At 41.0% G+C, this 275,329-nt stretch overlaps 6 protein-coding genes across 21 annotated transcripts; 4 read left to right on the forward strand and 2 right to left on the reverse strand.

The window, feature by feature from the left end:
- The first annotated feature begins 1,421 nt into the window (after nucleotides 1–1,421).
- GHR (growth hormone receptor) lies at nucleotides 1,422–133,546 on the forward strand. Of its 6 annotated transcripts, XM_054810402.1 has the most exons (11): nucleotides 21,115–21,180; nucleotides 21,402–21,578; nucleotides 43,764–43,848; nucleotides 63,794–63,873; nucleotides 116,608–116,737; nucleotides 119,192–119,352; nucleotides 120,368–120,546; nucleotides 125,305–125,476; nucleotides 127,586–127,676; nucleotides 130,416–130,485; nucleotides 130,742–133,546. In XM_054810402.1, the coding sequence occupies exons 4-11, from the start codon at nucleotides 63,804–63,806 to the stop codon at nucleotides 131,699–131,701; spliced, it is 1,833 nt and encodes a 610-aa protein (XP_054666377.1). In that variant the 5' UTR covers nucleotides 21,115–21,180; nucleotides 21,402–21,578; nucleotides 43,764–43,848; nucleotides 63,794–63,803; the 3' UTR covers nucleotides 131,702–133,546. The 6 variants fall into 6 exon arrangements, 5 of the variants coding, with proteins under 5 accessions (XP_054666376.1, XP_054666378.1, XP_054666375.1 ...); XM_054810401.1 differs by lacking the exons at nucleotides 21,115–21,180; nucleotides 21,402–21,578 and adding an exon at nucleotides 1,422–1,584; XM_054810403.1 differs by lacking the exons at nucleotides 21,115–21,180; nucleotides 21,402–21,578 and adding an exon at nucleotides 1,595–1,628.
- Nucleotides 133,547–149,537: 15,991 nt separating this feature from the next.
- On the forward strand, nucleotides 149,538–162,654 carry CCDC152 (coiled-coil domain containing 152). Its single transcript, XM_054809655.1, has 8 exons — nucleotides 149,538–149,624; nucleotides 150,568–150,673; nucleotides 157,628–157,696; nucleotides 158,474–158,538; nucleotides 159,951–160,053; nucleotides 160,763–160,890; nucleotides 161,798–161,884; nucleotides 162,422–162,654. Exons 1-8 carry the CDS (start codon nucleotides 149,538–149,540, stop codon nucleotides 162,542–162,544), a joined length of 768 nt encoding a protein of 255 aa, XP_054665630.1. The 3' UTR covers nucleotides 162,545–162,654.
- SELENOP (selenoprotein P) lies at nucleotides 162,635–171,368 on the reverse strand. Its single transcript, XM_054809654.1, has 5 exons — nucleotides 171,317–171,368; nucleotides 169,675–169,878; nucleotides 167,716–167,928; nucleotides 165,948–166,065; nucleotides 162,635–164,446 (listed from the first exon to the last, which is right to left on the reverse strand). The coding sequence occupies exons 2-5, from the start codon at nucleotides 169,863–169,865 to the stop codon at nucleotides 163,790–163,792; spliced, it is 1,179 nt and encodes a 392-aa protein (XP_054665629.1). The 5' UTR covers nucleotides 169,866–169,878; nucleotides 171,317–171,368; the 3' UTR covers nucleotides 162,635–163,789.
- Nucleotides 171,369–184,577: 13,209 nt separating this feature from the next.
- On the forward strand, nucleotides 184,578–202,591 carry ZNF131 (zinc finger protein 131). Of its 9 annotated transcripts, XM_054810132.1 has the most exons (9): nucleotides 185,197–186,508; nucleotides 187,311–187,500; nucleotides 188,206–188,344; nucleotides 188,715–188,816; nucleotides 189,636–189,780; nucleotides 192,761–193,124; nucleotides 193,227–193,449; nucleotides 197,964–198,094; nucleotides 200,162–202,590. In XM_054810132.1, exons 1-9 carry the CDS (start codon nucleotides 186,504–186,506, stop codon nucleotides 200,822–200,824), a joined length of 1,962 nt encoding a protein of 653 aa, XP_054666107.1. In that variant the 5' UTR covers nucleotides 185,197–186,503; the 3' UTR covers nucleotides 200,825–202,590. The 9 variants fall into 9 exon arrangements, with proteins under 9 accessions (XP_054666111.1, XP_054666112.1, XP_054666107.1 ...); XM_054810137.1 differs by lacking the exon at nucleotides 185,197–186,508 and adding an exon at nucleotides 184,618–184,682 and having other exon boundaries at nucleotides 187,474–187,633; nucleotides 192,761–193,449; nucleotides 200,162–202,589; XM_054810138.1 differs by having other exon boundaries at nucleotides 185,197–185,823; nucleotides 187,474–187,633; nucleotides 192,761–193,449; nucleotides 200,162–202,589.
- Nucleotides 202,592–230,348: 27,757 nt separating this feature from the next.
- Nucleotides 230,349–238,078, forward strand: NIM1K (NIM1 serine/threonine protein kinase). The gene is made up of 3 exons (XM_054808924.1): nucleotides 230,349–230,640; nucleotides 235,012–235,280; nucleotides 237,329–238,078. The coding sequence occupies exons 1-3, from the start codon at nucleotides 230,349–230,351 to the stop codon at nucleotides 238,076–238,078; spliced, it is 1,311 nt and encodes a 436-aa protein (XP_054664899.1).
- Nucleotides 238,079–239,729: 1,651 nt separating this feature from the next.
- On the reverse strand, nucleotides 239,730–251,759 carry HMGCS1 (3-hydroxy-3-methylglutaryl-CoA synthase 1). 3 transcript variants are annotated; one of them, XM_054808917.1, is made up of 10 exons: nucleotides 251,604–251,759; nucleotides 246,130–246,587; nucleotides 245,621–245,746; nucleotides 244,943–245,107; nucleotides 244,046–244,214; nucleotides 243,742–243,912; nucleotides 242,841–242,947; nucleotides 242,377–242,502; nucleotides 241,943–242,106; nucleotides 239,730–241,559 (listed from the first exon to the last, which is right to left on the reverse strand). In XM_054808917.1, exons 2-10 carry the CDS (start codon nucleotides 246,575–246,577, stop codon nucleotides 241,467–241,469), a joined length of 1,569 nt encoding a protein of 522 aa, XP_054664892.1. In that variant the 5' UTR covers nucleotides 246,578–246,587; nucleotides 251,604–251,759; the 3' UTR covers nucleotides 239,730–241,466. The 3 variants fall into 3 exon arrangements, with proteins under 3 accessions (XP_054664892.1, XP_054664891.1, XP_054664893.1); XM_054808916.1 differs by lacking the exon at nucleotides 251,604–251,759 and adding an exon at nucleotides 248,215–248,256; XM_054808918.1 differs by lacking the exon at nucleotides 251,604–251,759 and adding an exon at nucleotides 248,187–248,246.
- Nucleotides 251,760–275,329: the final 23,570 nt, after the last annotated feature.

The raw sequence follows: 275,329 nt of genomic DNA on the forward strand, positions 1-275,329 counted from the left end.
GTGTATTAATGGAAGGGCTATGGTATTGCTTGACACTGTTTAAAGAATATAGAGTTCTGTTTCCATGACTTTTTAAATGAGGAAAAGGCAAGAGATGGTTCTGGTGTAGGAATGAGAAATATGTATCTGTATGCCCTTACTTTAAAACCTCAGTGATACTTCTGGCAGTTATTGAAATGTATGATTACAATTCCTCTAAGCCAATTCAAAATTGATGAGGTCACATCACAGTGCATCTTGCCCCAGCTACATGTTTTTACACACCCACATGTACCCTCCCCCATTTGGTCTGGCACTCATGGTGTGGTCAGAGAGCCAGCCTGGAGTGACAGCCTGGCTGAGGACTGACCACTTACTGTTTGCAGGTCAGTCTTTGAGGCACACTAGCTCCCTGAAGCCAAGCAGCGCCCAGTCACACAGCTCCTGGTGCAAGAATGAGGGAAGGGCAGCATCAACCTGAGCTGCGAAAGGTGCCAGGAACTGCACCGTTCCCGGTCACTGTAACCTAACAACTCCCATGTGGTGGCACCAGCATTCGTGTTTATCGAACCACAGCAGGGAACGTGGGTGAGCTACAATTCTCTTCTGTTCTGGGTTAATTTCAGAGGGGGCTTTGCATCATGGCTTACCAAATGATTGTGAAACTCTTGCAACACTGGCTTTGTGTGGCTCTTGTCCCACCTCCCTTGTACGAGGAAGCCAGATGCTGAGCCAGCATGGGGGGGTGGAGAGGGGCCGCAGAAGGGCCTTAAAGATCAGTATGTCACTGCTGAAGCCACCTTTGCGCGTGTGGATCTCTCTGGTACTTTGTCAACATAGATTATACCTAAATAAAATAAACTAATGGCACTGTACTAATTTTTGACTGTTTTCTTTCCTAATATGTTTCTCAAAAGAGAAATCTTTATTCTTGTAAAAAAAGGTCCAAGCGGTTGTTTTCCCTTTTGCTGTAGGTGATGTCTATACTCACGTTACTTAGCCCCGCATGTGCTCTGCCACACACCTGGTGGAGAAAGGTGCCCATCATTGCACTTTCAACTGTTCAAAACCACTTAATTTCCACCTGGGAGCCCGTGTGTAGCACGCTTACACCCCATTCTCCCTAAAATCGGAATCACCACCTTCTTGAAAACAAACCGGGCGCCAGCCCTGCCCTTGCCGGCACACGCCCGGAGCCGGGAGCCCGGGCTCCCACCCGTCACCAGCGATCGCCGGAGGCTCCGGGGGAATGGGATAGCTCCTGCGCGCAGCCCCCCGCGCCCGCACCGTGGAGCTGGCGTCCCGGGGGCGGCAGTTCTGCCCCCGCGATAAGGAGCATCTGCAGTATCCGCCGCCTTCCCCTAGACGGAGCCTTGGGGCGCCGTAAAAGTGTCGGCGCTCCCGCCGATAGACATGTTTCCCGGGCGCGCTGCCGGCTCCGCTCCCTGACCCCCTTCACCCGCGGCGGACGCAGCCAGCTGCCGAGCGGGGCGCGGCGGACATGGGAAGAGAAAGAGGTGGCGGCCGTCGCCGCTGAGCGCCCCGCGCCCCAGCAGGCAGGGCAAGCGCGGAGAGGGCTGCGGGGCGGCGGCGGCGGCGAGCGAAGTGAGTGCTGCTGCCGCCGCCGCCGACGACGGGGGGGAGCGGAGGTAGGACTGGGTGTGTGGGGAGGGGCGGCGGGCTGCGCTCTCCGCCGTCTCCCGCCCCGATCTGACCTCCCCGCCCGTCCCGTTCCGTCCCGCCCCGCCCCGCTGGAGGGGTGCGGGCTCAGCCCCGCGCCGGGCCGCCGTCGCTCGTCGTTGTCGGTCGTTGCCGCTTCAGACGCTGAGGCTGGCTCCGGGCGGAGGGAGCGCGATGTCCGGCGGTGCCGCCGCCGCGGCGGCCGCTCGCTGAGGCTCTCCCATGGTTGCCGGCGCCCGCCGGGGAGGGCCGTGCCCGCCGTACCGCCGAAACTTGGGGGAAGTTTCTGAGCGAGTCGGTGAGTACCGAGCGGCGGCTCCGCGCCTCTCGCTGGCCGCGTCCCGTGTGGGGCGCCCCAGGGGCAGCTTTGTCGCCCTCGGCTTCGCCTCCCGCCCACCCGCCTGTCGCCTAGGGGTGGCGGGGGGGAGGGGGGGGTTTAAACAGCCCCCAGGGGCCCTGTCGGTGTCGGAGCCCCTCCGGGAGCGGGGGCCCCGGCGTCTCCCGTTGGCGCGGGCAGCGCGGCGCCGGACCCGGGCCGTGGCAGCGGGCGTCAGCTCCGGCCGTGGCAGCGGACACACGGCTGGGACGGCTGGCGGGGGACAGGCGTGGGGGCGAAAAGTTTTGTGACTCCGCGTGCTGTGGGTGATGAGAGGGGATGACGGGGGAGAGGAACACGGCCTTGGAGGTCTGGAGACGATATTCAGAGAAACCTTCTTTTATGTATGGACGTGGATTTAAAAAGCCGAGCGAGAACGGTAGATGAGCTGCCAGCGTCTCAGTCTTCCCTGCTGGACCTAATCGGAGTGTGTCTTATTCTGTGTAGTTTATTCCAGTTTATACAATTCCCCCACCCCCTTTTTTTTGGTGGGTTTGTTTTGGTTTTTTTTTACTTTTCAGACCATCTATGATTGAGTGCATTTCTTAGTGTGTGGTCTGCTATACGTATCGCACAGGGAAAAAACCGAAGAGATGACTTTTAAAAACAAATACTGCAAATACTCTTCAGCAGAAATATACAAAACAGGGAGTTATTGCAGAGGCATAACTAGTGTTTTCTCACAGCAACATCTTTGGTGATATTTGTTGGAAACTCTCATGGGGCTAATTCTAGAGATCAACTGTGTGGATGTGCATTAATTACTCATTTTTTCAGTAGTGTGTATCTTGTTCAGAACCTAGTGTAGCTTACTGTATTTAGTCACAGCTTCACTTTCCTCCTCCTGTAGCAACTGCAAAAGACCCACACCTGGTCATCTTTCTGTTCATGGCTAAATCAGAAATAAGAATGAAGCAATTAAAAAAACTGTAGCCCACTGCTTGAGTTGGATCCCATTTTATAAAGGTTTCAAGCAAGTGTTTACTGATAGGAAAAATTGAAGTTATTTACCAGGTAAAGAGGTGCTTAACTGAAATCTGAAAGACTTTTACCTGTATAGTATAGACTCGTTTGCTCACATCAGTGATGAAAATGTAGTTGGTAATCAACATAAAGAGATTTGGTAAGATTTATTTAAATACCAGTGTTGATTTAAAAGATGCTACTTTAAATATTGAGATTAGAGTAAATTGCAATTGAGATGTTTTGTGGGTCTCAGTGATAAATATAAGTATTCCTGAAAGTTATTCAGACAGCTTGAAACATTTAAATAGGAATGCGGTGTCTTTCATCTCCACCACATCTCAGTCTCACATTACTAAAATTGCTACTTGCCATGTTAATTCAGGACATTAGCATGTTTTAATAATTATAAAAGATTAACAAACAAGACAGCTTGCAGTGCTTCTGAGGAGTAATTTCTAAAATTGCAAGTAAATTGTAGTGGTACTTTTATTAAATATGTGAAAATAACTGCTGATACTTACTTTATAGAGGAGTCATAGATACCCCCAAATATTTTGGAGTCAAATTCCCCAGTATTGTCAAGTATTGTTTTCATTGCCATGGGCTGTTTCATTGTCTGCTGGTGTTGATGTATCTGCACAGCACAGTGCAGCACCATGTAAATATGTAAACCTGGGGGCTCTGTAGAGGTGTTATTTTCTGTAGCACCGTGCAGCGTGACAGCACTGCTCCCAGAGAGCGCTTGGGTGTCTGTGCTACACTGGGTGTGTTGGGGGGATGTACAGAGCTTGATTCTGCATATTTTTGCTAACTGAAGTAGCATGTGCTACCGCATGTGACTTGCTTCCAGTAGGGAAAGCTCAAATCTTTGATGGCAATTCTTCTATTTCTTGCTTGGTACCTTTCTTTTCCATGATCTGGAGGCTGAGGAAGTATAATATATATTGGTCCTTTTAGGGTATAACTTTAACACACAGGGTCTCTTTCCCTTGATTGTATGTACATTTCTGTTAATGTGTATATAAACTAGAGGTAGGCCTTGCTACTGTCAAATGAAGCTTCCTTTTGCTGCAGAAATTCTTTCTAATGAAAGCTGGTATTTATCTTGCGCTACTAATGGGAGCATCAAACTGAATAAATGTAATATTGTGCATCTTATTTGAAATACCAGATTTCCGTGGACAAAGTAGAAACTGTGAATATTTGTAATTGAGAAAGCAACATAGGCAGAGATGCTTTGATATTTTTTTTGTCTGATTTAAAAAAAAAAAAAAATTATCAGACCCAACAGCACTTGCATTCAGCCCAGTTGAAGCTCTTGCAATCTTAAGGTAGGTGTCAAAACATTTTCAAGCATTGCAGAGAAATAAAAATGATAGGAATAACAAGAAGAGGGGATAAAGTTGTTGGGGAAAGGAAGGACAAGGATACTAGCAGTGCAATAATGAGTCTGCTTATGCCACATGGAGTCCCTAAATGATGGGTTTGCTAGAGGGTCGGGTTCCTTTTAACTAAAGGAATTTTTTAATCAAATATTTATCTGATGGAAAAATGAATCTTTGGCCCAGCAGAACTGGGACAGTAATTCTGGGAAGAGGGCAGTGTGAGGAAAGCAGGCAGAGAGGCGGCAGGGCTGCCACTACAGTTGTGGCGAAGGCGAAAGGCTGACGCAACGAGATACTAGCTTGGCAGGAGCAGATTTATGTCAGGACTTGAAGGAACACTTTGTGCTCAAATTGTTTATCACAAGGGAAATCTTTCTTTATTGTATATGAATCCCAGTTAAGTTCTTTGTATGAGGTGGGTGTCTATTTACACATCATTTCAATTTGTGAGAGATGCAACAAGCATCCTTTTACCAAAGAGCTGGTTCTCAGTGCGTGAGAAACAATTTTTCCCAGTGAATTGTAAAGGCTGTTTCCTGATAAAGATAGATGTTGTCCGTACCATGTTTACTGCAGATTATGAAATGAAAATACATTTAAGTGTGATGTTTTATTGACCTTTAGAAAGCAGGTATTCTACTGAAAATAATCACCAGAAACTTCAATTTTTTATTAATAATTTAATACTAACTTCAGAAACGCTTCATAGTAGCAGGGTGGTTTGCAGTAGGATGAGATTTAATGTCTTACCTAAACAAGGTTATGTTCCTCACTGTTTGCTGAGCATTTCAAAGATACAATGTTGTGAGAATGTAAAGGACAATTAAAATTACTTTTAGTGAAGGAATAACTACTGGAAAACAGCCTTGTCCAGTCTTCTGCTTCAAGCAGTAATGGTTACTGATGCATGAATTACTTGTATTAAATGTGTGGATGCACATGCACAGGCACTTGGTTCAGAGTAACCTTTCAGGTGTAAGGTTGTCGCACTTCAGGTTATCAATGTAGTCAGTAGCTGTAGGATTATAGCAGTAATCAAGCATTTATGACCTTTAAAACTCCATCTGTCATGCTATTCATATTTATCATGCTAATCACATTTACGTAAGTCATTTGACTTTCCAAAAAATCCACTGACCACGATGCCGACATCTGTATCTTCTAAATCATGCTCAGTTTTATAACTCTGAGTTAATTAAGATACTCCGACTTGTAGTGATACAGTCTGCAAAATAGTTTTTTGTCCTGCCACGTGTCCGAACTAGTGGTTATGTGTTGTGGAAGGGATCTACTGCATGGGATTGTGGTCCTACGGGGGAAAGTCACACAGGACTGCATGAAGGACACTGAAGATGTGATGGAGACAACGAACTCTGCATGGGGAACACTGATGGGAGGATACGGAGCTCTGGTAAATTTACCAGAAGATTTTAACCCCTCTGCATTAAGAGTGTAAACACTTCCACTGGTGTGGAAGGAGTTACGCTTTCCTGTCTCTGCTCTTCTGTAGCCATTTAGAGAGACACACAGCATTAGGCTGTCACAGTGCTAGACCTGCTAGGCCTGTGGATCAAGCATAGATGACTACCTAGGGTGGGTGCATAATGTGGGAAACTGAACTCAGAATGTGCAAAGAGAAGATGCTTCACCAGCTTTACCCTCATTAAGGTGGAAGATTTCTGTCTCTGATCACTTAATAAGCTTACTGCTTGTAATCCTAGAACAAAGATGATGTATGAAGACATAAATACAAATAATCAGTTGCATTTGGGTACCATTTAAACACCGAACAGTAATAGAGATGGAGATAATTAACATTTAGAAATTTAAAAGCTGTTTAAATACTGTCATAAATCTATTACAGTCTTCAAACTCAGTGTATAGGTAGTCCAAACAAAGTAATATTTCAGATGCTCTACAGAGTAATTTTGCAATACGGGTTTGTCAGGAGCTAACACACAACAGCTCTGAGGAGTAGCTGGGAAGAGTTAGATTATTAACAACAATCATCATGTTGCATCATTCAAGTGCTTAAATTGAATTTTAAGTTTTACTGCCTCAGGAGAAAATGAGATTGGTAAAATTTGGCCCTTCAGTAGGAGAAAAATCAAATCCCAACCCCCCAGGTTGTCGTGGCATTGTGGTCCTGGGCAGCCTGATATAGGCACTCAGTACTCCAGCTTTTGCAGTGGTGCTGGTTCAGGTCTGGTCAGCCTAGAATTTGGGGAGAACAGAAGTATTTTTGCCTGTAGTTCTCCAGGCAGAGACATCCAATGGCTGTTTCTAGCCTTGAAAATCTGCTGCACCTATAAAACGCTGAGTTCATTCAAATCCCAATGTGCTGGCTCCATATTCCACTAGATGCCTAGGATGCATTGATGGTCCCCTGTAGCTAGAAACCGCACCCGTGTTAGTTCTGGAAACAGAGGTCTGTGTTCCTGACCAGTATGCAACAGTTTCGGGTTTTAATCTGTCCATGGTTCATCTCTGCAACCTTACTGATATAGCCAAACAACTCTTTTTGGAGTTTGGGGATTGGGTAGTGATAGTCTCACCACGAAGGAGAGTTTGTAGGCCAGGAGAAACAAACTGAAAGAACCGATGAATTTTATTTCAGCTGTCTCACTTAAATGAGCATGCTTGTCAGTTTTTGCTTCACTTCATGAACTGCATGCCTTATTCCCAGCTGCTGTCAAATGTTCAGCTAGCAGCCTGATTTCTACTACATTTCACTTTTTTTTTTCTTTTTTTGCCTGCCTTTTTCACACACACATAGGAATTTATGTCAGTGTTACCTTGAGAATGAATTGTTGCAGTGGGCTCTCCTTTATCGCATGACTGCAAATACTGTTTGAATTTGGTACTAAATGCTTATTAAATTGTGTTTGTTCAAGAACCATGTTATGAACCTACTTTATAATTATTTTGAGCAATGCCTTGTGTATGGTTTTCATACAAAAAAGCTTGAACTGTTCAGTGTTTTAACTGTTCATGAGCTCACTAGTGGCTTTATCTGATGCTGTAAAAAGTGAATGAAAAGAAAGCAGGAGTCCTTCTAGATGGTGGTTCTTATCCCTTGCTTCACATGAATTGAAGAGGGCTGATTGTGATTACATTTGGGACCAAGCTTTATCTTTTCTGCCTCGAGTAAGGAAGGCTTGGGATGAGGATCAAGAGGAGAAAAACAATTGGAAGCACTGAGCTGCTGTATCTTTAGCTTTGTTTCCTTTTTATGGCTGAGCCTAGTCAGGTATGTCCAGGGAACGCTATGGAACTTTCACTGACAAAGAAACCCCAGGAAAACAATCGCTTTTGTAATGACTGTGACAGTTTGAATTGGGGCACAGAGCAGATCTAAGGACTAAGTCAGATGTTAAGTAAACAGGGCAGAATAGAGCACAGTCAGGACTCCAGCAGCCCATGGGTACTTCACAGCACGTGCAGATCAAGCCCAGTGAGCTGTGCTTACGCTGAAGCTTTGGTCTTCCAGGTTGAACCCTGCCTTTTGTAGCGCACGTGCTAGGGCCATGCTTGCGGCAGTGAGTTGAGCCACCAGAAGGAACGATTTGCAGTGTGCAGTGGGAAACCCTGCTCTTTTTTCTTGAATTCATTTGCAGGTTTTTGCTCATCCACACATGTAAGCGAAACACATGCAGCTAAAGCTTTTCAGACTTGTGCTGAACAGTGACAACCTGCTGGTCCAGTACCTGTGGATGAACTGTTCTTACTTGTGGCCACAATGTTACTGCAGTAGGATCAGAGAGAGGGTGTGAGGTGGCGGTTTAGGCTTTTTAGCCATGATTTCTGACCTTTGGAGAGCAGCAGTGAGTCTCAGGGTCTGCTTGTGCTGGGTGGCAGTAACAAACACTGCACAGGAGAGATGCTTGTTACGTGATACGGTCACTGCTGGCCTCCTGTACACCGGCCAGTTCTGCTGGTGCAGGACAGCGTGTACGGCATGGAGGGACTGCAGCCCGGGATGGGAAGAAATGGCCCCTCCGCCTCCCTCTGAGGAAGGCTATTTTTGTGGAACTGTGTGATGAGCTCTGGTATCTTCCAGCACTAAGGTCCGTTTAATAAGGTGGCTATATCAGTTCAGAAACCATTTCAGAAAACGCAGTCGCTGTTGTAAAGCAGCCTGCGCCTCGTCACTGCTGGTACTTAGTTAAGTATTTTGCCTGAATAGCTAATTTCCTTGAAATAGTAGATAGCTTTGAGAGATTGAATTTCTTTGATTGTAGTGGGTGCAGACACACTTTTTTCAGCGGTGTGTAATTTATCCACCACAAGGCGCACAGTGAATGCTGCTTGATTGTTCTTAAGGCTTTGGCTGACCACAGGGATGCTGGCAGTGACATTAGGGAAGGATGGCATTCACCAGTTTAAGTGGTGTGAGGGGCCTGCCTAACTTCCATCATTATACCTCATTGATTTTTCAGGCTTATTGTGTATAACTGTGTAAAAGCTGTATTCACTGTACAAGGGAAATAAGCAATAAATGTACCCTTGTATCTTTGATCCAGCTTGTGGCATAGATGAGTGCACTTAATGCCATGATGAAAAAGCAATACTGTTTACTGTTGTGCCCATGCATTTGTTGTAGCCTGTTCTATTGCTTTTTTCCAATCATAAAAAAGTTAATGTTTTATTAAAGTAAACGAAAGTATTGTGAAAATCATTGCAGGTCCCTTTTCCTGTCCCATTCTACTACTGCAGGTAGAGGGCTCACTCTGTAAGAGCCCAAGGGAGCTTTATGGATTCAGTGGGAATAAAAAAGTCCATCCGTCAAAAAGAAAGAACATAGGATTTAGGAAGAGAGATTAATCCTAACTAATTGTTCATGTTGACATTGAGCAATGTAATGGAAATCTTCATACAGAAGGTTCTGTAGTCATGTTCCTGTTTCATATGCTGAAGTATGAATTTCAGATATAATTAATTTTTTAAAGAATTCTGGCTTATTGTTTGAATGCTATTTCAAGTCCAAGGAACTCCAGACCCTAGTTATTCACAGGAGATCTCAGAGTAGAAGAGGGAAGAAGTTTTCCACAGTGGATGAACATGTTCTACAGGTGTTTCAGTTTTCTAAGTCATGCAGAAAAGGAGGAGAGGTTCTATGATGTGAGAGATCAAGAGCCAGCGATTGCATACAGATTGTGGATAGTTTCTGAAACAAAATGGAATATGTGTAAGTAGAAAGAACAGGACATGAAAGCATGGGCAACTGTTGGATGGTATTGGAAAGACTCAAGTTATAGACTCTAAACTGTTTGGTTCCACTGTCTTAAGGGGAAAATTGAACATTACGTGACCAGTAATCAGAAAGACATGTTTAAGACTAAGTGTAATGATTTGTTTAAGGATGTTTGAGATGACTGGACTAAAACACAGTAAAAAGCCCAAAACCCTCAAGATTACTTAAAAATTGAAATGTAACCTGAATTGCACCCAGAAGTATATTTTCATAGTAATTTTTTAAAAAAGATTTTATTTTTTTATTATTGTAAAGATTATGCCACTTTGTGGGTAGAGCTGTGGTAGGAGTAGAAATGGTTTTAGTAGTGTAGGACTCATTTTGCCAGAGGCTTGCATTGCTGTGCTTTCCAAATGGTGTATTGGTTGCAGTGTTTTGTTAGGAGCATGTCAGTGCAACAGCTCATAAAAAAAAAAACACAGGGAACAGAAAGATGGTATTTTTACATCGAACAACTGATGTCTTTCACCAGCTCATCTTATATGGAAACAGTTGGTACGCATACTCTTTGTTTGTATTGCAGTTTTTGTGTTATTTACTGATGCTGAAGAGTGGAAAAAAAAAAAAGATGTCAATAAAAAAGACCTGCACCATTTGTTGTTAGGGCTGAGACAGAAGACATATCTCTCACTAGGTATTTATTTTGTCTGGATTTTTAAAAATTATTTTAAAAGGTTCCTCTGAAGGAGCCCGATCTGACAAGAAGCTGTGGCTTGGTAATCCTGTTAGTATGAAGCAGAAGTGTGCCCTTATTGGCAAAAGAAGAATCATCCTTCCCACCCGCTACATCTCAGACGCCTGCACCGACCGGATACCGTGGAAATTGGCACAAGAAGTGTGCTGAGATTGAGCAGTACTACAGAGCAGCAACCTCAGCTGTGGCTTCTGGATCTGCAGGTCTCACAGTTGTCTGCTCTTGGGGTTTTTCGTTTGCTCCATCGGGGGTGGCCAGGCTCCTCGGCTCCGCAAGCCGCATGCCAAAACCTTCACTCGCCTGAGAGCAAGAGTTGAATAGGCTTAGTCAAGTAATTTTTTTTTTATTTAATTTTGAACCCTTAAACACTTTCTAGCAGAGTACAAACCATTTGAGAAATTTCTTCTGTTTATATTACAGTACATATAAACATCCTTTATGCTGTCATTTTTTATAGGCTCTAGGTTAAAAGCCTCTGTAGCCTACTCGGGTGACATTCCTTAGAGTTATTGACACTTAATCTGTGGAGAAGTTACCATGAGCCAGTCTGCCAGAGAGGGTGCAGAGTAACAGATGGAGTGGGGAGGGAGGAACACTCAAACTCTGCTGTGTCAGTGTCAGTACCAGCCATGAGGGAGAAGGCAGCAGATTACTTGCAGAGGCTTTGTAGGATGCTTTCCTATTTTCTTCTGACCATTTTTAAGCAGGCATATTAAATAACTGACAAAGCCAAATAGCAGAATGGTGATCCACAGCTTACTGGACATACAGTCAAATTTCAGCACATCTTTAACAGAGCAATGCATAAAGAAGAATAATGCACCCGGATTATTGAACTCTGTTTTGTATAATCCATGCTGAGCCTGATGTTACTGTTACATTTAATAGCCCTAGCAAAGTTACTTCCTTTGCTTTATTCCAGCTCTTCTGATTGAAAATTGGCTTTCCATTTTGGGTAGGATTTTCTGAATTGTGTGGCTTAGAGAAAGCATGGAAGGACTGACAGAAGCTTCTTTTACAGTACAAATGAGCAATCTTTATGTCTTGCCACATCATTGTGCTTTGGCAGGGTAGCTCTGGTGGGCACTGGCAAAACCCTGTGTTTGTGGTGTTGCTTCATATCCTAGTGGATTTTCCCGATGCTCTGATTACTCCCTGCTTTAACAATACAGATAGGCGCTCTTAAAAAATGTTATTAAAATTCCCAGTCAGAAGCAGTGCAGTTGTTCACAAGCTGTGGCTTGTGGAGCACTTCCAGACAACACGGATTGAAGCCAGCTCAGGGAAATTGCTGAGCTGTGCTCGGCCGGAGGACACAGCAGCCGGGGCTTCAATTGCCCGTTCAGCCGCCTGCGAGCACAGCTGCCTGGGCGCCGTCCCCGTTCCTCTCCAGCCCCTCTCCCTGCGCCACTGCTCAGCACAAATTCAAGTCTGTCTGAGTTTGTGCTCTTGTGTGTGAACTCGGCAATCGTTTTCCTCGGGTAGCAGTATGGGAGAAACAGCCGATGGCAAAGCCCGCATGTTAAGTGTCCCTAAGAGAGGAGAGCTGCAGAAGCTGGTGGAGGTGTGACACTGGTGGAGGTGGAAACTTCCTAATAGAGAGTAGCAGGAAGCCTGAACAACCAACCATATTCATTATGGCAATTACCGGACAGAAATAAGGCATCTTCTGGGGAAAGATGAATGTTAATCTGCATTTTGTTCTGTTGGCGCAGTTTGTAGCACAGCTGGCTGGCAATCATTTGTAGGTGCTATAATCACACTAACAATACCAGAGGAATTCAGACATTTGAAAAGCAGCAATAAAAAAGCACCAAAAAGCACATTGAACAGGCTAGCATTGATTCTTTATCTTGCATAAGCTTTCTGGGATGCATTAGGGGACTCAGACATGAAGAGCAGACAGTAATTCTAACACTGTAGATCAAGGATGGAGGGTATGTACTTCTAAGTGAACAGCACAGACCTTTTTTTAATGTTCTACATTATAAATAGTTGTGTATCGGCAGCTCTGGCTTTAGGCCTTGACTTTTGACCCCTACTGCTTTTACTATTCATTCGTTTCTCTTAGCAGAGCACTTCATTTAGTACAGAAAAGGACTAATGCCATTTATTGTGTTATCATTCAAAACAGTAAAAACAAACAACTGTTCATATTCCCTGGACTTTTTCTTTGCAGACCTGTGTGTGTCTGGTGGGTGAGGGATGATGCTTTCAAAACCATCCCGGTAACTCCTTTCTGAGGAGTGGCATGGGACCTTACTGGGCTATAGGTAGGGAACTTCTGCAGATAGCATTACAAACTTTGGATGTATTTTATGTGGTGTTAGTATTTCTGGCCATGGTTTGGCTCAGAGACGTATCCATGGGCATTAAATGCTGGCTGCTCTTCTTCCCCTTATTACCAGCAAGTCACTGTGTAGAACGCAGTCATCTAATTGTAATAAATTTAAGCAAATGTTGAAATGCCATGTGGACCATTAGAAATAATTATCATGGGATCAGGAAGACGGCCCTACAGTAGTGTTTCATCTTCAGCCATTAATAAAATCAATCACTGAGAAGTTGTGAAGAAAATTCAAAACAATCTCTCCAAATTTTTCCAAGATTACTCAGTGGAATCACTTGTTGCTAGATGCTGATGCTGAATGAGAGGCAGCAGCAGCCACCACTGCGGGGGGGGGATTTGGCTTCTGAAATTACTCAAAGTCAATTATCAGTCCATTTGTTGCAGGGGTTTATTAATACCCTGCGGACTCCCCTACAGTTTGAATGACAAGCAAGCAGGTAGAAATTATATTTATGAGGAAAGTGTTTCTCGCGTATCCTGCTAGCTCTGGGAATGCAAACAGCATCGTTTATTTGGGAGTTTAATGTAGCTGTGAAAAAAGGGATTGTAGGATTGGAGTAAAAGATTTGGTCTGCATTTCTCAAGCAGTAGCTCCTGGAAGCGATATGCAGCTTGTGGCCAGGAACAGGGCCATATCCCCGGCTGCGACTGCAAGGGAGGCTCTGCAGTGAGCTCAGAAAGACCTCAGCCACACATGAGCCTTCAGAGCCTGCGCTCGTGGCACTGGTTTCCAAACCATAGCAGAACCACTACAGCTGTTCTGGTTTTGGTTGGGGTTTTTTGTTTTGTTTTATTTTTTCTCTTAGAACAGGGGAATACTGGGTTGAGTGTTTGGGTGTTGTTTGGAATATATTGTGCTCTTAGTTTTTATGCAGTCCTGGAATTAGTAATAAGCCAGGTGCTGCTTGTATTTCACGGATGATGTATCCAACCCAAGAGTCCAGGGAACCTACAAACAGACTATTCCTTTTCTTCAAGCCGTTCTCTTTGGCAGTAGCATAAGCTGGAAGTTTTACATGAATTAAAGATTCATGGCCGAGTATGAAGTCAGGCCATTAAAGTTATCTGCTGATCAGACCCACTTGAGCAGTTCGTTAATAAAGAAGTGAAAATCTAGCACTATAATGACCAAATATATGTAATTGCTTCAATGGTAGGTGCTGTTGGGAGGAATCTAGCATCCTTTCTGGAGTCTGGTTTGCTGATTATTATATGACCCAGTTGGCAACAAGCCTGTCTTGTGAGGCACTGGACAATACTATCCCGCACAGCTACTTTGCTAAGCAATTGAAATACAGTGCCAGCATTATTTGGGACAGATAACCTATTGCTGCCAAGTTGCATGATAAAAAGAACCACTTTTTTCCATCATAAAACTTTCCTGCATTATTCTCAGCAAGCTGAGCCTGAGGAACTCTACTTCTGTTAAGATTTAAGGGAGAGTGTCTGGTCAAGGTGTCAGTAGGCATGTCCTGTTGCTCACTAGCAAATACACTTACAAGGTTTTCCATACCATACTAGAAATCCAGGCATTTGCTCAAAATTCAGCATACTTTCAGAAAATTCAGATTGGGGTGTCAAATTTATTTGAAAGTTATTTTCATAAATCCAGCAAAACTTAACCAAACAATACCAGTAAGGTATCCTCTTAGATAATCTTAATGTCTAACTCTAGTCTCTGCCCCATGATGATCTATCTGCAGGAAACGAGCACTCCTTTACCAATCTCAGAATGGCTAAAAGCTCGCTCTTTAGCAGAAATGGGAATCTGGCAGGCCCTGAGCGCAAACCGATCTCTTTGTGGAGACTTACCCGCAGGCCCTCTGATACGCTGGTTCTTCCTCTGCAAAGTTAATGCAGGCACCTGGTGTGGTTAGTCTGATCTTCTTTCCTCTCTTTGAATTTCTCTGTTGTCTGAACTCTGCCTGAGAAGTAGATTGGCACATGTTCTCTTATTTTTCAAACTAGTCATGCCAGCTATGCATAAAAGAGCCGGAGCAAAAGCATTCCATGTCCGTTGTTAAGTGTTTTATTTTCCAGACTAAAAACTGAATACTTGCAGCTCACATGTCATTATATGCTTGTCATTCCTAATTACTTTCTGGCATGTTCCTGGGTGTTTTGTAGACAGGAAAATATATTTGATTATTTTTTTTAAAACACACAGCTGAAATGCCTCCGTAACTGGGCTAACAAAACAAATTAGTTCTGTGAGGTGGAAAACTATTAGGAGAAATAAATGTGTGGACATACTAACTTGCTGCTTTCCAAAAGAGTAACTTGCTTTGTCTTTTATTATCAGTAGGCATTTTGTCCTGAAGGAATGAGACTGTTACATTTCATAACTGGAAATTAGTCATCAAACATATTTTGTTGTTTTCAGAGCATGTAAGTGTGTGATTTTTTTTCCCTGCAGGTATTCTATATACTGTGACATGTTTTACCAAACGAAAATGTGGTGCTTGCGTACCAGATTTTATACATGCAAATTCATAAATGCATATGTACACAGAAGCAGATTTGCAGTTCTGACCCTTGAGAAACGCTACCAATGAGCTACAATAACTCTCCTCAGGCTGCTGGTAAATGGAAACTGCATCAGTGAAAAAAACCGAGTTTCCCAGCTGGCAGTCCCTTTGTGTCTCGGGATTTTATTCTCTCTTGACTGTCAGTCGACAACTTGACTACCCTCACAATGTACTGGAGTATCAGAAGCCTGTTGTCTCCCAAAAGAGCTGCGGTTCCTGAGTCGGAAGGCAAATCTTCAGAGTCACCGCAATTAAGAGCGACGCAGCTTTGTGGAGCATGTGTCAATACACAGGCTGCTTAGGATAGATTCAGACGGGAAATCATTTGAAGGCTGTGCCCAGAAATTAAAGGCAAATATATTCTACGTAAGATTGATTAGTTGGGCAGGCTCTTGTTTCTCTGCCGTGGGGGCTGCAGCATACTCCATGGTATAGGGTGCCTGAGCTGCATCTGGCTGGGAGCGGGGTTTTCACTGGGCTGATGCAACTTGTCCCACAGCTTTCCTGCAGGCCCCTTCAGGTACGGGAGGCTGCTCTAAGGTGTCCCCGGAGCCTTCTCTTCTCCAGGCTGAAGAACCCCAACTCTCTCAGCCTGTCCTCATAGGAGAGGTGCTCCAGCCCTCTGATCATCTTTGCGGCCCTCCTCTGGACAGCCACCTCAGTTCAGTGCCTGCTCTTCAATGGAACGTGCAGAATTTCCCTGGTATGTGCTGTCTGCTGTGATCAACAGCAGCAAAGACTCTTGCCTCAGGTGACAATAATTTATTGCTAATACAGTGCCATAGCCATAGTTTGCAATTCAGTCAACTGTGCTAAACAATATGAAGATACCTGCCCTGGAGAACCAGCAGACGGCATTCAGGAATGGCAGGACAATTTATAGTGCCAAACCAAACACATGCAGTCACGTGTGGCTGTGCTGCCTGCTGATTATTTGTGCTTTTAATGTGTTTTTTCTTGGCTGTATGCCTGCTAAAATTGGACATTCCCCAATATTAGTTTCCTTTTTGTGCCTTGCTAAAGTAGCTGTAGGAAAATATTTTTTTCTGAAATCTGAGGTTTTATGGGAATTTTGAATATAGCCTGATGAGGTATGATAGTGAAGGAATCCTTGAATATTTAATTTAGAGTGAAGATAATTAGTCTCTTCTGTGCAATGAAATATATAAGCTTTTCATTATAAACTTGCCTCTGGATGAAATACAGTAGTAATTTTTCTGGAAAAACAAAGTTTTCAAGCAACCAAGCTGGTTAATAATTTTGGGTTGAATTAGACTAATAATTTCATCTCTTAGAAGTAGCTGGGACGATATAATTCATAAATGCTGGACACATTGTAAATAAAAATCAATTTTTCACTCTGAAGCATGATTTTAATGAGTTGAAAACAGCTAAACAAAAGTAATTTCAAATAAATTCAATTTAATATTTGAATGAATTCAAATATTTTCAAGTGTATTCAAGTCAATTATTTATTTTGTATTGCATAAAACAATATGAACTGTCTAGAAATAAAAATTTCATCTCTCCTGTAGAATTATATATCAGTATGAATGGAGCCAACTGAAATTTGTTCATCACACCAAAAGGATCTGTTCCTGAACTGATTTTTTGCTGTTGGGCTAACTGCTGTCAGTTTTCTTTTATGGAGAAGCCAGTGTTTTTATGGTGTTCATGAAGATATTAAAATGCCTTGAAACAGATAGAATTTCACTAAATTATTATTTACTGATACCAGGTATCAATTGTGCAAGACAAAAATCTCAGATGAGGATTACGGTAGACCTAGCGCTGATGATGCTGACACCATGGTAGGCACTGAGCAGACACACCTCCCTGTCCTTGAAGAGTTTGCATCACGGATAGAAAAGCTGTCGCCTCTGGTGCGGACAAGACAGCGGAGCCCCAGAGCACCGCCGAGCAAGCTCCACAGGGTCTGCGGACGCTTTGCAGCACCGCAGGGATGTTTTGTTTTTATTAAGTACCTACCTGGAAAGTTATTAAAAACCACCTTCTTCACCGCATTCGGTGCTTGTGATAGCAGAGCAGCCACAATGAGCCGCCGCCCGCTGCTTCCTCTGCAGCAGCCTCTCCAGGCTGCAAGGCTTTGTGCTTGCCTCCCTCCTCCTGCTCCCCAAAATGTCTTGTGTCTCTTCTGTAAGCCAAATGCCACTCCCTAAACCTTTCTCCGCTGGTTGGGTTTTCTGAACTTCAGATCTTAATTGCCCTCTTCTGCATGCTCTTTGGTTTGGCAACACAATTGGAAAGAAGCAGCAGCCCAAAAGGAAAGTGGTGTTTGGTAGCACCTGGGAGTGGGGCAGCTAACCACCCCTCTTGTGTGTGCTGCTCCCCTTCATGCGTTACAGAATTCCTGGTGCCTGCTTTTTTTGTTTTATGCAAAACTGCTGTCTAGCCTGTTATTCCTTACATTTCTCAGTAATATTTAATCTTGTAATAAGGCACTGAGAAAACTGTCTTGAATCATGGAAAATCCCTAGATGTAATTACTTTGGGGAGTGGGGGTGGGTTTGTTGCTTTATTTTTGTTTAAACATTGCCCAAAATAAATGTGTGTTAGAAGAAGCTTCAGACTGAAAAATGCTTCAATGAAATACACAAAATCCATCTTTATTTCCAGGTTAAGGGTGGGCATAACAGGTTTTGCTGTGGATCTGGACAGGACCCACGACTGCATTAGTGCAACACTGGTCCCCTGCTGCTGGCACTGTCCTTTGTCAGAGCAAACACTCAAAGTCCTGTTTGGTTTTTGGTCAGTAAAGATCCTGGCACTGCTTTTTTCATGGATTAAGGTGGTAACTGTGGTGGTCAAACTAAGCTTCTGATACTATAGTTTCCCCTTTGGCCCTAACTGCTACTTATAAAACTTTGCAAATAAAACTAAGCTGGCAGACTAGTTTTCTTCAGCTAGAGGGTGAGCCCTTATAGGAGCTTTTGCTCTCCCTGAGGTTTATTGCAAAATGAGAATGTTCCCTTTGTCTCTGGCACCAACTCAGGTTTCTAAACTTTGTTAACCAAAGAAATACTGAGTTTATATGCCAAAATACTTGGAATCTGGTTGTTGACTTTTGGGTACACAGGGCTGTTGCTCTCACTCAGCACAGTGTTACCCTTAAACTTCTGTATGATCCCTGTACATATTTTCTTGTTTATTCCCTTTTCTGTCTGAGGGCTCATTCCTGGAAAATCGAACGTGAGCACAGTTTCCAAATTGTGCTGGGGGTGATCGTTCTCTTTTGCTGGGAGAGTGCTTGCTGGGACAGATAGTGGGCATTTTGCACGTTACTGATTTTTTTTACCACTGCAGATAGGAATATTTGAATTACCAGAGATGATGAATGGATGGGGTGCATACCTAGAGAGGGAGATTGGCAGGTAGGATGTGGGTGTGAGGTTTGGATGGGAGTTTCTGCCTGTAGGGCAAGTGGGAAGGGGTGGTAGCTGGGAGGGGTTGTGGCAGGCAATACTGGCCAGTAGTGATCTCCTGACCTTCAGCGACACTCCTTGGCACGGCTTGCCCCCCTGTCCTCCAGCCCATCTCCTTCTCTTGGACATCACAGCTTCTTTCTTCCTTTAAAGTTGACCGCGGCTACACATGTGCTGAAAGGTGAGCTCCTATGGAACAGCCTGCTTGTCTCGGCCAGGGTCCCTATCTGGATTATTTTATCTTTTAATTGTTATATCCTTGGTTTTGGGGGGATAGGACGAACAGAAGGCAGTGCCAGATTATAAGAACTGGTTTATAGAGACAGTATTGAGGAATAATGTTTTTTTCTTTGTACAGCAGTAATCACTCTGCATTCCATTTTCGCTGTGACAGCTCAGATATAATTACTCCACACCACGGGCTACTTAGATGAGTACTGTATCTTCAAGTGAACTTTTTAACCTGCTAAATTAATCACCCAGAGAAAATTAATGCTATTTATATTTAATTAAAAATTTGCAAACCAGGCAGGAGGGAAGAGCGTACACAAAAGCAATGTTACCTTTTATGTTTGAGCTAATTGAGGGAAGCCTGGTGTCTTTTTGAGAGATGGTGAGTATGATCTTCTGCTACAGCCAATTTACTGTAATAAAGGGATTGATTTTTAAAACAGACACTGTCCACTTGAATATTGTGAAGTTCAGTAATGTTGAAAAAATGCCTGACAAGGGGTATAGCCTCCTTTTTCTGGTTGATCCTGCTTATTTCTTGATGACGTCTTCAGAGGGTTGGGGTGGGGGAGGGTGAAAAGAGGTTGAATGCATATAGCAAGGTTCATTCTGTCTGGTTTACTCCCTGTATATCTCCATGCCTGTTTAGTACCTTGCTAGAGGTTTGATCTTGCACATGGTGCTATAAAATGCCTGAAAGCATTTAATTTTTAAAGAGGTGCAGTACGCCTTTCTCTTGCTTTTAATGAAGGTTTATAGCCTTCCTTTTTGCCCACAGGATTTTGCAAATGTGAATCCTAAAGGCTGAGGCCCCAGAAGAAATAAGAAAGCTCATTTTTAAGCACAGTTTTAAGTCAGCCTCATGAATGTTGAATGCCTGTGGTAAGCTTGGCAAGTCAGGTAACTTCTTAATACAATCCCATTCACTGTCTTTAGTGTATGAATGCCTGAGCTACTTAAAACAAAGAGAGTAGAAGCAGCACCTTTCTCTACATCTTCTTTCGCAACCTGTGAGCAAACTGATTTACAGATATACATGCTGTGTGTTAGTTGCTCTCTTTGTGTGGACACTGCTTCAGTCCTGATTCTGCAGTGAGATTTGTAAGCATAAGCCACTGTTAAAATCACTGGTGCAGGATGAGAAGGCATGCATCTCTCTGAAAAGGGCTCGTTTCATGTCTGGGCAGTGCTGAGGGAGAGCAGCAAGGCATGTTTTAGCATGGAAATGTTGGACAGCCCTTTTCAAGTGCAGGGAAGGGACAGGAAGTTCTTAGTAGTAAAACTACTGTGTAGGACTGAGTCATACTTGTTTATATATAAAAATGAGTTTTCTTGTTAAAATAAGCAGCGGTTGTGTTTGCTGGAATTCTCTCAGTTAAATTGTTGTTTCAGGAGAAAGAGTGTGCTTCTGATTAATAGGACATTACTCAAACCTTACCAAAGTACAGGAATTTCAGAGCATTTCAGAGTTAAGCTGCTTTTAAAAGTGAAGAAATCACTTGCCCTCTGCCCTTTCTACTGTTTCGTTATGCAACAGTTAAACTATCCAACTCTCAATGCCACTTATTATTGGGAGAGATACGAACACTGAGCTGCAAAACAGTCTTGCCCTTTGCAATTTATAAGCACCTTCAGGGTGGTGATAAATGTCCTCTGTTAAAAAGGGAGACAATTATGTTTATTGATTGAAGTGGAGGGTTTTTTTTGCATTTTTAATTGTACTGCCTAAGATGTTTTCCTCCTTAAAGACACTGATATATTCATTTTCATGTTTTTTCCATGTCTTAGTGCAAATGTTAACAGCATTCCAGAGCCTTCTCCTCTCACAGGGAATGGTGCCATTTATCTCCTTGTTGCCTATGGCTCATATTATTGCACCCAAACCCAAATCCTTCTTCTCCCAGTTACCCAAAATAGAGGTTTGGCTTCTTACCATGCAGACAGTCAGCATTGGTAGCCAATAGGCTCCCTTTGTGTGTTTGAGTTGAATGCAGCAACAGTGATGCAGTGACATTTCTGTGTGTGTGTAACTTGCATGCTTTGTAATCATCAAAATACCACAAGACAACCTTTTGGAGAGTACATCTGTCTTAACAAATGTGTTTCAGATGTTAGTATCTACTGGAAGAGGCATTTAGAGAAGGGAGGGAAAGAAGTTACTGAGAAAGACAGAAATGACTCATCAGAAATATTTGTCCTCTTTTCGTTCCTGTGTTTGGCTATTTCCATCGTATACTGTGGAGTGATCGATGCCTGCCTGAATACGATTGAGGATGTGAGATAGCTCTCAGAAGGTGAAATATTTTGCAGTTTTTAACCTCCTTCTTTCCGTCGCTACATTTAAATGTGCTGAAGGCTGACAAAGTTTAGTAACTGTGAAGGATGTTTGTCTAGTTTACACTAATTATGTATTTATGATATCCTGCCTTTTTTAAGGAGGAAAAAGAAAAGAAGAAAAATGAACGGTGTTTTGTCTTATTTCTGAATTTGCTAACGTGTGTATATCCCATACTAGATGGTGAAGATGAACTCCCTCGGACTGTTAGAGTTGCTCTCCATTAAGAAATGTGTGTACTACGCGTAATGAAGCAGCATTTAGCTTTACTAACATCGCTTTGGAGCAATACGGAGTTTCTTTTAACATACGAGTGGATTCCCAGAACTCTTGCTTTGTAAATAAGGTCTGTTCCCGGTGAGTCCTAATTGATAATGACAGTTAATGTAATACCTGCTGGCTAGGCCTGGTCTTTACTAAAAGAGTTCTTTGAAACTTATTTATTGATTGCTGCAATCAATTTAGTTTAAAAAACAACAACAAAAGTAACATTAATTTGGCCTCAGTTTTCTGATAATTTTTTTTTCTTTATTTGATGGAGTGAGTGAGATTCAAGTCTCAAAACCCTTGTCTGTCTGTGAAGCATTTGGTGGTTTTGATTTGACACATGATTATGGCCCCAGGAATTATGGTTATGTGGATATTAAATAAATGTAATTTTCTGTCCAGGTTGACCAAAGGCTGTCCAGGAATAGAGACACAGAATTTGCCAAACTTTCTGTATTATCAGTTCTTTATAAACTCATTATTGTTTATTGACCTGTGCAGAACATGGGGTTTAGTTGCAAGGCTGAGATGGCATTTTGCCTCTGTTGTTCTCAGTCATTCGTACTATACATCTGCACGGTGCTGTACAGTCATCAAGTAGTGAACCCGTGTCCCATGATACAAACCTTAGCCAGTTCTGCTGCTGTCTGCAAAAGCGATGGAAGTTGCGCTTTGATCTTTCTTACCTTTAGTATTCTCTTAGAAGTCAGAGTTTTGATTTGATTGCCATTATCAGAGAATGGATAATGTTAGACGTAAGTCATCCAGCGGTGACGCTCACCTCCTGTTTTTCTGTTCGCTGTCTCCCTTTGCATACAATTCAGTAGCTGGATTCTTAGTGCTGAATTACTTAATGATTGGAAAGTAATCAGCTTTTGATAGGGATACCTCTTTTTGTTTTCCCTCTGTGTATTTTTACTTCGGAAGTGATGTAGTTACTTTATACGACTTGTGCTAGACACTGCACGAATGCTTAGTGGAAGATAAGATTTGTTACAAATGACCTGAAAAATAATAGTCCCTAGAAGAATGCATGAAAAAGAATTAATCGTTGATTCTTCGTAAAGATTTAATCAATAAATAATTGGTGGAGATCTAGTTTGAATAGCAGAGGACAGCATTTGAATTTCAGTTTCTTTTACAAAACAAATGTTCTGCTACATTTTGTGACTTTTGAGAGTGCCTGGCTCAATCCTTAAAGAGAGCAAGTAACAGCGAGAAACGAGAACTCTCGCTGCTGCTGACATGCTGTGGGATGGGGGCTTTCTTGCAGCAGCTCCGACGTGGATGTCTGTATGGATAGTCCACTTGACAGTGCACACCATTTAATACTGAGGACCTTCTTTCCTCTAAATCTTTTCTGAGTGGTCACCTGTGGTTTAATTTATAGGTCAGGGATCTAGAGTGGAGGCGTGTGAAGGGAGTGCCAATTTATACTGCCGATGTTGCCCAATCAATGCTGTCAGAGAGTACTCTGAAGAAATGTGGTTTATATTTAGAAACTAGGTAATTGGAATATGCTTGCTAAATGTTCTTATTAATTTTGTGTGTGGTCCTCCCTTTAAATTTGTTTTGTTTTAAACGTTTGCTGTAAGAACTTTCTCTACGTGAAACCTGGATCCAGCTGTCCCTGCTAAGTTTTTTTTTGCTGAATTTAAAAAAATCAGATTAAATACCATGGTCCTTCATTTTACAAATTTTGAAGTTAAGCAGAAATAGGAAAATCTACAGATTTCTAGTGACATCTTGACAGTGAGCAGTTGAACTTGAGAGTTCATGTTTTCCTGGTATCTGTAAGAAGGCATCAAAAAAATTAGCTTTTTGTATATACTGCAAATGTCTGTGTTGAATTTATTTAACTCAGTGTTCAGCGAATCCAGTGATCACCTGCAAGGAATATTTTTTTTTCCCTCCATTGATGTATAATTTGGTTTCTAAAATCTTTTTCATTTGCCTAAACCTGGAGGTGAGCCACAGCTAAACAGTGATACATATGGCATACTGCAGATGCAGATCTGGGTGGCTGTTTGATGTTTCTTGCTCATGTAATTCGTATGGCTTCTGTTACAGCATGTTGTGATTGTCTAGGCATTTTCACCCAATTCCTAATTTCACTTAGTTTTCACCCTGATTTTGCAATTCCTTGATCCTGTCTCCACTCTTCATCTTGATCAAGTTAAAAATTCCAAGTTTATAAAATCCTGCCTAGAGTCCTTTTACAGCAATATCCAGTATCTTGCACTCAAAACATATTTTTCTATAACGCTGAGGCATAGCTCAGTGTGCTTCTACAAAGTATTTACATTTACACAGGACTTGTAAAGAATGTGATTATGATCCAAGAAGTTCCCTTTTTGTAGTAACCTAGAAACTTACCTGCAGTTTTCTAAGTAAGATGTTATAAAACAATTTCATAATCACACAAAACTGCTGGTTTTAATGGCATTCCAATAGAGAGATCACCCAAGGCTTTTATTTTTCTTGTACTTATTATACTGTATAATTGGTTCCTGGTAGTATCAAACCGCTAGGAAATCTCTCTCAGTAACATAATTAATCTCTAAATGTTACAATTCAGTCTTAGCAAGGTCTGCTTTCCCAGAACCTCATATTTAACAATGAGACACTTTGAATCATGTGCACGCTTTGGTGCTGTGCTGTAGTTTTGGCACTCACAGTAACGTCTTCAAATTGGAATACCTAGTGCTTGCATCACTTCAGCTTTTGATTACCAGCACTGTGTCACTGGGCAGTACTTACATCTAGAGTTATAGATCATAATTGGATTCAAAAGCTTATAAATGCATAGCAGCTTCCTCAGAAGATTCGGGGCAGTCCAACTTACATTAAAAATAAAATAGCATCCAAACTAAAGATCTCCGTGCTTGGCTTTAATGGTCCAGGATTCCAGTATGTGAGCTTTTGGGTCTGTAATTGCTTTTATGCATATGTATTAGTTACTACTACTAATAGAATATGCATATGCAGCATATTTATGTGAAAAAACCCTTTGACATACATTGAACATAACAGGATGCTGCTTAAAACAGCATGGCTACATTAAGTATGAGCTGTATTCAGCAGCATGAGTTTGCAGTGGGAAAACAGCTGAAATTAGTCAAGTTTTTGGAGCAGATCTATCAAAGCTCCTTGGAAAATTGCGCAGAAACCTTAGTGGGACTGACATCTGTACATGCTGCGTGTAGGCCACTTGCGGGGGAAGCTGATACGCACTTGATGCCTTCTCTGGCATCTGATGCAAGTGCTATTTGCATGTACTGTCCATGGCTGCAGTGTAGAGAGAGGAGAGATCGCTGTGCGCTGGTGTAGGTGGTGCAACAACTGAATTTTGCTCCTAAGCAATTTGGAGAATGGAGCAATAATAAAGAAACCATGCAGTTCTTGTTGGAGCTACTTGGTTAGCAGAACCCCGGTCTCTATAGATGATGATGGATCTCTGCCTTTCAGTAAGCTCAAGTTGCACAGAAGTTAAATATAAGATATGAAAGCTTTGGATGTATTCATACCGAAGACCCACGCTTAAAGAACAATTCTCCATTTAAGTAGAATGGAGGTTTTGGTGTTTGTTTAGCTCTGTTGAATAGCAAATTAATTTGCGGATTTTTTTAAGTAATGTTTCATTTTTAAAGCTGGCAACTGGCAAGTAATTCACTTTCAAAGCAGGCTGGCCTAAATGGAAAGGACTATCTAAATAAAATAAACTGATTTGTGTTGATATAATATTGAAATAACAGGATTTTTTGAAGGAATACACCTGAAAATAATTATGGCTGATATTAAACCAAAGAATAATAATTTGCATCTCTGTGGAATGCTTTTCATATGCTTTTGAAATACCTGAAATACATGATCTCCGCAAAGAATAAACAGCAGGAGGTTCCTCAAGATTTCGGCTAGAAACAAGCTGAAGAATTCCAAGTGTTGCTCTTGAAAACCACTGATAGTTCCGTGGGCATGAAACCTTTGTCTCCAGAAGCCTGAAAATGTTTGCTTATTATTTGCCAGGCTCTTGAGCTGCACCTAAGTTGTATAATGCATACAACAGTGAGATGTTCTCCTCTTTAATACTATGTATTCTTATTTTTAGCTGAACACTGTCTGAGGAGATTGTGGATCCCTGATATTCTCAATCAGAATAAAATAAGTATGTGACAGACATAGAAGAACAGTAAAAGACAGACTCAATTCACACACTTTATGGCCTGATCCTGTTCATCTTAAACTAATGGAAATTCAGACCTCTGCTTCATCTTAAGGCACTGTGGCTGCTAGTTTCAGCCTTCCGCTTTTTTCATAACTGGAAAAACAAATGCCACTTTCTAAATAAAAGCACAGTGGTTTAATTCTTACAGCAACAGGATAATAGATTATTTCAACCTTACTGAAAGTTCAGTACGGCGATACGATTGCTTAAACATCTATTAATGCAGAAACATAATGTAATATTTGCACTCATTTATATTATCTAATTTGTTTCCAGTGCATAATTTTCTGTCTATGCCTTTGCTGACAAGTCCTAGAAGACACTATGCCTGTGCAGAAGAGTTTAGATTAATAGTGCTATTAACTAGGGATGTTTTTCATGGCCATGCTGATTGTTGGCTTTTTGGTTTTGGTTTTTTGGTGGATTGTTTTTGTTGGGTTTTTTTCATCTGGAATTACAGTCTGATCGCCTTCAAAGCAAGGGCTAGAGAAATATAATCCAGGGGTCTTTGTGTTACACTTTCGATGTGTGTTTTTTACGGCTGCAGTCTGTTAAGCGCCACACGTTCAGTATCAGGAATAGCAAGTCTCGGCACACTCAGGACAGGCAGGACAGACTAGACACAGGAGAAGAGCGAGGTGCAGGTGGTGGGACCGATGGCTCAACGTGACACAAGAGGCCACGGCAGATTCAGTCCATAGATGAGCCAGTGTCCACTCGGGTGAATACCCAGTGTGCTACACTGCTGCAGGCAAGGGAACATTTTCAGTTTGAAACGTATTTCTGATAAGATACTCACAACTCCTGAAACTCAGATAAACGTTGTCAATAACCATGCTGAATTGTTAGTCTGTATTATTTTTTTTTATGTAGAACCATTTTATTCTGTGATTTATCAGACTTTTAAATATATTTTATTACGTGCCAATTCTGATAGCTTCTAAGACAGAACTTGTACTTCTGTAGTTACAGTAGATTTTATAAGCAGTTAAACTCATTTACAGTAAGGTTAAGAAAAGTCATGTGCACCCATGCCAAGTGACAATCTTCATGTTTCTTCCCTGAAGCAGAAGTGCAAGGGTGATGTTCATTTTTTGTTAAGAAAAGGCAAAGCTTATCTTCATCATTACATCTTTTTCTGAATGGTGGAAGTGGTGGTGTTCTTTTCCCATATTGACTTAGTTTATTTAAACTTGACATTCACGTAAACTACTCAAGTATTTATATACTTAAACTTTAGTGAAAATAAGGAAAATTTGCTTGAATTCATTCTTCGCTTGAAGACTGTTGTAGCAAAGCCAGCTAGATTTGTATGATGTTGTATGTCTCCATTATAATTTCAACTGAGTAGGGATTTGGTCACAACACATTTGCCTGCTAGCATAAACCCAACCGTTTTGGACTTCTTGAACAGTTAAAGCCAAATTCAGTATCTTTTGATAATTTGAAAGATAGCGGTACTCTTTAAATGAGTACTGTTTGCGATAATGGTGTTTCAAGTACCTATTTGATTTTCATAGTAAACCAGGCCCCTGTGCTCGCACAGCCATCAGTGCCGGGGAGGGGTTGAAGAGTCTGGCACTGCTCACCTGGGTGTTGGTAACTTCTCATGGCAGTGAGAGGACTCCTCTCAAGTGCTCATAGTTTATTTAATTAGAAGGCAAATTTTTAAGAAATATAGTTCCCACTGCATTTAAGTGGTAGCTAATGGTGATACTGTTGTGAAAATCTTCATTTTACTATACAACACGTTTCTGCAACTGCAGTTGCGTAAGGATTGGTGGTCTGGGGTCTGCCCTTAAGGCTTCAGGCAGATGCAATTTGGGAGTAACAAGAGCAAGCCACAAGGATGGCTGATTGAAATCTCAAGCTCAGAGTAAACAAGTAGCAAATATACCTCTGAGGAATTGGTGTCTCTCCAAGGTCAGAACCACAGTAAAACAAGCCTGATTGTGAAGGAAGGATTTAAGCAGAGAGGGAGGATCTATATACAAGATTCAGCTCACTTTTTACCCACAGCTGTGCAGGTCAGTGCGTAAACACAGCTGATGTCTGCTGGTGGTGTGATGACATTTTAGGGTTCCCCTCACTTAGAAAGGAAAGGATCTGATTTCCCTGAATCATCAACTTTCTTCACTAATACTCTTAAATCTGTGATTCATTAAACATCCAAATTCCTTACTAAAAGTACCAGGTGACCTTGCTCTTTTCTTTATAGTTATTCTGCAGAGTAAATACTGCTGGGCTGCCCACTTGGTGTGATTCATCTTTTATTCCTCAAGGTGATGTATAAATAAAGCTTTCTTCTGCATCCCTCTTGCTGTGTGTAATACCACAGTGCACAGGAGTGAAGTGATGCTTATCATGATGTTCTGCATGCTTCACAACTGCATGTCAGTCATATCTAATTAACTTACTAATGTTGCTGACAACTCTCTCCGCAAAAGTGAATGTAAGAGAAGTATAAGGAAAGATTGACCTTTTAGAGTCCTGGCTGATTCATCACACATGATTACAAAGGGATCTTGCCATAATTCACAATCCTGCCTTGGAAAAGAAGCAGGTATCTGGCTGGTGTTAGCTTTGGCAGAAGGTGTCTTTGTAGCTTAGAGTATTAATTAAAGTATTAAGGGCCTGAGGAATTACTTAAACATCTGTGCAATTATCTTAGTGTTCAGGAATTTTATATGTTTATTTTTAAAGACCTTTCTTCCTGTATTTCTCTTCTAGAACTGGAATGGGAAAGAACGGATTGCCATAAAACTTTCTAAATTATATTTCTGCATTAAGTACTTATTACGATAAAGGACTTTTCACTGGGGCTCAGGTTAGGAATTATACTCAGAATATTGTTGCTATTCCCTGCTGAATTTCTCCATCTGGTAATATTACTGTTTAGGAAGTGATAACATATGCATGTAACAAGTTAATTGTAAAAGCCCAAAGCGGGTAATTTGATTGTGCTACTAAAACAATAGTAGTCACGCACTCCAGTTTGCGGTCGCCAGCTTTAAATTATCATGATTATTGTAAATCGTGCAAGGGGATTGTGGGAAATAGAGCTTTCAGCTTTTCATTACAAATCCCCCATTTTCTGTTCAGCGATCTGAGGGAGAACAACACGCAGCCATCTGTCTAACAGACTGCAGTAGTGCTTTACAGACCATTACTCTCAGCGCTCCAGGGGAATAAGAGTGGGAAGAAGGAACATGCCTGAATATTGCAGTATCTTGGGGATCATAGTGCTTCTTACTACACAGATTCGTAGCTAAGAACTGAGTCTACGTCTCCATGTAAGTGCTGCATACGGGGGCACTGGCATTTTTCCATGTTAGGAGCTGTGCATATGTTATATGTACGCATAATTAGCTAGTCAGCACTGGAAATGGGAAGAGCATTTTATATGTGCTGCTGTTTGCTGTATGAGAGACATTTCTCCTTTTTTACCTTTAAAAAGTCAAATCTAACTCCAGCATACATCAACTAATGTATTCTTTGCCCGTATGTAAGTACACATATGTACCTTCGTCAGTGGGCAGAACAGCAACCCAGAGCTACCTGTATAAACACTTCAGAGAATCAGGAGAGGAAAATGTCACTCTCTAAAGTCTTCAAGCAGTGTGTAGAGGGAAATAAGTGTTAATTTAAAAATGAAGTCTTAATACCTTCCATTTTCAAACTTTTCATTTTGCGTCTTCTGTCATTACCCATGTTGTTGTTATCCGTAGTGCTAATGTGGAGGCTCTTCCCAGGAAGCCTTGCTCCTGTTGTAGATACCCTGCACTTGCTCTACAGTGACTTTGGGGGGTTCACACTGCTTCTTGGGGCTCATCTCTTTCTGGGGTGTTTAACAAAGTGGTGCCAGAAGATAATTAGTTCTTGATTAATGAGTTCTGAGTTAAGAAAAAGGAAGAATGTATTTGGTTAAGTGACTGAATTGCTGACTCAATATGTAGCCCTGCTACGTTGTTTTCCCTATCTAAAAATGATGGAAGCTTATATGAGTAATATCAAAATCACTATTGCAGCAGCTGAAGTGCATGGTATTTGGGTTAGTGTTGCTTGCCAGTTATAAGACATTCCTAATGCTTAACTGTGCTGTGATCCTTCCTGTGCCATTTGTACTACTTGAGCATATCATATGGCCATGATGTGTATGTATGAGAGTTGGGATTTCTGAGATGCCAGTCTCTACATCTGTTGCAAATATGTGAAATGTTCTCAGGTTCCTACTCTCTTGTTTCTGCTTACCACACTTCACTGACTCTACTTTGTACTGTACCCGCTCTTAAAAAAAGATTAAAGATCTTTAAAAAGAAAATCCATATTAAAATGGTACTCTACGGAAATTTACATCTGCCTAAGTACATGGCATGGAAACATGTTCATCTCAGAGGAAAAAATACAGCAGTCATTCTTAGAGTAAATACAATTTATTATGAAAACAAGGCAATTGCAATTTTATATTCATAAATGCATATTTAGAAATAGCTTCCAAAGAAGCCATAACTCAGTTCAGTAAACAGTACAGTAACTGATATGTTTCGATTAATCAGAAGCCACTGTGATTTTGTTCTTAGTGTGAAGAAGGCTAATATCATTTAAAAGCATTAGCTGTTTGTGCTTAATCAAAGTATAAGCAGTGGTGGTGAAATCCCTTCTGGTTGCCCTGACTTACTGTTATTTTGGCATCAAATAAAAGTAACAAAGTAACTTTTCAATAAAGAATTCCTTATTTCAGATAGAGACTTTTCAAATTGATACTGTCTCTAATATGATGCCAACCAAACTTGCCTTGGCATTCTCTTGTGCTGACATGGTAATAAAAAAAAATTACCTATGTGCTTGAGGTGTATGAAATCTTCTGCTAAAAATGAGATCGGTGGCTTATGAACTCTAACTTGAAGACTTTCTGCTTTGTGTAGCTTCAAGAGCTGTTCAAGCAATTTATTTTCTGGCAAGAATTTTCCTTAAAAAAAATTCTGAATTGCTTGAAACATCTAAAAAGGGGGGGTGATTAATTTTAAATTTTCTTTAAATGTTTTTTCTTTCACTTTCAGGTGTCCTTCAGCCTTTTAAAATGAGATTTAGGTCAAATTTTAAATATAAAAAAAAGTCTCTAAGTAAAACACTGCCTTTTTTGTGTAACATTGGAATGGGAAATGTTCAAGGGAAGAAAAAAAAAAGCTTTTTGCAGACATTTTTCTTTCTCAGTTCTGTGAAATTCAATTTGAATTTTACAGTTATTTTCAACTGATCCCAAACTGTATTTTTCAGTGCAACAAGAGAAATGGATTTGGAGTAAGAGGTAGGAAGAGCATCCTCAGCCAGATGATTTTACATATCAGTGAAGCTGGTGTTTCTGGGTGAGATTTCTGAACGGTGATAGGGAAGGAGGGAGAACTGTGAGTGAAGAAGTGAGAAACTCCATGGAAGCAGTCACAGAAAACAAGATTTCAGGAGTTCAGTCAGAAGAGTGAGTGAAGGAGACTGAGAGTGGAATCTGGATTCCGAGCTTTGTCCAAAACCAAATCTCGAGAAACTTTATTGAGGTACAAAAGATGCATCCTTTAGAGTTAGGGGCTCAAACTGGAGGATGAGACCTCCAGTGAGTGAAAGCACTGCGTTTGATGAGTTTGAGGTGGAAATTGTGTAAAGACTCATGATAGTTCTGGACTGAGAGGACAGCAAATGTTGTAAGATGAGAAATACTGAGCACATTTGTAATGGGAAAGGAGAGGCAGAAAATAGGGAAGGTCAGAAGTAAGCCCGAAGGAGAGAAAGAGAGAAGTAGTAGGACAGAGAGCAAGAGGAGGGAGCTGAAGAAGTCAGAGTGGACAAGAAAAAAAAGTGCATCTGCTTAATACTTGAGAGAAATCTTCAGATTGTTTCAGCAGTAATCCATTCCTTTCTTCCTTCCTCAAAAATAAAAGAAAGCAGAGGGAAAAATTCTTAGATTAATTCTTCTGGCTGGTGACCTAGTGGCCACACTGGGACAGTTGCCCGTCTGGAGAAGCTGTTAGGCAGCTCCCTATTGTCTTTTATCTGTGCTGCTCAGAGATCTCTCAGTAAGCGGAAGATTGATGTGGCCTGTAATTACCTTCTGTTAGCTGGGCTCTGCCTTAGAATAGCTTGAATGTTGGGACATAAAGCGAACATCAGGTTCATTCAGTGCTCTGCCCCTGAAGCACTTTTTGGATATGTAGAAAAGAAGCCGGGCCTCTTATGGGCTGGCCTGGCAAAGGAGGTGTCCTTACCTTTTGGCAGAGCAGCACCACCCGTTCTGTCTGAATGATGCTATCGATTATCTTCCCAGGCTGTTTTAGACCTCCACTCTTCATTTTTCTAAAGCATAATGAGTGTCTATTTAGCTCTTTCTTGCAGTGTCACAGCTGAATCCATCTGGGCTCATTCAAGGATGTCCTTATTCATGCACCACTTTCCTACTGACAGGTGTGGTCTTGCAAATGCAGTAGGTCCCTACCCACCAAGTCCTATTTGTCCAGCAGCTGAAAGATGCTTAGGAGCCATTCATCTAGAGTGTGAACTCCTTTTGAAAGACAGGCCTGAGGGGCATGATGTTTAACTGTACCTGCCGATCTTGACATATCCTATAGTCATAGTGGCAGCTGGGACATACTGACGGAGTGTCTGTAGTATGCTTAGGAAAGAAGAGGATGTGCTGTTAGCCTGGTGCTTGAAAATTGCTTGCGATGTAAATTATCAAAGGAATTCAGTTCTTTCTTGAGGTGAAACTCTTCTGATTTCTCCTGATGGTTCTCATTTCAGCTGTACTTACAGGAACTGATTGCTTCTGGCTGGAAAAACTATCACAGGAAAAATCTCATTCTGCTTCAGTATTCTGTGAACTGGCTTTCACAGGTGGATAGGTATAGCTGATTCGATCTCTCTGCTGGGCTCTGTATAGCAGGCTGATACTCAGAAACAACAGATTCATGGCATAGTAACTACAGCTTGCTTTGGTATTTGAGTCTGACTTTATGTGATAATTTTCATGCAAAATTAATGAGCTTGTTTGGAGAAAAGCACTCGCTGCAGTGAGAAACACTCTTGGCTTCTCACACCGCTATTGCAACCCGAGTCGCTGGACACAGTTTCTTTCTTTTTTTAGACCTTTGAGTAATCAGCTACCAAAGTAAGATGTGTTTCATAAAAGGGTAAAATCAGGGATCACTCAAAAGTTACAAGTCATAATATTATCATAATGTTCTGATAACAACATGTAGTCTGAGGACTTAGTGCTACTTTAGAAGGAAACAAAGCACTGCACAGATTGCATAAATCTTAGTTTTTCTATGTAATTTTTTTCAGATCTGTGACCAAATGCTGAAATGATACTTTTATTTTTATTACCATTGTTGTGAGTTTTCAGTCTGTTGTATAATAAGTGCTGCCCTGGCAGTCTAACTGCTGTCCACTGTTCTGATTCATTATTTTTGGCAAGGCAAGGTAACACCAGAGTTATGGAGAACAAGTTGAATTTAAATTTGTTTGAAATATGTTGGGGGGGGTTGGGTTTTTTTAAAGCAGTGTTTCTTTTCAATAGAACTTATTTTTTGTTTATCTGTATAGATCACTTGTTTTCATTCTGATTTCAGTATTTTATTTTTGAAAATCATGTTCAGGTTTTATTTCCAGAAAATTGACTTTATTTTCCTTTATGCCCAGTACAGAACTGCCTAAAGAAATAACTACTTGTCAGTAATCTTTTCAAAGACACACAGTGTAACAAAATGAAACCCTTGATCTCTTAGTCTAGATTCTTAAACACTGACAAGATAAATTAGAGCTTCATTAAATTAATGATTCAATAATTAGAAAGGAGGATTCAGAGGAAAGGCTTAGAAGAATGGATGAAGTATAAATGAACTCTGCATTAAAATTACCATTAAGCGGAAGAACAATGAATCATAAATTGCCCAGGAGCATTCTCTGTAACATCTCCCACTCAGTGACTGTCAGCATCAATTAGTCCATTATGATGAAAACTTCTGAAATTACCTAAGGTTAATAAGAAATGAAAAACCCAAATCTCTTTGCTTTAGGTTGTTCTTTTTTTCCCCCCCCCGTTGTAAATAGTTGAAGCATTGATAATTTGTAGCTCTCTTTTATACAATTAAATTTACAAACACATTGATAAACATACCTTAGAAATGCAAGAAATCTGCAAATCCCTTAATTTTTAAATGATACCATTTGCCATCAAGTTATAAGTGTTTCATAAGGAAGTTATTAGACATTATCTGATTTGGCATACGGTGATGTCTTCAGGGATCCCTTGTGATACCTGCATGCTGAAATGGGAAGAGGAAACACTCCCCATTTCTTTTCATTTAAAGTGTTAAGTGTGTTTATCTGGTTCTCTTTGCAATTACTTAGCATTTCTGTCATGTACAATATAGCCAAACATGAGAGAATTGCTGAGAAATACTTACATTACATAAGTACATATTTCTAAATACGTAAGTACATTTATATTCCTAATATAGTCTCTTAATGGCTACAGGTCTTTAAAGCTGTCTGAATCCTGCCATCAGTGGTGCTCCTGCCAACCCCTGAAAATAGGCCTCTCTGAATTCCTGAGTCTGATTTAAGATTGTTGATTTAATATTTTTAGAAGAGAAAACAAGCCTAAATCAGCGAAGAAATAATTGGCTGAACATGAGAATTGCACAAGATACATGTTCTTACTTGGCACCTCAGGGAAAACACACTCAGGAGGAATTCTTCACCCCACTCCTGTGTTAATTATTATCACCCCACCCCCCAAAAAAAATTCCTGCCACAGATACTTTCTGTTCCCTAGTAAAGAAACCTTAATTTTTGATACTAATGCTCTTACAGTTGGACTCTGTTTTGCATCAGATGGGGAACACGTTGTCTTGCACCTTTCCTGAGATGTATCAAAAAGACTTCAAGCTAAAGAGGCAGTGTGGATGCAAAATATACGTGAAAATCAAAAGCAAGACTTAGAAAGTAAATAACAGCCATGACAGGAACTCACAAAATTAAGAAGATGCATGATACAAAAAAATATTGTATGCATAAATGCTATAATTTAAATGTATACATATATGCAAGCCCATGCAGTCTTACAGAAGATGGACGGAGGAGTAAGGATTAAATGCTTGGATTCTCCATGTGCCTCACTGTGATCGACTTGCAGGGAGGTATTCTGGACCTGTGTTCCTTTTTTTATTGATTTGAGTATTAGCCAAAAGCAAATGGGGACACTGCTTTTAAAATATGACTGAAGGAAAATACAAAAGTGACTATGTAGTGTCATTGCTGTATAGGGGCCAAAATTTGTTACATAGGAAATCTCTTCTGGGTCTCTATTTCCATGGGTGTTGTAGGCCAGTAATCCCATGTATAATCTTCATTGAGATAAGGAGCTGGATTTGAGATCTCCCGACTCTGAAATAAAATGCTGAGTGCCTTCAGCGGAGAACTTTAAAAGATTTTTTTTTCTTTTTTTTTTTCTGATCTAGCAGCTTTTTTCTTGTAGGGTCATTCTTCAGATTTGGATTTTAGAAACTAGAAATATTTGAAAGTATGAAGAAAAGGAATACTGAAATCAACAAGAAATGTTTCTCCTTAATTCATAGAGTTCGGAAAACCACTATTAAAAGTCATATTGTATATGGCTCCCACAGCTTTGTTAAACAGAGAGCTCTCTAACGTTAAGGGTATTTGTTATCCAAAATTGTGGAGGAGAGCCAGAAGAGAGATATAATTAGACTATGAAAATACACAAAGTACACGTATAGCTTGCAGATAATTGATCCCAGAAAACTAACAGAAGGCAATAGAGAAGCTACAGCTAAAATGTAAATCTTAATGACTCTTTTTGCCTCTTATATGAGATTGCATTAGTGATTGTTGATGAACCAAAATAAGTTTAATATTTGATATTAATAAAATGTTTAACATGATTGTTACAGTCACTCATATTCCAGTGGTAGCTGAAGCCACAACTATCTCAGCATATTGCAGGAACAGCTGAGGAGGCTTGGATGCCTAACTTGAGGAACAGCCCATGGCTGGGGATCTACGGCGGATGGAGAGGCCACATTTTAGCCCTTCAGCCCTACGTGCGTACACACCTCCCAGCTGCACTTTTCACTCCTGGCTGACTTTAGCATCTTCCTTCTTACCAAGCTTGTGTAAATCTCTTTATTTAATGCTTAATCTATTCACATGCACTCTTTGTTGATAGCACAGGTCATGCTGACCTTGCAGCTGTATGCTCAGAGGTGTAGGTTTTAGGCATTGCTCTGCATAACCAAGCAATGTCCAGGTTCCCGGACTCTGCAAAAGGGCTGAGGAAGTGCAGTTCAGGACTGCAAAGCTTGGAACCATCTGACTTGAAAAAAGTACAGAAAGAGGAGAAGACCAGCTTGTTTTGCTACATAATTTTGGGTGCTCATGAAGACTTGTATTTTCTTCTTGTGTTGGGGAGATCTGACCCTGGCTAAACTGAAAGTGAACCTATACCATGACAAATGTTAGTTTTTTGGGGAAACAAAGTGACGGAGCATTCAGTGAGCAGTCAGTGAGGCAGGGAATGGAGCAGCTGTTTTGGGATATAACAAAAAAATGGGCTTTTTGGATTTGCTGTTGAGTGAAGAGAAGGTTGAAGAAAGTGGCCACCATCTTAGTTCACAGGTAATGCTTTGTTTGAATGCAAGCCATTTGTGGAACTTGTAAAACCAGTCATTTAAAAATTAAGATCTTTAATAATGCTTAGGATAGCAGCTATAACGTTTAACCACCAAATTAAACTCAAACATAGCAGCGATGGAGATTAGGTAAATTTGCTGCTATCCCCTAACTCTCCCTTATTTGTCCTTGAGAGCACTGTCCTAAGGTGTAGATTACACCATTTCCAAAAGTGGGGAGGATATGAGAGCCAGGAAGGTTTTAACTTTGCCCAAGTTACATACTAAGGCACAAGTAAGCTTAAAATAAAATTTGTATCTCTGAATTTTAAGCCCTGTACTTCAAAGCACTGAACTGTTCGCCCACTGTGCTGGTTAGTCATGAGCTTTTTTATTCCAGTAAATTTTATTTGTATGTTTCTGTATTAACAGTTTGCCAAATCATCCCATTCACTATGTTTTTTTCTTAGAGCAGTGACAATTTTGGCAGCATGCATTTAATAGGTGATTTTTTTAATATTCTGTGTTTCCTTTTGGAAAGATGTTTTCTACCTTTTTACAGTCCTAGTTCCTCGAACTGCAGTTTTTATCCTTGTAGTACTTTTAGTCTTTAGTCAAAATTAACAGCTTTGTTTTCCCATATCTTTTTATATTTTATTTGCATATTTAGAAATGTTTAATGAAAAAGGAGTGGGAGATGTTGATAGGAAAGCGAATCATATTATTCAAAAGCCAGACTTTCCACTTCTGCAGAAAATCGTCTGGAGCCAGCTGATCATGAGGCAACAATGCCATCCTCTTATAAAAAGACAGATATAGTAGGATGTATAAAGCAGAAAGAGAACTACTGGAGGGAGTCCTTTCAGCTTAGCTTCGATAAAGCCTCAGATAGACTGCTATTTCAGACTTGGGCTAACTGAGGAGAGTCTAGATGAAAGCTATGAGAATGATCAGCAATCCAGAAAACTTAGTTGAAAAATGGGCTTTGTTTCATGTAGAGTTTTCAGGTAGGTAAAAGACTATGAAAAAATGGTAGAGAATAACATGGGGGAGGGGGGAAGAAGAGGAATTGAATTACATCAAGACAGACTTGAGGTACATATTAGAATAATCTTCCTAGTAGCAAGGGTAGTCATGCCTTCGGATAGAGTGCATGGCCTGGAAAGGTTTCAAAATCTTTGCAGGTCTTCACTGGTCTTTAGAAAAATTCATTCGACAGAGATGAGAGTCAATCAAGAATTAATTGATTGGGCTGTCAAGAGTGGGAGTGGACCAGATGTTGTCTGGCAGTCCTGCCCAGCCATATTTTCTGTAGTTCTGTCACTAGTTACTTGTACCCAGTAATTTGTTCTGCTTGAAAAGCAAGCTGAAGTGATGGAATTGGGGGGTTTTATTGTTATTCAGCTTCTAGTAAATTCCAGTTTTCACTTTATTTCGGGCTTGTAAAAGATTTTTTTTCCTTATTTCTATTCTAGATTCCTCAGTATCTCTTCTACTTCATTAAAGAGTAATCTAGTGTTTACAGCTTCTTCCACACACGGGTTATTATCAGGTACAACTGAATAATCCATTATGTATTTTTCTCAAATAAACTGAGGCTATTATCTTGATTATAAAAAGATGCCCCAGACCTCAGATAACACTTTTAGGTCCTTGGTCTTTTGAAGTTTGTTGGTCTTTTAAGTGTGGACATGAGAACTGGCTACAAAAATCCAGTAATACATCTTTCTTATCAGCTTATACTTGGTATTTCCCTGTTAATTTATCAAGAAAATTTCCCTTTTAAGTTACTGATATGTCAGCAACAGTTTCAGATAGTAGAGTTCGGGATTTCCAGCTCTCCCACATCTCAAAATACTTTACATAAACATTGACTAAACTGTTCTTCATAACATTCCTCCAGCTCAAGTAGATAATTAACTATAGCTAGGAATATGACATGTTTCACTCATGGAAGACAGCCTGAATTTCTGGATACCACAAAAGCTGTCTTGTATGTCAAGTGAAATTGCTACCTACTTAGAAAGTCTGGACTTGTTGTCTGTTTGCATCCTTTACAATGCTGATGGTTTCTTTTGTAACCCAAAGAGGTGCATTAATTCCTATATTTGGCCTTGGACTGCAGTGCAGACCTCCTGAGCTATCCTGTCCACAGATATACTTGTAAGCATAATGCAGTGGAAAACATAAATTCACCTTTCATCCCTACTGTGAGTGCCAAAACAAATACCAGTTGTTACTCAGCTTAGTGCTGCTAAGAAAATGTTCCAGTTATCGTTATGTCAAAGAGGCAAAGACTGCCAAATCTGCAAGAACAGAAATGTGGTTCAGTGAAGTATTTAAAACATGAAGGGCAAGATTCATTGTTAGACTCCTAAGGATATGAAGAGATTGAGAAGGGGAAAATAAGGCTCTGATTTGGAACCAGAATGTGATCCCTTGTCCAGGGTATGCTGGCGAGGCAAGTTGGAAGGGTTAAAGGAGGAAAACAAGTTAACAGCCTTAGCTGTCTGAATAGAGGAAAAAAGGGAAAGATGATGGAAGGTTCTGATAGGTTTTGTTAGTGTTTCCTTGAAAGAATTTAGGGAATTCCTGTGCAGAGAAAAAAAGTTGATGAGAGAATTTGAGTGAGTTCACAACTGCAAAATGGTGTTCCAGGTGGGGATGTGAAGCCTCATTATACTAGAGAAGTAGAGTTTGAAGATAAGGAGTGTAAACCTAAGAAAGATTGTAGAATATCTCAAGTTGGAAAGGGACCCATCAGGATCATCAAGTCCAACTCCCTGCTCCTCACAGGACCATCTGAAACTAAACCATATGACTAACAGCATTGTCCTTGATCTCTGACAGGCTCAGTGCTGTGACCACTTCCCTGGGAGCCTGTTCCAGGGACCGACCACCCTCGCAGTGAAGAACCTTACCCTAATGTCCAACCTGAACTTGCCCTGGCACAGCTTCATCCCATTTCCTGGTGTCCTGTCGGTGGTCACCAGAGAGGAGATCAGCAGCCCCCTGTGCCGCCCGCCGTGAGGAAGGTGCAGGCTGCCTGAGGCCCCCTCAGCCTTCTCTTCTCCAAGCTGAACAAGCCAAGTGGCCTCAGCCGCTCCCCCGAAGTCCTGCCCTCGAGGCCTTTCACTGCCTTGGTCTCCCTCCTCCAGACACACTGGAATAGTTTGATGTCCTCCTTACAGCGAGGTGCCTAAACCTGCACCCAGCACTCGAGGTGGGGCCGCACCAGTGCAGTGTAGAGTGGGACAGTCACCTCCCTTGCCCGGCTCGCTGTGCTGAGCTCCAGGCACCCCACGGCACAGACGGCCCTTTGGCTGCCAGGGCACACTGGTGACTCGTATTCAACTTGCCACCAAATGGATGGAATGACTTGATTGGAGAAATCTTAAAAATGCATGTGAAGAACCCATTTTTCCTTCTGTTCAAGACAAATATTTTCAAAACAGGTTTAGGAGAAAATAGTTTGGGACTCTCAGCGAGTGCCATGCATCACAATTGATGCAAACTGGAGAGACAAAGAAAATACATATCAGATACAATCAGAATAAAACTCAGGCAAATTGTTTTGTCTTCCTTTGAGCTTAGTTGTAGAGGAGTTGTTTAACTGGAAATGGAAAGAAGTAAAATACAGGAGAAATACAATAAAGAGAAAAGTAGGATTCCTTGGGCCAAATCTTACAAGCACAAACGCTCTGGAAATAGTTTATCACAGATGCCAGAAATCCTCTTATGCGTCTGTTGGTAGTCCAGGCTAATGGAGGGGCAGGACTTCTGAACAATCTGTTAGAACTTGTGAATTGAGGTCATGTGTCTGATTGGAAATAATCCATCCTTCCTCAATGGCCCATGCAATCATAGGGTGTCCATAGTTTACCATCTTTCTTCCAAAGTATGTCATTTATATAATCCTCGTTTTTTTTCTGCTGCCAGCAACTTTTCAGTTCCATATCTAAACATACAGAATCATGGAATCACAGGATCATTGAGGTTGGAAGGGGATCCCTGGAGATCATCTAGTCCAACCCTCCTGCTCAGAGCAGAGTTTCATTAATGCAGTTGCCCTGGGCCATGTCCAGCTGGGGTTTGAGTATTTCCAGACTCCACAACCTCTCTAAGCAACCTGTTTGATCACCTCTTCAGTGAAAAAGGTCATTAAAACAGCATTTAGCCTTGGGCTACTTAACTAGTGAGTTGCCCTCAGCTGGACTTTGTGTCACTGGTTGAAACCCTTTGAGGTGAGCATTTCAGCCAGTTCTCAGTCTGCTTCACTGTCCACTGACCTAGTTTGTACTTTAATCAATTTGTCAAGGAAGATTTCATGTGGGACAGTATCAAAAGCCTTTCAAACTTTTTTTCAGCACTGGGCCTTTGCTTAGATGTTCTTTTGAAGACCAAAAGATCTTTTGGCACATTTGGATCCATCTCATCTTCTCCACTTTATTATTTTTTGGTAGGTTAGCATGGGACATGCTTACAAGATATAATGGGCACAGATCCTCACATCCCAATCAAGGGAGTGATTAGTCTGAGTCTGTTTCTTAAGTTTGTGGAGCAAACTAGTCCTGATGGGCCCTAGTTTAACTCAGTGCTGCAATCCTTTCAGTTACCACATGGGTTAGAATAATCAAATGCATTTCTGAGTGTCATGGTTCATCCCCAGCTGGCAGCTGAGCACCACACATCCACTTGCTCACTTGTTTCCCCCACCCCCAGTGGGATGGGGAGGAGAATCCGAAGAAAAAAGTAAAACTCATGGGTTGGGATAGGGACAGTTTACTGGGACGGCAAAGGGAGAGGGAAATAACAACAGTACTTAGACTATACAAAATGGGTTATACACAATGCAATTTGCTCACCACTTGGAACCCAAAGCCCAGTCCATCCTGAGCAGCGACCCCTCCTCCCTGGCCAGCTCCCCCCTTATAAACTGAGCATGACATCATATGGTATGGCATATGCCTTTGGCTGGTTTGGGTCACCTGTCCTGGCTGTGTCCCCTACCAGCTTCTTGTGAAAATTAATTCTATCCTAGTGGAAAACTGGGACACTGAGAATATATGTGTCTCTGAAAAACCATCACCTGTATAGTTTATTCACACAAATCTATGTTCTCCTTTTGCTGAAGTTGCAGTTTTTCCAAGAATCTTTTAAAAGGTGGCAGCTTGCCATTTAAACATCTAGCTTGCTACCTTTTGTGTAGTAGTGCCTCTTTTTCACACATAATGAAGTGTCAGAGCCAAGTGCAGATATAACTGTCCTCATGTTTGTGTGGCTTGTTCTAAACTGCAATATTGCAAATAAACAGCATCACTGCATGCAGTCTTTGTGCTATCACTGCTTGCTACCAAGAGTGAAACAAAATGTTCTGAGTACAATGAGGTAATGAGAAGTTAGGACATTTCCCTTTTGTCACCCATAAAGTAGCTAAGAGGTCTTCGCTGTTGAGCAGGATTTCAAAAGATTTTGGAAAGACTGCTGGAATAGTTTTCCCTGTCCTGCTGTAGTAGGATTCTGACTTTGTCACATGGAGATCATTTCCACTTGCTAATACCCTACGGAGTGTTTTGAAACAGGAATTTGTCGGTAGTCCTTGGTAGCTCACTTCAGTCAACAGCTGCCTTAGACTTTACAACTTTGTTTCAGTCTAAGCTGTCCCTTTATTTTTGGAAAAGAGAGTTGTGGCTCGCTGGTCAATTATTCTCTCTGAAATCAAGAGTTCTTTTGAAAATCAGCAATTAAATCAACATAAGACTCCTTGCAGAATTATATATAAATGGGTTGCACAATCAGTTAGATTCTCAGCCTGATGAAATGTGAGCAGGCTCTTTCAGAAAAGTGGGATATTAGAACTTGGCTCTGCATATTATGGGGTAGATTAAGTAAAGATTAACCATGTATGGACCTGTCTAGTCCTCTTGTTTCATGATGTGAACCAGGAGAGAACCCTGCTTACAGGTTTCACTTCAGCTAACCACACATCAGATCATTTTTTTTAACCTTGATTGCTATTGCATATTATTCTTGCTTTTGCATGGAAAATGCCTTCTATTATTTTCAAATGTCTGTTTAATTTTCCTCTCTGTTCAGTTCAAGGATTTTCTCTTTCAGTAGTGTGTGTGGGAGTTGTTTTGTTTTCTTTTTGTTAATATAAATACAGACATGACACAGCCTTTTTACACATTGCACTGAAGAAGGATTCCTGAGAAATATGATGAAATTTTCACTCACAATCACATTTTGCTTTCAATTATTTGTTGTTTAGGGATCTATCTATACATTAAAACAACACACATAAAATGAAGAAAATTCTATGAGTACAAATTAAGATTCCTGTTGCTCTTTTTTAAGTCAGTGCTAGTTAGGCAAGGAAAACTCTCTGTTAAAATATTAGTTTCTTCTTGTTAAGTCTAGTGTAGTGTGGCCCTAGGCATTCCATCTGAATGTACACAGCATTTCTTTAGACATTATTTATGGGGTTTTGCAGGCTGCTTTCTTTTCCTTGTTATTTAAAGAGTCCGATACTGTGAAATCGGGTTGTCTTTTCATAGTCCCACCCACTAGAAAACAAATTATTGTGAGTTATTCAATTAATGTGGCCACCGTGGCTGACTTTTTAAAAGGCTTTAAAAAGCTGACTTGCATCCTTGGGAAGAAGTAACATTCCATGTTGAATTAATGTTATTTTTATTTATATACAGAAGTACTACTAATTCAAAACCATTTTAGATACTTCTGCTGTGCCAAATATCATGGGAGTGATAAAGTGCTTAGGAATTCTGAACATAACAAATGACGTACTACTTTTTTTTTTTAACAGCTTGACATCTTTCTGAGACTTACACACTGTTCTTTTAGAGAAAAAGGAAATGTTACTTTCTTAAAATTACCAGTTTATAGGTCACTACACTGTAATTCATTGTCTGAAGTAGTAGCAGCAAGATACTACTCATCTACACCCTCTTCTTGGTGATTCAGAGTTTACTTCCAGTCCAACTGATCTCCACCATGAATGTGCATTGAAAATGAGTCTTGATCAGTCACCCTGACTTCTCTTTGCCATTTAAATCTCTGTTTGTGCATTTTAATGTCAAGGTTAGCGCTGGATCCTGTGGCTTGGCAAGCCCCCAGCGACACAAGGGGTTTCTGGCAGCCACTGCTGTTTGAGTGAGAAGCCCAGGTGCTCGGCTCAGGGCCGCTGTGCAGACCGCCTGGCTGGTGGCCTTTCCTGAGGTGGCCTTCCCCAAGGGACAGCAGTGCCAGGATGCCTGTTCAGAGTTTGTTCTGTTGCCTTCCCCCCACCGGTGACCTTTGCTGTTCCAGAACTCATCTCTTGTCTCTGTTTCCCCTGATTTTGTGTAGGTGCTGGGATGGCTGGAGAAGGTCGCGGTTCACAGTTGAGCTGAGAGAGACGTGAAGCATCATCCATCCCCTGCTGACCTTTGAGGTAGTGTCATAACTTTGGTCTTACCTGCAAGTGACTTTATTATGAATGTTGGCTAAGCAGAGCGATCAATAATATCCTGTAGGGCTCTGCAGATAATCCTCACAGATCCCATGACCCGTTGCTACAGAAGGCAATAATGATAATAGGCAGTATACAGAATTCTGATTGGGATCCTATCATCATATTTTATTACCCCAAACAATAGAGATATTTGAATTAAGGCCATCAGATTCAATCCTTATGTAAAATGATGGCTTCAAGCTCATTTTTACCAATCTGTAGTAGCCAGCATTTGAGACAAAGGGCTTGGTAACTTGTAGAAGTGGTTAAAAGCCATTTTTCCTTGTCAGAGAAAAATTTTTATACTGTATTTTAATAAGCCATTTCTCATCTATAATGTTATTTAAAGTATTAATTGCCTGACTTTAAATGCACAATGTAGAAACAAATAGAGAAAAAAACCAAACAACTGTGTTTTTCCAGGGAGAGAGAATGTGAAAATGCATATCAGAATGTTTTAGATAACATCCAGGTTAAATCACACTTAATTGACATCCAGTTTGAATGTACATATTGGGTCTAATTCATATCTGGAGTGTATTACTGAAAGCTTAATCAGATTACAGTGGGGTAAATTTGAATCAAATATCACAAAAATATACTGTGGTATAAGGGATTTGGACCTATGATTGCTCAGGCCATGGAACTGGAAAGCTGTTATCTGGTGTTAAATGGCTGCATGATAATTTACAGCTGCTATCCGTATACTATAGCAATTTTAGGAGACTTAACTGGCTATTCCTGTCTAAGTGTACACAAATGTAATGTCATTAAATAGAAGAGAAATTCTAGAAATTTTTTGCTTTGATTGCAATAACAATAGGTACTTGCCACCTTATGTCCATGTTTTTAATGTTTCTGAAACCAGATGTAATTCTAGATGGATTCATTGTACCATGGATCTCTGCTTGGGAGATTTGTCTAAGGATATACCAATTCCACTAAGAAAATGAGAAGGTCAGAACAGTGAAAAGTTACTTGTAAAAATACTTGTAAAGTAGGCGTAACTTAGAGTTATTAGGAACCTCCTTGACCAAAGCCGCCTTTGTTGTGGTTACTGTGCCTTCTCATGCAGAGTTAAGCACACCCGAAAAACAATTTACGAATGACTTCTCTCATTTTATAGCTGAAGCATGGCAACACAACCATACAGAGAGCTGCTTCTGTGCTCTGTTTTCTTGGCTTTCTGTGCCTAGTGAGCCGGTCGATCCCTGGCTAAGCTGCCCGTTCTCAATTCCTCTGCAAGCAGTGGTGCGAGAAGCGTACACAGCACTGGGAGCACGCAGCTTGGACCTGGGGTCTGGCCTGGCTGCTGGGCTCCACCACGGGCTCACTCAAGTGTTCCACCACCCTCTGTAGCCTCGTGTGTTTCAGTGTCCTATTTGTAAATGAGGGGTAATAATTCTTAACTTCCAGAAGGGACCAGAGCATCCTGATCCTTAGGAAATGCTGTTACTTGCACAGCACCTGTCAGATTTGATGTGGTATTGACGCTGCGTTACCAGAGGAGAGTTCAAACCTTTTGCATTTAAGTGTGACTCTGAGCTTGGAAATTGATAGTGGATCCCCAGGTGGTAAAAATGAATGAGTTCTGTGGTGCTTTCTTGCTTGGTATTTTCCAGTAGCTAGAGATAAAGAACATTTTGGCACAGGGAAAAGCAACTAACCTAATCTGAGGATAACATGATCATAGAGGAGGGGAGATAATGCTGACAAGGTATCTTGAAAATGACACGTCTGTAATTTGTATTACCTATGCCAGGTTAGTTTTAGATTAAGAACTGGAAATGTGATAACTGTCCCCATGTAGACCAATTAATGGCGTAGCCTTCATATATTTGCCTTTTAGTACAACATTTGGCAATACCAGCCCCAGACTCAGTCATCTGGAGGCAAGTTTACTGTTCAGCTCTTCTGTGAAATTGAGACATCTAATATATTATGCATGGTGGGAAATGTTCATCTGCACATTTTCTAGGCTGCGATTAATAAAGTGTTCTACTCTGAATAAGGTTTTTGTTTATCCTAAATGAATGTGTTGCATTCTTTCCTTAAAAATTAAACAGATGCCTTGTTATTTCAAGTCTGGGATACTGAAAGTGACCCATAGATGTGGCGAGAGTAATTTGTGCCTCTCTGACATTTACAATTCCAATGGAAGATAACACATGAGGCACAGCTTTAAATAGATTTTGACAGCGCTGGTAGTTCTGCTGAATATGCTGGAAAAAAAATTAACATCTGGCCAAAACTAGCAGAGATGCTTGTAAAATACTGCTGTAAAATATTCCAGTAACCGTAATTTCTTTAGCTATTAACACTTACCCAGCTACCAGGTCAGCACACCTCTCTGTCCTTTAACTAAAGCTCTGCTAAGTTGCTTGCTGTGGAATACGACGTGCGGAGTATGGAAACCATTTGTGGTGCTGTGAGAGCCTGAGAAAAGCTAAGAGTATGGAAATAAAATTGACTGTTCCTCCAGTGCGGAAAAAACTTACAGGACTACAGGGCTTCTCCTTTTGAACAGCCTTTTAAGTTCAGGGAAGGACGTGCCTACACTGAAAATGTCGGTAACACAATAAACATATCCATCGGATTAATACCAACATGCTGTAATACTTTTCTCATCAGGCAACTTGTTTGGTGATGATAGGCTGCCACAAACGAGTTATCTACCATGTGTGGGTTATGTCCACTAGTTTGTGACTGGGATCAGATCCAAATCCTTCAATCAATAGTGTTATGAATAGATCAGGCATACATACTTAATTTTAAAAAAACCCCACAAACCCAAACCACTCTTTTTTTTTTCTTTTTTTAGCTTTTTGGCTATTCCTCATACTTCTACTTTATCAGTTCATCATATAATTTGAAGGGTTTGCTTTTTAGCATTTAATGATACAGTCATCAGTAGGACAATTTAATGTGCTGTTAAATAAATTGAGTTAAATTCTGCTGCTGTTGAGTCATATATTACTGCAGATTTGAAATCAAAGTTAAGATTCAGTTTGAACAAGTCTGGTGAAGTCAGAAGTCAGGTATTATGTCCTGGCAAAGGGCTACAGGCAGTCATATTTTATTAACTACTGTGGATAAAGTAGAAAGGAAACTAGGAATGTTACCCTTAAAATATACTGCACAAAGTATTTACTTAATGGTCTTTTTTCTTTTAAAGACAGTACTCTGCACTCATTGGTAGCCATTTTTATTCTGGCTGTTCCTTATGAGTAAAGTGTCTTAGAAATATGCTGTTTGAGAATTATTTGTGAAGAATAGATTTTCCAGACTAAATAAACTACACTGAACCAGTGAGAAGAATCAGATTAGATAAATCTGTGGAAACCTATCCTCCTGTACATGGCTCTCTGTGTGTATTGGGTTTGCGTAGCAAAGTTTTGGTAGCGGGGGGGCTACAGGGGTGGCTTCTGTGAGAAGCTGCTAGAAGCTTCCCCTGTGTCTGATAGAGCCAATGCCAGCTGGCTCCAAGACGCACCCACCACTGGCCAAGCCCAAGCCCATCAGCACCTCTGTGATAACATATTTAAGAAGGAAAAAACAAGTTAGAGTTTTTGCAGCCAGAGAGAGGAGTGAGAAGATGTAAGAAACTCTGCAGACACCAAGGTCAGTGCAGAAGGAGGGGGAGGAGGAGCTCCAGGCGCCGGAGCAGAGATCCCCCTGCAGCCCGTGGTGAAGACCATGGTGAAGCAGGCTGTCCCCCTGCAGCCCATGGAGGAAGGAGGAGGGGGTGTAGAGATTCCACCTACAGCCCTTGGAGGACCCCACGCCAGAGCAGGTGGAGGCACCTGAAGGAGGCTGTGGCCCGTGGGAAGCCCACACTGGAGCAAGCTCCTGGCAGGACCTGTGGACCCATGGAGAGAGGAGCCCACGCCGGAGCAGGTTTGCTGGCAGGACTTGTGACCTCGTGGGGGACCCATGCTGGAGCAGTTCATGAAGAACTGCAGCCCATGGGAAGGACTCATGTTGGAGAAGTTCATGGAGGACTGTCTCCTGTGGGAGGGACTCCATGCTGGAGCAGGGGCAGAGTGTGAGGAGTCCTCCCCCTGAGGAGGAAGGAGCAGCAGAGACAACGTGAGATGAACTGACCACAACCCCCATTCCCCGTCCCCCTGTGCCACTGAGGGGGAGGAGGGAGAGAAATGGGGAGTGAAGTTGAGCCTGGGAAGATGGGAGGGGTTGGGGGAGGTGTTTTAAGATTTGATTTTATTTCTCATTACTCTGTTTTGCTTGGTTATAAATCAGATTAATTTCCTCTCTAAGTTCAGTCTGTTTTGTCCATGACGATAATTAGTGAGTGATCTCTCCCTGTCTTTATCTTGACCCACAAGCGTTTCGTTATACCTTTTCTCCCCTGTTTAGTGAATGAGGGGAGTGATAAAGCAGCTCTGGTGGGCACCTGGCCTCCAGGCAGGGTCAACCTACCACAGTGTGCTTTAAAAATGCACTCCAGCAAATCAGGTCTTACACTGTACGTACCACTGTAGGGTTTATTATGTAAGGGTAAAAATATGTTGATATAGTCCAGTCTTTGCAGTAGTATGTGGGAAGTAAATCTGAATTTTGGAAAGGCTAAGCTCAGTATTCCCACTTAGCTGCAGTGGTCCTGCTGTTAGTCCAGCAACATCAGCCTGTCTCACCCCATCCGCCCTCTTTATCTTACCCCGTCCACCCTCTGTGCCCTCTCCCAGGTTCACCACACTTTGCAAGCAAGTCTCCTCTTCCCATCTCTTTTCCTCATGAAGGCAGTTGCCTTCCTACTTCCATCACTAGCAGGCACCAAGAAATAGGAAAAAGGAAGGGAGAGGAGCAAGGGGCTAGAAAAGCAGCACTCCCCATATCTCCCTGCACGGATGGCAGTGGGTGGAAGCCAAGCCCTCCTTTGGGCTGTGCCTGGCAGAAAAACCTGGGGGGGTTCAGGCAGCCTTCACAGCTTTCATAGCTGTTTCTCATCTTCTCCAGGCAGAAGTGACACAGACTGGATGGCATCATTTCATGGGCTAGATCTGGTTTATGAACCATATGGCATAAATAAAAACCTACTTAAAGAATCCAGTTTTCATTAAAGAAGTGCTAGTCCTCTCTTTCAGATGTTCCTCTGTAAAGCTGTACCACCATCTCTATTAATTTGTGCTATAGCTCTTAGTAACAGATGACTTTCAGCCACACCAGTACATTAAATGTACTATTCCAACAGGACAAATTATTCTTGAAAAAAATAGCTTTTGGGTTATTGCAAATAACATAGTTTCTTAAAAAATTATCCACCGCATGATGCAAGTTTCTTACCTTTTCTGTTGTATTTCAGGCTCAAAACTGTTCTCTAAATGCTTTATCAAACATGTATGTAAGTATACCTAGCAGTAGCTGTAGCAAGATCTAGAACAAGTATCTGTATCAAAAGAATGCACTATTTTAATTAAGACTTAAAATCTTAAAAAAACCCCTTTCCTCTAATATACAACAAAAAGAGGGAAATTAAAATACAACTGCAAGCTCTATATTTTAAGGACTTTCCTACTCTGTAAGGGTACAGCTGTTGGGTACCTCCCTACCATCTGAGCTATTCAGGACAAACCTTGCTGACCCACAGTATGTGCTTTTTCCGTCAGTTTTCTATATCTACCATAAAGCGTGTCTGAGACTGGAAGAAAGCATTCTCTCCTGGGGAGATAAAAACTCAATTCCAGGCCAGCCAAAACCAGACCCTTCTTAGCCAAGAAACTAATTTATAGACCACCGAGTAATCCTGCAATTAATTGTTCTCTGCAGCCCACAGAACAGCAGACATCTGGAATCACTTTCTAAGCTATGAAAGAGCTATAGGCTTTGAGGGGCTTGGGGGGTTTTATATGTGAATGAAGCACCCTGTGTCAATTTATATTCAGAGCTAACTGGTTGGTGTTCTGTCAAAAATCTTTGCAGACTATCGCTTTTAAAAACTCTGAAAGTAGAAACATAAAATATCTTCCTTGAATGAACTATACCAAGTCATTATTCTTTTTAGTGTGAGTCCAGTCACCTTTTATCAAGTCTGATTGCTGAAGAAAAAATTGTATGTGGTAAGTTGTCGTGGGTTGACCCTGGCTGGGGGCCAGGTGCCCACCAGAGCTGCTCTGTTACTCCCCTCACTCACTAGACAGGGAAGAAAAAATACAATGAAAAGCGTATGGGTCGAGATAAGGACAGGGAGAGATCACTCACTAATTATCGTCACGAGCAAAACAGACTGAACTTAGAAAATTCATCTAATGTGTCACTAAGCAAAACAGAGTAGAGGAATGAGAAATAAAATCAAATCTTAAAACACCTCCCCCCACCCCTCCCATCTTCTCAGGCTCAACTTCACTCCTGGCTTCAACCTCCCCCCCCTCAGCGGCACAGGGGGACGGGGAATGGGGGTTGTGATCAGTTCATCACACGGTGTTTCTGCCGCTTCTTCATCCTCAGGGGGAGGACTCCTCTCATTATTCTCCTGTTCCATCATGGAGTCCCTCTCACGGGAGACAGTCCTTCACGAACTTCTCCAATGTGAGTCTCTCCCATGGGCTACAGTCCTTCATGAACTGCTCCAGCGTGGGTCCCTTCCACAGGGTGCAGACCTTCAGGAGCAAACTGCTCCAGCATGGGTCCCCCACGAGGTCACAAGTCCTGCCAGCAAACCTGCTCCGGCATGGGCTCCTCTCTCCATGGGTCCACAGGTCCTGCCAGGAGCTTGCTCTAGTGTGGGCTTCCCACGGGCCACAGCCTCCTTCAGGTGCCTCCACCTGCTCTGGCGTGGGGTCCTCCAAGGGCTGCAGGTGGAATCTCTACACCCCCTCCTCCTTCCTCCATGGGCTGCAGGGGGACAGCCTGCTTCACCATGGTCTTCACCACGGGCTGCAGGGGGATCTCTGCTCTGGCGCCTGGAGCTCCTCCTCCCCCTCCTTCTGCACTGACCTTGGTGTCTGCAGAGTTTCTTACATCTTCTCATTCCTCTCTCCAGCTGCAAAAAGTCTCTCTAGCTTGTTTTTTTTCCTTCTTAAATATGTTATCACAGAGGTGCTGATGGGCTTGGGCTTGGCCAGTGGTGGGTGCGTCTTGGAGCCAGCTGGCATTGGCTCTATCAGACACAGGGGGAGCTTCTAGCAGCTTCTCACAGAAGCCACCCCTGTAGCCCCCCCACTACCAAAACCTTGCCATGCAAACCCAACACATAAGTGAACTAAAAATCTGGACTAATTGATGCATCAGGGCAATTCAAACCTCAAAGCTGTGTCTGCTGTGATATTCCACAGTTTTAGTTATGTTGAGAAAATTATAATCTATGCAGAAGTGATTTATCTAATGCTGCCGTAGACTTTGGAGTAGAACTTAAGAGCAGTCAATCTCCTCATGCTTATTGCGAACATGGTTGCTTACACAGGATTCAAGTGTGATTGCTAAGTGTCATACATATTTTAGGAGCAGATGATATCATTAATGATGCCTTAAAAGAGGAAAGAAAAAGATTTTTTCTATATGGTGAGATTTTTCTAAACATGGAAGCCTTTTATATTTCTAAAAATAAAGTTCCCTGCGATGTTAAAGTTATTCAGTGTAATAACCACAAAAAGGAACAGTCATACTCTTTCCCTTCTATGCTGTCAGTTTCCACACATGGTCACGAGTGAAATCTTTTTAAAGATTGCACTTTAGTCCGCAGGGCCTAGTGTTGAGAGGGATGATTACTGATGCGCTGATTAAAGGGAGACAGCCAGTTGCTGAGACTTTTGCTGTCAGGCTCCTGTGCAAGCAGCCTTGCTCCCTATTTCAGTATAAAAATGCGTACTGAGGCAAGACTGCTGGTCAGGGTTCAGAGGAGTTGGGTGTCGTGCTAGACCAGGAGACCACCGGTAGGGTTTTACAAAACTCTCTGTGGCTACAGTGCAATGTGCTCTGCTTTAATCTGCTCGGTTTTATTGTACTGTGTGTCTAATGTAAGTCCTGAGATCTAGCTTGGTATGGGATTTATTTTTGTGAATAGCCCTCACGAAATGGGTTTGAGTCTGAGCAATACTTGTGGTAGTGGTGGGTGAAGGCTCAGGCTCTCAGCTGCTCCTCAGGGCGGGTATCTTGTAAATTTTGTCTGTAGTCTGTTTTTCCATGCTCCTGTGTAAAATAACAACAGCAATGGAGAAATGTGAATGCACCAGTCTGTTTTAATAAAAAACAGTTGAATCTGCTCCAACGTTTAATTTTCTTAATCAGATAGTTGGAGGACTATCATGATAGAGTTCCTGTGGAGGAGGCTCCTAGCGTTAGTGGAAGCAGACGCACTCTTCATTGGCCAGCCGGCCGCCTTGCACTGAGCAGCCCTGTTGTTTGTAGCACCCGTTGCAGAGTAGCCTTTTTTGAGTTGATTAATTCAGCATTCGTGTATTTTATCTGTGATGTCTAAAAGCAAAGGTTGCAATGCAGCACTGTGATTGTTTTAGTCTCTGACGTTTTAGGAGTGGGAAATGTGGAGGGAGAGGTTTACGTCCGCTACACTGGAGTTGCCATAGGTAAAGAGCATGGTTCATTCCTGTTGTTTGTAAAATAGAGCTATACACTTAGGAAGAAGGTTTTGCTAGGCTTGAGTGTTTCAAATGACTTGGTCTTCCTCTTAAATGCAATTCTTTCTCAATGCAAACAATTTGTTGGTTTGGTTTGGTTTGGTTTGATCCACTACAGCTTTATTTTGTGATGCTAAGATGGCTGCCAATAAATCCACAAGACTTTGTAATGTTCTGTGGTAGGGAAGACATAGGAGAGGGTTGCAATCCATGCCTTAGTCTGCTGCTAGGCTGTGGTGTAAATGCAGGCAAGCCTGTGTCTCCATTTCCCTGTCTGTAAACTGGATAATGCCACTGACCCGCACTGCAGACTGCTTCAGGATTTGCTGATGGAAAACATTGTCTGACAGCATTAAAAGACTTCTTTAGAAACAGATTTGGCAAATCACCTTTAAAATTAATATGGCTGTTTCTATTGCTTATTTTGCAGACACTTCTTAATTTCTTCGTTGGTAAGGTTTTCTCAGAGGAAATGTTGGGCATTGGGACTAAGCTCTATCAGTTTCCAATGTGAATTTCTAATTGCAACCTGGCATCTCCCTTTATCTTGCTTATTCCAGAAGATATCCTTTCTTGTAGTGCTATGCTAGATGCAGGTGCCCACTTAGAAGATTAACCGGGGCGATTTTCATCTTCACTAAACTAGTAACTGTTCAGTAGGTCACTAACTTTACCAGCCATGGCTGTTCAGTTTATTTCCCTTAAAAGTCAGGCTGGCTTGATCACCCGCTTGTGTAATCCACTTGTCTCCACTTCCTTATTAATTATTCATCTCCAACCTGATCTCCAAGCCTGCCTGGATCCCCTGTCACATATCCTCACACCTCTCCAAATGGGAGGAAAAAGGCTTTCCTCAAGGCTTGCCATACTTCTTCCTAATGAGATCTTTTGTCTTCTACCTTGTGCTCACCTGCCTCATGGGGTGGAACCTCCCTCTCTCATGGGGATACAAATTATCAGCTGCATACTGGTAAAGTTACACCTTCATGTTTCAGCAAAATGCCAATATGCGTGTGTGTGTATGTCTGTGGTCACTGCGTGCAAGTGCAGGCGCACAAGGCAAACCCCCCCTTCTGTTCCTTCCTTGTGAAGAATTGTTTCAGGACCTGTGATAATTGAAATGGCTAAAATAATGCCATGATACGATTCAAAATGTGATCTGGAAGAAAAGTTGCTTGAAGTCCTTAAAAAATAAAGCAGTGTACCCAGTATATACATTACATTGACTTTGAATAAATTCAGTTAGTGAAATAAGCTGATTTGTCTCCCTGTATTTGGAAATACTAGACATGCTAACCTTGGAAAAATCTCTGATTAAAATAACTTAACAGCATCCCTCCTATGACTCTTGGCTTAAAAGGTGTTATTAACAGCTGTATCATAAAAATGTGTATCAGAAGTGATTGGTTCAGTATAAAGGTTCTAGAGATCCTGTTTGGATTGAATATAAAAATGCTGATGTGTTTTTAAGCAACTTTGTAAGTGTGGACATTAGACTATCTTTGTATGTGAGAAGCTTCATCAAAACATACTTTGAATTTAAAAGTTGGGTATTTTAATTTCTGGATCTTGCCAATGTAAATGGAGGGAGAAGTTAACTGACTTTCTAAGATTTTATGAAAGGTTTGAACGGACATCAGCTTATCTTCCCAAGTTATTACTTACTTCATGAAAACTTGATTTGGCAGTGCTGCATTTAAAAATACCAAATAATCTTCTCCCCTTACTAGTCTCATTCATTCAGTAGCGCACTCTCAGTCTCTCAGTAAATCAACTTTGCACTGATTTACACAATTAAAGATCTAGCTCAAAGTCTTTGTACATGGCTATACGAAGGGGTTTATGCAGTTGCTGAATGCAGTATGCTACTTTTTGGTAGGTTCCCACAGTTTATATATTCGAATTTGTATGGACTTAAAGCTCCAAATCAGCAGAGAATAGGGCCAGGAGACAATGCTGGTATGATCTTACAGAGGACACATAGAAAGCAGTTTATATCATATTGTTTCTCATTAACAGAGAATTTGTTAAACAGAGAATTTTACTTGCAATTATTTTGAAAAACAGTTGTGCTGAATAGATGTGCTCATATTCTAACTGAACATCAGTTTAAACAAGATTTAAAGTTAGCTTCAATCTGTAAATTACAGATGCAAATTAAATCAATATAAATCATATTTTAAATGGATATGAACTTCAGGACATACAAAATTACATCATTTTAAAATGCACTGTTTACTGTTATATCTTTTGTCAAGATGATTAATCTTTCTTTGTTGACCAAGTGATAGTAAATATGTGAGTACTTGGAGTCATGAGCAGCCATCCAGAAATGCTGCTCAAATCCTTTGTCATTTACCAACTTTCACTTAATCCGCTATTTAAGTTAATGACTTCCTAAATACCATACAGGCTTTGCTATGTAGTCTTTAATCTGATTAGGAGCACGTGAATAATTTAACATGCGATTAAACCATGTAATTAATTTGTCCCATGGTAATGGACTGTTAAGTAGTTCTATTAGTCTAGGATAAATACCAGGGTGTTGAACTTCAATTTTACAGCTTCTTGGAGATGTTTTTGCTGGAGTAAGTGGGGTTTTGTATATATAAATACTACTTAAAATGAAAACCTTGCTCCCCCTGATTTTCTGAAATTGCTCTTTGAGGTCTGAAAGGCATGTTTGGGTTCAAGGTGATTAGAAGAAATTAAGGATGCCTTGTTCAAACCTGCTCAGCTGTAACCAACCCTGCCCCCCGCCCCCCCGCCCCCGCCCCCCCCCCCCCATTTCACCTGAGGTCAGCAGAAGCATCATCTGGTTTGATTTGTATCATTTCTTCATAATTTCTGTGAGGTCCTAAGCACTTTGGCTGTGCTAGGGGAGTTACTGCTTTGCTGTATTGAGGCCACACTGCTGAGTCCTGATGGGATTTAAACTTCAATATTAGCAAGACACTGAAGAGTTTTGGGTTGTTTTTTTACACTGGAACAGAAATGTTTTACAGCACTGGAAATACCATTTAATCTCATATGTTAAGTGTGAATAATTATCTCAGTGAAATGTTTTTCTTTGAGTAAAATCACATTTTTTAGTACAGACTGCTGTGGGGTTGGTTCTAGATACAGACTCAGACTTTTTTTTTTTCCTTTCTTGCCATGATGTTTGACATTAAATTGATGCAATATACTTCAAACAAACTGGAATGTACTTTTTGCTCATACACAGAAATTCTCTCACTTTTCTTGGCAATTGATTGTACAAATATCAAAGCAAAGAGCTGAATTCTGTCTTTTGGATGACTTTTACCTAAGTGTTAATAATAATTTAATAAAAAGAAAGAAGAAAAAGCCTAGGAAAAATTACCACTGTAGTTGAGAGAATCGTTTATAGCCTGAAAAAATTACCTATCTCATAAACAGGCCTGGATCCTCTTCCTTAATGACACAGGTACATGTAAAGCTGAGTATCAGCTCAGCAATTCACATCTGCATGGTAGCAGCTAAATGCTGCAATTTCTTTCCACTGACGTGCATCTGTTTTGCTGCTTTGATGTGTTTTGAGGACTAAAAGTCAAACAAAGCAATTAAGTCTTTTCCAAGTTCAAAATTTTCAATCTATGCAGTAGACAGAAACTGAAGAGTAAAACTTCAATTCTTTTTAGGAATTGTCTTCTGATGGAGATGATCTACTAGTCTTATAGCTAAGATACTCCCTCTGTATACCTAGTCCATTATGTTACTGCTGTCAAAGCATAACAAATTTTATTATAAATAAAGAATTCATACACGATATGCTACAGCCATCCTTGGATCCTTCATAGCCCAGTTCTTGGAGTATGACTTTGTAGGTGGATTAACGTAGAACAGCTTTTCAGTACAAACCCAGAGCAATGTCCAAACTGGATTCACTGAAGAGCTCCTTAACCTCATCCAAGAACTGATAACCATTTGACCTATTACCAGTATAAATGCAATTTAAATCAGAGTAATTAGTTGACACATCTATCCATGGGAAAAAATCAGCCCTGGTAAAAGTATTGAAGGTGTCTATTACAATGGAGATACAAACAAATTTGGTGTTAAAATAAAGCTTTCATATAGTCTCTATTCCAAAATTAAAACTTCGTTTATGAAAAAGTAATTTTTCTAAATCCAAAGTGAGCAATTATTTTAATAGATTCCATTTTCAATTTTAATACTTAAAACTGTTATAAGTAATTTAGCTTACATAGAGCTCTAATTAATAATATAAAATTGCCTCTGTCCCATAGTTTTGGTTTGTAATAATGATGTGTCCTTTAATATCCTCAAATTTGCATTGAACTATGCATAATAAATATGGCTTTATGCCAGAGTCCTTCATTCTGCCTTGGTGAGGCCCCATCTGGAGTTTTGTGTCCAGTTCTGGGCTCCCCAGTTCAAGACAGACAGGGAACTACTGGATAGAGTCCAGCGGAGGGCTACGAGGATGATGAGGGGACTGGAGCATCTCTCATATGAGGAAAGGCTGAGAGAGCTGGGGCTGTTTAGTCTGGAGAAGACTGAGAGGGGATCTGATCAATGCTTACAAATATCTAAAGGGTGGGTGTCCAGAGGAAGGGGCCAGACTCTTTTCAGCGGTGCCCAGCGACAGGACAAGGGGCAACGGGCACAAACTGGAACACAGGAAGTTCCATCTGAACATGAGGAACAACTTCTTCACTTTGAGGGTGACCGAGCACTGGGACAGGCTGCCCAGAGAGGTTGTGGAGTCTCCTTCTCTGGAGATATTCAAAACCTGCCTGGACATGACCCTGTGCAACCTGCTCTAGGTGATCCTGCTTTAGCAGGGGGTTTGGACTAGATGGTCTCCAGAGGTCCCTTCCAACCCCTACCAATCTGGGATTCTGTGATTCTTTTCCAGTGGTGCTGTCTTTTGTTGTTAGTTATTTGGGGTTTTTTCTCTGAAATGTGCCGTTTGTGAGGGTTTTTTTTTTTAATCTGCAGTACATAATTTCTGCTTCCATGGTATTATTCCTTGTTCTTTTCATATCCCAGATAACCGCATGCACTAGGTGAATGGTGTGTTGTTCATATCAACTGTGACAATTTGTTATTTCTGTTTCTTAACACGGCTGAGTGTATAACCCTGACAAGGGTTCTATAAAAACAGGCATTCATCCAAGTGCTGATGATGACTCAATCAAGCTGTAATATCAGCAAGCAAGGGAAGAAGTCTTTAGGTCCGTGGCAGTTTTAGATTGTGTTGATTGGAAGGGCTGTAACTCATTTCATCTGCAGAATGACTCTGTCCTGTTGGCATTTAGGGGAATGAGGGTAAGCAGGCAAAGTGATTTCAGCTATGTGTCATCAGCCAAACCAGCGTGAATGTTTTTATGCAAGCACAGAAAGAAGATTTCCTCTTGGTGTCACTAATCTTGCCGTGAGGTAGCTTGTAAGGCGTATCTGTACTACGAAAAATAAAGGCTATTCAGCCAGACAAATTCTGCATAGGTATGTACGTGTGTATTTGGTGGTTGCATAAACAAGGTTCGGGACAGATCTGGAGAGCCTGGAGTTACGTTCCCTTCTCAGCACTTGTTCTTACCAGGTGGTAGGTGTATTGGTGTGTATTCATGTGCATAGCACGCTCTTGTGTCCTTGCCTGTTTGTGATCTGATGGAATGATGAAACATAGCAATGTATAGAAAATCTCCTCAGATTAATCCTTCACTCAATAATTTTGTGGTTTGGTTTGTAGCACAGAGGCCACCTTGATTCTGGATTAGCTGCACATGTGCTGCTTTGGCAAGCAATCCTAAACTGGAGGAGGTTACAGGGGAAAAAACTCTCTCATATTTGGAGTACAGTGAGTTAATGGAGATTGCAAAAGCAGAAGTCCCTTCATGGACACAGTTTAATGAAATGTAATGTCATTCTCCTTCCTTTAGGTTCTTTCAGGTTCAAGAGCTATCTAAATGTAAAGATCTCACAGTTTTGCTCATAAGCAAAACGCCTTATGGTTTACTCTGAGTGTTAACATTGTTACCTGACCAGAGTAGATGCAAACCACTCGGCATGCTGTGACTGAACTATTTTCTCAGGCAGTTTTAGCCCAGTTTTGCCTGTTTATGCTGACTATCTTCACGTCCCACTGGAGACATGTCGTGTTTAAATTCACTTGTGATTGACCTTACTCCAACATCGATACAGAAAAGGGCCAAGAATTTTTTTTTATCCTTTTTATAACTTTTGGCTCCCTTTCTGTACTGAAGCAATTAGCCTGAGCTGACCTCTAGCCAAATGTTCCTGTGGTCAAGTTTCAGCTGGCTTGAGGACAGTCAGCTGCTGTATTATTTTTTTCTGGTTTTAGCTCTCTTCATTCTTACAAACTGCTGGAGTTGGATAAGATACAGACTATTATTCCTTAGAATAGTGTATATTACAGACACTGAATTTTTGTTTCTGTTAAATAACAGGGACTTTATTAGTAGAATTTGTTTTTCATACACATACAGAGGTAGGTGTTGGGAGGTAGATGTTACTAGATTGTAAAAGGTCAGTTCTCTCTTAAAGCTGACAGAGAAGCTGTCTCTTGCTAGGTTGACACTGCAGCCTCTGAACAATACAGTTCTTGTTGGCAGCGAGCTTGCAGGAGCATCTTAGAGGGACAGCAGTGGGTGGTTGCAAGACAGATTTGTGAGAACTTTCTGCAAGGCAGTAGTTGTCTGATGGTAGGGCAGATAGCAATTCAGAGGACTCTTCTCTCAGAAATTTTATTCTGTGCCACCAAAAGTGGCATCACGGGCAGCTCCTGCTTAGCACCAGATTTTCTCCCATGAAACCGGAGCTGTGTTGGTATAGCTCTACCTCAGCCTCCGATACTTCTAGAAGCTGCAGTCATACCTGCAACCCAGCAGAGCTTTTCGTATGTGTCCTGGACGCAAAGAGGTCATGTGGTCCCCTGATACTTCGCACCCCTTGCAGAGCTCCTGTTGCCTGGGAGAGACCTTGAGTATGTGCCCTGTCCCAAGGGCTCTGGGTTTGGGCTCCAAGGAGCCAGCACAACTTGCCCTTTCCAGAGGTGGTTGTACAAAGTGTGGAGCATGGCCCATCCGTATTTTCAAATGAGAGCAGTTACCATTTTTGAGCTCAGTCCTGTCCGTATTTGGTATGTTCAGACTACACCAGTTGGATTTTTCTCCCACATGCAACTCGTTTGGACAGATAACTTGATGGATGATCCCATGTGGATTTAAGCAGAGCAGAGATGCTGTTGCTTTGACTTGCCAAGATAGTGGCATTTGTGAGAACCCGCAGAAGAAGTATCATTTGTTTCTGTACTGCATTTTAGTAGTGAAAACGCAAGGGATTAAGCAGCAATTTTGATCACCTTTGAGGTTTAGGAATGCAAATTGATCCTGTGCCCTGTATCAGAGCGCTAGATGTTTTAGTCAAGGTCTGTGGCTGAGCAGGGACTTTCCCAATAATTATAGAATTGCTCTTAAACAAGTAGCAGCTGATGCTGAAGGGGTGGCTGTGTCCTCCCCTCCACCCTGGCTGCTCACTCCCATGCCTGTGCTGCCCTGGCTCTGCTCCCAGTGGTGCGTCTTTGTGGAGTCCTGATAAACCTGGTCAGCAAAGAGGTTTGTTACAATAAATGTTTATGAATTAATTTTAACTGGAACAATTTATTGATATAGTTCACTGTCTGCAGGTATGTAAGCAAGTCTGCTAGCGCAAGAGGAAGAGCAGTACTGGAATGGGATTGTCTTCATCTGCAGCAGCAAGACCTTATTGAAGTTCAGCATGATTGTTGACCTCTGGGATGTATTTCCAGGCTCCAGAGTTGGTACTCAGGCTGCTAAACCACTCTTCCTGGGAGGAAACTGAGATGGTCACAGCACAGGGATGGAGGGAATAGCTGTGCTGTGACAGCTGCACGTGGGGGCTTATCCTGGTCCCACCATGGAGTTGTTTTGTGTGGTTATGAAAAATGAAGTGGTGTTCACAGATGCGCTCTGAATGATGGACTCTGTTGATCACATTTGTTCTCACAGGAGAATTCCTGTGAGGGTTTGGGCTTTTCTTGTGGCTGTTGTTAGGCTGGAAGAAGTAGGAGAGCTTGAAGAAGAGTGGTAGGAAGATCAGCAGAGAGTGGTGGACACGGGAGAGCAGGGAAGTGTGAATATGGAGGCAGCATGGGATGCCTGGTTATTGCAACAGGGAGAGAGCAGGAGGCTTTAAATCAAGTGACATTGTGCTCAGTCCTGTGAAAGAGAAAACAAAACTTAAGGGAGAAAGTGGAAAGGCTGAAGAGGGGGTGGGGCTGTTCGACAGGGTAGAAATCATGTAAGCAGAGAGGAATTGGCAAATACAGAGCAGCATTTCTGTAGAAGATTTATTAATAAAAGACAATAGAATTCTTTAAACAAGAGTACAGATAGAGCAGGGGAACAATTGAGCTAGCTGAAAATGTAGCTGATCTTGGATGAACCTCGTGCTGTGCCAGTGTAGCTCCTCTCTGAGAGCAGGAGGATTGTTGGTCTGTGATTTGCTTTATGAACTTTTTCCCAGCCCTACGCACTCCAGCAGCTGCAGCTTTCACTTCTGGTCCTGCTCCCCAGGTTGCCTTACTCTCACAGTGCCCCAAATCCTCACTAACACACCTCCAGCCTCGCTGTACCCTTTCCTTCCTTCCTCCTTGTCCACTTGAGAACAGGGGAGTCACCTTTGGAGATACCCATGTCTGCTTGACCAGAGGAAAGCCCTGCCTGGCAGGTCCCCAGAGCTCCCCCAGCTCCGTGCAGTTGCCCTGTGCCCACAGGGTGCCTGGGTGGTGCAGCTGGCCATCCCCAGGGTGGGGGTGCGGTGGGGAGCATCGCCCAGCTTGCCTTTGCAGGTCTGGGTTAGACTCCGCTAGCCTGGAGCGGTTGGAATAAATGACTCTTGTACTGATCCTGAAACTTGAGAAATATTGAGCAGTTGTGTTCATGAGGGTGTGAGAAATACCTTCTGATTTTCAAGTTTTGTACTAAACAGCATGAGTGAGAAATCTGGAGTTGGTAATAGTTTCATTTTTTTTCTGTAGTGTGATTCAATCTGTTCTCTTGGGGTAAGAAAATTAAGGAGGAAATCTTTTAAATTCAGTGTTACCATAGTTTTACATACTCTGCGTGCTTGTATTTTACAGTTTCTGATTCAAATCAAACTTTGCTAACTCTACTAGGAGATTTTGATACTGAGATTTGACAGCATTGGGTTTTAATCAGTAACATCCACTTAAAAATTCTCATTAGTGGGCTTGGTTGTTTGGACACTTGTGATTTAATCTCCTGTTAGACGAAGAAAGAAAATGTCTAATTGAAAACACTCCAGCGTAGAATCAAGGTTAGTCATATGAATTTACGGTCAGATGTGAAAGTGGAGCTATTTCCCTCCCTCTCTCTCCTCCCGCTGCCTCACTGAGCTGGGTGTCGGTGTATCTTGGCAGTTTTGTGCCACAGAACAAGAAACTGCTGCCTGTTTCTCCGGGTTTTGGCTGGGATAGAGTTAATATCCTTCCAGTAGCCGTGTTTTGGATTTAGAATGAAAATAGTGTTGATAACACACTAATGTTTAGTTGTTGCTAGGCAATGTTTACAATTAAGTCAAGGACTTTTCAGCTTCCCAGGCCCTGCCAGCGAGGAGGCACGAGCCTTCTGCAGGAGGTGCACAAGAAGCTGGTAGGGGACGCAGCCAGGACAGCTGACCCAAACTGGCCAAAGGGATATTCCATACCATATGATGTCATGCCCAGTATATAAGCTGTGGAGAGTTGGGCAGGGAGGGCCGCAGCTCAGGAACTAGCTAGGCATTGGTCAGCGGTTGGTGAGCAATTGTGTTGTGCATCACTTTTGTTTATTATTATTGTTGTTGTTGTCGTTGTTCTCTTCCTTTTCTGTTCTATTATATTGTTTTTATCTCAACCCATAAGTTTCAGGTTTTTTTGATTCTCTCCCCCATCCCACTGGGGGGAGCGAGTGAATGGCTGTGTGGTTGGTTTAGCTGCCTGCTGGGTTAAACCACAACAGTGTTCATTTTAACATTGTAGCTTTGGTTTTCAAGGTCTCCAGGAATCTCTGTGCTCCACTGGCATGGATGTAAATGGCACGTAGTAATCCATCTACTCTACTGCGTATGGAGACCTCATGAGCTTTTGGGGGCATGGTACAATTTTGTGCAGAAGGCTTCACTGCCCATAAGTCCAGTGTATCCCAGCTTTGCTCTTTCCCATTGCTACCAGATGCTGGTGATAATGACAGGAGCAAAGCAGTTGTCCATCAAACAGGATCATGTGATGGGGTTGTAGGCTGTGTGTGTGTGGCAGAGGTGAATTAGAGAGAAGGAGGAATGTACTTTTTCGGGAGGTTGTAAAGGCTTGTTGGGTTATGCTTGGGTTGTAAAGGCTTGTATGCTTGGAGGCTGTAAAGGCTTGTGTGGATGTGCTCGCGTCCATCGGAAGGTGCCTTCTCAGAGCTGACGCAGCTAGCAGCTTCCAGCGTGAGAGAGCTTCCATGGCAGACCCGGAGAGCGGTGCGACAGAGCAGGGGCACAGAGACAGGTGCTCAGGGTTGTGCAGGGTGCTGGTAGGGATCAGACCATAGAATTAGCCTGGGTTACTCATTCTTGCAGCCCCACAGCTACTGCTGCCCTCTCCACCCCTGGCGTGCTGCCTGCCACAGGCAGCAGCCATAGGTGCTAAGCCTGTGTTTCTCTGCTATCAGCCATTTGGCTTTCTGGTGTGAGAGCTGGCTTATTAAACTGCATCACTCCTCTCAGCTTTACTGCAGGTAGTCCTAGACCCAGGAAGGGTTATACCTGGCATGCAGAGATGAATACAGCTTCAGAGGAGCATGAACTGGAAAGGGGATCATCTCTTTGTTTCCTGAACGAGATACTGTCCTTTTCCTACTTTCATATTTAACCTAAGCTAGTCATTGGGATCCATCCCCCAAAGGCTGCTGTGGGGTGAGTATGGCTACTTGCTGGAAGCAGGCTAGAGATTGACAATGCTTGATTATTATCCCCCCCCCCTCCACAATATAAAATGAACTAGAAACCCATAAGCTAGTTCTCTTGTAAAAATAGTATTTACTCTCTCAGACTGCAAGATGATGTATGACTTTGAGGCAATAAACTGTAAACTAAATACACTTCTGGTTTAAATCCAATCAGAAATTCAATAAAACTAGATAATGGTTTAAATGTCATGTCATATGAGTTAGTAATATTGGTTTACAAAGAAACTCTCTTATTGTCTTTTGTTATTGCAGAACTAGCAGTATGGATCTTTGGCATCTGCTGTTTACTTTGGCACTGGTTCGTGCAAATGACTCACTTTCTGCAAGTGATGGTAAGTTTTATGATACCTTTCTGTGCCTTTGTGTGTGTACGTATGTGTGTGTATATATATATAGCTTTTATATAAAGAGTATTTTTATATTATAAATGTCAGGACTGTACAAGTCCCTTGATTGCAATAACCTGGATACATAATGTAAAAAATACATCAGTTAATCTTGTTGAAAGATAGTGGATGAGATTGAGACATATTGCAGAATAAAGGTGAATTTCATAGACAGCGTTAGATGTGTGATGTGTAAACAGGCTGGATCAATGTTGGTGTTAGATGTCTGGATTTTCTTTGCTCAGGTACTGAAGTTATGAAAGAATTGTATGGGGTTAATTTTTTTATAGAAACTGGTCGTTTTTCTGCTTAAAAAGTCTTTTTAGCATATTCATATGTTAAGTGTAGAACTATTTGGAAGTACAGAGGAAGCATTTTAAGACTGTACACCTCAGGTCTGAGGCCAATATGAACAAGTTTCATAAGAAATGCACTTGGAAATTCTTGAGTAGAGGTTATAAAAGGGATTTGAAAAGAACATGTACCCTCAACCAGCCAGCTGGCTGTGGGTAGCCAGCAGAAGCCTCTTTAGTGAGAAGAAGCTCTGAATGCCCATCCTGTGGTGTTCGTGATTCAACAGATCTGCCCACGGTTCGTATCCTCTGAGTGTACCTCTGGCTTTCCACAGTTGTTCTTCCCATCCTTATTCACCTCAGTTCTTCCATCTTCTGAATTAAATGCCAGGCTGGAAAGTACTTGGTCCAGCTGAGCTTTTTCTTGTTGCATCCAGCGATGATTTAGAACAATTTCTGTATCACCCGGAGGTCTGTCCTGACTCTGGTGGGTCCTCTGGGACTGGTCTTTTACTCATTTAGAACAAAAAATTCCCATTAACTCCAGTGGGAGTTTTATGTTGTGTCAGACAGATCTGCTTATGCTGGTTATGATCTGACCCTGTAAACAAATGCAACTTAATCTGGTCTGCTCTGTCTTGTTCTGGCCTTTGGAGAGAGCAGTAACAGTTTTCCATAATTACTAATTTTATGCAAATTTTTCACCGCTTCTCACAGAGCTATGGAGCAGCTGCAAAAGGGTGGCTCCTTAAGCAGGTGTCCCTCCTGACCTCCTAGCCAAAATCAGTGTTAGCAGAGAAAGTCAGAGAGGGCAGTTTGACAAGTAATTTTGGAAAAAATAGGGTGGAAATAGCTTCCACAATGAACTGTAAATAAACTGCTAAAATTTTCAATGAAAATTTCTGACGTGTCTCAATTTTTTTTTCTTTAGCTTCATACTTAGGTGTTACTGAATGCAAATTAAATACCCGTAGAGTTGCAAATCATGTGTCATTAGCTGGTCTAGTGTTAGTTTTCTAATATGGTACTAAACCAAAGGGCTGTGGCATAGTTGCCTGTGGTCATAACTGTCCTACAGTTTAAAGGTATAATCATCCTCCTTTGCCCTGATACAGCTCTGTATTTTCTTGGAGTTGCATACTTGAAACTTCTAGATATCCATATTTGCAGAAGCCCTGGAGAGATATAACGGATATGACTTCGTTGTTAATGGAGACATTAAGCTGAAGTAAGATATAATTAGAACTCAAATGACCAGTTTTCAGAGAATTCTTCCATAAAGTTCATTTTGTTTATTAAAAAAGGGGGTTGGATAGGGAAAACACAAGTTTCTGTTTATTTACTTCTATATGTGTGGCTCAGACACTTGTCCTCTGTGATATCAAGAAGATAATCTATAAGATTCTCTTCTCCCTTGCTAGTTAAGGCTTTTTCTTTAACATTTACCAAATTTGGTTTGAGTTCCTAGTGTATCTGACCATTGAAGGTGATGAATGAATCAAGTTTTCACTTTTGTTCCCTACTTTCATTTCCTACTTAGAGCAATACTTTCATTCTGCTACCTACACGTCCCATGAGAAATGAGTGCGCCTATTTAAGAAGTGTGTAAGGAAGCATGGGGCAGTGAAGTATTTATTTTCATACTATAATTGAGCTGAAACAATGTGGGGCTTTAATGTGTTTTGAATCCTTCTCTGTCTTCTGATTTGGTTAAAAGAAGAGGAATTTTCTGATAGGAATTTGCAGAATAAAGCTATATACTCATTTCCCCCCCTTTGTGTACCAATCTGTTTAGTTAGACCTATGAACTGAAATAAAATTTGCAAATGGCTCCTTGGTTCTGCTGAAATGTGGGAAGTCAGTATTTCATAGTGAAATATGATACATGTACCAGCTTCTATTCATTGCCTTGTACAGAATGGTCAGTAGAACAAAAATGAACGTGTCCTGACTTGATCCTTCCCCCTGCAGTGTCTGCATTTTACAGTACATTCATTCACTAGACAAAAATAATCCTGCCCAGATGCAGTCTACTGGATGAATTGATTTCTCTCTCAAGGTTTAAGAGCACATGAGGGTTTTTTGATCCTTGACAGATGAGGTGTGGTCCAGATGTCCGAAGTTCTGTAAAAATCTGTGTTAGAAATAAAACTTAACTACATCACCTTTGTGTGACTATGTACTGATGAAATAGTAACTTCCATGAGCTTACCTTCAGAATCTAAAAATGAACATTTTAATTGTGTTCCTGTGCTCAAATCCAAGAAAAAATACTAAATATATATGTCCTGATTTGCTGCATTATTAAAGAATTTGTGTGAAGGGAACAGAGCTTTGTTGTTCCTAGAATAAATTTCTAACTGCTAAACTGCTTCTAATGCTGCATCACAGGTATTCTGAGTAGGGGAAATGCTCAGCTGAGAAAGTCAGATAAGAAAGTGTAAGTCGAACAGGAATATTTGAGATTACAGTATGAGAGAACATCCATTTGCCGTTCTTGCATGATTTAGGACAGAGTACTAGATGAGATCTGTTTATTAGCAGCTTTGCTCTTTTTCCCCCCCCGTGTGAATGTGCTTGTACTTGCAAAAGTTCTCGTGAGCATCCAGCCCCACTCGGGTGATGAATCCTGACAATATTACAGACCTCTGCCCAGCACAGTCTTTCTGAAGCCTTCCTATAAACTTAATTAAATGTGCTCCATACCTGTACCATATCTGATATGTTGCCCGAGGGACTGGATCTCTGGTGTCACGGTTCCCTAAAAAATCCACTTCAGTAATTGTATTTCTCCTGGCAGCACATTAAAAAATTACACGTACTTGCTAATCTTGCACCGAAGCATGTTACTGAGACAGTGTAATATTGACATGTACATGGAAGCTTTTAACGTCTTGAGAGTAAGCGAAGCTTACATTCAGCCTCAAAAGGGCCTGTGCTTGGAGCTGGCTCCGTGCCGTGGGGCCGGATCCACCCTTGGCACACGGTGAAATCCCATACGTGTTTCCTCCTGGCAGGGGAGAGGCTGTGAGGCCAGCAGTTGGCCAGGCAACTGCACAGCCTTCGACACCAGATATTGGACATCTAGTCACCTATTTGCTGTCTCCAGGCTGCTGCCAAGTTCTGCTGGAGGATTTCCATTGATTTAGCTCGTTTTCGTGCTCTACTTTTGCAAAGAGCTTGGCTTGCCAGCTCCTTAAACTGAGGCTGTGGCTAGCGTGAAGTGACAGGGCACCCACCATCTCTGAGGCGGCGATGCTAAATGTGACCAAAGATGTCTGCTGCACCAGGTCTTCGAGGGTAATTCAGAGCTGAGCAGGTCTGGGACTTGCAGCCTCCTGCCAGGGGACACTGACCCTGGTGGTAAGGGCAGAACAGAGGCAGTGGTAGAAAGAAAGTGTAAAGGCCACAATAACGGGAAGGTGATTTCTAATAGGTCTGTAATTATTGTGGGTAAATGGGTTTTGTGTCCTAGGACTGGAAAATGTAAGGCCGTTTTCACAGCTAATGAAGACATTTTCGTTAACTCAACAGAACTTATGGTTCTAAGAGTTTAGGTTGCTTCAAAGATGGGGAATTGTATGATTTTGAAAATTTTGTTTAATTTAATTAATTAGATACATGAACAAGAAAGAATACTGCTTCATGAGTAGATCACCTACATCCGCATAATACTAACTGTCGTTCAAGAAAAAAATAAGAGCTTATATTTAAGTGCACATATACAATTTGTGTTTGAGATATTTACTTTAATGTAACTGTGGTGTTTCAAATACATATCCAGCATACACCTAGGTATTTTGGCTTATTATACCTGCTGACGTCAGAAGTCGTTGAGGGAAATTGCTCCAGACACAGATTGCAAAATATTTAGGAAGCAAGATAAATTTTGTCTGCTTGTTCCTTGTCTACAACTTATGAGTGTAGGTCACATAAGGACATAGAGGAATAAACTGGGAATTAGTCCCAGTTAATAATACATAAGCTCAAGCAGTTCCAAAACTAATTTCTTCCCAGTGAAAAGAAGTGGGAAATGTCTTTTATCATTTTTTTTGTACGGATCAAAGTTTGTTCCAGAGTATTATGGTTATGTTAATTCATCCTCTGAAGCAGGTTTAGGGGCATTCATATTTACTAATAGCACAACAAAAATATTTTTAGTGGACTTTTTTTGTACAATGATAATTTCCAGAGCTACGAGCCTGAATTTGTTATTAATTTTATCTAATCTTATTTTAGAAATTTTTTTTTTCATCACAACCTTTTTCAAATATTGTGTAGAGCTGTTAGGCTCAAATGCTCTCTTTTCCTTACTTTTGCGTAAGAAGTAGGATTAGTTATTTTCCCTTCTGAAACGTATCAAATCTAATTGTTACTTCCATCAAAATGTCCTTTTGTTATGCTGATATTTGTTCACTTACTGTACTTGGATGCTTTGTGTGCATTACATATCCAGATTAAACCATCTAAGTATAGGTGTGCACCGGATACCAAAGCTCCCAATCATAGAGCTGGAGACTGAATCCATAAGCCATGCACAGGGCTTTAGTGTCATTAAAGACACCCCTGCGCACCCGAGACATCTGCATGGGACTCACAGCGATGACACAGGACCTGCAAGATATCTACGTCATTCTGGAATGGCCAGAAGCTTAAAGAGCTCTGTAAAAAGCATAAGGCAAGGCATCTCATATGTACCTGAACATCTGTTTTCAGGCAATTAAATCAACTCTATCAGCTGTTCTCTAGGACGGTATTGACTAGCTCTCCATTGGCTATTGGGAGCTTGGACTCCTAAGAATTGAGTTTCATCCATGTATGAATCATGTAGGTACCCAAAAAATCTGCATTAGACTTGTAGATAGGGTATATGACCTATAGGAGATTCGTGCCTTTTGAAGCAGAGGCTGGAAGGCAGGCAGAATACCCTAGGCAGTCTGAGATAGCTACAGATGTTTAGGCAACTGGATTTTGCCCTACCGTGCATAAAGAGAGCTAAATATAGGTGTCTTCATTTTGAACTGAGCCTCACCCTTACAGCTGCCTTGTTTGGGCGTGCATAATTCTGCGTGCTTCCTTCTGGGTGGTGCCCTAGCTGCTCAGCCACACGCTGCAGATCATCTGCTACAGCCAAGGTGAGGGGTTGTCTGGATTGACAGGATAGCAGTTAGGTTCTTGCTGTCACCCTGAAGTTAAGCAGCAGACGGATGTTGTCTGAAGGCATGGATTTGACTTCTGTGACACGCAGAGGAATTCTCAGTCTAAGCGGGAGAGTGCCTTTGAATTGCAGCATATTCTCTGCTGAAAATGGGAGATTTGTTCATCTGTTCATGGAGTCAGGAGGTATTGGGGACTTCGTTGCTTGGCTTGAAATATTCAGAAAAAAAGATCAATAGCTGTGTGGGGTGTTGGCTGAAAACATGTTTTGTGATTTAGGTGAACTCAAATTTTATAGGTTGCAGTCAGTGTAGTGAAGCCACTTCTCACACATGAAGGGTATGCTTTTATTTTTAACATCTTTTTTAGATGATCAGGAAAATTAGACATATTTGCATATATAACAATCCTAATCTTGTTAGGAAATGAGAAAAGATAATGAAAAAGGGCAGAGTCTTCCGTAGCTTAAGCTGCAAACTCCCTCGCCTCCTCTTGGAAAATAGTAGTGCCACAATATAGTTGGTAGTCATTTGTTCATTGTGGTCATTTTCTCTTCTTAATTCTTCTAATTGGTGTGTCTGTGCCGTGGCCTTTCTCTGTGTTACCTGCTTTCTCAATTATATGCAGCTAAGTACAGCACACAAGCCCAAGCAGAGCTGGTGGTAAAACCTGAAAAGCTCAAAACTGATCAGCTTAGGGTATCCTGCTTTACGTGGACAGCGGCAGAACTGTCGAGAATGCAGATTTAAAATGTTTACCTGCGGACAAAGCCTTTAGAATAGTTGCTTTATTTCCAGAAATTTAAGTGTTTCTGAGGAAGAAATATGTTCCATTATGTAGAAGAAATTGCTATAGAGCCGTTCCAGGAGCCAGGATCAGAAAGCTTGGCACAGGGAAGCATTAAGTTATACCACTATGATCTGGCTGAGCCATTTTGGCTGGAGGGAAGATTCATTTTGGCAGAGAGCGAAGTAGTATTTCCATCATCACTTTCCATTGCGATTAGGCATGGCTTTGATGGCTAGCAGGAAGGCCTTGAGTCTGTGCACTTCTGAGTTACTTTTACTGCTCGTGCTTCCTAGCCAGTAATATATATTTCAGATAAGCCATTTGTCTGGGCCAGTGTGACAGTATCTATGCTCTCACATGGCAGAGAAAGGATTTCACCTTGTCTTTCTTCTGTGTTGGGAGCATACATGGTATTTTAACAGGAAGGAATTTGGGATTTCTAGGACTGGAAAACACATCCTGGAAATGAATTGTAGGTAGGCCTATATTTTGTAAGAAAACACAGAAAATAAAAACATAGTGCTGAAATTTTCAGGTAGAGCAGCCTTATTATGCCCCTAAAAATCCGTGTTTAGGCTTGCAACTAAGTAGATCCAGTGGTTCAAATGCTAACCTGGGTTGCCAGAGACTTGTCTCCTTTGTCCTTTCCTCCATACCACATCAGTGACTCCAGCATTTACTGAAGACTTTCAAGACTTTGGGTATCTTCACCCACAAGCATGCCAAAACAACTTCATGAACAATCAGCTTCAGTCAGATACCCTGCAAAATAACGTACATGCCATAGTTATCCCATCCAGTTATCTCTGTTATCTGTAACATTCCTGCTATCATGTATATTTCCTTCATTGCTCTTTACTTGCCAGGGTGTTGTCTTCTTTTTGAACATAAACTCACCAATTTGCTGTCCTCCAACTGCTGGGTTTTGAGGTTGTTTGCAAGAATGAGCCACCCCTCTGTAGTTAGCGGCCAGCTGTAGTCAGAAGGGGAAGTCAGTCTTTCTGCCTCTCAGCTGCAAAGCTTGTAATCCCAGCGCACGTCTTCGCTCTCCCAAGGAGACCTGTAGACTGCAGCCAAGCCACCAACACACATGCTGGTCCTCCTGTGAACCAGAATTGTTCCTCCTTTACTGGGGTTGCGCTGCACCCAAAACTGCTGGGGAGCGGTGGCCACTTGTGGCTTGCTTTTGGAGGAAAAGCAGTCTGAAACATGAACTTTTGCCTCCACGTGCAATTAAGTCCATGTATTTAAAGAGGAAGATCAGATGATGATGATGCAAAAACGTGCACAACAGTTCGTTACCACTATCTAAGAAGCTAACCAGTCAGAAATTCCTAGTTATCATTTTCACTTTAACTCCTGTTTGACATTTTAAATGTAGTTGTATATTTCATGTGAATTATTTAAACAGTTTGTGCTGCACTAGCCAAATTAACTCAGTTAATAAACTGACTGTGCATCAGGGGAAGGAAAAATAGCTCAAGCAAATAAACTAATCCATATTATTATAAAAGCATATTGCATGAGTTACAATGAATCATTCCATGCAGTGGAGAACACATAGAACAAATTGCTTTCAATACCACCCATCTGTAACAGGAAAAAGAATAAGAAACCCTTGCTACTGCACATTCATAGCATACAATGAAATGACCATGGGAGGGGGTAACATTTTTTCATTAATTTAAACAATGATGCAGTTATTATGCAGTAGCTTGCACTGCCTGATTTAAAATACAAGAGATTTTTAGAACTAAGAGTCTGTCTGCAATGTTGCACCTTTTTTTTCCACACTGTGCTCTTCCAAAGTGACAGATCTGACTGGAAACAGAATGAAAGTGCGACTGGAAGTCTGAGAGATGTTGTTGAACAGACCTTGTCCCTACTAGTATAAATGAGGGAGCATTGTGCACGTCAGCAATATTTTGGCACACCTGGATGTTCTCTTCAGCTGTTCCAAGGGATCAGAAGTGAAAGAAAAACATTTTAGGGTAGGGGTTTACGAGATGCCATCCTTGAATCACACAGAGCAACTCTGAAAGCTTTGTGCTGGTTACAACGCTCAGCAAAACCAGATGATTCTCGGGGTTGCAGCAGCACTTCCAGCACAGTTGGGTCCTTTGGGAACTGGAGCCATCATTTGGAGGATGACTAGGTCCAGCCTTGCAGAATTCTTGGTCAGTTTGGCTCCAGAGAGTCCCCCTGTTTCTTGTTTCCAACTTTGGCTGCTCCCTGTCTTCCCTGTTACACTCCAGCAGAGTACTGGTACCCAGGTGATTATCTGCTTCTGAGGATGATGGAAGGGGGAACGGGAATGAGATAGTGATGGGGAACTTGGCCATTGTGTGGCCCTCCACGACAAGGCTCTGACAAGGTTCCCCTTGGGGAATAAAAATACTTGGCCTAGGCTGTTTCCCTTCTATGCTACTGGAGAGGTGCTCAGAATGAACTATGGAAGAAGAACAGCCTGGGAATGATGCTGTAGGTGAGAGGCAGAGCTACAGACTACCAGTAAGGACTCTCTAGCTTCTGAATCTGGAATAAGTCCTGGTACTTAACAAGTTTTCTCTGCTTTGCTTTCTCTTCTGGCCCATTGTAGAAGCATGCTGTAAAATTAAGTAGTAACAGCAATGGTTAGTTTTTTGCAGAACTTCTAGAAAACTGTGACCCTGCTAGGGATTTTGAATTTTTCTTGCATAATGCAGTGAAGACTTTCTTTTTCCTGAAGTACAGGATTTTTTTTTTTTACAGGTAATTAAAAGTCTTTTACAAAGTAGGCAATTCCATGCTAAGGGGTGTAGAATAGGCATAAGGTTGGCTGATAGAGCTGGTATATTATCTAAAGAGCCATGCATAATGGCAGTTCAGTCCCATGCTTCATTCTCATTAAGCTGGTCAAGGAGACTTTCCTGGGACTTTCAAAGAACGCAACAGGAAACTGTTAAATGTTGTGTAGTTGGGAATTTATCACTTGTATCAGCCTTGGCACCAATGAAAGGTGAACCTTACACCAATTTTAGAAAATGACTCAAGGAAATTGCACATCAAAAGGTTTGTCCTCTGGGCAAGGCAAGTTGGAAGAAACTTGAAAAAAGCATACATTGGTAAATGCATCGATAAATATATATTTGGGTCTGTGTAAGTCATGTTTCTTTCAAAAGACACTTAGTGTCTGTTACCCATAACTACTGACTCAAAAAAAGATTTCAACATGCACACATGAAATGGTTGTTCAGTCCCTATAATGTGGATTTTCAGAGAGCCTTTGATACAATGCTCCAGCAAAGGTTCCTTAAAAAAAGGTCAGGGGATAAAATAGAAGGATTTCCATGGATTAAAAATTAATCAAAAGGGGAAACAAAGGAACAAATTAACAGCTCCCACAGCAGAAATATCCAAGGATGTTTGCCTTGTACAGGCCATACAAACAGAATTTAAATTGACAAGATCTCTTCTGCTTGGAAGGCTCCATGGCAGGACAGGACAGAAACCAGTGCAGTCCTGCATGGTGCCAAGGGAGTGAAAGAGAAGGATGTGAGTAGGCAGGAGCCCTCCGGGGGCTGCTGGAGCCCCGCGTCTGTGCGTGCAAACACTCGGCACTGCACTGCTGGAGTGATGGACTGCGGTCTGGCAGGGGAAATGAGAATGATCCACCCAGACTGAGAAGTGTGTCTTTTATGGGTTATCCCTAACTGTTACCCAGAACATATTCAGAGAAACATGCTGAAAGGAAACATGTTTATTCTGTATTTGGTCTGGGATTTTGTTTGTTTGTTATTCCCCTAGCTATGTGTAATCTTGGCCATAGGACTGACACAGAAACTTTAGAAGCAAATTTGAAAACTTACTTGGACCAAGAGTTTGCCCTTGAATCCGCATCTGCTAGAACCCCCTGTTTTTTACTTTGTAAAGACAAAAATACCAGAACAATTACATGCCTAGCTGGCAAACACCACGTGCATCATGTTTCTTTTAAAAGTCACTTAGTGTTTGCCACCCATGCCTACTGTAAAACAGGAAAAGCTTTTAACATTTAATAAATATTAAATCTTAAGAACATGCACAAAGTAAAATAGTCTCATTATGCCCTTTCAGTTTGTGTTCTGTCTCTTCATCACTGAAGCACAAAACAAAGAATAATGTGATAATTTGACTTTGAACAGGAAATTACAAGTGTTAGGTAAGCAAATGTAGGTAATAACTATAAATGTTAACATGGTATATTTATTATTTGCTGTTAAAGATCAAATAATAAATACTCTATAATTACTTAAATGAAAATGTGATGTCAACTATAGTTACTGTTGTATAGGATTTAATTCAAACCATCTGTTTTAATCCACTTGTATATATCCTGGGTTGATCTTTGCTTGCAATGAAGTGTTTTTCTGGAAGTTAGAAGCAATTATTAAAGGAATGGAAATTATTAGTGGCTCATGGTTTGGCAGGGAAAAGAAATGCCTTTTTAAGTTCTTAGTGTCTATTTTAGAGGGCTTCTACACCAGAAATTGTTGAGGGTGGAGTATAAGGCCAAAGTGTTTTCTGTCATAGGCTACATGTTGATATTTGGGGTTCATCCCAGAGAGGTGTTTGGAAGTATAAGTTACTTGCCTGATTATTCTCCACCACTTAATGAAGTCCATTTATTTCATTGGGAAAAGGAAGTATGAAACACTAGTGAACAATGTGGAAAAATGCTGGTGTGTGTACATAAACAACATAATTTATTTTCTAGTGAACCAGTTCATTCTCCAGTGTATTCTTCACTGGATTTGTAGGGGATGTTTGGTCTTGCTAACTAGTTTAGTTAGCTTTGCCTTGTCTGTTTTAGTCAGAAATTGCCCTGTTATCCAAGGATACCTCCACTTGGCTCCAGAGCTCAGCTCTTCATGCTGTGAAGATCTATCAAGCCACTTCACAGGAAAAACACTTGCATCTAGGGCAGCTCCACAAGTAATGAAATGGATGTGAGATCAATAACTTATCATCTTTCCTTTCTGACTCCGTAGCATTTGCACAATAGGAAGCTGTAAAAAGTTAATCAGAAAAACCCGAGGTATCTACTGTTACTCCTGGCACATACCTTTTGATGCACCTAGGGCCTTTCAGAACTAAAGTCCTGGCTGGATTATGCCATACTTTGTAGAGGTAGAAGGCAAGACTTTATTCTCGAAAGGATGCACTGGGAGCTCTTCAGGGTCTCCAGCTGTAACAGCTGAGACTGTTTAACTTCCAATTCCTGGCCAAGCCAGTTGAGTTATATCCCTGTCTACAAAAATACTTGCAATAATATTGCAGAACCCTCCTGAATGAGACTTCATGTTAAGAGAGGCAACAAAGACAAAACCAACAGAATTTAATGTGGTTGCCCAAAGTATCCAGCTGCTATTATCTATTTTTCCAAGGCCATGACCACTGCTCATTGCTTGAAGTAGGTTTTAGTCTGGATTGCCCTTTCTTTCCTCCCCAAGTCAAGAAACATTTGTTTTTTACCAGGAGGAACATGCGTTACAGAATCTGGCACGTTTACATGTGGTGCAATCTTGTGAATGTTTTGTTGAGATAAGTGAGTGACAGCTTCCAGTTGATGTTCTGCAGGAGGTGAGGGTTTCTTTCCAGAAGTGCTGACCATCTCAAAATAACTATATTCTCCTTGTAGAGATCTCAGTCTGACATGTTACCTTATCCCCCCAGTACAGCAGGCTTGGTATTCTGCTACACCAGTTTATCTAGCTAATAGACTTAAGTAGCAGTTCTAGTTACAGGAAGGACTGTGCAAGGATTACATCTATCAGAGTTAGCGTTGGGTCTGTGTTGTCCAACTTTATAACAGAAGACTTGATTGTAGATTATTGTTAAATGTTGTTTTTCAGTTATGAGATCTTGTTACCACTGGAATTCAACATGTTTTTTCTTCAAATTTGTTAAGCTAAAAGTGCAATTTTTCTTAAGAGAATGATGCTCTGTTTTCTTCTTGTTTAGAGAAGTGTCAACAGTTAAAAGTCTTGCTATTTAATTTCATTATATCCCCTTGCGATCCCTTAAGAAACATGAGTTATGACCATGACAGTGCTTTGCACTTCATGGGTTTTACATCTCAGCAACTTGCAAAGATGTGTGAGATACAATTAAGATTTCCAGTAATCCCAAGGTACCTGTATATATGCACTGGCTTTCTAGAAACAGCATTATTTTTCCCAAAGTCATAGCCATCCCTAAAGGAAATAGAATATTAGACTTAGTATGTGGCTTTTAACCCTCTTTAAGAACAGAAGTGGAGACCAGTAAAAATAATATGTGGCTTACATTGGTAGTACTCCTGGATTTGAAGAGAAATGGTCTCTCTATGTTGCTCTGCTTGCCTGTGGGAATCCCATCATGCATTCAGTTGTGGTTTATGAAAAGCTGCTGTAGTCTTCTAACAAATTACTTTTAGAACTAAAACCCCTGAATCCATCATATCTGTCCTTTACTAGAGCTAAGCTGCCCTGACTTCTTGTATAGTTGGGGAAGTCCCACAGCATTTTCTGGTTGTTAACATAATACACCTTAGCCTTTAAATACAACATGTGAGCAAGACATGATTTTTACAAAAATGTGTAAGAAGAAATCCTCCTTCCTTTAAAGCAAGGCTTCAGTCACAAAAATTGTTCCATATTTGGGATGGCTACAGGATGGACTTGTCCCTAGGAGGAACAGACCTGGCATACTCAAATCCTTGCATCCCAACGTATGGGACGTGTCTGGAGAGCAGCTGTGAGGAGCACTTAGGCTGTCCCGAGTGTTTATTTCAGTAGTAAGATGTGAGTGAAATTTGTTTTACTGATTAAGCCTGTTTTGCTTGTTGGGTTTTTTTATTAGTAGATGGCTCCCACACGATGGGTGTGAAATTACCTTTTTCATTTTTTTTATTGTTTCCTGGAGGAAATGTGCCCCAGTTACCTGAGTTGTCACTAGCAGCCGTACCAGTCACGGGTGTCAGCAGAAAGGCAAAGGGGTGGCAATAACCTGAGCCCTTCAGATGTGGCTGAGGCATGTTGACAGGCAGGGGTGAGCTTCCAAAGCCACTTACTTGTCCTAAAGTAGACAAAATCCCCGTGACTCCAGTTCTGTAATAACGACATTGGTCTGAAACAAGCTTTCAGTGTCTGGCTGTGCCACGGAAATTCCTCTGTGTCCTTGGAAAATTGATTAATATCTGTGCCCCAGCTGTAAAGTGAGAAGGCACTTTAACGATAAACTCCTTAATCGCTTTGAGTCGATCAGATATTTTGGTGATGAAGTTGCTGAGGTTGTGCAATATCCTGTCAACAGCATTGCATTTATTGTACAGAGCAAAATGATAGAAAAATATATCTCTTCTTGCAGCGCTCGTGAAGCTGGCAGCCTGCCCCTCCACCAAGGCAGGGGAGGGTGGCTGTGTGCTTGTCAGGAGGTAGCAGGCACCACCAGCAAGCAGAGAGAGCACTGAAGTATCCTCCAGCGCATATTTGTTTTCTGCATAAATCTGCATACTTGCAGAAACTGTGCTTTTCTTCCAGCAGGCAAGGACTTGTACTAATGTGGGCCCGTAACTAATTGTTGCCATGGGAAACTCTGAAATGGCCACCCACACTTTTATATCTGAATGGAGCTTCTGTTTAGACATACTCTTCAATCTGTGTGTCAACATGTGCACATAGCGTGTATATATGTTTCTTCCCTGGTGTAGCACGGTGAAGCTGAGATATGAAAGGTTGCTTTTAATGTTAAAGATTTTGGCAGCATCAGCAGCACCTGGAACACGGTGTCTATGGGGCTGTTCAAGTAGCTGAGATGCCCAGAGTACCGCGGGGTGTTGCGTCAATTCATTGATGTGCTCTGAGCATATGGAAAGGCACAGCCAGTCCTGAAAAATTTTCACCTTTCTTTATTTGTTGCCCACCTGACCCTGCAGCCCTTCTCCCCGCAGAGTAACATGACCCAAACATAAAAATGAAATGCTGGAGCTTTTTAAAGAACAAAAGTATTTTGTGTTGAATTATGAACCTATTTTCCCATTTTCTTGAAAATACAGAAAAAACTGTATTATCTTGTGTGACATCTTCTAAAATATTTCTGTCATGAGACATACACCTGATTTAGAAAATCTCAGCTCAGATGACTGAAGTTTGGAGAAGCTGGAAGCGACCCAGCCGCCCACAGTGGCAGGTAGTGACCGAGGTATCTGCTGGGGCAGGAGAAGGGGTGCCACCGGTCCATGGTTTCTGCTAACCAGCAGGTGCTTCCGCAAGGTGCTTGTACAAGCAGGTGCTTGTATCATTTCTAAACACATTCTTTGACAGGTTAAATTTGACTTATTTTTAAGCTGCATAGTTTCTGAAAGCTTTTAGATGTGCTACTGAAGCCAACCTGCTTGCTAGCAAGCTGCATTAGAAAATCACGAGGGTCGAGAAATGTCATTATTTCGCTGTTAGTGCATCAGCAGAGCAAGGACTTCTCTAAGCATAGCTGCACCACCGTCCTTTCAGAGAGAATCTGAAGCACGTTAAAACACACTGATGAAATGTTGTGGAAAACGCTGTGTTGTCACTGGCTGAGCTGCTTCGGACTGTGAATTTGGCACCATTCAGTGAGACGAAAGAAACACCAGCACCAGTGTACAATGCTTGGCTTCCTCCCTGCCTTCAAAACAATCTAACCTGCCAATTCGTTCTGTGTACCCAAATACTGACTGCTTTAATGTAAATGTCAACTACAACATCATTTAGGACAGCAAGCAAACACTTGTTCCTGTCTGGCACTTCTGTGGTGTCCATGAGCACCTTTCGCACCAGCAGGCCCTTTCCTAAATAAAGGACAAGCCATGGGTGTCACAAGACCATGGTCCTTAGTGATCCCTCAACTGTGTGGCTTTGTGTCTTTTATTTAGGTTGTTTCCCTGCTCTCCTTCCTTTTTTGTTTTGAGGGCTTTTTTTAAGTCTGAAAAGATGGAGACTGAACATATTAATCTAATTTGATTACGATGGATGTACTAATGTAGACTTGGATTTTCAAGGATGAGATGACTACAGGTGACTAGATACTTAGTAGGAGTTTGAGAAGTGATAGACTTCTAATTGTCATACTGTTTGTATGCTTGTATTTCCTTAAATTACAATTTTAATTTACACTAGGAGATCTCACATCCAACTAAAATTCTTTACCTATCATTGTGAAAGTAACAACTAACAATACTGAAAGTGAAAGTTACAAATTAAACATCTCCTTATGTAGCTGCCTGTTACTCATTACCTCACTTTCCTCCTCTCAGTAATTTACTAATGAAGAAAAGATATTAATAAAAGCATATGAATATAAAACATATTTATAAAAGTTTTACTCTTTTTAAATGGTCTTAAAGAATTTTAAGAATTAGTTAAACTAAATTGCTTAGATGCAGGTAGAAGATGGTTCAAGCTACAAAAGATTTTAATGATCATAGGAAGTATCTTTCTCAGTGAAATATCAATATTGCAGATTTAAAAGAATAATTTTAATTGATTTTCCACCCTCAAGGTAGTTTGTCTGTTATCTGTATTTTTGATGAGTTCCCTTAATATTTAGTATGTGCTATGTGGGCCACTTAAAATGTTTTTCTTTTTATAGATCTCTAAGTAGATAAGTCTCTGGTTTAAATTCCTTGAAATTACATAAAAGTATCCAGATATTTGTCATATTATAGTTGCAGTTGTAGAACCACGGGCACAATGGGTGTTTCTAATTGACTGCATTTTTCTTTCACTTCATAAAATACCTTACTGAAGAAGATGGATTCTTAGGAGCATGGTTGACTTTAAAGCATGAAATGTAATATATAAGAACATATTCTAGATGTCATATTTAATCCTTTTGCCCAACTTATCTTTTGAAACATGAAGAAAAATTTGTAATAAAAGTCTTTTTTAAAATCAGAGAAAATTTCATAGTTGTGTTTTCAACAACAAAATTTGCTATTTAAAGGGTTTGCAAGACAGTTGGTTTGAATTTTTTTGTTGTAGCTTGTACTGATTTTTTTGTCATCCATTACTGTGAACTTTAATTGCGTTGAGCTTATCCCAAAGTTTTCCTGTGTTCCAGCTTTTTAAGCTGCCTAACCTGTGTAAATACATTAGGGCAGCTCTAAACCATTAAAAACAAGAGGAGATGGATGTGTGCAAAGTTCAAATGTGTTCGGCTGGCTTTTATCATCAGTGTGAATCATGTGGCAATTTAGATGCTTAAAATAGTTTGTTGTTCATAAAACGCAGCAAAATAGAGCAAATGAAATCTCTCTAGAGGAGACAGAAATATATATTGGGCATTTCGGTTTGGTCTTGTGGGAGGTTTCTTACTGGAAGGGGCTAGGTTTTTTTTTCATTTGTGTGTACTCATTTTTATTTAATTTAATTTCTGGTGCACTTGAAATGGTGTGTGTTGAAAGCTGTGGAAACTGAAATCCTTGTTTTGTCCTCAAAAATGAAATGGTATGGGAAGTTTAAAATACATCCTTCCAGGACAGGGTTAGATTACAACTATTTCACGAAACAGGATTTAGACTTCCTTCTGAATTAGTTTCTCACCTCTCTTGTTATTTCACAAGACCTCCAGCTTAATTTCACAGTGCATGCAGCATCAGTGAATAGAAGTGTTTAGAAAACTTATAGAGCCCAAAAAATTACATTTCTTGGGACAGATACAGAGCCTCCTCTCTGGATGGTGGCTGACAGCTCTTCCTTAAACCCAGCAGGCCCAGTGCGCCAAACCAGCAAATCTGTGTGGGACAGTACAACAATTCAGCAAAGTATATAAAATTTAGTCGATTGATTGCGATTAATTGGATATTTTTTTTTCCATCTTGAACTATCATTAGTGTGCAGACATAAAACAGTAGATACTTAAGAAGCAAACATATTAAGAGAGAATCCATCCAAGTCTGTGTAAGGAAAAGTTAATGCATCAGAGGTACAAGGGAGGGAGTACTTGCATAGACAAGCGGGCTAGGACACGAGTCAGTGAGGGGAGGTGGCATCAGTGCTGGGACCGGTTCTTTTCTACATCTTCATAAACAACTCTGCAAAGGAGGCGAACGCTGAAGTTTGCAAAACAAGAAGTTTCCCAATGCTCCGCTAAACCGTGAAGGGCCAGCTGAAGAGCTGCAGAAAGTCCTTACAAGGCAGGTGCCTGGGTGATAAATCAACAAATGATACTCAGTGTAGACAAATGTAGAACGATGCTTGTAAGCAAAATACAACCCTAATGTGGCACGTTAATTCACAGGCTCCAAACATTATGACTCAGAGCTGGGATTTTGCTGTATTGGCAGGCTGTCCCCTGAGGTCAGCTCACCACTCGTCACAGCTCTGCTCGTGCCCACCTCAATAACATGCGGCAGAACTGGAAAAATGCAGAAATGGCCAACAAGGATGAGCAAAGCTCTGGAACAGATTCTGCGGAGGTCTTCCTCTGTGTGGCCTTCCCCAAGCTGTTGTTCTTCAGATGCCTCTAAAATTAATGTCCTGAAATGAAGAACCAACAGCCTCAACAGCAAAGGTGTCTCTTGTGCGCGCTCTCGCAGGCTGCAGCTGGGATGCTGGGTGCAGATACCACTGATGGCCGCGCACAGGTTGCATCAAGCCATACCCTGGAGGGAAGAAGCCCGCTGGTGTAGCTAATTTTATACTGTGTCGCAGTGTGTGCAGAATAGTGAAAGTAATTCTTGTTGGGTCTAGCATGCTTTATACTGATTATTGCATTCTGGAGTAACATGGTCAAAAATAGTGTTAATTGAGACAAATACTACACAGCCAATTTTTTAAAAGAAAGTAATAAAAGAGTAAGTATCTCAAAAGTCTTACTTTTCCATGGATGTTTCCTTTGTCTGCCAACCTTATGCTAGCGTTTGAAGACATTATGCCCAAATGAAAGTTCAGTTATTCAGCGGGAGTAATAGAAACACAGTGCAGAATTAGGGCAGCTCCTGTGTTGGTATGTCCTCCTGCATTCTGGTATTTGTGCTATTTCCACAGAAAATACTGGAAATAGTCAAGTCTCTAGTCAGCTTGAGGGAGTCCTTGGCTCCTTTTCTGCTTTTGGTATGAAATGAGTACCATTCCAGTTAGAGAAAAAAAAAAAAAAAAAAAACAAACAAAAAGAACCCAAAATACCCCAAACAGGGGAAAAAAACACCAGAAGAAAAACTTCAGAACATTTCAGAACAAGGATGGGCAGCACTCAGCGTCTCCTCTGGTAGTTCCTTCTGCACGCAGGTTTTTCCAGCTGGGGAGGCTTTATCCCTCCTCGGGAACTGCAGCCACGTCCAAGAACACAGGCTCTTGGCAGCGAGCTGGTGCCGTCTGATGTAGCTGGAGAACTGAAAATAACTCTTCCAAGGGAAAAACTTCATACGTAAAAGGCTTTAGGAATGGCTATCTACTGTTGTTAGTTTTTAGTGTATTTTGTGTGATTAGAGAATTGGAGGTTAAGGGTGGGGTTTTGTGTTGGTTTTTTTCTTTCTTCTCAAAACTAAACAGATGAACAGTTTACCCACAAAGATAATACAGGACATAGTGGATTGTATCAAACCTGCTGTCACTTGTGAGATTTAAATTCTCTCTCTGCCTTTTTGAATTATGTGGAAAAAATTCAGTCACTGAAATCAATGTTCAATCTTTGTTTTATACTCTTTTGTAAGTGCAGTTGGCTGATTTTCCAATTTCTTCATTTATGTTAAAGGCAAAGTTGTACAGGTAACCATAACATTGGATAAATAGTTAGCAATAAAACCTTAGCACATTTGGTGAAAAAAAAAAAAAATTGTGGGGTTTGGGTCACCACATTGTTTTAACGGGTCAAGCTGCTTTCAAATAATTGTTTGCAGTGCCCGTTAATGCAAAGCAATCTCACCAGCTTCAGCTGTGGAAGCGTTATGACCTGGTCACCCATTCAAGGCAAAATACAATGCAATTTAAAAACAAAAAATCACTAGCCTAGACTAGTGTTACAATTTGATTTAAAATAAGTGAAATAGTTTAGTAGTAGTAGTAGTAGTATAACATGGTACAATAAATGGTCCTTAGGAAGCTCTTGGTGTCTTCATATACGGTGCAGACTTGGTAGCAGAACCATATATAAAGATAAGAATGACCACAGTGTATGCTTCTTATAGAGGAGCTTTTATTTGAGAATATCAAAATACTTAATATAGATTTAATATAGAATCTCAACATGTTTCACGAATATTATTTTTGTTTAACTGCTGAGGGAAACAGAGATACAGAAAACAGTAATTTTCCAAAATCTTAAGGGGAATGCGATTGCTGAGAATGTGGTGGCTTGACAGAGAAAAAACATAAAATCCTAATAGACAGGTTTCTCATTTTACTGGGTTTTGCATTTTTCCATTATATTAGTAATAAAGGTGATGTTTTTAAAGCATGCACTGTACTGATGGATTATGATCCAATAATACTGTGAACAACATTTTTTGACTTTTCAGTTACTGGAAGGGAAGATCAATAGATCCTTGTGTACACAAGTCAAATCTGGTGTTTTGGGAAGTGGTAAAAGAAAATTTCTCTTGTGTTTGTTTTTGCTTTGTTTTACTTCAGATACTATTTCCCTCATTGAAAGCATGAAGTAGAGAGATTTTGTTTGTAATGCTGCTATCACTCTTCAGATTTTATTAGCTCTTAGTACGCTGAGATAAAAAATTCCTGGCAAGTAACATCTTGACAGTTTCAATTATTTACCATTTATAATTTATGAGAATACTTTGGCTTTTCTGAAACAGAGAGATATGTTTATGCAATGATATGAAGGATGTCTGAAACCTGAAAAAATATGCAAAATGTGCAAAGCAAAAAGTTTTACGGTACGGATCATGCTGTTCAACAATGGTGAATTCATGAAGGTGTTCTCTGGACAGATCCTCACACCAGGGTGCTTCTTGAAAGATTGTTCAGTGCCACATGACGGAGGAGAAAACAGAAAAGGAGAAGAGGTGGATGGTGATGGGTGAGATTAAAGTCTAGCCACACAGTGGACCACACTGTCAAAAGCATTGCAAGCACGTCAGTGGAGGAGATCATTCCCCTCTGTTCCATGCTGGTGTGTTGTGTCTGGTTTTCTTATGGTATGGGACATCCCAGCAGAAGACATAACAACAAACCAGGATCCAGTTGATGGCCACTACATGGATGGAGGGCTGGAGCACTTGGTGTACAGGAGGCTAAATAAACAGAGCTGCTTTAACCTGAAAAAGGCAGGCAGGCAGGTTTCTGTTTTCTGTGATCATCAGTACAGCAAGGGTAGTTTAGTGTAAGGTGGAGCCAGTTTCCTCTTGGAAGTACACGCAGAAGAACAAGGGGCAGTGGTCACAAGCTGCAACAGCAAACATCCACTTGGCCATCAGGAGAATATTCTTCCCCAGCAAGTAGTTGAGCACTGGAGCGTGCTAGAGAAGCTGCAGGAACCCTGTCTTTGAAGATACTCAGTGTGGGCTTGGCCAAGGGCCTTAGCAGCCTGATCTAACTTTGAAGTTGGCCTTGCTTTGAAGGTGAACTAGATAGCCACCAAAGAGACCTCCCATTTAAATTATTCTGTGCTTGTGTTATCCCAGATTGGCTGAGGTGGTGGGTGGTCAGAAGTGACTTCTGTTGAGGACCTGATACCCAACCATTTCATAAACAGAGAGCAAGCCATCTGTATAAGGTGGAGTTGTATGTAGGTATGTCCACACAGGTTGTAATAGTGTTTTAGTAATTGTAATGACAATTACATTATCAGAACTTGGGGTGTTGATTGATGAGAAGCTCAACATGACCCGTCAATGTGCGCTTGCAGCCCAGAAAGCCAACCGTGTCCTGGGCTGCATCAAAACCAGCATGACCAGCAGGTTGAGGGAGGTGATTCTGCCCCTCTACTCTGCTCTCGTGAGACCTCACCTGGAGTGGCATGTCCAGCTCTGGGGCCCTCAGCATAAGAAGGACATGGAGCTGTTGGAGCAAGTCCAGAGGAGGGCCACAAAGATGATGAGAGGGCTGGAGCACCTCTCCTATGAGGACAGGCTGAGAGAGTTGGGGTTGTCCAGCCTGGAGAAGAGAAGGCTCTGGGAAGACCTTATTGCAGCCTTCCAGTACCTGAAGGGGCCTCCAGGCAAGCTGGAGTGATAAGATGAGGGCTAATAGCCTTAAGCTGAAGGAGGGGAGATTTAGATCAGATATAAGGATGAAGTTCTTTACTGTGAGGGTGGTGAGGCACTGGCACAGGTTGCCCAGAGAAGCTGTGGATGCCCCCTCCCTGGAAGTGTTCAAGGCCAGGTTGGATGGGGCTTTGGGCAACATGGTCTATTGGAGGGTGTCCCTGCCCATGGCAGGGGGGTTGGAACTAGGTGGTTTTTGAGGTCCCTTCCAACCCAAACCATTCTATGATTCTATGATCATCTGATATGTATTAAATTCAAAGGTAGGAACAGCATAACTGTATTCTGAATGAACTACATTCAGAGTTTACCAATTTTCAGTTGCATCAGTATTTAAATACTTGTGGGAGCAAATTTTTACAAGTGCTCTATATTGCAGTTTACAGTCCTATAAAGGTAATTTATTAATCTCTGACAGAACATTTACATTTCAAAGGATTAAGTAGGCCCTAATTTCATTCTATAAGGAGCTGAGAACCCTTTGCACCCAACAACACTCAAAATTAAAGGCTCCTCCTGTTTTGTTTTTTTTACTGCTTGGGGAAAAATTGCCAGGATTGTTAAGTGGTTCAGGGAAGCTAACACTAGAAAATGGTAAGCTGTGCTGAAGGACATCAATTCTGCCAGAGCCATGGCTCTGAGTGCTCACTGCGCAAAACATGGAAATGCAAATAAAGAAAATACTGGGAGACCAGAGCAATTAAAAAAGGTAAACTGAGTATGAAACTTTTCTGGAAAAAGGAGGGATAAATGAAGAAGACTGATACTGCTTTTCCCTGCATATTAATGCAAAATGGGTTCCAGGAAAAAGTATTTTAGCTTTTTCTTTGAAAAAAGGAATTTTTAACATAAAACAACATGACAACAAGGCAGGAAGTATTTTTAGTTGATGAACATCCAAAGCTGTATGTATGAACTCTATACGTACCACAGTCAGCACAGGAACCCATTCCTATGTTTTTGAAATTTGGGTTGCAAGGCATAAAATGTATTAATGCTTTGAGTTAGGTTGCCTCCAGAAGCAAGCACAAAACTCTGTTCAGGTTTAGGAAATACTAAGTTTCTTGGCACACTGAGTGTGTGATTTGACCTTTCTATCTGCAGTCACGAGCTAGACAGTCTTGTTTACGCTCTGGAGAATGATTAAAGATCTTTATTAAGATCATTCGCTAAAAAGTAGACATATTCCACTCTGAAAACAAATGATGGCTTAAGTCCATCAGGCTTATGATGCCTTGACATGATTTTATGAGGAGACACAACTAGAATCTACATGTAGTATTGTCATGGAAATTGGAGATGTTTGTTTCTATGCAGAATGGTGAGCCCTAACTTTGCCTGTTGTAACTAATTGTTGATTTATAACGTTCGTCCTGGATGTGATAAGCTGTTGCACTTTTCAACAGGACTTAAGAGTTCTCATAATAACGACATTCACTTTTTAATGAGTGGCACCATTTTTTACTGACAGAGGCACAAGCATTTAAAATAATTTTTTCCAGATTTGTTTTCTTTTGTGAGGAATAGTAAGAGCTTCCAGGGAGACAGTAAGATTTACTGTTGGAAACACTCTTGGTGGGTTTAAAGATGTGCAACTATCATTTTCCTAGTCTTGCCGCCAAAAGTCTTAAGAAGCCTGTTTCCAAATGTTATTATGGTGAAAAACCTGCTGTGAATCAGCAGAATTTCGTATGTTGTTCTACAAATATCCATTTTCTAGCTCTGTTGTGAATTGTGTAAACCCCTTTGGAATAAGACAAAAAGAAGTCTAGTGTATGGAAGATTAGGAAAAATTAAACATCATTTGGCCACTAGGTGGAAACAGAAGCAGCAAATGTGTATGTGTGTGCACTAACTATATGTTTTTGCATATTCACTTGACCATTTTAATCTCTTGTCTCTTCACATGAATATATAGAGAGTAAATAAAGTAATTTTAATATTGCAGTTCAAGTCAAGAATGAACTGGACAGCAGAGTATGGCTGGAGTAGACTAAAAATGCATAAAAGAGGGCTGAAGTAAGAAGGGGAAGGGTAAGAATAACAATACAAGGGAAATCAATCTTAGGGAAGCTCTAAAAAATGCTGTGTACCATGAAAGCTGCATAATGCTGGCTCATCAAGAGGGGCAGAGTCTGTAAGATAGTCTTCTCTGTTTTTTTTCTTTAGAGTTTACCAATTTTGTGTTCCTTTGCAGCAGCAGGGAAGAAACCATCTTGGGTCTTTAATGTGTCAGGAGTGATTTTCTGTGAGGAAGCTTCTGAAAAGCCCTAGAAGTTCTTACCACATCTCCAGATATTACTATTTTCATCCAAAGTTGAATCTCTGAACCTTGTATTATTAAACTGAGGAACCACAGCCTGCTTAGTTAAGCAGATGTTCTGCGTGGTCCCTATTGAGTCATGGAATCACTCGGTCACAGAATAATTTAAGTCAGAAGAAAACTCTTCAGGTCTCTAGTCCAACCGCCTGCTGAAAGCAGCGCTGATTTTGAAGTTAGATGAGGTTGCTCAGGGCTTTGTCAAGTTTTGAATGTCTCCAACAGTGGAGATTCCACAAACTGTCTGGCAAAATTATTGTTGTCCTTGACCATCCTCACTGTGGGGAAAAAAACAATCTTTATGTCTAACCCAAATTTCCCTTACAGCAACTTCTTTTGCCTCCACCAGTGCTGAACCTCTGATGGTCCCCACAGCTGAAGCTGCCATAGATCTTCCCTACCAGCTCTTCCGTAATTGCAGGTCCTGCAAAGCATTTCCTTCAGTTGGCCTGCCCAGTGTCTGCAGTAAAAAATTGTCACTGAAGAACTCAAATCACTTGGATTTTGAAAATAAATCTGCCTTATGTAACATTTCTGGGGAAATTTTAGACATCTGTAGCTAGAGATGCTTTAGAAGATAGATTGACAGTAACACAAGAATGACGGGCATGCTTCAACCATGACTCAGCTCATCTTAAAGTAGATGTCCATAAAATGTTATGTGAATTGCATCTATTTCTCTCCACTGATTGTAAAGGCTGCTGACTGTACTCTGTACATCATGGATATCTAAAATTGAATTAAATTAATCTCACCTTTGCTGACTGTTACATAGATGACCACATCTTTCTGCTGCTTGTGGATATTGAAATCCGTTTTGCAAGTCAGGGTGCAAACTTACTGAATATGACAGATGCTATATTTTGAAGTACCTATCCTTTAGGGGAATGTTGTTGTAGCATTAATAGGACCATATTTACTGATTTAACATTCACAAGAATGTACTTTCATTTAGCGCAACACTTTTATTGGCACTAAATATCCTGTTCTTTTGCTCTGAAAAGTTTTCAAAGCCGTTTAAATTAATGTGGGCTGTAAGGGCTTTCTCATCTATTGTGCGCATTTGCTGACGTGTTGATAACTTTGTCTGCTGCCTCTGTTCCACAGTGACATACTACAATTTTTGGCTGGATTAGGCAGTATGAATTTGTTGTTCAGTCTGTGCAAGCCTAGACAGAGTTTTAACAACTGTTGATAGAAAAGGTCCGTCATGGATAGGTATGTGGAAGAATGCCAATCTGACTGTAAGTTCAAAGGAAAGCAAAAGAAATCACTTTCCAGCATCTTGGGAAGAAACCCAAGTCTGCTTGCACAGATGTGCTGGCCTTCTGGAGAAGGTTCTTTTCCTTCTGTTTCGGTGTGTATAAAAATTAATAGAAATGGAGTGAAAAGGTGTTTTTAACTTGCAGGCTTCCTTTCCCTGCCGAAGAGCCTCATTCTCAAACCAGGCTAAATATCTCTCCCTAATTAGTAGCAGATGCAGCAGTACGTGCACAAGTGTGTGTCAAGAGGACATTTGGAAATCATAGCAGAAGGTACTGTGCCAGATAGAAAAGGAGTATGTGAAGCTGAAGCAGGGAGTTGTTAGGGGAGTTCAACAGTTGGTTTTTAAAGATAGGGAGGGAAAGGGGGCAGCTGCTACAGGTTTTTAGGTAACACTGCAAATCAAGCCACATGACCCCCGCTCCTCTTCAGCAACAGTCTTCATCTGTTATTTAGATATGTCAGAAATGCATAGGAGTTCAGAGAGACACCTCCATAACTGATCTTCAAAAATATGTTTAAACCATTTACAAATTTTCCTCCTGTCCCCAAATCCAGAAGCTCTTTAGCTGTGTAATGTCCACATTTTCATTTTCCGTTTTTTTCTCTATCTCGTTGTGTAAAAGAGGCAGACCAGCTGCAAAGATATTAATGACTGTACCAAGACAGACAGTAAAACTTCCTGCTACAAAGAACAGAGGCAGACAGAAAAAGAAAATATTTTTCTCTCACCTCTTTTAGCAATGCTGCTACTATACTGTTATTATTTTGATTACTTCTACTGATGTTAAAAATACAGTAATAGATAGTATATGTTTAACTGAAATCATTATTGGGCCCTTGAATGTACTTGCACCAATCTTGACATACTTAGCCCTTCATTTTCAAATGCATCATAATGCTAATTGTCATAAGTATTTTTTGGTTTGGTGGTTTTTATTATTATTTTAGAATAGTACCACCAATAAATATTTGCAGTTACATTGCAAGGTTTCTGTCAGTCTTGCTCAACACCATGAATACCATCCTTTCTGTACCAGATAGACTGTGATTTACAAATACGGATGTTTTCAGTGCATTTTTTTTACTAGCCTTTGTAGCCTAATCCAAAATAGTTTAACTTTATTACCTGAAAAAGAGATTTAAAGTATATTTTTAAATATAATTGGAGAAGTAGGATCAATCATATGGATCATGAATGAACAATAGTGTAGAGCCTTCAGTGGGCACTTCACCCACAACAGCATGGCCAAGTGGGTAGAGTGGCATCTCTGGTGTCATATGGATAAGTAGCATCAAGCAGTATTGATGCAGCTCTTCTGCCTGCTTCCCCTTCTGAAGTGCTCTGTGGAGGAAGGAAGTTTCCAGCAAACCTGGCCTTGCATTTCCCCAAAGCCACTAACATAGTTTTTGGTGTTGGGAATGTGGGAATGCAGTTGGCAGCCCTGCTACTTGCAATGGCAAGCATTGTCAGAGATACATCATTTTTATTCTCCTTTGGCAATATCATTAACTGCTGCCACATGGTCCCCACTTTCCCCATTGTTTCTCTGCATAATGAAAAGAGAGGAGACAGGCTTCACAAGGGCAAGGAGAACTCAACTGTGGGTTGAGAAATCCATAAAACCCTGTGTGAGGGCTACAGAATAATGACATAGGATAAGGTAACTGCCCTCGCTGTGCTCATCAGTTGCTGTTTCCCAAGGCGGGGTTGGGTATTTTGGAGACTTCTCTGTAGACACAAGTTCAAACAAACTGACCAGCATTCAGTCAGAAGGAGTGTTTCCAAGTGTGGGAAGTGATTAATGAGGCTTTCTTTTTTGAAATATTTTTCAGAAGCACATCAAAATCATCTCAGTTCACAGAAATATGCGGCTGTGCTGTAAGTGGAATATTCTAACAGAAAGGAATTGCAACTGAAAATTGGTAGCCTTTACATACACCAAATGTGCTTTCAGTTATTTCTTTGTAGAGTTACCAAACTCCTCAGCACATTTTCTACCTAATATTGGTATTCTTATATAAGCTTTATTTTTAACCTTATTGTAGAACATGCCTGCAGAAACTGCCGCATGCTCTGCTGTAATTACTGTCCGTATCTACTACTTTGCTAGCAATGATTTTCTTTAATGAACCATGAAAGATCTGTAAAATGTATTCATAATATTTATTTTACTGTTGTTAAGTCAGTGTGTTTTTGTGGGATTATGCAATCTGGAGAGCTTTATACTTAGAAATATTGCTGACAAGCTGGAGGCAGTCCAGTGGAGGGCCACTAGGATGGGCAGAGGGTGGGAGCACGCGATCTGTAAGGGGAAGCTGAAGAAACTGGGTTTGTTTGCCATTGCCTACAGGAGCTGTTATGGACAAGCCAGTTTCTTCTGAGAGGTACACGCAAAATAGCAAGGGGCAATGGTCACAAACTGCAACAGAAGATGTCCCCTTTGAGCATAAGGAAAAAATTCTTCCCCTGCGAGTGGAGCAGGTTTTGCCGAAGAGGCCACAGGATCTCTGTCTTTGGTGGTACTCGAAGCAGGACAGGGCAAGGCTCTCGGCAGCCTGATCTAACTTCAAAAATGGCTTTGCTTTGACTATGAGGTTGGACTAGATGACCCCCATAGGTCGCTCCTAACCTAAATTATTCTGTTGTTCTCATAAATAAATGTGTCATAAAGAAGCACAACTTTGTGTGCTCCTCTGCACTTCCAAGCTCACTGATGACAGAATGACTGTAGGCAGTGTTGCTAACATTCTGTGATTACTATTGCCTAAGTTTTCCTGCTGAAATGTTCCCAGTTGCCTGTAGCTCGCCAGGGAATTGTCTTTTATTGTGTTTGTGAAAATGTGCTCAGATTTCAATACTCCCGCAAGAATTCTCAGTTTTGTGTGTGTGTGCTCAGTAGAAACTTGCTTGCACTTAGTAACTGAAATCTCCAAAGACCCTGACATCACAGTTTGCTTAGGCTCTCCTAGCAATTAGCGCTGACAAGCCTGCGTGTGCTGCCGATGAGGATGTCTGAGCACGCTCTGTCCCAGGGCTGCAGAGACGAAGCAGTTTCTCTTAGCGGCCACAGCCAGCTGCTGCGGGCTGGGACGGGGCCAAGCCCTGGAAACGAGAGCAGGAAGCCTGTGTCTTGTGTGCGTTCAGTGACCCCCTTGTTGGTGCCAAGGCAGTGTGGAGGAGGGAATAGGTTCAAATTTAGTGGGGACAAGTACTAAACTGGGGAAAAGGGATATGGGCAAGGGTTTTATTTATGCAGCTGTGTAGATGTGAGCTGAAGGAGTCTCAGTGGCCCCACAGATGCCTTTCTGCTTTAATTACCTGCTTGCATGCCTTTGTGGCTCCTTCCTGGAGTGACCCTCTCCATATTCCAGGAGAAGCTTCCTGAAAGTATTGACATTTTGTTTGGGTAGTCCTTTAGAATAATCTTACCTGTGGTGCAGTTGGATCCAGCTCTCTGTACAACCTCTACCTGTGTAATCTGCTGCTGAGTTGTTAACATCATGTAAATACTCCCTCACAGTGATCTGGCATTGAGTAACTTCAGGGCAGATGAGATAAGAAGCAGCCAGGGTCCGCGTTTGGCTGACCAGAAGAGACATGCAGTCCTGCATCCAAGGGCATGCTGCACTGCAGGACAGCAGGTGTGATGGATATGCAGACGGAGCTAGGCTGGACTGGTTTAGACGGGGTGGAAGAGAAGGCACCTGCTACAACAGCTTGCTGTGTGTTGGAGGACCACTGTGGCAAGCAAAGATCAGACTGGGGTTATCTGAATGGAAAAAGCGGGAGTGAGGACAAGAGCTTGAAGACTGGATCCTGTGGTAAGGACAAGAAGTCAGAAGCAAATGGCAGGTTTGTGATACTGAGACATGAGGGATTGCACTGGCAAAGAAATGCACAGAAAAGCTCTGCGTAAGCCCTACAGCCTACTTTCTTCCAGAGCCTGAATTAGAACTGAATTTGTCTCCTCAGTCTGCTGCTTCATACCAGAGAGATGCAAATCTCGGTGGCAAAGCACATGTCTGAGCCAGCTATGGAGCGCCAGCAATTAGGCCTTTCCCATCCAGGCAGTGTTGTTGCAACTGGCATTCAGGAAGGTTGGCTCGTATTTATTACATATTTTCCTCCTATGTACATACGTCTTTTTTCCACTGTGCTCTAGAGCTGCAGAAAGAAGCATAAATCTGCTGGTGGCTGAGATTCATCTAGGCAGTGCACCAGAAGTGCACCAGTTTGGTCTCATTAGAAGCAACAAATTGGCATTTTAAGGCATTAAAAAGGGAACATTTTATTACATTTCTTTTCTCAATGTGATCTGAACAGGCCTGTAGTACATTTTGCAAAAGGGTCCCAAGGGGAAATTGTCTAGGTACACCCTGTTCAGCATTAGTAAGCATGGTAGAGCCAGTCCCACCCTCTGTTCATTTCATAATTAATTTGTGTCTTTTTTGGTACAAGTGATAGGACTTAAATTGCTCAGAAGTCCCTATGATCCCAGCATTTTTAACTTATAAGCTAGATTTCTAAAAAGCTGTTGAAATGTTAATGTCTATTCAAGGTATCTTTGATGTGAACTTAAAAGATGATTTTCATAGAAGAAATTGCCATCGTCTGTGTCAACAAGAGGTTTCTTACCAGGATGCCTGTGGCAAAAAGTAAATCCATTTATAAATTCTGTAACAAATGGCTAAGTGATGCAACAGCTGCATTATACAAGGCTTTTAGAAAGGATGACAAGGATTCTGTGGCAGCAGTCTGGAGGGAGCTTTGCAGTATTTTAGGGACTTGATACCTTTTTGTTTGCAATAGGTTTATTTGTGTGGTTTATTTGATGTGTTTATTGTTGCAGTCTTTAAACATGCTTTATTAAGTGCTCATGGTCACATAGCAGAGCTGTAGTTCTCATGGGTCCTCCTGGACTTCAAATTGCAAAACAGAATTCACACAAATGTTCACCAAAATGTATTTTCTGACTTTTTAGGTAGTTGAGTTCTGTTATCTTGATAGCAAAAGCTTAGTGTTCCCTGTGGAGCAGACAGCACAATTGTTGGATGCACCCTAATCGTACTACTTCAAGATGCCAAGGTAGATCCCTTTGTAAATCTTTTTTTTCTTTTTTTTTTTTTTCCCCCTGGATTGAGCTGAACCAGCCTGTTTCCAGCCTCCCACATCAGGAGGTTTGCTGGGAATTTTTGGCCCCAAACAGAAAACAGACCTGTGCCTTGGGTCTGTCCCTCAGCAGCAGCCTGGTCCTCTGGGCATTCAGCAACGGTGCATCGCACGTTCCCACATTCACCCATCAGGGGCAATGTTGAAAATGAACTCAGAATTGCAGTCAAGAAGTGTGGGACATCAAAGAAAAAAGGAAAGAAAACAAGGGTAGAGGGAAAGGACCTGGAGGAGAGAGGCAGGGAATTCATCGGTGGAAGCAAAGACCTCAGGGAGGGAAAGAGAGAACAAAAAAAGACAAAAAGGAGAAAATGGAAAGTGCAAAAGGATTTCTGTCACTAGGTTAAGTGATAAAATCTGAGATCCTCAGTGCTCTGAAACAACATGAAAGGGAATTGTTCTCTGATCTTGCCATCACGTGAATGTTAGTTACTCTCTTTTTGCAAACTGGGCTTAAAAAATCCCAATGTTCCCTTTCCTTTGACTCTCACCTTCCTAGGAGCCTAGCACCATGTGTGCTCAGTTTCCACTGAAATGTGTGAAAGTTAATTGTGCAATTGGATTAGATTATTCCACTAATCACGTTTTCTTACTAGCGCATTCTCAGCCCTGCTGCACTATCACACATGGCTCAAACAATACCATGCATTTGATTATTCAGAGCTTGAAAATGAGTGGTATTTTTTGCTTTTCTCACAGTTTAAAGACTTACAAGCCATGGTGGCCCCTTCCCTTTGTTGAGCCCTCCTATTCATCTCTCAAACTGATTGTGATATATCATCAGTGACTGGATCCCAAAAGCTATGCATCCTCTGCCTTATCTTCATGTGTAGTGTGGAAGTCACAGAAAGAGTTAATGCTGCATGAACTCCACAAGATTTACAAGGGGAGTGGAGAGGAAAAACCGTAACCTTCAATATATAAATCTTTTTTCTGTCCCTGGTACAATCATCTCAGCAGCACATGGCAAAAGTTCAGGAAATACTCCGTTTCTTCAAGTCACTGTTGTTTTTCACAGCTCTGTCTGGGGACCAAGCTAAAAACCACCATGAATGCTGTATGCATTCTGGTAACTGAGAAATCAGTAAGGGTTTTTTTCACAAGGTCAGGAATATCAATCTTATTGGTGCTAAATGACTACATGTTGAAGGCTTTATTAAGCTGCCTTTCCTTACAGTTTGGTATATCCTCCCTTACGACATTCTGCCTTCTCTTATAAAAAAAAAAAGTAACGAAACTACTTTGCCCATGGACTAAGCAGGGGAAATAGCTTACACGGCCCCATGCTTGGCTACACTCCCAGACCGGTGCTTATATAGTAACTTGTAAGCAAGCCTGAGAGGTGTCATTTACAGGCAGGGTAGAGTTCAAGAGAAGAGGACAGGACTTTACACCTTTCTAAACCATGAATTTCATGCTATCCTTGCCATACTCCTCTTTCTGAGCTCTCCGTATGTATGTTATATGTAACTCAGGTTTCTTTGCGGCAGTAAAATGGAATAGCATGTTTTGGCACAGAGCTATGAACTGACATGAGCTTGCCCAGTATTTTTTGACTAAAAGTAGAAGAGAAAGTTTGTATCATGTTTGTATTACATAGCAAGCCTTACTGAGTTTGTCACTTACTGACCAGGGATGACAAAACTAGGCTGACTGATCAAATAAAGTCTCATTTATTTTGCAGTAGAAAAAATATTTTAAACCACCATTGGGTGATATTCATGTCTATCTTCCTTGCAGCCTTCTCTTTTCAAAAGTGTTATAAAACAGTAATAGCTGTGCCAAGGAAGTCCTAAAATTCCTTTAGTCCTGTATCCTATCTCCTGTATCTCCAATGGCTGCTACCAAATGCACAGTGAAAAGCAGAAGAAAGGAGCAAGCACCAAACCTTCTGCCTTCGCCCAGTGATGTGTGCCTTGGTGGTGGTTGGAGCCAGAGGTGGTGCCTTAGCATTTATTACCTTTGAATATTTTTTCCTGTAAAGTTGACAATTGTCCTCTTGAATATAGAGATGTGTAAAATTTTAGGATACTAAATGCCATGTAATAAGGACTTTCACAACTCAACTGCAAATCGAGTGGAGAAATGTGTCCTTTTGTTCCTTTGAACCTGCCAATTACTGGTTGCATTAGCTGCCCTCCCTTTTTTTCTCTGTTTCAAGAGGCAGTGAGTAATCCATCCCAGGTCATCTCTTCTGTCCTTTCTAGTTTTGTAAATCTCCCTACTAATCTGTCTTTTCTAGGCTGGAAAGTCTTAGCTTATTTAATCATAAAAAAATCTGTTCTTTAGCTTTTTTTTGATAACCTTGTCTGAAAACAGTTTAGAATAGGAAATAATTTTCCTTTCCAACTCTGCTGAAAGGGAATAAGAGATGTGTGTGTGTGTGTGCACGTGTGCATACGAACACTCCTGCCCGCCGCACCACGGTGGTTTCATCCTTGGAGGTTAACTCCGCTGTAGGACTCACACAGTGCAACTGGGTGAGGGCAAACCGGAGCACGGAGAGTCCCATCGTGCAAATCCACCGCTGTCAAACACGATGGCAGCTGTTTGAAAGAAGTTTACGTGCTTTCTGCAGTGATAATGGGTAATGGCTCTTTGACTCACCTTCTGCAAGGCAGCATTAGAGATACTCCTTTGTACTGCTGCTCCTCTAGATGCTTAAGCAACTGATACTTTAATCTGCTCCTCTGTTAACATGGTTTGAAAAGGGCTTGGCACTTTTATGAGAAAAAGGATCCTGATTTGAGCTCAAAATATTTGCTGAGTGATTTCTAAAAGAAGAAAACTTGTAAAAACATATTTGATTTATAGTTTGGTGAGACATACTAGGCATGTTCATGGGCCAGGTGTAGATTAATCTGTCAGCATTTTGCCACTGTCGTAGGAATTTCCAACATGTGCCACCATGTTCTGTGCCCTCAGGACTCAAAAGGGATCACTCCTGGGTTTGGTTTCCCAGCTCAGATAACAGCACAAACATCTTGCCAACAGACCGAGACCTACACTGACCTACAATTGCATTATATAAGCATTCACTTTGATAAAAGCAATAGGTCTGTCTGTGCCTCATGTGATGAAATTGTGCCACATGCCAGGGGCCAGTGCAAATTTAGGCACGGTATGAAGCCCTCAGTATGGTAGATAATGGAGTTGAGGCAGATTTCCACAAGATGATGTATTCCTAACTGAAAAGCTATTTTCAAAATTGAGAACACCAGAGTCCTTAGCATGAGCAAACTGCTTTCTCTAACCTGTTTAGGAATAGCTGAAGTACCAGCCATATCCTGGGCTGCATCAAAACCAGCATGACCAGCAGGTCGAGGGAGGTGATCCTGCCCCTCCACTCTCATGAGACCTCACCTGCAGTACTGCGTCCAGCTCTGGGGTCCCTGGTACAAGAAAGACACGGAGCTGTTGGAGAGGGTCCAGAGGAGGGCCACATAGACGATGAGAAGGCTGGAGCACCTCTCCTATGAGGACAGGCTGAGAGAGCTGGGATTGTCCAGTCTGCAGAAGAGAAGGCTCTGGGAAGACCTTATTGCAGCCTTCCAGTACCTGAAGGGGCCTCCAGGCAAGCTGGAGTGATGAGGGCTAATGGCCTTAAGCTGAAGGAGGGGAGATTTAGATTAGATATAAGGATGAAGTTCTTTACTGTGAGGGTGGTGAGGCACTGGCACAGGTTGCCCAGAGAAGCTGTGGATGCCCCCTCCCTGGAAGTGTTCAAGGCCAGGTTGGATGGGGCTTTGGGCAACCTGATCTCGTGGAGGGTGTCCCTGCCCATGGCAGGGGGGTTGGAACTAGGTGGTTTTTGAGGTCTCTTCCAACTCAAACCATTGTATGAGTCTATGAACTGTTTTGGATGGAGATTTCCATAAAAGACAGGTGTCTGATACCAAGATTGTCACCTGTCCTGGTTTCAGCTGAGAGGGTTAATTTTCTTCATAGTAGCTAGTATGGGGCTATGTTTTGGATTTGTGCTGGAAACAGTGTTGATAATATAGAGATGTTTTTGTTATATGGACCTGTTGTTGTTGAGCGGTGCTTACACAGAGCCAAGGCCTTTTCTGCTTCTCGCACTGCCCTGCCAGTGGGATGGCTGGGGGTGCACAGGGAGTTGGGAGGGGACACAGACAGGACAGGTGACCCAAACTGACCAAAGGGATATTGCATACCATGTGACATCATGCTCAGTATAAAAGGGGGGCTAGTCAGGGAGGGGCAGCAGCAGCTCCAGGACACGTGGCTCGGGGACAGTCCGGCTTCAGGACGGGTCTGAGCGTGCGGTCTGAGTTGTACGGTCCTTGGGTGAGAAACTGCATTGTGTATCACGAGTTTTGCAGATTCTGTTAAGTACTGGGGTGTTTTGGTTTGTTTTTTTCCCCTCTCCCTTTGCTGTCACAGTAAACTGTCCTTATCCCAGCCCACGAGGTTTTGCCTTTTCCTTCCCATTCTCCCCATCCCACCACGGGGGGGAGGGGGCAAGAGGGAGGGGGGAGTGAGCTGCATTGTCCTCAGCTGCTGGCTGGGGCTAAACCACAACATCACCTCAAATGAATAAATAATAGCAAATTGAATACCAGATTTTGCAGTGGGATGTGTAAGGAAGACTTAGCAGATGGCATTGTTAGCTCTGCTACTGATATATATTTCATTTCAACATGTTTCTGGCATCTTATATCTCTCTCTGTCATGTGAATGCTTTGTTTACCCACTGTACTTTCACTACTCTGCCCATCCTCCAAAAATTTTTCTCTCTTACGCTAAGATACGGTCCAAAAATATTAAAATTTTTGAGTTTTGTTTTACAGTTATAACTGCAATCTCTTGACTACTACAGTTTTTCCTTTCTTCTCCTTTGAAATGTTGTGATTTAATTTGGATGCTTACCTCAAGCTTAATCATGTAGAAATTAACCTGTAAATTTTATAAGGTGTACATTGGTATTTCCCGTGTTCTTTGGTTCCTGGTTTTGTTGGAACAATTTATACTTTGAAATTCATCTTTTTAATGATAATTTGACATTTCCATTTATTCTTCCTGGTAGAACTAAAATGTATAGTTAAAGAATAAATTAAAAAAAAAAGAAACAGGGTGAAAAAAATACTTTCAGTTTTTCAAATTTCAAACAAAGCAAAGCTGGGTAGTAAGCTTATATAAAACTATGCTATTGTTATTTCCTAAACTGACTTGCTTATTCCTCATTAATATGCACATATCTCAGATTTGTTGGAGGCAGAATTGCTGGACCTGGTTATACTGTCAACACAGAGATGTTATCCAAAATTTCGGATTCATTTAATCAATATAAATTACTCTCCATAAGTCCATGCATGGCGAGTGCAAACCATACAAGCCGATTTGTCTTCTATGCTCATTCCTGCTGCTGCAGTCACACCACAACTCAGGACAAGGGACTGAATGGATTTCTGCTTGAGCCTCTTACACCACCCCATGTGCCCCCGCATCATTTTTAAGCTGTGCAGAATCACTGGCACTCAGCTTCAGGCACCTCATAAAGAGCAAGGCTGGTTTTTTGTTTTGTTTTTTCCCCGAAATAAGTGCTGCATTGCCAGTGAAAGAATTGGGCTCATCTGTGCCTGGCTGCTCATTCCCAAACCTTCACTGGTGCCTCGCACGTGCTGGCACAAGCTTTTTTGCAGTCACACAGGAAGGTGGTTTGAGGAACCAATTTGGCTGGAAAATGCTGCTTTTCCACCCAAAGTGTTAGCTGTCAGCAGCTTCCCTTCCCTGGTCCAGCATATCACCTGGTTGTACGGGCTCCTGGAGCACGAGAGAGCAAGTGTCCCAGCAGCCTCCTGCTTCCCGTGGCACGGCCAGCTGTGCCTGCTGCAGGAGTTGACTGAACTCCAGTCAAGAAGGAGAGATCAGTATCTTCATATGGCAGGTCAGAGCACCTCAGCTCATTCCTTAGGGGCATCAATTAAGCTCTTTGAAGTCAGAAGGCAAGAATCCATGTCTTTGCACCCAGAAAGCATGCCAAGGACCCCAGGGAGAAGAAAAGTGGTAGAGCCCACCCAGAACAAGGAAGGTTTTGGCAACACTAGTGGCACGTGTCCATAGCATCCTGGAAAGTGTTCAGTGGGGGGGAGTTTTGCCAGCACTGTGCTGGGATTGTTAAAGAAGAGATGCGAGGCTTGTTTGTAGAGATCAGACACAAGAGATTGCAGCACGGAAAGATTCCCTGCACTTCCTTGGTTTGATACTAGCAGGGAACCCACAAAGAGGTTATCCAGCCTGTAGCTATTGTATATACTATCCCTCCCGCTTAATCCAAATATGTTATTTTAGGACGGGATTTGATTTACTGTTTAGGTTTCTTAACTGTGTCTTGGTATGTTTAAGGAAATCCCTGATAGCATCGGATCCTTCATGGGCAGCTAAGGGACCAAACTGAGCAAGGTCAGTGTAAATTAGGTTCTTGGGAGCCTGATGTAATGATAAAACTGCATCAGACAGTTGTATCAAAACTCATTGCTCGTCCTTTAAGTGTGAAGAAGGGCTTTGTGAGTTGTGGGCTGTAATTGCACCGTTAATTTTATGTTTGCATTGCCCAAGAGCAGCAGCGTGTACTCAGAAATCCCTTGCAGAGCCGATCCTGGCCACGTGCGCTGCAGCATGAGGAATGTGGCTGTGAGCACTGTCAGGATCACGACCTTTCACAGCTCAGTTGTCCTCTCTTCTCACAACTGTTGCCATTTCTCTTGTGCTGTAACATCTGGAGATTTTCACCCAGATGAAGGATAGGAAGAGTGTGTCTGTACGTCTCTTTTCTCCAAGTCCTGAAGCTGTAGCATCTTTTGGCTGGCTGCTGAGAAAGGAAGCAGAGAAAGAAGTTCTCAAAGAGAGAATTTACTGTGTCACCAGTGGGGCCTCTGTCTCTGTGACAGTCCCTCTTGTTTATTATATTACTCTTCTATCTCAGGGAAGAAGGGTGAGCTTAGATATTATAAGCTAAAGGACCATTACTGGATACATCTACTTGGAGGGGGTTTTTTTGGTTGTTGGTTGGGGTTTTTTTGTTTTTGTTTTTGTTTTTTTTGTAAACTAGGCTGATACGTATTTCAGCTTCCTGTTGTTTCAGTAAAGATTAATTTCTTAAAGAGATCTATGTGATTGCCTGGACACTGTCAGATGTGATCCATGTTATTGCTTACCTTCTCAAAAGAAACAGCTCCAAGAGCAGCTGGAGAAAGAAAGATTTTCATGCTTCTTAAATTACCAACAGTTTTTTTCCTATTTTGAAATTAAAATAGTTAGTATAATTTGTATTTTTATTGTCTTGGTCCTGACTCTGTGCTGTGCTAGGTCTACATGCAGTAGCTAATGATACATCCTAATACCATATCCTGTGCAGACATAGCAGAAGTTGTTTGCATTTTATTTCTGGAGTAACCATCAGAATATGATGGCTTATGTCCTTCAGTATAGTGTTATCTTGGTCACTGACAAAAGTAAAGCAGAAACACTGAAGTTTGCCATAAACTCAAAATCTTGTAGATTTCAGTGCTGACATGAGCTGTAAAGGGCCCCTGTGCAGTTTGCATATTCCCTCTGGAGACTGCCCTTTATGTGCGGTGCAGTGCTGAGTGTTTCAGAGTAGGTGGAAGCAATCAGGATAGCCTCTCTAGGCATAATTATTTTTTCCAAAGCATAACTGCATTCCCTGTTCTAGCATTACTTTTAGCCCAGCTATAAAAGAAGGGTGTTGGAAGTCACAGGAGGGACCTTGCTCAGGGCCTTCCAACTCAGCTTTGCAGGACATGGGGCAAACCCCTAACACGTGCCTCCCTAAAGCCAACAGGATTGCAAGCTGAGGAAGAATTTGTCTCTAAGGCAAAGAAGCATCCAAGCTTGAAGTGCGGAGCTCAGCTTTCCTGAGGTTAGTCCAGCACAGTGACCAGCATTCAGCGTTAATGAATGTCTGCTGAGGAAGGGCTTTTTAGTGGAAATAGTGTTGTTCTTTTGGTAGACCCTTTACTGCGCTGTTTTAGGAGACAAAGCCATGTTTTCACAGCCTGTAAGGTTCAACATTAATGGTTGATGTAAACACGTCTGACTGTTCAGAATTGTTCTGGCCTCAAAATCAATGATGAAGAGAAAACATTATCGGCTTTTATTGATGAGTTCACTTCTTAGACATGCCAGTAAGTGCAAGTAGGTCTGAAACGTTGCAACATGCTCTACAGACTGCCTGTTTGCTTTTACCATCTAGTCTTTTTCCTCTGTGGTGAGCTTATTGAGATGTAATCTTTTGCTGTAGCTTCTGCCTTTCTGTTATGTTTCTTGAATGTCAACCTTCCACAGAAAGATTTTGCTCTTTCTTTTTATCTGTTTTCATTAAAAAGTAATTTTTTGTAGCTACCTGGAATAGCAAAGATTTAATCTTCTGAAGGTACCAGCATTTCTTTCAGATGAGGGTTCTTTTGTCTATTACTGACAGCCTGTGCGTAAGCCTAGGCTGGTTCTTAAGGCAAACACCCATTTGTGCAGGTTTTCATTTCTGACTTTTGGAAAACCAGAATAAATATTACTCATGGCTGTAATACAGAAGGATTGGTGTCACTTATTTCACTTGAATAACCGCATGTGTGTATTCACGCATGGGCTTTCTGTTCATAAGCAGGTGTACGTCGCTGAAATCTTACCTTCTGATCGTCTTACATAGAATTGTTTAGCCAATCTCCTGCTATAGCTTCTGGCCTCTCTGTCAATCAGTCAAGCACTCAGCCAAGTGTTCGTTTCACCAAGTAAGGCAGCAGGGACCGCTGGCCTCACTCACACTGTCGAGTTTGCGTGAGGCTGTCTCCCGCTGTCCAGACTTGGAAACGGCTTCGAAATCCCCCACCCTTGAGATCAGCTTGGCACCGAGCAGCCATTCCTCACTGGCTTGGAAGCATCCCTTCGCCCCGCTCTGCAGCTCTGCGTGGTGTCAGACGGCAGCAGCCGCGGCGCAGAGCTGCGGCAGGGTGTCCAGGGGCAGGCGGCGTCTGTCCAAAGTGGGGGGGACGGGGCGACTCCCCGCCTGCGTGGGAAATCAAACACCCTTCTCCTGTGGGGATGGCCAGCTCAGACTCACGGTCAGGCAAAAACAAACCTCTCGTTGCAAGCACAGCTCTTTGGGATGCAAAGAGTCACAAAATTTAGGTTAATTTTTAGTATCTGTTTAGCAGTTGCTTTCTATAGCATGTATTTAAAAAGAAGCAGCTTCCAAGTATAGGTGTCGTTAGGATTTATACTTTGCAGCTTTGTTTTTTTGCCTTCGTTCTGCATGCATTTTTTCCTCTGCCTTTTCCACCTACTTATTCTGGGCTGCTTGTAGCTCAACATAACATCTGAAGTGACTGAAAATACAGAGATATTTAAAGGTTAGATGAGACGTTCAGCACTATAAATCTCAGGGTAAAGATTCTGCAACCATCTCTCACAAATTCTGTTGAAACATGGGACATAATGTATAATTCATCTCACCTTTCCAAACTTTCAGTGGCCCTTCAGGGCCATCAAGATTTAGCGTTTGCTTAAATAAACTGAGACAATATGATTTAGTGTGTAATCAAGAACTGGATCTAAGTAAAAGCATGACATTTCACAAGGTCACTCTTGTTGCTGTAACAAAAGCAGCTGTCTGTATGGCAAAAGAATGGGAATAATTAAGAAGACTTTTTGAACCCAATTATAATTGCAGTCAAGAAACATAGTATACTGTGGGAGATATGCTAGGTTAATCATCATAAACGTTAGTTTTTCCCTCTTCAGATATTACTTTATTGTTAAAATCTGATCAAGCATGTAATTCATCTTCTATTTCAGCAGATTTTGTTTTATTTAAGTACACTGTGAGTGTCTCGGACTTCTGTGAGCAATAAAAAAAATTACAGTTGATATGTGTCCATAGGTATTAGGATCTAACAGTTTGTACCATGGGAAACTCCACACATAATATAATGGTGAAAACTTGGATTTCAAAAATGCAGGAAAATTTAAAGATCCTTCAGAAATGGTATGATAAGAATGAATATACACTTATTGTATGTTATTAAAATTTTACGCTTTAAAAAACTGGAAAATATTGCTATCAAAGTCTTCCTTTTGAAAAAGAAGGTAACATCCCTCTGTATTGAGTTCCACTGTATCTGGACCTACCAGGACTAATGCGAAAGACCTGTGACTAACATCTATGAGACCTCCTTAAAGATACGTTCCAGGGCAATTTCTTAGAGAAATTTAAATATTCTGAGCAAAACTGGTAAACCACATGGGATGTGAAACAAGGCTGCCAATATTAAATGTAGTAGGAAATTATAGAATAACTTTCCACCCAAAACTAAACTGGGTCTCAGTTTTGTCTCTCTCTCTTACACTTCTGTAAATCTATTTTATCTCCTGATGTTGATTCATACAATAGTAAAACCAACACCAGTTACAGAGGAATTTTTCACTGAAGCAGAACAATTTCCTGAAGTAAAACATAATATCATCTCTCAGGGACATTCTCAGGTGAATTATCCTCATAGCTATTTCTATTTATGGTTTCAAATACAAGACTAACCCTCTTGCACTCATCATGTTTTTCTGCTCACCTGTAGAGAGGGTGAATGAATCACTTGATCCCATGTGCCTCAGTGTGCCAAAAATGTAGTTTCGGTCATTTTGTATAATTACATCTTGCGGTTGTTACTGAGGAAATGGCGTGATTATAACTTTATTCTTAAGACTCGAGTAGCAAACTTTTTCTCTTACTGTGCAGGGGTGTAGATGGAATCACAGTTGCTGAGACTGAGGTCAAGATACAGAAATCTGGCTAAATGCACACAAGGGATCTATGGGCTGTTGCAAGCTGAATTTTCTCTTACTAAGGCATTGGAGCAAAATCAACAGAACGACTGCCGGGTTAAATGGTGTGTTTGTTGACACTTACAGATTAGCAGAGGGATACTGAGAGAAAAATGAAGAGAACAAGGAAAGCTCGGTCAAAACTGAGGTGACACGATTGCTGTGGGAGATGTTCTGTAGTACCTGCCTTCAGGCTTTCCAAAGCTACAGGGTCTTCAGAGCAGGAAAAGCATATCTCATAGTAATACCTAGTGTCAATTTATAGCACCTATATCAGTGATTAATACCTGCATGTAGAAACCTGAATGCAAATGGAGCTTCCTAACTGACTGGCAATGCAGTGTCTGACACATTAAAGCAAGTTGGTGGTGCCAAGATTTTCTTAAGTAATCATTTGGCCTTGGCAACTGTTCTTCCTTCCCACTTTCTAAGCTCAGTTGGGGTTAATATAATGAACCTCTCCTCTTCTCCTGTTTTCCCACTGCAAAAAGCAGAGAAATACATATGTCACAATAAATTTAGGGAGATTATATGTGATTGATTGAATGATAGCTTGAATGAGGGCATGTACAAAGCTCTTAAGGCAGTATGTGTTGAATGTCCAGAACCTGCTGACTTTAGGCATGTATTGGAAAGCTTATAGAAGTACTATTATAGATGGTATGTAAGAGCTACGTTTCTTTGATTGTTTTAAAGAATCATTAGGTGTACACTTACTGGCAGTGCCTATTAATCTTTTGTTAATCTAAATAAACTATGAAAACTGTATTGCTTCTGCATGAATGTCACTCAGGGGAATGAGCCCCTCCGTATCCTTAAAGTCCATGCTTTTGCCAGAAGTGGAGTCTTCTTAGGCATGCTAAAGACTAATACAACAGTAATTGTAGAGACCTAGGCTGGTCTTTAGTTAACTTGAATGTTTGCTCTTTGTTTTGTCCAGTCAGGAAATGGCTGTGTTTTCAAATGGAAAAAATCAGGGCTTCCCTCTAAACTCCTCCTATGGTTATTTGAAAAGGCTAGTTGTGAAACGACATTGGAGGAATATGTGAAAGAAGCCAAGTGATAAAGGCCCGTTTTGTAATAGTGATCAAACTTCAAATGTATCTCTGGAGCCTATGTTTCAACTACTGAGAAGAAAAGACCCCCTCCCACCCCATCTGTGATTTTTCCCTAACTAAACTCTGAAGCCCAGGACTGACAGCACTGGGTTCTCCCAAAGAGGGAACGGGTGTAAAAAGAAAGTCAAGTTCAACAGAGGATACATAAAACTTAAATCACTTCTGGCAGTCTGTCACAAAAACAAAAGAGATTTCCTTTATAAATCTGTCCACTATGCTTTTGAATATGATTGTTTTGCCCAAATGTCCTCTGCAATAGTAAAATAAGAATGAGGCTTACTTCAGGCCGCTCAGGACCATACAGATGATCAGAAGATTCTTTTAGGCTTGTAGCCAGATCACAGAAATAAGAGTTGAAGGAAAATATGTATTATTCTGTCAAGCTCAACTCCCTTCTGAGTCATGAGTGCTCCCTGTTTGCATGTTCTCTAGTGCTTTGTTCATCCTAGCACTGAATACCCAATACTTCTGGCGGGGGGGGGGGGGGAGTTGTTTTTCCACTGCTAACTTAATTCCATCACTCTAATATCATTGGCATGATTTCTCCCTCGTTTGGTATTTACATCATCCTGAATTTCAGAATAAGTTAAAATGTATCCAGCTCAGCAACTTTCCCGTTTTGGGAAGAACGTCAGATACTCCGTCTGTAACTTTAAATGTGTCACGTACATTTCCTTTCATGTGCAAGCGTCCAGCTGGGACCCAAAGCATGTATGCAAGTCATGGCCTTGAGAACTGCTTGGTACTCTGGCTGGTTGGTGGTTTTTTCCAAAGAAAACTAGTTTGTAAATTAAGCAGGATTTTTACATGATATTATCACAATATTGGCTTCATTTCTGACAATGAAGAGTGGAGATTGTTGGTTTATAAATAATATTAAAAGAACAATCCTGGTAGGTTTACAAGAACTCCATGTAAGCAGAGGACAGAACTGTTGTCACAGTCATTTTCCTTTCAAAACACACTAGCAAGGATGCTCTTACAAGAATACTGCAAAACTGAAGACTCAGGTACTCGCTAAGTTTGAGGATAAATAGAGTGGAAAACAATACATTTATTCTTCTCTAGTTTGTTTTTAAAATTTCACTGGATCTTCTTGGAAGCTGGTAACTCATAGGTCATGATTCATTGCAATAATAAAGCTCTGAATTACTGAACAAGTAAACATCCTGGCTACAGTAATAAAACAGACAGTCTAGAAAGCCCAGGAGAAATACTGCGTGCCAGAATGTTCTAAAATACTCAAATCAATTCAGTCTTCTTTGGGACCGAAGAAAAGATATTATGGTCTAGGTGTGCAAAAAAGACCAAAAGTACTGTATAAGCCCCTCTATACTTCACAGTCTCTGTAAAAATAAAATTGTGTGGTCCTCATCATGAACGATTGCGAAGAATCAGCATGACTTTCAGTCTTCGGGTATCAAAACCACATATAATTTTCAGTCGTCACTGATCAGAGTACGGGAAGTAACTCCTCAGATTGCTTTGAGGGCTCAACTTTTGTTGGGTGCACATGCCCTTGTTGTGTCAGGTGGATCTTGTAGCAGGACTTCTCAGAGGAGTCTCTAAATGACAGGTCAGTAATGTCCCTTGGCGTTTTGCTCCAGGTGTAGAAGGTAAGAAGTGATCCTCCTAGTAACAGCCTCTGGAGGGTTTTTTTCTCCTTAGTTTTCATGTTGATATATGGTGACTGTAACTTCCCTCTGGACTGAAGAACAAGATTGCTGCTGACTTTTAGGAGGTTTCCTTCAATGACATTCAGATAGTTACTCTGTGGATAGAACTGACATTTTTCCTTCACTTACTTCACTTGACTAAAAACCACACCAAATCCTACTACTTCAAATTTCAGATGGAGACTGATGATTTGTACTCCATGAAGATCTCTGTAGAGTACAGGGTAGGATTCTTCTGTCATGTGTGCAAGAGTTATTGCATATAAATCAGGCAGTCACTATATTGAAACATGGTTAAAATCTGCAGAAGCCAGAAGTAACTTGAAAGTTCAACAATGGGGAAGTCCCAGAATTTACAGCTTGACTCTGCTTGACGTCTAGAACAAGGCCAGACTGAGGGCCAGTATCTTCATGAGTTACTTCATTCAAATGAAACGAGGGTGTGGAGGGGGAATGAATAACAGGAAACATCAGGATGCATTTGTGCATAACCAGCACTGTTTCGATGATGAAATACAGAGTTTGGGACATAGTGTCATTGGTAATTGATAATACACAGCTGTGTCTGTCTAATGAAACCTGGTAAAATCATGGCCCTGCTTTTATGGAGGACTGATTGTAGTGGACCTAATGATTGAAATCTTGTTAGATTGTGAGGAAGGCCTCAGTCTTTCTGTTGCGCTGTCATTATTCTGCAGATGTCCTTAAATAGAGATGCACTGCATCATTGCTTCTTGTTTCTTTTCACACTGTCCTTACAGCCACCTGCTTTATCTGCCAGTCTCTTACCTCAGTATCTCTTTAGGGTGATCCCGGATACATGCAATTTCTTCACTGCGCTATCAGGATATGTATGTGCTGGACCAAGAAATTGTCATCTTCACTATTTAAACTGAGTGACAGCGTGATTGCAGGTTTTCATTAGCTCCCATGTTTCATTTGCAGTTTGTCAATATTATGTTTCTTCTGCCATTACCTCAAGTCTTTTGCTCCCCTTTTCTGTCTTCCTCTCATACACACTTACATGTCCTCTTGTGCTTTTCTTTCCAAATATGTCATGGTCTTTTCTCATCCTTTTTCCCTCCTATGTCTTTGTCCTTCTTTATCTTGTGCTCCCTGCTTTTGCTCCCTTTGTCCACCCCCACTGCAGCTGTTAGCTGTGCTGTAACTTTTCCTTTGTAAAAACACTCTCCATGTTGTTCTCACGTTGGCACTTCTGTTGTTTGCTTTCCTCCCGCCGCTGTGCGGCCGTTTGCTGCCACCTGACGCAGCAGTGCGCTCACTGCAACGCCATGCCCGCCGCGGGGCCCCGCTCCCCCCACGGCTGCCTCTGCCTGGCTCTGGCCCTGGAGGCTTGGACCCCCCCGCCTCCCGGTCAGACCAAAGCATGGTTATGCTGTGCGAGTGCTCGCTGCGGTGCTGTCAGGTGCCCCCTCTGCACAGCTTCTTGTTTACAGGAAATGAGCTAATGTTAAAACAAGGGAGGCAAGTTGTCCTGGCAAATTTAGCCAGGACCATCAAGATGTGCCCTAGCACGCCTTTTCCATGAAGGTAATCGTAAAGTTGCAGGTTTTAATCTAGGTTCACTCATAAGAGTCTTACTCCCCAGATTCTCCAAGTATTTTCCTCTTAGAGTTCGGGGAGATGAGCATCAGCTTGGAGTCCAGTTTGAGGATGCTGGATTATACTTCAGCTTGTCTTTCTGGAAAAAAGGTCAGTCCTAGTTCTGAGCACCTCTCTCTGGTGAGAAGCTGGCAGCTTCAGAGAGGCTGTGTCTCAGCTAGGACATCCCCCTCACCACTGTGTGGTGGCTTTATTGTGCTGCATGATGGTGAGCAATGGGTTTGCTTTTAGACAGCTATTAACTTTGAACTGGGCTTCAGACTGGAAATTGCTAGTACGGGTGCAGGAGAAAGAAGGATGGAGATTTTTGTCAGTACTGTAGAATTTGTTTGCTCTGAGAAGGGCATGGAAGACCTTTTGTCATGTTTGCTTATTGCACTTACTGTTTACCAATGGGGCCTCATTTCTGCTTCCATATTTCCTCATATGCCCTACCACATGATGTTAGTCAATACCAAACATCTACAGCAACAATCATAACAGATTAAAGCATTATTCGTTATTATTTTTGTATATTTTTGTATATACTTTCTTGAAAATGTAATTTCAGTTTGAGTTACAGCTAACCAGTTAAGAGATACTTGGGTTTGTTACATTAACTGCTGTTCATTTACAAATACTGTGACCTCACACTCTGTTTCCCTTTATGTTATATATGTAGGCAGGCCAGTTGATACAGCTTGCCTGTCACAGAAGCCATGTGATTCCACTACTGCACATGGGAGGGCATGATTTAGAAAGCACATGCCAAAGGCCATGGAACGTGGCACATGTCCACACCCTCACTCATCCCTGTACTATCTCATGGGCAATAGTACTGAGTAATTCTGCATGATTATTTCCCCCCCAGTTCTGAGCTTTATTTACTTAATTTTTGTGCGTACCCTTACCGACACAACGTCAGTGAGCCACATTGGTCTCTGTTCTGTGGACGCTCATTAGCACAGAGAGTGTGGGAAACCAGCACAGCCATTGAACTTTGATGCTGTGGAAAAGCTCACTTCTGCAAGGCTTTTATTCTTTTAAACTATATCAATCTGACTCGACACAAAAAGGGGGAAGTTTGCTCTGAAAGAGAACAATCTGAAAAAGAAGAGCCATTGCCTCTTCATTCAGTGTTACCAAGCTCCAGATTTTTTTTTTATTTATTTTTTTGTTCATTGATTGCATTGTGGACTTGCTAAAAAAATCCTCCTGGCACTCCCCAAAACGCTATGCAAACCCACCCATCTGTTATGCAGGGATGCCTACATATGACTGCTCAAAGTAGCAGTCACCAACTTAGTCTTGAATGCAGAGGTGAAAATATATTCCTCTTTCATATTCCTCAGCAAAACACCCATATTTATCAATAACTATTACAATATTTAGACTTACTCCATAGGAAAAATATTCTTGTGCAGCATTTCCCTTCAGTTTTCACGGTGGTATAGCATCTTAGAGTTACTGAACTTTGCTTTGTTTCTGTTGAGTACTTTATGGAAAAGGATCTTATTTATTACTGATATGAAAGAATTTTTTTTTTTTCCCAAAAAAATTGTTCCAGAACTTTACTCTTGGCCCTTCGTGGACAGGTTGTTCCTAGAGCAAAAGCTGTGTCAGATTAGCAAGCAGCCTGTTGAGGAAGTGATCTGGTTGTTGACTCCGCTTACTGCATCCTGCTCTCCGTATATGTGATGTCTGACAGTTGATTAGTACTAGACTGTACCTATTTAAAATATCATCCACTGACAGCAAATGTTGCTCGTTTTGCTGCTCAATTTGAATGAATCAGAATTTCCTGGTACCAGAGAAATCAACCTGCCCTTATTAAAGTAAATTGCCAAACATTGTTGAGCTTGGTGGATTCAGGAGCAGAACCTAATTGATAGAGCATTCACTTTCAATGTACAAATTTGAGCTACAGTAAAGAACACTCCAGGTCTTCATAATCATTTCCAATTTTAAATGTAGTTAATTCCCCTGTTTACTTTTCCATTTCCATCCTTCTCTCTTATGCTCTAGCAATGACACATACTGTATGCTTTGAGAGTGGATTATGTGAAGACGTATACTGTTGCATAAGGTTTCTTCTATCATTGATTTATATATTGGAACATGTTATTCTTCTGTAAGTTTAAGTTTGCTCTAGTGATGATAGGTATCATGAGTTCTGATAACTGATAATTCTACGTAAACCTTCTAGAATTACCACAACCAGAAATACTTGCTTTTGTTCAGCAACAATATATCCTTTGTTTTCATTTCCTGTTTAGTTAGCTTAATTATTTTATCATTCATTTCCTCATTATCATTTCACCTACCTAAGTCCCATATTAGCAAAAGCCATTTCTGTGCAACTTGCATACTGCTCCGCCATTGCTCCCACAAAAGTACGACAGCTGTAGTGGCAGCAGGGCTTTCCCCAAGATGATGATAACCTATTTCGTTACACCTCAGTTATAAACTTCAGTTTCTTGCTCTTCCACGCTCAAGGCTAGCTCCCTTAAAAGTTAAATTTTATTAGGGGGACTTTGAAGCAAAAAAAAACTAAGGGAACTTAATCTCTAAAGGAATTAGCCTTCTGGCACCTCTAGATTTTATGATATTTTGTTTGTTTTAAAGTCCCTCTCTATGTAACTTCCAGTAAGTTTACTGGAAGAGTTACAGTACCATATTTTCTTTTTAAAGATTACAGAATATATAGCATTGAAACGATGCTAAATGGAAAACTGTAGGCTGGTGACCCACAAACATCTGTAAGCAGCAGAGATGGCACATCTGCATTCCTGATTCTTTCCGTAAACCGCACTATTGTTTTAGCTACTGTTTTGGCACAGTTTCTTCTGGCTGAGCCAGAGTTTAGACCGTGGCTAATCTGTGGTCATAACATAATGAGAGCCGAATGCGAAGAGGTTTTACTCTTTTGCAACACGGTTGTGGCAGCTGAACGTTGACCTTCAGCTAAACCCAGGGGCAGGACTAGGAACTTGTCTACCAAACTTTCTTAGTAGTCGCGGTGGAAACCACAGATTTACCAAGTCTTTTCCATGTTTTCTACTGTTGAATCTGCATATTCAGACAAGCCATTATCTTGAATGAAATGAGAGGTTTTGTTCATGACAACTTGACCAGAACTTACTGGATCAGGTAGGAAAAGAGCAAATGTGTATCCATCTTTTGTTTTGCTTTTCTAGTCTATTTAAAATCTGTTTGACAGCGTTTACTTTCAGTACCCTGCTGGCTTTATGCCTAAATGCATTCAGCTGAGCTATTGTGTTCATTTATCACATTCTGGTACAGTTTGTTCAAGAGATGGAGCTCACACAGGGTCCTGTACAATGTTGATAATTGACTTGCGTGGGAAACAAGGAATTCAGGAGATCTACCCCAAGAGTGCCAGGCTTTATACAAGTCAATATGACAAAGTTTCCTCCAGTCAGTTACAAAAGCCTGTGGTTTTGAAGGCTGGAAACTTGACACAGAAACTGCAAACGATCAATCAGAAGATAATTTTTCTTACAAATGGAATTGGTCATTATATATATATAAAATATATAAAATAGAAAATTATATTTATATATAAAAGATATAAAAGCTGGTAAACCAAGAGTATATGAATCCCAAACAAAACTGCTCCCCACTCAAAAATTCTTGTGCCTGTTGAAGGAAAACCTGTGAGACAATTAAGAGCCCTGTCATGAGGAAGTGGAAAAGAAAATGGGACCTCAGGGATACGTTCCTCTGAAGTTAGGCTGTGAGAGACCAAGTTTTAATCTGTATTCTGTGTGCATTGCTGATTCTCTCCATTGTATCTGATGCTACTTCTGGCTGCGTTATGATCCATTTTCCTAGCAGAGTTTGTACATCTTACAGCCCCTAATTTAGATTATATATAAAGCTGGTGAATTCAACAGAATTCATTATTAAGACATTATAGACCCTATATCTAAGATCCTGCTGGACCTCTCAAAATGTAAGTGAAGTTTGATTCCATTCAGTTCATTTCATCATGTTAAGAAATGACAGTGTGACTTTATTTACCCCTGGAGATGAGGACATCGTCTGCGTAGGCTTTAAATATTGTATGTTCTAGCTATAAATATGGTGCAGGTATCAACAGAAATACTCTAATTTAGGAAGGGTTTCCAGTATATCATTTTCTCAAATTTTTAACCTGTTTCAGTATAAATAGCTATATTTGTTCTTGATGCATGTAGCTGAGGATAGAAACAGGAAAATCTGTAACATGTACTTTCTTGCGCACTGTTTATAGAAAAAGGGAGAGACTCATGTCTTGTTGATTGTAGGTATTATGCAATTGAGGCAATTTTACTCCTGTCTTTGAAGTAAAGGCATAAAGTTTCATTTATTTTTCTTTGTTTTGTTTTTAAACAAAATTCAATTAAATAGAAAAGAAAATTCAATTTTGAAAGCTGGAACATTCACACATTTAAAAAGTTATAATACTCTTCTTGACTCTTTTATTCTGTTTTATTTTGGATCTGTGTTATGACAGTTTCTAATTTCATAATCATGTGCTGTTTTCAACAAAGATTTCTACCACATAAAAATTATTTGATAAATGATGTGAAAATGATGTAAAAATGATGTAAAAATGTGTAAAAGCTCATGTCAAGGTCAATCAAAAGCATTTTGGGGTTTAGGCCAAAGCTGTCAAATTTTGAATACCATACCAAACAAAATCAGGCACAACAGTCAAAATGTTTTGTTTCAATATTTTCTGAAAAAGAAGTGTGATTTTTTTTCCATTTGCTGCAACAGTTCATTTCAAAATTTGTTTCAGTTTTTAAAACAAATTTACTTGAAGTTCAGTGAAATGGAACATACTGACTAAGAAGGAGGAAAAAACCTTTCTGATTAAATCTTTCCAATGAAACATCAGGTTTTTTAGGTTGGCAAGAAGAATTCTAGATGCTTTGGGGGACTGGGGGATGGGGGCTATAAGCCACACAGCTTATGAAATCTTTTATTTACATACATATGTTCAGGCCTTGTTCAATGTCCAAGGTGTGAAATGAGGCAATGATATGGGACAAGCAAAACAGAAATTCGTAATATTCATGTATTACTTACTGCCTGATGTGGATGCTTGATAGTGTATGATATAAAGCACACAGTTTGAACCATTAAGCTCCAGAAATACAAATTGCTCTGGCATTGAGTGGCTGTGTCTAAGCCATAAATAAAGGAGTCAACACGCAGGAAGGCTACAAAATCCTCATGCATAGGAGGAAGCATCTGGTGCATGTGGATGTCTGTACCTTAGTACTTTTTCTGACTTTGAGTGTAAATATTTTGTACCAAATATTATCATAGAGTCATAGAATGGTTTGGATTGGAAGGGACCTGTAAAGGTCATCCAGTCCAACCCCCCTGCAATCAGCAGGGACATCTTCAACTAGATCAGGCTGCTCAGAGCCCCATCCAACCTGACCTTGAATGTTTCCAGGGATGGGGCATCTACCACCTCTCTGGGTAACCTGTTCCTGTGTTTTACCACCCTCATTGTAAAAAATTTCTTCCTTATATCTAGTCTGAAATTCTGATATTCACAGTTGTGATACCGCAAAAATATTTGCAAAGAACTTCACATGCAGAGTCCAGTAACATCACGTCATTCCATGGCCAATGATCATTTCACCAATCATAAACACCTGACTAATATCTACATTTTAAGTGCCTTATGGAGAAATTGTCTTAAATAAATGATCATATATGCCAGATAGTCAGTGAAGAGAGATACACACTTCCATGTGCACATGATCTCCCTCTGGAAAGCTTTCCAGGCCAAATAGGAAACATTGGCATTAGACCCTTAAAAATCAGGAAAAGGTTAAGTACTTACTTTGAAAGCAGACAGTCGTACCCTCAACTTTTGTTTTTATCTTTCTCACAAGGTTTGATGAGGCTGACTAATTGTATCAGTCATTTGTAGCATGGCCCTACATCATTTCAGTTTTGACAAAGAAATTATGGATATAGAAGCAGCATGTGGCAGAACAGGCACATGCTTAGAGCTGTCCTTATCTCTCTCAGAGCAAGGTTATATCTACACAATGTTGTATACACAAATCTGAACTCAGTTCAAGGTACCTACTCTAATGACTAGACATACTGCAAAACTGCTCAGTTAGGTAAATACTAAGCTGTGGTTAGTCTAATATTGAGCTCTGCAGTACCACGCTTTCTTTAAAGCAAGTGCAGGGCAAATTCAGATATAACTGTACTGAACTAGTCAAACACAGCAAAAACAGAGGTGATTATCCCGCTGTATTCAGCGTTGGTGTGGCCTCACCTTGAGTACTGTGTGCAGTGCTGGGCCCCACCGTTGAAGAAGGACGTGAAGGTCCTTGAATGCATCCAGAGGAGGGCAACAAAGCTGGTGAGAGGGCTGGAAGGCACATCCTGTGAGGAGTGGCTGAGGGCTCTGGGCTTGTATAGTTTGGAGACAAGGAGGCTGAGGGGCGACCGCATGGCTCTCCGCAGCTCCCTGAGGAGGGGAAGTGGAGAGGGAGGTGCTGGGCTCTTCTCCCTGGGATCCAGTGATAGGGCGCGTGGGAGTGGTTCAAAGCTGCGCCAGGGGAGGTTCAGATGGGACGTTAGGAAGCATTTCTTTACCGAGAGGCTGGTCAAACAGTGGTGGAACAGGCTTCCTAGAGAGGTAGTCGGTGCCCCGAGCCTGTCAGTGTTTAAGAAGCATTTGGACAATGCCCTTAATAACATGCTTTAACCTTTGGCCAGCCCTGAAGTGGTCTGGCAGTTGGACTAGATGATCATTGTAGGCCCCTTCCAACTGAAATAGTCTATTCTTCTCTTCTCTTCTCTTCTCTTCTCTTCTCTTCTCTTCTCTTCTCTTCTCTTCTCTTCTCTTCTCTTCTCTTCTCTTCTCTTCTCTTTTCTCTCTCTTTTCTCTTCCACTACAGCTGTAGGGTTGGCAGATCCCCATACTGTGTGTCAAGCTGTGATACTGGCACTTCCACACTGCACAAAAGAGACCTTGACCCATCTTTCAAATTGGTCTTCCAATATGAAAGTCATCTACATACATACACATAAGAAGAATTTAAATCTTGCCTCATTGTACATCAGGAATTGGAAGAAAAGTTGATTATTCATTAAAAATGCTGAATTTCCTTTTAACAGCATATTAGTCTGGCTTATGGAATTGTTTAATGTATCTCCTTCTATCCTTGCCATTTTTCCTGACAGACCTTTTGCGGTGGCCACAAATCAGCAAGTGCAGATCACCTGAACTGGAGACATTTTCATGTTATTGGACTGATGGAAATTTTTATAACCTCACTGCTCCAGGAACAATACAACTATTGTACATGAAAAGGTAATATGGAAAGAGCAAAAGAAAGAGGAAAAGAAAGAGAAGTCATATTTTGCTATGCCTGTTAGCATGGTGCTGTTAGTTTTTTGCTATGATATGAGCCATACTGTTTTTAAGGGCATAAATCTGTATTTTAAGTGCATATTTTTCAATGTCAGAATTTAATGTTAATTATTAAGTAATTTGCAGCAACAAGCGTTACTTGGCAGATAATTAAGAACACATTCTCATTAAATTAGGTCCAGGTTGCAGAATCCAACACTGAACACTGTATGGCTTGAGAAGGGAGTTTTTAATAGGGAACTTCAGTTTATTCCTTATCAACCTAACTTGCAACTGTGAAATTTGTTATGTATTTGCACAGATGTGGAGTTTGGATACAAGCCCCTTGCAAATTTTTATTAAAGTTTCATAGATCTCCCATTAATCAGTTGCTAGGTTGAAGTGTGAATGCGCAGGTCCAGGTGAAAAGGCTGCTTTGAGATTGGGGATTACATTTCACTGAGCCGTGTTCAATTCTGATTCACATTCCGTTTAAGCTCTTGTAATTTTCAGGTTGTTATGACGATTAGCCTCAAAGAGGGCATAGACATTACCAGTAATGGCTGTTAAGGAAAACAGGCCTTTTGATCATATGAATAGGAGAATGTGAGTTTCTGTTCCATCTAATGTACTGGGTTTCAACCTTTTTGACCTACAGACACTTTGTACGGGTGATGATACGTTTGCTTAGCAAACTTAAGCCTAATGGCAAGGCTGGCTGGCTTACTTACTCTTCTGAGACCTCTCAGAAATACAGGGATCCTAGTTAAAACCACTATTTAAGTGTAAATGTTTAGCTGACAGTTGTCAGTGGCATGTCCCATGAGGACACAAACTTTAAAAATTAATTAAACTCTACAATAAAGCAGATCACATATTTCATCTTTGTGCTAGAAATTAGAATACTGCAATAATAGATGTGAACTGAGCATCCACAATAAAAATGTTTCAATGTGCAAGCAACATTTATGACTCAGGGCTAAACTCTGTAATCTAACCCGGTCTCCTACTTAACACAAGCCATAGTATCTAATAGCATACACCTTTAACAAGTCCTGACTCTGGCAGAGCTACAGCATTTCCTTTAAAAATGTGTCTGGTCTCATCAGCTAAGCACAAGACCAGTGCTTAGTGACAGAAATGCTTCTTAATTTATGCAGCATCTGCCTTTTTACTTCTTAAGCACCCACTCCAGTATTGAAGGCTGCACTTGGCATAATTGATTTAGCTTAATCCTCCTTCTGTACAGCTTCAATAACTCATAGTAAGAAAAGGCATTTACGATATATTTTTAACAAACCAGGACTAATTTTTTAAAAGACCCCTGTTCAGTCTATATTTGGGCTGAGAGATTGTATCAAGATAAAGAACAGCAACAGCAGATCTGTTCACTGTGAGATTTGTTTTTCTAAAGTGACTTCAGAAATACTGAATAAATGCCTGTCACTTTTCCCATAGATTATTTCTAAAAATATGGTAGTTCCCATTTTGCATTAACTGAAGACTTTTTTGGTTTTGAACCAGCTGAGTAGTTTCAGCCTGGCCATATGAAAATGAGCCTACACAAGTACCAGTGTTTGTCAGTCTGAGAGTTCATGCCACTCCTCATAACTCTGCTGTTTGTCTTTTTTAATAGATGAAATGAATGTGATATTTCCTGCTGCAATTCTTTTATTTACAAAGAATATTTATGAATTTTTGAACAAAGTCAGAGTAGAAAAACATAAGAGGTTTCTTGCTCATAGTTCCAAGCCTGTGTTGTAGAAGGATGTATCCCAAGGAATTTAGCCCTTCCTTACTCACAGTGGTGTATTTCTCTTCCCTTTGTTCATCCTGCAGTCCTGGGTTGGTTTGTGCCAGGTCTCCTGCAGCGTCCACCCTTGGGCACTTTCCCATGTGAGCAGATCAATGCTCCAGTGCCTACATCCCAATTCAGGTCCCCAGGAACACGCACTCCCCTGTCCTTGGCTTTGCAGGTGGTGCAGTACTGATCTGCCATGAGGACTGGCTTTCAGTGTTTCAGACCCCATTATGTAGATGGGCATCTCACTGCAATTTAACTTTGCCTGAACAGCAGTTGCTTAAATGCGTATCAAATTTACCTAAGTTTGTGATTGCTGGTAGTCATTAGCACCTACCAGCATAACAAGATGTGCTCTCTGACCGTTCTTTTGGAAGCAGCATCCAAAGCATAGAAATGCCACTAACAGTACGTGAGAACCTAAACTCATTTATGCAGGTTGCTTGGATAGTGGGTGGGTTTCACTGTAAATCACAATCAATATTGACATGTTTTTCTCACTTCCATAAAAGTTACGATTTATCAATAATATGTCTTGTAACATCTATAATTTATACTTTGTAAGATCTATAAATCTCTCTCTCATGTATATTACATTTTTGTTGTCATTCTAGGAATGATGAAGACTGGAAAGAATGCCCTGATTATATCACTGCAGGAGAAAATAGCTGTTATTTCAACACGTCCTACACCTCTATTTGGATACCATATTGTGTTAAACTTGCCAATAAAGATGAAGTATTTGATGAAAAATGTTTCAGCGTTGATGAAATAGGTATGCTTCCATTATGCATTGTGCCTCTATATTTTTATATCACAATAGGGGTGATGCTTTAAGCTTTTGTATTACTCATACTGTATTTAATTTTTCCCTCTCAGAAAGGTTAGTTTCTTAAAAATATAATATATAGGAAGGGATTTGGTTTTGTAACATATGTAATGTGATCCACATCAGAAAATATTGCCCAGATTGGAAGAAAGCTAAAAGGATAAAAGCACATATGTGGTTTCTCTTTCTGAATACCGGTGGTCTCTCAAATGTGTGCAGATGAGCTTGCCTTTGCCGTCGCTCTGAGCCCTTTCCAATGGATGCTTCATACCCTTGTTCAGTGTGAGCAAGGATGGTGTTAAAATCTTGAGTCTGCGAAGTTCTGGAACCAAAGAGTTTTCTCAACACTAATCTGCAGAATCCAGATGTTTAGCATTTCTAAGCTAGAACTTAAATTTATTACAATATGGATTGTGACTGTCTGGGACTTTGCAGATGTTATGGCTTGTTCAGAGCAGTGGTGTATGTATATGCAATTAATTTATTCCTGCAAGTGACTAGTATACCCACTGCTCTCTTTTCTTCACCTGAGCAAAATTAGATTAATTTTTCAGATACTATAGTTTTTCAGTGTACTTCTATAGTAGTTACTAAACATTTAATTTATCTTTTTTTATTTCTAGTAAGAACTCTAAATTTACATTTTGATGGAGAATTCTTTATGTCACAGTGCTTTATAAGCTGCTATTGGGAAATGTAGTTTAACAGGAAATACATTCTTAGTCTTCTTTATTAGTCTCAGGTGAGATTTATGCAGACTGTGTCTACCGCCAATGGCAGGGTGCCTTCTTGTTATCAAACTTGTAGTGACTTTGTCATTGACTCATAGGTTCAAAATTTAATTAGCAAATATGTGGTTAATATGCTTTTTCAGTCCTGAAATCATTTCACAGTGTGTAGTAAGAATGATCATTTCACTTTGAAAACTGGCTGTTTTATTCCAAATGCTCTGTTTAAACAGTACTACCAGATCCCCCTGTCCACCTTAACTGGACTCTGCTAAATACTAGTCAGACTGGGATCCATGGGGATATTCAAGTAAGATGGGATCCGCCACCAACAGCAGATGTTCAGAAGGGATGGATTACTCTGGAGTATGAGTTGCAGTACAAAGAAGTTAATGAGACAAAATGGAAGGAGGTATGAACCAAATATTTATTATACAATAGTCACAGTACAGTGCAGGCTTGTTCTGTCCCTAACACTCTTGTACTACTATGAAAAGCAACAGGTTTGTAATTGCTAATTAGATGATACCTTAAGTCTTAAACAATGTACCTATATTCTTCTGAAGTTTTATAGCAATCATTGTAACTTTATGGGTCAAGATAGTTGGCACACAGGATAATAATAACAAATCCTGAAATTGTTAGATTAGAAAGTATCGCAATAGTCAGATAAAATATTTCTCTATTGTTTTCTTAAACCTCAGCTATTTGAAACAGTGCATGGTATTTTTAGTAGTTGGAACAGGAATATTTTGCTTGGAAAATGTCACCTTGCCAGTCCAGATTCTTCAGGATACCTGTAAAGTTCTAATATTTATAATTATCATTTCAGTAGATTAAAAAAAAAAAGCACACAATATTTGAGTTATAAATTGAAAATTTGATACAATAAGCAAATAAAAATAGTGCAACATAGATAAGACATACAGATTTCATACCAGACAGCAATGGGATATTTGTGAGTAATGGATAGTCCATGAAAATATAAAATATGTATAACTCAAATCTTTGAAGTTTTCTTTTTGAAAATCACTTAACTTTTCCTGTAGTTAGTTTTCCTATTACAGGGAAGAAATTGTACCCAGCTTACCTGAATGCATAGGCTAAGTGCCAATGTGTCATGGCATATTTGTATATGGAGAACTATTCCTGAATAGTAGTTCAATGCAATAAGAACATCATTTCACAGCAGAACCCTTCCTTTGCCTTCTTATTAATATGAACGGAGTTAACTGACAGAAGGAAAGCAGATAATGCTGTTGTGAATTTGTCTTAATCTACAAAAGGGAAATTTACCAACTGAAACAAACTGGTTTGCTTGCCTTCATCTGTGAAAGATCTTGGACCCCTCCTCACCTCTGATCTTTCTCAATGCTAGCATTTTCTGTTTATCCAACTCCTTATTAGTAAGTCTACAGCCAAACAGGCCTATAATGTCTATAACTTTTTCCTAATACTTGTCTGAATTTCTCTCTCTATACTGGTTTAAGCTATACTTACTGTACAGCCTGTATATTTTAAAGCCTACAAAATGAGTTAAGTTCAGGCAGTAAATCAATACTCCTTAAAGAACTTGAAAATCTGCAGAGTATTTATGGGATTTGCAAAAGCAGGTGGCAGTACAGATACTTCTTTAAAAATGCACATTTTTTTAATTTTTTTTATAAGCCTTTAGATATCAATCTTATAAATACCCTAATAAAGCTTTGTTCTTGTTCCATACCATCAATAATTCCAGCATGCCTTGAGAATAGTTCTTCTCAGGAGAGCAAAGGTTTGAAGATCAGTGTTTCTTCTTTCAAAAAACAGACAAGAAATTGCTGAATACTATATTTGCCTCAAGAAAAATAGTACTATAGATTATGTTGTACTGCAGCTTTATATATTGTATGTTATTGTGCCTTTCAGCTTAAATACACAAACATGGCATAATTACCTCAGACACTATCAGACCACAAAAGAGAAATTTCTGAACAAAACCTTGGCCAGACAAATATACCATAATGGATTGTACATGTAACTGATACAAAAAAAGATACAAAAATTAATTTATAGTACTTAAATTGTACTAAGTCTCCCCCTTACTGAGACTTGTTTGTAATTTTTTTAGATGTTTTGGGATGAACCAGTTTGATTTTTCATGTATAACATTTTTTTAATCTATTTACTAATTGAAAATAGGTAACTTATGAATTGAAAGAGGGCTAAAACATTAATTAGTAAAGTGTTATAACAGTAAGTTATAGTGATGAGAGGATCAAAATTATTTTCTGAGAAGCTTCCTAAAAACAGTAGAATCGCCACTTTCATATAGCGGGTGTTCATGAGACAGAGACAAATCTAATCTGGCTCACAGTTTGAAAAAATTTTATCATTATTAGTAGTTCCTTGCTGGGTATCTTTCTAAAATTCTACCCTCTTATCTTGAAGCTAAGATTCACTAGAATAAAATTCTGTCCCCTCTTATGTCTATCCAAGTATAGTAGTCTTGACTAGCAATAGCTATACAGACCCTGTGAGGCTGCTGTGTTTTCTAAACAAGGTGTGAAAACACATCATCTGAGCAATAATGAAGAACGATGACTTCATAGTGACGTGTCTGTCTATGAAGTGCCTAAAAATGTATGTATGATAGGGAATCTTAAAAGTTTAATTTTTCTTTAGTTACTTATCATATCTTAGATTGGCCTGATCTTTTGACTCATTAAAAAACCCCAAAAGAACACAAACAAACAAAAGCCAAACCACCCCCCAAACAACCAACCCAGGCCCAGATCCACCTCATATGGGATGAAATTGGTGATCACAGCTCAGTCCCCAGTGAAGAATGCCGGACCAGGGAGGGCTCTGCTGGCTCTCATTGTCTTGTTGAATTTTTGCTGGAAAAGGTCCATTGCACACTGCAGTGAAGTGCGCTTAGGGCAGGGAAGCATGGAGCACGCACTCCAGAGCTGAACACCATCGTTGTGTCCATACAGCACTGTGGCTGAGATACAGGGCTTACCAGTTTGAGGGATGCAGAACTCATCTCCCTGCACTGCTTTGGGTATAGAGCCTAATACCTCCATGTGTTGAATGGGTGCCCGACCCTGTGCTGTGCCTACCCAGGGTTCCCCATACTGCCCGTCTCCCACTTTTCACCATTTTTCTCTTAAAGTTGGTGAAAGCCATTGCCTTGGTTGCTGTGTTGCCTGCTGTGCCTGGGCGAGCCTCTGCTTCTGGTGCCCCCATCCCAGTAGGCTCTCAGTGTCCCAGGGGCTCCAGCTGACTAGCGACAAACAGTTGCTCCGCCGCCAGTGTTAACCCCCTCTTACAGTGCCAGACTCATGCAGGCAGCACAGTCACACAGCTCAGCGTGACAGCAGGTTTGTCACACGTTTCTTCAGTACAGCAATCACAAGCACCACTCTCTGTATGCTGACTGAACAGCCTGCAGTAAGTGCAGCAACCCAGCAGTCTGGTTCCAAGCTCCCCTTCACATACTGTAAATGAGTTTGCTATATGCTGCCGTGCATTTTTGTTAGTTATCTTTTATCATGTCTCTCTCATATGGCTTTTAATTGATTTAATCCATAAGACAAATGCTATTCATCTATTCAGTTCATGCTGAACCTTTCTCTGTTTTGCTCCATCCAAGTGTCTTACATAAAGTTTTGTTAGTTCATTGATAAACTAGAGACATCTTGCCTGTTAATCAGGGGGATGATCAAACTCTTGCAATTTCAGGTACACAGTTGCTGTAATTTCACCTCATATTTTTCAGGGCTCCAATTTAGCCTGCGTACTACTTTTTCAAAGTGCCACCATTATGTGGGCTACATAAAATTTTGTGTGGTCCAGCATCCCTAATAATCTTCACTAAATGTCTCAGAAAAAAAGAAGAAAAAAAAAACCAACTAAAAACCCAACCAAACAAAAAGAAACCAAATAACCTACTTGTAAAACTTCAGTGTACTATTTCTTTTGTGGCTTCACAGCACAAAATAAGTAAACTGGACTAGCATATATTGTATTCCCTTCCCAACACTTTCCAACTGGATAGTCTTCATATGTTAAAAACCTTTGTGGTGTAGAGCAATGGTTCTCCATGATCTTGTGCTCAACCACTAGCAGAGAAAAGCAGTCTCTCTGGGATTACTGCCTCCTCCAAAATCTGACTGGTTGGTTCTTGAAACACTTGAGTCGAGCCACCAGGGATCAGAGAACTCCACAGATCGTGGCTACCAACAGAACACGTCTCAAGTTTAGATTATGCATCTACAGTGATTATAGGATTGTATCGTTGAAGCTTCCCTCACATCCCGAATGGCTGCTGTTTTCCAGGTGTTTTAATTCTTAGCCCATGATGAGTTTTGCCAGTACCATCATTGATTCTGAAGTAAAATATAACATCTGCCACATTGATTTCTATTTTGAGCACATTTTCCTTATTTTTATATACTTGTGCTGGGCTCTTGGAGCTAAAATACATATTCTTAGAGGACTGCTAGAAGAAGAGAGAGATTTCACATACTAAAAGACCTCAAATGTGACTTTCTACATAGTTTGATATGCAGCAGTATCTGAGTATGTTGCAGATAATATAGAAGTCCCAAGACTGACAATCTGATGCCAGCTCTCACAGAGTCTCCATTATCACATTTTATATATAGTTGAAGATTTGGGGAGCTATGCAGTGTTCCCCAAATAAATACATTTGTAAGATGCAATACATCTGGTTAGAAGGCCTTTAATTCATTTTTCTTCTTAAAATTAATTCTGTAGTGGAGATTGCACTAGTTTTAAGACTCCTATGTAATTCTAACAAGGTTTTTGGCAGTGTGAAATCAGTAATGTTGTGCTATAAGAGTAAAAAGGACATACAACTTGAAAGATCAGTGGGAGATATTCACACCACCTACATATGGCATGTAACTGGGGGCAGCTGTCTTTCTTCACTGACCATATTTACAGAGAGCTTGGATTCTCTGCTTTTGGTCCCCTGAATCACAGCAAAGCCCGATGGCTAGGAAGTCAAAAGTAAATGGTGTGAATCTTCTCAGAACTCATGATATCCTTACAGTTCCAAGTAGCAAAACCACCTTCAAATGTTTATTTCTGAAATCAAAAAGCAGAGTAAAATTGCCAGTACAGCTCAAACAAATAAATCACAGTCCTTCTGTCTTTACAGTTAGAACCCAGGCTCTCAACAATGGTTCCACTGTACTCTCTGAAGATGGGAAGAGATTATGAGATACGAGTCCGATCAAGACAACGTACCTCTGAAAAATTTGGGGAGTTCAGTGAAATCCTTTATGTATCTTTTTCTCAAACAGGCTTTGAATTTGTTCATTGTGATGAAGGTAAATAAGCGAAGTGCAACAAAGTGTTTTTATAACCATGCTTTTTGTCTTTTCATTGCTATTGGGGTTTTTTTTTTGTAATTACCGTTGATGTTGTATGCTTGAATAGATTGATAATGCAGCCTACTACATGAAAATCATTTGGTGAGATTGAGAATGTGCAAGTTTCATATACAAGTTCAGAAGTAAACTCAGGCTGTTTCACAGTTCATCAGAGAGAAAAAATACAGATAGCTTTAAGAATCAAAAATAGTAACTGCAGTTGCACATCTTATAGAGCCTAAAATACAGTTAAATCTCATACTTCATCATCTAAAATGAGCTCTCTGGTAATGAAGAGAAGAGTTGTCACTTCTATTAAAGTGTTATACTGCTGGCTGAGTTCATTATCAGAATGATGTGGTTTTCTCGTCTGCCTGATACTATCAAGGACAGTGAATGTTTTTCTGATTCTTGCTTCTGTCTTGTGCTTGTTTTTGAAGTGCTATTAAAGACAAAAGAAGAAACAGGCATTGAGCACCACATTTTTTTATTAAACAAACGACACAATGCCTTTTTATAAAGCATGCTCAGATCTGAGCTACTCTTCAAAATATGAGCTTTTCAACAAGTTATTTTAACAAGCTGCTTCACTTCATTTTCCAGTGTATTAGTGAAGGTGTTAAATAAAACCACCCATGTTATTTTTCAAAATCTTGCAACATTCCCCTTTTTAACTTTTTGTATTACTAGTTGTTATTCATAATTTATATGAACAGCTAATGTTCTCGACATGTGGCATTATTTTATTAACCCCAGCGGCATTAAGTTGTCAAGGTTTTTATATGAACAAAATTAAAATACTATGAAAGTCTAAGGCCATCCTACAAGCACAGTTTTCTTCAGTCACTACTACCCAAGTTCTACAAGTTGATCCATGTCCATACGTCTCACACAGCAGCAGTGATCTGATTTGATTGAGAATTTATTCTTGCTCGTTTATGTATCACCTTTAGGAACTTATAATTAAAATTTAAATTTTGTATGTGTTAAAAATTTAAAGTATTTAAATTCAGATGCAATATTGTAACTTCTTGAAGCAGCTGGACATTTGCAGGTCTCACTGACATGACAAGGAATTACTGGTTCTCCATTAAAATGGAGACCTGTCTAACACAGACATATCCAGATAGGACTTTACTCATGCCTGAAAACATGTCCAGTCAAAATCTAAGCTGGGAGCACAGAGCTAAAACTGGTACCTGAATTTTATTTTTTTTTCCCCAAAAAGAATGTATATTTATGTTTATGTATAGAATTCTAAAGCTTTCTGTCCAATAATCCTTAACCCAAAAAATGATTGATGTTTGTATGGAAAACTTAAAATTGGGAACAAATGAGAAGAATCTAAGACTACAGCCAGAAGAAATTTCTCTATACTTTATACGCTACAGTGTCAGCTTAAGTATAATGGAGTTATCAGTATTTAAAAGATAAAACATTTCATTTATCAGCATTGCTCTTCATTCCTACCAAATTGCATTTCTCAATGACCTAAATTCTTTGTAGCCACCTGCAAGGTAAATAAAAGGGAGAATTAATTTTTTTTCAGTTGATGTTTCACAACATAATTAATGTTAAGCCTTTAGAAAGAGTAGTATGCTTTTTGACACCACCATATTTTGGTTTCTGTGAGACAATAATAGTTTGCCTGTGATTTAGTATCCTATTAATAATGTTCGCTCAGCTTGGGCGAACGAGCAGTAACATGGTCTGCAGCAGTATATGCCATCAGAACTACTGGTAGCATGTTCCAAGCAGGCAGAATGTTCCACATGGCTGGTTTTGCTACATATATTGTCTGTGCTAAGATCATGTTTATATTTAAAAACTCAGTCTGTTTTTTTGTAATGAGTCTCAGTGGACTTACAAAAGCAGCATGGAAACTATTGAGACCAAAAGGGTATTTTTATTTCTACTTAACACAGAACTTTCACGTTTAAGTAACGAAAAATTCTCCTGTCAGTTTTTACCATTTTGGAATCCTCAGGCAGTAGGAAAGAAGGTTGAAATTAAAGATGCAACAGAGATGCAGATTCCTGCTAACATGTTTTTGTTCTGTTGTTTCAGAAATTGAGTTTCCATGGTTCTTAGTTGTTATCTTCGGAGCATGTGGGCTGGCTGTAACAGTGATCTTAATCCTGCTGGCTAAACAACCAAGGTAGAGAGGGGGTTTTGTCAGATTTTATGTACTTGTAGCTTAAAAAATAGAGTGCTTCAATTGTTTCAAATCTGAGGGACTAGAAACTATTTTGAGGATTGTTGTCCATTCTCATAAGCTACATGGATGCTGGCATATGTACATACTGGGCCTTCAGCAGTGGGAATCTGATTATGTTGACAGCTCCTCTTCCTTCTGGATTGCAGAACATTTTATTCTACAGTATTTACATAGTTAATTTACTTTGGCTTTGAAGGGGATTGGTTTTTTTAGTTCATTCAAATTTTGTAAATACTGTTCTTGCCCACATACTGTTCAAAAGTTTCACACAAACATATATCTATATATTTGGGTTTGTTCTTAAACTATTCCACTAATCTCTGATTATTTCTCCATTGAGCCAAGGGAAAGAGCTTGAGTCATAAGGGAGTATCTGGTCTCTGTGGATAGACTGCAGCTCCTATAAATAACAGGAATAAAATAAAACAAAGCACAGGATTGTGTCATTTATAAAAATGAAACAATGACACATATATAAAATGACAAAATGGTCTCAGAGTGAATTCATCCCCTAATATGTGTATTCAGAGTTAGGTTTTGGCAGAACAATTCAGCTTGGATACAAGTACTGTTCTAGACTATGGACCAACACCAGGGTCAAGCCCCAGTGCACACATGCATGTTGTCAGTGGTCTTCCATATACACTTCAAAAATGAGCACTGAGGTGTTTTGCATATACCAGCATAAGGACAAGTCACTGAAATGAAAACAAGATGGTGCAGTTGGAGCAGGTCTAAAAAAATAATTTAGGAAAGCAGTGCTATGCTTTAGCAGAGCTTAATTTCAGGAAGCCACTCCTGAATATAGCATCCTGCAATAGCATCCTGGTCCCAGAGTTAAGAGCAAGGCTCTGATTACAATGCATGGCACAAGCTTGATGTGTCAGAATGGGGCAAGAACAAGTCACACGTGGGACCAGGAGCTCACTAAGGTCAGCACACTGAGCAAGGAGTGGCTTGGTCACAGAAGATCCTGAGGGTTGAAGCATGTCTCTGATCAGAGCTTGTTAATATCTTCCATGGTAATCATGATTGCTGGAGGAGGCTTTTCTCCACTGAGGACCCTTCACCTGAAAAGTTTTTCTGGACCAGTGGGCCAGCACCCTATCATTCAAAATGGTGTACATGCTGGTGGGAGTTGCAGTGGCTTCTGCAGAAGAGCAGGCTGCACAGATTTCCTATAATGCAAAATATCCAGGCTCAGTTTCTTCTTGTATCTGAAAAGACACCAAATCATATTTTCCTCAATTCTGATCTCACAAGATCTGAACCAGGCTCCCTAGGACAGATGCCATAGGGTTAGGCTATACTCTTTTAGAGCTGAGAGATGCGGGCTTGAATTATGCAAGGCTAAGAAAGGAGCAGAGCATAGTTCTCCTTCCTGAATGATTTCTCCAGGCGGCGAGTGGTAAAATCCTTTGTGTGTTTTGTTAGAAGCAGTGCCCAGTACTGTCAGAATAGCTAATTTGTGGATTCAACTGTAAGTGCAAGTCTTAAATGGCTACACCGAGAGCCTAGCCAGTGCACAGCTAACACCACCCCTCCAGGGATTAGGTGGAAAATTACTGAATTTCTGGCTCTCACTGAGGCTTACTGGGCAGAACTTTGAGGGTCTGCCAAAAACAAAAACAGCTGGAGAATTTGGGCCTTCCACAGTGAAGCAGAAGGTGCGTAAATTTCTCTCTAGTACTCCTTAAGGCTCCTCTGATCCCTTCTGGACCTCACCAAGGTCGCTAACAATGCAGCAAAACTAATATTTGGATTTGGATCTACCATTGCCACAGTTTACATTGTAAAATAGGCAAGTAACTCAGTATAAAGAGAATATTGAATTTTCCTTTTGGGAAATACAGTTTGTCTGTTTGCAAAAGAAGTAGGGAGGTAAAATGGAGATAGGCATGATCTGCTTGTTGGATTATTATTAATGGAAAGTTATCCTTCTATTTGGGGTTTTTTGTTTTGGGGTTGGTTTTTTTTTTTGGTCCCCTCAAACAATTAGAAATTCACTTTATGAAGGATTAGAATAATATGTGTGTCCACAGTATGTGCATGCATAAGCAAGTTACTAGTCCTTTCTCTACAAGGGTAAAACCTTGTCATTATTATATGTTACTTGTTACATTAATAATTCAGAAAAAAGAAGTGTCATAGAGATGGCAGAATACTAGCCTAGATTTTTTCAGTTGTATTTCTGTATATTTATTAGTTATAAAGTAACTCACTCTTTTCACCAACTCCCTTTTTCTGTTACCCTTTGTAAATTTATTGGGCTTATGCAAGACTACCTTGTCCCTGAAAAAAAAAATTTGGGAAAGTCACTCTGCACACTGAGAACCTCTATCAGGTTCCTTTGAAAATTATGTAAAACGGAAACTATTGACAAGAGCTCTACGAATTTACTTTCTTTCTATAGAGCATTAAATTGGTAATTGGTAATTAATCCAAAATGGATTCCCATATAAATGTATGTGATTTCAACAAGAAAGGCTGCAGAAAACTTGTTTTTTTATTTGCAGTGAGAGAAAACAATCATTCTTTTCCTTAGGACTATTTGAAATTGAATTTTCAAACATTTCCATTTTGAAGTAATTAAGTATAAATGCAGTGTAAGACTCTCTTCTTTCTAACTTCCTCAGAAAGAACCACTGTCAATTAAAAGCCATCATTTATTTTTTCCAGGTTAAAAATGCTGATTTTTCCTCCTGTGCCAGTTCCAAAGATTAAAGGGATTGACACAGATCTCTTGAAGGTAATATTGTGCTCTAAAATCTACATTGGGAATCATTGCAGTAGTAACAGGTGACTATTGTTCCAGGCAGAGAAATTTTGTAGGGAAGAAATTATGACATGGGGGCAGTTACCACAGAATTAGTTTTCATAAAGTAATAAAAAACGCCTTGCAATTACTATATCAGCTACAGTTACCTTTACTTAAAATAACATCATAAAAAGGACAAGCATTTTTATTATTTCCTTTATAACATTCATTCTTTCTTGCTGTGTAGAAAGGAAAGCTAGATGAAGTGAACTCCATCTTAGCCAGCCATGACAACTACAAGACACAGCTATACAGTGATGATTTGTGGGTTGAGTTTATCGAGTTGGACATAGAAGACCCTGATGAAAAGAACAGAGCCTCAGATACTGACAGGCTTCTGAGTGAAGATCACCTGAAATCACACAATTGCTTGGGATCGAAGGATGATGATTCTGGACGGGCCAGTTGTTGTGAACCAGATATTCCAGAGACAGACTTCACTGCAAGCGACACATGTGATGCCATCTCTGATACTGAGCAATTCAAAAAGGCAACTGAAAAAGAAGAGGACCTCTTGTGTCTTGATAGAAAAGATAACGAGTCACTTCCAAGCTTTGCCAACACAGACACCCAACAGCCACATACAAGTTATCAGTCTGAAAATAGCGAGCTGTGGGCACCTTTTGCAGACAACATTGACTCAGCTAGACCATCAGTCCATACCCAGCTAAGCAACCAGAATTCTCTGACAAATACTGACTTTTACACGCAAGTGAGTGATATTACTCCAGCAGGCAGTGTTGTACTTTCACCAGGGCAGAAAACCAAGATGGGGACAGCACAGTGTGAAGGCTGCACAGAACAAAACTTCACCATGGACAACACCTACTTCTGTGAGGCAGATGTGAAAAACTGTATTGCTGTGACTTCCCATGAAGAGGATGAGCCGCATGTCCAGGAGCAAAGCTGGAACGAGGATGCTTACTTCACCACGGAGAGCTTTACCACTACCGCTATCAATCTTGGAGCTTCAACAGCAGAAACCCCAAGTTCAGAGATGCCTGTCCCAGACTATACGTCTATCCATATCGTTCACTCTCCACAAGGCCTTGTGCTCAATGCAACTGCACTGCCTGCGCCAGACAAGGAATTCAACATGTCTTGTGGCTATGTGAGCACAGACCAGCTGAACAAAATGATGCCGTAGCACTTCTTTGACTAGGTGTGTGCAGTATTTCACAGCAGAGAGTCAGCTCAGGCTCATATGCTGAAACCAAAATGAAGTCTAAAAGTTTCTCATGGTTCTTATAATTCTATCTGAAATGTTGCAACATGAAATATTCATCAAAATATTCCTATTGTGTTCTGTAAATATTATCTATGATTTTGTCTTGAGACCGTTTTACTAAATGTGACTGTCTTGTTCATGTGGGTGTTGATTTTTGTGATACTAAACATTGAAATGACTATGTTTAATGTACAGTAAATTGTGCATTTTGATAAAGCTAAAAATCAGGTGGTTTAAAGTACAAGAATTTATTAAAAAATGTACTGTTGGCAGAGATCTTTATAGCAAAAATTAGGAACTAAACATATAGGTGAAAAAACAAAAGTAGCTTGAATAAATACATCTATTTTGATTTATACAAATTAATAAAATATATTTTAATATTTTAGCCATAAAAACATACACATTTTCTATTACACTACACACTGTAGTTCAATTATGATGACCCATCTAAGGAATGTAATTGCTGCAATCTTAAAGAGTTTTCTGTTTTATAAAAGTTTTGTTTGCAGCAAAAAGGAAAAATAGATTTTTACAGAGCCATTTTATACCTCCAGAGAAACCTGTAGAGAAGCTTTGAAATACTGTAGGAACTTAAAGTACCTGATACCTGATACTACTACTTTCTTATGGTAACTAATATAGAAATATGCATTCAATTTAAAGTTTTGTAGAAAACTTTAAAATATACAAAATATTTGGCCAAATTATTCTCTTCTTCATTGGATTCTGGTTAATGCTAATAATACACTTTTTTATAAGCAAAATTTTGTTGACCGCAGTATTAAACAGTGTGCAACTATACTTTCACTGAAAATTTTTGAGAACACATGAATAAGCTCTGGTGACTTAGCAGCATAATCTCTTCACATTTGACCAGCTTCTGGAGCCCTCCTACAGCCAAAGATATCACTACATTTATTAATTTGTGCCACATAAAGTCTTGATTAAAAAAATAAGGACTTCAGGAATTAGCCAGCAGTTAATTTTTAAAGATAGCAGGATTAAAAGACTTCAGTGGAACAAGAGAATTGAATATAGTGTTGTTCAAAAGTGTTTCTCATTTTTGCAGCCTAACAGCTTCTCCTCTGACCATGTTAGGCAGACTTTCAGAAAAAGAGAAAACTGAAATTCAGCAGGAAAGCTCTCTTTGTTCTTACGTATATTAAGAGCTTGAAGGAGCTTTGCAATGAACTATTATTGCTTCAGAAGTTACCTTCCCAGGCCATGGTTTCATCATAGCAGGGTTCTTTTTAGAAGGCAAATAGGAACATTCAAATAGGGACGTTCATTTATTTTCTCTGACCTGAACAGAAGTGTATGAAGTGCAGCGAATGCAGGTCTCCCACTGAACTCACTGATGCTCTCTTTGCGACCAAGGGCTACAGGACTGGGCCCAACCATTGGGTGGGATTTTTAAGTTTAGCACGTACTTTATGGTAAATGTGCATTAGATATTCTGCTAATTTGCTGCTATATTTTTCTAACAGCTACATTATTTAGTTTCATATAAAATTTCATAGATGATAGACACTAATGCAAGTAATGCCTATGTGTGTGTTTGGAAGAAGTTTCTTACTCTGTTTCTATTGCCAAAAATAGTTAAATACCTCAATCAAATTCAGAATGTCATTTTGGTACTTTACTGGTCACACAAGCCATTATATGCCGGTCAGAAGATGTGTCTTTCAGTTTCTATTTAACTTTCCTTATGTCAGTGTTTTGTTTGTTTTTCTCAAAGTTTAATAAATGTATTGTCTTTGATCTGTCCTGACACAATGTGTTTTATTGCAGTAACTAAATTTTTTTATGGAGAATAGAGATTTTATTAGGAGAAATCAAGTATTTCTCATTTAATAAAGTAGAATGCAGCTTTTCTTAGAACAGAAGCAATGCCTAATGAGATCAGCGTTTTCCCTGATTGATATGTATACAGTTAAAAATAGAATCATGGACCTAAATTTATGGATGGAGATAGGACATGCTGTACCCAGAACACAAGACGTGTTACTGATTTAGCAGACCAGTTTACCTTTGGCTGGAACAGCCTGTGGTTGCAAATAAATAAGCTGCTGTAGTTCAAGATTTACACGAACAATGGAATCTACAAATCAGATATTCTGACAAACCCTGATAGTTACTTGTAGTCATAGTTAAAACCTAGCAGTACATGAACTCTTGAATGTCAGAAATGTCAGATAATCTGTCTCTATGGAAAATGCCGTATATTGAATGTGTCCCAGTGTGTAGTAATGTACTACTGCCTCTCTCCTCTCTCTAGAGGTAGGGAGGGAGCTGTTGGAGGAATCCAACTAGACAAGAGTAAACCCTTTCCTCCCAAGGGAATTGGGGTGTGATTCAGTTCCTCTGCACAGACATCCAGTGCCATTTACAGTAGGTAATCAGGCTTCCAGGTGCTGGTCCAGAACAGCACAGGCCTTGTGTAGATTCTGTCTTATCTAAAAGCCTGAATGATGGTAGATGCCTATGTTTTGGCAGTTGAATTGATCCCCAGTGGAAGAAAACAGCTCCAGGAATGTAAACATCTTTGTGTCAGATAGATCTAAGTTACCATGATAGCTAATAGTCTGAAGAGCTGCTTAGCTGACCACATTTAGGTGTCTGCTTTAGGTGAGCTGATTAGGGCTCCCCACTCTTCAGACTAGAGCAGGAGCATGGACATCTTGCTCTCATTCAGACACTAAATATATTTGTTAATTAAGGCATCTTGATGTGAATTTCACCTCAGCCAAAGCGTTGGACAACCTAAGCCAGAGAGCGGCATTGGTGTTCTCTTATGGATTATACTGTTTGTAGAAACAACTTTGTCTATGGAACTCAATGCAAGTGAGCTATCATGATGAGTAAACATGCTTGCTTATACCTCCTGCTTGAAGAAGTAATCTTCAGAAGGCTTAAGCCTTTTATAAGGCTCTAAAAATACCTGAGCTCTCATGATGATTCACAGCTAGACTTCAAGAACCGGCAGTGAAGACAGTAGTTCACCACTGCCGTGTGGGGAACTCCAGCTCCCACTACTCACATGTGCCAGTTCCACTGCTGTCTGCCAGTGCCCTTCCATGAGCTGATCCAGCTTTCTAAAACCTGAGAAAATCATGAAAGCAAAGTATCAGAAGTTACCTTCTGTTGATTAATAAGTTAAACTGATTAAGCAAAGTCCCTGTCATGGTTCAGCCCCAGCTGGCAGCTAAGCACCATACAACTGCTGGCTCATCTCTCCCCCAGTGGGATGGGCCAGAGAACGGGAAAACAAAGGCAAAACCTCGTGGGTGTGGATAAGGACAGTTTACTGGGACAACAAAGGGAGAGGGAAACAACAGTGCTTAGAATATACACAAAGGGTGATAACACAAGGCAATTTACCGACCCAACAACCAACTGGACACTCAGCCCACACTCAGTCCCAGAGCCACACCAAGGCACCCCTCCCCAACTAGCCCCATTTTATGGTGAGCATGATGTCACATGGTATGGAATAGAATCATAGAATCTTAAGGTTGGAAAAGACCTCTAAGATCATCAAGTCCAACCGTCAACCCAACACCACCATGTCTACTAAACCATGTCCCGAAGTGCCATGTCTACCCATTTTTTGAACACCTCCAGGGATGGTGACTCCACCACTTCCCTGGGCAGCCTGTTTCAATGCCTGACCACTCTTTCAGTGAAGAAATTTCTCCTGATATCTAATCTAAATCTCCACTGGCACAGCTTGAGGCCATTTGCTCTTGTCCTTTCACTACTTACTTGGGAGAAGAGACCAACACCCATCTCACTACAACCTCCTTTCAGGTAGTTGTAGAGAGCAATAAGGTCTCCCCTCAGCCTCTTCTTCTCCAGGCTAAACAACCCCAGTTCCCTCAGCTGCTCCTCATAAGACTTGTGCTCTAGACCCTTCACCAGCTTCGTTGCCCTTCTCTGGACACGCTCCAGCACCTCAATGTCTTTCTTGTAGTGAGGGGCCCAAAACTGAACACAGTATTTGAGGTGCGGCCTCACCAGTGCCAAGTAAAGGGGCACAATCGCTTCCCTAGTCCTTCTGGCCACACTATTCCTCATACAGGCTGGGATGTTGTTGGCCTTCTTGGCCACCTGGGCACACTGCTGCCTCATGTTCAGCCAGTTGTCGACCAGCACCGCCAGGACCTTTTCCGCCAGGCAACTTTCCAGCCACTCCTCCCCAAGCCTGTAGCGTTGCATGGGGTTGTTGTGACCCAAGTGCAGGACCCGGCACTCAGACTTGTAATAGAATAGCCCCTTGGCCAGCTTGGCTCACCTGTCCTGACTCCTTGCGAAAATTAACTCTATCCTAGCCAAAACCAGGACAGTTCCCAATGAGCACCAGTGAAGAAAGGCAGGACCACATGGCCAAGAGAAAGGAGGGAGGAGCTAGAGTGATCTTCCCAGGAATATCTTCTTTGTGATAACAGCTCCCTCATGCAGCTCACTCATGCAGACAAGAAACAGGAGGAATACACAGCTCAAGGTAGGTGTGTGTTTGCAGGCATATACTGCAATGACCTCTCTTGGTGGTAACTATCACCTAGGTCAGCTTAAAGGACTATGAAAAGCCAGCTTGAGCTCCTTGCCACCTCCAGCAGCAATGCAGCTCAAGTAATCACATGCCTAATGACTGCAGCCAGTGTACAGTTCACATGTGGGTTTTAGAAGACAAATCCAAGTGTCAGACTTGTGATTGTCTCTGCACTTTACATTTTATACTGGAAATCCACTGTTTTCCTACAGAACACAGCAACCTATTATTTCAAGGTATGATGCGCTTGCCAGATACAGAAAAGCTTATATTACACAGTTGCAAAGCAACCTATTTATTTGCTTTCGCCTTTTATTTGAAGTGGGGCAAAATATATCTGTGCTCTACAGAAAGACCCTCTGGACCAGTAACTTTTTATCTTCTCTCTTATTCACATGGAGAAAAAGTGCTACATATTGTCCCAATGCCAGACATATGAGTCAATGCAAAAATGACAGAATTCATATTTTAGAAATGCCTACTAAAATTGTACTTTCCAAGTTTAATCAATGGCTAAAATGTACAAGGTGGAAAGAAACAGACATCACAGATGGACACTGTAAGCAAGGAATATTTTAGTGGAAACCCCAGTAACTTTCACTGCATTGAAGTTTTTGGCATGTAAACTGGCTGCACTTGTTACCATTCTTGGAATGACATTTTACTCATATATTGCCTAGCAGAGGCTAGTCTATATTAATGTGTGTATTTGGAAACCTTATTTCTCCAAAAGCAAGAAGGACTCAAGTTGTTCTGCTGGCTATCTTTTGGTGTCATCAAGAAGCACACCTCCATTTGGAAGGGTTGGGTTTTGAGCCTCTTTTCTCCATCAAAGACAATGTGCTTTTCCAAGGCTTCAAGTTACTGTTACAAGAGACTGAAACAGCACCATCTATATTAGTTTCCATTAAGATAGGAAATAATTTTGTCAAACACAATGACTTACACTTCTTTACTACTTGAGTTGAAATATTTTTCCTGACTTATGATACAGGAGGTGAGATCAGGAGATTACGAGAGCTGTTCGCTCTTTCTGAATGAAAATTAACATTATCAAAAGGTATGGTTTGTATTTCAAAATAGTAGGAGTATTAAAGAAGAGATGAGTGTTCTTTAGACTTGCCATGTTTTTAGAAATGCTTCAAGTTAATGATGGCAATCTATGTTGGGAAGACTACTGTCATTCACAGCTTACTATATACAACTACGTATGCATCAGCACAGTTGTAAGAATGGAAAATAATGCTCTGGTTCAAAGAGAAACTTAAAACTGTATGACATGTAACCACAGGCAACCTTTATTTTCCCAGCACTGAGATGTGCTGTCTCAGGGGATCGTTACCAGACACCCTATAAAAAGGAGTGCCTGACTCATATTGCCTGATTGGAGAGGAAAAGGGAGAAAAAGTTTAGAGCATGCTGTTATTTTTATTAAAGAAGAAATGCAAACTTGGGGGGTGGGCAAAGAGGTAAACACTGTGGAATATTGCTTTTTCATTACAGATTTTTCAGATATAATTCAAAATATGCTAGTTCACCAAGGCAGTGGAACTGGCAAGAATTTAACTAGCTTTTATAGCCAATTGACTTTGAGGAGATGCCAGTGGATGTATTTCTCTCTTGGAATTCCCTCTGTTTAAAAGTAATTTTACAGTACAAATTATTCTTTCTGACTAATCATTAATTGCATGCACAGTCAGTGCTTTAACCACCATAGAAAGCATGCCTTCAGGCCACACAGAAGCAGATGTAGCCCAAATCCATTTCCATGATTTGTGTATTACTTAAACACTGGCATAACTGTATTGAGCAAGCATTTCCTCACCTTCTGTAATAAGGGCCATCAGAGAGAGTAGGCAACATTCAGGAACAGATGGCAGAGAACAGAAACAGTAACAGTGGCATCAGAGAACCAAGAGCGATGGAGCAGCTGCCAGGAGTCAGCAACACACGGGATAATTAGCTGTAGGTGGAGCTGTAAGAGGGGACAACAACTGGAGTCAGTAGTTGTAATGAAAAGCAGATGCAGCTATTAAAATCGATGCACCTAGTAAATTGACACAAATGTTTGACAGACTTAATTTGTGTTTCTACAGGCTTTGGTATTTCTTTTGCATAATATGAGCTTTATCCTAATATATGAAATTTAGCTGACTGATGATATATTAGCTTCCTGAAAATAGTCTAAGAACGCAGAGGATTCTTCCACATCATGTTGCAAATTGTGAGAGAACATAGTTGAATTCTCCTTCTCCAAACTGGAAGGAATAAAAATCTGCAGAAGGCTTAGTGGGAGTAAAAGCAAAGTTGAAGAGCTGACAACTTTCTGTTCTGCTTCCCATCACACATACTATAAATGATGCTTCCACTACTGTCCCTGGTCTGCTTTTGAGCTCATGCTGAAGGCAATAAAATCTGTTCCATAAGAGACACCTGAGGCCTAGACATGCCAGGAAACTGATTCCTCACACTTTTTTCTTCGGTAGTAAAAGTAACAGAACATATATTTTACATATTTTTTCACTTGCATATGAAACCTTATGATATTATACCAGAAAGACATAAAGCATAGAACCATACAATCTCAGGTCACTTTCTCATACTAAGAAAGAAGTTAAATTTTCTGACCTATTTCACAGTAGCTATCTGTGTAACACATACAGTGCTACAATCTCGAGTTACAAAGGAAATACCAGCCTTGCCCTTTGGAAAGGAAAACTTCTTCAGGAACTAATTCTGTGAGCCAACTAAATCTACTTTCGTTGGAAGAGTAAGGCACAAGCTTGGAAAGTTACCAAAGACAACATAATTCTTAGTGAAACTGTGCTACCAAATGAGTGGGTCCAACCCTTCTTCAACAGCCATCTGAGCGCCGCATGCTTGTTACCCAGAGATGTTACCATCATTATGAGCACCCTGTCCTCCATATGTCACCTAGCTGTACGAGATTCTTTAAACTAAGTTTTTACCTCTGTGATAGAATTCTTTCTTTGTTGTGGCATAGTTTTTGATGAAATCAGAAAGTTTTGCTAGTGTCTTGAAATGCCATGAAAACCTTAAGTGAAATTTCCTGAGCTGAGCTGCTGATGGAAGAATGTGCAACTCTGGGCAAGGACCTGTGCAAACTGCAAATAGATTTGTAAACCTACAATATTTTAAAATGCAAAATTTTACTCAAATGTCGTCCATATAATTTGTAGTGGCAGTGACACTACAAGAACAGACTAGCCATAGAATGTACTATTTTATGAAAAGCTCTAGGGACATAAAGTCTCTTGCTTTTATAGTGTAAATAATGGCAGTTGTGTCACTTTCTTCAGAATGTGATTAGTATTAACTAACTGATTTCTACCAATCACCAATCAATCAATTATAGGAACCTTCTGAATTTACTTCAATGAGGAATGCATTAAATTACTGTTTAGGAGCAAAATGGATACTTTTAGCCTAGCACTGATATTTGAGCAGTGTCACAAAGAGAATTACAAGAAAATAGAAGGATATGTGTCTTTACAAGTTGTCTTCCTCCTTCCATAGTGTAGGAAATGATGCTTCAGATGCAAGCATTCCTTTTTCACAAGACTACCCCCAAATGTTTAACTTCCATAGAAGAAGGGCTAGTATTCAGTGGAGAGAAAAGTAAGAAACAAAAGAAAACAAACAAAATATTGTCCAAATGGACTCCTTCAAATATGATAATCAGACAAGATTGGATAATCTCTGGAAAATGTAGTCCTTAACAAAGCAGTATGTTATTACTGTGTACTAGATGTAGTACAAAAAGAAAATATGTTCCTTGGCAATCTGACATACATTTGTGTGGTTCAAACACTCACTACCACCTTGATTTTTTTAAGAGTACAAGCAAACTAGGTCAGAATTTCAGCATTACTTTAAAAGTACAAGAGATCCAGAATTACCAATAATTATAAGAATATAATTGTTCTAATTGTGCTTAAAATTGAAATTATACAGTCTGACTCATCAGCATGGCAACAGAAAGATAAATCTGATGTAAATAGAAAAGCAAAGCAATGCAGGCTAAGTTACTTAGGAAGCCAGTGGAAGCAATACAATTACTTCTCTTGACTTTGTCCTTCTTTGTCTAGTGCTCTTCATCCTCAAGATTCATCAGCATTTTTGCCATATCCTATTTTAACTGGTACAATATCTATCTGTTAAAAGCTTCCAAGCAAAGAATGGTTTTTTGTAGGCTCATACTGTGGCTTGCAGGACAGAGCTTTGGCATGGTTGGAATGCTGACATGGCTGCAATATAAAAAATAAATAGTAATTAATAAAGTGAAAATATTTTGAGGAGAAAATTATTCTAGTGACTTCAAGTTTTACAGAAGCAAATCATCAAAATCAAAAATCTATTTTTGCATAATTATGTTCTCTTTGAAATTGACTCCAAGTGATGATATTGATACACTCTAATGAAGAATACTTGACTACTGAAGAATTCAAGTCATAAGAATATCTGAATCCGCCTGTGTGGAGATAGACACTTTCTTCCCTGTAGCATAGATTAAACTTTTGAATTAATATAGTTAAATTATTTAATCTAGGCATGTGATTTCTATTTAGGCATGGGTATGTATGTAATAACAAGGTCAACATTAATCAGTGTCTGTGTCAGACAAAGACTAAACAAGCTGTGGTACAAATTCATGTTTTTACTTGAGTGATGGTTGAGACTTTTAAAACAAAAACATTGTTCTGACAAGCTAAATGACTGCAAAGGTCTCTTAGGTTCTAATGACATATGAGGGGCCTTTTTCCTCTTGGAAATTGCATGTACCAGTCTGTCTATGCAACAAAGTGCTGGAACACACTGCCTACCTTCAATACCGTATGGCTAGTTTATTAAAAGTTATGCTGCAGATGAATACAGGCTATTCCAGACAAAGGCTTGTAGACAGCATGACAGAGTGAGCTGGTTTTCTATCTGTAGTAATTTAGAAAGTTATTTCAGAAGGCAAACCAAAGCCATTTTAAGACAAGCATGTGGTGCAGCTAGCACAGAAGATTGTGTGATTTTTAGATCTGACCCAAACAACTCTTTCTGGAGATTACAAAATCCAGGTTTTCAGGCTGATACACATTTTAGGAGATTTCATTTCCAATTTACCAAGTGTTTACCTTCCTTTTTTTTTTTTTCATCCTGCATCACAGAACACTGCTGTTGAGATTACAAGAATATGGAATTCATATAAGCAACATCAGAAATTTACTGCCTACCAAAATAACAGCTCAAGCATATGCTGAAACTAAGTGGCCTTTTATGTTGTCCGATGGCTCCAATTATGAGGATAAAGTCACAAAAGTAGTCTTTTTCTTTTTTTTTTCCCCCTCAGAGGCACAGGGGGACGGGGAGTGGGGGTTACGGTCAGTTCATCTCACGGTGTTTCTGCCGCTTCTTCATCCTCAGGGGGAGGACTCCTCTCATCGTTCCCCTGCTCCAGCATGGAGTCCCTCTCACGGGGTGCAGACCTTCAGGAGCAAACTGCTCCAGCGTGGGGTCCCCCACGGGGTCACAAGTCCTGCCAGCAAACCTGCCCTGGCGTGGGCTCCCCTCTCCACAGGTCCACCGGTCCAGCCAGGAACTTGCTCCAGCGTGGGCTTCCCACAGGCCACAGCCTCCTTCAGGTCCACCTGCTCCGGTGTGGGGTCCTCCACGGGCTGCAGGTGGAATCTCTACACCCCCTCATCCTTCCTCCATGGGCTGCAGGGGACAGCCTGCTTCACCATGGCCTTCACCACGGGCTGCAGGGGGATCTCTGCTCTGGCACCTGGAGCACCTCCTCCCCCTCCTTCTGCACTGACCTTGGTGTCTGCAGAGTTTCTTACATCTTCTCACTCCTCTCTCCGGCTGCAAAAGCTCTCTCTCTCTAAGTGTTTTTCTTCTTCTTAAATATGTTATCACAGAGGCGCTGATTGGCTTGGCCTTGGCCTGTGGTGGGTCCATCTTGGAGCCAGCTGGCATTGGCTCTATCAGACACAGGGGGAGCTTCTAGCAACTTCTCACAGAAGCCACCCCTGTAGCCCCCCCGCTACCAAAACCTTGCCACGCAAACCCAACACATATATTAACCTACTTTAAAACCATGTATTTATATGTATTTCTGTATATTTGTAGTTTTCATCCTTTGGACAAATATACAACATTTTGGAGAACGCAACAGAAATGGGTGCTTCTATACCAAAAATTCCTCCTGACAGACAGCTTTCATCTCCTAAACCAGAAAAATAAATCCTTTTAGCAAGAGGAATACAACATAGCAAAGAGTATGCTGGTGCCCAGGATGCATGATAGTACAATTTATCCCCCCACCTTACCGAGCCACTCTGCAGCCTGACATTTTGGTATTGTAAACACTGTGATGAGTGCTCAGGGAGTCTCAAGTAGGTTAGAACTTTTGCTCTTCCTTCTATGTGCTCTTCAGAATAAGAGGAAAACAAACATTTTGCAAACTGAGTTGAATCTTGCAAACTTTAACTCTGTAAATGCAGCTGACACATTCCTCTGATATGGCTGGGGTTGTAAGGAAGGGTATTAAAGACCATCAAACTGTAATAATAACATGAAGATCAGTCAAAAATTACTCAAGCCTATGCCTAACCATGAGATTTTAAATGTACACAGATTATGCTGTTTGTGAGAAATAGAATAGAAAACATGGCTGGGACTGCCATGTCATAGGTGTTTGGCACAGAAGTTTCTCTTACAGGGATGCTTGTAATGGCAATTTCTGTTAGAAACCCTCTGTAGGTTGCACTGTATTAATACAGCATCACCCAGCTACCTGCTGGTCACTTCCAGAAAAGATGTCCCTACTTGCCTAATGCACAGTGGATGTCAGACATTTTTTCAGTGACCACTAGACTCTTGAGCTGTATTGCCAGAGAAGTTACTACCCTATAAAAAGGCAAAAAAATAGAATGCACTCTAAATAAACTATAGAAAAACTCTCATATTTTAGAAGTTTGTAGTACTAAAATGCTTACTAGTTTAGCAGCAATATTTTAAAAGCTAAAACAAAAGAATATTTGCTGACTGCTAAACCTATTATAAGTTAAATGTTCTATCCCTGTCTTATAGGTTTTTGTTCCATGTATTTCTGTGTCAAAATCTGTCATACATTTTTCCCTCAAAGTTTTTTTTTCTGCATTTTTTCCCTGACTGCTCATAGTAATCACCTTCCCAGTGGTTAAATGACATATTTACATATGGGTGATTTAGTATAGCATTACTGCAAATATAGTATGTGGCCACAGGGTAACATTTTTGCCTAATCATGAAAATTGGATTTCAGCCTTCATTCCCTGTCTTCCTGTGAATGTAGTCTATAAAATAGAACCACCACTAAATAATTAACACAGAAAACCAGTCTGTGCAATACACTGTGGTTTACTGTGCATTAAAATCCTCACCACTCAGAGTTTGTGGGGGTATTTTTATCTTTATAGCAATCAGTAGTGATTGTGCACCTTTTCCCGAGTCTAACAAGAACTTCTTGCTGTGACATTTCACTTAATCTAGTGATCTAGTCTTCTCTAACAAATAACTTTATTAAACTTGGAATTTTTTTCTTTAAGTACCAAACATTTTGAACAGGTGTTTTGGCGTGCTGCAGTTTACAAGAACAAATGAAAGTGTGTAACAGATTTGTAAAAATTGGTCAATGAAGCGGGGAAAGTGAGTTAGAAAACACAAAAAGCATGTACCAAGTTCCCTGGGACATGACAGGAGTACCCCTTTCTCTATTAGAATCTGTCATCATGACACACTTGGCAGTGTGTCTTTTCCCCACTTGTATCTCAGCTGCAGATCCATCCACAAAAATTATTTTCATCACTTTGTCTATGTCGATGTCCAGGTGGACACCAATCCTCAGACATTCTGATAAAGCAGTTGCCTGCAAACAGCATTTGGTAGGTTGTTATTTCTCTGGATGCTCTCAGGCATGAAGGGTCCTGCATGCTCCCATGGCTTCTCATCTGCATGTCAGGCAGTGCTGCTCTTGAGGACAGCATCAACAAGCATTCAAGATGTAACCTCTTCCCTCTCTGTTACAAACAAAACCAGACCATCTGAGAATGCTACAGCATATTTAGCATTTCTGAGAACAAGTCCATTTATTCTTGCATGCAGATGTGACTCTAGGAATGTAATTTTACAGCCTGTTTCTAAAAAAATCTATGCTCATAAAGCAAATTAACGGTTGTTTCTGTCTAAGTCCAAGCCTGTAAAACTTTTCCTCTTCAGATTATACCATAAACCAGTCTTTTCCTTGAAGATATTCCAAACTCAACTTAACAAGGCCATGAGCAGCCCATTATAGCTTTGAAGCTGGCCCTGCCTGGAGAAGGGGTTTGAACCACGCAAGCTCCTGAAGTCCCTTCCAAACCAAATTATTTGGTGATTCCCTTAAGTATGGCAAATAGTCACTCACCCAGCACTACTAACCCCAAAACCTAGTTATGATCATTTAAATGACAAAATGGCTAATGTTTTCCTGTGAAGTTTTCAGCAAGGGTATCTAGCTAAGAAGCCTATTCTACAGTTACAACACAACTGCCGAAGAGTCCCCACTGCCTCAGCACAGTTTCCATGGTAAGGCAGGACATTAAACCTTACATTAGACACTCCTAGTAGGATTAAAGAGAGGTTGATATGTCTTGGTCATTGACTCAGCTGTAGCCTAGAAAAGAAGCAATTTATACCTAATAAGTTAGGAAGAATCCACAGGAAGATGAATTGTTCTGCTTTCCTGTGGGACCACAGGGCTTGGTTGCCTCTGATTTCACAGGGATGTTATTCAGCAACCCAATGGGTCCCCCACCAGTCCTACATGTCTACTTTTTAAAAAAAAAAAAAAACAAAAACTGGCAGGATACTAAATATATTAGGACAAGACAATCTTAACAGGACTTGCTTATTAAATTTCAGTAACAGAAAAAAAAATAAATAAATACATAACTCGCTCCTTTTCATATTTAGGCAGAAGATCAATTTCCCAGCCTACCCAAAGCAGCAGCAAAACCCTCAGTCACCACCAGCACCGCAGCAGCACCTACGTACACTGCCCACAGGAGCAGCCTGCCTACAGAGCAGGCAGCCTCCCACTTGTAGTACTGACCTCCACCTCAGCAGCCTCAGGGTGCACGCCCACACTGAGATGGACTCGTCTTCGCAATTTTCTCAGATGCCCTTTGTCGTAATTTCCTAATTTCCCTCAGAAAAAGGAGTGAAAGGCAGCGGAGTATCACTGCTTGGTAGCCATAGTTGCATGCACACTATAAATACTGAGAAACCAGAGACAAAGGGAATCAAAAGAAGTGCTCCCATCCAATATCTATCTGCTGCTGTTCAAAGGAACATTCGTTTGCACATGGAGTCCCCCCTCAGCTGATGTTAATGTTGATGTGAGGAGCCATTTCACACAGAATCCCAGAATGGTATGGGTTGTAAGTGATCTCTGGACATCATCTAGTCCAACCCCCTGCTAAAGCAGGATCACCTAGGATAGGTTGCACAGGATCACATCCAGGCGGGTTTTGAATATCTCCAGAGAAGGAGACTCCACAACCTCTCTGGGCAGCCTGTTCCAGTGCTCTGTCATCCTCAAAGTAAAGACATTTTTCCTCATATTCAGATGGAATGTCCAGTGTCCAGCTTGTGCCCAATGCCCCTGGTCCTGTCACTGGGCACCATAGAAAAGAGTCTGGCCCCATCCTCTAGACGTCCACCCTTTAGATATTTATAAGTATTGATCAGACAGACCCCTCTCAGTCTTTTCTTCTCCAGACTAAACTTTCCTCACATGAGAGATGCTCCAGTCCCCTCATCATCCTTGTAGCCCTCCGCTGGACTATCTCCAGTAGTTCCCTGTCTGTCTTGAACTGAGGAGCCCAGAGCTGAACACAGAACTCCAGATGTGGCCTCACCAGGGCAGAATAGAGGGGGAGGATAACCTCCCTCGACCTACTGGCCATTTTATTTGATAAAATAATTCATATACTATACAGAGAAGTGAAACCAGGACCTCAACAGGTGCTCTGCTGATGTGTTCAGGTTTTGTTTGGGTTTTTTGGTGAGGCAGCAAGTGGTGGCACTGCAGTTGGGATTATGCCAAGACAGCATTGGGCTGCACTGCCCCCAATTCCCTTGTCACCCTTACCCCAAGGAGATGGTTATCTCGTGGAGACTTTGTGAGAGGCGCCGACAGATCACCACCGACCCCAGCTCCCGCCGCCCCGCACGCTGTCCCCTCAGCACAGTCCCTCAGCCCCGCCGGGCGAGAAGACGGCCTCGAGCGCCTCAAACAACACGGCCCAACGGCCTGCATGCGGTCGAGCCCACTAGCGGGCCGGCGTGGAGGGGGAAGAAGTGACCCCCACAGGGTCGGCAGTGGTACGCCCCGCCGGCGCAGCGTGGTTCCCGCCTTCAGGTGCGCGCGCACCGGTTCTTCTCAGCTGGCTGTGGGGGAGTGGGGCAGTGTGAGGGCGGCCCATCTTGTCGCCTGTATCGGGAGCGCTATCGCCCTGCTCCGTATATCGGCTGTGCCCCCGCACTGAGGAGTAAAAGGCAGTACTTTGAGTGTCCTGTGCACCTGAGACTGTGAAAGGGTCTGTCTTTTACTCAGGGCACTTTGTGTAGACGAACTGCAGAGGTGGGAGAGGGAAAAGGAGGGTCGCTGGATCTCGGTGGGCGTCGTCGGTGGGGTTTGCAGTGATGCAGCTGGTGCCTCTGTCCTGTTGCGGTTGTCTGTAAAATCGGATGAGGGGATGGGATTCACCCCACGTGTGGGTGCCACGTGGGTGGCTATAATTTTGATCCGCAAACCATGTTTTAAATGTGCTCAGGGTCTTCAAAGAGTGAGTAATTAAAGTAAGGTTATAGTCAATGCAAATGACAGGTGCCTATCTTAAAGAAGGATGGCATTCAGAAAAATGATGAGAGTATTTGAAGTGTGTATTATTGAATAATGACTATATTCATTGGAGATATGCAGTTAAAAATTAATATCTACTTGTCTTATTTTGGTTATAAACACAGGCTTCGCTGTTACATGAAGCAAAAATGAAACGTTAAACTCCAAAATCATCATCAGCTACAATACTTAGAATACTGAGAGAGCATGGATGGCAAAGAGTTAGAGAAATTAAATAAAGGTGTCAGCTTTAGGACCTTCAAAAATATATTTTAAGTCTTTAATTTTCCCCCTAGTGAAATAAATATCATAGTTCAAAACAAGTGGGAGGCTTTACAAAAGTGCTTTTGGAAGATATAACATACATATTACTAATATACACAAAAATAAAAGTGATGAGTTTTCCTGCTGGAAAAATACAACATCAATAATACAACATATTATTTTTAATTTACTCTTTCAGTTCAGCAGGAGTTTTATTCCCAGTGGCAGTCTTGCCTAATGCTGCCAAGTGCTGAGCACATCCGGTCTTCTGAGAAAAAAAATGATGCCATAGACTAAGGAAACACGCAAATGAAACAGCACACAACACAGCAGCCCCCTGAACTCCCATCCTCAGTTAAAATTTAGAGGGTAAAACACAGTTTTAAGAGCATGATGACAAGAAATAGTGATTGACAAACAGATAAGATACTGCCTATGATAAGGACTGGGAAGATCAGGGCTTGTCATTCATAGTGTACATTTAGATTATCAACTAATAGAATATTAAGATATGTCATTGTTTTACAAAATTGAATGTCCTGAATAAATACTTTAAACTCCATTTTAACAAATCATTGCATTGTAATAACAGTTAGAGGTCATTAAGATTGCTAACTTAAAAAAATCACCGATTTAACCTAGAAGCATTAGTTCTTTCATGTTACATATATTCTTAAAAATTGTTGATTTTAAAAAAACCCCAAAGTTACTTAGCTTTAGCTAATGAATTCGTTTTAGTGGATGCAGGAGAAAAATGAGTGTTAAACACACAGAACCAGTATCTTTATCTTACTGCTTTGGTAAAGAAGTTACATATATGTAAAGACTTGTAAATATTAAATGACTGAGGAAATAACTGAGTTATGCGATCGTGGTTCCTGCTTAGTAGTTGTTCACTTACGAACCTATTTCCACCTAACTTTACTGCAAGTATTTCTATCTAGAAACCCATTCAGTTTCTGAGTAGTGCGCGCATTCTAACTTTTGGTTCATCTCTCTCATTGCAATTTTTTGTTATTTGTAAAAAGATGGTTCATATATTACCACATAGAATTGATGATTACATGGTTTATCTGGTATTGGAATTTTGTTTCATGGACCCTAATGTTCAGACATAGTTTCAATATTTTTAGATGCACTCATATTGTGTATTTCAGATCCATCTTGCAAATGTGTGTTGAAGATTCTGTAAGTAGAATTTCTGCTAAAAATTCTGTGTTAATAATTTGTAATTATATGGGTGCTTTTCCAAATACTGTCATTTTACTGATGTGGTAAGGTTTATGTGCTGCAGTGTCTTATCACTGATATTAATGAAAATTATTTATACGGAAATGTGTAAGTAAGTGACTTAAAGCCTGAGCAGTTAAGTATTAGAGCATCTACACAGGTAAAAGGTCTAGATTCTGCATTACTGTGTACCTAGTAAAATCTCATTTACTTAAGTAACATTTTTTTGAAGTTAATCAAACTTAATGAAATTTCATCTGTTGCTTCTAAAATGTGCACAGTAGAGAAGGAGTGATTGTTTCAATTGATTGGATTTCCTATTCTTTAAAGCGAGGACAGGAAGATCGGTCTGGTTTAGCAACATATCTAAAGAGAAATTGGTCATGTATTTTAAAAACATCCTATGTGCAGACCACTAATATATTTAGGTAAAATTGCATGATTGTGTCTATGGAAGTGGATTCAGGTTTATTTTTTAATTGCAGCAAAAAATTGCAATTCAACTATTTAACCTAACCATTTGATAGATTTTGCTTGGGTGCTCTGACATTTATTGTGTTTCATAGAGATGCAAGATCTTAGGTTGGTTGAAGTTTAGCTTCACATGAAAAAATAGTTTTAATTTAAAAAAAAATAAGGTGTTGTTTTTGCTGCTGGCATTTGTGCATATGAAATCTTTTAACATAGTACAAATGAGAAATACATGAATTCATAGATCTATCTTTTTATATATACAGTGATCAGTGGATTTTATTGTCCGTCAATAAATGAATCACAGCCATGAACAAACAATGAAGAAAATCAGTGTGGTAAACCTTGATAAACTTTTAGATAACTTCTCAGAGATAGAAAAAGTAAGTGAAGAAGGTAAAAAATGTTGAAACTGCTATCTATAACTATTTTGTGACATTTTAACAAACTTTTCAAGTGAAAATTTCTTCGAAGTGGTATCAGCTTATTCTTATTAATATGCCTTGTAATACCAACTTTGGAAAGTGTTTGTATTGACTGTATCTCAGAGTGATATGAGTGACTTCTGTGGAGTCTGAGAAGCCTTTGTTTCTGTGCTAGAGTTTTAATGGTGCAGAGGCCAATTTTGGCTTTTCAGGAGAAGCATGGAAGTATCAGAAGCTGGCATTGGAGATAACAGTATTACACAGCTTTGCTTGGACTATCCTTTCAGAAATTGTTCTTTGTTCTAGAAAAATGCCATTGCTGCTGCGGGAGCATCTGTTCTTATATTCCATATGCATTGAGATCTCTTTATTTTATGTATATGTCAGTTCCTAAAAGATTGATTTTCTGAGGAAAATCGGTACTGTATTTCTTGTTAGACTCACATTGGCCAGCTCTCTAGTGGTTTCCTTATCAGTAAATCCATACTAGAGATGATATAAAAGGGGCACCTGAAATAAATTTAACATTTCTTATGGAAAAAACCATACTATACCAATTCTTATTCACACCCATTACTCATGTTGGTGCTCAGCGAGGGCATTGACAGCCTCGTATGCAAAGCAATAAAAAGAACCTTGCTGAGGATTGATCCAGACTGTGGACTACAGAATTTAGAAGAAACCAGTTCATAACTAGTATGTCAGCATTCTTAGTTCTATTGGAGTAAACTCACAATAGCACAAGCTCTTGAGTTTAGCATTGTTCTCCTCTATAAAGGAATTTCCAGAATGGCAAATGATACAGGTTTGTGACTGCAGTGTTGTGAAATTGTTAAATTTTACATTAATTTAAAACTTAAAATATATTAATGTAACTTCAGGGTTTTTTCCAATTTTCTAGAAAATATCAGAAATTAATGAAGCAAATAACATACTGGTTCTTCAGCTGGAAAAATGCAACAGGTTGTTAACATTAAGCCAGTCAAAGGAGGAATCAGTAAAAGAAGGTAAGTTATTTTTTAACAAATGGTGTGGGTTTTGCATATATTCAGGAAGTTCTGAGGAAATATTTCCATTATTTTCAGTCATATAAAATACAAAAATAAAATAGAAAGGATCTAAAATACTGTGGGAAAAATAGTAATGCTTATTAGGGGCTCATATAATAGAATCCATCTCATTTGCATAAACCGGATAACTTTAATCTACAAAGATATCTTGAGAACTGCATTAAAGTAATTATTTTCCATTTGATGTTAATATCCATCCACTTTAAGAGATTTTTGAGTGCATGCAGTACCTATGAAAGAAAAACTTTCCTTTTGTATTTTCTTTCATTTTTTCCTCTTCATCTTTTTTCTTTTGTGTTATCTCCTTTTCCACGGAAACAATGTGTTGGCAGGGAAAGAGAGAGAGGCTCAGATGACTTTGATACAGCTGATGATGTTATTGTGTCCAAATGTTTACCTTTCCCATCCATACAGGCCTCTTGAGCTTTTAGTGAACTGCCACAGTTTACAAAGCCAGCACTTTTAAGCAAACTAACATCGGTAGTTTTACTTAAAGTGCTAACCTGTGACTTTTGTTAATCCATAAGCAGCTCAGATGTCTGTGTAGAACAACAGGGTCAACATTTGGGAATAGTAAGGTCAGCCCTAACAGCTATCATGCCCCCAGCTGAGCTGTTCCATTAGGATCAATATGACAAATGATATGTTTCACCTGGTCACCAGAAACATTTTGCCCAATGAGAAGTGAGCCAGATGTATTCTTGAATGCATATTTTGCTGCATTCTGAAGTGTCAAAGCTTGCCTGTATTTGGAGATGGCACGCACACTGGTGGGACTGGTCCTCCAAGGTAACCTTGCTGCTTACTCTTCTGTAGTTTGTAGAGTTGCTGAAAGGTGCACCTTTTTGTAGAATTTTGGTCTCTGACAAGTCAACTTGCTAAAAGTGAGGAAGAAAGGTAGGAATAAGCTTAGTTTCACACTGGAGTGACAGTGGCAGTTGGTTTCACTTAGATCTTCAGTGGTACTTAAATAATTTAGCATAATCAGAAATGAATTGTTAAGGCTATTGAGTGAGTTAAGTTTGCTTAATGATGCTAATCTATGCAACTATACCAGGAATCTCATGATACAGAATGGCAAGTGATAAAAAGGAAGGATGAAAACCAGTAGCAGTGCACATGGCACGCATTTTATGTCAACAGTGGTTGGCTGTAGTTGGCTACTTCTCAGGAAAGAGATCTTGGTATCCTGCTGGACAATTCTCTGAAGATATCAGTGGTCAAAGAAGCAAACACAGTGATAAGCATGTGATAGGATTATGGAAGAAATAAAGAAGCAAACATCATGTCTCTGTGATTTTCATGTAACATTCTGGTCTGCACGTTTCAAAACAGACATACAAGAAGTAGGAAAGATAACAGAGAAGGTGGCAAGGCTTGGTATTGTCAGGGAGGAGCAAGGGACAGGGAATCAGGACCCAATTGTGTAACAAGGCCCACAGAGGCAGGGGCTTCACCAGTCAAGGCTCACTCCCACTGTACCCATACAGGGCTGGCCCAGTGAGGGCTGCCAGGGTCAGCCAAAAGTCCACGTTACCAAACAAATACATAATGATGGCGCAGGTTCAAGGTCAAGATAGGAGGTTGAGTCAGGATCAGGTCCAGAAACGATAACAAGGGCCAGGCATGGTCTAGGGATCACTAGCAGGTCTGTAGTGATGAGGCAGGTCTGAAATCAAGCCAGGAAGTCTCTTCCTAGGTCATGATCAGGGTCTGGATATACATAGTATGTGACTGCAACACAGCTGCAGTGTAGCTCAAGGTAGGCCAAGAGCAAAAGCCTCAACTTAAAAGCAGCTCCAAAGGGAAGGAGGGGCAACCATTTCTGAGGAGTCTTCCAGCTTTATTCAAACAGCTTTTCTCAAGGTCACCAGCTGTACTCTAAGTTGTCCTTGAGCACAGCCAAACACCCAGAAGATGGGTGGGGGAGAATGCACTTGGCACCCTTACAGATTTGATCACAATCTTGGAACATCTGAAGAAAGATGTAAGTTGACTGGAAACTTTTCAGCCTGAAGAGAAAGAATAGAGCTGATATCACTCATAGCTGTAAAATTATGAATGACATAGGGAAAGTGACTAGGGAATGAATATTCACCATTTAATATAATAAGAGAACTAGACAGAAATCGAACTTGTTGAATTATTTAAAGCAAGCAAAAGGAGGAACTTTTCCATACATTACAAAATAAAGTTGTTAAATCAATTCCATAGAAGCTTGTGGATAACAGAAATATAGATTAGTCAAAAAAGATTAGAAAAGATCATGTAACAAAATTAACACATTTGTTAAACACAAATACAATACCTCTCACTCAGGTCTTGTGTTTTGGAAGCTAAGAAGATATATTAAGGGTAGTGTTTATCCAGCTTTTTTTCTTCTTTCCTGATGTATCTTCTACTGGGTATTGTGAAGTAGGATAGTGAACTATATGGAACTTTGGTCTGACTCATTAGAGCCTTTTGTTTCTCTGTTAAGCACAAAAGACAATGCAAGACAGTCATTCAGAAACAGATCAACAGGCTTCACTATTTACAAGAATGGAGAGGACGGGGTTTATACAAATAGATTTTAAAAAGGGGAAGGAAAAATAAGAAATTAATCTTACCATAAAACCAATGGGATAAAAGATAGCAGAAAAAGTAGAAGAGACAAAACAGGAAACTGGAGCAGCTGGGATGACTGCAATGAGGACTGTGGAAGTAGAATGGACTGAAAATAGACAAAAGTCAGAAGAGAGATTTGAGCTTTGTAAGTAATAGTGCCTCACTTTGATAAGAGTGAAATTATTTGAAGAAATAGTTATGCTGATATAACTGAAGAGGATGACCTATGGAGCTGTTTTGAAACATATGGCGGGAAAAAAATGTGGATAGCAGAAGTCCAAGTAAAAATACCAGAGCAATCAGCATGAAATATGAACTAAAGTTTGAGCAGCAGGGTTAGTCAGGAAAAAACAAATCTCAATAATATTGAAGTCATAGTAGTTGTACAAATTAGTACGGATATGGATAGGAGGCAGAATTGCTGGAAGCTAAGGATTCTGGTCAATAAGTAAGAGAGATTGCAGAGCTGTTTGTAGCAGTAACGAAAAAAGTGAAAAGTAGGAACTTGGAATAATATGGGACATCTAAGAGGTGTTTTTGAAAGCTACTTAATGATAAGGAAGTAAAAGGTAAATGAGAGATGCCAAAGTGATAGGATGTATTTCAAACAGTTATCATGGCTGTTCTGTTAGGTTAACGTGCTTACCAATAAGGTAAACACTTCAACTATCATGGCATGAAGTGCTTATAAGTTTATATTTTTGAACTGTATTCATTAATAGTGATCAGACAGCACAGTTTCACAAACTATCTTGGGCAGCAAATTGCCATAATCTGAAGCAGATGCTGTCAGAAGAATCTTCAGGTAAACAGTTACCATGTTACTGGAGATCAGCAGTGACTGTAACATTAAATGCATTTCAAAAGGAGATTATGGTTGGTGTAGTGATTATAAATTATAGTAAGTATATAATATTTCTAAAGCATTTTGCTTTTTTCTTTTTGAAATGTATAGAAATGGTCTTTGCACCTTTATCAAATTCACCTGCAACACTGACCCTTCAGAAGGAATTAATAGTACACTGTGTATTCAGAATCAGAGCGCTAAAAGTGTTGCATCTAATAGTTTGATTCTTTGTAAAACCTTTTTGAAAGTCAAAGCACTGTGATGTTAAAAAACCCACTCTTTATTATTGGTGGAGTTATAGAGGGATCCTGTGCAGAACTGGAAAAGATATAAGGGACGAAATGTAGTATTGATACTTCCATTCTTACTCTGACAACAGTTATTCCAACATATTGTAGTTATAAGAATGGCTTTTATATAGGGATATTGCCAGCTGTGGCTTGGAAAAGAAGATTTCTTATAGCCTTATGTCCTAAGCTGCTTCCCAGAATCCAGCTTGGCCACATTTCCTGAAAGTATAATTTGAAGACTTGGTCCAAAGGCAACAAAATTGCTGCGTTTGGACAGCTGCATTAATTTCTTGATGAACAATGTCAACACACAGTCTTAATGTATGTACATGCTGAAGGTGAAGAGCATTCTCAAGTTCATCCTATTACAAATTCATCACAAGGGCAAGTGAATTTACAGGATAGGTAAACAACTCAGCCTTAGAATGTAAGGCTTAGCAGTGGACAACAAAACAATTCACAGAACAGCTAAGGAAAAAACATGAGAGACCACATGCTGGTGAATGATTCACATATAATTCCAAATAAACATGCTGCTTACAGTAGAGGAGCAGAGAGAAGGAGCACTATGGAAGGGAAGGCTGTTGTTCTGCCTACCCTGAAGGGTTTGTGGCTACTAGTGGTGGTAGGGTGGAGGAAGTGGAACTTTATCTTGGCTGAAGAACTCTTTGTCAGTATGAGAAACAGAAAGAGGAATAGCATTTCATGCTCCAAGAAATCTCCAACAAGTATAAGTGAGAACCTGAGGGCTCCTGGATATCATCGATTGCCAGAAGTCTCCCTCTAGAGCTGTTTAAGGTAAAAGAAAACTGGGAATTCTGAAGGAAATGCAAAGGAAGAAAGAAAATTTATAAAATTCAAGGGAGAGGGGAGACTGAAAACACTTGAACCAAAGATAAGGTGGGAAAAGATGAGCAACTGGACTAGTGTATACATGTTCTGAAAGGTCATAATTGAGCTGTGTTTTGTCTTGATAGTTCTAAACAAAGGTGAGATTCAGGACCAGAGTTTTTGTTTAGAATACATCATTGCAGATCCATTTAAGACAGACACAAGTATGGCAAGTATGGCATTCTTGTTTTCTGCTCCTAAATGTTTTCTGTGGTGACTAAATGGACTTTTGTGGTGGAGGCTACAATTCTGAACTAAAATCTAATATAGTTTTTAAAAAGAAAGCAATCACATTATCATCTACGGAACACTTAAGGTGGCTCTATTTTGAATTAATTAGTGCTTTGTTTTATTTTTTTGCAAATAATTACTTCACTGTCTTTAAATATTTCTTGTAGGAATTGCTTTGTAGCAGTAGATAATGCTTCCAAGTAACCAAGGTGGGACAGATGTATTGAATGCTGTATTTTCATAGCATCTTCAGGATTGCATACTTGTTGACTTAGTGTTTCCAATGTGTTAAAGGAAAAAGTGGTTGATGTTAATTGCCCTGTTAAAAAAGCCAATAGCTTTGATTGTAATTGCAGATGGAAGAAACTGCAATAAATTATAGATATTAAACATGGAAAAAGAGCACTTAGGCTGTTCAGTCTTCCCATGTAGGGAGTATCCTTTACAGGAAAGGAACTACACAGAATCCATAACAGATGCAATGCCAGTCATCCACAAAGCTGCAACCATTTAGCAAAATTTTGATTTTTTTTTTTTTTCTTAATGTAGGCAAGCAAAACTTGTGGGTTCCCAGTATTTTTTTCCAGTTACAATGTAATTACATAAAGGATTTACCAAGATGCATGCTTTAAATATAAGAAAGATAATCAAATTTCCTTGGGACTGAACAAAAGAATGGCTTGCACTTAAGTAGCTGTGATTCATTGTAAGGCTACCTACTGTCCTATTGTTTATTCAAATGCATAGATGTTTTTCCAATTTTTGCATGAATTACAAGCATTTGGGTTTACTACCATACATTTTCAAATGGGAGAAAATTTGTAGTAGAACTAGTTGGTACAAATGGGCATGCTAACCCAATGCTTCCAATTTTAAATAGTCTTTTTCCACAAATGCTTCTGATCCGGTACAGGAACTGAGGGCAGGCAATGTTTCTGTGCTGTTCGTGCTCCCTCTACTGTTTTCTGGGAAGCGTGGAACGGGAGGATGTAGCTGGTTAACATACTCGGTTCATGAAAAGCAGACTTGGTGGAAGAATAAAGGTCAAAAAGATAGAGTGGAAAACTGAATCTGACCTGGGATCTTAATTTATCTCCCTGAGTCCATTATTTGTAATGTAGTCTTTAATTATATGATCTACAATTTTCAACAGAGTTTTGGTCCTCTGAGATGAGTAACTGTTATTTAATGTACTTTATCTGTTGCAGAAATTAGAAGTCACTTAAAAAATGCAGTGGTACTCTGGAAATAGAAAGAAAGGTTTTAAGAGTAAAGCAACCTCAGTTTTAGTGTCCCCAGTCTTCCCAGTCTTTGAATGTTTTGTAACTTTACTGATAAGGTTACAAGGAACATACGGGATAAAATAGTATTTAATGAAAACCAAATGTGATATTACAGGCCGTCCATATGGTGTTCAATATTAAAAACACAATTAAAAAAACATTATGAAATATAAGCATGTAAACTGATAACAAGTTGCATATACATACACACACATAATTATTTTGTTGAAAGTTAAATAATGGGGATATAGTAGGATATTCTGAATCTCTCCAAGTTTATGCTGAGCTACAAGATGAATGTTAATATACACTAAAAAGTGGGGGGAGAGAGTTCAATGAGTGGATAAAGTTGGTCTTGTTAAAAAAGAATCTTGGTAAAAATGCTGTCAGGAAAGTAAGCTTCAATTTCATTAAGTACATCAAATTGCTGGAATGCTGATATGAAAAATTTCCATTATTGCCCAGAGAACAATAACATCCTTATTTTCTGGCTAGAAACAAAAATATAATAGTTTGATGAAATTGTTCATATTTCTTGATGGAATAGTTTTTATTCTATCATCAAACCAAAAGATAAAATTAACCAGTAATAATTACCTGAGTTATTTGTATAGTCAGTAAGAAGACAGATTAATATTTAATCAAGATGATTATAAAATATTTCAGAAAAGTTTATAAACAAAAGAAAATTAAAACGGTGAAGAAATTTTTCAAAAACACTGGATTTTTTTACTTCTTGTAGAATGTACTACTCTACAGAATGTGATAAAGGGTCTAACACAAGCTATTGAAAACCAGTGTCATGTGAAAGGTAAAAGCAAAAATGTTCCTATATATACCGTATTGTATTTAAAATAAGCAGGCATTTACATTTTTTTGTTTATATTTACTAGTTCTTTCAGAGAGAGAAACTCACCGGCAGCCAAACAGAAAGGAAAAAATACATATCTAAAATCAATCCTGTGCAGATTTTGGTCATCTATATGCTTAATAAATGTCTATTGCTATTATCCTACTTAGAATCCACATGTAAAAGAAGTTCTGCCTCAGTGAGGTTTCTTTTAATCAATAGTTGGGCTTTAAATTTATTTCAGCATAGCACAGGCAATTTTAGAAAAGGTAAGAAAGTATCCTTCATCTTTTGGACTGTAATCTATTACTTTTGGACTGTAATCTAAAGCATTTATGCATATTTTTATCACTTTGTTAAAACAAAGAGTCTTAATCCTCAATGTAATATTGTTAAAATTTAGCTGTTATCCATAAATACTTGAAAATTACTCATTGCTATTTTAAAATAAAATATATACATATTTGCTATATCTTTATACCACCATTTAGCTGTAGACTTTGTAGTTAATTTTATACCCACTGTCTGTTCAAGGCATATTAGCATAAATATTAATAAACCTCTAAAAATTGGAAGTGTATGGCTGCTTTTAGTACTCAGAGTGACTTTTAATAATAAAAAAAAAGTTAAAGTTCAGACAAGTCAAAAAATGAAAGTCATCTCCTTATTCTGCTTTCATGCTAATAATACCATCAAAATGTACTTTTTAGTGTATCATATAGTTTTTTATTTACGTAGATGAAAATGATAGACTGAAGGGTACTGTTCACATCTTGGAAGAGAAATTAAAGGCTTGTGAACAGGTACGTCACAAATGATCATTCTTTAGGTACAGGAATAATCTTTTATATCTGTTGTAGCACTTCATATATCTTTATATTGGGTTTGCTACTGATACCCATGAGAAGAGTTGTTCTCATGACAGTATCGATATAAGAATGTGTTAGAGGGACTAAGAGATCAAAACTACTAAGTGCTGAGAACTCTGGCTCAATCTAAGATGCACTTATTTTTTCTTAGCTGTATTTAGCTTTAAATTCAACTTTACATTCTAAAATCTAATCCCTTGCATTAAATATATTTTTTGTGTGGGAATATGGTTTTGATATTCATGATGTCTGCTGTACTGCCAGAGAATCCAGAACTGTCTGAATTTTGTCTGTAGTTTCTTTGGGAGTAAATGCTACAAAGATAATAAGTGTCTGCTTTTTATCTGTGTCTCATAATAAATTCCATTTACCGTCTCTCTACTTTTTATGTATGCCACTCATTTTTGGAAAGGTGGTAACACCAGCAGGGCTGGTCACAAGTTGCATTAGTTCTCTGTGCTAAGATTGCAGATCTGTTACCTGTGTAGGATTAGGAATCTCACTGATGATTTTCTTTGCCTGTGTTTGTACTAACTGTGAGTTAAAATAAATTTTTTATACCAATAGACAGTTTGAGAATAAAATAAGTAATGCCTTCTGAAAGGCATGAGAAAACTATGATTCTATACATTATATACATGTATGGGCATGGTGGAACTTCCTAGTGTTGTTCTGAAGGCACTTACCTGACTATGCCCCTATATACTATTACCACCAAGCAGTAACTGCCTTTGTGCCTCCAAGCATTGCTCTGGTGAATGGCTACCTACCTTGTCAGAAGGCAGCTACAGTCAATCCCTTGATAATATTGTGGAGTAGTTATTGGAACAAACTTACAATAGGCATGCTCAAACTCTTCACTTGAGTATCAGTGCCACCAGCATCACTACTGCTGCTATCACTGATGTTTCTACTGCTGCCAGTATGAAGTTGCAGAATCTTTAGTATAAGCAATGCTAACAAAATTCATACTATAAATGTGAGTCTTATTATACAATCTTACAGTCAAAAATTCACAAAAGTAAAACTGTAGTCACCTAACTAACTGCAGCATTGTATCAGATCCTGGATTGGGGGAAAGAATATTACCTCTTCATTTGCCTGTTCTCCTAATAAATAAAATTTCTTATTTTATATTATCTGATAGCTGTAGTACAATGAAATCTGTTACATTTTTCATCTGTGGATTTCAGCCACATTGTGTAAGAAGTAATTGGGCATTTTGAATTTACTAGATCAAGGGTAAAACAAGTACTGAATTATAGAGTACTGTATATTTTTACATTAATGTTATGCTTTGCAGAAGAGTAAAAGCAAGATTTTTATGAAGATTTTTACATTCACAGGAATATAAAGATCAGATTGAGAAACTTATGGTAGAAATTAGAAACAAAGAGGAAGACCACAAATTAGAAATAGCACAGATGAATTGCGATATAAGAAAAAAATGTAAGTTCTTTGAAGACTGAATGCTATAGCACTGGGTAAAACACACTGTAACCTGTAGGAGCTATACCTCATTTTGGATATGTACAAGTTCCACTTCTTAGTGGAAGCATATGAAAGCTAGAAGTGGACAGTGTTTAATTGAGTTTTATCTTTGCTCAAGAGAGTAGAAAGTGGCAATGAGGCAATAGTACAGCAACAGAGGATGAGCAGAAATTCCAAACAGGTAGAACAGACACTGGGAACTTGGACCTAAAAATCTGAAGGAACGAAATTTTGGGTTAAGTGTTGATTGTAAAATTGCATTGAACTATAAGCTAGACTGCTGTTAGAGTGTTCCAGCTATGTTCTAGAGAGCAGGGCATTCTTTTCACAAATAAATAATACTGCAATGAGAAAAAGCTGGTTTCAATCTTAAGTTTTTTCATTGCTGGCATAGCCTTGAAGAGTAGGACTTTTTGGTCATCCACTTACCTGAAAAAAGTCAAACTCTTTGTAAAATATGATGTTGGTTTAAAGAAACTCCATCTTACTGGGATGGGACAGGGTGGTTTACACATAGTTTTAAAGTACATTTTTGGCTTGAATGAAATTGTTTTCCTGTGAAATATTGACCTGCTTTTCAAAAAACTTTTAATATTTAGGAAATTATGTTATTTTTCCATCTAAACGTTTTCTATAATCATCATATTTGGTGTTACTGTGTTACTAGTTGAAATAAAAGAAGTGGAGTATAGAGAACAGAGAGAGAAAAAAGAACTGGAAATATTAGAGCTAACTAGACAGCTGAAAATTCAAAATGAAGAAAAACAGAATGAAATAATTAAACTGCAGATAGAGGTATGCCTTGCAAAGCTGAGTTGAAGATCAGTTGGGCATTGGGTAAACTTAGAAGGGACTGCGTAGTGAAAAATATTAATTAGTACTTAACAAAGTAGTATGATAGAATCTAGGAAACTTAAACAACTATTGTCTTTACAAACATGAGTGGCATGTGCTCCCTTCCATGATGGTATCCGAGTTGCTTCTGCTCAGGAATCAAGTTCTAGCCACTCTATAGGGAGACTGAATTTGCTGTGTTCTTATTTTAAATTATTTTGAAATTTTTGCTAGTTTTTTAGCTATTAAAAAATAAACATTGTTTTTATTTTTATTCTTTTTAATCTCTGAATGCTGGGAAGATATATTTTTTTATAAACTTTGAAGACCTTAAAGTCTTCAGTCCTGCAGAGATGCAAGTCACAGAATTCAACGCGTATTTCATAGCTCAGGTTTTAAGCCACTCTCATTACAGGAAAAATTAAGGAAATACTTCACACTTTTCATCTATTAAAAAAGAAATTAGGTGTGAAAGTGTTTGGGCTGAGTTATCCTTGGAACATCAGGGAAGGGTGATGCTTTCAGAGGCTTTTAACATCCCCTGCATTTTTTCCTCCTGCAGATACATAGCTGTGGAACCTTCAAATTTTTTTTAGTAGTTGTCTTGTCTAAATGTATTTGGATTATAATATTTGTGCTATGTACTTTTGCAATATTTTGAGGCATTTTTTAAAGAAACATAACTTGTAATTGCACTCTTTTTAACATAAGTAGCTTCAGTATCCTAGGATTAAATATTAGATAAGCTTGCTAGTACTACTTTCAGGTACAAAATACATTTTTAAAAAAGTGAAAATTATACTCGTGTTATTTAAAATACTTTTTTTTCCTGTTGGGTTCTTAATGTGTCTTTTCCTGATTCTTTCAGTTCAATGCTAAATTAGCTAGAGTTCAGAATAAAACAACAAAATCATTTTCAGATGCTTCTGTCTTGCCACAAAGTATCTATCGAAGGGTATGTGCTTTAATAGCCTGTAGTCTGCAGATACCAAATACTGTTACAGCCTATTTCAAACAGCAGTTCCCTGGTGTTTTACTGTGTGTGTTCTGCAACAAAACTAGGGGGAAGGGGAGGTGGGAGATGGGGTGGAGTTTCATGCCTTATAGGTCCATCTCACTCTCCCACACATCCCACCCACCTCTAGACAACTAATTTCATGTCTCTTTGCACAGAAGTTGATATAGCTTGGGTTCAACAACAAAAGCCCACATGCGAAGTGGTTTTAGGGCAGAATTGTTAACCTGGGAACTTAAGATAGAACTGACCTAAGTGACTGTGATATAAATTATATACATGCATTATTGTTTTTGTAGGCTTGGGACTTTGGGATGTCACAAAAATAGGATTCTGGGCAAGTCATCTTTGTAATTTTGTGATACAACATACTGAGAAAAATATTCTTATTAGAATATTTCTCAGTAACAGCATATTGTATTGTTATGTAATCCTATGTGGTATTTACCAACAAAGCCTTTGCTTGCATTTTTACAGAAGCTGCAGCATCTCCAGGAGGAGAAAAACAAGGAGATTGAAATTCTCCAAAACACCATAAGAGACTTAGAGCAACGTCTCAATAAAGGCCAAAACCTGCACTTCAAACGGAAGCAATTTTGAGTAAATAACATGAAGTATTTCAGTAGTACCTACAATGAGAAACAGAAACAGTATATTTCAAACTGTGTACCTGAAAGTAAAAACAAAATATGAAGAAATACTGAATATTTTTTATTGAAAACATTCTTGTCAAATATTCCAGAGGCATGCATTCTGTGTATATTCAGGACTACTTTCTTGCTAATCAGTATTCACAATAAAAAGATTCAGGTTTTGTAGGAGTAATAATTTCCCTATTAAACCATCATTAATTATGGTGTACACTTCAAAGCCGTTTTCCTTTCTTGAAATTTCTCTTCTTCACCCAGGAACCCTTCGAACCATATTTTTACTTCAATTCAGTTAATGAAAGGTTAGAAATGATAAGCTACAGAGAAGTTATACAAGTTTAAGTGGTATGTTACCTTACTAATCAATACAGATTTATCAAATTCAGCACTGTTACAAACAAAGATAAACATTAAACCAAGATTAAATTTGTTCTGCCCCTCCCTCTTTTTTGATACCGATACTGATTCTGTATGAAGAGGTGTTAACACTGCTTCTCACTTTAGGCACAATCTTACTGATTTAGTGAATTTTATAAGCTGTAGTACTATGTATAATAGACCTTGATACTGTATGTAAGCCACAAAAGTTAAGCACATCAATCTGTTACTTTAAAATAATGCAATTGCTGCTTGTATCTTACATTTGAGAAAAATAGTTATTTTGGCACGTTGCTTAAGAATAAGCTTTTCTTGTACATAATTGTTATTCCTAGGTTACAAAAAAAAAAACCCAAAACCAAAACAACCTTTTGAATATGTCCCATCTTCTTAATAAAAAATGATTAAAATATCTGTTTCAGTTATCTTCTATTCTTGATTGCAAAACATCAGAAAGGAGCCCCTAGGTCATAGTTTATGCTCCTGTCCTCACAAATGCAAGCAGAATGTTAGAAGAGAAAGAAGACAGACAACTTAATCGAGAATGCAGACACCTTCTCAGTGTAACTGAAAAACAAACTGCGGGTTGATTAAATTCCTTTAAATTATGAAGCTTTTGACTGATGGAATTTGACAGGTATTGTATAATCTTAAGAGCTCTGCTCTAAAGTCTACTTCTTTGCAATATTTCACCTCTATACACCTGTCTTAGTATAATTTTTAATTGAGGACAATAAAAACACTTAATCTGTTAATTTTTCCACTCTCGTAACTATATGAATTTAGGTAGTAGGATTCCTTTGCATTTTTAAGGTGCTTAGTTTGTTTTTCAGGCTCAGTTTCTTGCCTTTTCCTGTCACTCTCAGGTGTCACTAGCTTCACTTGTTCCTGCTGCTGGTGACTGTCAGGCAGCAGTGAGCAGACGTCACTGTCAAGATTCAGTGATGTCCTCTGCTAACAGCTGGCCATGTCACCTGCAAGAATTTGGAAGTGCTCCACGACACTGTCAAGTGACAGAATTTCCTAGCTCTTCAAACAAAAGGTGTCGACAATGACAGCATCAGCTACTAGAAGTTGAGTCTGATGCTGTCTGCCAATTTCAAGTTAACTGGTTTTTACAGCTGTTTTTCCCTTTTTTTCATAGCTTTCTATCTTGTGTGATTTCCACACTTTCTCCTGGAGGAGCAGTGTCTACCTGTTCATGACTACCTGTGTGATCATGTCTGTTATGGCCAAAAACTCTATGATGCTGACCGCTGTGAGGATGATGTCTTTGAGTTTCGGAAGGAGTCTGATGGTTCTCATTTTTGGAATGACGACCACCCTCACGGTGGTGGTGGTGGTGGTGGTGGTGTCTATGTCTGTGCAGACTGTGGTGATGTGAATGTTGACCCGTTGGTTTGGGTTCTATCTCTGATAGCTTTTCATCTGTTTTTTTAGTGATGTTTTCACATATAACATCAATATCAGGTTCCTGCAAAACAGAAGCTTGCATTAAATACAAGGCATTATATTTAATTAAACTAGTTGTAAAATATTAATTATCTTAACATTTTTGCAGATCTTGAAACCCAATTTTTAATTATTTGTGCTACTTTGCTGAGGAAAGATATGAATGTATCAAAAAGAACCGTGTTTTACAACACCACTGATAACTGGACTGGGCTCTTAATGTAAACTTTTGGGAATTATAATTCAAGTAATTGCTAATAAGTACTCTTTTTCTAGGATCCCACATCTGACCTGCCTGAGGCCTACACTTAGCTGGAAACCTGTATGACGGGATCGAAAATGATTCTTCTCATTGAACTTTCACAACTAGGTATGTACAGTTCTTGATAATCCTTAAAGTAGTTCTGACCTTTAGCTATATATAAAACAAAACTACCCTTCTTTTATAATGGTAACAATAATTTGTCACCTTATATTATCACTTTTGAAAAGTAACTTTTGTATATTGTGCTTAAATGTAAACTAAAATGAATAGTAACTCAAACCACCTCAGATTTGATTCCCAGGTTTTTAAAAAAAAATTACTGTTTAAGTACCTACCCGTCCTCAAAAACTAGAGTAGCTAATTGCTCACTAGCTGTATGTAACTCCAGAAACAGAATTAGATTGCATGTAGATTTCTGAAAATAATTTGCATTTCTATCAAGGGCAGGAATTCAGATAATCAGTCTATTATAAATAGATCTAATTCACTTTGAAACATGTTTAAAAGCTCTCTGTCAAGACAGATGAAATGTGTAAATTCTAAATCATGTCTTTTTGCATTAATCATACTGAAATACTTTCTTTTTAAGTACCAATCAAATCCAGTTTCCTTTCCTAGTTGTGCTGGCTTAGGCTGGGATAGAGTTAGTTTTCTTCACAGTAGCTGGTATGTAGCTAGTATGTGGCTCTGTTCTGGATTTGTGCGGAAAACAGTGTTGATAACACAGAGATGTTTTCGTTACTGCTCAGCAGTGCTTACACAGAGCCAAGGCCTTTGCTGCTTCTCACCAGCAAGTGGGCAGGGGGTGCCTAAGGAGTTGGGAGGGGACACAGCCGGGACAGCTGACCCCAACTGACCAAAGGGATATTCCATAGCATATGGCATCATGCTCAGCATATTAGGGGCTGGGGGGAGAGGAAGGAGGCAGGGGGACACATTCGGAGTCGGATGGCGTTTGTCTTCCCAAGTCGCCATTAGGCGTGATGGAGCCCTGCTTTCCTGGAGATGGCTGAACACCCGCCTGCCCATGGTGAATGAATGCCTTGTTTTGGTTTGCCTGCATGCACTGCTTTTGCTTTACCTGTTAAACCGTCTTTATCTCAACCCACGAGTTTTCTCATTCTTACTCTTACGAGTCTCTCCCCCATCCCACCGGTGGGGGGAGTGAGCGAGCTGCTGTGTGGGGCTGAGCTGCTGGCTGGGGTTAAACCACGACACTAGTAGATACATATATATGTATAACGAAACAAGAAAATACCGTGTAAGAGCAGTTTCCACACTTATTTTCACAGTATGCAATCTTAATAGATTCTTCTACGTATTGGAAAGACAAGAAGGAATAGGGCAGACCCAGATGATATACTAGACGGCCGCACCTAAGGAGAGAAAGAACTTTGTGGTTACATACACATATAATGTGTACCTAAAATTAAATGTCTCTTCTTATTATACATTATTCATGTCCATCTACCCACACTGTACAGTCCCAAGGAGAGTGTTTCTGTCTAGGGAGTTTACAGGCAAAATCAGTACCTGCCTTACAAACGTTTGCATCAGTCAGTAGTGTGAAGCATGATTTCTGGCTGATGCAATAACTCTACTGGCAGAAGCCTCTAGTTTGGTGGTATTTAGACAGGCAAAGGTACCCTCACTGCAAACTTATCTTGCTAATGAGGAGAGCTGTTTGCATAGTAGTACAAATTGCCACATGGATGTTGTATCCTTACAAAGAATGCTTTTATGCAACATAACGTATTTTGATTGGAATGTGCATTGCGGTACATCTGCATTACTGATTTAGTGTGCATGAGAGGATTCTTATGGTGCCTATTTGCCCCATATCTGTACTTGAGTGTTCTGGTATGCAGCTGACTACACAAATGGTACATTTCAGGAAGCTGGAGTACATGTAGAACTTGTGTACAAGGGGCCCTTGTGAAGTACCCCACCTGCAATGTCAACATGCAATCCTCCAGCCTCCGCTCCCTACACGTCTGCAGTGTGCGCCTAGGACCAGCCACAGGCAAAGGTTTTGTTGCCAATAACAGCACAATAAAGACATACATTCCTAGAACCATAATGGATCATGGCCAAACTAGTGACAAACCAATTCATGGTGTGGGTGTATCCTATGTGTCAACAGCACAAAACCGTTCAGCCTTTCAAATGCCGTGGGCCAGGCATCAGCTTTGGGGCCCTTCCACAGACTACATACAGCTTTGTTCTCTTGTCTGTCATATGACAGCAACCTTCCATACTTAGGCACATTTGCTGCTATAACATGAAATCACTTTCTAAAGATCATTCCAGTGCTAGTTTCAACCCACAAACCTAATTTAGCTAATTCATGCAATTTCATCACATTACTAAAAAAAAGTTAAGTAACATTCTAATTCTTTATTAGACTTAATTATGCTTCAGTATAAACTGAGAATGTTTGTTACAGTAACATAACAGTAATTAGGATGGACATGTTAGAAGTGCAGGACTTATCGAATAATTTCCATTACATCAAAACTGAAGAATCAGGATTTCAATTAAAGAGTTATTAGTGGTTCTGCCAAAAGATACATGTCCCAGATTCCAATGATCAAAAAGATGTTTCCTTTGCAAGTTTTAAGTTTCACCTAAAGACTAATTTTTCCATATGGCTACATGACATTTTCAACATCTCTGGTCAAAAAGTTTTCATGGGAGGTAATGAAGTTGTCTGAGAATAAAAACAGTTTAAGACCAGAATCATGCTATCAAATTCTACACTCAGTTATATTAATCTAAATACACAGTGATTATAAAGAAAACATTTTTTATCCCAAAGTTACTTAAGCGAAAGAAGACATTTCTTTTGTAGCTTCCTTTTTCCAGTAAAAGTATAAGTGCTTTACTTAGTGCATCTTAGAAGTTGATTATGATGTCTTTGTTGTGAGGTAATCAGGGTTTTTGGAAATCAATTAAATATAGAGGTTTACAAAGCATTACTCCAAATACATGCAAATATTCTCCTGTGTTCCCCTCTAAACACAGACCTGTCATAGATGAGAAAGTCATCTTTGTTTCCATTTAAGGTAGTCCAGACATCATCTTGCTGTTCATCTTGCTGGTAGACAGTAATATATTCTGAAACTCTTTCTTTCAATAGGTGAAATTTCTTCTGGGAATAAGTTCCCTGATGGTTGACAACCACATATGAGATATTGAAGAGTCCTTTATTCTCTAATTTCACTCGCAGGTCCTCCAATCTAGGGGAGAATGTGAAGAAGCAAGACCATAAATCATCAGAGAACTGTAAGATTTGCCACATTCGACAAAAGTTAATATGCTCCATCTTGCTTTTATTACAGTGAATGTTATTTTCTCCCAGTTTTAATGGCAACAATCTAACACTATTAAAACACTCTTGCCATTTGCCATGACTATCTACTGCCGCCAAAGCAGACTCTACAATAGCTAATATGCCATGGTTCCTGTCCTTCTAAGTAGTATGCAGACATCTGTTTTCACATGGAATTCAGTGTTATTTGTATTTCAGTTCTTTCACGCTCTTCATGGTCTAACACTGTTAGTTTATCTGTTGTCTTTATTTAAATGCCGAGGGTTTGGTTATAGAATTGGTTAAAGAATGCATACCATAAATACAGCAGGAAGATGAATAATCAAGAAAGCAAACCTGCAGTAAAAGGCCGATAGCTGTCCTACTCATCTTGACATGGCTGTTTTCTATAATAGCCAGAAAAGGGGTATTACAGCAACTGGTCAAAAGGATGGCTATAGAACATGTGCATGACCTGGCTGGCAGTTATTAGTCTTTCCTTTGGCATCCCAGCCCAAAAGTCTTTCTTTGCTCTGTAAACAGAAAGCTGCTTTTTTGCTGTACAATGGGGGGAGTGGGGGGGTGGGGGGTGGGTTCCCTTTTAATTTGTATCCTTCCTATTGAATTGGTCTAGAAAATTCGTTTATTTTTTTCAGCTTCAGGAAATACTCTAGAGCTTGAAAGATTCTTTAAAACCTTTCTAAAACATACAGAATCAAATCCAACTACCTTGAAAGCCAACCACAAAGACCACTTTTGACTTTGATGGAGACAGAGATTTACCACCACTTTTTCAAATCTAGTTCTTAAAAAGCTTGCAAAGACTATTATAATATGAAGTTATGCAGCCTTGAGGGGAAACTAAGATGTTATTACAGTGATTAAAATCAAGCTTTGAAACTGATACTATGAATTTTTAAACCAGAATGATTTCTCAATCACTAAATGAATCCAAGATAAGGGCTCTATGCAATTCCTGTTTCAGTCAGCTCAAAATTAGTTTCTAGCTGCTGTTACTGTCATGATACCTAATTATTTGCACAGAAGTAGGTTCTAAAAACCAGAGCACCAACATCCCAGGTCTCATATGAAAATATAACACTGATGATTCCCTTGAATGCTTAGTCTATCTTTCAAAAGGCCAGTCTTTACCTTCTGGAAATTTTTTTATATCTAGGACCTCTGAACAGGGGCTGGGAAAGCACACCTTTTGATTTGCCTTTTCGCCCACACATATTACATAAGAAACAAGCGATCACAGATCTCTGTTTCAGGTGTTCTAACCATGGCAAAGAAATACAATGTTTCTTAGCTTCGGCATCTTTGCTACATTAATCATCTGTTGCTAACTGAAGCACAGGCTTAAGGAACTGTTTCTATTGGGTGCCATTAATGTCCAGTTGATCACACTTCTATGTTGTAAATACAATGTGGAGAAGATGATCTGTCAGGACTAAGTCAAGAGATAATGAATCTGAGCCACTGGCACAGAACGTTCCTGCTGAGAGTTAACCTGGTCAGCAGGTCCCACATGCCAGCTGGGATAGCGGCATTTGAGGAAGCTAGACTTGACTGAGTGCATCAGTAGCTAGGCACAGGTATTATCCTCAGATAGCATTAAAAAATTGGCCAGCCATGTTTTAATAAAAAATGGAAGAGGGAGAGTTACGCTTACCTGGAAGCCTGCAGCAGGCACAAGTATCAGCTAGCTTGGAGGAGAGCCACCACCGTGACTGAGCCCCTAGCGTTCAGCATCGGGTTCTCCTCCCCAATACGCCATTCTGGGGGCTCCTTGCAATTCTGGATCTCTGTCCCTCCTCCTGGGAGGAGACAGAGAGCCAGAACTAGCCCCAGCCCTGCCCACATAGCTGGGCTTTATCTGAAAAGAGAGAAAATAAACAAAATGAGATACATGCCTAAACAAAGTTCAGACTCTGAAATTCCCATAAAAAAACACAGCAGCATATTGGCTCCATTCAGTTTAAAAAACAGCTCTAAGACTAAATTTGAGCTACTGTGTTTATTGCTTGATCATATTTCTTTCATTTTGCAGTGGAGTTCCCCTATAATAAATGGGTGGTGGTTTTTTTATTGTATGTAAACAGCTGAAAAGTAAGTGTTCAGAATAACTGGATTTTCTTTTAATGCTATGAATCAGGCTATGTTGTTTCTTTCTCTTTGTAATTTCTTCTTGACTGTTTTTAACATTTCAGTGATTTTAAAGTGGCCTCATTTCTTGTGTTTTGAAATCAGTTATGCTGAGCCAGTTTACACCAGTAAGAATCTAGGCCAGTTCACTCCAGATTCCAGAGTAATTCCACTGACTTAGAAGTACTTGCACCAGGAGTGTAGTTTGGTTCACAGCAAGTATTACAGAACCTGGCAGAAATAATAAGTAAAAAAAGACAGAGATTTCTACAAGTCAGTCTGTAGTATTTGGATCCCATTGAGAAAATCTCATAAGAACACTAGCACTAGAAACAATTTTGCAAAAACAGGAAATGAAAACTGAGTTTCAGGATTCCTCAGATCTTACAAAATCTCCTACTCACACTTTGTCCATTTCATGTTTATGAAAATGAAAGCATATGAGAAATTCTGTAATTATCTTTTCTTTGTATTCCATTAACATAATAATTTTGGCTTAATATGCTCAGAAAACACACATTATAGAGAAATATATAAAATCATAAAACTGCTCCTCAACACGTCCTAGGTTGTGGAATTGTATAATTTCATCTTTGGTGTCAGTCTGAGAGTAAACACAGAATGTTTTGCAAACACTAGCTTCTGATAAACAACACACATTTCATCAATCTTGTCATAGTCTAAAAACACCATTTTAATAATTGATCTTTTAAAACAAGAGCGAGCTGCTGCAAAGCCAACATCATTTGTGAAATTTGTCTGTTTCTTTCCTGCAGCTCTACCAAAAGCATTTTAGGTACAGTACTTTGAAGATTAAACTGTGGTTCAATCGATATCAACAGGGCCAGTTTTTTACTCTTTCCATGCATTTGGACAGCTGCCCACCTTTATACTTATTATAACCACATGAAACTCCTGTGATATCTTGAGATCCTTCTATGCCTTTATCGCCTTCTGCAGCACTGGCATACAGCACCCAGCAACAGCTGTTTCGCCCTGTGACCTAGAGAAGAGCTATGTTCTGAATTATACTTCTCCTCACATTTCAACTTTCTAGTTGGTTTCCAATGGAAATTTCCACAGTCAGCCTTTTCAGCCAAAGAAACAAGCAGACACTCTGCCAAATCTTAAGTCATGAAGCTCTCTCATAGCAAAACCAGCATACTTACCCTTCCCTCCTCCCCTCCTCCTTGGCAGCTCTGCTTAACTCCACTGCAGAAGAAAACAGTGTGGGGAAAAGGGCTGTGGTATTTATACAGCTCTTGTTTATCTCACTTCGCAGATACGGTTCAAAGTTCAGGGAGCTCATTCTGAACGACCTTGCAAGCAAAGCAAACCCCTTTAGCAAAAGTAGCCAAAATATTTCTCCATTAACTAATTCCAAGTGGAAACCATGTATCATGCAGAATGGCAAGGTATTTTTCATATAATGACTTTGAATACCAGGTTATGCAGTTTGTCAGTCACCCCACTTGGCTGGAGGTAGTGGTACAGTCAGACGAGGAGGGTGGGCCAAAGAATCATTATTGTCTGAACACAGTGGTAACCACAGCGAGAGGGGGAAGGTACTTCCCTGTTTATAAAAATGCTGAGCTAACAAGTTTTTGTCTCATATGCTTTATCTGATATTTGCCTTAGAGAATGGTGTACCCTGTCTGACGGCATGCGCAGTACAGAGCTCCTTTTGCCCAGCTGCTCTCGATTACATCACTTGGCTTTAAAACTTACTTCAGTAGAACCTGCCAGTTTATGAACTTCTGTAAAGGCTAGAGTGCAGATCTTCAGCCATTTAAATCTCTGTAGCTATATGAAAGCCATGAAGTTCTACCATCTGGCAATAGCCACTTAACTCTGTATTACTCTGCTATGTTTTCTTAACACCATCACTGACATATCTGTGGACATTCAGGTTAAACTGTTTCTTTACTCTCTTTCCTCAGTGAGAGAATTGTTTATGCATGGTGTGTTTTATTTCGACAGCAGTTTTCTTGAGTCTGATTTCCTTCAATATACATGTTATGTGTGTTTATGGAGAAATAAATATTTAAAAACTTGGTGTGCCCTCAGAGTTTAAGGTGGTGAGATGTATATTGCTTAGTTCTATGGCCTGAGACTTGGTCTCCTGCACAGATGAGCTTTATGCTTCTGGCTGGGTGTGAGAAATGGAACTGCCAGCCCTGGGGTTTATACTGTAGAAGTCCTATGCTCAAGTTGATGGAAAGAAGGACAAAGATCTGAAGTTTTATTCAATAATTTTGGAGGACACAATGCAGAAAACAGACAGACATCAGACCGGAACTGAATTTTTTTAGAAGGTGGAATGTAGTCACATTCCTTAGATTGTTAGGGAAATATTTCCTTGTATTCTTTGCCAGGTTGGGACCAAGACCTCATAACTGTGATGATGTCTTTTGCTATTCCAAACGATAGATTATTTGCTGGGCCTCCTGCCTCAGGATAGGGTGTTGATTTTCAGTGCTACTAAAGCCCTGCAAGATTGTCTGGAAGTAAGTATTTGGTGTGCATCATATCTGTCAATTCCTAAATGAGCACTGAAGCAGCCGAAAAGAAATGAAGCAGCTACAGATCTGTTAAGAGGGAGAGGAATAAAATGCAGCTCAGTAGACAGAGACAGTTGGTCTCTTGCCAGTTATTGCAACACAGGTGGAGGTACTATCAAACAAAGAGCAATATTCCATTTCCATTTCTTTTTCAGCTTTGTAGAGAGGGATGTGCCTGAGGCTTGATTAACAAGTGCTGAGCCTATGATCTACATTTAATACCAGTGAGTGCTGCTGAGACTAGCAGCTCACAAGTACTGAAGAATAAAGGGTCCAGACAGAGTAAACTGAGCTGAAGCAGCTAACTTATAAAACATCTACTTTGCTATGGTAGCTTGAGGATGGAAATGTACAGTGGTCACTACTGAAAAATTAGTATTTCCTCCCATATAGTATGCAGAGACACCTGCAGACCCTCAGTTCCCTTACAGAAAGATGAGAAGCAGTTGTGGTTAGCAATTATCACTGTGCCAATAAATACTATTTGTTATATTATTACATTAAATTTATTATAACCTTTATAATATTAAGGAGAGCTTAACTACATTCATAGTGATAAGCCATAAGCATCTTGCTTTACAACATTCACCTTAACTGAGATCATTTGCTTCAAGATTTATTGAGGAATAAAGTTCCTCTGTCTTAAAGCAAGTGGTAGGGAATATTATAATGTTGGCTGTGGTTTTAGATAGATCTAATTCAGTCATTTTAGAAATGTATAAGCCCTAAGTATGTTTAAACTTCAGTCTGAAGCATTACCCTTTCTGAGTGCAAAAAAACCCCACTTCCACATTTTTTTACAAACAGTAGAATAAAGATGTTAATAATTGCGCTCAACTTACAGTCTAAAAGTCTGACTATTCCATTTCTTATATTAATCCCTATTTAATTTGTAGGCTCCTGTTGCCCTTTGTCCATAGTTTCTAAAGAAATAATTGTCTAAAATCTTAATTTTGCTTTCCACTGCAAGTATTTTCTTTAGTTGTTGAGTGTGTTCCAATCTCACTGCAGGAGGCAGTTATGCACTCTGATTTCGACAAGGCTTCAGTTTCAAACAATAATTTTTATAATTATTATCTTGTTTCTACTCTCTTTCTTATTTGAGAGGGAATAATGGTCCTGGTGGAAATTGCAGCCCCTACCTTCTTATAGAACATAAACATAATCCCCTTTTTTTTTACATGTTTCAAACTTTTCAAAGCATCAAACCGCAGAAATATCAGTGTCTTTGGAAATTAACTTATGTTTCTTATTTCTGTTATCTAGACTGGTAACATATAAATTTCTTTAAAAAAATCTCAAATGGACATGGAATTATGAAGCTGTCAGTAATTATATTCTGGTAAAGTCTACTATAGTGATCTGTAACATGCAAATAATGAAAGGACAGGGGCAGAACATGGATCCAGCACAAATTCTATCATGAGACCTTAGGACTTCAGTGTCTGTTTTGCTTTTGTGACTGGAGGATGTCACGAACAGGGAATTCAAAGTTCACTGGCAGATCATAAGTCTCTACTGATTCCTCTCACGTCTTCTCATTTTATAATGGTGTAACTGTGTCAAGTCAGTGGAGTTACTCATACTTTATAGTGGAATAAATTGCAACAAAACCAGGGTGTTGAGGTTTACTTAATGCTTACGTAAACAAATTTCTGTTTGTTTATGAGGCCTTAAACTCTTGGTTAAATGCTATAAATAAAGGGTAATTTAAGTGAAGGCTGAGAAGATCTATTCAAGTAAAGTAAATTCAGCAATATAATTAGAACCACAAGTTTATTAGTTAAAGTAACTCCAGAAAGAAGGATAGTGGTGCAATATTGGTCTTGTGCTCCTGTCATGTGAGATCCAGAGCATCGTAAGATAACCAGTTGTATACTTCTCAGATTTCAGAGGAAGCAACAAAAGCTGACATCCTCCGATACAGGCCTGGAGATTGTTTCAGTGAATGAAGGAATAGCTGATACATGCAAATGTCTACTTGAAAACAAAATGAGACTGAAAGGAGCTCTGATCTTGTAGATAAATGTTTTGTTTGACTGCTAGGAAATGCCATTATAATAATGAAGTATTTTTCTCTACTTGAACCTATCTGTAGCACACTGTAATTAGCAAGGAAAATCTTTTTTTCGTCAGACATATCCTAAGTCATAATCATTGCACAGATTACAAATGCAAACTGAGCCTAGTTGCTGAATATCTACATGTATTCTGAGTTCCTTATTGGCTCTGTTTACTTTCTGCATTTATTCTGCAGTAATTCTATCAGTCTGCAAGTTCCACATGTCACCTCAGTGGGCCTAAACCCAATGGTTCTCTTATAATTTGATGGATGGACAAATTACCTGATGATATCCAAGAGGTGGTTAAGAAGATCATACCTGTACAATATCATCTGTATTTTTGTATTTAGTAATACTTGGCAGTCCTGTTATCTACAGAAGAAAACTGAAAATTCCTTCAGTTTGGTGTTATTCTGCTTAGGCTCCTGGCATTGAGGACAGTAAATCAAGAAGATGCAAATATAATCATGCAATGCCTAAAGCAGGGTATCTGTACAGACCTCCTATATGGATGCCATATCCCATACAGTCATCAGTGATCCCTCTTTCTACAGGAATGATGCTGTTGCACCAGCAATTCAGCAGGCAGCTTTAGGCTTTCCAGTACAGTGCACTGAGTCAATGTATAATTAAAGTGATTAAGGATCTAGACCAATGAATACGAAGAAAGTTAAAGAGAACCTCTGATTTTTCTGTATTCAGACATTTCTCTTTACATTAACAGATCAGGTCTTAAAGAGGGTGTAACCATAATCGTAACTTCAGAAGTATCATCAGCAATACATATAATTCCCATTAAATCTTCATACCCAATAACTGTCCTTGGGAGATGTGGAGGACAATGATTCATCAGCTGAATCCACAGCAGTTCATTCCAGGTGACTTTAAAGGCTTCTCACCAGAAATACCTGTACAAGCAAGTTCTTGTTAATGATTTACAACAGGTCATCCAAGCATAGTTCACTGCACTGAACCCTAGCCAGACAATGGAAGTTAGGACAGCACAGTACTTGGAATTCAGTGACAATATACAGTGAACCTTAAAGGAAGGTGAAGTCTGTTCTTTACTTATCTGTTGTAAAATACATGAAAACTGAATTGAAAACCAGGTCCAGCTCATGAATAAGAGGGATTTGTATGAAAAAGCTCTCTTTCAAGAACTGTTGAATTGTGATTTAAAAATGGCTGACATATTTTTGGTTACATTTCTTTTTGTGGCTCTACATGGCTTTATTTTCCTGAGAGTACAACAACAGCTGCAAACATCATGGTCTGCAAGAGATGTTAAGAACCCTTAGGGACAAATTCAGAGAGCTGAGTGCAAGATGGAGATGGTTTTACGTGAAATGGAGTCTGAAAAATTAAAATACTTACAGTTTCAAATACATTATATTGAAGGTTGATTGCTGATGATACTTCTTTTCAGGTAGCATAATCCTGGAATGCTGAACTGTAAAAAAATCTTGTGCATCCTTCTTAGGGCAAAAGTATGTGAATGTACCACCAGCACCAGTAATGAAGGTATAACTGGCTAAATAAACCATTTTCTGTCCATCTTGGAAATTCAAAAGCAGCTGTCATTTCAGCATCAAAGCACTCTCAGTAGCAAATTGTTTGTGAACTGCTGAAACAATTTGCAGATGAAATACAAAAGCAGATTGGTCTAAGTGCATTTTTCACTTAACAAAATACACTTTGCTGCTGCAGCACACAGGAAGCTGAGATTGATATCCATCTACTCCCACCTTGACTAAAAACTGTTTTCAGAAAAAAGGGGCCTCCTAGTACCATAATGAACTCCAAACATAAGTACCTCAAGTGGTCTCTGTAGATAAATATTGTAATGCAATACTGACCTTCTGAGGACTGGTGGAAGAACTGAACTGTTCATTAAATGTCTTCTAGATAAAAGCAGAGGGAGAGCTGTGCTCATACATCTGCTTGCAACAATCAAATGCTGAACAGACTGACTGCCTCCCTCTGTTCTCTGAATGATGATGGAAGTCTGGAAGAGTCAGATCTTCATCTGACTTATATCAGGAAACATCATTTGATATGTGAGGAGGACTTACAGCAGCTATCTTACAATAATACCTTTGCTGTTGTTGTCAGTGCCATTATTTAAAGAGTCAGCAATAGTGATGAGCAATCAGCCCCTGCCTAAATTTGATTTCTGTTAGTGAAGCTATACTGGCTTACAAGTTGTGCCTTCATCAGACCGTACTTTGTAAAACATTCAGCAACTACAGTATCAGTTATTGACATATAGCTACTCGGTATCTGCAACCCACACTCAGAATCTAATGGTTATGCCTATAGTCAGCTGGATAACTGCACACCTGAAAATGCTAAATGCTTATTGATTGAATAGACTGGAATAGCCTTAATATTAGACTACATCACGTAGCTGTCATAAATTCATACTAACTAGTGAAAAAAAAAAGCTAAACTATTACTAGCTTCAGGTTTCCTATTCTCCTGAAGAGTTCATATTTTTGCTGAAAATTATAATTATTAACTAACATACATTTCTTTTTGTGTGTTTTGGATGAAATATGAATAACAGAAGTCTCCAGTCTTCTAATATTACAGTCCTATATTTTATTTTCCACAGATGCAGTTCTTGATAACAATGAAGGCAAAGTAAAATTTTCAATACAGAATATTATTTCTATATTATGCTGACAATGGGCCAGCAAAGATTGGAGACCATTATATCAGACAAACATATTAGCCCTACCTTGACACTGGCAATCTTCCTATTTTTCCTATGGCTTTGGTCTCCTAGGGTTTGGCTGGTTGAGGGAAAAGTCAAAATCAGAGTAGTAGAACTGTAATAGTACTCCAGAACAAAGGGTGCAGAATGCAACACAGAGGAAATAACTCAGTGTTTGAAAGAAAGAAAAGTGAGAGTATAGAAGATATGATGACATCTTGTCTGAGGACACCTTTGGAACTCACCTGCACAAGCCATCACACTACTCCACATCACTGCAAATAGCAAAGACATGAAAAAATCTGCTCTGCAAAATTCAAGCAGCCACTATTGCTTGCTTCTGTGAAATTGCCATTATTTCACATGTTCACATGTGTTTGGATGGACCTCTTGGCTTGTCTGAGAATTCACGCTGAACAGGCTTCATATCATGTTTTCCAATTACAGGCAATAACAGCAATACCCACTTTTGAGTCTCCTTGTCCCATTCCAAAATCACTGGCTCAACTTGTGGAACTTGAAAAGTGAGTGAGTCCTGGTGCTGACAAGAAATAGTCATCACACCATGCATCAACATCTCTCCAGTCAATAGAGGTTTGCATGGCTACTCATTTGCACAGACTTTTATAGAACTACAGGAGAGAGAGATGGGTCCCGGGTTTGCATTTACTTTGGTAAATCTTCATCTCTAGCTGACGTCTATTTTCATCTTTTACTGGCTGTCTCTTGGCAGGAAGACATTCAAAAATATTACTCATGTATGTCTTACATTATTTACTAGTTATTATTTACATATCAGGCATATAACAGTCTTAAGAATTGAATTTAAGGAGGTGGTAGTATCCCCAGCAGTGCCCAGAGTCAGTGTCTCATGGTGGAACAGCTGAGCAGCTCCCACACCTGTCTTTGACCCCCAGCATTTTATCCAGCCCTCTAAACTGCAAGCTAAGTTTTTCTGAACTTTTTCTTGTCAGCAAAAAAAAAAGAAAAAAGAAGAAAAACAAAGTAGAGATTTGTGCTGATCCTGCATCACAATCATTGCCAGATTTCCTGTAAGAGCTCAAGAAGAGGAAACAAAACATGAATGTGAAGTAAAAAAGCTGGTAGCACTTTAAAAATCATGGCAATAAAGCTGCAGAACATTCTCTCCAACACAGCTAGCAGGCATTCAGAAGGACAGACAGACCAGAAAACTAAATGCATAAGTGATCCCATGACTGTAATAACAGTAATAATTAACAATAAATGCTTTTTAATTATATTTCCCTTTTTGCAAAGACTTAATGATGTCTTGCTTGTAAATGTTTTAAGTTAATGATAAAATTTTTTGTTGATGCTTTAACACAGACATGTGCCCGGGGTACGTTACCAAACATATCATTAAAGGATTTCAGATATCTAGTTCTCCTGAAGCCAAATGTAGGACTTCATTCTCCATTGTTCAGGCAAATCATTGTGCAGTCAGCGGCTCAGGCACTGTTTGAGGCTTACAGCGTGGATTGTGCATGAGGCTGGTCTTAAGAACTTGAATGACAGAACAGACAGAGGCCAGGTGCTCTTTCAGTAGCACATGTGCTTTGGTAGCTGCTCCATCTGCATGTCTGCAAAGAGACTACTTAAGTTGCTGTTATAATCATCGTGGTTACAGTCAATGTGCCACATAGCACACATGGTCTTGCATGGATGGAAGATGCACTTGATGGATGGAAGGATGTGCTTGAAAGAAAAAAGTTCTTGAAGGAAAAAATCTTCCCCTACATTCTGGGAAGATTTCTAGGTTGTCCGCTTTCCTACTTTTTATTGCTCTTAACATTATCTTAATTGCATGTGGAATGTTTCCCTGGTTGTCTCCAGACTCTGAAGTAAACTTTCATCTATAGTGAACATTTTATGAACCTATCAGTCAGACATAATTTCTCCCAGCAATAATATGGTCCATAGGTCTACGGTTTTCCAGGAAGATTACATGGCCTGAAAGGAGGAGTAATCTAAAACTATCTATTAATATTTCTGCATGTATAATACTTGGAACTGCAGCACTGATAGTAGGATAGATCAAAAAACTTTTTCTGCCAATTTAGCTTTAATCCCTTGCAGACTCTGTAGATTTCTATGGATTATAAAAGAGAACTAGAAAAACCTCCACATTTCATTGTTGGAGCGAGTCCAGAGGAGGGCCATGAAGCTGATCAGAGGGCTGGAGCACCTCTCCTATGAGGACAGGCTGAGAGAGTTGGGGTTGTTCAGCCTGGAGAAGAGAAGGCTCCGGGGAGATCTAATTGCGGCTTAGCAGTACCTGAAGGGGCCTACAGGAAAGCTGGTGAGGGACTGTTTAAAAGGGCATGGAGTGACAGGACAAGGGGTAATGGGTTTAAGCTAAGAGAGGGTCGATTTAGATTAGATTTAAGGAAGCAATTCTTTACTGTGAGGGTGGTGAGACACTGGCACAGGCTGCCCAGAGAAACTGTGGATGTCCCCTCCCTGGAAGTGTTCAAGGCCAGGTTGGATGGGGCTTTGGGCAACGTGGTCTAGTGGGGTGTGTCCCTGCCCATGGCAGGGGGGTTGGAACTAGATGATCTTTAATGTCCCTTCCAACCCAAACCATTCTGTGATTCTATGATTCTATGTCCTGATGTGCTATGTTCACTATGTTCACTGCTGCTTATCAAAAAAAACACAAATCAAAAGGTTTTCGCAAATCAGGTTGCAGAATATTTGCTTGTGAAAATCTGGGTTACCTCTGAAGAGGTAATATCTACATATAGAGAATCTTTATAAACAATGTGAATGTATGTATTTTATTTCTACTCATGATGCACCATGCATACCCATACAAAAATGGCACTGTATACATGTTATTTTGACAATTAACACAGGTAAGTTTTTAACAGAGGCATTCCTTAAGAGGTTTCCCAGACAAGTACTGACCTAGCCAAGGCCTGCTGAATTTATACTGGGAACTGGACTAGATGATCTTTAAAGGACTCTTCCAACCCAACCCATTCCACGATTCTATAATTCTATGATTCTATATTCTGGGATAAAAGGAAAAAAAATAGCAAAGTACTTAACACCTACTGTTATTTAAGCACTAAGCCACTATCCAATTCTTTTAGGCATGCTTCTCATAATTCTGCAGCATTCAAGTCACTATGGTTTATGAAACTGATAGACACAAAGTTCTTAGACTTGCTGCTTCTTCCAGATATTTTAAATAATAGAGAATATGTGGAAAAGAACGCTAGAATTCAACCACCCTCTCCTGCAGTGCTCACCAGACACAGATCTCCCTGATGTCACTAGTCAGCTGATCTTCATGGGGTCACAAAAATATGAAACTTGCACACAGTAGATAAGACTTGGTATGGAGCTTGAAGGACAATAGATAATGCTGACTAGATATAAACACACATCCTGTCCTAGCTGTGCGTTTCCCCTGAAAATATAAAGATAACAAAGGAACAAGCTGACATCTTTGTGTCACAAATGCAAGGTTTAAGGATTTTTAATATCAATTCACAATTCAGCACATTAGAGTTTTCAAGCATTGCATTTTACTGTTACCACTATCATTTTGACTTTCATTAACTCCTTAAATCTTCCCTTCCTTCTTGAAAGAGTAGAGAGTAGGAGGATTAACAGCTCTGTCAGAGGCACAACCCACACGTATTTTCCTTTAAAACTTTATAAACACTCAGTTACATTGTTTCACCAGGCATACCTATCAAAGGGGCTCTACAGAAATGTTTTTCTCTTGCATAATAGCACACATCTGGCTCGCTCTAGGTATGACAACTAAAGCCCTTTCACGCGCAGAACAAGTCATTGTGCAATGGATACATGCCGAGTCATCCGATACAGAGAAGATTTCTTGCAAATGATTGATATCACTACAGGAACGACGAGGTGATTTCGTAAGACTTGTTTTAACAGAACAGACCAGAAAAGGCCACAATTGTATCTACCTGAATTCTACACCTCCCTGGGTGAATCATTTGGTCCTGATGGGGGACAGTGTGGTGGGAGATCTGGGTGTGTGTGAGTGCCATGAGCAGCTTTCAAAACTATTTGGGGAGCCAGTCAGAACTCTCCAGCAAGCTGGGTGTAGGTCACAGGCTGCTAGGTGAATACCCTTGCACTAAATAAGATAATGGTCCCTTTGGATCTTCATTTATAATCTGAATCAACTGCTTTTGAAACGTAGTTATCTACTCAACCCTACACTTAAGCACACCTTCTGAATTCACATCTGCAGTTTATTAATTCCTTCATTTCTCCAGATAAGAGGGGTTTTCTTTAGTAAAGAAGGGAAATGTTTGATTCACGCTTTTCTATGATTAGTTTAGTATTCATTTTTGTGCACTTGCTACTTCACAGCTCTCCCCAGGAGAGGCAACCAACACTCAGCCTGGCTGGATGTCCTCTGCCTTCTTCAACACTGCCATGAGAAGCCCAGAGCTGGAAGAGAACATCTACACTTTGGTATTATTCCCAAACTCAGCTGAATGTTGTGTCCAGAAGGCTTATCAGGTTATGTTAATGAATATAGATTTCTCCAGAGTGTCACTGACGTGATTCTGGAAAAGGAAAAAAACATAGGGAATTTTTAGCCATACAACTGGCTAAATAAGGGTTGAACTAGACATATGGATACAGATAACTTGGATGTTTGCTTAACATTTTTTTTCCTCGTGTAAATAAACCAGGTTATTTTGAGACTTACAACTAAATTGTATTGGTTTGTAACATAACTCTCAGAAATCCTAGAGGTAGTGCTGGGAAATGCCACACCCATCTTGAAGAGAGGTAAAGGAGAACCTGAAAAGTTATAACTCAATCAGCCTAATTTTATGTTTGAAAAGCTATTAGGACAAATTATGAACCATTCATTTAAAAGCTCCCATCTAATCTGACAGAACAACTAGAAGGATGAAGCCACGGGAAAAAAGTAAAAAAAGAAACATATGGAAAATGCCATAGAAAAAAAAGCAAATGGTCAAAAAAACCCATAAAATAATGAAAAACAAGCAAACCACCAATCTTGTCTGGAAGGTAGAAGGTGCTGGAAGGGAAATTTTTAATTCTTGTGTTGTATTTTGGTCCTATAGCAGTAACTTTACCTATATTTCAATTTGAATTACAAGCTATTGGAGATACAGTTATTCAACTAAAAATTAGATCTATAATGGTTTAAAGCAAACCATATTTTTTAAATGCAGGAGGCATCAACATTCCTAAGGTACTGCTGTGTACCAGAAAACAAGAATGGGTGTGGCAGACAACACCTAGATTGAGAACAATTGTCCGAGCAGAACTACTAACAAGAACAATATTATTACATTAGCAAGGCCATTAAGCAATAACCTGAAGAAATAAAAGGGACATAAATTCGATTTCAAAGTTTTTTATATTACCTTACAAACCATTGGCATTGATAAAACATTATTGTATTACTGTATTATAAAACACTACAGAGTCTTAGGAGTTTATGTATTAAAGAGTATATGAAAATTAATTTGAACTTGACTGGATGTCTACTATTCATGTTTTGTTTGATGTTGTAGGATTTGTATGCTGAACCGCTGCCTTACCTTCGTAGACTTTTACCCTTTTAGTGGAGGATGAACATGGCAAAAGTAATCACGTGGATCTGGCACCAGGGAAAAGAGCTGGAAAAGTTGATAAACAAGTTCATTCACAGGAATGGTGTGGAACACATAGCCACTCCATGCAGCAGCTCTTCTGTTGTCCTGATTGACATAAAGGCTCTCAAAGGGATGATCACTGTGTCTGTTTTGACAAGTTAAATTATTATACTGGTTAATTTGGATGATTATGTTTTCACACACGAAGCCTGGCTGACTAGGGATGCCCCTGAAGACTCTGGCCTAGAAGAGAAACCCACATTTCAGGATAGCAGAAGCAGTGGTTGCAGCCAGTGCCACTCATTATCTTCTCCTAAGGCGCCTCAGCCAAACAACCTAGCAGCTCTGTTGGCGCTGCTTGGCCATTTTCTTCTTCAGCTGCAGCAACTTGGAGCTAGAGGGGCAGAGGTGGGCACCACGGAAAGGCAAGGCAAGGCAAGGCAACGCAAGGCAAGGCAGCCTTGCTGGGCAGTATTTCAGTGCACCTTTTGACACCACTTCAGGATACTCAAGAGTACCACTCAATTGACATTACAAAAGAACACCATGGTCCGCACGCCTTGCATGTAAGAGTGGTTGTGTAAGGGAGCAGAGAGCAGCAGAGAATCCTCTGCCGGGGGCTGGGGGTGGACGTGCTCCCGACCCCGCCACCGCCTGGCTTCCAGACCACGGCCAGGAAGAGTCACTTGCCCGAGACACGGCAACGGAACGGCAACGCGCCTCTAGAAAAGGAGACACACGCGTTTTCTTTCAGCGCTCCGAAGGCCCCCATGAATTAGTCTGATCTCGCAGTAAGAGCAGTCAAACAGTGCCGGCACTGTTCTGGCGGTCACTTGCACGGACTTGTTGGTTCACGCCTGAAACCGGTGAACGCGCCGACTCGACAGCTGGGAACAACAACGGCGTTTAATCTTATCTCAATGGTGTATTTAATTGCATTTTCCTTTCATCGTCAGAAACCAGCCGTGTCTCTCCCAGGGGCGGAACAGCCGATGCCGCCTCCCCGCCGCCACAACGCCCTCCAGCGGGCGCCAGCCGGCGGCGACAGCCACTCCCCCTGCTCACCCTCCCACCGGGCGGGGTGGCCGCCCGACCCCGCCGGCTCTGCCGGTGTTGCTCCGGCCCGGGCCGGCACAAAGTGACCGCCAGAGCCGCCGCTTCCCGCGGGAGCCCCACCCCAGCACTGCCTGCACCTCGGCAGCACGGGGGATACCAGCCCTGGAGGCGGCAGACGCGCGCCTCCGCCCCCCCCCCGCAACTGACCGCAGCTCCCGCAGCGGCAGCACCACCCGCACCCAACAACCGCTGCCCCTCAGGGACAGACACACACGCAGACTATAAATCCCAGAATGCACCGGGCCGCCGAGCCCCGCCCCCCGTCGCGTGCGCGCCCTGTCGTGTGAAAGGTGACCCTGCCGTCACTTCCTCCGCGCGGTGCAGGCCGGGAATGCGAGTCGCGATTGGCCGGCACCCGCCCCGCTTTCCAGCGTGCTGGGGAGCAGGAAGCGGTAACAGCGGAGCGGGCGCGGCGGGGCGAGGGGCTCCTCGCGGTGAGTACCTAGCGGAACCGCCTTCCCACCCCGCGGGGCGCCGCGCCGCTGGGGCGCGACCCGGCCGGGAATTGAAAAGGGATCGATTTAATGCGCGCTTTGATGACGTAATAAGGACTACCGAGACGGCGGTGCTGCCGAGCGCACGGCTCGGTCGGCACCGGCGGAGGCCACTCCTCGGGGGCGCCTCCGTGGGATACTCGCGCCCGCCGGCCGCCGCCCGCACCGCTCTCGGAGCGCCCGTGCCCGGCGGGCACTCGGCGCTGGCTAGGCCTTCCGCCTTCTCCCGCTCCTGGGACTCGGCGGGCGCTCATTGGCTCCTCCGCCTGGGGCGGGCTCTGCCGCCCCCTTGCGATTGGCGGGGATCGCGCTGACTGCCATCAGCGCCCGCCAATGGGTCTGCCGCTAGCGTGCGGGAGGCCGTGGCTGGCCACGGGGCGCAAGGGCTGAAGCCCGGGGGAGCCGCGCGCGGGGGCTGGGGGCTCGGCGGGGCCGGGGCCTGCGGGAGCTCGGCGGGGCCCTGGGCCGGCGGGGCCCTGGGCCAGCGGAGCCCTGGGCCGGCGCGGCGTGGGGTGGTGGTGCCGTCTCGCGACCGCTGTGGTCGGTGAGAGGCTTCTCCTGCCTCTTGGCAGTGCGGCCCCCGGCGTGTGGCTGGGCCGCCTCGGCGGGAGCGAGGCCTTGTCTGTGGCTGAGGGGACGGCTCTCATCCTTGCTCTGCCGTTGTTATTTTTGAGGAAAAACACGCAGCAGAGTGCGCAAGAAGTTCTCGTTTCTGTGTTACCTGGAAGCAACCACTGCTGTTGCCCACCAAACACCCCTCAAGATTCCCCTTTTCTGAGGTGGCTACAGCGAGATGGCGGTAGTTTGGCCAGTGCTAGGACTGGTCCTCTGGGTCATCTGAGGTGCCGTAACATTGCTTTGCCAGCCTGCATTCATGTGTGACCCATGTAGGCAAAGAAAACAAATGCTTAAAATACAAGGAGTTCCCGTTGTAGTCCAGGGGGATAGTAATAAGATGTCTTCATTGAGGTAGATGTATAAAAACAAATCTGCGAATTGTATGCATATCATGTGATGCATCTGGTGTTACAAGCTGGTAGGGTTAAGTCAGTAGTTGACAGCGTCTTCTAAGAAAATGAAGGTAAACTGAAATAGTCCAGTTTTCATCACTTGTCTATGAGCCTACTCATAAGTGGCAACTTGGATCACTTCTGCCTGCCTTCCTTGTTTTCTTGGTTTTCTCGACTGTATCTTTCACTCTGTCCTCCAAAGCAGTCATGCTCTTATTGAATATATGTTGTTCTGTTGGGCTTTTTTCTGCAATATCACCGAGTTTTTAAAATTAGAATGCTAAATGAATGCTGCAGCTGCACTTAGATATGCAATAAATTCACATTTTTTACTAGTGCTGTGTTAATTCCTGACAATAAACTAGCAATCATAAGTTGCATGTTTTCTCATTCATGTTCTTTAAGTGTTCTGAGAAAGACAGGAACTTCTTAAAAATTCTTAGATTTGGTAGGGGGGATGTTATTGTTTGGAGGGGTTTTTTTGTAAGATATCTCTGCAAACATTCAATTTGTAAGAAAATTGCAGTTGAGTAAGTGGAAATCGTGAGAGTTGGGGTCAAGATTTTATTTAAGGAATTATGCTTTTAACTGCAAGTCATCTGTCCTTTTACGGTGTGTCATAAGTGGGCAAGAAGAATTAAACAGTGAAGTAAATGGCTGACAACTTCCCACGTGAGACTTTATGTGGCATACCAGATAACAGAAGAAAGGCAGGAGCTACTGGTCATCTGTCTTAGACCCAGCATTACAGATGAGGTGAAGTGAAGGCAGCAGCATCCGCTCCCTTCCACCTCACCTTCCCCCACGCCCTCACAGGCTGGTTTCCTCTGTCCCTTTTAAGACCCCGATAGGTATTTCAGCATCTGCTTGGCAAAGCAGTGATAGCAGGTAGAGCTAGACTTCCATAAATGGTTGCTTCTACTCTTCTTTTTGTGTGCTCTTGGCAAAATGATTTCTCCATGGGCTAATTTTTCTGAGATGTGAGAAAGTGTGTTTTGTGGTGAAAATAGGAATTCTACAATTTCTTTTCCTTGATGTCTGTTAGTCATAAGAAAATAACTTTGCTTTTACCATAACTGGGTAATTCTCCTTCAGTTGAACCCCATATACAAGTATGTGTGTTTGTTGTAAGTGAGGTAGAATTTGCACAGCTGCGAAGGGGAGTTAGCAAGTGTGGTGCCATCCGCTCAGATGTGGTTAATACACGCAAGGAACAGTTTTGGGCTCAGGACTTAGCAATTTCAATCATAGACAAAAACAATCTGCACCAGAAGTCAGGAAGCACTTTCTTCTAGCACTCTGAAGAAAACTGCTTCTTTGCCACACCAGAAATTTCCATTTCTGTATTCAATGATTGGTTTGATGCTAGCTGCTCTCCTGACTTTCTTTTGCCCATACTAAGTATAACAGTATAGTGAAGGATATGTCTCAAATTCCTTTAAGACTCATTCAAGCTTAGTCAGGAACCACATGATCTTCAGTTAGACTGTGAAAAGAAACAATGTTTCTGTGCTAATGTGACTTTGAAATATCTTTGCTTTTTCTGTGGTGTTCTCAGTGTGAGCCACATGAATGTGGAAGTTGAAGATGGGTGCTGCTGCACGGATCTGAAGTCGTTTTGCCTGGAGTTAATTTGCGAAATGCTTTCATTGAAGTGCTTGGACTCTCTTCCAAGGTTCTTTTGCATAAGCAGCAGACTAACATCTGCATCTTGTCCACAGGCACAGAGTTCTGCTAAACCTCTTCAGGTTTGAGAACCTCTGCAGCTTCCACCCCCAGCTATGTTTATTGTATAAGGGAGGAAGAGCCATCAGATTACAAGCATATGTGTCTCTTTCAAAAGGTTGACAAAGAGTATTTCACCTTGCAGGGGGGAGAAGTGTAAGTAGGCTGGGTGAATAAGATGTTCTTTGCTCTTGGGCGTGACCGCATTAAATCCATGGCAACTCCTATGTACTCAGAAGCTGAAAAGGGCTGCTTTGTTACATTCTTGCACCTTGTGTTCACTAGGTGCAAAATGTGACTTAAATATGAAAATTTTAAGAACTGTTTTTCCACCAAGTGGATTGGTGGAATTGCAAGAAGTAACTGTATAAAGATTCTGACATCATGCTGCTGAGGTGTTGCTGAATAGTTAGCTGTGGAGATGTTACATCCCTGCAGTATTTGCTTTGAGGGAGGCAGGTCCCTGCTGAATCTGTAGAATAAAGAAATACATTTACCCACTTTGGCTGCTTTTTCGTGTGTATAAATAAGGCAGTATTCCACATCATTAACCCTACCATTTTCTACCTGTTAGCTAAAATCAGGTAAACCTGTTGCCAAGACAGTTTAGAATTTCTATTGGGTTTGTAGTGCCTGAAAAGTGCTAGTTAGTTCATGCTTGTATACTAACTTGACTGTGCAAGCTGTGTACCGAGTGGCACAGTAGTCTTATACCACATCTTTTGCAGACCAGTCCTTTTGCCATGGAAGCCGAAGAAGCAATGGAATGTATCCAGGAATTCCCTGAACACTATAAAGTTATTTTGGATCGACTGAATGAACAACGTGAGCAAGACCAGTTTACAGATATCACTCTGATTGTCGATGGTACGTACAGGTTTCAGAACCAGTTGGTATACAGAGAATTCTGAAAGCTGTGCTGGGTAGCTATTGAGTTTGTCACAGGTCAGCTGTCAAACTGGGCTGCTAACCAATTCTTGGTTCTGTACTGGTGTGTGAATTGCTTGCAGAGTTCCATTTCAAAACTCAGGGTGAACAGAGTCTCCAGCCCTAATTAATAATTTTGCTTCTCTTTTCCAAATAAGGGGCTAAATAATTTCAGATAGAAGCCCATTTTGAAACTGCTGTGCTATATTTAACATGTTTTATAAGGATTTCCTGCATTTAACATTTCTGCATCTGCACTATGAGTAAGGAAGGTGTTATCCTAAACCACAATTTTTGTATCTCTTTGTAGGTCACCATTTCAAAGCTCATAAGGCTGTTCTTGCTGCCTGTAGCCAATTCTTCTACAAATTCTTTCAAGATTTCACTCAGGAGCCCTTGGTGGAGATTGAAGGTAATCTTGATTTATGCAAATAGAAACCTTCAGAGTTGTGTGCCCAAGCTGGAAATGAATGTTGTATCCTTGGTACAGGCTTACATACATGCTTGGTCATATCAGTAGCTTTCTAGTAGCTGCTCTGAAGCAGCTATCACGACTGGAAAAGAACTTCCCCAGAAGAAAAATTAAAAAGAAAAGTCTTGAATTAAAACTTTTGGAAGGGAAAGCGTGAGGTTTGGTTCTGTGGGTGGTTTGGTTTTTGGTTTCCTTTTTATTTTTCTTCCCCCTGATACATGGCTAATGGAGGTCAGGCAGACCCTGTACGTTTTTAGGACTAGCAGTGTGACATATAGTCTTTTCCCTGACAACAGCCATTCTGGTCAGGTGAAAAGGGCTGCCAGTGATGGTCAATGGCAGATGCCTTGGCTGGGGTGCAAGAGCAGGACAGACATGGAGCAATACTTGCTTGGTAGTCAGGGAGCAAATTCCTGGAGCAATATTTCAGCCTCCAGTAACTTGCTGCTCAGAGGTCTCTTGAGAGAGGGAGATTAGATTTAAATACGAAAATACATACTTCTTGTTATTCAAACAGCTTTTTGTCCATTTTATCCTTCCTTTGTTGTGGCATAACTCTGTAGTTGTTGCAGATTAACTGTATGTTTCTATAGTAGACTTTTTATTCCAACATGAGCCTTTTAAGGGTGTCATCTTTATGAAACTGGCAGCTACGGTGCTGTGAGCAAAGTGGTGAGCAGGCAAGTATGCAAGATTCATCAGATAGGTGAGACTGAGGAACTGCTAAAAGAAACTGGTTTTCTTCTTGCTGGTATACAGGTGTAAGTAACATGGCATTTCGTCACTTAATTGAGTTCACCTATACAGCAAAGCTAATGGTCCAAGGTGAGGAAGAAGCAAATGATGTTTGGAAAGCCGCTGAGTATCTACAGATGTTAGAAGCAATCAAAGCACTTGAAATCAGGTAAGCATATAAGCTTTTTTTCTTCCCAGCACTGAAATGTAGAGTCACAAGAATCCTTTTACAAGGGCTAGCTGCCGGTATTTTGCAGTGCTGTTCCTTATCATGCAACTCTCTGAACTTGTGTGGGACTATATAGTCTTCTGCTATAAGATATGGGTCAGAATTATACACGCTAAAAACAAATGTCACGTTCTCTGGGCTGGAACTCGATGACAAGTGACATGGCTGATAAATGTTGCAGACATTGTAGGGCTGTGACTTTGTGGTAATTAATACCAAGTCTCTGTGCTGACTGCCCACACCTGATTGACAGCAGGGTGTGCAGTGATGATGTGCCTCAGGTAATTAGACCACATTAACAAGCTTGTGCTGATGTTTTGATTTCATGCAGCTTTCTGCTATTTCTGAGAGACTAAGCAGTGGTCTTAAAACTTCTTGCTGCAAAATTAACCTCTCAAGGGTCTTGAATGAATGTAACGGTTATAATCAGTTTTATATGGGATCAGTACTTGATCAAATGTTGGTGTGGCACCAAAAACTCCAGTAGCAGGAACTCCACTCCATTGCCACACTTCAGCCTGAGAAAAGCGGGTGCCAGTCCCATCATGGTGTTTTTCTTCCCCTTCCTTCCCTTTCACTTTGTGAAAGTGCTGTCATGTTTTTGTTCCTTCTGCATGCTACGCTGTTCTGATGGCATGAAACAAAAGGAGGGGCAGTAAGTGCTCCCAGCATTATGGTTGTTCTTGCTTTCTCTTCTAGACCTGCTGAAAGGTCTTAGCATTCAGGCTGAGAAAGACTGTTGTTTCCTTTTTATCTCCCTATAGACATGTTAGCCAAGGAGAGTGGCATTGCCCCAAGTTCCTCTAGTAGCCAGCTAACATTTTGTTTTAAAAAACCTCCATGACATGATACACTGGATATTTCATTTTCAACATCAGCATTTACTTCCAAATTAACTTATTCTGTGTTTATTCTGTGGATTGGCAGTAGACTTGAAAAGTAGGACATTTTTTTTTAAATAGGAAAGATATGGGATTATGCATTTGTAGTCCTATCCTGCAACGCCACGAACATCTTTTTTTTTTTTGAGATTATTAAGATTAAGCATGATACCATCAAACGAGGTTGGGTTTTTTTTTTCTAATTCAGGAGAAGATGCAGATGTTAGCTGTCTGCTTGAGGAATTTAAAAGAAACTTGAAACTGGAAGAGTATGTTCTAATCAGTATCACTTTGAGGCAGTATACACCAGTAGAGCTGTTGAACCAGGTTTCAGATCCATCCATCAAGCTAAACTGTCCAGCCTGCATTTCCCACTATTGTATGATGTTATGCAGCTTGATGATTATGCATCGCTAGTAAACACTGTAATTTTTATGTTATAAGGAAACAAATGTTTTGCTTAATGAACACACATGCAAGCCAGTCTATTCTTAAGATTATTTCCATTGTTCATAGATTTTGAAAAGTTCTTTGTGTGGGTTGGTTTGATTTGGTTTAGGTTTGGGGGTTTTTTTGTTAGAAAGACAAACTGGAGTACCGCTGTCAGTCTTTCTCCTCCACAGTAAGAAGGGGAAGAATTGCAATACAGTGCCTCAGTCAGAGCTTTGACTAGAAGGGGTAAGCTTCAGAAACTTCAGCTGAAGTAGAGATAATTAGAACTATTTCTATAATGCATTGAAGAGTTGCACAACACATAATCTAGACTAGAAAAAAACAAAACAGCCAGCTGTTATTCCTTAAAGTGCAGTTGTGTTGTATGTATCCCTATTAAGTTTCACACAATGTGTTGAAGGATGGTAGTCTCCTCCTTGAGCGGATTATTCTTTTGGTACATGATCCTGGAGCTCCTTGCTGTAATGTGCAAAGTCACCTTCTAGACACCAGAAATCCAGGCTAGATGAAACTGTAAGTTTAGCTGCTCTGTCTTCCTGTGTCTCAATAGAGTAAGGGGCAATTTAATAAGCTGTATCCTGCATTAGATCATTAGCCACACATCTCTGACATGACTTACCGATACTGGGCAAAGCCTTACCTCTCCTATTACTAGAAAACATGAAAGTGATAGGGAGTAGGTTATGTGAAAAGTGATAGGGAGTAGATTATGTGAAAGGATTCATCAGGCTGCAAAGGAAGGTAAAAGCACAGCTTACTCCTGTCAGTCTTACTTGAGGGGAGATAGCCACTCATTTTCAAAACTGATAATCAGTAGTAAAACCTCCAGCACATAAGCGCTGCAGATGATCTTAGGGGTGTGACTTGAAAACATTGGCCCACTCAGCTCTGTGTTTGAGATGGCATGCTATCCCTGACATCTTGGAGGAGGAGGGTGTGTATGATGCAGGGAGAACTGGAACAGAGCTGGGAGTTGTGTTTAAGCACAGAAAATTAAACTAGAATACTCTTTCCTCATCCCAGGGGCTTTTATTTTTACTTCAGCTGTTAGCTGTGTGCTTTCCTGAAGTATGTTTTAATAATCGTGTGAAGTCACAGCTGTAGTGTTTTCTTACAAGCTGTAAGCGCTGCAGGCAGTTGTACACACTCTAGAGCTTAAGAGGTGAATAGCGTAGGAAGGACTTGAATCTTACTTCTGAGTAGGCAGGCCAAAGAACTCCTTCCTTCAGGGAAGTTTTCTTGCCAAGTACAGAATTTCACAAGTTTCTTAGATAAACCTGTGTCATTAGGTTAACTGGCCTTTCTTCTTCATAGGTGCTTTGTATCATTCAAGCAGAGCTATTTAAAACACTTTAGTAGCCTTACGTCCAAGGCTCTGCAGCTTTAACCATGCTATTTTACAGCTCTAAGGAGAATAGATTAAGGACAAATTAGCTTCTGACATGCACACAGATTATGTGGTCATTCATCATTCAGCTTCTTTGAGAAACAGCTAGAGAGTGTTGGATACAGAAGCTCAGTATCAGGCAGCAACTGTTATGTAAATGGTTATGGATCTTAAACATATTTATGCAAATGCTTTACAGGAACAAAGAAAATTCATCACCCTTAGAATCAAATCAAGCACAAGATAAAAATAAACCAAAAAAGAGGAAGATAGCTGAAACCTCTAATGTTATCACAGAAACACTGCCATCTGCAGAGTCGGAGCCTGTTGAAATTGAGGTTGAGATTGCTGAAGGGACAATTGAAGTGGAAGATGACAGCATCGAAACACTTGAAGAAGTAGCTTCTGCAGAGCAGTCCATAAAGTACATACAGACAACGGGTACTTCGGATGAATCGGCTTTGGCTCTTTTGGCAGATATCACCAGCAAGTATCGTCAGGGAGAGAGAAAATGCCAGATCCAAGAAGGAAGTGATAGTGCAACTGATCCCTCGTGCAAACAGGTAGAAGGTATTGAAATTGTGGAACTTCAGCTGTCACACGTGAACAATTTATTCCACTGTGAGAAATGTAACCGTTCGTTTAAATTGTTTTACCATTTTAAGGAACACATGAAAACACATTCTACTGAGAGTTACAAGTGTGACATATGCAATAAAACATACCTACGAGAGAGTGCTTTGAAACAGCACCTCACCTGTTACCACCTTGATGAAGGTGGTGCCAGCAAGAAGCAAAGACCTGGCAAAAAAATACATATATGCCAGTACTGTGATAAGCAGTTTGACCACTTTGGACATTTTAAAGAGCACCTCCGGAAGCACACAGGTAAGAGTACTGCTACAGTCGTGTCCTTGTGGCCTTGGCTGTAGCATTTTGGATTTTTGGATGTTTTTGGGCGAAATAGAGAATATGCTGAAGAGATAGTGAATCTTGAGTACTAGAAATGCTTGGCTTCTAGTTACAACTAAAATGCTGGTGTGTCTTTTTGTTCATTTTTCATTTGTTTTGTTTTTCCACAGATGTAAACTTTTGAGGGATTGAGGTGGTTAAAAATAGGCACCTAAAACCAGAAAGCACTAATGAAGCTTCTCTCTCAAGTCTATTAAATCTTAAAGATTTTTTTCATAATAATTCCTTAAGGCATGTTTCCTTCTTCAGTAGTACCAAACTGAGGAGCTACCTGTATTTTCCCAGTTCTACTAGTAAATGTTTCTGTTGAAATATGATCTGAACTGGGAGCTTCTCAGTGGAATACAATTTAGAGGGTTTCTTTATCTGACAGAATGTCTGAGCAAATGCGTATTAATGCATTAGGCATAAAATACCCCCTAACAATTCTTTCTTGTACCATCTTGTTTGGAAAGTTTCACCCTTGCTCTTGGCATCTCATCTATGATTTGATTTTTCTTTTTAATTAACACAGGAAAACATTTCTAGTTACTATAGTACACTTCTTTTACTGTGAAATCTGTCTCCCTGAAATCTGGATAGCATCTTTTGAGTACAAAATGATGTGTGCTCCTTCTTTCTTCTGTATAATATGGAGGTTAAGATGCTACTTCATCTCACTGAAAAGTCTACTATCTGAACAGATACTGAGTGTTATACAGATAACTCTGAATGTAAAATATATGTGGTCCTGATCGTCCAGATGTTTTTGTTTAATATGTCAGTTATGAGTTATCACTAAGAATTTAATGGATGGTAGCAGCCCTATTTCTTTTGCAGCTTCTTGTCATTGTTGTTAAAGCCTTTTAATTAGAATTTCTTTGTCTCTGTGTATGGGACTGCTGAGTATTGATATGACACTGTGTCCAGTCTATTCCCATTAGCCCCTTAAAAGTTCCATTTATAAACAGTCTTTGGCAAATCCTTGTCCCCTGTGAAGGAGGGAGTGTTTCTCCATTATGAGCAATCCAAATACAAGCTACTTAACAAAAGTATTTTCAGAGGAAAGTTTGTGGCAGATTAACAGAGTAAGCCAAATATCACAATATGTTGGTTGCTGTTGCAACGAAGGATTTTGGGGGCAAAGCAATTTGATGCATCACAGGAGGCACAGAGTACGTTCTAAATATATATTGATACAATACATGAAATCTAATTACTTCTGGTTTAGCATTTTCAAAAGCCTTAAGCTTAAAATCAAAACAGATACTACCATTTAACTGTGGTCCTCTAAGGTCAGTGGAAGAAATCCTGTGCAGCTAAAAGGTTTCTAAGTTCTGAATTCTGTATAGCACTGGTTGAATGCTAAAATGAAATTAAAAGGCCTGGGAGAAAAATGTCGTACAAAGTGATTAAGCAGCAACAGGATCAAATACAACACCAGTAATAACATAAAAATAGCAATTGGGGCAGAAATAGACACCTTATCGGTGTTGGTAATTCTTTTTGATGCAGTAATTTGACATTTGCCAATGGCCGTTTTCTTTGTCTTAAAGGAAGGAGATCCATGGAGTTTGTCTCACTCATGCATACAGTACCTTAAGCAGCTTCTGAATCTCTGAAAACATACCTCAAAAAATGTCTTGCATATCATGTAACTCTGAAAATATTAACAAAGTCATCTCCAGAACTTAGGGAGGGGTTTTGGTCTTATGTAAGCGTTATCTTTTTTTCCCCTTTATGACTATGGATCAGATCTCACTTGCCAATCGTAAGTAATGCCCGGGACAGAAATTCTGCAATGCTGCACTTAGGTAACGTATATCTGTTGAGTTCAATAGCTCTAATTTATCTTGTACAAGAAAAGCAATTTCCTCATACAGAAATCAATCTTGGAATGAAGCTGCTGCTCACAGTATGCTGCTCTAATCCTGGTATTTTGCAAAGCTTATATTTCCTAGCAGAAAGAAACACTGAACAGCTTTGACTCCTTTTGATTTTACTGGAAATTTTGACTGCTGAATATTTCTCAAAGTTAGGCCCTCTTGATTTTTTTTCTCTTTTTTTCATTTTATGGAGTGTGTGTGTGTGCTCACATGAGTGAAGGTGGAAGTGAAGGAGTTGTGATGTGCTCCAAGCAGCTAAATTAATCTGCCCTTGTCTGAAAACCCTGTAACCGAAGTAATTTGTATACCAACTTCTTAAGAAAAATTAATTTAGGTATTTGTCATGCTTGGTAAATCTAAAATAAGTTTTACAGAAAGTGTAATTTGAACTGGAAATAACATCTTCCATAGGGATGAATAAATGGACTCTATTTACGTACCTTGGAATAAATGATCCCCAGAAGTTCATTTGATAAATGTCTGAAATGCCTGCCTTTGGTGTGTTTGTGGAAAAAAAAAAAACCCCAACAATCTAGGTTTAGTATTTCTCTCTAAACCAAATCTAAATAATGATATGGTAGCTCTGTGGTGACGGTTGAATTCCCTGGTATTTCTTACATATTAGGCAAATAAAAGTCACTGTGTTAGTTACGAATTTCTTTGGGTTAAAAAATATTTATTTGGGGCAGTCTCCTTCCTGTGACTGTCAAAGTATAAAAGACCAGCACAGTATTGGACTGTCTCCAGTCAGAATTTCTGTCCTGTGAGTTACAATTGGCAAGTGAAATCTCATCCATTCTCATAAGGGAGAAAAAAAAAATCATTAGATACCTCCCTCTTTGTAAAATCTCACTTAGATGAGACTAGACTTATAGTTGGATGACACACAAGGGAGGAGAAGCAAGTTGTCACCTTTAGCTGAGGAGTTTAGCCCCCAGCTTCCCAGTGTGTTTCTTGGAGAGGAAAGAGGAGAGAAGACAGCTGGCATGCTCTCTGTGTTTTCCATCACTGCTGTGACTGGTGCAGCTCAGGTCACAGCATTGATTTGCACTGTGCAAGGAGTCACACAAGGTCTTTTGGCCTTTGGATATTGCCACCATTATCTTTGAATTGTCACTTTCAGACATTTTTGGCAGAATATGTTGGAGATTACTGAAGAATTGGAGTAAGAACAGAATAAATCTGTCCCTGACTGGTGCCTTGCTCCAAGTAACTATTTAAATGTGACCAGGTCATGGGGCAGGTGAAGGTCTGTGGTATCCATTAGTTGCTCGGGCAAAGGCTGTGATTTTTGACCTGCAAGTTTGATGGCAGTTCAGCATCCTCTGCATTACCAGTACAACAGTCTCCAAAACCAGCATTTTGTAACCATTACGGTGAATGCTCTATGAATGTTCCCACCATTTAACATTTTGCTGTAGCATTTAGGTGTATAAGTGAGAATTACAGGCTACTTGTGGATTTCTTTTGAAAAGCTAATTAGGAACTTCTGAATATCTTTATTTCTGAAAATACAGGTTTATTGGTTTTCCATCTCAACAGTCAGTAACTACTGCGTTCCTGAAAATGCAGGCTTTTAAACTAGCTAGGATAGATTCTTATGTTATTCACTAAAGCATCTCAGCCTCTTTTGGAGTTCATTAAGCCATTTGTTTCAGTTGTGATGTTGGTGTCAGTACCTCCACAGATTAATTATCAGACTTTCAGAAGAAACATACTGCTCCTGATTTTTTGTACTTTGATTTCCTTGAATTTCATTGTGTTTGTGTATGGTGAAATTAGTAACCAGAGACGCCAGTTGTTCTTTGTCACTACTTGATGACAGTCATAACAATATACTACTTTGGATGAAAAAGAGAAAACGACCTGTTTTCAGCCTCCCCTGCTGTTGTCCTTAGCTGGCTTCTATGTTTGGTACCAGGTTTGAAATGAAATGGCTAAACTGAAAAGAATTTTTATCTTGCTTGTGCCCATTTGTGTCCCTCTGTGCTTTCTCTTCACTGTATTTTTGAGGGGAGGGAGTGTTGTTTGTTTAGTGTTACTTGGTGGTCATTCCCTGCCAACTTCTTTTTCTGGAGCTCAGTTTCAGCTCTCAAGCATAAGCTGTTATTTTTCTTGAAAACAAAACTTTGTATTATTTATATACTTCGTTCTTTGATGTGTCATTTTGTATATTTACTAATGTTGATTTTTTTAACTGTAAATATTATCAGATGAAAAGAGAGAAATAGCTGCTATTTCTTTAAGATATTTTGTCAGTAATCTAATTTCCATAAAAACCTAAACGTACCTTAAATGGCACTGGTAATTGTGACATTGTTTTTTATCTAAATAAGAGTTACGACTCCACGTTAGATTTTTACCCTTTTATTTACATAAATGAAGTTTACATAGAATGTCTTTCTCTCCTTCTGTAGAATAATCCAGTTGACCACATCTTTACAGCGTATTTATCACAATTTATTGTGTTATATATAAACACAAAAGGGAGAGAATGGAAGAAGAGAGATGACAGAAAACTGGCTGGGTTTATGCACTTACAAATCCCTGTATCTGTCTTAACAGGTGAAAAACCATTTGAATGTCCAAACTGCCATGAACGTTTTGCTAGGAATAGCACGCTGAAATGTCACCTGACGGCCTGTCAGTCTGGAGCTGGAGCTAAAAAGGGAAGAAAGAAGCTGTATGAATGTCAGGTGGGTAATGGAAGTAGCAGAGCGTGAGGCTAGATACCTCCTTCCTGTGCTGAGGGAGTGTGGGAGTACTGAGCAGGAAAGGCAACGAGAGTGGGCTTATGTCTCCAAGAACTTATTTTAGTAAAATAAATACAAGGATTGCATTCAACCACAACATGCAGATAAATTCTTAGATATAAGTAGATCTATTTAAAATATGGAATTACTGATATGGAGCCTCATAATGCTTACAATCAGTGAGATTCTATCTCTCTCTCTCCCTCTCCCAGTCTATTTTTTCCCTTTAGGTTTTCACCTTATTCAGTTCACAGGATGGCTGTGGTTTGAGGTTAAATTGCATTGTGTAGTCAGTAAAACTGCTGGATATCAGCTTTATTTGTTCCAAAAGTGGGAGTGATCTTAGTCACAGAAAACATTGAATACTGCAGGAGATTAATTTTGTGTTGCTAATCAAATCATTTCATTGGAAGTTTCACTGATGCTGTTGCATCATTTAGTTGTTATACTAATCTGCGGTTAATTCTTGGGAGCATACCTTCGTCTTAAAGATAAGCTTGTTCCAAATGTGAGAATTACTGTATAAGACGAAGTTGTACCTCATAGCTTCATTGAACATACTGTTTTGTCTTTGTGACCCTTTGGTCTAATTCCTTTGTGTCATAGCTTTCTCTTTCTAAATTGATACCACATCCTCTCACAGATGTTGTGAATGTGGATTAGCAGCCTACGGAAACTGCAGCAATTCTTGGATAAATTTTTCTTGAATTTTTCTCTTTTGAACTAAATTGGAATAGTGTTCAATAAATCAATCTTGGCTCACTGAACAAAGAGGAGAAAACAAAATTGTTCTTCCTTGATGAGCACTTTTCATCCTCTTCCGTGTATGCCTTGAGTACTGAAATAGGCTCCATGTGGCAAGAACAATTATTATGTGCTTGGGCATTACCAATAGTCATTACCTTTATGTACGGCTAAGTAATTTTGAGTGCTTATCTATAAGATGAGTATTTTAAGAAGTGTACGTGCAACTTCTTTCTAAAGCATGAGGCTGGGAGGAAAAAGCATGGCACTACGCAACACAAACTGGTTTTAACAGACTTCAGCAGCAAAATGGAGATATTTAGCTCCACTACACAGTCCTGATCTTGAGTTAATCCCTGTCAGATATTCCATCCTCCTTCTGTCTGTTGCTGAAAATTGAGCAGGTGGAACATTGTGTTTCAAAACTATTTGCCATCAGTGAAGGGGTGTTGAAACGTGTGTTCTTTCTGCAGCCAAGAACACTTGCATGGACAGATTCCTGAGCCTGTTTCTTTACTCCAAGCCTGACCTTACCCCACTCTTCTCTCTCTCTCTCCTACCCTGGCACCTCATTCATTTCTGCAGTCTGTGTGGTGTTTTCAGGTACTCAGTGCCAGCTGAAGGGAAGGAATTGTGCTCATGTGCTTTGTGAAAACAGTATGTCTGCAGTTCAGGCAGTACTTTTATCTGGAAAAGAATTAAAGGGATGGAGTTTTAAAAAAGTTTATTTGCTGAAATCACCCAAGTGTATCTTTGAAATGGCAAAATGGGCAAGTTCAGTCTAGCCAGTTAAACCTTACAATGCCATGAGCAAATGAAAGCTGATAAGGAAAAGTCAGCTAGTAGTACTGCATCTAGAAGGTCAGTAAAAGGACAGTTTGTGTTACACTTTCATTGTACAGTATTATTACATAAATAGCTTTCAACCCAACACTCTAGCATCAGACATTTATTGGGGCATGATACTGTATGTGAATTTCACATAAGGTTAAAATAAGAAAACTTTCAAATGCTGTACTGACTCATAAATTTAAGTATCCTGTGTATGCACAACTCAAAGTAGCTCACTTTCTTAAGAAAGAAATAAATAAATACCAGGTCTTCTGTTCATCTGAAGCTGACTTCTCAGCTTTTACCTCTAACATATATGGGTTTTTATTCCAAGTAGCAAGAAGCTACACTATGTGAAGCCATGATTTGAAATAAGCACTATACTTTGTTATATTTCTGTTGGCGCTCTTTAATACACTTTATCTTTTGTTTCAGGTTTGTAACAGTGTGTTTAACAGCTGGGATCAATTCAAAGATCACTTAGTAATACACACCGGTGACAAACCCAACCACTGTACCTTATGTGATGTGTGGTTTATGCAAGGCAGTGAGCTGAGAAGGCATCTCAAGGAAATGCACAATATTTCTGAACGAATAGTGACAGAAGAGGTTCTTCCAGTGGAAGCTGTCGAAGCTGAACCAGTAACATCAATGACTATAATAGAACAAGTGGAGCAAGTCCATGTCCTACCAGTAATTCAGGTACAAGTGGATCCTGCACAAGTAACTGTGGAACAGATGCACCAGGATCTCATACAGGACAATCAAGCAAAAGGCACGCAGATGGAGGAACTGCAAGAACAGGTGCAAATTAGTTACTTGGAAGTTGAACACATTCAGACTGAACAAGGCGCTGAAGTTCATGTGGAGCAGTTACATGTTGAGCACGTAAATCAAATACAGATGGAAGAAGTACAGGCAGAACTTATAGATGGAACACACCTGGAACAAGTAGAATATGAAAGTGTTGATCAAGGAGAAGCAGAAGAAAAGGAACCTAATCAAGTAGATGATGCAGATAAGGAAGATCATGAACAAGCTGAAGACTTAAAAACTCAACAGTTAGTGGACACACAGAATGAAAAGGTGCATGACTAGGACAAATAAACACACTGCACAGGTTTAGGAATGAAATACCAAATTATTTTTGTTAACTTTTACATTGTTTTTGAACCATCGGTGGTCACCTTTCCAATGTGCTGTCCATAGGAAGCTGGACAAGTGGACCAAAATTAGTTTTCTTCATGTACAACTAAACTTCTCTCATATGTGAAAAATCTTTCCCATTCATGTAATACCATGGAACAGAAACTACCACAGACACGGACAGCTTTGTGAGGATTTTAATAATGAATAGTTTGTATTGTTGTTACACCATCCCTGGGTATATGTAAGAGTAACTTCACCTCTTTTCCTCTTGCAGCTGGAGCAAACTCTTGCTGTAGATTTGCAGGGTGTCTGTGGCAGAAGAATCAGTAAAATCTGGTGGGTTCTATTGTAAGTGGTAATTGCCTACCTGTGATTTTCAGAACAGACTGTTTGCTGTATCCTAACAGCAGTCCCTAGCTTTCAAGCTGGAGAAAAAACATTGTTGCTGAAGGTCTCTGAGCACAAAAATCCTGTGCCTTTTCAACACTGACTGGTTAAATGTCCACAAAGTTCCTAGAGTGTTCAAGAACCTAGTTCAGCAAAAGGCAATGTAGATAATGTTATAGCGCTTTATATTTTTGCTTAAAATTGTCGGCTACTGATTTTTTTTTTCTTTTTGTGTTAAATTTAGAGGCAGGGGGCCTGAGGGAGGAAACTGATTCCATGTGAAGGCAGCAAGACATTTTAAAAGGGACACTTTAAAATAGGAAAAGCTCAGTAGAGTCTGTGGTAAACATGAGCTGGAAGAAGGCTACCAGCAGACTCTTCTTTTATAAATTGTAATTTTTTTTTTTAATGAATATGTTTAAACATAAATACAGAGGAGACTTGTCTATATGGTATCAGGTTCCTGTTTTTTTGAAATGAAATGAAATTCTGACACTTGACACAAAGATGTGCTAAACATAAAAGTAAAAGCCATAGGTATGAGTGCTAAACAGTGGGATTGAAAAGTAGGAGTGTAAATAATTTAATCAATATTAGACAATAAAACAATACCAACCATGAAATGTTGCATTATTTGTTTCATCCAATAAATTAGGAACAACTGAGTGACTGGCAGTTACAGTGCCAGCTCCCAGTGGTAAGAATCAATCTCATTTTTAATAAGATTAATAGGTCTTTACTGTAAAGTTAGATTTGTTTAGAAAATACTTGTCTAGCTCTCTGTTCAAGGATGCTAAGGACTTCTAATTCTCAATTATTGCCTTGAGATTAGAGGTGCTCCACACTTCTGAAAAACTTTCTTTTCAAAGCCTTAACTGAAGGGAGGAATTTTTGCAAGGACATTCCCTAATGCTCTTGGTAATCCTGTAGATCTTACTTAAAATCAGGCTTTTCTATTCAGTCTTCTCCAAATGCAGAATTATTTCCTGGGATTTGTGCTTTTATTTAGTCTTGTTCAGAATGGTTCTTGTGTTTCATCATAGCCTTTGAGAAACTGTTGCAGAACAAACATGGATCTTAATTAAAATTTCAAACAAGTTGATTAACTTGCATTCCTTTTTTATGATGTTTTCTGTTTAGCAAGGTGCAAGTAATATGTGATGAGATTCTGCGCAGAAGGAAGAATTTGGCCCAATGTTAATTATGAAAATAAAAGTTGGCTATTGTATTTATACCTGACTTCTGTTAAGAAGCCTATCTTTTGATAACACAGAGAGGACAGGGCTGCTTGCTTAGTTGCATAACTCTAATTTTTTAGGTATTTGTGCATATAGACAAAATGTCTGAATCTGTGTAATTAAACAATCTGACTGTGTGTCTGATTACCTAACTTTTAAGTAATTTAAGTCCAATGTGAATTCAGCTGCTACATGGTATCGGTAGCAGGGACGTGGTTTGGCAAGCACAATTGGGTATTTCCTTTATCTGTTTGATCTCCCCTTTCCAACAACAGTTCATTAATTTGGTAGGAGAGAAACAATACTCTGTTGCTGCACCCAGTGCTGCCCCATCAGCCTGGGTGGGAGCATGGTGGGACCATGAGCAATCCCCTCCTCACCCTGAGGTGCAGGATGAAAGGCTCTCCTCAGGTGCTCAGGCCACACTGCCCAGGTCACAGAAGGCAAAGGCAGGGACTGGGAGAATGAAGAACTGCCCACTGTAGGAGAAGATCAGGTTTGAGAATATCTAAGGAACCTGAAGGTGCACAAGTCCATGGGACCTGACGAGATGCATCTGTGGGTCCTGAGGGAACTGGTGGATGAAGTGGCCAAGCCACTCTCCATCATATTTGAGAAGTCCTGGCAATCCGGCAAAGTTCCCACTGACTGGAAAAGGGGGTAAATATAACTGCCATTTTTAGAAAGGGAACAAAAGGAAGACCCCGGGAACCACAGGCCACTCAGTCTCACCTTCATGCCTAGCAAGATCATGGAGCAGATCCTCCTGGAAATTGTGCTTGGGCACATGGAAAAGGAGGAGGTGATTGGTGAGAGCCAACACAGCTTCACTAAGGGCAAATCGTGCCTGACAAATTTGGTGGCCTTCTATGATGGGGTTACAGCGTTGGTGGATAAGGGAAGAGTGACTGACATCATCTACCTGGACTTGTGCAAAGCATTTGACACTGTCCTACACAACACCCTTGTCTCTAAATTGGAGAGACGTGGTTTTGATGGACGGACCACTTGGTGGATAAGGAATTGGCTGGATGGTTGCACTCAAAGAGTTGTGGTCAATGGCTCAATGTCCAAGTGAAAAGCAGGGATGAGTGCCGTTCCTCAGGGGTTGGTACTGGGACCAGTACCCTTTAGCATCTTTGTTGGTGATATGGACAGTGGATCGAGTGCACCCTCAGGAAGTTTGCTAATGACACCAAGCTGTGTGGTGTGGTCAACACACTGGAGGGAGGGGATGCCATCCAGAGGGACCTTGACAGGCCTGAGAGGTGGGCCCGTGCACACCTCATGAAGTTCAACAACGCCAAGTGCAAGGTCCTGCACATAGGTCAGGGCAACCCCAAGCATAACTACAGGCTGGGTGGAGAATGGATTGAAAGCAGCCTTGAGGAGAAGGACTTGGGGGTGTTGATTGATGAGAAGCTCAACATGAACCAGCAGTGTGCGCTTGCAGCCTAGAAAACCAACCGTGTCCTGGGCTGCATCAAAAGAGGCGTGACCAGCAGGTTGAGGGAGGTGATCCTGCCCCTCTACTCTGCTCTTGTGAGACCCCACCTGCAGTACTGCGTCCACCTCTGGGGTCCCCAGTACAAGAAAGACATGGAGCTGTTGGAGCGAGTCCAGAGGAGGGCCATGAAGCTGATCAGAGGGCTGGAGCACCTCTCCTGTGAGGACAGGCTGAGAGAGTTGGGGTTGTTCAGCCTGGAGAAGAGAAGGTTCTGGGGAGATCTAATTGCGGCCTTCCAGTACCTGAAGGGGCCTACAGGAAAGCTGGTGAGGGACTGTTTATCAGGGAGTGTAGTGACAGGACAAGGAGGAATGGATTTAAACAAAAAGAGGGTCAATTTAGATTAGATTTAAGGAAGCAATTCTTTACTGTTAGAGTGGTGAGGCACTGGAACAGATTGTCCAGAGAGGTTGTGGAGGCCCCCTCCCTGGAAGTGTTCAAGGCCAGGTTGGATGGGGCTTTGGGCAACGTGGTCTAGTGGAGGGTGTCCCTGCCCATGGCAGGGGGGTTGGAACTAGATGATCTTTGAGGTCCCTTCCAACCCAAACCATTCTATAAGTCTATTCTATGATTCTAAGTAATAACCACTGGAGAGCCTTTCCCTTTTTCCTTCCCAAACATCTGAAGCCCAAATTGCTCCCACTGATGGGGTCCCTTATGCCTCCTTATTGCGACAGCTGATACTCTGGGAGGGAAGGTTGATAGAGGAGTCAGTACCTCTGGCTGCCCTCTGGAATGGCCACCTTGCTATTCTCTTTCTGCCCCAGATGTCTGTAAAGACCCAACTACATTTTCTATGCACCACTGGATGAGGTCTTCCCTCTAAATACATACATACTGCTGGTCCCTGGAGCCCTCTGTGTGCAGGTACTGGCCTGTAGCTTGCAATGGGGTGGCACACGGGGTGATTGTTTGAATTTATGCCAAATGAAACCAAAAGCTAAAGCAGTGGGGTCTAGGCAGTGAGAAATGGAAAAGTGGGAATGAACAAAAACCTGTGAGGTGTGTCTGGAGGTAAAATAAAATTCAACATTAAATTGAGACCAAGGTTAGAGGTAGACTTTTAGATTTGTATGTGATATTCATGGAAGGCCATAAGCTACTTCTGAAAGTAGAGCAGGGAAAGGGAGCTCATTGGTAGTTTGAGAAATGCTGAGTTATTTGGGCAATATAAGAAAGGACTAGCTGCTTTTTTTTGGGTTTTGGTTTTTTTGGTTTTTTTTTTTTTTTTAAAAAACGGTCTTCCTGAGCCAAAGCATGTTTCTTCCACGGGATATGAGGATGAGATTGGATGTCAGTCCTGTGTGAAACGGTCACTAGAGGAGGATCATGCAGCCTCTCCTTTGTTTCACCTGCCTGCAGTGATGCTAATTAAAATTAGCTGATGGTGCAGAATATGATACTGTCTTACACAAAATATATAACTCATTATTTCCAATGAGAAAACATTTATAAGATGTTCAATTTGGTTGTTTATGTTTAAGGGTTGAAGTATCTCTTCTACAGGGACTACAATGAGAATGTAATGTGCAGTTAGATTTTATTGTTATTGCTGTTTCCAACACCTCTATTCTTAAACTGTAGTGTTTGCTGCTAGCAAGTGACTTAAAAATGAAAGCAACCTGTTGATAATGAAAAAACAAATAATTCGTAGTTTGTCAAACAACTGTGACAGCTCAGGCAGGTACAGCAGAATCTGGAGCCCTTTCCTGACTCGCCAGCTCCCATCTAGTCCAGCTTCAGCCACGGTTGGGCTTGACTTTGTGAGTGTGTCCGTGTTCATGTCCTTGCCCGGGCTTTGCGCTCAGGGTGACAGATGCTTGCACAGCTCCCTGGTGCTTCCTGCCTGCCGGATTTCTCTTCGGACCGGAGCCTTGACATCTGTAACTGTCGCTACCGGGGCTTGTTTCCCGGGGCTTTCCCGTTCCTTTAGATGAGGGCTGGCGGCCTTTTGAGGAAAAAATTCGTACCGTTAAGAGACCTGAAGCTAGGAAGGGGGATGCAGGCAGTCGCTCCTAGGGTGCGGGTCTGAAACGGGAGGACAGGAGTACCTGGAGGGTGTAAGGGACCGCTGGCGGCTGTGCCGGCTGCCGAGGAGGGGAGCGCAGCCCTCCGCCGGAGCTGTCCAAGGTTTGGCGGCAAAGGTGGCGGCCCCTCAGCTCGGGCTGCCGGCAGCGCCCTCAGCCCGGAGAGCCATCGCCTTCAGCCGGGGGCTGCCGGCCCCCTCAGCCAGCTGGCCGGGAGCCGCGCGGCCCCCCCGCCTCTCCCGGGGGAAGGGCGCGGTGGGGCAGGAAGGTCTGTCCCCGCCGCGGGAAGGGAGGGACGGCGGGCAAATGGCGGGCAGCCCGACAGGAGCAAATGGCGGGTCGGGGCTGTGGGGTTACGGCGGCGCTGAGGCCCGCCATCCGGGGCTGCTCTGCTGGGCGGCGGGGAGGGGCGGCGAGGCCCTGCGGAGCCGGGCTGGGGGCGGCGGGGGGGAGCCGGCTTTCGCGTACCGGCTCGTCCGGCGCAGCCTCTGCCAGGGAGCTGAGCGCTCGTTCCTCTGCCTTCCGGCGCTCTAACCGGGGGGGCGGCGGGGGGACTTCCGCCGATGTGGCCGAGCCTTCCTCTCGAGCCTCTGCCGCCGGAGGAGTTTTAATAATTTCGGTAGCACTTTGTCGCTGTTGCTTTAATTTGTGTGTCAATTTGCCTAGAGGAAGTATGCTGGCTAAAAGGAATTTTTATTTTTTTTTCCTCGGTAAAGTTACTGGTATAACATCCCACATTTTTCTAAGTCTGACCTTTCTTCAAAATAACTCTAAACAAAATAAAGCGTTTTCAGCTGTGTGCGACAGCCTGTGCCAGGCCGTGGGGCAGGGGCCGAGACACCCACCTGGGCCGCCCGCAGAACTTCAGATTATTTGAGGGACACATGTGCGAGACACAAAATATCTTCAGTTTAAGAAACCCCATGTTGTGTTTAACATACAAAATATATGGCTAATTCCATGGAAGGAGCCAGGACATGCTTCATTGTTTTCTGGGCTGGGGTATTATTCCTTATACAGTGTAATTTGTTCATGTAGCTTTAGAGTGGCTGGCACAGTTACTGTTAAACATGTAACAGCGGGTGTTGCAAGAAATTTGTAGTTTTGGGACGTTCTCCTTTAAGAATGTAGGGTGACATGTCAGTTGATTCACACCAAATAGATTTGTTGATGTCGTAGGTGCACATGTGTCCCAGTGTGCTTAGATTGTCCCCCGATATGGTTCAGGAGGAAAACTAAAAAATAGTACTCATTTTCAGGGAGAGAGGGGTGTTGTGCATATGTGTGTAACAAACTGAATTAAAAAAATATCATTCTATCCAAAAAAGGTCCTAAATTACATATATAGTGGTTTTTCTTGCACTGGGTAATTTCTTTTAAAATATTTCCTCAGACTTAGAGCAGTTCCAGGGGCTGAGCAATGCCATGTCTGTAAATGAGCAAATAATTTGGTTGAGTTTATTTTTCCTGACCACTTAAATATTGTCTTCTAACAACTTTAATTCAACTGATACTTCTTTTCTAAATAGTATCTTATACCACAAATAGATGCAAGGACCTCAGGATTTTAGTTAGTTCTAGACAGTTGTTCTGTTTGGGAATTAGGAACTAAGATACCTGATTATGCTGGTTTTACTATTCTTACAGTTATTTGCTAGGGATATTTTGAGAGTGTCATTTTAAAATTTGCAGCTTCTGGGGTATTTCAGAAATGTCCAGTTGTGGGGTCCTTAGCTTTGTCATACGAAAATACCCAAAATTATTTTGTAAACTAACACGAGTCCTGCGCTATTACAAATATGAATAATGTAGTATAATAAATTCTAATGGCTGTCAGTACTGGGACTGGTACTGTTTAACATCTTTGTCAGTGACATGGACAGCAGGATCGAGTTGCACCCTCAGCAAGTTTGCCAACAACACCAAGTTGTGTGGTGTGGTCGACACGCTGGAGGGAAGGGATGCCATCCAGAGGGACCTTGACAGGCTGGAGAGGTGGGCCCATGCACACCTCATGAAGTTCAACAATGCCAAGTGCAAGGTCCTGCACATGGGTCAGGGCAACCCCAAGCACAACTACAGGCTGGGTGGAGAATGGATTGAGACCAGCCCTGAGGAGAAGGACTTGGGCGTGATGATTGACGAGAAGTTCGACATGAGCCGGCAATGGGCACTTGCAGCCCAGAAAGCCAACCGTGTCCTGGGCTGCATCAAAAGAGGCGTGACCAGCAGGTCGAGGGAGCTGACACAAGTGACAGAGATGGTTGTAAGATATATGTTCAAAAGGTGCTCCTTGCAGGGGGATTTGGGGGTTTTGCTCTTTTTTTTTTGGAGGCAAAGTTACACTGGGGTGGGGAACATGACAAATAAGAGCACATGAATTTGAACCATACTGACAAGAGATGGGATTAGCCTCTTACAGCTGGAAAACACCACATGACTTTTGCATGGGAAGAAACTTGGGTTGGGCCTCTAGAAGGTAAGAGGGCCCAAGAGAGCTGGTCAATAGTGAAGCAGCACTTCGTCTGAGCTCAAGATTGGTGCATCCCAAAGAATAGGAAGACAAGCAAAGGAGGCAGGAGACCTGCATGGATAAGCAAAGAGCTCCTGGAAAAATGCAAAGGGAAGAAGGAAGTTTACCAAATGTGGAAAAAGAGACTGGCCACTTGGGAGGAATACAGGAATGTTGTCAGAGTTGCAGGGATGCAACGAGGAAGACTAAGGCCCATTTGGAACGAAATCTGGCAAGGGATGTCAAGGACAACAAGAAGGGCTTCTTCAAGTACATCAGCAGCAAAAGGAAGACTAGGGAGAATGTGGGCCCGCTGCTGAATGAGGTGGGTGCCCTGGTGATGGAGGATACAGAGAAGGCAGAGTTACTGACTGCTGCCTTTGCTTCAGTCTTCACTGCTAAGGTCGGCCCTCAGGAAACTCAGACCCTGGAGGTAAGAGAGAAAGTCTGGAGAAAGGAAGACTCTCTCTTGGTCGAGGAGGATCAGGTTAGAGATCATTTTGGCAAACTCGATGCCCACAGATTTATGGGCCCTGATGGGACACACCACGAGTGTTCAGGGAGCTGGCAGATGTTATTGCTAAGCCACTCTCCATCATCTTTGAAAGGCCATGGAGAACAGGAGAGGTGCCTGAGGACTGGAGGAAAGCCAGTGTCACTCCAGTCTTCCAAAAGGGCAAGAAGGAGGACCCAGGAGACTATAGGCCTGTCAGCCTCACTTCCATCCCTGGAAAGGTGAGGGAATGGCTCATTCTGGGGGTCATCAATAAGCATGTGGAGGAGAAGAAGGTTATTGGGAGTGGTCATCATGAATACACCACGGGGAAATCATGCCTGACCAATCTGATAGCCTTCTATGATGGCATGACTGGCTGGATGGATGAGGGGAGAGCAGTGAATGTTGTCTACCTTGACTTCAGCAGGGCTTTTGACACTCCCTCCCATAACATCCTCACAGGCAAGCTTAGGAAGTGTGGGTTAGATTGAGTGGACAGTGAGGTGGATTGAGAACTGGCTGAATGTCAGGGCTCAGAAGGTTGTGATAAGTGGCACAGAGTCTAGATGGAGGCCTGCAGCTAGTGGTGTGCCCCAAGGGTCAGTACTGGGTCCAGTCTTGTTCAACATATTCATCAGTGACCTGGACGAGGGGACAGAGTGAACCATCAGCAAGTTTGCTGACAATACAAAACTGGAAGGAGTGGTTGACACACCAGAAGGCTGCACTGCCATTCAGCAGGATCTGGACAGACTGGAGAGTTGGGCAGAGATGAGCCATATGAAATTCAATAAAGGCAAGTGTAGGGTCCTGCACCTAGGGAAGAACCACACCAGGCACCAGTGCAGGTTAGGGGCTGACCTGCTGGGAAGCAGCACTGCAGAGAAGGACCTGGGAGTCCTGGTGGACAACAAGCTCTCCATGAGCCAGCAATGTGCCCTTGTGGCCAAGAAGGCCAATGGTATCCTGGGGGGCATTAAGAAGAGCGTGGCCAGCAGGTCAAGGGAGGTTATCCTCCCCCTCTGCTCTGCCCTGGTGAGGCCACATCCGGAATATTGTGTCCAGCTCTGGGCTCCCAAGTCCAGTGGAGGGCTATGAGGATGATGAAGGGACTGGAACATCTCTCATATGAGGAAAGGCTGAGAGAGCTGCGGCTGTTTAGTCTGGAGAAGAGAAGACTGAGAGGGGATCTGATCAACGCTTATAACTATCTAAAGGGTGGATGTCTAGGGGAAGGGGCCAGACTCTTTTCAGTGGTGCCCAGCGACAGGACAAGGGGCAATGGGCACAAACTGGAACACAGGAAGTTCCATCTGAATATGAGGAAAAACTTCTTTACTTTGAGGATGACCGAGCACTGGGACAGGTTGCCCAGAGAGGTTGTGGAGTCTCCTTCTCTGAAGATATTCAAAACCCGCCTGGACGTGATCCTGTGCAACCTGCTCTAGGTGATCCTGCTGTAGCAGGGGGTGGGACTAGATGGTCTCCAGAGGTCCCTGCCAACCCCTACCAATCTGTGAATCTGGAAATGGCCAGTCTTGGCCTCTGGTGTTATTCCGGAGCCCTAGAAGTCGGGAGTGTTTGCTTCTCTTTCTGATTTTTATTGTGATGCAGGGAGTAAATTTTAGCCTTTGAAACTCTTGGCTAACACTGAGAAAATCTCCAGCATGGCTCTTCTGTGTATTTGGAAAAAGGTAGTCCTTCATGCATAGACAGCTTTCTTTTAGGACACTTGGCAAATATTAATTGGCTGAGTCTCTGACTGTTCCTATAAAGTAAGTAAATGGCTTTTATTTTCCTTTTTTTTAAAAAAAAAATTCTGTACTTTATTATGGTTACATGAATTAAATAATTCTGCAAGCAGACAGCAGTGGAACTGAAAACACTGTTCAATTTCCTGACTTTCTTTCCTGAAGCATAAAATCAAAGACTTTTCTCCTCATAGCAAGGAAAACAAGTTATTGAGAAAGATAACTCCAAAATAGAAATCAGTGTCTCTCTTGCTTGAAATATGAGAGGACTCTACCTAATGTAGGAAGCATAGGGTAATAGTCACTTTATTATGTTTACAAAATAAATACATATTTGCACACTCAGTACCCTAGAAAATTAATTGGAAAACACTAATATTTTCTAAGAATTATACATTTCAGATAACATCCAAGGAGGTTTCATTGCTGCTGGCATTCATTCAAAAGATGAGCCTCTCTTTCTTTCCAGTTGTGAACTGGTATTTTAAGCTGCAGAGAGAGTTAGAGATTATACCAATCTAGATATCTGCAATGAAATCGCTGTAAGTATGTCTGTGCTAGTGATAAATCTTGTTAATGTTGCACGGAGACAGATCTGCTCAGACAGGATTAGTCAGATACATTTTCTGCTGGTTGTCATGACAACCATAAATCCATGCAGCTGTACAGTGGTGTGTTAATCTGTGCGGTTTAATCTGGTTTCCAAATTAGATCATCAATATTGAGCTGCTAGATAACAGCTGGTTTAAATGCTCTCCCTTTCCTTCCCTTAAAATAGCACCTGGAGCCCAACCGATGCACCTCCAGTCTTCTAGGAAAGACACAGCATTACACCCTGAAGCAATCTGTTGCTGTAATAGCAGTGTATGACTTGGCTCAGTGTCCCAAGCCTGATATTTTTGAGGTGTTTATAGTAAGTCACTGTTGATCTGTATTTATGTTTTAGCGATTGTATTAAAAGTTTCAGTACTCTTTAGTACCTTGTTAAGATCTGGTTGTTACACTGTGCAAGAATGTGTGCTGATATTATCATGACTTTTAAAGTTTTTTTTCCAAAATGAGCAAGTATTTAATCTGGCAGGAAGTTGGAAAATGTGAATATTACTTGCAAGGTTATTGGACCATGCTTGAAAACTTGTCTGGCCCTGAACAATTCAGGAGAACTGCTCCTGCTTTGAATTGATCCCCAGTTATAGATCCCTCTTTTATTATTTTGCAATTACTATGTTATTATTTCCATAGTTTTTCCTACAGTTTGCTGAGATGTACTCGTGAACTTCAGTGTTGGCAAAAGCTTTCATGAAGTCAAGGTAACCAGTCCCAGCTCACGAGTGCAAGGTGGCCTCTCTGAGACACGGCATTTGTGTAAAATGACAGCCCCCTCCTCCACAACAGGCCCATATATAATGCTGTTTTCTGTACAGCACAGTTGAAAGAATCGGCTTTTCCAAGTCCTGCAGGAAGTGATTACGCTGGTGGTTGTCCTCTCTGCCGTGCAAGGCCACTGTGAGTTGAGTTAATTCTGGGCTGAGAGGGACAGCATGAAACTGCACTGTAGTTACAGAGGGAGAGTCCAGCAGTGCTTCCCATTTTTGGTTTCATTTTTATACACAACAGAGGTGTGTAAGTTGTTTTTTCTTATTGGTTACAGGTTCCATAGAATCTTCATTTAGAAAACTGTTTTTGCAGAAGTCAAGTTGAAGACTGTCTGTCAGCTCATGCCCACGTCTAGTCCGATATTCAAAAGGTACAAAAATTACACTGTAGAATTGAGCCTGGGGCTCTGCTTTTAAATAACATTCCACTTCTCTGGCCAAGCATGGCATAATTGCACCAAAGGAGAGCTGATCACTTACCACCATCAATAAATGTAACATTTAAAATGAGTAGTCGGTGTTTAAATCCCAGTGGCTTGCTTTCATTAGCATTTAATTGGGAAGCCTTGCTTTTCCAAATGCGGTGAAACAAATAAGAGGAGCAGGAGTGAACATTAGGAAACAGTTTATGTGCTTGCTGCCCCTAAAAGTCCTTTCTCTTCCCCTGCTCTGCACCTTGCCTGGGTGCCACGCTGCAGCGTGTACTGGCAGTGGTGGGCTGCTCCCCGCCAGGCTCCTGAGGCTGCCTCTGCAGGCACCTCTTCGCACGGTGTCTGCCTATGCTGTGTTTGCTTCACCTACAAAGCATGCGGATGTCACTGATCTCATATTAATTTTAGTAATTCAGTAACAATTAATTTATTATTAAATGTAAATTATTTTTATTAATTGTTATATTGTTGACCTTAAGAATAAGAAAACGTCTTTGATGAAGTACCTGATAGAGACCTGTAAACTGCAAAAAACCTTCTGCTGTCAGCTGTTAGTGTCAGGTTTTCATCTGTAACTTACTCTTGCAGATGATTTTTTGTCCTTATAGTTTGAAAGGTCACAGCCTGGAGGCCTGAATTTATAATCACAGGTTTGCTTTATTGTAACATATTTAGAAATATCTATTCTTTAGGCAACTATTTGTCACCCAGTTAAAGTGGCACTTCTCTTGGAGGACAGTATTTATTGATGATTTAGTTACTTTTTATATTTTCAAAGTGGTGGTATTCTTTACATACATTGTGATTGCATTCATGTTTTTCTTCTATATAATTGGTATTTAACATTTGGAAATACCCTGAGATGTGTGCTACTGTAAGTGATTGGCCCTACCCCAGCTTAAGTCTTAGAGTGAAGTGCAGGGTGGGAAACAATGAGATTGTGCAATGTTTTTTCTTAAATTCTGGTTTCTAGATTTAAAATATCTTAGATTTTTCTTTCTAAGAAGGAAGTGGAAGGAGAAAACACTTCTCAAACAATTGTTTTAATCCTCTGCAGTAGTTCTGACATGGGAATTTCTAACATGTCTTACTAGAGAGTAGTTTTGGGACCAAAAGTGAAAAGAGTATTTAAAAGGTTCTAATGGTCTGGAAGGTATAAATGTTGATTTGTGAACACAGTATCAGCTGCTGTTTCATATTTTCCACTTTAGTAGCTTCTCATTGGTGTCACCTTCATAAAGACCATCATTATCAAGACAACAAAGTGCAAGACTGTAGGTGCTAGCAATGTCTGTAGGTTGTCTGGATAGGGCTAAAGCTTCAGAGTGAATGGCATCTGCCATGCTTGATTCTTGTTTAGGCCTCTACTGTACAACTCTATCTCCTCTTGAAAAGCACAACCTTAGGATAAGCCAGGCAGTAAAACTCCTGAGTGTTAGTACTTGCTCTCAGCAATGCACAAGGCTGTTTGATCTACTAAAGAGCATGCCACAGGGGCACGGGGATTTGAGTTTTCCAGGAATGACCAGCCACTGTGAGTGCCACGCTTTCCACACTCATGAAGAGCTGCCTGGAAAAGCTGTAAGGCATTTACAGACAACTTGCCCCTGGTCTCATAGTCCATAGCTTGTTTATGTGTGGGTGCATTGCACAGCTACACCACCACATTAAACACGAACATTGCAGACCTTTATAGCTTTGTGTATGGTACCCTTCTGCTTGGAAGCAATCAAATTCAGTGCAGGCTTCCTTCATCCATGCTGCTGCAGCGAGGGGAGAGGGCAGCCACACTTTCATCCTTAAGGACTTGTAATTGTACCTGTCACTGGAACTGTATTTCTGCAGGTGTTATCTAAAGGCTGGGGGTGCACATGGAAAATCTTGAAAAATGCTCAGATTCTAGCAGGATCAGATTTTTAAAATAACATCAAAGAAAAGCATTTCAGAAGTAGTACTAATGCAAAGTGTCAGCTCTTCTGCAGCATATCAATGACTGATTTTTATCTTAATTTGAAGTGTAATCAGCTCCTTTTGGTGGAGGAAATTACTCTTGACAGCAGTTCAGTTGTAATTAACTGAAAACTTCTTGCATCAGTAATGAAGATTTTTTAAAAGTATTTTATTTTAAAGCCTTCTTCCTTATTCTTCCTTGGTTTGGGAGCTGGGGGAAGGGGGGGCGGGGGGAGAGGGCAGTTAATCCCATGTGCTTTTTTCTGTCCCTGACCCCTTTTGGCTGCTTGATACCACTTGAAACAGCTGATATCTTGCTAAGTAGAAAAAAAAGATGCAGGTTTTCCTTCAGAATCAAAGTGCTGGAGCATCAGTAAGAGCTGGGTTTGGCCTTTTTCCCAGATGGGGATTATATCATCCTCTTTGCTGCTCATGGTCTCTGGTGACCCAGGATTTGATGACCTTCTGAGTAGGTGTTTGGCAGAAAAATGAAATCTTGAACTTAAGAGATACCTAGAAACTAGCCTTACACTTCACATGAAAATGTAGTCATCAAGCCAAATATATTGAGTATATATGGGAATACAGATCGGAGTTGCCAAAACTTCTATACTCAATGGGCAGAACAAACACATTGTAACTGAAGCTTAATTCTTGATAAACATCACATTACTTCATTTGGGTATCTTGCAAACTATTTTTTTTATTTTTCTTCATGTGAAGGGGTAATAGTCTGATACATAAATTTTATGTATAAATTGCTATACGGGTTTGCATCACAGTCAGTGAATTGCCCTCCCCCCACTCCTCTAGAAACTTGCTTTAATGGTGCTCACGGTTTTCAAGGCATGCCTGTAGGATAGTTGAGCAGTGACAGCGTTCTCCTGAGTCATTGTCCTGGTTCTGGCAAGGATAGAGTTAATTTCACGCAGACTCAGCAACGATCTTGATGTTGTGACTGGTGGTCTGCACAAAATGGTGCTACTGAAGAGCCTGTTTTCTGACTGCTACAGCATGACAATGAGAATCGATTCCTTGCTCATAGAGTCTTTTTCCACCAGGGACCTGAGGTTCAGCTGGTAGATACTGAGATGACAATTAGTTGCAATACAGTTCCACAGAAATTTTAGCTTTCAGAAGGCCTTTGTGAAGGCTCCCTAAATTTGGCAGCTTTAGCACTGGGAGTTCACTTTTGGGTTTGGTCTCTGCTAGTCCTCCCAGCAGTAAATACAACATGGTATATATAAGGGATTTCAATGCTGCGAACAGGTGCTGTCTGCCAAGGCCTCCTGAACTTTAAAGATGATTTGGATTCTGATTCTGTTTGCATTTGTAAGCAAGTTTTACATCTGCTACAATAATTTTCACACGTGTAAGACATTCTGCTAAAAGAGGGATTAACAAACGTGTTTCATTTGATATGGAGATGCTCAAAAGATGTCTCTGTTTTATCTGAATCTTGGAGTGCAAACACTAGGTCATCTGGTGAAAGCATTTGAAGAAGGATGAAAAAATGTTTCTATTTACATCTTTTTTTTTTTCCTTCCTTGAATTAGTATGTCAGAAATTAGAATTTAAAAAAATCTAAGTTACTCCGAAATAATTGAAAGAAAATTTTGTTAGAACTGGGATTCTCATATGGGCTGAAAGAAGAGAACTCATCTTCATCAGGCCATATTAGAAGTCCCAGGATAAATGTTTTTAATCTGCTTCAATAGCATTGCAGAACTTTTCAAAGAAATCTCAGAATTCTGTCTGAAATTTAGTGTTGTAAGACAAGAAGTTCAGAATTAGCAAATGTATTGCCAAGACGCCTTTACATGACAAGAAATTCCATGTTGGTAATAAAATAGAAAAGGTGAACAGATTCCATCTTCATTGGAAATGAGACTCCATCATTTGCATCTCAGCCATCAGACTAGCAGCCTGGTTCCTCCAGCAATCTTCCAAGTTCAATTCCCGCAGTCTCTGAACCTTTGTGGTCATCTGTGTGTGTGTGTCTTAGACATACACTAACAACTGACTAAACCTGTTGGCTTAACCTGTTTACTTCTCCAAAGTGAACTGTACATATGAGCAGTAATTTTGTGCATTTGTTTGGTAGAATGGAAAAATATGAAAAACAGCTTAAAGGAATATCATCATCAAGGGTAGTAACCAGGAACTGTGACATTGTCTAGAGTGAACAGTAAGTTAGTCTATGTGCACATCTAGTTTTATTTTCATGAACAAGAGAGCGCAGCATGTAAGGAGAGGTTGTCTTTTTACTTTGCTTTTGATTTAACAATGCCTACAAATGGTGTATATGTTCAGTTCTGTATCATGCCTATGAAAAATTCTAGAGTTCTATATGGAGAGTGCAGGGGGTGCAGGATATAGGCTTGATGCTGGCTTGGAGACGGGAGCAGGCTTTCAGAGTAACAGTTCTCTGGTTTTTATGTTGAGTACTACCATGATAACTGTGATAAATTACTATATCTTTGCCTTTTGAGTTGTTAGTGGTACCCCCAGGTTTAAAAATGAGAGACAAAAATGGATTAACTTCTTTCTTCCAGTAACTAGTGATGAGAAAATGTTCATTCATAACAGCGCTATGATTTAGAGGTTAGGAGAAAAATCTCTTTCCAGTCCTGCTGAGCTCTGCATGTTGTCACCAGATTAAGTGGTGTGATTAGCTGGGTTTAAATGCTAATTTTATGAAGAGGATGCAAGACACATGCATTTTCTTCCTTTTTCTCTGTCACTTAGTGCTGAGTCACTGAGAAATGCTGCTGCGGTAGAGAGACAGGAGAGTAAATATTGCTGATGAAGGTTCAGTCAGAGACCAAGCTTTGGAGGAGCAAGAAGAATCTGTTAATCTTTACATTAGAGGCTGAAAAGCTTAGTGCCAGCAAAGCAGGCAGTTCTAGCTCAAGGCAGCGTTGACTGCATTTACATGTGGTACATCATCAGACAAAACTAAAGATAGTGTCGTGTCTAGTCTGAGTTGCCTGTTGGGGAATTGCTTCCAATACACCCCTTTAGGAGCTGATTGTGAGTCTACTTCCTGAGAGGTTTCAGACCCTTAATGGAACATGGTTTCTAGATTGAGGGTATAGGAGATCAAACAAAAAAGTCCCCTCTTAGCTGTAAATATAGCTATCTGTTACTGCAAGTTTGGGGGTTTTTCCTACTCTTCAGGATGCACCAATCTTGAGTTAGGAGGACGTGATGCTTGAATACTGACCAGCTCTCTTGGACCCCCTTACCTTCTAGAGCCCTAACCCATGGGATTCTACCAAGCAGGTCTTTGAAGAGGCCAAAGTTAGCTCCAGGGCTGTAATCCTACTTATTGCTCTGCTCCATCCACACAGGATCCTGAATTCCACCGTCTCATGGTCACTGCAGCCAAGGCTGTGCCCAACCTTCACATCCTAAACAGTCCTTCTTTGTTTGTTAGTACAAGGTCCAGCAGCACCCCTCTCCTTGTAAGCTCCTCCACTACCTGTATCAAAAAGATATCATCAGTGCTCTGCCGGAACCTCCTGGACTGTGCATGCCTAGCTCTGTTGTCTTTACAGCAAATATCAGGGTGGTTGAAGTCCCCCATGGGAACCAGGGCCTGTGATTGTGAGGCTACTTCCAGCTGTCTGTAGAAGGCGTCATCGGCTTTCTCTTCCTGATCTCTGCTACTCTTACATACTGCAACTCTTTGCATGTTTTCATTTCCAGACCTGTTTTCTGCCATTGCTCTGTAGTGCTAAAACGACATGTCATTTGCAAACTGCTGTGAGGAATAAAAGGCTTTGGTCTTGAGTTTACAGTTGTTCACCATGCATTTTTTTTAATAATCAGGATGGTGGAAGGGTGCTCTTCTCAAGAAAAGAGTTGCCATCATGCCTTTGAGCTCAGGGGTGATGTATCCCTCACATGGGAACTTGGCCTTTTACTGCCAGAGACTCTGGCTGTGCCCAGGCTGCCATCCTGTCAAGCACCTGATCAAGTCACAGAGTTTGTCCTGTGACTTTCTGGATTGCCAGCTGCACTTCGTTCAGATTTCAGGGCAACATTAAGCATTTCTCATCTCATTTTGTCTTGCTCGTGGTGTTAGCCTGCTCAGTTTGGAAAATCTGAACAGGCTGTTCTTCTGTATCTCTTGTTCCCATTTTCCTCTATTCCCAAAAGCTATCCTAGAAACCGTAGCAGGTCTTATAACTATATTTTTAAATGTGCATTCATTTGAACTGCAAATGACACTGTGATGTGTTTGCCTTTACTATTATACAAAAATATCATTACGGTTTTAAAGTCAGCTTTTTTTTTCTCAGTATGCTTTCCTGCGAGCATACAATTTCATGTGCATTCCACTTCAACAGCAGTTTCATTCTTAAGTGTCTTGACAAAAACCCCACCCAACAGATTTTCTACTTTAATTATAATTATAAATGGAAAAAAAATCTGTTCTGCTAAAGCAATTATCACCATTAAAGCAGTACATATTTTGACTCTCTACATTTTCTTTCTCTTTCCTTTCTTTTTTTTTTAAACACTAATTATGATCTACTTCCACTGATTGTTTTCATGTTGATTTTTTCACACTTTACAAAGTAAAATGAAACTAGAGAGTTTTTTTCCCTTTCATTGAGTTTTGCTGCACTCAGGCATCTGCCTTTTCTTATGTTGATAGAAGGCTGCTAGAAAGGGGTAGAGCGTTAAGCAATTCCAGGATAGATTAGTCAGTGAATGAAATGCTAGAAGCATTATATTGTCATCTATTTAAAAATAGATTGCTATTTCAGAACTTTAGTCTAATAGGAATAGCTTATAAACTCTTCTGCGTGTCTCTATTCTCAGATGCATTTTTGGATCATAATCTGAAATTCTGCAGATTTCTTCAAGGAGGAAATTCAGGGAAGGTGAGGAACTGGAGTATCTTACCTATAGACTTTTACATAAACTTGGGATTTTGGGTTGTGTGATGTGGATGGTGGTTCTGAAAGTATAGATGCCATGTAACTCTGCATCAGGGGGAGTGGATGCTTGCAGGGAAGATTATGTTTTAAATATGTTCTAAAATTGGTTTATGCTCTACTTTTGTGTATCTTGGCTTTTTGCTTCATTAGTGAACCTATGCTTCTGGAAACCATGGAATATAATTCATATCTGTGTAATACCGTAGAGTTGGACTTATTCTTAATTTCCATTTTTTTCAAGTTTCTCAAAATCTGGTCCCCAAACTTGAACATTGAATGTATTATTTTGTTAAAATGTTAAGGAGTAGCATCTGTCTTAGCTTTTGAGATGTTTTGTGGTCTTCTGTGTGGTAAATTTTATGATCTTTTGTATGATGGTTCAAATGCCACATGATATATATTTAGCAGTTCCAAAAATCTTTGGAACAACAGTTCCTTTTCCAGTGGATTTAATTAGAAAAATTAAATTGAAAGAACACTGACTCCTTTCCTAATGCTGCTGGATACTCAGATTTGCACTATTGTTTCCAATGGAACACAGTTTATGTAGGTCTTCAGTTTGACAAAAATAATAGTAGTAGTCTGTGTTCCAGGATAGATACTAGACAAATCTCACTAAGATGAGCTAATGAAATTAAATACTAGCCAAATTTATTAACATTAATATTAATTCAAGTCAGGAAAGCTTTTGCTGTTCAACTGTGATATGAAAAGCAGGGTGGTTTTAGGGATTTGGGATGTAGCAACTTTTTAGCATGATCCTGACTTTCAATGGATCAGTAGAAAGCTGTGTATTGCTCAGACCTCAGAGGTGTTCCCAGCCAGAGCAGTATTGGTCTGTGCCTGCACTCAAACACTGGCAGCCTTCCCTGTCCTCAAACCCTGGCTTCCTTGCTGATCCTTGCAGCAGGACAGGGCAGTTGCCTAAATGTGTTGGGGAACAGGCTCCTCAGCACACTGCATATGTGGTTTGAGAGACAATATTATGAACTTTTCAGGGCTCCAAACCCAGACAAGTTTAAGGAAAAAAAAAAAGGCTTATTTTAGTAGGATGCATGTCAAAGCATTTAGCTGCAATACTGAGGCCAAGGTTATGAAAGAAGAGTAAAATCTAGAGTAAAATCAAGATGGGTCAATCTTGTTTGGGTTAATATCCCTCACTTAGGATACTTAATGTGTGCCAGCTGAAACTGAGAGAACAGTTCAATTTGCAGTAGGCTGTCTTAAATATTGCTTGCTGCCATTATACTGTTTCTCTAGATCCCAGTTTCAAAAATACCCGCCTGTCATGGTTTAACCTCATGGTTCATTTGTCCCATGGTGGGATGGGGGAGAGAATTGGAAGAGTACTCGCTGGTGGAGTAGTGTGAGAAACAGAAAAGGCATTAGCTCTGTGCAAGCACTGCTCAGCAGTAACAAAAACATCTCTGTGTTATCAACACTGTTTTCAGCACAAATACAAAGCACAGCCCCATACCAGCTACTGTGAAGAAAATTAACTCTATCCCAGCCAAAACCAGCACAACATCCTAATTTCACTTGTGTTCTCACTCCAGTGGAAGCAGAGTCTTTAATGGGCAACATTTCTTTGATATGCAGAGATTAGTAACTTATGACCTGTAGGATGTCAAATAAGATTGGATCGCTTCCTGCTAAGCTTCTTGCCAAGTCTGGAAGACTTACTATGCATTAAGCAGTTTCCAGAGGTTAGCTGAAGCTTCAGCAATTCTGGCAAGCTTGTGCTTATTCCGATGCATGGCTCTGTGCCTGCAAAGGTCAGGGAGGACATAAGGTGGCAAACCTGGTAGCAGGGCATTGCCCAGTGCAGAGGTTTCCCAGAATGTGGTATCCGAATACAGGTTCAGAGGCAGGACTCGGTGTGAGGATGGGTGGTCAGCATAGTGAGAGGACCACATCGGTCTGAGAAGGTGGCATGCTCATATATTGCTAGAAAAATACAGCCAGGACTGTTTTCCATTTCAGTGTTATTTTCTGATGGGTGCTAGAGGTTTCCAATCTAATTGTCAATTAGATAAAAAGTACAAGTATCTTTCTATTTAGATTTTTTCTCTAAATGTTTTAAAAGTTCTCAGTACTGTAGTCATTTTGGGACATTCAAAATTGGCAAGACAGAACAGTTGCAATGACACTTTCAGGTGATAATTCTTCGGCATTTGTAAAACTAAGCAATCTTTATGGTGTTGCTCTGTTTCTGCATGGCTCCTGCTGCTTTTATGTGGGTATTGTACATCTACGCCTCCTTTTAGTCAGGCTCAGTAATATAATTAGTGTAATGCACTGGCATGTTAATGCCAAATCAGGATAAATCTTGAGTGTCTCAGGGATTAAAACTGGAAATGCTAGGCAGTATAAAGTACATTTCATAGAATCATAGACTCACAGAATGGTTCGGGTTGGAAGGGACCTCAAAGATCATCTACTTCCAACCCCCCTGCTGCGGGCAGGGACACCCTCCATGAGACCACGTTGCCCAAAGCCCCATCCAGCCTGGCCGTGAACACTTCCAGGGATGGGGCCTCCACAGCTTCTCTGGGCAACCTGTTCCAGTGCCTCACCACCCTCACAGGGAAGAATTTCTTCCTAATATGTAATCTAAATAAACCCTCTTTTAGTTTAAACTAATTCCCCCCTTGTCCTGTCACTCCATGCCCTTGTAAACAGTCCCTCACCAGCTTTCCTGTAGGCCCCTTCAGGTACTGGAAGGTCGCAATTAGATCTCCCCAGAGCCTTCTCTTCTCCAGGCTGAAGAACCCCAACTCTCTCAGCCTGTCCTCACAGGAGAGGTGCTCCAGCCCTCTGATCAGCTTCATGGCCCTCCTCTGGACTCGCTCCAACAGCTCCATGTCTTTCTTGTACTGGGGCCCCCAGAGCTGGATGCAGTACTGCAGGTGGGGTCTCACCAGAGCAGAGTAGAGGGGCAGGATCACCTCCCTCGACCTGCTGGTCACACTGCTTTTGATGCAGCCGGAAGTTTCAAAGTGCAGTGCAGGATTTATAGCTTTCCAAGTACCTCCCTGGAAAATAATAGCAACTGCTTATCTTCTGTCCAGATCCATTTAAAATTTACTTTATGAATACTTAACCTTTTACAACTTGGTACTTTTGAGGAGTTCATATATATTGATGCAACTAAACTGGATTACCTTATAAGAGATAACCAGAGTTATTCGTATTTGCTAGGGCCCATCTAATAAGTGGGAAATAGTGAAAGAAAACGGTGACAGACAATATAAACCAGAACATTTTCTGTTTTCCTTTGTATGGAAACACATTTTAGGTTTCTGTTTCCTGCAAATAACGGCAGGGTGATTTTATTGCAGGCCATCTGCTTAGCCATGCATATCTGCCTAAATATACAGTAATTTTCTTGAAATAAGTAAAGACTGATTTCCTCAGTGATTTCAGTGGGACTCAAAGTATTGCCTGCTTTTTACTTCTTGTACCATAGCTTGCTTTTGTCCAGAGAATTTATTTTCATTGAAAGCATATGAGTCAAATTAATTTTTAGTGAAGTTATTGAATTACATGTAAATTTTGTCCTGCTATTTAAAAGGCTAATAAAGACTTAGTTGCACCTCTGTTGCCTCAGAATATGTGTTTAATGGAAACTGATTCTACCTAGGAAGAACAATTCTGTGGCAAATTGACCAATTTGCATTATACCTTGTGGAAAGAAATAAAAGATACTTGCCAGGTTAAAGTTTTGAGAGGGTAAATTTTATTTCAAAATACAGTCAGACTTCAAATTAATCCCTCCCATGTATTTCAAAGACCTGGGAAATCAATGGGGTCTACTAATAGTTTGGGGGTTTTTTTGTCTTTGCTTTTAATGCAGGTTTCTGTGCAATTCAAAGACTAATTAATTCTCTGTCTAGCTGTTGTTATCATGCAATGCTGCAAAAGGATGAAAGCGGGTTTGTTTTTTTTTTTCCCCATATTTAGTTTCTACTTCACAGGTGTTAGCACAAACTATACTAAGCTAATACATTATGTTGATTTTTGTGCATTTATTTTCTTTTCAACTTACCCCATACAGTCTGCAGATGGTGTATTTGATGTTAGGCTCCACCAATTAGCTCAGCTGGGACTGGGGGGTTACATCTCAAAGCTGAGGGCTCTGTGCAGCCTGTCTTCCTTGATGCTGTCATCCAAGAGCTTACTCTAGCCCATCAGCAGATAACACTTGGGGAGGTGGAAAGGTGAGTCTGTGCTGCACCCCAATACCAGTATTACATGAACGGCCTGTCAGTAGCCCTGCAGGGCTCCTCTGAGCTGCTGCTGTCATGCAGATGCCAGTACAGGTATTGCCTGGCAGATCAGTGTGCTTATGCTGGTCCAGCCTGATGGTCCACCTGCTAGGTGCCTCTCTGTGGGCCAGGCTGTAGCACTCCCTGGACACAGCCAGTGACTACCTATTAGAGATCATGGTGAGATCTTTTAGGGGTGGATCGCAGATTAGGGCACAGCTGTGGGGTTTTCCTCTATTTCTTCTCTCTGTTCTTGGCAAGAAGGAAGTTGGACTAAATAAATGTGGGATCTTGCTATAATCTTCCCCCACAGTGACCTGTGCTGAGTGGTGCTCTCCGTGATCCCACCTGTCTCCAGTCACTGGCTTTGGGAGCGGGCGGGTCAGGTAAGATCCTCAGGTTCCATCAGGGAAATATCCATGTTTATCTTTAGGGGTCCATCCCAGAATGAATGTGGGTTCAACCCAAAAGATGAGGATTTCAGCCTTTCTGATGAGGTTGTGGGAGCAGTTGATCAAGGATCCACCTGTATTCTGTTTCAGTATGCAGGGCTCAGGCTTATTAAACTTCTAAATAGGTTGCAAAGTCCGTTGTCTTCTCCTCTTAGGTACGGTTGTAGAATAAGTTATGGACTAGAGTTAGTGTGTTCCAAGGTGGGTTTGTTTTGGTTGGCTTTTTTCTATTTTTTTTACACCAGGATGTCTCCCTTTCTTGCTTTGGCATCAGCACGTGGAATAAGCCTTTTGCTGTGGTGAAGGATTCAGTGCAATACAACCATTTGTTATGTCCTCCTGCTTCCCTTCTTGGTGCTGTGGCAAAACCACAGCACGCAAGCTGTTGAAGGTGTTTGTGTTGTTTCACCAAGTAACGTGCAGCAGAAAAAATAATAGAGTCCATGATCTTTAATATTATTATATTATTTTTTTCTTAGCCTTCTCTTGGTCATCTTGAAGGTAGTCTTGCATCTGTGGTCTAAGATGTGCATAGAGGACAGCAGAGTGCTTTGACTTGACTCTAGTTGATGTGCTGGCACAGCTTGCCACTAGTGACTGGAGTTACCCTGCATCCGCACATTGCTGTGTGGCAGCACTGGGAGGTTTGTGGAAGAGGTGAAGGTGGCTGCCCTCGAGGTACTGTGGCAGACCGTCAGAAGGTCTGCTGTTACAGTGTGACCCATATGTAGTCACTTACATGTTGCCTTACATTGTGCCTTGTCACAACCTAAAATGTGCTAAATGAGGTGATGGAAGCAGTGAACGCTGTAACTCACTACAATGCGTGTTACAGTCATTCTCGTACAATATTGTGGCATATATCTTGTATTAAACAAACAGGCTTTCATTTAAGTAAAAAAGTAAATAGATCTTATGCATAGCCTGTTGTGCAGGGCCCGTATCCCATTTCACTGTCCTAAATGATTCTTATTTCCATTTGGTACAACACTAGGTGGTTATAAAACCAATGGTTATAAAAGTGTGCACAGTATTGTTTTATATTGCCTTGGCCAGGGCTGCTGCATATGTTAATGTTCCATGTGAGGAAAAACAATGTCTTGTCTTAGGGAAGGATATTTATAAGGTTAAGAATGATGCTGATCATGTCTGGTTTTCATCAAACAATAATTGGCAAACTGAATGCTATGCAAACTAACGGTAGTAATTCTGGGATGTACTGAAATGGTTGGCATGTGGGCCTGGGCAGAGCGAGCAAGTTGTTTCTGGAGGCTCTCCACAGTCAATGCACTGTTCATATTTCCTTGTACCTGAGCTGGGAACATACAGGTCTGCGTTCTGTCTATAACTGTGCAATATTGTATGTTTTATATCTTGGGGTTTTTTTTAACAACTCATAGGAAGCTCCGGGGTGCATATTTTATATAGTCACTGTTTTCTGGCATTCACAGAAATAACACTGAGAGTGCTTCTTACTCAAATCCAAAAAATGTGCTCAGGGCAAACTTTGAACAAACATTGATTTCCTTTGGCCACAACAGCCATGTACTGAACCAATATTATTTGAGCAAAAGTACAAAGGCGGAGCTATTACTTTCCCTCTGTTGGTGAATGTGGTGTGTGGCTGCACAGCCCTTTTGTGTCGTGGTCTGTGGTACAGGTTTTGTGGACTGTTCTGCTGGACTTTCATCTTTTATAATAAAATATAGGTCTTCTAAACATAGTAATATACTAGGTTGTCGGTATTTTCTTGCAGTAAGTGAACTTTCAAAGCCACAGTTAAAAAAAAGGGTGTCAATATTTTTCTTATGGATGACTTAAAAAAAAATCCCTACTACTTTAAATTCAGGTTGGTTCCACAGTTGGCTTGCAATGCATATAATGTACTAAACAGGAGACAAGCTGTTTTTCAAGGAAAGTCAAAGAAATCGAGCTAATCTCCTGCCCTAGGTAAATACCTCCAAAATCCTGCTCTCCTCAGGCTAGACAGCAGAGGGGCTGAAAAGGGGACTCTAGTGAATGTGTTGCAATATCCAGTGGCATCCTCATAAACAAAACACCTGTTACTCTGAGGATTTGAGTGGTAGGAGACCATCCAGTGTGACTTCTTTCGTGTTCACTGGAATAGGGGCTGCAGCAGTTTAAGCACACTAAGCTGAATTTTTTTTGCCTCTCCGAAAGACAGGCTTAATAAGAGACCAAGTTGCAAAACAGTGCTTGGAGCTCTGATCTAGCTGCTTCTATGTGCTCCTTTCAAAGCTTCTTAAAACCAGGTCACTTTTATTTACCTGCCAAGATGAGATTTTAGGAACCAAAGTGTGTATATCCAGTTATCTCTTTTTTTGGTTTGATCTTTTTTCTTTTCATTCTAAATTTCCTTAGAGCTGTGATGCAGGGTTTAAACTGAGCCTGCAGCTGAAGCCTTGAGGGTATTTAACACTTCTTAGAATTGGACCAGAACATCAGTATCTGGAAATATTTAAAAACCAACTCTAAGCGAGAGCTGTGTTGTGTTGGCATGGGTCTTAAAGGATTGATACCTTTATTTACTCTGTCTTGTGTTCCTTTTTGTAGTGTGGGGTTTGGTTTTTTTTTTTTCCTTTTGCTTGTTTATTTTGTTTTTTAAAGTAATCATTTGGGCAGATAAATTCTCTTGAGGTTTTTCAGGTCACTAGCCAGCCAGATTGGGGGGGAAAAGAAAAAATTGTCCTTCATTGTATTTGGATGGCTTCTGATTTCCTTGTTTCTTGTTTCTCTCTTAGAATTATTTTCTTTTGCAGTCAGTGCCCTTTTGTGTGATATCAGGGAGGATTTTACTGGTTTAGATTACAGGAAGGAACGCAGGCCATAAATAGATGGTATATGTTCTGCTAGCACCAGGAATACTGAAATAGCTCATCTTAAAAGACAGGGGAAACCTAGCCAGTTGGCAAAGTGCCAGGAGATTGCAGGGTTGACAATTAGTGGGAAGCCTGAAAGGGAGATTAATGGTAGGCTGTGCTCTAAAGATGAGCATGTTGAGCCTAGGAGAAATTTGGCAGGGGCAAATTCTGGAAGAGCCATGTGCTGATGCCTTAATGCAGTTTTGCCCTTCTCTTGACACCCCTGTTCCCTAAAGGTCTTGGCATTCCCATGTGATGTGTTCATGATACTGAATTTCACATAGACTGGGCTGGCTGCCTTCTCTGCCTTTACTGAATGTATTCAGGAGGGGTTTGTATAGCTCTTTTTGAAGGAAATCCTTCTTACGCAGTCAGCGCTTTCTGTACAGCCAGTTAACTGCAAAGGCCCTGATTATTTTTGCAGAAGATGGTCTTTAGATGGGTAACTTCTAGTCCTGAATAGAGTGGCATTCATAAGACTCAGCTATCTGGAGCATCCTGGGTTTTTTTGGTTTGTTTTGGTTTTTTCCTTCTGTAGTAGTTTTGTGTTTCTCCTTCTGCAAGAGCAGAATTGCCCATACGTGTCCTTCTGGAGTGCTCAGGCTATAGCCATAAGCTACAGCTGTTCTTTGGTAGGGTGATGAAGATGTCACTGCCTATCCAAAGACAGTTAAATAATAGTTTGTAGCTTGTACGTGGCACCTCTGACATTGCTCACAGCGTTTTCCAGACCTTTTGTATGGACAGCCAGAGCTGCTGTGGTTTTCCTCAAGATCAAACAGCAGAATGGGAACAGAGTTTGGCCTCTCTAATATCTGAATCACTGTGGTGGTTTACAGAGGACAAGTGGCTTCTAAAAGCCTTGCTCTGCCAGAGTGCCATCCACTGTTAAAGCTGTGAAATGTAGTTGAGTTTCATATATGAAGTTTTTGGTTAACTAAAATACTCTTAAAATCGTGGTGCGAAACAATTTAAAACAGAAAGCAACTATGGGCCAGAATTCAAGCAATCCTGCAAGAAATCATCCTTTCCCCAGATGAGGAAGAACAAATAGAGAATGTAAGGTTTGGGTTTGTTTGGGGAGGGAGTGTCCTTCCACATAATTTTTTGTTCCTTGGTATCAAATAATAAAGTTAGAGGGAACATTTGGTTGGTGCTAAATGAAGCTGGTTTGATGGAAGAATGCTGAAGACACTGTTCAGCTGCCACTCAGTCTCTCCCCTACTAACAATTCCAGGATTTGGCCAATAGTTGTTGCACACATACAGTATTGGTCAGGGTTTTGACTCTATTCAGAGAATAACATATTATTATTAATATTATTATTATTATTTATACTTTTTCTGTCAGCCATGAAGACAGCCCTTTTCTTCAAACAGGAGTAAAACAAAAAGAGTAACGAGAGTTCAAAGGCATCATGGAACAAGTACATTCTCCCTCCATTCCAGTTATAAACTCTGTCAGCCTACGTTTGCACCACATGCAATGAGAAGCATCCTTGGCTCAGAGAAGTGACAGGGAGAAGTGACAGACCCTCCTGTGCCTTAGGGTGAGGAGAAGCCAAGGTCTCTGCCTCTGTCCCTGGGAAGAGCTGTTGGCCACCTGGCCACAGCACGGAGAGATGAACCGACTTGCAAACCCACTCACATGCATCTCAGAGCAAAGAGCAACTTCCCAGAGGCTGGGTCTGTCACCTAGGCTTCTCTGTAGAAGCAGCAGAGAGCTTCTGTGCCACTCCAATTCCCATTTAATGAAATCGTGGCCAGCTGCCTTTTCTTTGCCCTTCTGTGGTGCCTTTGGCCTCTCCTCCTCTTGCTCATGCAGGAGATTGGGGTTTAGAGGGCAGCTCCACCTGGCAGTGTCACATGCTCTCTTCTAGCATGGCACCTTAGGTGACCGTCTACCTTCCCTAAGCTCCAGGCATTGAGTTACTGGTCTAATTCTCTCCCTCTCAGTGTGGTGAATCTGTACACGACAGCAGCGAGGTGTCTCCAACATTCGTCAGTCAGGTGGTGCTGCAGGCTGAGAGCAGGGGAGGTGAGCATTGCCACCGCCTGCGCTATCTCAGAGCTTTCCGTGCCCAGCTCACCACCCTCAGGCACGCGGCTGCATGATTAGCAGTTGCTGATCAACTCCTATTTTTAAAGGTTAAAGAAGAAAGGTAAAGAAGAAAAAAAATGGTGTACTGCTTTAAAGGTAAGTGATTGCGTGTGCATTTAGAATAAGGACTTCTTCATCTATGCTGCCAAGCAAACAGTTAAATTGGTGAAGTCGTATGTGGTGTGCTGTCATTTAGTGAAGCGTATGGCTGTTATGTAAAGGTTTTAATGACTTTCTTCATCTGTCTGCTTAGGCACACCATGCGTCTGGCAAAATTTTGAGAAGGCTCAAGGCGTTAAAGAAAGCTCATCTAAATAAAGGAGGGTTAACGTGACATTGCAGTTACTTAATCCTGTATTGTCCTGCCATGTGACTGCAGGGATACTGAGGCGCAGCATTTCTTTTGCCTGGTGCACAGATTATGCTTTTCCTGTCATTTTCCAGGATCAGTTGCTTTGTTAAACCTGCCATGGGAAGGAAACAGAGGGGCAACAAACTTTTTACAGCAAGTCTTCAAGGCACAGTGACATTTCCAAGGCACTGTGACAAGCTCATAGGCTGAAGAATGAATCAAAGTGAAACCCTACGTTCAGCTCTTGGACTGGTGCCAGATTCAAGGAGAACTACGCTCTTAAGGTCAGCTATTCAAAACGAACTGGAATCATCTGGATTTATTCAAAGCAGTTAATCAGCTATTTGTTTGACCTTTATCTATCAAGTTAGTTTTCAAAGCGGCAAGCCAAAGCCTGAAAATCTGTGTCAAATGTTTTGCATGTGTCAAATGTACTGCACAGACAGTGAGCAACTCGCCGCTTTCTTGCATGAAGTTTACAGTTTTAATTGCAAAGCCTCTTTTACCTTGTAGATGAAGATCCTGACATGCTAAATCAGTTAGTGAGAGATGGATGTAAACAGCTTCCATTTTTATCTCTGATTTTGAACAAAACTGCAATATGTAGATATGCCAGATGTGTTTTTTGAAGTAATTTCCAAACTAATCCTTGGACTTTCAGTAAGCTGCTTTTTTTGCTGAGTTTATCATGGAGTGCAGTATGTGCAGGAGTATATATTCATACAGAATTCTGTCATTTGAACTCCTTACCAGGACATCTTGTTCAATGGGGAAGTGATTACCCTATAGACTATGACAACAGGATATGTGAATGGAGGAAGTCTTGGAAAACACCGCTATTCCAGGTGGCATCGTGAGGACAGTGGAGAAGATGATGGACACCCAGAGTGCTATGGAGGAGATGAAGAGGGCAGGCAGCACAGGCTGACCCCATTTGAGAAACTAATGCAGGATATGTCCCAGAATGAAAAAGTGGTGAAAGAATTAACCTTGGGAAAGAGAATTGGCTTCTATCGAGTCAGAGGAGAAATAGGAAGTGGGAATTTCTCGCAAGTGAAGCTTGGAATTCATTCCCTAACCAAAGGTAGGCACCACTGTGTGGGTTATCTGCAAGCTGAGCGCCTCAGTTCTGCACATGCACAAATGGACCTCTTTGGGAAGAAAGGTGCTGTGTGAACCTTAAATACACACATAGTTTGTATGTGTCTTTTTTTGTTGTTGAGTGAATCTATAGGCAGAGTCACAGATAAATGCTTTAAAGGAACTAGAAACATTTTCTCTAGATCGCAGCTATTACAAGAAAAAATCATCTCCGCACTTCATGGAGTTAACACATTTCGTCCCATGGCTCAAACATGCCACACTTTGAAGCATGGTGTTGTGCCTCCCCTCCTACAACTCGTCCTGTCCATCTGCCCTTTTCCCTGCCCCAGCTCATGGACTGCAGGGCTGTAGGTGGTAAACCCCTGGGGCAGCCTGGCTAGGCATGCTCCTGCCCGCAGAGTGAGCAAGGCTTCCTTTGTTTCATTGCAAGTTTTACTAGTATGGATAAGGCTTTTATCTGGTCACAGTAATTTTGGTGAGAAATTTTATGCCTGCTTTACTGATTCATTTTCAGGTGGTTCATTACTGTAAAAAGCTGGGACAGGGCTAGAGGTGTGCGCTGAGCAGGTGCAAGGAAATGAGCTCTGGTACAGCCAACCCGGGGTTTGTGTTGAGTTGTCCATTATTTTTAAGTACAGAAAAAGCACCCTATATGCTCCTTCTAGGAAGAACTAGAAAGGCTGGGTAACTGCAGCAAACACTTCAGTTATAAGTATAACTAAGAACTGTCCTGTTTCTTCTGCCTCTAAGTGACTGACAATAATAGAAACTGTTCTTGTTTTCCCTCAGGGATGACTAGTTTTCCCCACATTTTTGTACACTACTATCATCTTGTTTATTTCTCATAGTCTTTCCTTTCCAATTTGATTGACTCTCCTTCCCTCCATCATCTTACAGGGGAGAGAATGAGATACGCCCCAAAGCCTTCATGCCATATTATCTGTTATCATTTTCTCTAACCACCTCTTTTAGCCCAGACCGCAGAGGTGTGAAAGCTTGCATTTATCCCTTGTGTGCAGCAGTTGTTGCACTGGAAATCAAAGTGGGGAACTGAAGGTATTTATTTTTTTCCAAATTTAAGCCTGCCTATGCCTAATGGTTCCTTTAACTTAGTGTGGATTTTTGCTTGTTTCAGAAAAGCATCTGTTCTATTTGACCCACAGCAAGTTATTTCCTCTTCTGTTCTTTGATTTTTTTCCTTCCAGAGAAAACTGTCTTGTGCTTACTGTTGGAGGAAATGCTGTTCCTGTACTGCGAACAGGAGGAATGTTAATGAAATGAAGTTATAAATTTGATCTGGATGAACCTTTTACCTGTTGAACTTACTTAGGAGACAAGTTACTTTAGCATTTGAATAGAGGTGATTGAAAAATTTTGAACTTCAGTGAATACAGTAAACTTGGACAAACTACATACCAAAACCATAATTTTTTTTCTTGAAAAGGTTGTTTTTCACCAGAAATTTCTTAAGTTATTTTTCCTTGGTTTGTTAGTAGCTTTTTTGGTTAAAATGTTCACTGGGCAAGGAGTTCTTTTCTCAGTACTAAGTTTGCCACTGTCATAAACATCTTCTGACTCATCTCTGCCTGTGAGCTTGTCAGTCCCCATAAAATACGGTATGTGGATAGGAGAATAGGAACATGCACATGTGTGCACACACATGCGCACAGGCATGCATGCATACACACACACCACCGCCCACAAAGAGGATTCTGTTTTTTCCAGTAGATGCACATCATTGTGTTGGTATTGAAGTGATATTCCTGCACAGTACTAATGAGTACATGTCTCTTTTTTGCTGATTATATAAATACAAAGGCTTCATTATTCATGGTGTTCGGGTCCCTGTGGTAGGGGGAAGTGTATGTGTCAGGGGGCTGTTCAGCTCTTCAGTTACTGTCATAGTGTTAAGTTCTAAGTATGGTCTTCCTCCTTACATGTCACCCTATATTAAAAAAAGAAAACAATCTTGTCCTTTACTAAGATAAGCTTCTGTGACAATTACATGTGTGTGCTCTTCTGTAGCCTTTGTGATCTGTTGCAACAGGATACATGAAAAAAGTTTTCTACAGGGAGAAACAAAAACCTGCAGGATCACACTGGATGAAGAACCTTGTCTTGGTTGCTTAGAGGATGCAGGAAAATTTTTGGTGCTATGATGTGTATTTGGTTATTCAGGAGCATTACCCACTTTATTAACCTGAATTTTGGCAGAGATTTTCTCCAGAGACCTGCAGAGTTCCTTGCTAAGGACTACTAGGTTCCTAAGCTCTGTGTAACCTTTATTTTACATACCTTCCACCTGACAAATGTACTGTGAGAGCACAGAAGAATAGATGCAATTAAGAGCAGCCAAAATTTACAGCTAGTAAAAAGCCAGCCTAATGTGAAACATCAATTGCAAAGGCAGGAATATCCAGGCATCTAGTTTGCTTTTTTTAAAGCAATATTAACGTGGGTTCTGTTTGTATTTTGTTTCCTTTTGCCATCGTAGCATGCACCACTTCTTCCCGAATTTATTTCTTAACCTTTTCCTAACTTATTTAGATTTCAGCTAGCTCTTCAAACCTCAACATACACTGTGTAGAGTCAATCAAAACTTCTTGCTGCTCAGTTTTAGTATTTTGGTAAATTTTTGCCTGCTAAAATGTCCTTCTGTTCAGCACTGCTGCCAAGCAAGGATAATACAAGATTTGTAAACCAAACATTTTTCGGAAGCAGAGAGAACAAGTTCAAAAAAGACAAGGAAGGTGTAGGGTTTTTTACACTTTAGGTGTGCTGCTTTTCTTTGCATATCATGCATATGCAACTGCAATAATGTAGATTTAAAGGGGCTTGGTCCTGATTTATGGTGGTGTGTGACAAGGATCAGGCCCTTCAGTTCTAAACCTTTTTTTTTTTTTTTTTCTTTTTTCCCTTTCCTTTCAAAACTTTGCAAGGAAAACTGTCCAGGAGGAATAGTACATTCCAGCAAAAGGAAAGGGAAGGAATTTAACCTTGAAGATTTTTTTTTTTAAAGCCCAAATGCCCCCAACTTTTATAAATCAAGATGTGATGATGCAATTACATAGTTAAGATTGTAAGAATTGTTATCCCTGTAGTATCCAAGCATTTAGTTGTGCAAATGTTACCTACTGCGAGCTGATGCTCTTTTCTCTTCGTTTAGGTGATCAATGTGCTACCAATGTGACCAGGGCTTTAGTCTTTCACCCCTAGATCAGCAGTCAGAGCTCTGCCAGGATCAGTGTCGTGTGCTGTTACCATCCAATAGCCGCGTTTCCTCCCGATTCACCACGCCACCATCAACACCAGGCAGGAGTAGGTACCTGCTTTCCTAAGGGGCTCACTAGAAAGCACGGAACAGGTCAGAGAGGAGCAGCATGGGGAAGACTGCCCTATGCTCAGCATTCATAGGGCTCCTTCTGAAAATAGGCACGTCAAGGGATAATTCAGCACCTTTCAGAGGAATCGCATTTGCTGCACTTGAGTAGGGGGATCAATTTATGCATGTATGTTACTAAGACAGGTAAATATACCAAACATGGAGTTTTCTTGATCTGTACAGATATGTGCATATGTATCCTTAACACTTCCTTTAGATACGTTGAAATACTAAACTTAAGTAACTTTACAATATTAAGTAAAAACATTACTTTTCCTGTATTCTGTACAGTACCAAGAACTACTCATGCGTGAACGTGGTGGAAAAACTGACACGGCTCTCCTGAGAAAGACAAACCTCTACAACACTGATTTTGGTCACTGAGAATTTGTGGAGATATGGGAAAGAAGTTAGGGAAGAGTTCTATAAGTCGCACCCACTTTGAAACACCTGTCCATTATAAACTTGCAGGGTTATAGCCAGAGGCCCTAAATTATCCCCAAATTCGTCTGTCTGCTCCGAAACAAAACACCTAAATTTGACACCACCATTAGTCTGCAAGTACCAGGCTCAGGCCTAGCTCACCTGAAGAGCACCAGGCTAACAATGCAAGAGAAAGGGCACGCTTTACCAGCATGAGACACCGAAAGTAGATGCTGTAACTGCGGCCATCAGACACGTGCTAGCCTGACAGCAGCAGAGCACACTATAACAGCAGATGATTTGATTAGTCGTTGCAATGCTCTACCAGCCTTCAGCCACCTCAGCAGGGAGCAGGATGCTGTAAGACAGAAAGGAGCATGGGTGTGCGTGAAAGATTGCAGGGCTTAGCAGGCCTCTGCAGCTTAATTTATACTGATCAGAGGTGAAATCTTATTGCACTTCTATAACCAATCATTGTTGTAAGTAAAGAGTATTACCATTTGTACCTATTGTGTTAACAACATGGAAACCCATTTTTCTTTTCAGAGAAAGTTGCAATTAAAATTTTGGACAAGACAAAACTAGACCGGAAGACTCAACGTTTGCTATCCCGTGAGATATCTAGCATGGAAAAACTGCACCACCCAAATATCATCAGACTGTATGAAGTGGTGGAGACGCTTTCAAAACTGCACCTGGTGATGGAGTATGCAGGAGGTGGAGAGCTCTTCACTAAAATCAGTACAGAAGGGAAGCTGCTAGAAACAGAGTGTAAAATAATCTTCTCCCAGATTGTGTCTGCTGTCAAACACATGGTAAGTTCCTCTTCTTCCACAGGCACGTTGCCCCTCACTACTCTAGCAGATTTTGTGGATGTATCTTTTGGTTTTCAACTAGTAGGTTTACTGTTACTGAGATTTCAGGCCCACACTTCTGAAGAGCAAAACACCTAGGGAAGACCTGTCTTAAAGGTATCTGAGAGAGCTTTCACATCCAACTCAAGTTAGTGCCTCTCTTTTTGGCAGGAGACTGAACTGGGAACACCTGGTGGGTGGAACCATCCCTTTAGCAACAGTGTTCTCCTAATCTGCTTTAAGTTGCCACAGACACCAGCTAACAAAGCTTCATTTCTTCCCTCCAGCTATTTCAAAACATAGGATCAATCACTCTTCTGCTAGAAGAAAGTGTTTCAGAGGAGAGGCTTGTTAGTTCTTGCAAACATCCAGCTTGCTTAATAATGAATGTGGGAGACTGGCACTTATGACAGTTAATTCCTGGTCCTTGCTTTGGCACAAATCTGTGAAGTTAACACCCAGCAAGTCCCTTCCCCTTGCTGGTCTTCAGTATTGCAACTGGATTTAGGATGATGCTATTTGTGTAGAGCCCAAAGCATCTTCTAAAGGCAGAAAAGGAGCAATTACCTACTTCAGTACCATCTCCTCTGAACTTTGCATAGTAACTATAGCTACTTCAAACAACAGCATAAAATCATGGAAAGACTGTTCTGCAAGTTTGAGAAGCAATATTTTTTGTTAAACTTGGTTCAGGGTGCCCTCCGGTGGCTCATAGTCTCCTGCCTCAGGCAGTCAAAAGCAAGGATGTTCCCAAGTCAGACATCTAGGAACTGCATTGCAAACTGCTCGTGGCACATATAAAGAATATGCATTTTTCATGTATTTTGACAAAATGATCCTATGTCCTGTAAGTGGTGGATTAGCTTCAATGCCTTTTCCACAGGACAGGTACTCAGCAGCTACTGGAACTTACTTGACATTTCAAGATCGCATCTATTTATTAGCATTAAACTCAGACTACCAAGCTGGCCAACCTCTTCACTTGTACGCACAGACTTCTGCAAAACATTTCACTTTTGCTAAGCCATCAAATCCAGGCTACTTAAATCCCATCTCACTGCTGCCTGTCCACATGAGGACATAAGGTCCCTGCTTGTTATCAATGACAGTTTAAAAGTCTTACAGTGCTGAAGTCCTTATCACCTCCAGACACATACACCTTGTTTTGTCAAACGGTAGGGCAGAGAGTGCTCAAACACACCCATTCCTCCTAGTTACTTCAAAGATGACTCTAAATCCTTACCTAATCAAGACAGGTATATTGCCACTAAGCAGAGCAAACTCAGTTTGAGTCCTTGGCTACTACTGCCATTTCCGAGGGAAAAAGTACAAGTGACTATGTATTTATTTTAGATTTCTAAAACTAGAGGACACCACTGAACTTGCTGTCCTGCAACAACATGAAATATCAGTCACAAGGCTGTGATCTTTTTTTCCTGCCACCACCAGTTCCTCGTAGGACATTAGGTCACACAACAGAATTGTTGCAACTTACTTTATCTATGATTACATTCACTTGGTGAACTAAATGCTTTCATGTCGTAAGTCCACAAGCTTACAATATAAACTAAAATAGAATTAGTTAAAAAGAAATTATTTTGTGTTACTTACATCACTACAGAAACTGCAAAAGCAAGCATTCTGACAAAAATGCAGATTTTGCACGTGCAGATACCAAGTCTTGTAGGATTAGCTGTAATGCCAAATCTGCATTCATGTAAAAATCTGCTTTAGTAAATAGTTGATATTAGTTAGCAAGACACTGCTATTCTTAAAAAAACCTGGCATCCTTCTTCCCAGCTTCTCCACCTATTGTTTTTGTATCAGTAGAGAATTAAGTTAAATTTGTTTAAATACTTTAACTTTTCAATTCCATTGCAATGCTTTTTTTTTTTTCTACTTTGTCCAAGATACTCCCTTTCTCTTGTGTGTTAATTGATGACAACAGCTAGACACTTGAGAACTTTCCTGTGAACAAGCTAATACCAAATTTTCCTCTTATTCTACAGCATGAGAATAATATCATTCATCGGGACTTGAAAGCGGAAAACGTGTTCTACACCAGTAACACCTGTGTTAAGGTGGGAGACTTTGGATTCAGCACAATAAGTAAACGAGATGAAACTTTAAATACTTTCTGTGGCTCTCCTCCTTATGCTGCCCCTGAACTCTTCCGAGATGAAAACTATGTTGGCATTTACGTGGACATCTGGGCGCTGGGAATCCTGTTATACTTTATGACGACAGGTATCATGCCATTTCGGGCAGATACAGTGGCCAAACTGAAAAAGTGCATTCTTGAAGGGACATACAGTTTGCCTCCCTGCCTCTCAGAAACTTGCCAGAAACTGATAAAAGGAGTCCTTCAGCCAGTACCCACCGAACGATATTCTGTCAAACTTATTATGAACAGTGAATGGATGCAAGGAATACAGTACCCCAAACCTCTACATCCGTTTAAACTGGATCCAAAGTATTTATCAGAGATCAGTACACTGAAAGAGGAAGAAATTGAGGTGAAAAATATTCTGGAAGATCTGGGAATCACAGAAGAGCACATTCAAAATAACCGAGGAAGAGACGCACGCAGTTCAATAACAGGGGTCTACAGAATTGTTTTGCACAAAGTACAGAAGAAAAGGGCAGTTGAATGTGTTCCTATCATGTCCCATCCAGACCCCAAAGAGCAAGACTTGAGGAGAGGAATCAGTTCTTACAGTGGGATGAAGCATACATCCAAGCTGTGTTCTATTTTATAAATTGCACTGCAGGATTTATACTCAGCACACTTAGAGTTTTATTAACTTTTCACAAGTTCTGGTGTGACAATTTTTGTAATTTTTGAATAAACCAAAAATGCCTCATCTCCTTTGTATTTCTCAAGTTGCAATGAAGCGCTCAAATACGGAGTTTGCATGCACTTGTTTGTCCCTCGCTCCAGAGACATGGCATGGCCAGTGCAAGAGCCCCAGTAATTGAAACAAGTAAGGTGACCTTTAAAGATCAAATAGTATTGCATTTAACACGCTTAGGATATTCTCAGTACAGGTATATAACAGCTAACTGCTTGAAAAGTTTTACCTTAGCTTGACAGAACTTTATCACTGCAAACCAGGACTAAGTTTAAGCAGAAACCAGACCATAATCTAAACAACTGCAAATTCTTCTTTAAAACTTCTTCAGCAAATTAAATATGATAAAATGTACATCAGAGCTTTTTTTAATTATTATTTTTATTTAAAGAACCAGCAATGCTGTTGTCGACCAACATTCCTGATTTGTCACAATTCAGAAAGGCAAGTTAGGATATGATGCTTTAACCCTGCAGGTGTGGTTGCAATTCCCAGTGCGTAGCTGGTTGGGCTACCATCTCCTAACCTCCCGACACCTTCCACTACTTGTACAATTCTGACAGTCTAGAACTGCTTGGATTTCAGTTGCACTCCAATAAAGAAAGATTTAAATGTACTCCAAAACTCATGTAGTTTCAAATTGCTTTAGCACTAGGTATCAGTAAGCTGAATGCAACCAATAATAAAAATCCGATTATATATTGAGCATTACAGGCTTGTAGTAACTCCTGCCACGCTACTTTGGCAACAAAGGCTGGTAAAAAGGTGATTTTGATACTCTTGACCACTGCAAGTTAAAAGTTGGATAGCCTGACAACTCCAATTGTTCTGAGCATCACCAAGATGTGGATACTCCTACCTTCAGCTTTAACTGCTTATTTTGTACTTTAATCTTCAACACCATCACGTCCAATGCAAATGGTAGAAAAGTACAGTAGCTGTCCTTCTCTGAGCAGACACAGTGGACATGCCTAAGCTGACAGGTAGAGCCTATATGATTTAGATAAGGCAAGTAAACTAATATAGGGTTTAGAGAGGTACACCTGGTACTTTCAAATTTAAGGGCAGGATGCCTTATCTATTACAGGGACTGATGAGATGATCAGTTGACTTTAAAAGGACTAATATAAATGAGCAACAAGAATGACTCTGAAAAGCCACCCATGGTAAACTGGACTCAGTGAGGCTCAGGTAAGTCCAAAGCAAGAAACAATCCCCCTTCAGTTTTTCTGAGGGGGATAAAACAATGCCATCTTTCCTAAGACAGTAATAAAGATTAATTGTATTTCATAAGCTGGGAATGAATTCCTCCACTATAAACAGTTTCCATATGAACAGATTTAAGTTATCTTGAAACACAGCCCTGAAATAATTGTTTTGCACCAGCCTAAGCTACCCTTTCTTTCCACTCTTGGAATAGAATTAAAGATTCAGAAGGTCCACACAGCTTGTGAACCCACAACTTCGGGTTTTCACAGGGCTACTTTCCTCTTTCTTTCCTGTTAAAGAAAAAAAAATGCACCCTGAAAACCCAACAAGTCAGCACTACTCCAACAAGTTTCAAATATCTCAAACTTTATTTTAATAAAGGATCAGCCTCACAGACCGTGAGTTCCCTGTGGTTAACTTTGTGCCAGTAGCTCACTTCTTGGCTTGTCCACTGCCAGCAGTGGACTTTGTTCCATGGCAATTTGTTTTTCTGGTGCCAAGATAAGTTTCCCAAGGGCAACCTAAACCAAAATACTTGCAAACACTATCATCATGCATCATTGCTCCATCATTTTCAGCAGAACAAAGAGATTAGTATGCATCAATTTATAATAAACAACTGTTTTACCAAGGCTTGACTGTACAAATACAGCAAGTTATCAAATCCTAGAGAGTGACAGATAATACAAACACTTCATTACACACAAAAAAGTTGTAATTTAACAGACAAATCAGGTTTTGCTACTTTATATTAAATAATGTAGCTTTGTAGAATTAGCAAAGGAACAAAATTCAACAAAACTTCATTCTGTACATTAGCTCAATTTAAATATATATTACAAGCTTACAAGGCTCATGTCATAGTTCATTTCCAATCTGGGCTTTAAAAATTCACCAGAATGGACTCCCCATTAGCATTGTATATCTACCACCTGCAAAATGGATAGCTTTCAGCTTGCATACTGGGGGGGGTGGGGGGGTGGAAACAACACGGGGGGGGGGGGTGGCAGGGGAGGGGAGAGGCAGGAAAGAAATAAAAGACCCCATGCCTACAGTATTACGAACAGTGGAAAGGACTTCAAAGTACAAAGCCAAATTCAAAGTTAGAAATAGTCTTTTAGAAATGTATTATATAAAGAATAGAGGCCAGAGCTCCAGACAAAGTAAGCTTCCTCCCTTCGTTTGCCAATTAAAACAGCTCCATAATAGCTAGAAGTTTAATTTGAAAATTCTACTGCCTTAAATACTTCTACTAAACAATCCTAAAAAGGTGCCAAATCAACAAACCCAAGAATTATACCCTTTATGGTCTTTAGAAGAAAAAAAAATTACTACCTCCCTTCTTTTTCCTCTTTCCTCCCAGGCTGCTGTGACTTATAATGCATGTATAAAACACATAATATAATGTTAGGAGGAACTACATAGTAACTAACACAGTAGGTCAGAGTTTCTTAGAAGAAAACCAAAACCTGTCAGTCTAGCTGTTCTTGATCCAGTCATTTTAACAGGAGAGAGATATTCTATTCCAGCAATGAGTGTTCCTTGATTCTATACCCTTCACAAAGCAATGGGGTGATGGGAGGTAGACTGGGAGAAGAAAGGGAAGGCAATAAAGGGAAAGAGAAGTGCAGTATTCAGAAGATTGACTGGTTACTGTCAAGGCACTGAGAACCCTAACATTAAAAGCGTGGAGTATTCTACCACACACTTGAGTATAAGAAGAACTTAACAGTTTAGCTTTCAAGTCATTTTACATGGGAAGAGCAAGCAGAAGATTCTGCATACAAAACCCTTGTAATAAGACTACAGCTACTACTCAGCAATTAAAAAAATTCAGACATGTTAAGGAATCCACGCAGCCCCTGGCAAGTCCCTCCATCTCCAGTATATTCATGATTTTAGTGTTCTGAAAATACTATAAATATCAGCACGCCACATTATGACAAATCTTTTCAAGAAGCTTAAACAGTTTTTCCATGCTCCAATGAAGTACTACTGTACACTGAAACTTCTGCACTACTGCAATCCTTTTTCTCTCTCACCCTACCCTCACACCTTGTTTCATTCCCCACCTCACAGAGGTATCTTAATGCTCCCCATTGGAAATGGCAACAGTAACGCCTTCAGGTTCTGTTGTTGCAGGGATTCTTGGCACTTTCTTAGCAGGGCTTGGGATGTGCTAAGAAGAAGGGAAAAAAACCATTAAATACAATTTTCTAGTTCACAGACATTCATACTTTATGGCTAGTCCAACTCTCAAACAACACTCATGCCATGCTGGACAGCTTGGTCTGAAGTCAATCAAATCGGTCATGCTTCATGCAAACTGATTATGTGAAAAGTGCCGGTTTGTTCTTGTTTCATTCTTGTTATGATGAAATGTACTTTTTAAAATCCCATGTTCAGTTTTTTACTTTTGGCTTGTATGTTACACATGTTAACAAAGTATTTAATATAACTTGTTAAACCACTTCCTCTTTTAACATACATGCACATGCTAAGACAAACACATAAACTGTTCCACCATTTGTATCAAACTTTAAAAGAGTGCTGAGTGTTCACCTCATGAACAGCGCCTGGGTGGACAACTTCAACTCCTGCCTCCAGAGGCCCATCACCCACGAGTGGGCGCCGCGCATAAGTTCTCCTGTGTTTTTCATCCACACGCACAAGGTACCATGTTCCCTCGAAGAGATCTTCTACTGAACACTGTGGAATATAGTTGGCTGTAAAAAAGCCAGTAACACGCTATTAGTCGGTTTCTGGTGAGAGCGTTACACAATGCAGACCTTTGCAGTTTGGATGTAGAAAAACATTAAAAAAGCAGCCTACATTTTCATTTCGGCTACACTGGGCCAATGTACACTGGTTACGCAGAAGTTGAAAGGGTTGGACATTTCCTTCATTATACACCCTAATCATTAAAAGTCACATGAATTAAGTGATAAGCATTTTGCTGTAAGACTAGAAATTATTTATATTCATGAATTTCTTACCCAAATGATGCGTTTCCTGCCTAATCTTCATGTTTTCAGCAAAGATGTCAGGTGCAACACATTTTCTTGAGTCAAGTCTTGTTCTGAGATCAGAGAGGCTGGCAGTTATTTTGTCCAGTGCAGAACCTACAATATAAAACCATCATGTAAGGTAGCACCAGTGCTGAGAACTGCACACTAGCATGTTAGCATTTCAAGCCCATTCAAAATATTTTGCATTACAGAGGCTGAACTTTTAGTAATTTAAAAAAATTCCCAACTACTCAATCAAAACATTAGCAGAGTTTGAAGAATATTATTTATTTGCATAAGGAAAGACTTGAAACTTTCCCTGGAGCTGGAACATCTTCGGTTTAACATTACTGTTATTATGCATTACTCTGGTTTACTTATGCTGGTCAGTAGTGTAACAAACCATTTAGAGGCAAGCTGTGCAAGAGAGTTAGTGATCATCTCTAACTCACCAGGAGTGGCATCCTGTGTAACTCTGATGGAATATAGTGTAGCAGCAAAACCAGAGCCATACGAGAACACACTGATTCTCTGTCCTGCGAGCTGCTCTGGGGAGTACCTGCGAATAAAGCAACAGTTCTTTAAAGTGAGAATTAAGCCAAAGTGCCAATTTTAAATAACTAGAAACTGCAGCTGGCTTAGAAAAAGCAGCCAGCAAATACATATTGACTACAATACACATTTAGCATGCTATGTGCTTAAATAATGACTTTTAAAAACAAAACTTCAAACACTGCTGTTATGTGATGAGTTGCAAAGCTGCCTAAGCAAAATAAAGCAAAGAAATGCCCAGAATAAGATTATCTAGAAGGCAGCCAATTTTCATTCTTAAGTGACCTAAAGCCTAAAATTAATACCACATCTTGGAAGGCGAAGTCAGAATAAAGGATCTAAGGCGAATGGCTTTTAAGTTTGAACTTAACACAATTTTGCAAAATCCTATCACTGCAAAAAAATATTGTTAAGTAAACACTAATTTAATTTGGCTTTCTTTATTATAGTGAAACAGAGAAGGCATTCTGATTCTCTTTACCACTACAGTGGAGTGGTTTTGGTTGGGGTTTTTTTGTTTGGGAGAGGAGGGGAGAAGACTGAGTCTGGGAAAAGACACCACTTTACAAATAAGATCCTACTTTGGAAGGCAGTAAGGAGCTGTTTCAGATCAGCTTCTGACACAGAAATTTTGAATCTGCTATCTGCACAGAGTAATTTTTTAACTTTTGTCTTTCTGCTTAGGGCAATCTAGTAGGTAAAGGTTTGCTAGACGCTGCTTTTACAAAAGGTTTCCTGAAACAAAAACCTTTTATGTGCTTATATATAAAAAGCTATGACTTTTTCCAATTTTATACTTACTGGGCCAGAAGAGAAGCAAGGCAACCATAGACTGATGGGGTATACATATTTCCATTCTGATTGGATACAAGTAATGAAGCTTTGGTTTTCTGATTGAAGAGCTCTACACTGGCTTTCATAAAAGCTTTTTCCACATCTCTGTCAAAGTATGTATCTTCAAGTTTTACATCCCTATTAAAAAAAAAAAGAAAATTCAGAAACAGTTACTAAAATAACAGAAAGTAAAACCACACCTTGGATGCGTAACAAGTTAAGATTATGTGAATAAGATTATGTGAATAAGTAAAACAGCAGCCATTCTCACCTGAAAGCTTCCAGACCACTGAATACACCGTTTGCTGTTTCTGGGTTCTGGTCACTGAGAAAGTCATTCAGCAAGAGTCTGGCCACAGATTTCTGTACCAGTTTACAGTAGGGAGAATGAAAGATCATGAATCCAAAGTCATTCAAGGTGAAACGTCTGTCTGTTCCCTCTGGAAGTGACAGAAATGTTGTGTTACAACTTATGTTTGGTACTCACCTCAGCTACAAAAATAAAATAGGGGGTGGCAGGATACCAGTCATCATAACACATTAGCATGCAAGAGACAACCATAAGACTAACTACTGCTGGCAAGTTCACTTAAGATACGGCTGCTACTTCTATCTAAAAATTAGTTTCTCGCTGATTTTTTGCGCCAACTAACGACGTTTGCCCTTCTTCTAGAAGAAAAAGCTATAAGCTTAACAGAATCTCCATATTTAAACCCAGCATTTTGACATAATAAATAATCTACTTAATTTAACTATGTAATCTTCACACCTATGCTTCTTAATATGAGTGAAGCAGTTACTAAACATATGGGGTAAAAAAAATAAATCAGTATCGTTACATAACATTTAAATATTAACCTCAACATCTTAAGAGCCTGGGTAGAGGGGGGAAATAACATGTGTTTAAGCAAGGTATTATATGTAATACCAGCAAAAGCCTGTAGAGACTACTGCTTCCTGACTATCAGGTACTTAGTCATACCAGAAGAGAAATAAGACATTTCTTATGGGAGAGAGCAAACACTTCAATCGCCTCAGAACACACAAAGAAAGGGACCCATATACCAATCTTTGGATTGGATGCTAAAAGTTGAAAATACATTGTCTGTGTAGTTACACATTCCAGCATTTGCCAGATCTTGCAATATCATCAGGTGAGGCTACATACCCTTTTGCCACTGGGCGTGGATTTTGTTGCGATAGACAGTATAGCAGCGATCTAATGCACTGAGGTAGCACTGTATAGATAGCTTGCCATCAACTACCGGATATTCAGAAACCATATCTGGTTTATAGAAGTCATACGCATGCTGCATGTGAGTTCCACGCAACCCTGATGGACAGAAGTTGACAGAAGTTGAAAATTACTTTATTCAGCTGCTTTGAGTTAATTTGAATCCATCACTTAACATGTGGGGAAACAAGCAATATTTGGCCCCAGTCAAGTATGTTTTCATAGCACTTCAGGCCCTTTAGGGTAAGGTTTCACACAGTTCTCAATTGCTTAAGTATGATAGGACTGAGCATGACAAACACAAGTAACAAATGATTTTCATCGTTTTGCCTTGAAAGTAGAGCGCTGTGTTATTCAGCTCTAGTCCGCTCTTTGTCAATTTTATTGGAGAATTCCTCAAGGAAATAGATAGGAACATCTCAAGTTGTTCCTTGCTGCCTCCTATAACGGGACTTGGCCAAGTCAGCCCAGAGCAAGAGGAGACAAAGTACAATTTTTGACATTAGTGGGAGTTAATCCAACCCTCCAGCAACCCACAAAAAAACAGGGGACAGGCTTCAGAACGGATCCAGTCATCTGGCTGAATGGTATTTGTTTTCTCACAGGACTAACCTCTCTCAAAAATTAAAGGAGCATTTGGACCGACTAGCATAGCAACAGCACCAGCTCCACCTGTTGGCCTCGCATTTCCAGTGGCATACACAGCTATGTCTCCAGCAACGACAAGTGCATAACGTCCTGTGAAAAATACACAGAAATATCCATAACAAATAGCCAAAAATCTAGCACATTTTAATAACCAGCAGCAATTTTTAGACCTTGGTTAAAGAGTACATGACCTCAAGATTAAGGGGCTCTTCAATCCTGACTTTCCCCTCCATGTTTCAATTTCCTGTCAGCCACCGAAATTTACAGGAAAAGACCAGTGATTATTAGCCACATAGTTATTTTTTGCACTGTAATTGAACTAATGGCAAATTAGTTCAGAGCATTTAAGAAAAAAACTTCGGAAGAGTAAAATAGCTTAGCCTCTGGGTTTTATATGGTTAACCATGAACACTGTCATTATAAGGCAGAATCAGAGATTGATGTAACTTTTCAAAAAAATACCCTGAACTTACCATCCCAAGAACTGGACTCAATCCAGTTAATGGCATTAAAAAGAGCAGCGGTGCCTCCATAGCATGCATTGGTGGTGTCGATTCCTTCTACATCCGTATTACCAGATTCTTCAAAAAGCTGCATGAGGACAGTCTTTACAGATTTTGATTTATCAATTATCGTCTCCGTTCCAACTTCTAATCTCCCAATACAATCATAGGAAAGGCTGTTCCTCTCCATGAGCTTCTGAACTACCGTCAAGCAGAGAGAATTGATATCCTCCCGGTCAGAGCAGAACCCCATCTTTGACTGGCCCAGCCCAATGGTGTATTTCCCAGCATCCACACCATCATACTTCTCCAGCTCTGTCTGGTCAACGTACTGAGAGGGAAAATATATTTCCAGTGCAACAATTCCCACATCTTTGGGCCAACAGGATTCAGCATTCACTGGAAGAGACCCAGGCATGGTGGTAGATCTTTAAGAAGAAAAAAAGAAAAACCACAAAAACAGTTGATTTATTCACATCCATTTTGGAAGACCTACTTCCATTTTCTGTAGTTTATACAAAAAGTTAAATTTCAGGTATTCTACGAAGCAAGTTGAAAAGGCAAGCCTTTGTGTCCAGGGAGACTTTGGTCCAAGCATGCTGTCAACATCATTAGAAATTTTGTAACATTCTATATTAAGAAGTACTTTTAAGTGAAAATACAAATTTCAGTCCTGGACATGAAAGCCTAAGTTATTTCACTGAAGCAAAATACACACTTAACAATTGTTAAGTGTTTGATAAATTAATGTTTGTTATTCTACTTTTGTTTATACATAAAGTCTCAATTTTACAGAACCAAGCTAGAAACACAGGATTTTTTTTTTAAATGTTGCTAGTTGAGAACTTCAGTTTAAAGTTTTCCTTAGCAGGAAATCTCTGCCTTAAAACAGGCCAGTACTCTTCAAAATTGTTTTTATTTCTAAACTAAGTGACCTAAGTCACTTCAGTTTGTTTATAGTTGCAACAAACATAGCAGAAATTTTTGGGGCTTTTTTTTTTATTTTTGGTTGGAGTTTTTTGTTTGTTTTAAGCATACTCTGTTATGGCATTGTAGAACACTGGAACTCCTAACAGCAGGCCTGGAGGAATATTTCACAGGCTGAAATGAACACACAGGGATTCTCTCTGATAGATCAAGTGTTCTTATTTTAACCCCTTAACTTTACTGTCACTACACTTGAGGATATACTACACTCTAGGACGTACTACGTCCCATTACTTTAACCCTCTCCCTATCACCCAGACAGGCACCATTTTCCTGCACTTTTGCTTACATCCCTACAGAGGATGGAACTTGTCCCTTCTGTGCTCAGCTGCAAGTCCTGTCACACTGACCTTACCCCACTTCATCCATAAAACCACGACGGGCTGCATAAAGGAATAAAGCAGGAATAACAACTTTACAGGACACATATAAAACAAGTGTTAGGAAAACATTAGAACTGTTTTCAGCCTGTAAGACAAAGTAAGAGCGCGTGGCTCGCCATTCACTTTGATTGCCTCTGACAGAGTTTCAACCATACCTATGCTATACCTAAAATAACCTGTTTAATTTTTAAGTATTTCTCTTGTAGCCTTTATTCACATTAAAACGTGTCAACGAGAGAAGCAGGCTATTTAGAACTGCTTACTGAAGCTCTGCAGAAGAGCTGCAGAGCGCACTGCCACGATTTTAAGGAGAACAACGCATTTCGCGTTGTGTATCCTGCTGGCACCTCAGCTCACGCTCTCGTGTCCACTCGCCCACGCCCGTGGACGCGACCGGGACCTCTTCTCCCTTAACCCAGCCCGTCACGAAGCCCTTTACCTCAGGCCGCCGCCACCCCGCTACACCCCCACCCCCGCCGAGCCGGCCGCTCTGAGGGCACTGAGGGCGCCGGGCGCCCCACCCGCCAACGCCTCAAGGTTACCCGTGACCCAGCCGAGGAGACGGCGAAGATCCACTGCAGTAACGTGGAAGCGTTACACCGCGTCTCACCCGCAACGTGGGCGCACCACAGCGCGGAACCCGGCCCCCCCACCTACCTCCCACGACCGCGGACCCGTCCCTTACACGTTGCGGAATCCCATGGCCGGGTCCCGGCGCGGAGGGCCGCGCATGCGCATTGCGGTGCCCGGCCCGGGCAAGAGGGTAGTGCGCAGGCGCAGGGAGCTCGCCCCGCCCCTCCCTCGGAAGTGCGGGCAGGGACGGGCAGCGCCCGTGTACATATATATATATATATATACACACACGTATGACAGCGTCTGCCTCCTCCTAGAGGGCAGCTGCACCTTAAAAAGGCTGACGTCGAGGGAGATACTAGAGCACTGCTAGGCTTCCTGGCACGCAGCCCTCTGCCTAAGGCTCAGCATCCCGCCGCGCCGGCGCTGCCTGCATCCCCGGGACATCACCCCGAGGCAGTGACAACGTTGTTGCCTTTACCACCTTGCAGGATACAACCCAGGAGCACCATGGCGGCAAAACCCCCCCACAAATAAACTAAAATAAAACCCACCAGTACGCAAAATTCCCTTTTTTTTTAACTGGTTTTTTAACCCCATGCCACAGCCTACTCCATCCTGGCGGTACCTCACTTCTATTTGCATTTTGTTTCGTAAGTTGCATTTGGTTTTTGCATGACTATGCCACAGCAAGCAGAGCCATCTCTTGTTTTAAACTAGCTGGATTGCAAAATAAAAAAAAAAAAAAGTACTGCAAAAAAAAGTAAGGAAAACAGTGATTTCTGCCTCCAGGAAGCTGGTGGGCAGGATTAAGGATTTGCCATGACACAGCAGCAGGTTTACGCTGTTAGAAATAGGGTGGCCATCGCTGCTTTCCTAAAGCCATGGCCGGGGAAGAGAGGGTGGTGGTCCGGAGACTCCCCAGGAGCTGTGGAGGAATGCTCATATCCCCTCTCAGCAGCATAACGATGATGTCACATGCATCTCCTGGGGACAGAGAGCAGCGCTGAGGTCCAAAACTTGCTCCAAGTGCTGTGTTTTACTCAAAGTCCGCATAGGCACTGCAGAGGAGAAGGAGAATGCTTTCCAGCTCCCATATGAATGCAGACACACCACAGACAGCAAGATCCCAAGGTACCAGCAGGGAAAAGGACTTTGGGGTCCATCTTTTTCTGGCACAAAACACCTCACTTGCTTCTAAAGGGGACAAAAAGGAAATACAGACTGCTGCTGGCTCAACACAGTGTCTGGTAGCCTCCCTAAGGGCAAGCCTTGTACCCAGAGCAGAGCTCATTTCTGTTCCAAAGGCCAGAAAGATGAAAGTTAGAGGCTGCAGAGGCTTAATATTATTTAAGTTGTACACTAAAAGGCAATGCATGCAGCACATAATGGACTTGACCTGTTACAGCCATAAAAGAGTGGCTTTTAACAGAGCAGTGAGTTGTTCAGAAACTCAGTATGCCAAAGAGATTTGCATTGTTGGTGAGGGCTGAGGAAAACACTCTGCTCTGTGCTTGCTCCTTACAGAAGTTTGATATCAAAACTGGCATTTAATTCATATTAGTCACTAGAGTTCTCTTATCAGAAAACTTTCTGCAGAAGACAACTAAAAGGAGGCTCTTTCTATTGTATTCTCCTGGCTCACCAAATACCAGGCTCACAAATACGCCTAACATAGCAGCAGACAGGGCTATCTGTACTGCAATGAGAAACATTGCTTTATAAGCTTGCTCTCATCAGTGAGGAGAATGAGACATATGACATCTTAAGTCAGTCATTACAGGAAAAAAAAATTGTTTACTTGATGTAAAACAAACAGCGTTTTGTTCTCCTGGTCAAACGGCCAACAACGTCCCATCATTGATTTTTTTACTGAAAATGAAAGTGTGCTTAGACGTGCTACTTCTTTTACAAGATTGAGAACCCAAATGCTTTAGAATAAAAAAAATGAGAAACCTGCTTTTTGCATCCCCTTAAGATTGTCTACGGAATGAATAAACAGCATAAAACACCCACTACTTTCTGCTAGTGTTGCCAGAAATACGTTCTCCCACAACAACTGGTGGCTTCCATTCTTTTTGTTAAGAATTTGAGAATATTCTGCCAATAATTTGACTTTGTTATTTCCTGCTTTAGTTTTTAATTCAAAAGCACCCAGCCTGTTTATTTACTGCAAGCAAAGCAATTGGTAACTCCCTTTGGCGTTTTGCCTCTGGGTGACTTGGAGAAGAGACTTTGCTTGTGAAAGCAGAGCCACTTCAGGCTGTTTTTCAGAAGTTGAACAGTGGTGATCTGGCAGCTTCAGCTATGACATCATCTAGTTATCCTCCCCGCAAAGCCGAAAGATTTACAGGTAACCCAGTGCATGCAAGACACCCTTCACGCCACGAGAGGTCACTGCCTCTACCCAGACCGCTGCGACTCGCCACGGCACGGACCGTGCGTGAACGTGGCATCCCCGCGTCCCGCTCACCTCTGAACCCATGGGATGGGACTACGTGGGAGACTGGCAAAATGCGTAAGAACACCAAACCGCAGAGACGGTACCTTGAATTCATTCATAAGAACCCACCCGCAGCGCCTCCCCCGCGGGGATGCCAGGCACCCTCCCTCCGGGTGCACCCCCGGGCACATCCGAGACCGCGACTCCGTTAGCAACACGGGGGGGATGGGAGGGGTAGCGGGGGTGCCGGGATGCCCACACCCGTGCAACAAACGCCACCACGAAAGAAGGCGGCGGCATCCCCGGGGGCAGCACCGCCTGCCTTTGCCCTGCGCGATGGGGTGGGAGGGGTGGTGTGGCGCGAACAGGGGTGCACACCCGCCCCGCCCTCCCCGGCTTGGGCGAACGCCTCTGTCGCGACACAGAGGCGATTAAGGGACACGCCGAGGGCGCCGCCGCTTTCAGGCTTCTTTGTGGCCCCCGAGGCGGGGGCAGAGCCCGGCGGAGCCCCGCAGCAGCCGCCCACCACCGCTCACCCAGCCGGGGGGCTCCCCCCGGACGGGAGGCGGGGCCCAGAGCCCCCGGCACCGGGGATGCCGGCTCTTTCACAGAGCGTTTTGCCTCGCCGGCTGTCCCGGGCAGGGAGCGCCGCACGCCACGCCACGAGTGATGCTCCATGATGCTAGGAGCAGCGCCCGGCGCGGCGTGCGGACTAACACCTATGTTAAGAGACATCCAGACACACCTCTTTGGTTTTTTGTTTCTTCCTTCCTTTTCCCCCTCTTTTCTTCTCTTTTTTTTTTCTTTCTTCCTCTTGCCGCACTGCAGGCACTACTTCAAACGTGCTTGCATCCACTGAAAACACCGCTGCCGGCTATGCCGACCCATCTCCAACCCCGCGGGCGGCTCCGCAGCCCCGCCGCCCCACGCGTGCTTCCCCCACTCGGCTCCGCGCCCCCCGCCGCGGCTGAGGGGAGAGGCAGAGGCCGGCGCCCGGTGCTAAGACGGCGGCGCACGCCGTCCAGCCCAAGGGCCTCCGGGTGCCGAGCCGCCCTCACCTGTCAGAGGCGATGGCTCCCGGTGTCGCTCGCCGCTCCGCACTCTCACCCGTTCGCACGCACGGGGGAAAACACGGGGCGCCGGCGTGCGGCGCCTTTAAGCAGCCCCGCTGTCCGGCCACCGGTCCACGCCCTGAGCGGCAGCTCCCCCCGCCAATCACAGCTGCCACCGTCCAGGTCCCGCCTCCTGGCCGGTCCGCAGCTGACGGAGAAGGCGGGGGAAATGGTGTGAGAAAGTGACGCGGCGTGGCCAGAGGGCAGCGCGCCAATGAGGACGCGGCAGAGGCGACGGGCGCTCAATGGGAGCCGAGCGGAGCACAGGGACAGCCAATGGGAGCGCGCAGCCGACCGCGGGTGAGAGTAAGACGGCTGCCGGTCCCCGGCGAGGCGAGGAGGCGGTTGCGCGGCAACGGGAGGCCCGCCCTCCAGCGAGAGCCCGCCGTCGCGTTGCCTGAGTCCCGGCCCTGGCCCCGGCCCGGGGGTCCCAGCGGCGTCCAGAGCTGAGACCGGGCGAGGGGCCGGGAGGCAGCGGCGGCGGGCTGAGAGGAGCCGCGGGGCTCTTGGGGGCGGCAAGGCCGTGAGGCGCAGGCCGCGGCGGGCAGCGGTCTGCGCGGCAGCAGGAGGCCGTGGTGCAGGTAACTCGCCTCAGGCAGCGCGGCCCCACGCCCTAGGCCTGTGAGATGTCCTTTGCCTGTGAAACCTATCCGCAGTCCTTCTCCTTGGCAGGCCAGGACGAGGCGCTCGGGACGTGCATGGGGGTTCTGCCAGCGAAATTGCTTCACGGAGGATGTGATGTCCTGCCCTACCTGCCCCCTATCCTCCCGTAACAGCCTCTTCCCAGATTAAGTCCACAGTGTGCTAAGCCATATCTCATGGCGTTATTGTTCTTTGCAAATTGACAGTTAGCTAATGTGTGGGTTTCACATGCCAACCTTTGTAGCCTTCAGGCCCTGTGATAATTTATATCCAGCTAATCCATTGCTGCACAGGTTGCTGAACGTCCCCAGAAGAGTCCTCCCTGCCAGTACTGGGAGAACAAACTTTTGTTGCAGATGGGAAACTGCTCGATAATCACACACAGATTTTAAAGCCTGGATAGTTTGGTTGTAAAACAGTGCTCAAGTCAAAGAAATATACTTCCTTAGCATCTGCTGTCAGGTTCTGTGAGATCTGATTGCTACAGCTAACAGAAAACACCACCTTGCTCACCTCACACAGTATCAGGGTGTGAAAACTGTGTTATTTCCACTGTCTTAGAGGCAGGCAGAAATAATGCAAAAGAAAGAGGAAAACTGACATTGAAAGTGTTAACTCCTATCATGTTTGTTCAATGTGTTTTGAACTTATTCTGCTATCGTCATGAAAATCACAGATTGGTCGTATAACTCTTTGTAGTGCAAGGATTGAGATATGCTACTGAGAAATTGAGAGGAGTTTTGTTTGCACGTGCTACCCTGCAGTCTTCTGATAAGCTTATGCCAGTCAGTGTACAAGCCAGTTCCATGTGTAATTCTCAAAGAACACATTGACAAAATGCAAACTCAATAGGCCATGGCATAGTTACATCATGTAGACACACTGCTATCTTCTGTGCCTACGGACCAAGCAGACTTCTTGTTAGAAAAGTTGAACTTTGCTCTGGAAACCTAAAACTTCAATTCCTCCTTCTTTTCCCTTCCTACCAAAAAAAACCCCCCAAAAAACCCAAAACCACCCCCAAAAAACCCTGAAACCAAAAAAAACCCCCAAAGAACCCCCCCCCCCCCGAACCCTAAACCAAAACCAGAACTGTGTCCTTCTTCTAGACTTCAAAATGGGTTCCTACTGCTACCCTTTCGTTATATGTTTTGGTGGCAAAATGTTTGCTGACGTCGGGGTACTTGGACTGTTCTGGCTTTAGAGAAGAACAGATGCTCAGGAGGAGATGAAACAGTCCACCTTGTTGAATTTGTGGGAGCTCACGGTGGAGCTCTGAGTGTACCTTGAGACCTTGCAGCCCCTTCCCCACTCCCTGGGCGCTTAGCTGCCTATGCGCAAGGCTGGCTCCGGTGCAGCGCGCTCATGTAGCCTGGGATGGGGCTGCAGTGAAAAGAGCTGTGTGATGAGGAGCCTCCTCGGTGGCCTCTTCCCTTCACTTGGAAGCTGTGATCGAACTTGGGCCCTTGCCCGAGCAGCATCGGGGGTGTGCCTGTGCCTGGCTACGTTCGTTGCTGATCCTGACCCACTGACTTGACCTCCTAGCTTCACCTCCGACCTGCTCATCACTACAGACTCATCCAAAAATCTGGTCTCTTGGCTGACCCTGCTTGCCGTCACTGGCCCTGCTCTGCTTTTTTGTTTGGGCACTGTGAAAGCGTGCCATTGTCGGCAAGGTTGCTGCCCTGCCTGCCTGCCTTGTTGTCAGATTCAGCTCCTGGCGTACCCGCCCTTGCAGAGCAGCCTGCCCTTGCTGCTCCCTGGCAGCTTACATCTGCTCGCCTGTAAGCCTGCACTTACATGGTGGTGGGTTTTTTTTCTGATAAATGTCATATTTGCTTTCAAAATGGTAAAGGCAAAACTGTTTTTTTGCCTTTTTTTTTTTAGCGTGGATTCAACAATAAATGCAGATGTAAGCAGCAATCTTCTTATCTTTATTAAATCTTCACAGATCTGATCAAAAAACGTGCCAAAATGACTTAAGATTAGCTTGGGAAGGTGATCCATATTACTGCTTTCTTTTCTGTGGTCCATGGTACAAGATGAGGAATGACATCCCATAGTCTTTGACATTAACTTTTTGTGTTGTAGAAGAGTATGACATAGACATGCATGAAATCATTGCTATGGATTTAAAATAATGTATTTGAAAAAAAAAAAAAACCCCACCAAATTAACCACCTATAGCACATAAAACTATTACCATGTTCTATTGTGCCAGTACTGAAGCATGTTTAAAGATTACACCCTGCAGATGATGAAGAAAAGCTAAAAGGTAAAATGTGACAGACAGTTGCTGGATTTTCAGAATTTTAAAACTGAGGTTAAGGACACGATGCAGTCCCAGTTTTTTAATCATTACCTGAAGTTAAATTCAAAGACCAGGAATCTAATCTACGCTGCTAAAAGCAATGTATTTGTCTCCTCAGGATGTTTCTGGATCCAGGTGCTAATTTAAATTTACATCAAGTCCAGACATCTTCCTCTTGTAGACTAGTTTGATGACTAATTCTTTATAGCCTAAGATCTATTATTTTTTCTTATTAATCAGTACAATTTATTTTATAATTGTTGTCAATAGCATTATCCTTTTTATTCATCTTTATGAGGCTCCTATCTGCTTTTCCTGTCACTGAATGTATTGCAAGGGAATACTTACCAAAAAATTACTATTATTTCTTCACAAGAAAGGATCTGCCTGTACTGCTATTGCAATAGACTACAATTACTTTATATGAAGTTCCCAGAAACATTGAGGTAATGACATTAAAGTTGTTGGTGAATCTTGTTCCAAACCTCTTACATAATTAATTATAATCCTGTAACCAAATTATGCTCCAGACATGTGACTGCCACTATTTCCAGCCCAGCTTGCAAGAATGCAGATAATTTTCCTTTTGTGGCTCTAGAGCTGAACCAATCTGTCCAGTGAGATTTTCAGTCGAGACTGTATTTGGTAATTTGGACTAGTGTACCAAAATGAATGCTGCACCTCAGTAACCTTAGAACTGGAAACCTGAGAAAGAAGAGGTTCATTTAATAAAGATGGTATTACCAAAGAAACTCAGCATAACTCAGAATAACCTTGGAGCAGAAATATGCTCAGATGCTGCTACGGAGAGGACAAACACTTGCTCTTTCTCTGTTAAAATCCAGTGTGTTTTAATAGGAGTTTGAATTTGAGTCTCTCTCACCATTTTTCAGCTGTGTGAAAGTGGGTGGGATCTCCTAATCCAGTACTGTTTTGAAAGAAAAATGTTTGCTGTCGGATGACTCACCTTTACTTCTAGTTTTAAGCCAGTGTATCAAATTTAGGGCACTGGTTTTATCTCAAGAGATCCAACAGGTTCTTTGCTTCTGTTTAGTAATTCTTAAGCAATTCTATTGTGACACTTTTTTCTAAAGCCTCCTAAAGAGATAGAGACTGTCATATTGGGTTTAATTAATAACTCTTAAAATAAATGAAACAGATGATGAAGCTGTTTCTTAAAACCATTTAAGAGTATATATTTATTGGAATTTTCAAGAATATTATTTACAGGCTTAATTTGCATTTAATTCAATGGGAGTTACACTCCTAAGTCACTAAAATGCTTACTGGGGTTTTCAGATGCAGCCAACTACATCTTTAGGCACCTAAACCCATTGAAGAGAGAGCTTTAGCCAGCATTTTCAGGGAAAACAAAGTCGTGCTATAACAATCCCTTTCACAAAACAAGATGTTGAGATTACTTTACTGAAAAATGTATTGATTTTATTTTGTTGCCAAGTACAAAATAGCAAAGGTCAAAAATAATGCTCAGGTACAGAGAGTATGAGGTCACCTAAGTGAAGGTTTGGAAATGGGATGGGTTTTTTTTTCCATATTTGTGTGTCAGGGTTCAGGGATAAATGAAACTCTGCTGTGGACAGTAGATCTTTCAAATGCTGTTTTGATACTTCATATACCAATATCAGGGAAGAAAGTTTTTTAGATTGAATGACTAGTACAAGTTATTTCTAATTCAATTCCTGAAAGAATGCACAGGAACCCAAACTTGGAACACAGGTGGCAGCTGGGAGAGGACTTCTGTCATCTCATAATCTCTCAGTTTGATCTACTGAATCCAGGAGAACCTGATATAAGACACACTCTGAAGAACTGCGAGATGTAAACAGAACTATCAAAGACTGTCTTTTAAAGTAGGTCCAGTAAATGCAAATATTTCAATAGTATTTGAGTTGCAGATCTGGTTGGGTCTTAAGTATCTTCAAATATTTGTGACATCGTAAGAATTGTAGTTATTAAAAGCTATAAAAATGCATTTAGATTACAATTTGCTGCTTTTATACAGTATGCATAAGAGGAGGAACTGCAGGAGTTTTATAATTACAAATACAAAGCAGTAATTGTTAAACAGATAAGAATCTAAGTTTTGGGGGGCAGGAAAGCTGACAGTACAAAAAGAGGTCACCACTAGGAAGCCGATACTGCTTTCCAAACTGTAGAGAGGACTCTGGCTGTGCTGCATTCTTTCAGTCGGTGGAGGACAGGTCTGCCAGCCAGGACTGTATGGAGCTCCTCAGCAGCCCGTGCCTAAACCAACAGGGACTTCCCTTCCCTTGCCATAACAGACTGAGTATCCAGGAGTTCCCACTCTTGACAGCAGCACTGCTGTGGTCTCATCCAGAACCGCAGTTTCACTTTTTCTATCCATACTGTCAGGTTGACTTTGCTCCCTTCTTTCTCCAGTCTCCCAAACTTTCCTGACTTGCCTTTACCAAGCAGCAATATTTAATGATTCTGTAACTGAAACAGCCAGATGGTTCACAGGGACTTCAGACATGCCTGCATCAGCCTGCAAAGTTAGTTGCATAGCTCTAATCCTGTGCAATGCTGAATATCTCTGATAGAACATGGATAGAAATTAGGGTACACTCCATACTTTAGACTGCTGGTTGCATTGATGGAAAAGCTATGAGGAGCTGAGATGCCATCATAAACCCACCTAGAAATCTGTGATTCAGAGGGAAGCGTGAAGGTAAAATCTGGAATCCAGAGCAGAACATGAGGAAGAAAGTAAGTAGAACTGCCAGAAACAGTAAGGTGCTGATACTGTAGTGTAATATATTTCCGCAATTTAGTGTTCTTGGTGCTCTGCTGACCTGGGCCCAGGAGGCTTGGACTCTGTCTAATACCTATTCGCTACATCCGTGTGCTGTCCAGGCAGTGCAGCATCAGAGTGCAGATGAAATGGTGGAAAACGTGTGCCATTTCAGCTTGCATCAGCCAGGGTCCCACCCTCTGCTTCCCCTGCTAGCCAAACATGGTGTTTGGGAGGAAGAGCTTCAGAGTCAGAGCAACCCCTGCGTGTCATTTCAGCAGGCAGAGGATGGAGCTGTGCCGATGTACATGGTGTACACGATATTAGATGAATTGCCTGATCCCTGTTAGGAGGCTTTTGGCTTATCCGAGAGGATAATTATGTTTCTCGTTTTCTCTTATCTGTTTTGGAAGGAGTCAGTTTCTTTCATCAGATATGCAGCTGTGGGAGTATGCCACTTGTTCTCTAGTGACCTTGCTACAGATGTTCATCTTTATTTTATTTAGGGAACCTATCAGCAGCTGCTTCTGTCTACTGTCATCTGCCCTGGTTTCTTCCATGTTTGCAGTATGTAGTTCGGCAAAACAATTACAAAACAAATACAAAAGACAACTCTGAGGAGCTAATTTAAGTCAAATGCAGTGAATGAAAACAAACAGTAATTAGTAGGGGAAGAGATGGAAGAACAGAATTATGCTGCTATATTAAGTATTTTGGGATCACTAGGTAATTATTTTAAGTATGCATTCTATGGCACTGACTCTTTTTAAGACCTCTTTTCCTTCATTTGTTGCTTTCCACATATGCGTCTGAGGAAGAGTGCCTTTGACTTTTGTACTATTTGTGGAAATAGTACATTAGTTTGCAGTTTCCAAGGAAGGAGGGAAGGAATTGGAGACTGTGCTACATGAGAGAAGGCAGTGCTGTGCAGCGGGAGGGAGGCTATGGAGTGGGTAGCCAGACTGGCATCATCGTTAGTCTTCAAAGAAAGGCCTTGATGGATGTGTGCAATCCTCAATGCTAATTATGAGAAATTCAGCAAAGACGGTAGGAACGGCCCAGTTGAAGGATTTGAATAGGGAATTGAATGAACAAAAGCAATAGAGATTATTTTTATTGCATAGCTTTGGCTGCCACACTTTGAGCCCCATGAACAGGCTCAGTTGTTATCACTGAAATGATATTTCATGATACTAACAGCTGGGAGCAGAGATTGTTTGGTATAGGTAAAAGATACATGGTTTTGGCCAACTTAAACTGAACTACTATCTTGAAAGGTGTCTGTAAAATTATGTAAGAAAAAAAAAGGATTAATGACTGGAAAAATAGAAACAAAACAGGCAACAGCACAAAGATGATTGCAGACAAGGAAGAATAAGGATGAAGAATGGGACTGGAAAGGTGGAGCAATAAGAAGGAACTGCATACTGGCATGTTAAAATAGAAATCACAGGGGAGGTAGCCATGAAAGCAGGGTGAGAGAGAGGAGGATTTAAGTCCACCAGTAGAACTAGGAGGTACAGCAAGCACTTCCTACAAGCCAGTCAGGAACACCTTGTCGTTTGGCTGGTAATCTGACCAGCATCGTTCTTGAGTGCAGGTGATGTTTTCTGTCACTGCTTTCTCTGGCGCGCAGATATTTGAAAAGTCATTTTAGTGCTACAGTTGTCCATCGTTGATGAAGTCTGTTGTCTTTGTTCACAGTGCTATATGCCACAGGTGTCTTCATCATGGGGCTTGCTTCATCATGTTACTGTTTCTTTTCTTTCTTTCTAATAGTTTTCATTTTTCTCTGCTTTCTACCATGAGATTTTTTTCTGGGAATCTTGTGCTTATTCTTCTTCATCCATTTTTTAACTTTTCTAATCCGTGGGCTCACACAGAACTTTCTGCCTTCTATGTAGAGACTGCCAGAGCAAAAATTGGTTGTCAGTTTCAAAGAAAAAATGTAAAAACCCCAACTTTTTAAAGTGATCACCCTTATTATTCACCTATGAAGACCACTAAGTTAGAATTGGTTGATCTTGAATTACATTTTATACTATGTCTATTCTCTTTTGTCTGGTTTCAAATATGTAAAAGTTAGGATCTAAGGTTTACATGATTACATTTGTCTTCCAAAATCTGAAAAAAGCTTTACTACTTCAGTGGATCTGAAAAGAATCACAGTGCAAAACAGTATATTTCTATGGTCAATAAATAAGTATATGACTTTATTGTTATTGTTGTCACAATCGTCATGCAAATGTCTAGAAATAAAAAATGTCCAGGATTTATTTGAAATTTATCAATTTAACCCAAACAGTGTGATATTGTACCAGCCAAAAAAAAAAAAAAAAAAAAAAGAAAAGAAATAGCTTATGTACAAAAGTAAAGCTGATTTAATGAGTTCAGGCAAGGTTTGTAGAGGACAACAAATAGTTGGAAAAAAACAGAGAAGTCTTAAGGTGCCTGAGTCATTCTTCAGTTCTGAATATAAAGTGTCAAAGTTAGTGCAAGCTGAATAAATATCAATATTATTACTGAAAATGAAATTTAGTTTTAGCAGTCAGAAGTTTAAATAGCATAAGGAAGGACAGTTCTTAAATCACACACAATCTTGTTGTTCATTGAATTTGTGTTAGCATTCTCAGATTCTACTTGTTTAAATGGTGTCTAATAGGTTTTAACTTAACAGTACCCCTTTCAGAGTGAAGGACCCAAAATATCTCTTACATAACAGCTTCTAGGTGACACAGGCCATCCGCTTTCTGGATATCAAACCTCTCTACTCTTTGGAGAATTCTTCCTGGAATTTCATCTGAAATTTCCGTGCAACAGTTAAAGGCCCCGGGGAACAAAGCTAAAAGAGTAATAACAGTGTTAGAAACAAGATAGATATGAAGGGGACAAGTCATAGCTTGCCTTCACAGAATTCCAGAATGGTTGAGGTTGGAAGGGACTTCTGGAGGTCATCTGGTCCAATCCCCCTGCTCAGGCAGGGCCACCTGGAGTTACTTGCCCAGGACCATGTCCAGACACCTTCTGAATATCTCCAAGGATGGAGACTCTACAACATATCTGGGCAACCTGCTCCAGTGTTTGACCACCCTCACAGCAAAAAACAGTGTTTTCCTGTGTTCAGATTGAATTTCATGTGTTTTAATTTGTGCCCGTTGCTTCCTGTCCTGTCAGTGGGCACTACTGTGTAGAGTCTGGGTGCCTCTTCGTTCATTCCCATCAGCTATGGGAATGATGGTTAGAACACCTTGATGAGAACTCCCTTCAGCCTTCACTTCTCCAGGCTGAACAGTCTCAGCTCTCTCAGCGTTTCCTCATTTGCAAGATGCTCCAGTCCTTTCATCACCTTTGTGGCCCTTCGCTGGACTCTCCCAGTAACTCCATGTCTCTCTTGCACTGGGGAGCCCAGAACTGGACCCAGCACTCCAGATGTGGCCTCACTGTGCTGAGTAGAGGGGAAGGATCACCTCCCTTGACCCTGTGACTGGTACCCCCTGCTCTGAACCCCTGGTAATGTGGTTAGCATAACGAATGCCATTTTATAAGGCAAGCAGCCATTCTCTGTGACCGAGTCACGTATTTGTTCTCTTTCGCTCATTATCAGGCCCTGAAGGTCCTGTGAACCAAGTAGACAAACCAAACAGATTTCTTCCCTTCCCTACCGGCCCCCAGCATATACTGCTGCCTGGCGTTACTCCTCCCCAAATGCAGGACTTTAGTTTCCCCTTGAACTTCCTGAGATTCCTCTCTGCCCATTTCTACAGCCTGGTGAGGTGTATCTGCATGGCAGCAAAACCATGTAGTGCATCAGCCACTGCTCCCAGTTTTTTATTATCTGCAAACTTGTTGAGGGCACGTTCTGTCCCATCATCCAGGTCATTAATGAAGATGTTGAGCAGCATTGGCCCCCATGTTGATCCCTGGGGTACACCACTGGTAATCTGCTTCCAATTGGACTTTGCGCCACTGATCACAACCCTCTGGACCTGGTTGTTCTGCAAGTTTTCAGTCCACCTCACTATTCATTCATCTAGCCTGTGCTTTGTCAGCTTGTCTGTGATAACATTATGGGAGACAGTATCAAAGGCTTTACTGAAGTCAAGGTAAACAACATCCACTGCTCTCTTGACCAACAAGCTAGTCATCTCATTGTAGAAGACTATCAGGTTGTTCAAGCATGATTGCCCCTTCATAAATCCATACTGACTACTCCTGATCACTGTCTTGCCCTTCAGACCTTTGGAAATGCTTTCCAGGAGGATTTTCTCCATCGCCTTCCTAGGGGATTGAGGTGAGGTTGGCCAGCCTGTAGCCCCCTGGATCTTCCTTCTTGCCCTTCTTGAAGATAGGAGTGATACTCATTCTCTTCCAGTCTCAAGGAACTTCTCCTAGTCGCCATGACTGTTCAAAGATAATTGACAGCGGCCTCACAGTGATGTCAGCCAGTCTCCTCAGCACTGGTGGGTGGTGCATCCCGTCTGTCCCTGTGGCCTTATGTAGGTCCAGTTTTTTCAACTGTTCCTAATTTGGTCCTCCATGGGATTCTTCCAGGCAGGTCTCTGAAGAGATTGTAAATCTGCTCTCCTGAAGTCCAGAGCCATGATCTTGCTTTTTTCCCTACTCCACTCTCCTAGGATCCTGAACTCCACCATCTTACAGACACTGCAGCCAATGCTGCCTCTGACTTTCATGTTCCTGGCCAGTTCTTCCTTGTTTGCAAGTATCTGGTCCAGCTAAGCGCTTTTCTTTGCTGGTTCCTTGATTACTTGTGCCGGAAAGTGTCGTCAATACACTTGAGAAATCTTGTAGATTGCTTGAGCACTGCTGTATTGTCCTTCCAGCAGATATCAAGGTGGTTAAAGTCCCCCATGAGGACCAGGCCCTGTGAACATGAGGCTTATTCCAGGTGTTTGAAGAAGGCCACATCTACTTCTTCCTGGTCAGGAGGCCTATAGCAGACACCCAGTAAAATTTCACCCATGTTGGTCTGTCCGCTAATCCTGACCCATAAGCTCTCAGTTGGCTTATCATCCATCCCCAGGCAGAGCTCCATGCATTCCTGCTGCTCTCTTGCATAAAGGGCAACTCCCTCTCCTCACTTTCCATCCTGTCCTTCCTAAAAGCCCATATCCCTCCATTGCACCTCACCAGTCGTGAGCCATCCCACCATGTCTCCATGATCCCAGTGAGGTCCTAGCCCTGTACCTGCAGACAGACTTATGACTCCTCCTGTTTGCTCCCCATGCTGCATGCATTAGTGGAAGGGCGTTTCAGAGGGGTGTTAAGGGTTAGTGTTCTTTACTGCTTATGGGAAGAGATACCATCCTCTCAGCTTCTCCCTCAAGACAGGTGGGTGTTTTTGTTGTTTAAAGGACAGTTTGCTCAATCTCTCCTTGTGCACACATATGTAAAGGCTTGTTACTGTAAAATAAAAATAATTAAAAAAAAGGTTTAAGTGTTTTATTTGTGGAAGAAGATCACCAACATTAATGACACAGGAAGTGTCAGGAGTATAATTTAAAAGCTCTGCCTTGTGAGGTTGAATCAGGCCTATTATCTTTTGTCTTTGAAATTATTAATGCTGTTGCTGGGTTTTGTGTTTTCTTTTGCCCCAGGGGCTCCCATGGCTGAACGTGCCTCCACTAGGGAATGATCTCCTACAGAATTTTTCCTGCTTGCTAATACCATCTTGAAAATAAAAAGTCACTGAACCTTAAAAAGGAGATCATAACTCAATATTTTTTTGAATCTAACATTTTGGTGTTTGATTTTCTTCTGGTCTAGCACAGAAATAGATCTTCTAAAATGAATTCCCTTTATCATCTCAAGGACAAGCAACGCTCTGTGGCTCAGGGATTTATCTAGGATGTGAGGGTCTCATGATAAAACCCATGCTTCAAGGCCAGCACAGCAAGGACCCCTGTGTCCCTGTCCATGAACTAATCTGGGTGAAGTGGGGAGATAGTCATCTTCTATTTGTTTTGATTATTTTTTTTTCCTACCCTGCAAATCACGCTGTTCCTTAAGTTATCACTGAGCCTTGGAGTGCCAGAGTTATAGAGCAAGAAAAAAAGGAGCAGGAGAATCAATTTCAGTTCCTGTAAGCAGGAGATGAGAAGTCTGTTTAAAAATTTTCCTGTAAGCAAGAAGACTGTGTGCTGCGTTCCTTACAAGAGAGCTTGCTGAGCACCAGAATAACAGTTGCTGACAAAGCTGTACCAGTGAGCTCAAGTAGCTAGCAATGTAGCAGGAGCCAGTGAAGACCAGTCAAACTGTCCACTGCGGCTTGCCAGGGGGCTTTCAAACTGGTGGGACTGATGACAAAGCCCTGGGATTTCACAGTTGGAAGGGAGAGTGAAAGAAAGCAGCCAGAAAGTTATCTCCTCAGCAGCCCAGAGAGGAGGAATATAAATAATCATATGGTGCAGAAGGATTAATTAAGCGTTGAAGTTTACCTGTATTATTTCCCTGTTGTCTTTTGCTTTTCTATCTTCGACAGCATACTGCTTGTGAAGCCAATTAACTCATGTTTGCAAATGGGAATTCAGCTCACTGAGCACCACTAAGTTTATTTTTTTCTGAGGGCTCAAGACAGCATTGGTGACACTAAAGTGTGAACTTTTGTTGTCACCAGTCAGCTCCTGGCATAAGGATTATGTGGGATAAAAACTCAGGGGAGGTAATCATACCTTGAACTCTATCTGAGGTTGCCAGCTGTGCTTTTTGGAGAGGTCTAGTCCTGTGCTTCTTTGGGGTCTACTTGGCAAGGCCAGCACTGCCAGCCTCCCGTGGAATGGCTGGATATTACAGATGGTCTTAAGACGAGCCAGCTGTCTCCCTGAACTCTTCCTCACTTGGTTTCTCTGTGCCTGGCTACCATCTCTTGCCCTCATCCCACTTTATGTACTCAGAAACATCACTTGCTTTGATCCTTAGATCTGAACCACCTGAAACAACTTTATAGTGCAATATAGTGCACTATATAGCACTATGTTAGTCGTGTGTACACTTTATAACTGAAAATTAAGAAATTAATATTGATGTGCTTTTATAGCTTTATAAAGAAAAATATACACAAACTCAAATAAGGAAAATAAAGCAAAATTCTTGATGCATCCAGGTGGGCTTATGAGTATCTCACTGGCCACTTGTGACAGACTGCCCTTTTACAAGGAACTTAGCCAACAGGAATTGCATTTTTAGAAACTTGTTTATAATTATACCTTTAGATACCACTTATATAACTAGAGTAGCAATTTTAGAGTGAATTCAATTACCTGATGCTCAGTCTTTGAATTAGAGCGTTAATCCACTGACATCTAATTCATGCAGATATACAAAAAGCTGTGCCTCTCAACATGAGAACATGCAACAGACTGCATGTGAACTGCTGAATACATCAACAGAAAGCAGATTGATATTTTGAATAAAATGTGAATGAGGTGGTGCTTATGTTCTTGCTAAAGAGGCTGTCCTGGTTTTCAGCTGGGATAGATTTATTTTTCACAAGAAGCTGGGAAGGGACACAGCCAGGACAGCTGACCCAAACTAACCAAAGGGATATTCCATACCATATGATGTCATGCTCAGCATATAAGGGGAGGGGGCTGGCTGGGGAGGAGGACTCACTGCTCAGGAGCAGGCTGGGTCTCGGGTTCTGGGCATTGAGCAAATTGCATTGTGTATCACCCGCGTTGTATATTCTAAGTACTGTTATGGTTATTTCCCTCTTCCTTTGCTGTCGCAGCAAACTGTCCTTATCACAACCCATGATGTTTTGTCTTTGTCTTCCCATTCTCCTCCCCATCTCGCTGTGGGAGGGGTGACCGAGCAGCCGCGTAGTGCTCAGCTGCCGGCTGGAGCTGAAGCACAACAATCCTGTTTGGCACCCACCGTGGGGCACAAAGGGTTGAAATAATGACAGATCTGACAGGAGTGTGTTAAAACAAAGTTGTGATAACTATTTATAATGTTATTTAAACAGTCACTGGTCACAATGATGCTTTGTTTGGTCACATGGCTGTGGCATGTAAACCCGTACTTGCTGTATGTATTCCCTGTGGTGCTGTTTATCACCTCTGGGAGGGGAGTCAGGATTCACATTTTGCTGTACTGTGCAATATCGACTTGTGATACGATAACATCACTGGCCATGAGCCTAAGCTGGTATTTGTATGTGGCATTGCTGTCATGCCCGTACCTTGGACAACATCTCTCAGAATTGATTAATAATCACACCCAATCCATGGGGAAGATGGAGGGGATATGTTCTCTCGCTCTTTCACCTTCCCTTTTCCCTCAGGTTGGTTACAACAGCTTCTGAGATTTTTGAATATCTTTTGAATATTCAAGCCAGCATGCTTTTATTTCTATGTCTCCTGAATGTGTTCCACATCTTGTTTAGGGTTACAAAAAATTGTTTTAAGACTAGCACCCAGAGATCTGCCCTGAGGCTGGATAGTCATGGGTGGCATCGCATGTGGGAGAGTAGAGGCATGACATAGAGGGTATAGAATAAGGGGTGGATAATATCCTGGGTTTTGGCTAGGATAGAGTTAATTTTTACAGGAAAGTGGGAGGGGACGCAGCCAGGAGGGGACACTGCTGACCCAAACTAGCCAAAGTTATATGATATTCTATACCATGACATCATGCTCAGTATATAATGGGGGGCTGGCTGGGGAGGAGGGGTTGCTGCTCGGGACAGGCTCAGCATCAGGTTCTGGGCAGTGACATTGTGTATCACCTGTTTTGTATATTCCGTTATAAGTACTGTTGTGGTTATTTCCCTCTCCCTTTGCTGTCCCAGTAAACTGTCCTTATCCCAACCCATGAGGTTTTGTTATTTCCCTCTCCCTTTGCTGTCCCAGTAAACTGTCCTTATCCCAACCCATGAGGTTTTGCCTTTGTCTTCCAATTCTCCTCCCCATCGCATCGAGGAGGGGGGAAGAAGTGACCGAGTGGACATGTGATGCTCGGCTGCCAGCTGGGGCTGGACCATAACAGAGGCAAAAGTATTTGTTACAGAGATTGAGAGCCTGCTAGTCACTTTTTATTGAGGCGTGTGCCTGAGGAGGCTATCTTGCTTTCACAGCTTTGTATGGGTGTTTGCCTTGAGGAATTCTGATCTGTATTGGGTTTTTTGATGAAAAAGAAGCTGTCACCTTAAAATAATTTTTTTCGTTGTTGTTCTGTGCATGCAAGTACAGCTATGACATGGAAAAATAGAAATTAATTATCTTTGAATCACAGATGATTACATGGCATCAGAGTCTTCTTGTCAGACAACATGGAAGTGTTGTCAGCAAGCTTGTGTTGACAGAGGCACTTGAGAGAACTGGTACCTTTTTACATGGGAGTCAGTTTTAAAAGTGATTTTTTTTCTCCTGAGTGTGAAGAACAATCAGGGCAGTGAGCCAAGGAATTCCTGTGTTTCCACAGAGCCCCAAGAGAGGGGTGCTGCTCTCCTGGAGCACTGAGCCATCCCACAGTTTTGTTGCCCAGTCCGTTATTACTGTAACTGTGCTCTAATCCCGCAAGTGGGAAGGAACCCAGAGGTAATAAGCAAAGCCAATGATTTCAGCCCAGCCCCATACCATAAATTTTTTGTGGTTTCAGCAATTAGATCAGGCTTATTAGTAATCATTGGTCTAAGCAGTGGTTAAAAGGAAAGAACTGTGGTTTTCCATAAGGATGTTGGCATGGCCTTTTGTGTGCCATTTATCAGTCAAAGAGATTATTTCAGTGCTGCCCATTTCATTCATCTCTATGGCTCAATGGCACAATCAGAAATCCACAGCTGCTTACCCAAAAATTATTTAGCCCTGTTGTCTGACACTAAACCTCTTTAACTGGAAAGCTAAAGGAGCTGCTGAAGGGACTGACAAGCTTAGTGGTGGATCTTGAGACAGATTGACTCAGGGATTCCTCTGTCATTATTTCAGCAGGTTGCATTATCTGTTTTGGTATGTCTTTCCAGGGAAATCCCTGTTGCTTTTTAAAGGTTTTATTTCATATTTTTGTGTGCCATCTAAATACTTCAATCTTGCAGAAAAGTCCACTGGAGCAAGTTAAGCACCCTTGCAGAGGGCAAGCAAGATATTAACTGGAAAAATACCTTCATTCACCCCACCTTCTCTCTCAAGAATGCCTAAAAAGGACCTCCTTTTCAGATGCATGTGGCTTGTGGAATGCAATAGTGCTGATCTTTTCATTATACTGGATTTATTTAACATGCTATGTATAGCTTTACCAATTTCAAAAGAAGTGGAGAGAAAAGAAAGCTTTGCCTTTCTAGTGAGAATAAATTGTTTAGCATATTTGAAAAAAAAATCCACTTGATTTTTCTTAAAAAAAAAAAAGAAAATCCCTGAAATGCTGAATTATTTTGCAACAGCGCTTGTTGTTCAAGGAATGTAGCACAAGAACTTAATTTAAATTTCCCACAGTGGGTTACTTGGAACCCTGTCAAATCCTGGTGGCACAGTAGGCAGTCACTTTCTTAGGGCTGAAAGGATCAAAAGCAGCTGGCAACTGGAGGTTGCTGTTTTCACCTGCATTCAGCTAGACCTGTTAGAAGCACTTCTCTCCTTCTTCAGCTTCCAGCTGTTATTCTTAGGTTAGCCTACCCATTTAGGGAACCTGTAGTGCCTGATGAAGAGCCCTCCCACTGCATACAGCCCATGGCTGTTCTGCTCTTCTCTGGCTGCAGTTTTTAGGAGGTAAGACTGGGTTAGTGCCTCAATGGGGGTAAGGCAGGCCACTGACAAGGAGAAACAACAGTCATTGGTTCAGCCAGGCTCTTCTGTAGAAAATTTAACAGGGCAGGGCAGGTCTTTGCCTCATGAAGAGGGGCTAGGTGGAGAAAAAAAGAGATGAAGCCCCATGGAAATAGATGGTGAGTGATGGAGTCATTGTGTTCCCCACCCCTGTGCTTGCTCCTAACTATGCTTGGTTTCATTTTGGTCTCTTTTGACTAAACATGATAGAAAAAGTTGGGCTTTAGGTGAAAACAGTGGGAAAGACATTTTTGATCTCCGTCTCCATTTCTCTCTGCTCCAGACCCAAGCCAGCTGCCTCAGGCTGGCCTTGTGCAGCTCTTTTCCTGACAGGTTCCACTCCAGCAGGTGGTGTTTTGACCAGCCCTTTGGTGGTCTCTCCTGAATCCTGCTGGCAGCACAGAGGAGCCTCTCAGTACTGATGGCAGAGCCCTTAGTTGACCTTCGTGAACTCGATGTGACCCACGGACCACTTGAGTGAAAGGCCATGCCGTCGACATTCTTCTGTGTAACCAAACAAACCCAGAAAGAGTTCTTGCGCTTACATAAACTAGGGAAGCCCAGCAAAAAGATGCATATAGTTATTAAGCAGAATAGGTTCCCTCAACACGCTGTGTGGTCTGAGGGACAGCTTGTTTTGCGTGGTGAGATCTGTACACCTGAAGCACTTTCTGTATCTATGCTGAAATGTGAGACCTGCTGCTAATGTGCCTCAAGTTCATCATGAACCGATGCAGCTCTGCACCGATTGCACAACTTTGGCACACCTGAGGCTATTAGCAGCTGGCATTAGTGTTTCCTAATGCAATTCTTTTGTGGTTACAAAGTAGGCTTTGTACATCTGAAAAAAAATTTGCATTGATTAATCGGATTAATGTCTTGCTCAGTCAGAACATGATATGTACTGAAAAGCTCTGGTCTCAATACAGCCATTTCCATAGACAAGTTTCAGCTCTTAATCTGGTGGTGTTGGCTTAGAATCCAGGCTCCATCCTTGGAAGGAAATTTACTGTCACCTACACTTTATATTAACTGCTCTGGCAGCATATAGTACTTATTTGCTCATGAAGTTGCCAGAAAATGTTCCTCTCATCTAAAACAAACTTAAGGCTATTTTAAGAGTTCAGAACCTCAAAGCAGGTCTGTTCAGCTTAACCTAAAGCAAGTCAATAACTATCTCGTTATGCAGAAGGCTCTCATCCTGGTTGGAGGTGAACAAAGCAGGATGCTAGAATCCTTGGCAAATGAAGCATAGCTGTACTCCATAAAAACAAGGAGGTTGCTCAGTAGCTGGAGATGAGAAGGGAACTCAAATGCTGAAAAATGCTCTAATGCATTGTACAATGTTGACCACATGGTAATACACACAGTTAAAGCATAATTCTGAGAAAGAGATAAACAAATGATAGAAGGAATTCTAAGCTATATCTGCTGAAGTGGTGGAAATAACCATAAATAAAGTATAAATAAAAAATATCTAAATCTATAAATCATACTATTCAATTTTGTGGCCAAGAAAAATACAAATGAAATTATGCAGTGATGCTTTTTCTGCATTTCTGAAATGATGCGGTGATGTCTGCTATGAGGACTGTTGTTAATACGGACATTTTCAAGGCTGGAAGGCTGACTGGACATGGACAGATGTGTATGTCATATAGGTCATGATTTTCAAATAGGCCTTTGTTCATCGAATCACTATCAGTTGCAAGCTGTCTGTCCCCACACAACATCCTTGATGCTCTGGACTACAGAACATCAAGGAAATGCAGGCTGAAAATCGGCAAAACAGCATGTAATATTGATGTGGTCAAACAAACACAAGTATTCAGTGCCTTATCACAAGGTGAAATTTCTGCTATTCGTAGCAAAAACAAACTACATAATGGCTTGTCCATTAAGATGCAAAAAGAAGCTGGCATGTGAATATACATCTGGGTTTTTTTCTATAAAGCAACACAATTTGATAAGAGGGAGCCCATCTCCCACACTGCACAGATCACCCTCACTCTGACCAGACCAGCATTAGTGGAATAAATTGACCTGGGTAACTCCAGCTAACTCCTTTGGGAAGACCCAGACAGTCTTATTTAGTTGTTATTTCTACCCTGTAGCATTCAGCACTTGTTTTGGATGCTCTTACTGTATAGGAATTACCAAATTTCTCTCTTCATATCTTCAAGATGAAATACATGTAGGAGCTTCTGGAAGAGAACTTCTGTCTTGTCAAATTGAAATTCAAACCAACCACCTTTGAAATGAGTTCCCTTGTCCAGCCTGCTGCATAGCCTGTCATGCAGTGCTGCCCACTTCATTGCTGGTGTGACAGCATCCGGCACCCTGTAAATCCCTGGCACTGAGATGGGATGATGGAAAATTACCTGGGTTTGGTTTTTTTTAAGTAAAATTGCAAAAACTTCTCTTGAATTATATTATGGAGAAAAAAAAAATCCCCATCACACTCTACAAAATAATCTTAATTTCATTTTCTGGCACTGCCTGGCAGGGCCACATTCTTGCCCGCGGCTGGGCATAATTTTGGCCGCCAGATGGCTTTCCTGTCAACAACCACCCACTCACATCCACAACCAAAGGAAGTTTGCAAGTTTGCATGTACCAGCCCAAATCTTACTTGTATATCTGTACTGTCACCCTGAAATAAATGGGTGCATAATGGCCAGGCTAAGAAGCCTAACCCTAGTTAGGGTTAACCCTAAATCTAATTCAGATCAGGGTAGGGTGTGCCTGTTCCCAGATAGCCACATTCAGTTCTGCCCATTTTTATTGTGGGTTCTGCTGTTTGAATATTGTTGCTAAGTACGGAGCATGTTTGCATGAGGAAAGTTAGGGGGGGGAAGGTATTTCCCCTGTTCCAGATGGTTCAGTATAAAAGAAGGTGTTCTAAGGGAACCTTTACTTTGACGTGTGCCTGTAGCTGCCAGTGCTATTGCGCAAGACCTTGCTGACTGGCCAGATCATAAATCTGATAGAAGAACACTTGCAGAACCTTCCCACACCAGCAGGTGCAGTGGCCATTTTAACAGGATAAAATTTTAAGGCAGATTTTGTCCACATATTGACTAAATCCTCAAGGAACTCCACAATTCCTACTCCTACTGAAGCCAGTGGAGCTTGAGAAAAGAACATCTCAAAGGCTGACAGAGTTTGAGTTATCTTCTCTGTGAACACAGCTCATTTTACTGTAGAGTATTACAAAGAAAAACTAAGAGTTCAAGCACAGCTCTGGCTAATCTGGTTTGAATTTTTTTTTAATCTTGATGGCAATGCAAGAAGACAAATGCAGGTGTTATTAGATCTCGTGAATCCTTGAGACGCACTGCACCGAGCGCGGAGCAAAGCTGCATGCAAAACTGCTTTTCTGCTGAGAGAAATCAGTTACGTGAAGTTTGTCATAATTTTTTTTAAAAAATCTTTGCCATCCAGGGCAATTTAACTTTAAAGAAAAAAAGATCAAGTGATTTTCTAAACATAATCCCTCTTGAGAAGCTTGGAAATGTGGAAATTGCAGCTGAACTAGAGAGATCCCTTTAAACAAACAGTAAAATTTATTAGGTGTTCCCTCAGGAAATCACTGGTTTAAAGGTCTTACACCTTCAGCAGTTTAAATCTCTCAGCTGTGATGTTCTTGATAATATTTGCTATGACAAATAACCCACTTGGCTTTTCCTTGCTTAATCCATTCTACAGAATCATAAAGTCCCCACATCTGTTCTGGAAACATCAAGGAAATGCCCAGGTGAAGCCCTCGCTCCACTGAAACAAATGCCAATTGTTCCATGCAGTTTAAGACAGCCAGGTTTCGCTTTTTAAATCTTACTGTGCTACAGGGCAGACCTTTAAGCTATCATCTGTGGTCCTGTACAGAGAGAGCTGCAAAGGCTTAAGCAGACACAATTCCAGGTAGACAACCTTCAGGTCTTTTTTTTTTTTTTTTTTTCCTTTTAGGAGATTAAAGTATAGAAATAGATAAAGTACGATTTTACTTACTCTCAGACGTCTGACTAACTGCGACTGCTAGAATAGCCAGAACAGTGACCAAGTTCACATCCATTCCCCCCAGGAGCTGCAGGAGCACAGCCAGGGAGCAGGCGGAGCTGCAGGAACTAACGCCTGACCCTACCTCCTGGCTGCTGGGATAAACGTGATTCAAAGCCCCACCCTGAGTGGCAGCTCGATGTTGGCTCCGTCCTGTGTGGCACTGTGGACTTCAGCAGGATTCCTCTTCTCACCTGTAGACGTGTGGTGAAGTATTTTGCCAGATGGGAAAATAGGCTTTTTTTCACATAGTACCCCAAGGCCGTATGGCCTTCAGCCTGGATCCTCCCAGCCCTCCTCGCTGAAGAGTCTCTTCAATAATAGAAATGCCGAGAGTAGAGATACTTCAGAAACAAATATTTGCAGGATTAAGGCAGAAGAAAAAACACCCTCTGCTATTAGATATCATCTCTGTGAAAGCTAAACATGCAACGTCGTGGGCCAGGCCTGCCTGCTGTAGTATAAACAGGTACAACCCCAAGAAGACCCTAGCCTTGCATTTGACCTATGCTTTTTCAGCGTGGAAAGACCCTGAGCAAGGGCCATGTTATTTTGCACATCTTACTCCCTTTTTGCCCACTGGTAATGCAGCAACTGTGATGTTCATGAAAGAGACTGTGCAATGTTTTTGGTGAAAGACAGCTGGAGACAAACTGCAGCTGGTATATATCCCTCCATTTTTTTCCCCGATTCTTGTTCCTGCAGCCCATTTCAAGAGTTTCCTGTGATATCAGAGGAACACTCAATCTGAACAGACATATAGATTTCAGTGGGGAAAAAAAAATAAAAGATGTGTATTTGGAGGCTGATAATTTCTGTCACGCTTCTGTGAGTGGCATTGGAAAAGTCTTTTTCTGACTCATGCAGGCCATGGGGAAAAGAACTTCTCAAATTTCCTGCTACACTTGACATACATTACTGGTTCAAATCTTCTAAAACCCCTAAAGATTACTGAATGAACACTGTGGCTGTATGGGTAGCAAGCAGTTGCCATATTTTGCCATACCTAACCGCTGCCACTGCAGTGCAGGCTGTCTGCTTTGACCTTTTCCAGGGCTGAACTAGAAAAATCAGTCTGAGAAGTCTCTAGACTGTTCAACCATGCTCACCTTTGCTCTGGTTCATTACAGCCATTCTTACCATTCCTAAATTTCCAGAACACAAGATAGAAAAAATTTCTAACCTCAGGGACTTTAATCTATACTTACACTGTCCCAATACCAGTTTTGCAATTCCATCTAATAATAAATTAATATAGTGCCATCAAACTGTCTGGCTATCACAGTTTTATTTTACTTCATAGCTCCTGGTTTCTGCTGGACACTGTTATCTACCAGGATAAGAGAATGGGGCAAATGCATTTGGACTTTTGAATGAAAGTTTACTGTTAAAAGGAGAAAGAGTAGATGATAATGATGTATGCCGTTTAAAGTATGATTTCAGGGAAGTCATTTATGTTGAAATCAACAAGCTGATTCATTGTCACCATTTAGTTACAGTGAAAAATCTGCATTATAAAAGCTAAATCATCAAGGCCACAGCTAAAACAGCTCACAACACCTTTATTAATGTGAACTTAGATAAGGACAAGACTATTAGCAGTATTAATGTCCTTCAAAGTTGCACAAAGAGGAACAAGTTAGATTAGAAGAAATACAGTGAGACAGGTGTTACTGGAATAACATATTAAAGAAACAGCTTCCGTCAGTGTTGGATTTTGTATTCCAGTGTCTGCTTGACGCTGCAAAATGGCGTGCTTTGTGTTTTTGCAGATAATTAACGAGTTTGTTCTGACAAATACTTTGCATGGTATGTCCAGATACAGTTTTAAAGGCCTGATACTGATTACAAAACTCTCACCACAGTAAGAGTATGCAGTATGGGGAGCTGTAGCAGTGATGGGGATGGGGGAAGAACCAAAGCACTCCACATTGTTTAAGACTGGTTCCTGTGGTCACAAGTCAAAAGTGTTCCCAGGTGGTTGCTCAGACACACACACATGCCATGTTCTCAAAAATGCAGAATAAATACTGGTATCTGCAGGTATTCATTTCTCTGCTGCTGGCAACAAACTACAGCGTACCAAGTAGAACTTACTTCTTCAGTCACATTATTCAGTTTTAGCTCAAGTTTTACACCTTATGTTCCCTTGGAGTTCATGGTGCCATTTGTAGGTCCAAAATAAAGTAAATGTCTATCACTTCAATGGGAAAGTGCAGCAAGGAAACTATGATTATGTCAGTCCCGGAACATGCTTTCCACTTTATGGAGGCTATATAATGTGTCAACAATTTAAAATGCTAAACCTATTAGAATAGGACAAAATGTAAACTGAGGAAACAATTGAGATTGAGAAATTAAAAATAAAGTCAGGGAACAATAGCAAATATTGTGCTATGGCTCCACGTGAATGTGCAGGCAGCCATCCAGCTTACAAAGGAAGAACAAGTTAGCCAGAAATTCTTTTCCAAGAACTGCACTGACATAGTTGACAGTGGCATTAGTTACAAGTACAGCTAAAGGAAAGTGAGGAGTTTTATTGACACACTGACTTGGATTGCATTCAAAGCTCAAATGAAAGTGCAAACCTGCAGGCAGAAGATGTTGCAAGTGAGAAGGTAGTCATTCTTCTATCCTGAGAAACAAAGCAAATCCTTGTTTTAATCCTTTTTGAAGTTCTACCTTTTATTTGTGAATGTAGGACTGCTGGAAAGGCTAAAACTGGCAGCTCTTTTAATCTGAGCCTTGAATTTTTGAGCAGAGCTTAATAATTGTAACTTCTATGTTAATATGCATTGTAATATAATGCCTTCAGTTATACATACCTTTCTCCCATTACTCAAGTGGAGGAAAGAGTAAACTGTCCTTCTTTAACCCACACCAGCCCTCAAACAATCTTCTTTTGCAACAGGAGTGCTGATTATTGAAGAAGACTAAAACAACCAACTCAGTTTGTTAAAGCAGGATAATTCATGTAAAACACCATTGGATCATTGCTGTCTCCAGCAAGACTTAATTTGATAAAAGCTTCTGACATACTTATAGATGCAACAGGCTTATCTGTTACTTCAGTACTTCCTATTACTCTGTAAATGATCATAATAATCCACTC

Source organism: Grus americana, chromosome Z, assembly GCF_028858705.1.
Source record: "Grus americana isolate bGruAme1 chromosome Z, bGruAme1.mat, whole genome shotgun sequence".
NCBI lineage: Eukaryota > Metazoa > Chordata > Aves > Gruiformes > Gruidae > Grus > Grus americana.

Coding starts and splice junctions, on each gene's coding strand:
- GHR (XM_054810401.1), top strand. CDS start 63,804: ATGGATCTTTGGCATCTGCTGTTTACTTTGGCACTGGTTCGTGCAAAT. Junction 63,874..116,607: donor CTCACTTTCTGCAAGTGATG/GTAAGTTTTATG, acceptor TTTTCCTGACAG/ACCTTTTGCGGTGGCCACAA. Junction 119,353..120,367: donor TTTCAGCGTTGATGAAATAG/GTATGCTTCCAT, acceptor CTGTTTAAACAG/TACTACCAGATCCCCCTGTC.
- CCDC152 (XM_054809655.1), top strand. CDS start 149,538: ATGAATCACAGCCATGAACAAACAATGAAGAAAATCAGTGTGGTAAAC. Junction 158,539..159,950: donor AATTAAAGGCTTGTGAACAG/GTACGTCACAAA, acceptor TTACATTCACAG/GAATATAAAGATCAGATTGA. Junction 160,054..160,762: donor TTGCGATATAAGAAAAAAAT/GTAAGTTCTTTG, acceptor CTGTGTTACTAG/TTGAAATAAAAGAAGTGGAG.
- ZNF131 (XM_054810132.1), top strand. Junction 188,817..189,635: donor GCCCTTGGTGGAGATTGAAG/GTAATCTTGATT, acceptor GCTGGTATACAG/GTGTAAGTAACATGGCATTT. Junction 193,450..197,963: donor GCACCTCCGGAAGCACACAG/GTAAGAGTACTG, acceptor CTGTCTTAACAG/GTGAAAAACCATTTGAATGT.
- NIM1K (XM_054808924.1), top strand. CDS start 230,349: ATGACAACAGGATATGTGAATGGAGGAAGTCTTGGAAAACACCGCTAT. Junction 230,641..235,011: donor AATTCATTCCCTAACCAAAG/GTAGGCACCACT, acceptor TTTTCTTTTCAG/AGAAAGTTGCAATTAAAATT. Junction 235,281..237,328: donor TGTCTGCTGTCAAACACATG/GTAAGTTCCTCT, acceptor CTTATTCTACAG/CATGAGAATAATATCATTCA.
- HMGCS1 (XM_054808916.1), bottom strand. Junction 245,747..246,129: donor TGAGTCCAGTTCTTGGGATG/GTAAGTTCAGGG, acceptor TATTTTTCACAG/GACGTTATGCACTTGTCGTT. Junction 242,503..242,840: donor TACACAGGATGCCACTCCTG/GTGAGTTAGAGA, acceptor TTTATATTGTAG/GTTCTGCACTGGACAAAATA.